This window comes from Strix uralensis, chromosome 5 (genome assembly GCF_047716275.1).
Source record: "Strix uralensis isolate ZFMK-TIS-50842 chromosome 5, bStrUra1, whole genome shotgun sequence".
Lineage (NCBI taxonomy): Eukaryota > Metazoa > Chordata > Aves > Strigiformes > Strigidae > Strix > Strix uralensis.
Genome location: NC_133976.1, coordinates 89,843,220 through 90,125,637, shown reverse-complemented (window position 1 = coordinate 90,125,637; position 282,418 = coordinate 89,843,220). Strand labels below are relative to the sequence as shown.

At 50.9% G+C, this 282,418-nt stretch overlaps 6 protein-coding genes and 3 long non-coding RNA genes across 29 annotated transcripts in view; 3 read left to right on the top strand and 6 right to left on the bottom strand.

Moving 5' to 3' along the window:
- Positions 1 to 11,826, bottom strand: part of LOC141944893 (uncharacterized) — a 12,085-nt gene extending 259 nt beyond the window's left edge. The window contains exons 1-6 of one of the 7 annotated variants that reach the window (XM_074872216.1): positions 11,507 to 11,826; positions 2,484 to 2,842; positions 2,277 to 2,393; positions 1,518 to 1,714; positions 1,074 to 1,255; positions 1 to 104 (exon numbers count right to left, since the gene is read on the bottom strand). The exon at positions 1 to 104 is cut by the window's left edge and continues 259 nt beyond it. In XM_074872216.1, the coding sequence (XP_074728317.1) occupies positions 58 to 104; positions 1,074 to 1,255; positions 1,518 to 1,714; positions 2,277 to 2,393; positions 2,484 to 2,842; positions 11,507 to 11,540 (936 nt within the window). In that variant the 5' untranslated portion in view covers positions 11,541 to 11,826 and the 3' untranslated portion in view covers positions 1 to 57. Of the gene's footprint in view, positions 105 to 489; positions 1,256 to 1,517; positions 1,715 to 2,276; positions 2,394 to 2,483; positions 2,843 to 4,078; positions 4,915 to 11,506 lie in introns of those variants that run through there. The other 6 variants (XM_074872220.1, XM_074872213.1, XM_074872215.1 and 3 more) reach the window with 6 other exon arrangements.
- Positions 11,827 to 14,650: 2,824 nt separating this feature from the next.
- LOC141944894 (uncharacterized) lies at positions 14,651 to 20,400 on the bottom strand. Its single transcript, XR_012629355.1, has 8 exons — positions 20,338 to 20,400; positions 20,218 to 20,258; positions 20,059 to 20,122; positions 19,918 to 19,974; positions 19,800 to 19,840; positions 18,189 to 19,714; positions 18,044 to 18,106; positions 14,651 to 16,291 (listed from the first exon to the last, which is right to left on the bottom strand). It is a non-coding gene; the product is annotated as an uncharacterized LOC141944894 (long non-coding RNA).
- Positions 20,401 to 40,705: 20,305 nt separating this feature from the next.
- LOC141944892 (uncharacterized) lies at positions 40,706 to 44,443 on the bottom strand. 3 transcript variants are annotated; one of them, XR_012629353.1, is made up of 3 exons: positions 44,300 to 44,443; positions 41,761 to 41,815; positions 40,706 to 41,402 (listed from the first exon to the last, which is right to left on the bottom strand). It is a non-coding gene; the product is annotated as an uncharacterized LOC141944892 (long non-coding RNA). The 3 variants fall into 3 exon arrangements; XR_012629352.1 differs by lacking the exon at positions 44,300 to 44,443 and adding an exon at positions 41,990 to 43,156; XR_012629354.1 differs by lacking the exon at positions 44,300 to 44,443 and adding an exon at positions 41,990 to 43,156 and having other exon boundaries at positions 41,761 to 41,812.
- Positions 44,444 to 94,389: 49,946 nt separating this feature from the next.
- Positions 94,390 to 111,206, bottom strand: LOC141944183 (uncharacterized). Its single transcript, XM_074870286.1, has 10 exons — positions 111,166 to 111,206; positions 111,030 to 111,062; positions 110,754 to 110,817; positions 110,547 to 110,663; positions 109,805 to 110,001; positions 102,717 to 102,783; positions 100,729 to 100,852; positions 95,674 to 96,945; positions 95,445 to 95,499; positions 94,390 to 95,335 (listed from the first exon to the last, which is right to left on the bottom strand). The coding sequence occupies exons 1-8, from the start codon at positions 111,204 to 111,206 to the stop codon at positions 96,776 to 96,778; spliced, it is 813 nt and encodes a 270-aa protein (XP_074726387.1). The 3' UTR covers positions 94,390 to 95,335; positions 95,445 to 95,499; positions 95,674 to 96,775.
- A 1,282-nt stretch (positions 111,207 to 112,488) lies between these two features.
- LOC141944895 (uncharacterized) lies at positions 112,489 to 114,747 on the top strand. Its single transcript, XR_012629356.1, has 2 exons — positions 112,489 to 113,090; positions 114,224 to 114,747. It is a non-coding gene; the product is annotated as an uncharacterized LOC141944895 (long non-coding RNA).
- A 3,069-nt stretch (positions 114,748 to 117,816) lies between these two features.
- Positions 117,817 to 120,760, bottom strand: LOC141944182 (uncharacterized). The gene is made up of 4 exons (XM_074870284.1): positions 120,737 to 120,760; positions 120,169 to 120,454; positions 118,828 to 119,013; positions 117,817 to 118,268 (listed from the first exon to the last, which is right to left on the bottom strand). Exons 1-4 carry the CDS (start codon positions 120,758 to 120,760, stop codon positions 117,871 to 117,873), a joined length of 894 nt encoding a protein of 297 aa, XP_074726385.1. The 3' UTR covers positions 117,817 to 117,870.
- Positions 120,761 to 134,024: 13,264 nt separating this feature from the next.
- PPFIBP1 (PPFIA binding protein 1) lies at positions 134,025 to 256,005 on the top strand. 13 transcript variants are annotated; one of them, XM_074872199.1, is made up of 31 exons: positions 134,025 to 134,130; positions 172,567 to 172,642; positions 203,854 to 204,015; positions 205,966 to 206,171; positions 216,858 to 216,944; positions 218,166 to 218,279; positions 218,827 to 218,958; positions 225,408 to 225,500; positions 225,988 to 226,080; positions 227,840 to 227,954; positions 229,464 to 229,496; positions 230,815 to 230,876; positions 231,596 to 231,671; positions 234,329 to 234,486; positions 235,421 to 235,551; positions 237,055 to 237,108; positions 238,290 to 238,350; positions 239,458 to 239,487; positions 240,646 to 240,817; positions 242,327 to 242,359; positions 244,613 to 244,754; positions 245,033 to 245,161; positions 245,832 to 245,982; positions 247,187 to 247,298; positions 247,445 to 247,533; positions 249,317 to 249,439; positions 250,281 to 250,406; positions 251,246 to 251,434; positions 251,973 to 252,152; positions 252,517 to 252,582; positions 253,303 to 256,005. In XM_074872199.1, exons 3-31 carry the CDS (start codon positions 203,952 to 203,954, stop codon positions 253,387 to 253,389), a joined length of 3,108 nt encoding a protein of 1,035 aa, XP_074728300.1. In that variant the 5' UTR covers positions 134,025 to 134,130; positions 172,567 to 172,642; positions 203,854 to 203,951; the 3' UTR covers positions 253,390 to 256,005. The 13 variants fall into 13 exon arrangements, with proteins under 13 accessions (XP_074728300.1, XP_074728297.1, XP_074728305.1 ...); XM_074872196.1 differs by having other exon boundaries at positions 231,596 to 231,680; XM_074872204.1 differs by lacking the exon at positions 225,988 to 226,080 and having other exon boundaries at positions 231,596 to 231,680.
- Positions 256,006 to 256,135: 130 nt separating this feature from the next.
- On the top strand, positions 256,136 to 260,238 carry REP15 (RAB15 effector protein). The gene has a single exon (XM_074872212.1). The coding sequence runs from the start codon at positions 258,378 to 258,380 to the stop codon at positions 259,128 to 259,130; it is 753 nt and encodes a 250-aa protein (XP_074728313.1). The 5' UTR covers positions 256,136 to 258,377; the 3' UTR covers positions 259,131 to 260,238.
- A 1,513-nt stretch (positions 260,239 to 261,751) lies between these two features.
- CYB5R3 (cytochrome b5 reductase 3) lies at positions 261,752 to 282,012 on the bottom strand. The gene is made up of 9 exons (XM_074872211.1): positions 281,950 to 282,012; positions 278,627 to 278,758; positions 274,176 to 274,248; positions 272,119 to 272,225; positions 270,213 to 270,342; positions 268,237 to 268,320; positions 268,015 to 268,100; positions 265,682 to 265,781; positions 261,752 to 264,113 (listed from the first exon to the last, which is right to left on the bottom strand). The coding sequence occupies exons 1-9, from the start codon at positions 281,968 to 281,970 to the stop codon at positions 263,941 to 263,943; spliced, it is 906 nt and encodes a 301-aa protein (XP_074728312.1). The 5' UTR covers positions 281,971 to 282,012; the 3' UTR covers positions 261,752 to 263,940.
- Positions 282,013 to 282,418: the final 406 nt, after the last annotated feature.

Genomic DNA, 282,418 nt, shown 5'->3' with positions numbered 1-282,418 from the left:
GGAGCGGGGAGGGGTAAGAATTGCACCACCACAATCCACCCCGTGACTGAAGTCAATTTATCTTGTCCAGAGAGTGGCGGTGTGGTTGCCTCTTGCCTCTATGCCTATAAACAGATGATGCCATAATCCAATTATAACTGAAGGCAAGTTTGTGTTTTATTAGCTTCTATTAAAAAAAAAATATTTTAGGGAAGTATACACACAGGGATACTTTTGTAACTGAGTGATCTGTTTAACCATCCTCCAAATCTTAATATACAATACTATTAGAAGTAGTAAACATAATAAAGTTAGAATTAGGAAAATCAGACCGAGTCCTGTTGGTGGTGGTGACCATCCAAATAAGCTTTCCCACCATCGATGTTCTTCAAGGAAAGAAAAGAGAACTGTCTCGGGGCGGGGGGGCGGCGGGGGGAAGACTTATTTACTTGTAGAAAACTGCTTAGACAACTTGTTTACTTCTAGCAAGTTATAGTATGACTTATAGTATTTTTTAATATTGCTAACAATCCTGCTTGCCCAGACTATTCTGTGGAATTTTACCAAGGACTACTGTGTTCATCAAAACAAAGCAGTTTACTGTGAAAATCTACCAAGAACTGCAGTGTTCAGCAAAATATCATGGCTTTGTCTTTGAGGATCAGGTGTGCTCTAACTAGTTGGGCCTCGGCAATGAGTAAAGATAGACATATACGGATGGTAGAAGTTTCATCGCTTCCCTTAAATAAGATAGCATGAGTAAACCCACTGAAAAACATTTTTGTTGTTCAAGAAATTGGCTAAGAGAATCTGCGCATGCTCCGGGGAAAACACAAGGTGAGAAAGACTACGAGCCTTCCTCCCAAAGACCCCGAAGACGCCCCCCAGGAGGCAATGCACAGGTGCAAAGATAACATAAACTGCTGACACCAGCCTCTAGAACTAACCCAGCCTTACTCATGCATATGTATGTTTGTGTTATGTAATCCAGTGAATATGTATTTCCACACTCTGTAAGTTTTTGGTAAAATGTGCTGTTGATGTGCAAGCTTTGTGGAAAAATCCTCTCGCACCCCGGCCAGAGTAAAACATACCTGCTTTATAACTCCATTTCGAGTTGTAGAGTCTTTTTCCGCAAATCAAAGGCCACTGCAGATCCATTGCAAGCAGCAGGGAAAACGACAGTACAGCGAGGCCTGTGCTGGTCATTATCAGCATCCCGTGGTGCTGACGGCTGCAGTCTCTGTTGTGGCATAACTTCGTCAGCCAGAGCTTTCTGGGGGGAGGCAGAGTAAAGTCCACAACCCCCACGGCTCCCGCAATGCCGACACAGCAGCTGAGGTACTGGCACCCATGGGCACACCGCCCCCCAGCCCGGGGCAGTCCCTTGCCAGCTCTAACCCCCCGCTTTCCTGCCTCCCTCCACCCTGCAAGAGCATTTCAGACACCCTCTCAGACTGTCCCTTCAAACCACACAACCACGCAACCCACTGAGCACGACCACTGAGCCCTAAAAGCCCTGACCACTGCAAAATTACCTTCTCCTCTTCTTCAGGAGCGCTGCGGCTGGAGTAAAGCAGCAGGCGCTCGGGATGGCCTTGAAGCCTGGGGCAACTTTCTCACGCCTGTGGTAGCTCACCGCCCTGGATGTGACAGCTGTGACTCCAGAACTGCAGAACGGTTTGAGGTGGGAAGGAAACTCTTGCAGGTCATCTGGTCCAACCACGCCCTGGAACTAAAAAGTAGCCACAGCGAACAAAAGAGGGGACGATTTAAAAGGACAGAGAGGGCATTAAGGAAAGAGAAGAACTCATTAAAAAGACATTGAAGGGAAAAAGAACATTTTAAAAGCAACAGGCATTGGTGAAATAAAGGAAAAAATGATCACACAGGGACACCGAACTAGAACAGAGGTACAGAAAAGAAAATTTAAAAAGCGACGGCCCTAAGGAAACACGAAATAGTGACAGCAAACTAAAAGACGTAGAATGAAAATTTAAAAAGCGACGGCACTAAGCACAGAGACAGAAGATGAAAAAAAGGAGGGAGAGGCAGGACAAAAGCGCAGAGAGAAATGAGAAAAGGGAGCAGTAGGACAAGAGAGAGAAAGTGAGAAAGGAAGGACGGAGGAGCAGGACAGAAGAATAAAGGAGAGGTATAGGAAAGGTCGGGGGGGGCGGGGGGGGGGGGGGGGCAGAAATAACAGCAGCATGGAAAAGAGAGAGGTCCAGGAGAGGGGCAGGAAGGGACCAGGACGCACAAGACGGGTGACAGGGCCCCGAAGGCCCAGGACTCACCGCAGCTCTCGCTCTCGGCACTGCCGGGAGAATTTGATGGGTCAGATGCTTCTTTCTCCTTCCTTCCTCCTGCCCCTCTTCTTCTTCTGAAAATCCAGTCGCCTGGCTGTCCTCCCCCTCAAAGAATACGCGGGTGTCTCTCACCTCTTACAAGACCAGGCTTCCGACACACACAGCCTCACTTGCTCGCACACTACGCGGCCGTACCACGCTTGGGGTGACGCACGCAGACCCTGGGTGCACGCTGGCGGCCTGGCCTGCTGCGGACTGTGAAGAGGGCTCCTTCCTCACCCAGAGAGGCAGGCTCTCTCTTCCTGCACTGGGAGGCGGGTGCTGCCCACATAGCCTTGATTTTCTCCTTCTTTCCCTTTCTCTGGCCTCTCCAGCTTCAGCTGCGGCAGCTCCTGGCCACGGTCCACAGCCGGGAAGGGCTCCGCCTGTCCCTTTTTGCCCCCGTGCTGTGAGAAGCACAAGGCCAGGCAGAGACACCCCACACAAGCCCGAGGTGGGTGCAGTGAACAGCATTCCCAGGACAGGAACAGACCAGCGCAGCCTCAGCACGGTCTCTGGAAGAGGGAAAGAAGCAGCACTGACCATTACTACCTTAGATCGCCCCTGGCTGGAGTCCCACCTTCCACAGGGGCTTCTGCAGACGCACCGAGGGCCAGCCTGCTGCCCTCACCACAGGGCTTGGCGGTGGCCTGGGGCTACGGGACAGGCTTCAGAGCAGGTGCTGGAGCTCGAGGCAGCTGCACCGGGTGAGCGGAGCCAGAGCCGGCTCAGAGGGAGCTCTGGCGAGTTGCGGAGACGCCCGGCAACTGCCCCTCTTCCCCTCTACCAGCTCTCGGGGAACTGCCCGGGGCTGCCCCGGCGCCTCACCTCCAGCGGAACGGGACCCTGCCGCAGCGGTGGAGTGAAGCTTCCCGTCCCGCCCCCGCCAGGCGGCCGGCGGGCAGCAGACACCCCCGCCCCACCACTCCCCTCGGCCCTCACCCGCCGCCAGCAATCTCACCCCTCCAGCCGCCATATTGCAGCGGCAGCACCGGGGCGCCACTGCGCATGCGCACTGCCGGGCCACGGGCACACCGGTCCTCAGGGAGCCGCGGGCAGCCCGCGGGAAACCGCACGAGCCCGCCACAAAACCGCCCCTCGCGCTGCGCCGCGGGGCCGCGCCGGTAGCGAGGACTGTGCCGTGCCGCGCGCCCCCGGCAGCGACGCAGCTGTCGGGCAACAGAGTGCGCGAAAACTACAGCTCCCGCCGAGCCCCGGGGGACAACATGGCCGACCGGAAGCCCCGCTCACGTGACTACAGCACCCCCGACACACACCGCCACAGGCGGCCGTCCCGCCTTTCTGACCCTGCGGGGACACCGTCCTTCCCACCCCCACCCCAACCCCCCACCGTCGCCCACGCACCCGGAAGCCCGGCCGAGCGCGGCCCCGCGCGGCTCCGGGAAGCGCTGCTGCCGCCCGGCCCCGACCCGGAGCGGCTTCTGCCGCCGGTCCCGCCGCACCGCGCGGCACCCCCCGTCGCGGTTTTTCCCGGCAGCCGCCAGGCAAACGACCGCGCGGCCCCGCTCACCTTCTCTCTGCTGCTCCCTCGGCTCGCACCGGCTCCTCCTCCAGCACCGCCCCGGACAGGGAGGGGCCTCTGCCCGCAGCCTCACTGCCCGCCCCGGGGGCTCCTCCAGCCCGGCCCACGCTCCCCCCCCCGCGGTAACTATAGCGACCAACACCGGGATTAACCGCGGCCGCTGGCAAGTGCAAAGCGCTTGGTAGCAATTCCCCCCCGAGAGGCTTACCCTGTTGTAAACAACGCAAGGCTCACACCGTTCTTTTCTAGGTTTTTTGTCTCCAAAGCGCCATACGCTGAATTAAGCAACAAGTTCCAATCATCAAGAACTGACGCTCAATACCATCTAACGGAAGCGCTCATAAACTTCCGAAGACTTCAATCTCCAACTCTGATGTCCATCCTTAGCACAGGTTAAATTCTCTGTACAAACAGGTTAATACGGCTATTCTCCCCACACTTGTAAGGATACAAACCAGAGATATTCCTTGTGTACAACCTAGATGAACCAATGTTTCAGCAGCATTGCAGGTGAATTTCCAAGGTCCCTTAGGTACAGACGCCCCAGCCCAGGAGGTGTTTCCTTTACCCTCGTGTCATGGACCCAGGGTTCCGCTCGTCCCAGCTTCACAGCAGCGCTCGCGGTTAGCAACACTCGATAGGGTCCCTTCCGCTGTTCATCAAGGGGATCGTCCTTCCATGTCCGTAGGCAGACCTGATCTCTGGCACAGAAAGAGTGTGCCGGGAAATCAAGGGGTACAGGTGCTCTTAAAAGGACACATTTGTGGATGGACCTCAATAACGTATTCGGTTCATACCTTTTCCCCTACGAGATGCAAGCGTTGGGCCCTCCCTGTCAGACTGACGTTAGAAGGTTTGCCGTATAGACTTTCACATGGGCTTATCCTTCCTCTAGTTCTAGGAGTCACTCTAATCCTCAGCGGGGCAAGTGGCAAAGCTTCAACCCATTTTCCTTGGACTTCCTGGCATAATTTAGCAATTTGTCAGTTTCGTGTTTGATTCATTCTTTCTACCTGTCCACTGGATTGGGGCCCCCGGGGGGGTGTGTCGGTTCCACCCCATCCCTAGTATTTTGCTCATATTCTTGACAACCCTAGCTATAAAATGTGGACCTCTGTCAGAGGACATTCGTAAAGGAACCCCAAACCTTGGAATAATTTCTTTTAGTAAATGCTTTGTTACCTTGCTGGTTTGACATGGGAAAGCTTCAGGCCAACCGGAGAAGGCATCCACCAGTACCAATAAACATCAGTACTGGTTACACCTTAGCAATTCTGAAAAATCTATTTGCCAATACTCACCAGGAGTTATGCCTTTTCTTATCTCTCCCGAAGGGCGTCGGGCTTGTATCTTTGGATCATTCCTAAAACAAATTTCACAGGGGTTACTCACACTTTTGGCAGTGAGCAACATTTTGACCCCGACTGCATAACGTCTTCCTGATCCGACTGCTGCTTCTGCTCCCACATGTGTTTCTTCACGGGTTTTAGTCGTTAACCTTTTCATGTTTTCAGGAGTCACTACGCATTGCCCGTGTGGGGTAATCTACCACCCTCCACCATGCTTTTGTGCTTTAGTAACTCAGCCAATTTATTTTCTTTCTCTTTAGACCTCGGGGGTTCTACTTGCATTTCCCTTGATGGAATTAGAACACAAGGAGCACTGAGCGTCACTGGTTTTGCAGTTTCATCTGCCCTCCAATTTCCTTGGATTACATCCGCATTTCCTCTCTGATGTGCTTTACAATGTATCACGGTGACTCCTTCGGCTTCTGTACTGCTTCCAGCAAGTTTAAAATCTCTGCTCTGTGCTTTATAGGTGTGCCACTGGCAGATCAAAGTCCTCATTCTTTCCAAATAGCGCCATGGGCATGAACAACCCCAAAAGCATATTTAGAGTCTGTATAAATACTGACTCTTTTTCCTTTGGCTAATTCCAAAGGCCTGGTTGAGGCAATTATTTCAGCCTTTTGTGCAGAGGTATTTAGAGACAATGCTTTAGCTTCCCAATCCTCAGTTAGTGTCACCACAGCACAACCAGCCCTTCTTATTCCTTTCACAACGCAACTGCTTCCATCAGTATATACAGTTCCTCAGCTGGAGTTTGGAGGGGAGCATCTCTCGGGTCTGGTCTGCTGGCATACGCCTGTTCAAACACTTGTAAACAATCAAGGTTAGAGTCATTTTTCTTCTCTGTCGGCATTAAAGATGCAGGATTTAGTACCGTACTTTTTTCTAAGGTGATGTCGTCTTGCTCCAATAACAGGGCTTGATACTGTAACAAACAACTCGGCGCAAGCCAGTAACGTCCTTTGTGTTCCAGTGCAGTAAGTACAGCATGAGGGACGTGCATTGTTATCTTCTGCACCATAGTTAATTTTCTTCTTGCATAATGAGAACAGCAGCTGGGACTGCCCGCAGACAGCCCGGCCATCCTGAACTCACTTGATCTAATCAGCTCCACATACAACACACCCTGGCAAGGCCGGAGCAATTTCAACTCCTCAAATCACCAGCAAGGCCAATCGATACAATCCCGAGCACATTCTGCCCATAAAAGCAAATGCTCTTGGTGGTGTTGGAATGTCTCATCCCATCCTGTGGTGGTTTAGCCCCTGCCGGGGTCTGAGACCACGCGGCCGCTACCCCTCCCCCACAAAGGGAGTGAAATACAAAGCCCCAAGACTGAAATAAGGAAAGGTTTAATACAACAATGCAATAGCAACACAACCAACAACAACAGTAATAGTGATAGCAATGAACAGAGCAAAATAGCTACCAAATACAGCAGTTTGAAGCACGATGTACAAAGCCACGAGTGCACCGCGCTCCGCGCCAGGAAAAACGTGACCTGCCAGGATGTGACGTCCGCATGGTATCTGAATAACCCAGCTAGAGCTCCCCCCCACTGCTGGGGAAACTTAACCCTATCCTGGTTAAACCAGGACACGTCCTTACAGCAGGGCTGCAGGGAGGGAACCCTGCAAGGCCGCAGGACGAGGTCGTACCGTCATCACAACCTACGGCTGATGGATCCGCCACGACAGCCGCAGCCCTTGCGCTGCTGCTGCTGCACATCCTGCTTGCTGGGTCAATAAAATCAGAAGTGAAGTGTAAAACTTTAAAGGGTAAAACAAACAATAAAGCTCAGTCCTTCACTCTTTAGTATAAAGGTGGGCATACGCTTATAGAAATGTTTTTATTAGATGTATAAGTATTTGATTTTCCTTTTGCATTCCCTGAACTTGCCCAGCTGTGAGCTGATACCATTAGAGTGTCTATCTCCAAAATACACCCGTACAACTTGACGAGGGGGGGGGGTGTTCCATAATTAGCAGGGATGTCGGGCCAGCTGCACCACCCAAGAGTACTACTGCCAAATACATCATCTCTGAAGATCCACTCTGATGGAGAGTTCATAAAATGAAACTTCCTTGAGAAAGGTTTCCATTTTGTAAAGTCTCTTTCTAACTGAAGTCAAGATTAGACATTGTAGGGCAGCGGTCCCTGATCCCTCAACTCAGCTTTCAGAGGGACAGGGGTCTGAATCCATCCTCAACAAAAACCACATCAGCTAACCGGGACATTCCTGCAGCTGCCAGGTTCCTCTTCATCATATGCAAAAAAAACCAGTGCCAGCAGTCAGCATCACGTCAGCTGACACACCTCTGTCACAACACCCTCCACCTCAACAGCCACGGGGCTTTCCGTTCAGCTGCTCTGCGCAGAGTCCAGTGTTGGACGCTGCGGCCAGCGTGGCCCGTGGCACCTACGATACCAAAAGACAGAGAGCTACCACTGTGCTTGCGAGAAATCACCAGCCCCGTGCTCCTCCTCTCTACTACCCAGCTCACCTCAAACGCTCATCCGATTCCAAAGGCAGCCTGCCCGGCTCCTGCAAAACCAAAGAGAAATGCTTCATCGAGCTGCCACGTGATTCTCTGCACGAAAACCCTGACCCAGCCGACAACTGCCTCGCTGTCCTGGACTGCTCAGCAGCACGCAGCTTCGCCCCTCCAGCCTACATGTGGCACCTGCATAAACCAAAGCGAGAGGCACAAGCTGAACCTGCAGCCTGCCCACACCGACTGCCATCTCCTGCCCCGTTACCTTGGCCGCTCACCCACCCTGCCTCTGACATTTACCGGTCGCCACGTTGAGGCCTGGGTACCACCTGTAAGACACAGACAACAGGAGATGCTTCTAGTTTCACCAACAGTACGACACATGAAAAATAACTGAAAAATAACTCAGCCGACTCATCTCACCTTGCCCGAGTCACCTCCGGTGCCGATATCCTGCTTTGCACCTTCAAAACAAAAAAAACCCCAAACCGATAAGCCAGTCATGTAGCAACCAGTCATGTCTTCTCCTCCGACACCACACGCTGACCCACCTTCTTACAGTGCCCTGCTCGCTGCCTCTGTCACTCTTTGGTGCATATATTGTCCCTCTGGATCTGAAAAAAACTTTTAAGCAGGTCACCTGGATGCTGAGTGACAGCTTAACAATTCCAGAGTTCTTGACTCCATGTAGGAACACCGTCTAGGGTGTCATTACAGCCTGCCATTAAAAAAAAACATAAAAATAAAACAGCATTAAGCCCTACACACAACGAGCCTTAACACCTTTGAGATTCCATCTGTTCAACTACCACTCCCGCAGCCTCTCCCAGATAGCTCCGGTCATCCCCGTGACATCCTTGCCTGCTGCTGAGGGCTGCTTGCTGCAAGGGGGCTGTACGGGGTGTACCTAAACAGTTCAGGCAAATCAACATTAACTACAGACTCTTAGTGCTATTCTTCCCCTGACCGACATCGCTGTGCCCCAGGCAGGGCAGTTCCAACCCACATACGTGTGCAGGCTGACACACCAGAGAGTAAGAGAAGAGTGCTCTGAAGAGCGCCAAAAAACAAAATCCAAAGGGAGCTGAAGTGCCACAAGAGCGCGGTGGAGTACGCAAAAGGACTCGGAAGACACTGTTATACAGAGTAGAGGAGTTAGGAGGAAGCACGGTAAGAAAAGAAGCCTTGCAGACACAGCGAGGGCCCTGGAGTCTCAGGAGGGCATCTGGGCAAACTACAGATGACTGAGAGAACAACCAAACGGAGACACCCTTGATGGCAGAGAGAAAGAAAAAGGAGCGCTGCACAGCAAAGAAAGGAGTGAGGCTCTGACAGAATGAGAGAGAGAGAAAAGGAGATCGAGTGCCTCAAGGGGCTGCGGAGATCGAGGGAGGTCTCAGCAGGCACTGCGACTGTGAGGAGAGGGATCGTGGGGGCGGGGTTAATGGATAAACGAAGGCTGAGGGACAACCAGGAGGAACTCGGGTGATCACCTGAGCAGAGTACAGATGGTCTTGGGTGGCTGGGAACTAAACACGGGAATCCTGGCTAGCACAGAGGAACAAATGAGTTCGTGTGCGGCTCAAAGATGGCCCCACCTAAAGTGCTACAGGACGGAACCAGACCACAAGGAAGGTCTTGGGAGGCATCGTGACTGGGAGGAGAGACAGAAAAAGGACCGGGGACATGACGATTAAATCCCGAGGGGATCTGAACCAAGGAAACACGTCATCAGAGGCCCAGGGAACGAACAGAGGCACGGCTAGAGGGAAGAGAGGACAGACTGACTGGGCTGGGTCACAGATAGCAGGAACACTCGGGAAGCCCTCTGAGAGAATGAGATGGCTGCGAGGTCTGCTACAAAGCTAGAAGTCTGCTAGGGGCAACCTTGAAGGCATCGATAGGCATCATGACACCCTTAGAGAGGTCCTGATTGGGCCAAAGACACCAAAGAAGGCTCAGGGACATGAGAAGGAAGTCTGGAGGGGATTGGAACAGTACAGATGTCGTCGGGAGGCCGGGACCAAATGGAGACACCCTAGATGGCACAGAGGATGATTAAGAGTGCTCTGAGGTACAAACACACCTGAGGATGGGTTTCTGAGGGCATGAGAGAGAGTCCAAGTCCACTACAGAGCTAAAACAGGGCTGTGGTACACAAAGAAGGTCTGAGGAGGCATCCTAGGTGGCATAAAGAAGAAAAAGAATGCTCTTTTTTGGCAACAGAGATCTTAGCAGAGGTGCTATTGCGACAAAACAAGTCCAAAGGAGACTTACAGGGCTAAAAGTGTGCTGCAGGGATCATCCAAGACCTCAGGAGGCATCATGACAGCAGCAGAGGAGGACAGCCAAAAGAATGCTCAAGGACATGACGAAGAAGTCCGGAGGGGATTTGAAGAAACTGCAGGTGTCCTCAGGGGACCAGGTAGGTATCTTAGCTAGCACAGAGGACAACGCGAGCGTTCTGCAGATGAAAGGTGGCATCAGGAAAGGGTCTCAGGGAGGAAGGAGGGTGCAGAGTGCGCCACGGTGCCAAAAGAGGGCTGCGGGGCACGAGGTTGGCCTCAGTAGGCGTGGTGACAGCAGGAGCAGGGTGCTGAGACTGAAAGAGAGACAGAAGGCGGCTCTGGGACACGGTGTAAAAGTCAAGGCGTTCCAGCAATGTACAGATGTCCTCAGGGGATGAGCAACTGAATGGAGACATCCAAGACAGCAGTGAAGACTGTGAGAGAGCTCAGGGGCACAGAGAAAGCCTGAGGAAGGGTTCTGTCTGAGTAAGAGAGACACCGAACCCCCCGCTGGGCTTCTTTTTAAACACAATTTTAAAAAAATGTTTACTATCTCAACATTAAATACAACCTGAAATGGAAAAACCTTCACACACACAGTTAGACACATTCAGAAACTGACGCTCATTCAACAGCCATTCGATCCACCCCTCACTCCAAACATCCGTTCCACTGCCCACCTGCCACAGTGGCAGATCACCCCCATTCTAAACCCACCCCTGGAACTGCCTCACCGTGCGCCTCGGCAGCGTCGCTGCTCCACACGCCCCCACGGTGTCAGCCTTCCTAACCGGGAGCCAAGGAAGATGTTTCGCAACGGACCCCGCTCCCGCTCCTCCTTCTCTTGCGTTTGTACACTCCGGCAAACCTCGCTCGAGGATTTGCTCTGGGGATCCAGATGGCCCTGCGTCAGCTGCAGAACACAAAGCCCTGCAAAGCAAGGCGTAGTCAAAACCGACAGCGAGTGCTGCAGTGCAATACACAACCAGAACAACCGACGTGGGAGGAGCCGGGCTTTAAGGCCGAGGCCCACAAGGACACGGGGGGTGAAGTGCTGTAGGGGAAGGACCTCTATGGAAACAGAACTCTGAAGAGGAGAGCTGTCATTCTGGCCCAGATCTCCTCCACAAAGGCAACCCTCCACAAACATCTGTGATGCAAAAGACGCCATAAGCTCCACTCATGAGACGGGGAGTGCTCAACGGGCTCTTTTCCAAAGCAGCAAGGCATCCGAGACCCTATGGATGCCTACCAAGGTGCATGCGCCATGCAGAGAGCCCACGGGTTACCACAGAGACGTGGGGAAGGCACTGCATACAAGACAGAACACAGACACCACAAATGACATGAGTACACTGACACAGGCCAGAACATGCACGTCCTGTGGGACAGACCCTGCTCTCTTCCCCCAGACTTAAGGAAGCCTAAATAGCCCTCTCCACAGCCCTGATGGTAGAGCCTCTGCCGGCCCCACCCTACCCACGGCTTTTGCCCCTTGACTTACCTTTCAGAGAGCACGCTCCAGAATCCATCCTCATCAGGAGCACATCATCTCACTGGGATGCTCCTACATTCAACAGGTTCCTCTCCATCACCCGCAAGACAGAGCGCCGCCAGTCACCGACACGCCAGCCAGCACTGACCTCTACCGCAACAGCACCCTCCTGGGAAGTGCCGTGCTGCCCCCAAAAAGCAGGTGTTGCAGCCATCATCTCCCGTGGAAGCCAGAAAACCAGAGAGATAAAGCATCTGTTGTACTCAGAAGCAATCACTTGCTCTGTGGCTCCTGTCCGACTGCTCCTCTCTCTCCCACCAACTCACCTCAAATCCTGCGCTCTTTGAGGAGCCTCCGCCGTCGAGCCAAGGGGTGCTGCAGCCAGTCGACAGTCCGGCTGCAGCTCCTGCTCCTCACAGCCGCAGAGAATTGTGGCTCTGGCTAATGCCGGCTCCAGACAGCGGACACCCTGTCTCATTCCAGCTCCTGCTGGCTACAGGTCTGGCTCGGTGACGCTTCAGCTCTGCACTGAAACTCCGCTTGATTTCAGCTCTTTCTCCTCACAGGCTCCAGCTACCGGCAACAGCCTGGGCTTTGACAAGGCTGTAAATCAATCACTGTCAGAGCTTGAGTATTAGGAGTGAACATCCGCCTTGTACATTCGCTAAGCATTCATTACTTTGTATTATTAATCAGGCCATAATTATTCTAAGCAGCGTACAAAGAATTGCTGAACCCGAAGAAGGCACGTAGGGTCTGAAAAGCGCATTTCCCCCCCGAGACCACCTCAGACATGGAGTTTGGTCTGGTGCATGTCGGCCTCCCAAGCTTCGGGGTCCCATGCCACCCCAAACCCCACCCCCTCCTTTCCCCCGTAGCCCCCAGGGCCCTCCCACACCCCTCCACCTCTCACCTGCCTGCAAAACCAGCCAAACTGCATTCTGCTTTTGGCCCCCAAACCAGCTGCCTTAGTGCCTCTTTCTGAGCTCAAAAACCTGCCTGCTGAGCCGCTTCTCAAGTCCCAAAAATTCACGACTTGACTTCTGTTTCTGAGCCCAAACCCACACAACTCCGTCTGTTTCTGAGCCCCTCAATCAGCCACACGCATCTGTTCTCAAGCCCCAGGAAAGCAAAACGTTGCCTCCATTTCTGGCCCACGGCACAGCTCACCCCGTCTGCTCTCTGACCCCCTCCGCAGTCCCCACGGGCGATGCCGAGGGTTGGGGGGGTGGGGTGAATGCAGCCACCCCACAGCCCTGCACTCCCAGGGCCCCAAGGGCAGGTTTGGGGAGCGCTTGGGGATTGCAGCACTTCCGGGGGCCGCCACCGCGCATGCGCACTGCCGGGGCACGGGCACACCGGTCCTCGGGGAGCCGCGGGCAGCCCGCGGGAAACCGCACGAACCCGCCACAAAACCGCCCCTCGCGCTGCGCCGCGGGGCCGCGCCGGTAGCGAGGACTGTGCCGTGCCGCGCGCCCCCGGCAGCGACGCAGCTGCCGGGCAGCCGAGTTCACGAAAACTACAGCTCCCGGCGTGCCCCGGGGAGCAAACATGGCCGACCGGAAGACCCGCTCACGTGACTACAGCACCTCCCACACCGCCACAGGCGGCTGTCCCGCCTTTCTGACCCTACGGGGACACCATTCTTCCCACCCCCACCCCCCGTCGCCCATGCACCCAGAAGCCCGGCCGAGCGCAGCGCCGCGCGGCTCCGGGAAGCGCCACTGCCGCCCGGCCCCGACCCGGAGCGGCTTCTGCCGCCGGTCCCGCCGCACCGCGCGGCCCCCCCCCGTTGCGGCTTTCCCCGGCAACCGCCAGGCGACCGACCGCGCGGCCCCGCTCACCTTCTCTCTGCTGCTTCTCTCTGCTGCTCCCTCGGCTCGCACCGGCTCCTCCTCCAGCACCGTCCCGGACAGGGAGGGGCCGCTGCCCGCAGCCTCACTGCCCGCCCCGGGGGCTCCTCCAGCCCGGCCGACGCTCCCCCCCCCACCACCCCGCGGTAACTATAGCGACCAGCACCGGGATTAAGGCCAGGCAGCGTGTCCTCAATGCAGCCTCTGGAAGAGGGCAAGAGGCAGAAGCACTCACCGTTATCGCCGTAGACCAGCACCGGCGCTGCCGTTCCGCGCTTTGCGCCCCGAGCACCCGCCGACAGCGCGCACGTGGGGGGGGGGGGGGGGGGGGGGCGGCACTTCCCGAGCATGACCATCGGCACGGACATGCGCGGGGAAGGTGCAATCCCGAATAGGGTCCGCACATAAACAGTGACCCGCGGCAGGTGCAACCGCGAATAGGGTCCGGGCAGGAACAGTGACCCGCGGCAAGTTGCAACCCCGAATAGGGTCCGGGCGGGAACAGTGACCCGCGGCAAGGTGCAACCCCGAATAGGGTCCGGGCGGGAACAGTGACCCGCGGCAAGGTGCAACCCCGAATAGGGTCCGGGCGGGAACAGTGACCCGCGGCAAGGTGCAACCCCGAGTAGGGTCCGGGCGGGAACAGTGACCCGCGGCAAGGTGCAACCCCGAATAGGGTCCGGGCGGGAACAGTGACCCGCGGCAATGTGCAAACCCGAATAGGGTCCGGGCGGGAACAGTGACCCGCGGCGAGGTGCAACCCCGAATAGGGTCCGGGCGGAAACAGGGACTTGGGGGAGATAGTGTGGGAGGGGTGGGTGTAACTGCTGTGGTGGGGTCGTGCTTGGGCTGTGAGTTTTCAGCTGTGAAGGGAGGTGAAGTTTTGTAGAGGGGGCTTGTTTGGGGGTGGTTCAGTCTGTAGTGGTGCAAGAGTTATGTATGGAAAAGAAAAAATAGTAAGTCCTGGGCCATGGCCAAAATGCCTAGGACTAATCAGTTTTATTTTTAAAAGCAAAATTTTATTTATTTCATTACTGCTAGGCAACAACCATGTTCCAGTGCTGCTAATTCCCTCTTAACTAACTAGACTAAGGGAGACAGAGAGGGACGACGGGAGACAGCCAGACACGGAGGGGCAAAGCCAGCCAGACACGGAGAAAGACGGAGGGGCAAAGCCAGCCAGACACGGAGAAAGACGGAGGAGCAGAGTCAGACAGAGGTAGAGAGAGAGACCAAATCACACATCCAAAAAAACCACACTGGAGCCAACCCCACCAACTACACCTTTTTTAAAGCTACATTACAAAACAGCTTTTACTTCTTTATTAGAGTTAGAACCAAGAGCACATATGCTTTCATTGAGCCTACATTGCTCATAACCCTTTATTTACTTTGGAAACCTTACAAGCACTGCAAGCACCTTCACTACATGCACATTACAAACCACCTTTTACATACTGATTAAACCTTGGAACCAACAGCAAATACAACTTTATTGAACCTACCTTACACAAAAACTTATGGACTTCAAAACCCCTACAACCATGATGAGTGCTTTACCTACCACTATTACCTCTCACAGCATTTATGGTCATTTCACACATGCCCATTAGCATCATGTCTTCACTAACTAGATTCATAACTGTTTAGAGACTATGACATACTTGACTCCAGGAACACCATTCCCAAGGACCACACAAAACCACCCTGCCTGCAAAAATGCCATCCCTAGACTGCTCCATGTCAAAACATGGGCAACAACTGTCACCTCGCTGAGTGGCTAGGACCCGGGTGAAAAATAAAATCCCCCAGTTAGGGTATTTTACTTTTTTCCTTAACTACTCAAAAAAACACCACCTGCAACAAAAAAACCCCACATTACATTACGCAGTCATGCACAGGCAAACACATTCTAAACACACCACGCATTCAGCTACCCCACTAACCACCCCTGCCCTCAGCAAAGCCACCCCACTCCCTGACCGCCACAACACGCCCTCAGCCCGTGGCTCCATGGCTCCTCAGGAATGCCCTTCCCGGGGGCCTCCAAAACCGCCCTGCCTGCAAAAACCCCATCCATACACCGCTCTGCATCCAGACATTGGCGACGACCGTCACCTTGCAGAGTGGCTGGGACCGGGGAAAAAAAAACCCAGCCAGGGGAAAAAAAAAAAAATCCCCCAGCTGGGGTTTTTTTATTCTGTTTTTTTGTTTTCTACCTACTCAAAAAACACCATCTGCAACAAAAAAAAACCCAGTTACATTAAACAGTCATGCATAGGCAGACACATTCTAAACACACCACTCATTCAGCTACCCCACTAACCACCCCCTGCTCTCAGCAAACCCACCCGGCCATCTGACCCCCACAACACTTCCTTGCCCCACTGCTGCGGCACTCCTCAGAACTTGCTTCCTGAAGGCCTCCAAAATCACCCTGCCTGCGAACACCATGGCCTGAGCCTAACATCCACCCAAACGCTGGCCATGAACATCACCTGACAGAGCAGCCAGGACTAAGCGACAATAAACCAGGTCAGGGAGATAAAGAAATCCCCCTGCTCAACAGTTTCTTCACTGTTTTTAAAAGACGCATTAACTCTCGCTACATTCAATATACCCTGAAATGAAAAACATCCTCACATACAAGGATAGACACCTTCTGATACTAACACTCATTTAACATCTACTCTATCTAACCATCACCTGTCAGTGGGGCAGATCACCCCAATACCATAACCATGCCTGGAACTGCACCATCATACACCTCAAGCCATCACAACCGCTTCACGTGATTCCACACCACAGGCCCTCATAGTTGGAAGACGAGGAATATGTTTCCCTCTGTGTACCTCTCCCGGTCCTTCTTTGCTTCATTTTGTGCACTGCGGCAAACTTCATGGAAGGATTTGCTTCTGGAATCCCAGTGGCCCTATTGTACCTGCAACAGACAAAAGAAGGAACTCTAGAGCCTGCTTACTGATAACTACTGGCCATCTCCAAAACCAACCTACATCACCTCCACCCCAACAGGCCACATTCACCAGCACATTATCATCCCCTTCTGGGACCTTTCCACCCCATCGAGAATGGCTACAAACACACAAATCAGCACCACCTCAAACACACACATCTACATGCTCACAAACATGGCCTAAGGATGCAACAGTACCACACAGGGTAGACTTAATGCCAGTCCAAAAGACACAGCCTGACAGTACACGCAACGATGCCGAGGTGACGTGACACAGACACCCCCGTGTGGCCTGCCGTGTGAGAATGCCAGAACACTGAATGATATATGAGCGATAACCCCCCAGTGAGCAGTTGAGACAAAATGCTGTGAAAGACTAAAGACTACAAAGACACAGGGAAGACTCCCTTGGAAGACCTCACAAGAAAGAGTCACAGAGATGAGACCTGGTGGTTTAGCCAGAGACTAAGTTACATGAAAGACCAACCAAATACATCTACAATGTTAAACTGGATCAGTAACATTGAGCTTCTATATCACACTGACTACCAAGACAGAATGGGCACTGTGCCAATAACTCAAGGCTGCAAAATGCAATGGATGGTGACTGCACGCAGAGTAGGATGTGAGTATGCCAGACGGTCCTCAACAGTGAGGGTCAAGACAAACATTGACACATCACATAACTAAGGCACACTAGGCATACTACACAACTCTACCAACTCATCTCAGAGCTGCTTTGCCAGTATCACTCACCATTTCTAGTTTCTTGCCACAAGGTGCCTGCAAGAAAAATATGAAAGCTATTGCTGATGTAGAGGCTTCCCTCGTGCTACCTCACAATTCAGTTGAGATCTTCTCAGCTCCCACTCACATGAACACTGGCTTGACAAGGTCACACAATACAGATATAGAGCTACGCAATGCTCTTGCCACTTTAATGCCATACAGCGTAACACTCACATCAGACAAAACCAAACAGAACGCCCAGAGACGCACGCACTGCCATACACAGGCCCCAGGCCCACTATCTGCCCCCAATTTAACAAAACCTCAAGAGCCCTCCCACTGACCCTGATGTCATACCCCCTCTTCTCACCTTTCAGTGGGTGGGGTGGGGCAAGTCAAGGGACCAAAGCAGAGAGCACAGTCCATAATTCATCCTCATCGGGAGCACATTATCTAACTGGGGTTTCCCAGCATTCACCAGGTTCATCACCTGCAAGACAGAGCACCACGCGTCACCAACACGCTGACCTGTATCAACCTCTACCACAATGACACCCTCCTCAGAAGAGCCGCACCGCTCCCAATAACTGTATGCTGCACCCCCCCCATCTCTCATGGAAGCCACAAAACTGGAGAAATGCTGCCACCATCCTACTCAGAAGCAATTGCCCACTCGGCATCTCCGAGCCTGCTGCTCCTCTCTTCCACCAACTCACCTCAAATCCCCTGCTGTTTGAGCAGAGACTTCACAATGCATGCAAAAGCAAAGAAAACGGTCATTCGAATTGCCACGTGATCCTCAGCAATTCAGGTCTGATCAGACCGATTAACAACTCTCTCACCTTTTCTGAAACTGCCCTTGACTCTGCAACGTCAACCGTCTGGGAACGAGAGTGGCACATGCAAAATAAACAGACGAAAAAGCATGGAGTGAGATGCGGCCCGAATCCTCAGCTGGCTCACGGTGCTTCCTCTCCCCTGCTCATTTACCTCAGCCACTCAGAGATGGATTCTTCCATCTGCTGTGCCAAGGCCTGATCACCACCGAAAGAACTAAAACAGGATATGATTTTAGCTACAACAATATTATGACACCTCAAAAAACTGCTGCATCAGCACACAGGTCATCACTCACCTTGCCAGAGTCCAAGGGTGCAGGTATCCCACTTCGCACATCGATTCACACCTAGAAAATAAAACCAGAGTAAGCCCATCAGAGCCACCGGTCACACAGATGCTCTGATATCTTCCACCACCCTCCAGGAAGCAGCTTCTCGCTTTGCGCCTAAACAACCCAAACGACATAAGGCAAGCCACCTCGTTGTTAACCAAGACTTTTATGAGACCAAAGCTTTGTCCTCCATTTCTGTCTCCCTTCTAACTACTACCAAAATACCCAAAACCCTAAATATTGAGCCCCACATACAAGCTAAGAGTCATTCAATGTTCAACCCACTCAACTACTGCACAAACTGTCACTCCCAGCAAGTCCACCCTCCGGCACCTGCCAAACACAAGGAGATTAACTCTGTGGCAGCTGTCTACAGCTACTTGCCCGGAGATGGACTGTATGATCTTTGCCAAAAGCATCTGTGCAGATCCAGGTATTACTACACAACTACAAACCTACACTCCCGTCATCTTTACTACGGCTAAACTCCTGGGCAGGACAGCTGCACCCCTGGCACAGACCTACACCGCACACAGACACCACAAGTGAAGCGACTGTGAGACACAAGAAGACCACAAGCGAGAAGAACGATGACCGTAGGGAAGATGCTGCCGGCAGAGAAGCCCTACAGCACCACGATGGCACAGACGCATTGAAGCGGCCCCAAAATGAGAGTCGACCGCTGCAGCCTGTGAGACAAAGCTACCATTGAAACCAGAACAACAGATACAGGAGAAGCCGGGCTTCAAGGCCTAAGACATGGGGATGAAATCCCAGAAGACTACCACGTGCCAAAAGAACTCTCAAAAACACACAGCTGCAGGTGCCATCTAGCTCGCCCACGCTAGAGACCACTGCTCAAAAACATCCTTGATGCAACACGCACCTGATGAATCCACACTTCGAGTTACAATTGCAAGACAAGAAAGGCTCGACGGGCACTAAGCTGATGAGTTGATGCACATGAGACTCTTGGGAGGGCTATTGAGATGCCAGCTGATCATAAAGAGCTACACAGACATCAAGACCTGAGAACTGCATGGTATAAGATACATAATACACAACACAGACACAGGCTGGAACTGCCCTGCCCAGCACACAGTATTCTGGTGCTGAGAATTAACTCGCTCCCTTTGTGAGCACAAAGGGCACTGCTCCTGCACAGTCCTCTCCCCTACGCTAACATGAGAAGGCCTCCCTGCAATTCCCAACCCTGTCCCTTCCACCCAGACCCTTCCCAGCCCTGGACCCTCAACTTAGCTTTCAGAGGACCAGGGGCCAGAGTCGTCTTCCACAATAACCACATGGGCTAACTGGGATGTTCCTGAGCCACCAGGTTCCTCCGCATCATCTGCGGGACACCCACAAAGAGTGCGACCAGTCAGCGTCGTGCCAGCCGATGGCAACCTCTTTCATAACACTCTCCTCAGAAGCGCCGCTCGCCTCCTCGTTCCAGAGTCAGACACTGCGGCCATCGTTGCTTGTGGTACCTAAGATACCAAGAGACACAAAATCACCGTTGCACTTCTGACAAGTCACCCGCCCCTGCTCCTCCTTGTTACCGCCCCACCTCACCTCAAATGCTCATCCAACTCCAAAGGCTGCCTGCACAGCACCTGCAAAACCAAAGAGAAACATTTTGCTTAGATGTCGTGGGACGCTTTAAACGCAGACCCGGCCGATGCCGCCTCACCTTCTCAGACCGCTCGTCGAGCATGCGGCTTCACCCTTCCAAGGCTACGAATGTCACCTGCAAAAACCAAAGTAACACTTGGTGGGATACTGCCCAAAACTACAGCCCACCCACACCAATAACCCTCTCCCACTCCTTCACCTTGTGTGCTCACCCACCCCACCTCTGCCAGTCACGGGTTCTCCTGTGGAGACTTGGATACCGCCTGTAAGACACAAACAACAGGGGATGCTTCTTACTTCACCAACAATATGATGCCTGAAAAATAACTGATATTTGAGCACACTGGTCATACCACACCTCATTCGACTCGCCTCTGGTGCCGCTGTCTTTCTTCACACCTTCAAAACAAGACATGCTTATAGCCTACTCACATAGACACCGGTCACGTCGTCCCTCTGACACCACATGTCGACCTACCTTCTCACGGTGCTCCGCTCACCTCCTCTGTCACCCTTTGTCCCATGGGTCACCCCTCTGCATCTGAAAAAATAGCATCGAACAAGTCACCCGGATGCCGAGTGACGGCTTAACAATTCCAGAGGTCTCCTTTAGGTATGCCATCTAGATTGTCATTGCAGCCTGCCATTAAACACAACCTGGTCATCCCCAGCATCTCTGCATAACACTACAGAGAAAAGTTTTACGCCTGCTGCATATATGGCTACTTGCTCTGAAACAGACTGCACACCTTGGCCTACAAAATCTAGGCTTATCACCCTATTAACTATAGATTCTTATTGCTATTCTTTTGTTGGCTATCACTGCTGTGCCCCCAGGCAGAGCAGCTCCAACCCAGACATAAACAGGCACAGACCAACACTGCACACATACAAGACAAATGCTGTGACCGACACATTAAAACAAGCTCTCTAAGAATGACCCCTCGGCCACAGACAGTGCCAGATGAGAAGACCTAGGGGGCCAAGAGCCAGAATCCATGGCAGGCTGAGAAGAGCCAAACACTGTGGCCCAAGACAAAAACAGATGGGAGCAACTGGGATGAGTCATATGCAAGACAGCTTACTTCAAGACCTAAGCATAGAAAGATGCAGGGAAGAACATCCAGAAAAGGTCTTTGCAATGATGGACCGCTCGAGATCAAAGATGTTAATGCAGCCTAGAACAATGCTACAAAAGCAGACCGACCTGAAACTTCCGAGACCTATCCATGCTTTAGGCTTGTAATGCAATAAAAGAAGCACCCGACCGGCATTCTGCCGATGACTCCGGGCATTCTAGACCCTAGGGATGGTGCCTGAAGCGCACGCTGCGCTACTTCGGCACAAAGAGCAACAAGGATGTCGTGACCCGAGGAAGCTCTAGGACACATAAAACAGAAACACAAACTACACAACAACATAGCCATAGGCTAGAACTGCCCTGCCTGGCACATGGCAGTCTTGGGCAGAAAGTTAACCTGCTCCCTTTCCCTGCCCAAAAGGCACTGTTCCTGGACGGTCCTCTCCCCTACGTTAACTTGAAAACCCCTCCCTCCCATTCCCAACCTTGGCTCGCCCCAGAGCCCTCTCCCAAACACCAGTCTCTCAACTTATCTGGGGGTCTAAAGCCATCTTCAACAGCAACCGCATCCGCTAACCCAGATATTCCTATAGACGCCAGGTTCCTCTTCATCAGCTGCACAAAAACAGCACCAGGAGCCAACATCGTGTCAGCTCTCGCGACCATCTCCCACAAAGAGCTCCTCCTCAAAAACATCAGACTTTCTGCTCACCAGCTCCATGCCAGTTTGGGTGTTGGACACTACAGCCATCATCACTTGTGACACCTATGACACCAAAAGACCAAACAGTGTAGTTGTGTTTCTGTGAAAACACCTGGCCCTCCTCTCTACTATCCTGACTCACCTCAAACACTCATCCTATTCCAAAGGCTGCCTAGACGGCACCTGCAAAACAATCCGTTGCTCTGCGGACAACTGGGAAAACACTATGAGCCATCCCATATCCTGAAAGACACTGTGCCTTACATCCATGCTACTTTCTTAAGCAATGCTAAAACCCTATATACAGATACATACAAGATGCTCACTCTAACCCTTGCTCCATCACCTCAGCATTAGTCCTATTTAGACAGATAATATCAACGACTTCCAATGTATCCAGTAATACTAGGGAAAAAAACAAGATCCCATCTTCATTAAAGACAGAAAAAGCCAGGAAAATGCAGTGCCTCTAGAAGGAAAAGAAAAACTGTAAGTGTACACTATTAAACCATTTTACCCACCCCACCCAGTCAATACAAAAGTACTTACCTGAAAATAGACCTCTACAGACCAGTGTATTTCATATTATGTACACTGCTGAACCTTAACTGATCCTGAAACTCTTACCTCAGGGACATCTCTTTCTGGGATGATCAAAACACACCTACCTAAAGAGCTTCAACACCTCAATATCTGCCACTAACTTAAGGAACACCAGACCACTGACCTCAGAGATGCCCAAAAGCAGAAAGACCTTGCTGAGGAGAGGCTGTGGCTCATATATCCCAGGCCCCACCCACCACCCTGACCACAATCACCTGGGAAAGGGGAGGGGTGAACCACCAGAAGGCATAAAAGCAGCCAGGGGAGCAGCAACAAGTTTTCTCACCTGCCTTAAGTTTACAACCTGCAAAATACTGATTGAAGAAAGCAACCTTTATTGGAAACAATATCTGCTCTTTCACTACATCTATTGCATCAGTCACGTGACTACAGCACCCGCCACGCCGTCACAGGCGGCTGTCCCACCTTTCTGACCCTGCAGGGACACCATCCTCCACCACCACCCCCCCCACCCCACCCCTCCACCTCTCACCTGCCTGCAGAACTAGCCAAACTGCATTCTGCTTTTGGCCCCCAAACCAGCTGCCTTAGTGCCTCTTTCTGAGCCCAAAAACCTGCCTGCTGAGCCTCTTCTAAAGTCCCAAAAATGCACAACTTGACCTCTGTTTCTGAGCCCAAAGCCACACAACCCCGTCTGTTTCTGAGCCCCTCAATCAGCCACACGAGTCTGTTCTCAAGCCCCAGGTACACAAAACGTTGTCTCCATTTCTGGCCCACAACACAGCTCACCCCGTCTGCTACCTGACCCCCTCTGCAGTCCCCACGGGCGATGCCGAGGGGTGTGGGGGGGGGAATGCTGCCACCCGACAGCCCTGCACCCCCAGAGACCCACGTGCAGGTTTGGGGAGCACTTGAGAATTACAGAGGGCCCAGCCCCACCTCTCTGCGGGGCAGCACCCGCACAGGCAGGGCATCACTTCCTTAGTGCCGCTTCAGGTTTTCTTTCTCCAGCACTGTCAGCACCGCACCCCAAACCCCCCAAGCTGAAGGGCTCCCGTGGGGAGCCGTGCCTGGCCACGTCCCCTCCAAGCCCAGCACAGCCCGGCCCCTCTCCACGGCCATTTTCCCAGGGCCACGTTTCCATTTTTCCCACAGGCCGAGTCTCCCCTCGGTGCCCGGTCACCCCCGTTCCCTGCACAGTACAGCCCCCAACACGCGATCCCCCTACTCACACAGCCTCGCTCACTCACTGACTACGCAGCCTCATCGCGCCGGAAAAGGGAAAGAGGCGGCAGCAGCACCGGCCATTGTTGCCGCAGATGGCACGCAACCGGAGCCCCACCGGCCACCTCCCACCGCGCATGCGCACTGCCGGGGCACGGGCACACCGGTCCTGGGGGAGCCGCGGGCAGCCCGTGGGAAACCGCACGAACCCGCCACAAAACCGCCCCTCGCGCTGCGCCGCGGGGCCGCGCCAGTAGCGAGGACTGTGCCGTGCCGTGCGCGCCCGGCAGCGACGCAGCTGCCGGGCAGCCGAGTGCGCGAAAACTACAGCTCCCGCCGTGCCCCGGGGAGTCAACATGGCCGACAGGAAGCCCCGCTCACGTGACTACAGCGCCCGCCCGTCGCCCACGTACCCGGAAGCCCGGCCCCGCGCGGCTCCGGGAATCGCCGCCGCCGCCGCCCGGCCCCGACCCGGAGCGGCTTCTGCCGCCGGCCCCGCCGCACCGCGCGGCTTTCCCCAGCAGCCACCAGGCGAACGACCGCGCGGCCCCGCTCCCCTTCTCTCTGCTGCTCCCTCGGCTCGCACCGGCTCCTCCTCCAGCACCGCCCCGGACAGGGAGGGGCCGCTGCCCGCAGCCTCACTGCCCGCCCCGGGGGCTCTTCCAGCCCGGCCCACGCTCCCCCCCCTCCCAGCGGTAACTATAGCTACCAGCACTGGGATTAACCGCCTGACATGCCCCTCAGGCCCCCGAACTTGCGCTCTATGAGCTGCCAGTCCTCCAGTCCCGGGACTGCCACCGCGCATGCGCGGGGGGGTGGGGGGGTGGGGGCGGCGGGTGTGTGTGTGGCCAGCCGCAGCGAGCAGGCGGAGGCGTGGCCAGCAGCCGCGAATGCGCGGTGGGCGGGGGCGTGGGTCTCCCCGCCAACAGTCAGCCAGTCGCTCCGGACAGGGCGTTACAGCCATCCCATCTGGGTCGCCAAAAAACTGTTATCCCAAAACAGGATTCATGCCCGGCGGGCAATAAACCCATCTGAACACGCTCAGGAGAGATAGCGTATTTATTCAGGCCTGGCTGCTTGGGGGACTTTTCCACAAATCACGTACACCAACAGCAGGTTTTCATGCTTCTTTTACACACAAAAATCAGATCTTAGTGCTTTTCCAAACACACCTATTAGATATTGATTGCTAGTGATTAACATGCATTTAGAATATGGCTTACGTAATGCTTCTATGACTACACATGCTCAGGGAAAGGGTCTTAACCTGGGCAGAGTTTTCATTCTTATAAGGAAGGTAGTTCACTGTCAGGACACTCAAAAATTAGTTTCATTGTCAAGTTAATTAATTGATTAGTCTGTTTGCCAGGTTGTCAAATAACTCATCCTCAAAAGTGCAGACAGAAAAAGAAAAGGGAACACCAGGATGAGAGAGAGAAAGTGAGAGAGTAAGGGGGAGCAGGACAGAATAATAGAAAGAAAAGGTATAGAGAAGAAAAAAAAAAAAAAAAGAATGGGGAAGAGAGGGGCAGGAATGGACCGGGACGCACAAGACGGGTGACAGGGCCCCGAAGGCCCAGGACTCACTGCAGCTCTCGCTCTCGGCACTGCCGGGAGAATTTGACGGGTCAGATGCTTCTTTCTCCTTCCTTCCTCCTGCCCCTCTTCTTCTTCTGAAAATCCAGTCGCCTGGCTGTAATTCCCCTAAAAGAATAGGCGCACGATAATGGACAACACCGTGCGCTGCAGCCCGTGATTGGCGCATGCGCACTAGCGCCGCCGCTTTCGTACTCGTTGCTTCCACCCTGTGGCCAGAATCGGGTACTGCAGCCCGTTTTTGGCACATGCGCACTGGCCGCCGCTTTCGTGCTCGTTGCTGCCGCCATGTGGTCGAAAGGGGGTACTGCAGCCCGTTATTGGCGCATGCGCACTAGCGCCGCCGCTTTCGTGCTCGTTGCTGCCACCATCTGACGAGAATCGGGTACTGCAGCCCGTGATTGGCGCATGCGCACTAGCGCCGCCGCTTTCGTGCTCGTTTCTGCCACCCTGTGGCCAGAATCGGGTACTGCAGCCCGTGATTGGCACATGCGCACTAGCGCCGCCACTTTCGTGTTCACTGCTGCCACCCTGTGGCCAGAATCGGGTATTGCAGCCCGTTTTTGGCGCATGCGCACTGGCCGCCGCTTTCGTGCTCGTTGCTGCCGCCACGTGGTTAAAAGCGGGTACTGCAGCCCAATTTTAGCGCATGCCCACTAGCGCCGCCGCTTTCGTGTTCACTGCTGCCACCCTGTGGCCAGAATCGGGTACTGCAGCCCGTGATTGGCACATGCGCACTAGCGCCGCCACTTTCGTGTTCACTGCTGCCACCCTGTGGCCATAATCGGATACTGCAGCCCGTGATTGGCACATGCGCACTAGCGCCGCTACTTTCGTGTTCACTGCTGCCACCACGTGGTGAAAAGCGGGTACTGCAGCCCAATTTTAGCGCGTGCGCACTGGCCGCCGCTTTCGTGCTCGTTGCTGCCGCCAGGTGGTGGAAACTGGGTACTGCAGCCCTGTTATTGGCACATGCGCATTGGCGCCGCCGCTTTCTTGCTCGTTGCTGCAACCCTGTGGCCAGTAGCGGGTACTGCAGCCCGTTATTGGCGCATGCGCACTGGCCCCACCGCTTTCTTGCTCGTTGCTGCCACCCTGTTACCAGAATCGGGTACTGCAGCCCGTTATTGGCGCATGCGCACTGGCCCCGCCGCTTTCTTGCTCGTTTCTGCCACCCTGTGGCCAGAATCGGGTACTGCAGCCCTGTGTTTGGCGCATGCGCAGTAGCGCCGCCGCTTTCTTGCTCTTTTCTGCCACCCTGTGGCCAGAAGTGTGTACTGCAGCCCGTGATTGGCACATGCGCACTAGCGCCGCCACTTTCGTGTTCACTGCTGCCACCCTGTGGCCATAATCGGGTACTGCAGCCCGTGATTGGCACATGCGCACTAGCGCCGCCACTTTCGTGTTCACTGCTGCCGCACTGTGGCCAGAATCGGGTACTGCAGCCCGTTTTTGGCGCATGCGCACTGGCCGCCGCTTTCGTGCTCGTTGCTGCCGCCATGTGGTCGAAAGGGGGTACTGCAGCCCGTTATTGGCGCATGCGCACTAGCGCCGCCGCGTTCGTGCTCGTTGCTGCCACCCTCTGACGAGAATCGGGTACTGCAGCCTGTGATTGGCGCATGCGCACTAGCGCCGCCGCTTTCGTGCTCTTTTCTGCCACCCTGTGGCCAGAAGTGTGTACTGCAGCCCGTGATTGGCGCATGCGCACTAGCGCCGCCGCTTTCGTGCTCGTTGCTGCCACCCTGTGGCCAGAATCGTGTACTGCAGCCCGTGATTGGCACATGCGCACTAGCGCTGCCACCTTCGTGTTCACTGCTGCCACCTTGTGGCCAGAATCGGGTACTGGAGCCCGTGATTGGCGCATGCGTACTGGCGCCGCCGCTTTCGTGCTCGTTTCTGCCACCCTGTGGCCATAATCGGATACTGCAGCCCTGTGATTGGCGCATGCGCATTGGCGCCGCCGCTTTCTTGCTCGTTGCTGCCACCCTGTTACCAGAATCGGGTACTGCAGCCCGTTATTGGCGCATGCGCACTAGCGCCGCCGCTTTCTTGCTCGTTTCCGCCACCCTGTGCCCAGAATCGGGTACTGCAGCCCGTGATTGGCACATGCGCACTAGCGCCGCCACCTTCGTGTTCACTGCTGCCACCCTGTGGCCAGAATCGGGTACTGGAGCCCGTGATTGGCGCATGCGCACTGGCGCTGCCGCTTTCGTACTAGTTGCTGCCACCATGTGGCCAGAATCGGGTACTGCAGCCCGTTATTGGCGCATGCGCAATGGCAGCCGCTTTCGTGCTCGTTGCTGCCGCCACGTGGTCAAAAGCGGGTACTGCAGCCCAATTTTAGCTCATGCCCACTAGCGCCGCCGCTTTCGTGCTCGTTTCTGCCACCCTGTGGCCATAATCGGGTACTGCAGCCCGTTATTGGCGCATACGCACTGGCGCCGCCACTTTCTTGCTCGTTGCTGCCACCCTGTAGCCAGAATCGGGTACTGAAGCCCTGTCATTGGCGCATGCGCACTGGCCGCCGCTTTAGTGCTCGTTGCTGCCGCCAGGTGGTGGAAACTGGGTACTGCAGCCCTGTTATTGGCACATGCGCACTGGCGCCGCCGCTTTCTTGCTCGTTGCTGCAACCCTGTGGCCAGTATGGGGTACTGCAGCCCGTGATTGGCGCATGCGCACTGGCCGCCGCTTTCGTGCTCGTTGCTGCCACCCTGTGGCCAGAATCGGGTATTGCAGCCCGTTATTGGCGCATGCGCACTAGCGCCTCCGCGTTCTTGCTCGTTTCCGCCACCCTGTGGCCAGAATCGGGTACTGCAGCCCGTGATTGGCGCATGCGCACTGGCCGCCGCTTTCGTGCTCGTTGCTGCCGCCACGTGGTCAAAAGCGGGTACTGCAGCCCAACTTTAGCGCATGCCCACTAGCGCCGCCGCTTTCGTGCTCGTTTCTGCCACCCTGTGGCCATAATCGGGTACTGCAGCCTTGTGATTGGCGCATGCGTATTCGCGCCGCCGCTTTCTTGCTCGTTGCTGCCACCATGTGGCCAGAATCGGGTACTGCAGCCCGTTATTGGCGCATGCGCACTAGCGCCGCCGCTTTCTTGCTCGTTTCTGCCACCCTGTGGCCAGTAGGGGGTACTGCAGCCCGTGATTGGCGCATGCGCACTAGCGCCGCCGCTTTCGTGTTCACTGCTGCCGCCCTGTGGCCAGAATCGGGTACTGCAGCCCGATATTGGCGCATGCGCACTGGCCGCCGCTTTCGTGCTCGTTGCTGCCACCCTGTGACCATAATCGGGTACTGCAGCCCTGTGATTGGCGCATGCGCACTAGCGCCTCCGCTTTCTTGCTCGTTTCCGCCACCCTGTGGCCAGAATCGGGTACTGCAGCCCTGTGATAGGCGCATGCGCACTAGCGCCACCGCTTTCTTGCTCGTTTCTGCCACCCTGTGGCCAGAAGTCGGTACTGCAGCCCGTTTTTGGCGCATGCGCACTAGCGCCGCCTTTTTCTTGCTCGTTGCTGCCGCCCTGTGGCCATAATCCGGTACTGCAGCCCGTTATTGGCGCATGCGCACTGGCCCCGCCGCTTTCTTCCTCGTTGCTGCCACCCTGTTACCGGAATCGGGTACTGCAGCCCATTATTGGCGCAGGCGCATTGACACCGCCGCTTTCTTGCTGGTTGCTGCCGCCCCGTGGCCAGAAGCGAGTACTGCAGCCCGTTATTGGCGCATGCACACTGGCGCCGCAGCTTTCGCGCTCGTTGCTTCCGCCTGTGGTCAAAAGGCGGTACTGCAGCCCATTTTTTCGCGCATGCGCAGTAGCGCCACCGCTTTCGTGCTCGTTGTTGCCGCCGTCTGGCCAGAAGCCGCTACTGCAGCCCGTGATTCGCACAAGCGCCAATCGCGGGCTGCAGTACCAGCTTTTGGCCACTTATCGGCAACAACGAGCACGGAAGCGGCGGCGAGACTGCACATGCACCAATAACGGGCTGCAGTACCCGCTTCTGGCCACAGGGCGGCAGCAACGAGCACTAAAGCGGCGGCGAGACTGCACATGCGCCAATAACGGGCTGCTGCACCTGCTTCTGGCTAGATGGCAGCAGCAACGAGCACGAAAGTGGCGGCGCCAGTGCGCATGCGCCAATAACAGGGCTGCAGTACCCGCTTTTGGCCACACGGAGGCAGCAACGAGCACGAAAGCGGCGGTGCCAATGCGCATGGGCCAATAACGGGCTGCAGTACCCACTTTTAACCACAGGGCGGCAGCAGCGAGCAAGAAAGCGGCGGCGCTAGTCCCCATGCGCCAATAAAGGGCTGCAGTACACGCTTTTGGCCACAGGGCGGCAGCAACGAGCAAGAAAGCGGCGGCGCTACTGCGCATGCGCCAATAACGGGCTGCAGTACCGGCTTATGACCACATGGAGGCAGCAACGAGCAAGAACACGGCGGCGCCAGTGCGCATGCGCCAATATCGGGCTGCAGTACCCGTCTTTGGCCACACGGCGACAGCAACGAGCACGAAAGCGGCGGCGCCAATGCGCATGGGTCAATAACGGGCTGCAGTACTCACTTTTAACCACAGGGCGGCAGCAGCGAGCAAGAAAGCGGCGGTGCTACTTCCCATGCGCCAATAACAGGCTGCAGTACACGCTTTTGAGCACAGGGCGGCAGCAACGAGCACGAAAGCGGCGGCGCTACTCCCCATGTGCCAATAACGGGCTGAAGTACACGCTTTTGGCCACAGGGCGGCAGCAACGAGCACGAAAGCGGCGGCGCTACTCCCCCTGCGCCAACAGGCTGCTGTACCTGCTTCTGGCCACAGGGCGGCAGCAGCGAGCACGAAACCGGCGGCGCCAGTGTGCATGCGCCAATAACAGGGCTGCAGTACCCGCTTTTGGCCACACGGAGGCAGCAACGAGCACGAAAGCGGCAGTGTCAATGCGCCTGCGCCAATAATGGGCTGCAGTACCTGCTTTTCGCCACAAGGCGGCAGCAACGAGCACGAAAGCAGCGGCGCTACTGTGCATGGGCCAATAACAGGCTGAAGTACCCGCTTTTGACCACAGGGTGGCAACGAGCACGAAAGCGGCGGCACCAATAACGGGCTGCAGTACCCCTTTTTGGCCACACGGTGGCACCAACGAGCACGACAGAGCCCGCGCCAGTGCGCATGCGACAATAACGGTCTGCAATAAGCCATTTTAACCACTCACCTGGGACAACCCCAACAGATGATCCACTCTGGAGAACTGTCCCTCACCACATAATTCACACCAGAGAACCCCCAGCAATGCCCCTCAAACAGCCGCCGTCTACACCCCAGATTTTCCCCAAATTGGGTCTGGCTTTTTTTTTTTATTTCTGTAATAGAAAGTGGAGGTTTGTGCTTTTCCAAAATACTCCACTTCGGTTTTTTTCAGCACTTCTCCACAACATCAAAATTGGTGATTTTTGGTCTTGTGCATGAAAAGGGTGGGTTTTCTGCTCTCCAGCTGCACCAAGCCAGGCAGGTTTGGCTTTCCCAGGAGCCCCAAATTGAAGCTTTTTTCCCAAAAAACCTGTTTTTTTTCCCTCCCATTACAGACCATGAATCAGGGTGCTTGGGGTATTTTTGTGCCGTGGCAGCGACACAGGGCTGGCCCCGTGGTCAGGGGGTTAACGGCCACCAGGCAAACCTGGCCGGGCGGACCTGTCGAGCATCAGAAGATGCTGACAACAACACACCTGAAAAACAAAAACCCCAAATCCTATTCCAGCATCTTGAAAAACTAACACAGAACAAAGTTCCGTCAGAACAAGGGACAGGATAGCAGTGGAGCTCGGGGAGGACTCTGCATGAACAGGTCAGCTCCACATACAACACACCCTGGCAAGGCCGGAGCGATTTCAACTCCTCAAATCACCAGCAAGGCCGATCGATACGATCCTGAGCACATTCTTCCCATAAAAACAAACGCTCTTGCTGGTGTCGGAATGTCTCATCCCGTCCTTACAGCAGGGCTGCAGGGAGGGAACCCTGCGAGGCTGCAGGACGAGGTCATACAGTCATCACAACCTACGGCTGACGGATCCGCCGCGACCCTTGCGCTGCTGCTGCTGCTGCTGCTGCTGCACATCCTGCTTGCTGGGTCAATAAAATCAGAAGTGAAGTGTAAAACTTTAAAGGGTAAAACAAACAATAAAGAATAAAGCTCAGTCCTTCACTCTTTAGTATAAAAGTGGGCATACACTTATAGAAACGTTTTTATTAGATGTGTAAGAATTTGATTTTCCTTTTGCATTCCCTGAACTCGCCCAGCTGTGAGCTGATACCATTAGACTGTCTATCTCCAAAATACACACGGAAAACTTGACGAGAGGGGCGTTTGGTGTGTTCCATAATTAGCAGGGACGTCGGGCCAGCTGCACCACCCAAGAGTACTACTGCCAAATACATCATCTCTGAAGATCCACTCTGATGGAGAGTTCATAAAATGAAACTTCCTTGAGAAAGGTTTCCATTTTGTAAAGTCTCTTTATAACTGAAGTCAAGATTAGACACTGTAGGGCAGCGGTCCCTAATCCCTCAACTTTCAGAGAGCCAGGGGTCTGAATCCATCCTCCACAAAAACCACATCAGCTAACCGGGACATTCCTGCAGCTGCCAGGTTCCTCTTCATCATCTGCAAAAAAAACCAACAGTGCCAGCAGTCAGCATCACGTCAGCTGACACACCTCTGCCACAACACCCTCCACCTCAACAGCCACGGGGCTTTCCGCTCAGCTGCTCTGTGCAGAGTCCAGTGTCGGACGCTGCGGCCAGCGTGGCCCGTGGCACCTACGATACCAAAAGACAGAGAGCTACCACTGTGCTTGCGAGAAATCACCAGCCCCGTGCTCCTGCTCTCTACTACCCAGCTCACCTCAAACGCTCGTCCGATTCCAAAGGCAGCCTGCCCGGCTCCTGCAAAACCAAAGAGAAATGCTTCATTGAGCTGCCACGTGATTCTCTGCACAGAAACCCTGACCCAGCCGACAACCGCCTCGCTGTCCTGGACTGCTCAGCGGCACGTGGCTTCACCCCTCCCAGCCTACATGTGGCACCTGCATAAACCAAAGCGAGAGGCACAAGCTGAACCTGCAGCCTGCCCACACCGACTGCCATCTCCTGCCCCGTTACCTTGGCCGCTCACCCACCCTGCCTCTGACATTTACCGGTCGCCACGTCGAGGCCTGGGTACCACCTGTAAGACACAGACAACAGGAGATGCTTCTAGCTTCACCAACAGTACGACACCTGAAAAATAACTGCTACTTCAGCCCACGCGTCTCACCTTGCCCGAGTCATCTCCGGTGCCGATATCCTGCTTTGCACCTTCAAAACAAAAAAAACCCCAAACCGATAAGCCAGTCATGTAGCAACCAGTCACGTCTTCTCCTCCGACACCACACGCTGACCCACCTTCTTACAGTGCCCTGCTCGCTGCCTCTGTCACTCTTTGGTGCATATATTGTCCCTCTGGATCTGAAAAAAACTTTTAAGCAGGTCACCTGGATGCTGAGTGACAGCTTAACAATTCCAGAGTTCTTGACTCCATGTAGGAACACTGTCTAGGGTCTCATTACAGCCTGCCATTAAAAAAAACATAGAAACAAAACAGCATTAAGCCCTACACACACAAGCCTTAACACCTTTGAGATTCCATCTGTTCAACTACCACTCCCGCAGCCTCTCCCAGATAGCTCCGGTCATCCCCGTGACATCCTTGCCTGCTGCTGAGGGCTGCTTGCTGCAAGGGGGCTGTACGGGCTGTACCAAAACAGTTCAGGCAAATCAACATTAACTACAGACTCTTAGTGCTATTCTTCCCCTGACCGACATTGCTGCGCCCCCAGGCAGGGCAGTTCCAACCCACATACGTGTGCAGGCTGACACACCAGAGAGTAAGAGTGCTCTGAAGAGTGCCAAAAAACAAAATCCAAAGGGAGCTGAAGTGCCACAAGAGCGCGGTGGAGTACGCAAAAGGACTCGGAAGACATCGTTGTAGAGAGTAGAGGAGTTAGGAGGGTAAGAAAAGAAGCCTTGCAGACACAGCGAGGGCCCTGGAGTCTCAGGAGGGCATCTGGGCAAACTACAGATGACTGAGAGAACAACCAAGCAGAGACACCCTCGATGGCAGAGAGAAAGAAAAAGGAGCGCTGCACAGCAAAGAAAGGAGTGAGGCTCTGACAGAACGAGAGAGAGAGAAAGGGAGATCGAGTGCCTCAAGGTGCTGTGGAGATCGAGGGAGGTCTCAGCAGGCACTGCGACTGTGAGGAGAGGGATCGTGGGGGCGGGGTTGATGGATAAACGAAGGCTGAGGGACAACCAGGAGGAACTCGGGTGATCACCTGAGCAGAGTACAGATGGTCTTGGGTGGCTGGGAACTAAACACGGGAATCCTGGCTAGCACAGAGGAACAAATGAGTTCGTGTGCGGCTCAAAGATGGCCCCACCTAAAGTGCTACAGGACGGAACCGGACCACAAGGAAGGTCTTGGGAGGCATCGTGACTGGGAGGAGAACTGTCCCGAGGGAGCCAGAGAGACAGAAAAAGGACTGGGGACATGACGATTAAATCTCGAGGGGATCTGAACCAAGGAAACACGTCATCAGAGGGCCAGGGAACGAACAGAGGCACGGCTAGAGGGAAGGGAGGACAGACTGACTGGGCTGGGTCACAGATAGCAGGAACACTCAGGAAGCCCTCTGAGGGAATGAGATGGCTGCGAGGTCTGCTACAAAGCTAGAAGTCTGCTAGGGGCAACCTTGAAGGCATCGATAGGCATCATGACACCCTTAGAGAGGTCCTGATTGGGCCAAAGGCACCAAAGAAGGCTCAGGGACATGAGGAGGAAGTCTGGAGGGGATTTGAACAGTACAGATGTCGTCAGGAGGCCGGGACCAAACGGAGACACCCTAGATGGCACAGAGGATGATTAAGAGTGCTCTGAGGTACAAACACACCTGAGGATGGGTTTCTGAGGGCATGAGAGAGAATCCAAGCCCGCTACAGAGCTAAAACATGGCTGTGGTACACAAAGAAGGTCTCAGGAGGCATCCTAGGTGGCATAAAGAAGAAAAAGAATGCTCTTTTTTGGGAACAGAGATCTTAGCAGAGGTGCTATTGTGACAAAACAAGTCCAAAGGAGACTTACAGGGCTAAAAGTGTGCTGCAGGGATCATCCAAGACCTCGGGAGGCATCGTGACAGCAGCAGAGGAGGACAGCCAAAAGAATGCTCAAGGACATGACAAAGAAGTTCGGAGGGGATTTGAAGAAACTGCAGGTGTCCTCAGCGGACCAGGTAGGTATCCTAGCTAGCACAGAGGACAACGCGAGCGTTCTGCAGATGAAAGGTGGCATCAGGAAAGGGTCTCAGGGAGGAAGGAGGGTGCAGAGTGCGCCACGGTGCCAAAAGAGGGCTGCAGGGCACGAGGTTGGCCTCAGTAGGCATGGTGACAGCAGGAGCAGGGTGCTGAGACTGAAAGAGAGACAGAAGGCAGCTCTGGGACACGGTGTAAAATTCAAGGCGTTCCAGCAATGTACAGATGTCCTCAGGGGATGAGCAACTGAATGGAGACATCCAAGACAGCAGTGAAGACTGTGAGAGAGCTCCGGTGCACAGAGAAAGCCTGAGGAAGGGTTCTGTCTGAGTAAGAGAGACACCGAACCCCCCGCTGGGCTTCTTTTTAAACACAATTTTAAAAAAACATTTACTATCTCAACATTAAATACAACCTGAAATGAAAAAAACTTCACACACACAAGGTTAGACACATTCAGAAACTGACGCTCATTCAACAGCCACTCGATCCACCCCTCACTCCAAACATCCGTTCCACTGCCCACCTGCCACAGTGGCAGATCACCCCCATTCTAAACCCACCCCTGGAACTGCCTCACCGTGCGCCTTGGCAGCGTCGCTGCTCCACACGCCCCCACGGTGTCAGCCTTCCTAACCGGGAGCCAAGGAAGATGTTTTGCAACGGGCCCCGCTCCTGCTCCTCCTTCGCTTGCGTTTGTACACTCTGGCAAACCTCGCTCGAGGATTTGCTCTGGGGATCCAGATGGCCCTGCGTCACCTGCAGAACACAAAGCCCTGCAAAGCAAGGCGTAGTCAAAACCGACAGCGAGTGCTGCAGTGCAATACACAACCAGAACAACCGACGTGGGAGGAGCCGGGCTTTAAGGCCGAGGACCACAAGGACACGGGGCGGGGGGTGAAGTGCTGTACGGGAGGGACCTCTATGGAAACAGAACTCTGAAGAGCAGAGCTGTCATTCTGGCCCAGATCTCCTCCACAAAGGCAACCCTCCACAAACATCTGTGATGCAAAAGACGCCGTAAGCTCCACTCACGAGACAGGGAGTGCTCAACGGGCTCTTTTCCAAAGCAGCAAGGCATCCGAGACCCCACGGACACCTACCAAGGTGCATGTGCCGTGCAGACAGCCCACAGGGTACCACAGAGACGTGGGGAAGGCACTGCATACAAGACAGAACACAGACACCACAAATGACACGACTACACTAACACAGGCCAGAACATGCACGTCCTGTGGGACAGACCCTGCTCTCTTCCCACAGACTTAAGGAAGCCTAAATAGCCCTCTCCACAGCCCTGATGGTAGAGCCTCTGCTGGCCCCACCCTACCCACGGCTTTTGCCCCTTGACTTACCTTTCAGAGAGCACGCTCCAGAATCCATCCTCATCAGGAGCACATCATCTCACTGGGATGCTCCCGCATTCAACAGGTTCCTCTCCACCACCCGCAAGACAGAGCGCCGCCAGTCACCGACACGCCAGCCAGCACTGACCTCTACCGCAACAGCACCCTCCTGGGAAGTGCCGTGCTGCCCCCAAAAAGCAGGTGTTGCAGCCATCATCTCCCGTGGAAGCCAGAAAACCAGAGAGGTAAAGCATCCGTTGTACTCAGAAGCAATCACTTGCTCTCTGGCTCCTGCCTGACTGCTCCTCTCTCTCTCATCAACTCACCTCAAATCCTGCGCTCTTTGAGGAGCCTCCGCCGTTGAGCCAAGGGGTGCTGCAGCTCCTGCTCCTCAGAGCTGCAGAGAATCGTGGCTCTGGCTAATGCCGGCTCCAGACAGCGGACACCCTGTCTCATTCCAGCTCCTGCTGGCTACAGGTCTGGCTCGGTGACGCTTCAGCTCTGCACTGAAACTCCGCTTGATTTCAGCTCTTTCTCCTCACAGGCTCCAGCTACCGGCAACAGCCTGGGCTTTGACAAGGCTGTAAATCAATCACTGTCAGAGCTTGAGTATTAGGAGTGAACATCCGCCTTGTACATTCTCTAAGCATTCATTACTTTGTATTATTAATCAGGCCATAATTATTCTAAGCAGCGTACAAAGAATTGCTGAACTCGAAGAAGGCACGTAGGGTCTGAAAAGCGCATTTCCCCCCCGAGACCACCTCAGACGTGGAGTTTGGCCTGGTGCACGCCGGCCTCCCAAGCTTCGGGGTCCCATGCCACCCCGACACCCACCCCCTCCTTTCCCCCGCAGCCCCCAGGGCCCTCCCACAACCCTCCGCCTCTCACCTGCCTGCAAAACCAGCCAAACTGCATTCTGCTTTTGGCCCCCAAACCAGCTGCCTTAGTGCCTCTTTCTGAGCCCAAAAACCTGCCTGCTGAGCCGCTTCTCAAGTCCAAAAAATGCACGACTTGACCTCTGTTTCTGAGCCCAAAGCCACACAACTCCGTCTGTTTCAGAGCCCCTCAATCAGCCACACGCGTCTGTTCTCAAGCCCCAGGAAGGCAAAACGTTGCCTCCATTTCTGGCCCACAGCACAGCTCACCCCGTCTGCTCTCTGACCCCCTCTGCAGTCCCCACGGGCGATGCCGAGGGTTGGGGGGGTGGGGTGAATGCAGCCACCCCACAGCGCGGCACCCCCAGAGCCCCAAGGGCAGGTTTGGGGAGCGCTTGGGGATTGCAGCACTTCCGGGGGCCGCCACCGCGCATGCGCACTGCCGGAGCACGGGCACACCGGTCCTGGGGGAGCCGCGGGCAGCCCGCGAGAAACCGCACGAACCCGCCACAAAACCGCCCCTCGCGCTGCACCGCGGGGCCGCGCCGGTAGCGAGGACTGTGCCGTGTCGCGCGCGCTTCCGGGAGCGACGCAGCTGCCGGGCAGCCGAGTGCACAAAAACTACAGCTCCCGGAATGCCCCGGGGAGCCAACATGGCCGACCGGAAGACCCGCTCACGTGACTACAGCACCTCCCACAACGCCACAGCCGGCCGTCCCGCCTTTCTGACCCTACGGGGACACCATTCTTCCCACCCCCACCCTCCCCCCGTCGCCCATGCACCCAGAAGCCCGGCCGAGCGCAGCGCCGCGCGGCTCCGGGAAGCGCCGCTGCCGCCCGGCCCCGACCCGGAGCGGCTTCTGCCGCCGGTCCCGCCGCACCGCGCGGCCCCCCCCCGTTGCGGCTTTCCCCGGCAGCCGCCAGGCGACCGACCGCGCGGCCCCGCTCACCTTCTCTCTGCTGCTCCCTCGGCTCGCACCGGCTCCTCCTCCAGCACCGCCCCGGACAGGGAGGGGCCGCTGCCCGCAGCCTCACTGCCCGCCCCTGGGGTTCCTCCAGCCCGGCCCACGCTCCCCCCGCCCTCCCCCCGCGGTAACTCTAGCGACCAGCACCGGGATTAAGGCCAGGCAGCGTGTCCTCAGTGCAGCCTCTGGAAGAGGGCAAGAGGCAGAAGCACTCACCGTTATTGCCGTAGACCGGCACCGGCGCTGCCGTTCCGCGCTTTGCGCCCCGAGCACCCGCCGACAGCGCGCACGGGGGGGGGGAGGGGGCGGCACTTCCCGAGCATGACCATCGGCACGGACGTGCGCGGGGAAGGTGCAATCCCGAAGAGGGTCCGCACATAAACAGTGACCCGCGGCAGGTGCAATCCCGAATAGGGTCCGGGAGGGAACAGTGACCCGCGGCAGGTGCAACCGCGAATAGGGTCCGAGCGGAAACAGTGATCCGCGGCAAGGTGCAACCCCGAATAGGGTCCGGGCGGGAACAGTGATCCGCGGCAAGGTGCAACGCCGAATAGGGTCCGGGCGGGAAGAGTGACCCGCAGCAAGGTGCAACCCCGAATAGGGTCCGGGCGGGAACAGTGACCCGCGGCAAGGTGCAACCCCGAATAGGGTCCGGGCGAGAACAGTGACCCGCGGCAAGGTGCAACCCCGAATAGGGTCCGGGCGAGAACAGTGACCCGCGGCAATGTGCAAACCCGAATAGGGTCCGGGCGGGAACAGTGACCCGCTGCAAGGTGCAACCCCGAATACGTTCCGGGCGGAAACAGTGAACAGCGGGAGGGTGCAACCTGGAATAGCGTCCGGGCGGAGACAGTGACTTGAGGGAGATACTGGGGGGGGGGTGGGGGGTGTAAGAGGTGTGTTTGGGTTGTGATTTTTCAGCTGTGAAGAGAGGTGAAGTTCACCTTCACACCACCCCCCCCTCCGTCGCCCACGCACCCGGAAGCCCGGCCAAGTGCGGCCCGGGGAAGCGCCGCCGCCGACCGGCCCCGACCCGGAGCGGCTTCTGCCGTCGGTCCCGCCGCACCGCGCGGGCCCCCCCCGTCGCGGCTTTACACGGCAGCCGCCAGGCGTCCGACCACGCGGCCCTGCTCACCCTCTCTCTGCTGCTCCCTCGGCTCGCACCGGCTCCTCCTCCAGCACCGCCCCGGACAGGGAGGGGCCGCTGCCCGCAGCCTCACTACCGGCCCCTGGGGCTCCTCCAGCCCGGCCCACGTTCCCACCCTCCCCCCTGCGGTAACTATAGCGACCAGCACCGGGATTAACCGCCTGAACTGCCCCTCAGTCCCACGAACTCGCGCTGTAGGAGCCACTCCCGGGGCCACCGCGGCGCATGCGCAGACAGTAAAACTGATTAACTTGACTATTTTCTTTCCCCAAAAGAGAATGAAATACAGACATAGTATGAAGATCGTGAGCACTGCCAACTAACGAGGACAGTCACTGCTCAGGCTGAACTGCCTCCACTGTTGTCAGTAACACGACAAGAAGCCATACGAGCATGTGATTTTGAACCGGGCAAAGACCCCAAAACTAGCGTGTGGCAACTACGAGTGCATGAACCTGAGAAAATACTTAAACAGAAATACAACAAACATGGGGAACCCGAGGGGTTACCTCAGGGATAAAGGACACTGTCGAACGCCTGCAAGGGGCAGAGGAAGAAACCAGAGAATACTGAAGAGCTGGTCGGAGCAGTGTAACCTTTACCACGGGAGCGCTAGTAACAGCACGCGCGCCTTTCTGCCTTGGCTCCCCAGCTGTCAAAAGGGTTTAACGACCCTTGTCTGGGTCTCGTGCATGTATGTCTTTAAGGACTTAGCACAGGGATGATCTCTGTAGGTGAGTCCATGTCAAATGGAACGTGGCACTGGTTTCCTCAGCGCTACCGCAATACGAATCGCAATTGGTATTTCTGAAGGGTAACTGAGTCTTCACCTGGGATTTTTAGCTACATACGAGATCTGAAGAAACTCTTGGAGAAAGACTGATCCCGGTGGAAGTGCAAGCTACTTCTCCACTGCGTTTGACATCATGAGGTGCTCGGGCGGCGGCCCGTCACTCACACCTGCAAGGCTTTCGGGAAAGAAGGAAAAAAGCCAGCCAGGCTCTGCAGCCTTTTAGGGAAAGAAAGCGTTAGCCTGACACGTGATTGTCGTTGGTTCCCGGGCATTCTCTGAGAGTTGCCCCCCGAGGGGGGATACTGCCCCCGGCCACCTCCACTCCCACTCGCCAGCACTCACCTGCCAACACAACTTCTGAGCTGCAGATGAGCACAACGGGGCTCCGTTGCCTCAAGTTTGGGCACAGGCAGGGCAAACCCTTCCTGAACCGCTCAAGTTTTATTAGAGAAAGTTCAGGAGAAAGGGAGGGAGTGGAGGAAAACACTCCATGGTTGTGGAGTGGCAGCTGCTGCTGCTGCTTCACTTCCTTCACGGAGCTCATGGGTGTGCTGCACTTCTTGGCAGCTCGCTCAGGCACGTTCCGGGGTCTGTCTCAACTTTAACGGCATTAAAATAGAAGGTTAAGAAGTGAAGCGGTCGTGCCGATCGTTTACACCTTTACTGGTAGCAGCACCTTGCATTTCTCAAAAGGAACCTTTTCTGCTTTTGCCCCCAACTGGGCAGCAATTTGACCCCAGTCCACTCCGACGAACACCTTCGCTGTGGAAGCGGCACTCAAACTCACAAGTTCGCGGCGGTGACGCTTTCTTTTGACTTTCCTAAGGCGCAGGTTTGCAGCGCTTCTCGGAAGGACATGGGAACACTGCAGTTACTGACGGCCTCCTCAGCCTCGAGATGCAGAAGGATGGAGGCCGAGACAGTCAGGGAGGGCCAGGACCTTGTCCGCTCTCAGAAACCCTCCCCACTTTGCTCTGCACACCCGTCCCATGCGGAACACGCGCAGCCGTGGCTCTGGCTGGCCCGAAGGCTCGCCCGTCCATCCCCTTGCCAGGAACTAGCGCCCCGCCGGCTACAGCTCAGCCCAAAGCCAAACCAACATAAAATCGCTCCTACGGCGAAACCGTCCCACCACCAACCTCGTCTCTGGAAACCGCCACCTGATCTCCCCCTGTTTTGCTGATTAGGGGTATCAATTAAACTCAGACACCAGAGTGAAAAGCGCAGGCATCTTTTACTAGAAATAACTAAATAATGTAACAGAATAATACAGAAAACATACAGTAAGAAAACACAGAATAGTGCACTCAAACAAACAGGAAAATACAGGGTAATGCATCAAATCATTACTACCCGAGAGAGAGGGAATAGCGATTAAGAAAGACCCATCACCACTTGCACCTGTTCCCATCATCCAGACCCGCAGGCGCTGGGCAGCCCCGGTTACAGCGAGGATTTGGAGAGCCTTTCCCGGCAAGTGGGAAGTCCTACGCGGTGCGTCCACCCGTAGGTGAGGCTTCCAAAGTCACTGTGAGCGGGTCCAGCCTTATATACCCAAAAATCAGCAAGCCAGAATAGCTGGCACCTTTGATTTGAGCGGAAATATCTGGTTTCAATCTCACATTAGATTCCCCCAGAGCCTGGCCAGGGCTCAGGGGAGAAGCTAAGGGAGTTCCTCGGCTTATCTAATTGCATTAGGCGCAAGGTCTCGCATCAGGCCACAGCGACAGACAACGGTCTCCATGACCCTGTTGTTTTATCCACACACAAAGAAAGATAAATATACATTCAAGATAGCTACGTCTTCCATACGTATCTCGCTAATGATTACATACTGAGTTAGCAGCTTCGGCTCAGGGCCTGCTGCTCAGGCTTCAACACTTCCACTTTTTACATCAGAACCGTGCAGGTGCTGAAAGAGAAGCATTCAGAACAGGGGAAACCACCTCCAAATCCCTGCTCCCGACTGCTCTTCCCCCGGCATGCCACACAGCCTCAAAGGACACTTCGGGTGGCTGCAGAGCCCTCCCTCTCCGCACAGCTGGTGCGGCCACACCAAACTAAAAAAAGGAGTTTCCTGACAACTTCAGGGAGTCGAGTCAACTTCAGGTGGATTTGGAGCAGTTTCTACAACTCTGGGGAAAGGCCAAGAACCAAGTACCTGCTTGAGAGGCACAGAAAACATCCCCAAAGGGGCAGGGATGCTTGAGGACTGCTTTCTCTCGCTTCTTCGGCAGCCCGCTGCCGCTCATCCCCCCGCTCGCTCTTACCTTTGCAGGTCCTTCTGCACGCGATGGTCGTCTCTTCCTTGTTCACCACCAGCTGCTGCAATGGCAGAAGGACGCCGTCGGGTCTGAGAGGGACGCCGGCCCCCGGACAGAGCTCGCCACAGCACCACCTGAATCCCAGACGCCCTCCCACCCGCAACCCCGTATAACCTAACACCACCACCCCCCGCCTCCCCCCCCAAAAAAAACCTCACAGATCGCCTTTTCTCACCCAATCGACGCTCCGGGGCTGCCACGCGTGCAGTGCCGGCCGGCGCTGGAGCTGGGCTCGGAGTCGGGAACTCTGGACAAAGGGGAGCTGGGCACACAAAAGCGGCGGCCAAGGAAGCTGCGCCCCTGCTTACAGGGGGCTCGAGCCGCTGCCGGCACTGCAGAGTGCCCGGGCCTGCAGGTCACTGGCCAGCCCCGGACTTACAGGGCAGCCTCTGCTGGCTGCCCACCGCAGGCAGCCCGCCCAGCCCTGATTACAGGGCGGCCGAGCGGCTCCTGGGGACAGAGGGCTCCACGGCTCGTGGCACTCGCCCCGAGTACAGGGCGGGCACGCTGGCAGGTCGCCAGCCAGGACAGGCGGCCACCCAGGCAGAGACCCGGGCCCTGAACACAGGCGGGTCGCACGCTGGCCGCGCTACGGCCACGGGGCTTCGCTCTCTCCTTCGAAAGGAGGGGCAAGGAGGGGCAAGCCGGGACTCGCCCTCCGCTCGCGGGCTCAGAGGGGACCGACCCCCTGTTGCTGCACAGAGCCCTTCTTTCCCTCCCGGGAAGTTTAAGCTAAGTACGCTGCAGTGATTTCAACAGGGGCCTAAACGAGAAGCTCATTCGCTCGCTCACTCACACCCACAGACAGAGACACAGACACAGGCAGGCACACACACACACACACACACACACACACACACACAGGGACAAACAAAACTTCCCGGGAGAGAGAGCGAGCTCTGTGCAGCCAGTGTCTGGGGAGCCATCCCTTCCCACGAGCAGGAGAGCAGAGCCCCAGACCTGCCCCCCAGGACGCACGCAGGCCACAGCGACTCAACGTGCCACGGGGCTTCACGGGTGGCCAAGGGACAAATGCCGTGACACGCCCCGACTCCAGGGGGTCACGCTGGCCAGGCCGCCAGCAGCCAGAAAGCCGCCGGGGCCGGGGAAACGGCCCTCCCCTGCTTACAGGGCGGGCGTGGGGTCCGGAGAGCCCCATTTCCCCCTCGGCGCGGAGACAGCGCCGCTCACTCTCCTGACAGGGCCGCCCTTCTCTCCGGGCAGCCAAACCGTGGGGCAAGGTGGCAAAAGACCAGAGACCCGAGCCCTGCTTACAGGGAGGTCACCCAGCGCAGCGCCGGCCAGGGCACCAGAAGTGCCGGCAACGGTCTCGTGCGACCGCAGCCCCGCTAACAGGGAGGTCCCCTTTGTCCAGAGCTTCCTTCTCTCGCCCCACTCCTCTCTTCAGCCCGTCGCTCCTCACGATGCCTCGTCTTTCTTCTCCAGGAGCTGCTGCTTGGAAGGGGGGCACGGTCAGGCGCCAGCTCCCCCACCCGGAGGATGGAGCAGAGGCCCCAGCCCTGCTTCCAGGGTGCTGGCCCAGCTCAAAGCACTGCCAGGCCTGCCCGGGCCGGACCTGGGCCCGGCTCGCAGGCACCGTTGCCTCGCAGCCTCCTGCCTTCCCCCGTGCCTCTCTTCCTCCCAAGCTGCTCCTGGGGCTGACAGCACACAGAAAGAGGGCTAGGGCTAGGGCAGGGCACGCCCAGCCCTGCACGTCTCAGCCCCACGCCTCTGAAAGGCCGGGGCCAGGGACACCGGCCTGCTCACAGGGGAGGGTCCCTCGTCCCTCCCAGCACCTCCCCTTAAGCACAGGGGATGCTCACGGCCTTCCTTACAGGGGGTTCTCCCTTGGCTCGGCACGCTCAACGAGCCCCGTGCACTTCAAGGCTCCCATCTACGCCCGAGTTATGGGCTGGCCGTCCTGACTGCAGCTCACCACCGCGGTGGGCTTTAGGAGCCCCGCTTCCCGCCTCGGCTGCGGAGACGGTGCTGCTCACCCCCCTCAGACGCTTGCCACCTGCCCGGGCAGCCGAACCATGGGGCAACGTGGCAAAAGGCCGGCAAAAAAACAAAGACCCGAGCCCCGCTTACAGGGAGATCACCCGGCACAAAGCCGGCCAGGGCACAAAGCCGGCCAGGGCACCAAAGGTCCTGGTGACACCCTTGCGCGACCAGAGCCCAGTGACAGGGTGGTCCTGTTGCCCAGAGCGCCCTTCTTTTGCCTCCACTTGTTGCCCAGACTTCCTCCGCTCCTCCCCCCGCTCTCTCTTGCCTTTGAAGGTCTTTCCCCACGCGATGTTTGGCTCTTCCTTCTTCTCCGCCAGCTCCTGTAATGGCAGAAGGACGCCGTCAGGTCTGAGAGGGACGCCGGCCCCCGGACAGAGCTCGCCACAGCACCGCCCGAATCCCAGATGCCCTCCCACCCGCAACCCCGTATAACCTAACACCACCACTCCCCCCCCCCCCCCCCAAAAAAAAACCTCACAGATCGGCTTTTCTCACCCAATCGACGCTCCGGGGCTGCCACGCGTGCAGTGCCGGCCGGCGCTGGAGCTGGGCTCGGAGTTGGGAACTCTGGACAAAGGGGAGCTGGGCACACAAAAGCGGCGGCCAAGGAAGCTGCGCCCCTGCTTACAGGGGGCTCGAGCCGCTGCCGGCACTGCAGAGTGCCCGGGCCTGCAGGTCACTGGCCAGCCCCGGACTTACAAGGCAGCCTCTGCTGGCTGCCCGCCGCAGGCAGCCCGCCCAGCCCTGATTACAGGGCGGCCGAGCGGCTCCTGGGGACAGAGGGCTCCACGGCTCGTGGCACTCGCCCCGAGTACAGGGCGGGCACGCTGGCAGGTCGCCAGCCAGGACAAGCGGCCACCCAGGCAGAGACCCGGGCCCTGAACACAGGCGGGTCGCACGCTGGCCGCGCTACGGCCACGGGGCTTCGCTCTCTCCTTCGAAAGGAGGGGCAAGGAGGGGCAAGCCGGGACTCGCCCTCCGCTCGCGGGCTCAGAGGGGACCGACCCCCTGTTGCTGCACAGAGCCCTTCTTTCCCTCCCGGGAAGTTTAAGCTAAGTACGCTGCAGTGATTTCAACAGGGGCCTAAACGAGAAGCTCATTCGCTCGCTCACTCACACCCACAGACAGAGACACAGACACAGGCAGGCACACACACACACACACACACACACACACACACACACACAGGGACAAACAAAACTTCCCGGAAGAGAGAGCGAGCTCTGTGCAGCCAGTGTCTGGGGAGCCATCCCTTCCCACGAGCAGGAGAGCAGAGCCCCAGACCTGCCCCCCAGGACGCACGCAGGCCACAGCGACTCAACGTGCCACGGGGCTTCACGGGTGGCCAAGGGACAAATGCCGTGACACGCCCCGACTCCAGGGGGTCACGCTGGCCAGGCCGCCAGCAGCCAGAAAGCCGCCGGGGCCGGGGAAACGGCCCTCCCCTGCTTACAGGGCGGGCGTGGGGTCCGGAGAGCCCCATTTCCCCCTCGGCGCGGAGACAGCGCCGCTCACTCTCCTGACAGGGCCGCCCTTCTCTCCGGGCAGCCAAACCGTGGGGCAAGGTGGCAAAAGACCAGAGACCCGAGCCCTGCTTACAGGGAGGTCACCCAGCGCAGCGCCGGCCAGGGCACCAGAAGTGCCGGCAACGGTCTCGTGCGACCGCAGCCCCGCTAACAGGGAGGTCCCCTTTGTCCAGAGCTTCCTTCTCTCGCCCCACTCCTCTCTTCAGCCCGTCGCTCCTCACGATGCCTCGTCTTTCTTCTCCAGGAGCTGCTGCTTGGAAGGGGGGCACGGTCAGGCGCCAGCTCCCCCACCCGGAGGATGGAGCAGAGGCCCCAGCCCTGCTTCCAGGGTGCTGGCCCAGCTCAAAGCACTGCCAGGCCTGCCCGGGCCGGACCTGGGCCCGGCTCGCAGGCACCGTTGCCTCGCAGCCTCCTGCCTTCCCCCGTGCCTCTCTTCCTCCCAAGCTGCTCCTGGGGCTGACAGCACACAGAAAGAGGGCTAGGGCAGGGCACGCCCAGCCCTGCACGTCTCAGCCCCACGCCTCTGAAAGGCCGGGGCCAGGGACACCGGCCTGCTCACAGGGGAGGGTCCCTCGTCCCTCCCAGCACCTCCCCTTAAGCACAGGGGATGCTCACGGCCTTCCTTACAGGGGGTTCTCCCTTGGCTCGGCACGCTCAACGAGCCCCGTGCACTTCAAGGCTCCCATCTACGCCCGAGTTATGGGCTGGCCGTCCTGACTGCAGCTCACCACCGCGGTGGGCTTTAGGAGCCCCGCTTCCCGCCTCGGCTGCGGAGACGGTGCTGCTCACCCCCCTCAGACGCTTGCCACCTGCCCGGGCAGCCGAACCATGGGGCAACGTGGCAAAAGGCCGGCAAAAAAACAAAGACCCGAGCCCCGCTTACAGGGAGATCACCCGGCACAAAGCCGGCCAGGGCACAAAGCCGGCCAGGGCACCAAAGGTCCTGGTGACACCCTTGCGCGACCAGAGCCCAGTGACAGGGTGGTCCTGTTGCCCAGAGCGCCCTTCTTTTGCCTCCACTTGTTGCCCAGACTTCCTCCGCTCCTCCCCCCGCTCTCTCTTGCCTTTGAAGGTCTTTCCCCACGCGATGTTTGGCTCTTCCTTCTTCTCCGCCAGCTCCTGTAATGGCAGAAGGACGCCGTCAGGTCTGAGAGGGACGCCGGCCCCCGGACAGAGCTCGCCACAGCACCGCCCGAATCCCAGACGCCCTCCCACCCGCAACCCCGTATAACCTAACACCACCACTCCCCCCCCCCCCCCCCCCAAAAAAAAACCTCACAGATCGGCTTTTCTCACCCAATCGACGCTCCGGGGCTGCCACGCGTGCAGTGCCGGCCGGCGCTGGAGCTGGGCTCGGAGTTGGGAACTCTGGACAAAGGGGAGCTGGGCACACAAAAGCGGCGGCCAAGGAAGCTGCGCCCCTGCTTACAGGGGGCTCGAGCCGCTGCCGGCACTGCAGAGTGCCCGGGCCTGCAGGTCACTGGCCAGCCCCGGACTTACAAGGCAGCCTCTGCTGGCTGCCCACCGCAGGCAGCCCGCCCAGCCCTGATTACAGGGCGGCCGAGCGGCTCCTGGGGACAGAGGGCTCCACGGCTCGTGGCACTCGCCCCGAGTACAGGGCGGGCACGCTGGCAGGTCGCCAGCCAGGACAAGCGGCCACCCAGGCAGAGACCCGGGCCCTGAACACAGGCGGGTCGCACGCTGGCCGCGCTACGGCCACGGGGCTTCGCTCTCTCCTTCGAAAGGAGGGGCAAGGAGGGGCAAGCCGGGACTCGCCCTCCGCTCGCGGGCTCAGAGGGGACCGACCCCCTGTTGCTGCACAGAGCCCTTCTTTCCCTCCCGGGAAGTTTAAGCTAAGTACGCTGCAGTGATTTCAACAGGGGCCTAAACGAGAAGCTCATTCGCTCGCTCACTCACACCCACAGACAGAGACACAGACACAGGCAGGCACACACACACACACACACACACACACACACACACACACAGGGACAAACAAAACTTCCCGGAAGAGAGAGCGAGCTCTGTGCAGCCAGTGTCTGGGGAGCCATCCCTTCCCACGAGCAGGAGAGCAGAGCCCCAGACCTGCCCCCCAGGACGCACGCAGGCCACAGCGACTCAACGTGCCACGGGGCTTCACGGGTGGCCAAGGGACAAATGCCGTGACACGCCCCGACTCCAGGGGGTCACGCTGGCCAGGCCGCCAGCAGCCAGAAAGCCGCCGGGGCCGGGGAAACGGCCCTCCCCTGCTTACAGGGCGGGCGTGGGGTCCGGAGAGCCCCATTTCCCCCTCGGCGCGGAGACAGCGCCGCTCACTCTCCTGACAGGGCCGCCCTTCTCTCCGGGCAGCCAAACCGTGGGGCAAGGTGGCAAAAGACCAGAGACCCGAGCCCTGCTTACAGGGAGGTCACCCAGCGCAGCGCCGGCCAGGGCACCAGAAGTGCCGGCAACGGTCTCGTGCGACCGCAGCCCCGCTAACAGGGAGGTCCCCTTTGTCCAGAGCTTCCTTCTCTCGCCCCACTCCTCTCTTCAGCCCGTCGCTCCTCACGATGCCTCGTCTTTCTTCTCCAGGAGCTGCTGCTTGGAAGGGGGGCACGGTCAGGCGCCAGCTCCCCCACCCGGAGGATGGAGCAGAGGCCCCAGCCCTGCTTCCAGGGTGCTGGCCCAGCTCAAAGCACTGCCAGGCCTGCCCGGGCCGGACCTGGGCCCGGCTCGCAGGCACCGTTGCCTCGCAGCCTCCTGCCTTCCCCCGTGCCTCTCTTCCTCCCAAGCTGCTCCTGGGGCTGACAGCACACAGAAAGAGGGCTAGGGCTAGGGCAGGGCACGCCCAGCCCTGCACGTCTCAGCCCCACGCCTCTGAAAGGCCGGGGCCAGGGACACCGGCCTGCTCACAGGGGAGGGTCCCTCGTCCCTCCCAGCACCTCCCCTTAAGCACAGGGGATGCTCACGGCCTTCCTTACAGGGGGTTCTCCCTTGGCTCGGCACGCTCAACGAGCCCCGTGCACTTCAAGGCTCCCATCTACGCCCGAGTTATGGGCTGGCCGTCCTGACTGCAGCTCACCACCGCGGTGGGCTTTAGGAGCCCCGCTTCCCGCCTCGGCTGCGGAGACGGTGCTGCTCACCCCCCTCAGACGCTTGCCACCTGCCCGGGCAGCCGAACCATGGGGCAACGTGGCAAAAGGCCGGCAAAAAAACAAAGACCCGAGCCCCGCTTACAGGGAGATCACCCGGCACAAAGCCGGCCAGGGCACAAAGCCGGCCAGGGCACCAAAGGTCCTGGTGACACCCTTGCGCGACCAGAGCCCAGTGACAGGGTGGTCCTGTTGCCCAGAGCGCCCTTCTTTTGCCTCCACTTGTTGCCCAGACTTCCTCCGCTCCTCCCCCCGCTCTCTCTTGCCTTTGAAGGTCTTTCCCCACGCGATGTTTGGCTCTTCCTTCTTCTCCGCCAGCTCCTGTAATGGCAGAAGGACGCCGTCAGGTCTGAGAGGGACGCCGGCCCCCGGACAGAGCTCGCCACAGCACCGCCCGAATCCCAGACGCCCTCCCACCCGCAACCCCGTATAACCTAACACCACCACTCCCCCCCCCCCCCCCCCCAAAAAAAAACCTCACAGATCGGCTTTTCTCACCCAATCGACGCTCCGGGGCTGCCACGCGTGCAGTGCCGGCCGGCGCTGGAGCTGGGCTCGGAGTCGGGAACTCTGGACAAAGGGGAGCTGGGCACACAAAAGCGGCGGCCAAGGAAGCTGCGCCCCTGCTTACAGGGGGCTCGAGCCGCTGCCGGCACTGCAGAGTGCCCGGGCCTGCAGGTCACTGGCCAGCCCCGGACTTACAAGGCAGCCTCTGCTGGCTGCCCACCGCAGGCAGCCCGCCCAGCCCTGATTACAGGGCGGCCGAGCGGCTCCTGGGGACAGAGGGCTCCACGGCTCGTGGCACTCGCCCCGAGTACAGGGCGGGCACGCTGGCAGGTCGCCAGCCAGGACAAGCGGCCACCCAGGCAGAGACCCGGGCCCTGAACACAGGCGGGTCGCACGCTGGCCGCGCTACGGCCACGGGGCTTCGCTCTCTCCTTCGAAAGGAGGGGCAAGGAGGGGCAAGCCGGGACTCGCCCTCCGCTCGCGGGCTCAGAGGGGACCGACCCCCTGTTGCTGCACAGAGCCCTTCTTTCCCTCCCGGGAAGTTTAAGCTAAGTACGCTGCAGTGATTTCAACAGGGGCCTAAACGAGAAGCTCATTCGCTCGCTCACTCACACCCACAGACAGAGACACAGACACAGGCAGGCACACACACACACACACACACACACACACACACACACACAGGGACAAACAAAACTTCCCGGAAGAGAGAGCGAGCTCTGTGCAGCCAGTGTCTGGGGAGCCATCCCTTCCCACGAGCAGGAGAGCAGAGCCCCAGACCTGCCCCCCAGGACGCACGCAGGCCACAGCGACTCAACGTGCCACGGGGCTTCACGGGTGGCCAAGGGACAAATGCCGTGACACGCCCCGACTCCAGGGGGTCACGCTGGCCAGGCCGCCAGCAGCCAGAAAGCCGCCGGGGCCGGGGAAACGGCCCTCCCCTGCTTACAGGGCGGGCGTGGGGTCCGGAGAGCCCCATTTCCCCCTCGGCGCGGAGACAGCGCCGCTCACTCTCCTGACAGGGCCGCCCTTCTCTCCGGGCAGCCAAACCGTGGGGCAAGGTGGCAAAAGACCAGAGACCCGAGCCCTGCTTACAGGGAGGTCACCCAGCGCAGCGCCGGCCAGGGCACCAGAAGTGCCGGCAACGGTCTCGTGCGACCGCAGCCCCGCTAACAGGGAGGTCCCCTTTGTCCAGAGCTTCCTTCTCTCGCCCCACTCCTCTCTTCAGCCCGTCGCTCCTCACGATGCCTCGTCTTTCTTCTCCAGGAGCTGCTGCTTGGAAGGGGGGCACGGTCAGGCGCCAGCTCCCCCACCCGGAGGATGGAGCAGAGGCCCCAGCCCTGCTTCCAGGGTGCTGGCCCAGCTCAAAGCACTGCCAGGCCTGCCCGGGCCGGACCTGGGCCCGGCTCGCAGGCACCGTTGCCTCGCAGCCTCCTGCCTTCCCCCGTGCCTCTCTTCCTCCCAAGCTGCTCCTGGGGCTGACAGCACACAGAAAGAGGGCTAGGGCAGGGCACGCCCAGCCCTGCACGTCTCAGCCCCACGCCTCTGAAAGGCCGGGGCCAGGGACACCGGCCTGCTCACAGGGGAGGGTCCCTCGTCCCTCCCAGCACCTCCCCTTAAGCACAGGGGATGCTCACGGCCTTCCTTACAGGGGGTTCTCCCTTGGCTCGGCACGCTCAACGAGCCCCGTGCACTTCAAGGCTCCCATCTACGCCCGAGTTATGGGCTGGCCGTCCTGACTGCAGCTCACCACCGCGGTGGGCTTTAGGAGCCCCGCTTCCCGCCTCGGCTGCGGAGACGGTGCTGCTCACCCCCCTCAGACGCTTGCCACCTGCCCGGGCAGCCGAACCATGGGGCAACGTGGCAAAAGGCCGGCAAAAAAACAAAGACCCGAGCCCCGCTTACAGGGAGATCACCCGGCACAAAGCCGGCCAGGGCACAAAGCCGGCCAGGGCACCAAAGGTCCTGGTGACACCCTTGCGCGACCAGAGCCCAGTGACAGGGTGGTCCTGTTGCCCAGAGCGCCCTTCTTTTGCCTCCACTTGTTGCCCAGACTTCCTCCGCTCCTCCCCCCGCTCTCTCTTGCCTTTGAAGGTCTTTCCCCACGCGATGTTTGGCTCTTCCTTCTTCTCCGCCAGCTCCTGTAATGGCAGAAGGACGCCGTCAGGTCTGAGAGGGACGCCGGCCCCCGGACAGAGCTCGCCACAGCACCGCCCGAATCCCAGACGCCCTCCCACCCGCAACCCCGTATAACCTAACACCACCACTCCCCCCCCCCCCCCCCCCAAAAAAAAACCTCACAGATCGGCTTTTCTCACCCAATCGACGCTCCGGGGCTGCCACGCGTGCAGTGCCGGCCGGCGCTGGAGCTGGGCTCGGAGTCGGGAACTCTGGACAAAGGGGAGCTGGGCACACAAAAGCGGCGGCCAAGGAAGCTGCGCCCCTGCTTACAGGGGGCTCGAGCCGCTGCCGGCACTGCAGAGTGCCCGGGCCTGCAGGTCACTGGCCAGCCCCGGACTTACAAGGCAGCCTCTGCTGGCTGCCCACCGCAGGCAGCCCGCCCAGCCCTGATTACAGGGCGGCCGAGCGGCTCCTGGGGACAGAGGGCTCCACGGCTCGTGGCACTCGCCCCGAGTACAGGGCGGGCACGCTGGCAGGTCGCCAGCCAGGACAAGCGGCCACCCAGGCAGAGACCCGGGCCCTGAACACAGGCGGGTCGCACGCTGGCCGCGCTACGGCCACGGGGCTTCGCTCTCTCCTTCGAAAGGAGGGGCAAGGAGGGGCAAGCCGGGACTCGCCCTCCGCTCGCGGGCTCAGAGGGGACCGACCCCCTGTTGCTGCACAGAGCCCTTCTTTCCCTCCCGGGAAGTTTAAGCTAAGTACGCTGCAGTGATTTCAACAGGGGCCTAAACGAGAAGCTCATTCGCTCGCTCACTCACACCCACAGACAGAGACACAGACACAGGCAGGCACACACACACACACACACACACACACACACACACACACAGGGACAAACAAAACTTCCCGGAAGAGAGAGCGAGCTCTGTGCAGCCAGTGTCTGGGGAGCCATCCCTTCCCACGAGCAGGAGAGCAGAGCCCCAGACCTGCCCCCCAGGACGCACGCAGGCCACAGCGACTCAACGTGCCACGGGGCTTCACGGGTGGCCAAGGGACAAATGCCGTGACACGCCCCGACTCCAGGGGGTCACGCTGGCCAGGCCGCCAGCAGCCAGAAAGCCGCCGGGGCCGGGGAAACGGCCCTCCCCTGCTTACAGGGCGGGCGTGGGGTCCGGAGAGCCCCATTTCCCCCTCGGCGCGGAGACAGCGCCGCTCACTCTCCTGACAGGGCCGCCCTTCTCTCCGGGCAGCCAAACCGTGGGGCAAGGTGGCAAAAGACCAGAGACCCGAGCCCTGCTTACAGGGAGGTCACCCAGCGCAGCGCCGGCCAGGGCACCAGAAGTGCCGGCAACGGTCTCGTGCGACCGCAGCCCCGCTAACAGGGAGGTCCCCTTTGTCCAGAGCTTCCTTCTCTCGCCCCACTCCTCTCTTCAGCCCGTCGCTCCTCACGATGCCTCGTCTTTCTTCTCCAGGAGCTGCTGCTTGGAAGGGGGGCACGGTCAGGCGCCAGCTCCCCCACCCGGAGGATGGAGCAGAGGCCCCAGCCCTGCTTCCAGGGTGCTGGCCCAGCTCAAAGCACTGCCAGGCCTGCCCGGGCCGGACCTGGGCCCGGCTCGCAGGCACCGTTGCCTCGCAGCCTCCTGCCTTCCCCCGTGCCTCTCTTCCTCCCAAGCTGCTCCTGGGGCTGACAGCACACAGAAAGAGGGCTAGGGCAGGGCACGCCCAGCCCTGCACGTCTCAGCCCCACGCCTCTGAAAGGCCGGGGCCAGGGACACCGGCCTGCTCACAGGGGAGGGTCCCTCGTCCCTCCCAGCACCTCCCCTTAAGCACAGGGGATGCTCACGGCCTTCCTTACAGGGGGTTCTCCCTTGGCTCGGCACGCTCAACGAGCCCCGTGCACTTCAAGGCTCCCATCTACGCCCGAGTTACGGGCTGGCCGTCCTGACTGCAGCTCACCACCGCGGTGGGCTTTAGGAGCCCCGCTTCCCGCCTCGGCTGCGGAGACGGTGCTGCTCACCCCCCTCAGACGCTTGCCACCTGCCCGGGCAGCCGAACCATGGGGCAACGTGGCAAAAGGCCGGCAAAAAAACAAAGACCCGAGCCCCGCTTACAGGGAGATCACCCGGCACAAAGCCGGCCAGGGCACAAAGCCGGCCAGGGCACCAAAGGTCCTGGTGACACCCTTGCGCGACCAGAGCCCAGTGACAGGGTGGTCCTGTTGCCCAGAGCGCCCTTCTTTTGCCTCCACTTGTTGCCCAGACTTCCTCCGCTCCTCCCCCCGCTCTCTCTTGCCTTTGAAGGTCTTTCCCCACGCGATGTTTGGCTCTTCCTTCTTCTCCGCCAGCTCCTGTAATGGCAGAAGGACGCCGTCAGGTCTGAGAGGGACGCCGGCCCCCGGACAGAGCTCGCCACAGCACCGCCCGAATCCCAGATGCCCTCCCACCCGCAACCCCGTATAACCTAACACCACCACTCCCCCCCCCCCCCCCCCAAAAAAAAACCTCACAGATCGGCTTTTCTCACCCAATCGACGCTCCGGGGCTGCCACGCGTGCAGTGCCGGCCGGCGCTGGAGCTGGGCTCGGAGTTGGGAACTCTGGACAAAGGGGAGCTGGGCACACAAAAGCGGCGGCCAAGGAAGCTGCGCCCCTGCTTACAGGGGGCTCGAGCCGCTGCCGGCACTGCAGAGTGCCCGGGCCTGCAGGTCACTGGCCAGCCCCGGACTTACAAGGCAGCCTCTGCTGGCTGCCCGCCGCAGGCAGCCCGCCCAGCCCTGATTACAGGGCGGCCGAGCGGCTCCTGGGGACAGAGGGCTCCACGGCTCGTGGCACTCGCCCCGAGTACAGGGCGGGCACGCTGGCAGGTCGCCAGCCAGGACAAGCGGCCACCCAGGCAGAGACCCGGGCCCTGAACACAGGCGGGTCGCACGCTGGCCGCGCTACGGCCACGGGGCTTCGCTCTCTCCTTCGAAAGGAGGGGCAAGGAGGGGCAAGCCGGGACTCGCCCTCCGCTCGCGGGCTCAGAGGGGACCGACCCCCTGTTGCTGCACAGAGCCCTTCTTTCCCTCCCGGGAAGTTTAAGCTAAGTACGCTGCAGTGATTTCAACAGGGGCCTAAACGAGAAGCTCATTCGCTCGCTCACTCACACCCACAGACAGAGACACAGACACAGGCAGGCACACACACACACACACACACACACACACACACACACACAGGGACAAACAAAACTTCCCGGAAGAGAGAGCGAGCTCTGTGCAGCCAGTGTCTGGGGAGCCATCCCTTCCCACGAGCAGGAGAGCAGAGCCCCAGACCTGCCCCCCAGGACGCACGCAGGCCACAGCGACTCAACGTGCCACGGGGCTTCACGGGTGGCCAAGGGACAAATGCCGTGACACGCCCCGACTCCAGGGGGTCACGCTGGCCAGGCCGCCAGCAGCCAGAAAGCCGCCGGGGCCGGGGAAACGGCCCTCCCCTGCTTACAGGGCGGGCGTGGGGTCCGGAGAGCCCCATTTCCCCCTCGGCGCGGAGACAGCGCCGCTCACTCTCCTGACAGGGCCGCCCTTCTCTCCGGGCAGCCAAACCGTGGGGCAAGGTGGCAAAAGACCAGAGACCCGAGCCCTGCTTACAGGGAGGTCACCCAGCGCAGCGCCGGCCAGGGCACCAGAAGTGCCGGCAACGGTCTCGTGCGACCGCAGCCCCGCTAACAGGGAGGTCCCCTTTGTCCAGAGCTTCCTTCTCTCGCCCCACTCCTCTCTTCAGCCCGTCGCTCCTCACGATGCCTCGTCTTTCTTCTCCAGGAGCTGCTGCTTGGAAGGGGGGCACGGTCAGGCGCCAGCTCCCCCACCCGGAGGATGGAGCAGAGGCCCCAGCCCTGCTTCCAGGGTGCTGGCCCAGCTCAAAGCACTGCCAGGCCTGCCCGGGCCGGACCTGGGCCCGGCTCGCAGGCACCGTTGCCTCGCAGCCTCCTGCCTTCCCCCGTGCCTCTCTTCCTCCCAAGCTGCTCCTGGGGCTGACAGCACACAGAAAGAGGGCTAGGGCAGGGCACGCCCAGCCCTGCACGTCTCAGCCCCACGCCTCTGAAAGGCCGGGGCCAGGGACACCGGCCTGCTCACAGGGGAGGGTCCCTCGTCCCTCCCAGCACCTCCCCTTAAGCACAGGGGATGCTCACGGCCTTCCTTACAGGGGGTTCTCCCTTGGCTCGGCACGCTCAACGAGCCCCGTGCACTTCAAGGCTCCCATCTACGCCCGAGTTATGGGCTGGCCGTCCTGACTGCAGCTCACCACCGCGGTGGGCTTTAGGAGCCCCGCTTCCCGCCTCGGCTGCGGAGACGGTGCTGCTCACCCCCCTCAGACGCTTGCCACCTGCCCGGGCAGCCGAACCATGGGGCAACGTGGCAAAAGGCCGGCAAAAAAACAAAGACCCGAGCCCCGCTTACAGGGAGATCACCCGGCACAAAGCCGGCCAGGGCACAAAGCCGGCCAGGGCACCAAAGGTCCTGGTGACACCCTTGCGCGACCAGAGCCCAGTGACAGGGTGGTCCTGTTGCCCAGAGCGCCCTTCTTTTGCCTCCACTTGTTGCCCAGACTTCCTCCGCTCCTCCCCCCGCTCTCTCTTGCCTTTGAAGGTCTTTCCCCACGCGATGTTTGGCTCTTCCTTCTTCTCCGCCAGCTCCTGTAATGGCAGAAGGACGCCGTCAGGTCTGAGAGGGACGCCGGCCCCCGGACAGAGCTCGCCACAGCACCGCCCGAATCCCAGACGCCCTCCCACCCGCAACCCCGTATAACCTAACACCACCACTCCCCCCCCCCCCCCCCCCAAAAAAAAACCTCACAGATCGGCTTTTCTCACCCAATCGACGCTCCGGGGCTGCCACGCGTGCAGTGCCGGCCGGCGCTGGAGCTGGGCTCGGAGTCGGGAACTCTGGACAAAGGGGAGCTGGGCACACAAAAGCGGCGGCCAAGGAAGCTGCGCCCCTGCTTACAGGGGGCTCGAGCCGCTGCCGGCACTGCAGAGTGCCCGGGCCTGCAGGTCACTGGCCAGCCCCGGACTTACAAGGCAGCCTCTGCTGGCTGCCCACCGCAGGCAGCCCGCCCAGCCCTGATTACAGGGCGGCCGAGCGGCTCCTGGGGACAGAGGGCTCCACGGCTCGTGGCACTCGCCCCGAGTACAGGGCGGGCACGCTGGCAGGTCGCCAGCCAGGACAAGCGGCCACCCAGGCAGAGACCCGGGCCCTGAACACAGGCGGGTCGCACGCTGGCCGCGCTACGGCCACGGGGCTTCGCTCTCTCCTTCGAAAGGAGGGGCAAGGAGGGGCAAGCCGGGACTCGCCCTCCGCTCGCGGGCTCAGAGGGGACCGACCCCCTGTTGCTGCACAGAGCCCTTCTTTCCCTCCCGGGAAGTTTAAGCTAAGTACGCTGCAGTGATTTCAACAGGGGCCTAAACGAGAAGCTCATTCGCTCGCTCACTCACACCCACAGACAGAGACACAGACACAGGCAGGCACACACACACACACACACACACACACACACACACACACAGGGACAAACAAAACTTCCCGGAAGAGAGAGCGAGCTCTGTGCAGCCAGTGTCTGGGGAGCCATCCCTTCCCACGAGCAGGAGAGCAGAGCCCCAGACCTGCCCCCCAGGACGCACGCAGGCCACAGCGACTCAACGTGCCACGGGGCTTCACGGGTGGCCAAGGGACAAATGCCGTGACACGCCCCGACTCCAGGGGGTCACGCTGGCCAGGCCGCCAGCAGCCAGAAAGCCGCCGGGGCCGGGGAAACGGCCCTCCCCTGCTTACAGGGCGGGCGTGGGGTCCGGAGAGCCCCATTTCCCCCTCGGCGCGGAGACAGCGCCGCTCACTCTCCTGACAGGGCCGCCCTTCTCTCCGGGCAGCCAAACCGTGGGGCAAGGTGGCAAAAGACCAGAGACCCGAGCCCTGCTTACAGGGAGGTCACCCAGCGCAGCGCCGGCCAGGGCACCAGAAGTGCCGGCAACGGTCTCGTGCGACCGCAGCCCCGCTAACAGGGAGGTCCCCTTTGTCCAGAGCTTCCTTCTCTCGCCCCACTCCTCTCTTCAGCCCGTCGCTCCTCACGATGCCTCGTCTTTCTTCTCCAGGAGCTGCTGCTTGGAAGGGGGGCACGGTCAGGCGCCAGCTCCCCCACCCGGAGGATGGAGCAGAGGCCCCAGCCCTGCTTCCAGGGTGCTGGCCCAGCTCAAAGCACTGCCAGGCCTGCCCGGGCCGGACCTGGGCCCGGCTCGCAGGCACCGTTGCCTCGCAGCCTCCTGCCTTCCCCCGTGCCTCTCTTCCTCCCAAGCTGCTCCTGGGGCTGACAGCACACAGAAAGAGGGCTAGGGCTAGGGCAGGGCACGCCCAGCCCTGCACGTCTCAGCCCCACGCCTCTGAAAGGCCGGGGCCAGGGACACCGGCCTGCTCACAGGGGAGGGTCCCTCGTCCCTCCCAGCACCTCCCCTTAAGCACAGGGGATGCTCACGGCCTTCCTTACAGGGGGTTCTCCCTTGGCTCGGCACGCTCAACGAGCCCCGTGCACTTCAAGGCTCCCATCTACGCCCGAGTTATGGGCTGGCCGTCCTGACTGCAGCTCACCACCGCGGTGGGCTTTAGGAGCCCCGCTTCCCGCCTCGGCTGCGGAGACGGTGCTGCTCACCCCCCTCAGACGCTTGCCACCTGCCCGGGCAGCCGAACCATGGGGCAACGTGGCAAAAGGCCGGCAAAAAAACAAAGACCCGAGCCCCGCTTACAGGGAGATCACCCGGCACAAAGCCGGCCAGGGCACAAAGCCGGCCAGGGCACCAAAGGTCCTGGTGACACCCTTGCGCGACCAGAGCCCAGTGACAGGGTGGTCCTGTTGCCCAGAGCGCCCTTCTTTTGCCTCCACTTGTTGCCCAGACTTCCTCCGCTCCTCCCCCCGCTCTCTCTTGCCTTTGAAGGTCTTTCCCCACGCGATGTTTGGCTCTTCCTTCTTCTCCGCCAGCTCCTGTAATGGCAGAAGGACGCCGTCAGGTCTGAGAGGGACGCCGGCCCCCGGACAGAGCTCGCCACAGCACCGCCCGAATCCCAGACGCCCTCCCACCCGCAACCCCGTATAACCTAACACCACCACTCCCCCCCCCCCCCCCCCCCAAAAAAAACCTCACAGATCGGCTTTTCTCACCCAATCGACGCTCCGGGGCTGCCACGCGTGCAGTGCCGGCCGGCGCTGGAGCTGGGCTCGGAGTCGGGAACTCTGGACAAAGGGGAGCTGGGCACACAAAAGCGGCGGCCAAGGAAGCTGCGCCCCTGCTTACAGGGGGCTCGAGCCGCTGCCGGCACTGCAGAGTGCCCGGGCCTGCAGGTCACTGGCCAGCCCCGGACTTACAAGGCAGCCTCTGCTGGCTGCCCACCGCAGGCAGCCCGCCCAGCCCTGATTACAGGGCGGCCGAGCGGCTCCTGGGGACAGAGGGCTCCACGGCTCGTGGCACTCGCCCCGAGTACAGGGCGGGCACGCTGGCAGGTCGCCAGCCAGGACAAGCGGCCACCCAGGCAGAGACCCGGGCCCTGAACACAGGCGGGTCGCACGCTGGCCGCGCTACGGCCACGGGGCTTCGCTCTCTCCTTCGAAAGGAGGGGCAAGGAGGGGCAAGCCGGGACTCGCCCTCCGCTCGCGGGCTCAGAGGGGACCGACCCCCTGTTGCTGCACAGAGCCCTTCTTTCCCTCCCGGGAAGTTTAAGCTAAGTACGCTGCAGTGATTTCAACAGGGGCCTAAACGAGAAGCTCATTCGCTCGCTCACTCACACCCACAGACAGAGACACAGACACAGGCAGGCACACACACACACACACACACACACACACACACACACACACAGGGACAAACAAAACTTCCCGGAAGAGAGAGCGAGCTCTGTGCAGCCAGTGTCTGGGGAGCCATCCCTTCCCACGAGCAGGAGAGCAGAGCCCCAGACCTGCCCCCCAGGACGCACGCAGGCCACAGCGACTCAACGTGCCACGGGGCTTCACGGGTGGCCAAGGGACAAATGCCGTGACACGCCCCGACTCCAGGGGGTCACGCTGGCCAGGCCGCCAGCAGCCAGAAAGCCGCCGGGGCCGGGGAAACGGCCCTCCCCTGCTTACAGGGCGGGCGTGGGGTCCGGAGAGCCCCATTTCCCCCTCGGCGCGGAGACAGCGCCGCTCACTCTCCTGACAGGGCCGCCCTTCTCTCCGGGCAGCCAAACCGTGGGGCAAGGTGGCAAAAGACCAGAGACCCGAGCCCTGCTTACAGGGAGGTCACCCAGCGCAGCGCCGGCCAGGGCACCAGAAGTGCCGGCAACGGTCTCGTGCGACCGCAGCCCCGCTAACAGGGAGGTCCCCTTTGTCCAGAGCTTCCTTCTCTCGCCCCACTCCTCTCTTCAGCCCGTCGCTCCTCACGATGCCTCGTCTTTCTTCTCCAGGAGCTGCTGCTTGGAAGGGGGGCACGGTCAGGCGCCAGCTCCCCCACCCGGAGGATGGAGCAGAGGCCCCAGCCCTGCTTCCAGGGTGCTGGCCCAGCTCAAAGCACTGCCAGGCCTGCCCGGGCCGGACCTGGGCCCGGCTCGCAGGCACCGTTGCCTCGCAGCCTCCTGCCTTCCCCCGTGCCTCTCTTCCTCCCAAGCTGCTCCTGGGGCTGACAGCACACAGAAAGAGGGCTAGGGCTAGGGCAGGGCACGCCCAGCCCTGCACGTCTCAGCCCCACGCCTCTGAAAGGCCGGGGCCAGGGACACCGGCCTGCTCACAGGGGAGGGTCCCTCGTCCCTCCCAGCACCTCCCCTTAAGCACAGGGGATGCTCACGGCCTTCCTTACAGGGGGTTCTCCCTTGGCTCGGCACGCTCAACGAGCCCCGTGCACTTCAAGGCTCCCATCTACGCCCGAGTTATGGGCTGGCCGTCCTGACTGCAGCTCACCACCGCGGTGGGCTTTAGGAGCCCCGCTTCCCGCCTCGGCTGCGGAGACGGTGCTGCTCACCCCCCTCAGACGCTTGCCACCTGCCCGGGCAGCCGAACCATGGGGCAACGTGGCAAAAGGCCGGCAAAAAAACAAAGACCCGAGCCCCGCTTACAGGGAGATCACCCGGCACAAAGCCGGCCAGGGCACAAAGCCGGCCAGGGCACCAAAGGTCCTGGTGACACCCTTGCGCGACCAGAGCCCAGTGACAGGGTGGTCCTGTTGCCCAGAGCGCCCTTCTTTTGCCTCCACTTGTTGCCCAGACTTCCTCCGCTCCTCCCCCCGCTCTCTCTTGCCTTTGAAGGTCTTTCCCCACGCGATGTTTGGCTCTTCCTTCTTCTCCGCCAGCTCCTGTAATGGCAGAAGGACGCCGTCAGGTCTGAGAGGGACGCCGGCCCCCGGACAGAGCTCGCCACAGCACCGCCCGAATCCCAGATGCCCTCCCACCCGCAACCCGTATAACCTAACACCACCACTCCCCCCCCCCCCCCCCCAAAAAAAAAACCTCACAGATCGGCTTTTCTCACCCAATCGACGCTCCGGGGCTGCCACGCGTGCAGTGCCGGCCGGCGCTGGAGCTGGGCTCGGAGTCGGGAACTCTGGACAAAGGGGAGCTGGGCACACAAAAGCGGCGGCCAAGGAAGCTGCGCCCCTGCTTACAGGGGGCTCGAGCCGCTGCCGGCACTGCAGAGTGCCCGGGCCTGCAGGTCACTGGCCAGCCCCGGACTTACAAGGCAGCCTCTGCTGGCTGCCCACCGCAGGCAGCCCGCCCAGCCCTGATTACAGGGCGGCCGAGCGGCTCCTGGGGACAGAGGGCTCCACGGCTCGTGGCACTCGCCCCGAGTACAGGGCGGGCACGCTGGCAGGTCGCCAGCCAGGACAAGCGGCCACCCAGGCAGAGACCCGGGCCCTGAACACAGGCGGGTCGCACGCTGGCCGCGCTACGGCCACGGGGCTTCGCTCTCTCCTTCGAAAGGAGGGGCAAGGAGGGGCAAGCCGGGACTCGCCCTCTGCTCGCGGGCTCAGAGGGGACCGACCCCCTGTTGCTGCACAGAGCCCTTCTTTCCCTCCCGGGAAGTTTAAGCTAAGTACGCTGCAGTGATTTCAACAGGGGCCTAAACGAGAAGCTCATTCGCTCGCTCACTCACACCCACAGACAGAGACACAGACACAGGCAGGCACACACACACACACACACACACACACACACACACACACAGGGACAAACAAAACTTCCCGGAAGAGAGAGCGAGCTCTGTGCAGCCAGTGTCTGGGGAGCCATCCCTTCCCACGAGCAGGAGAGCAGAGCCCCAGACCTGCCCCCCAGGACGCACGCAGGCCACAGCGACTCAACGTGCCACGGGGCTTCACGGGTGGCCAAGGGACAAATGCCGTGACACGCCCCGACTCCAGGGGGTCACGCTGGCCAGGCCGCCAGCAGCCAGAAAGCCGCGGGGGCCGGGGAAACGGCCCTCCCCTGCTTACAGGGCGGGCGTGGGGTCCGGAGAGCCCCATTTCCCCCTCGGCGCGGAGACAGCGCCGCTCACTCTCCTGACAGGGCCGCCCTTCTCTCCGGGCAGCCAAACCGTGGGGCAAGGTGGCAAAAGACCAGAGACCCGAGCCCTGCTTACAGGGAGGTCACCCAGCGCAGCGCCGGCCAGGGTACCAGAAGTGCCGGCAACGGTCTCGTGCGACCGCAGCCCCGCTAACAGGGAGGTCCCCTTTGTCCAGAGCTTCCTTCTCTCGCCCCACTCCTCTCTTCAGCCCGTCGCTCCTCACGATGCCTCGTCTTTCTTCTCCAGGAGCTGCTGCTTGGAAGGGGGGCACGGTCAGGCGCCAGCTCCCCCACCCGGAGGATGGAGCAGAGGCCCCAGCCCTGCTTCCAGGGTGCTGGCCCAGCTCAAAGCACTGCCAGGCCTGCCCGGGCCGGACCTGGGCCCGGCTCGCAGGCACCGTTGCCTCGCAGCCTTCTGCCTTCCCCCGTGCCTCTCTTCCTCCCAAGCTGCTCCTGGGGCTGACAGCACACAGAAAGAGGGCTAGGGCAGGGCACGCCCAGCCCTGCACGTCTCAGCCCCACGCCTCTGAAAGGCCGGGGCCAGGGACACCGGCCTGCTCACAGGGGAGGGTCCCTCGTCCCTCCCAGCACCTCCCCTTAAGCACAGGGGATGCTCACGGCCTTCCTTACAGGGGGTTCTCCCTTGGCTCGGCACGCTCAACGAGCCCCGTGCACTTCAAGGCTCCCATCTACGCCCGAGTTATGGGCTGGCTGTCCTGACTGCAGCTCACCACCGCGGTGGGCTTTAGGAGCCCCGCTTCCCGCCTCGGCTGCGGAGACGGTGCTGCTCACCCCCCTCAGACGCTTGCCACCTGCCCGGGCAGCCGAACCATGGGGCAACGTGGCAAAAGGCCGGCAAAAAAACAAAGACCCGAGCCCCGCTTACAGGGAGATCACCCGGCACAAAGCCGGCCAGGGCACAAAGCCGGCCAGGGCACCAAAGGTCCTGGTGACACCCTTGCGCGACCAGAGCCCAGTGACAGGGTGGTCCTGTTGCCCAGAGCGCCCTTCTTTTGCCTCCACTTGTTGCCCAGACTTCCTCCGCTCCTCCCCCCGCTCTCTCTTGCCTTTGAAGGTCTTTCCCCACGCGATGTTTGGCTCTTCCTTCTTCTCCGCCAGCTCCTGTAATGGCAGAAGGACGCCGTCAGGTCTGAGAGGGACGCCGGCCCCCGGACAGAGCTCGCCAACAGCACCGCCCGAATCCCAGACGCCCTCCCACCCGCAACCCCGTATAACCTAACACCACCACTCCCCCCCCCCCCCCCCCCCAAAAAAAAACCTCACAGATCGGCTTTTCTCACCCAATCGACGCTCCGGGGCTGCCACGCGTGCAGTGCCGGCCGGCGCTGGAGCTGGGCTCGGAGTCGGGAACTCTGGACAAAGGGGAGCTGGGCACACAAAAGCGGCGGCCAAGGAAGCTGCGCCCCTGCTTACAGGGGGCTCGAGCCGCTGCCGGCACTGCAGAGTGCCCGGGCCTGCAGGTCACTGGCCAGCCCCGGACTTACAAGGCAGCCTCTGCCTGGCTGCCCACCGCAGGCAGCCCGCCCAGCCCTGATTACAGGGCGGCCCGAGCGGCTCCTGGGGACAGAGGGCTCCACGGCTCGTGGCACTCGCCCCGAGTACAGGGCGGGCACGCTGGCAGGTCGCCAGCCAGGACAAGCGGCCACCCAGGCAGAGACCCGGGCCCTGAACACAGGCGGGTCGCACGCTGGCCGCGCTACGGCCACGGGGCTTCGCTCTCTCCTTCGAAAGGAGGGGCAAGGAGGGGCAAGCCGGGACTCGCCCTCCGCTCGCGGGCTCAGAGGGGACCGACCCCCTGTTGCTGCACAGAGCCCTTCTTTCCCTCCCGGGAAGTTTAAGCTAAGTACGCTGCAGTGATTTCAACAGGGGCCTAAACGAGAAGCTCATTCGCTCGCTCACTCACACCCACAGACAGAGACACAGACACAGGCAGGCACACACACACACACACACACACACACACACACACACACAGGGACAAACAAAACTTCCCGGAAGAGAGAGCGAGCTCTGTGCAGCCAGTGTCTGGGGAGCCATCCCTTCCCACGAGCAGGAGAGCAGAGCCCCAGACCTGCCCCCCAGGACGCACGCAGGCCACAGCGACTCAACGTGCCACGGGGCTTCACGGTGGCCAAGGGACAAATGCCGTGACACGCCCCGACTCCAGGGGGTCACGCTGGCCAGGCCGCCAGCAGCCAGAAAGCCGCCGGGGCCGGGGAAACGGCCCTCCCCTGCTTACAGGGCGGGCGTGGGGTCCGGAGAGCCCCATTTCCCCCTCGGCGCGGAGACAGCGCCGCTCACTCTCCTGACAGGGCCGCCCTTCTCTCCGGGCAGCCAAACCGTGGGGCAAGGTGGCAAAAGACCAGAGACCCGAGCCCTGCTTACAGGGAGGTCACCCAGCGCAGCGCCGGCCAGGGCACCAGAAGTGCCGGCAACGGTCTCGTGCGACCGCAGCCCCGCTAACAGGGAGGTCCCCTTTGTCCAGAGCTTCCTTCTCTCGCCCCACTCCTCTCTTCAGCCCGTCGCTCCTCACGATGCCTCGTCTTTCTTCTCCAGGAGCTGCTGCTTGGAAGGGGGGCACGGTCAGGCGCCAGCTCCCCCACCCGGAGGATGGAGCAGAGGCCCCAGCCCTGCTTCCAGGGTGCTGGCCCAGCTCAAAGCACTGCCAGGCCTGCCCGGGCCGGACCTGGGCCCGGCTCGCAGGCACCGTTGCCTCGCAGCCTCCTGCCTTCCCCCGTGCCTCTCTTCCTCCCAAGCTGCTCCTGGGGCTGACAGCACACAGAAAGAGGGCTAGGGCAGGGCACGCCCAGCCCTGCACGTCTCAGCCCCACGCCTCTGAAAGGCCGGGGCCAGGGACACCGGCCTGCTCACAGGGGAGGGTCCCTCGTCCCTCCCAGCACCTCCCCTTAAGCACAGGGGATGCTCACGGCCTTCCTTACAGGGGGTTCTCCCTTGGCTCGGCACGCTCAACGAGCCCCGTGCACTCAAGGCTCCCATCTACGCCCGAGTTATGGGCTGGCCGTCCTGACTGCAGCTCACCACCGCGGTGGGCTTTAGGAGCCCCGCTTCCCGCCTCGGCTGCGGAGACGGTGCTGCTCACCCCCCTCAGACGCTTGCCACCTGCCCGGGCAGCCGAACCATGGGGCAACGTGGCAAAAGGCCGGCAAAAAAACAAAGACCCGAGCCCCGCTTACAGGGAGATCACCCGGCACAAAGCCGGCCAGGGCACAAAGCCGGCCAGGGCACCAAAGGTCCTGGTGACACCCTTGCGCGACCAGAGCCCAGTGACAGGGTGGTCCTGTTGCCCAGAGCGCCCTTCTTTTGCCTCCACTTGTTGCCCAGACTTCCTCCGCTCCTCCCCCCGCTCTCTCTTGCCTTTGAAGGTCTTTCCCCACGCGATGTTTGGCTCTTCCTTCTTCTCCGCCAGCTCCTGTAATGGCAGAAGGACGCCGTCAGGTCTGAGAGGGACGCCGGCCCCCGGACAGAGCTCGCCACAGCACCGCCCGAATCCCAGACGCCCTCCCACCCGCAACCCCGTATAACCTAACACCACCACTCCCCCCCCCCCCCCCCCCAAAAAAAAACCTCACAGATCGGCTTTTCTCACCCAATCGACGCTCCGGGGCTGCCACGCGTGCAGTGCCGGCCGGCGCTGGAGCTGGGCTCGGAGTCGGGAACTCTGGACAAAGGGGAGCTGGGCACACAAAAGCGGCGGCCAAGGAAGCTGCGCCCCTGCTTACAGGGGGCTCGAGCCGCTGCCGGCACTGCAGAGTGCCCGGGCCTGCAGGTCACTGGCCAGCCCCGGACTTACAAGGCAGCCTCTGCTGGCTGCCCACCGCAGGCGCCCGCCCAGCCCTGATTACAGGGCGGCCGAGCGGCTCCTGGGGACAGAGGGCTCCACGGCTCGTGGCACTCGCCCCGAGTACAGGGCGGGCACGCTGGCAGGTCGCCAGCCAGGACAAGCGGCCACCCAGGCAGAGACCCGGGCCCTGAACACAGGCGGGTCGCACGCTGGCCGCGCTACGGCCACGGGGCTTCGCTCTCTCCTTCGAAAGGAGGGGCAAGGAGGGGCAAGCCGGGACTCGCCCTCCGCTCGCGGGCTCAGAGGGGACCGACCCCCTGTTGCTGCACAGAGCCCTTCTTTCCCTCCCGGGAAGTTTAAGCTAAGTACGCTGCAGTGATTTCAACAGGGGCCTAAACGAGAAGCTCATTCGCTCGCTCACTCACACCCACAGACAGAGACACAGACACAGGCAGGCACACACACACACACACACACACACACACACACACACACAGGGACAAACAAAACTTCCCGGAAGAGAGAGCGAGCTCTGTGCAGCCAGTGTCTGGGGAGCCATCCCTTCCCACGAGCAGGAGAGCAGAGCCCCAGACCTGCCCCCCAGGACGCACGCAGGCCACAGCGACTCAACGTGCCACGGGGCTTCACGGGTGGCCAAGGGACAAATGCCGTGACACGCCCCGACTCCAGGGGGTCACGCTGGCCAGGCCGCCAGCAGCCAGAAAGCCGCCGGGGCCGGGGAAACGGCCCTCCCCTGCTTACAGGGCGGGCGTGGGGTCCGGAGAGCCCCATTTCCCCCTCGGCGCGGAGACAGCGCCGCTCACTCTCCTGACAGGGCCGCCCTTCTCTCCGGGCAGCCAAACCGTGGGGCAAGGTGGCAAAAGACCAGAGACCCAAGCCCTGCTTACAGGGAGGTCACCCAGCGCAGCGCCGGCCAGGGCACCAGAAGTGCCGGCAACGGTCTCGTGCGACCGCAGCCCCGCTAACAGGGAGGTCCCCTTTGTCCAGAGCTTCCTTCTCTCGCCCCACTCCTCTCTTCAGCCCGTCGCTCCTCACGATGCCTCGTCTTTCTTCTCCAGGAGCTGCTGCTTGGAAGGGGGGCACGGTCAGGCGCCAGCTCCCCCACCCGGAGGATGGAGCAGAGGCCCCAGCCCTGCTTCCAGGGTGCTGGCCCAGCTCAAAGCACTGCCAGGCCTGCCCGGGCCGGACCTGGGCCCGGCTCGCAGGCACCGTTGCCTCGCAGCCTCCTGCCTTCCCCCGTGCCTCTCTTCCTCCCAAGCTGCTCCTGGGGCTGACAGCACACAGAAAGAGGGCTAGGGCTAGGGCAGGGCACGCCCAGCCCTGCACGTCTCAGCCCCACGCCTCTGAAAGGCCGGGGCCAGGGACACCGGCCTGCTCACAGGGGAGGGTCCCTCGTCCCTCCCAGCACCTCCCCTTAAGCACAGGGGATGCTCACGGCCTTCCTTACAGGGGGTTCTCCCTTGGCTCGGCACGCTCAACGAGCCCCGTGCACTTCAAGGCTCCCATCTACGCCCGAGTTATGGGCTGGCCGTCCTGACTGCAGCTCACCACCGCGGTGGGCTTTAGGAGCCCCGCTTCCCGCCTCGGCTGCGGAGACGGTGCTGCTCACCCCCCTCAGACGCTTGCCACCTGCCCGGGCAGCCGAACCATGGGGCAACGTGGCAAAAGGCCGGCAAAAAAAACAAAGACCCGAGCCCCGCTTACAGGGAGATCACCCGGCACAAAGCCGGCCAGGGCACCAAGCCGGCCACGGCACCAAAGGTCCTGGTGACACCCTTGCGCGACCAGAGCCCAGTGACAGGGTGGTCCTGTTGCCCAGAGCGCCCTTCTTTTGCCTCCACTTGTTGCCCAGACTTCCTCCGCTCCTCCCCCCGCTCTCTCTTGCCTTTGAAGGTCTTTCCCCACGCGATGTTTGGCTCTTCCTTCTTCTCCGCCAGCTCCTGTAATGGCAGAAGGACGCCGTCAGGTCTGAGAGGGACGCCGGCCCCCGGACAGAGCTCGCCACAGCACCACCCGAATCCCAGACACCCTCCCACCCGCAACCCCGTATAACCTAACACCACCACCACCCCCCGCCTCCCCCCCAAAAAAAACCTCACAGATCGCCTTTTCTCACCCAATCGACGCTCCGGGGCTGCCACGCGTGCAGTGCCGGCCGGCGCTGGAGCTGGGCTCGGAGTCGGGAACTCTGGACAAAGGGGAGCTGGGCACACAAAAGCGGCGGCCAAGGAAGCTGCGCCCCTGCTTACAGGGGGCTCGAACCGCTGCCGGCACTGCAGAGTGCCCGGGCCTGCAGGTCACTGGCCAGCCCCGGACTTACAGGGCAGCCTCTGCTGGCTGCCCACCGCAGGCAGCCCGCCCAGCCCTGATTACAGGGCGGCCGAGCGGCTCCTGGGGACAGAGGGCTCCACGGCTCCTGGCACTCGCCCCGAGTACAGGGCGGGCACGCTGGCAGGTCGCCAGCCAGGACAGGCGGCCACACCCAGGCAGAGACCCGGGCCCTGAACACAGGTGGATCGCACGCTGGCCGCGCTACGGCCACGGGGCTTCGCTCTCTCCTTCGAAAGGAGGGGCAAGGAGGGGCAAGCCGGGACTCGCCCTCCGCTCGCGGGCTCAGAGAGGACCGACCCCCTGTTGCTGCACAGAGCCCTTCTTTCCCTCCCAGGAAGTTTAAGCTAAGTACACTGCAGCGATTTCAACAGGGGCCTAAACGAGAAGCTCATTCGCTCGCTCACTCACACACACAGACACAGGCAGGCACACAAACACACACACAGACACACACACACACACACACAGGGACAAACAAAACTTCCCGGAAGAGAGAGCGAGCTCTGTGCTGCCAGTGTCTGGGGAGCCATCCCTTCCCACGAGCAGGAGAGCAGAGCCCCAGACCTGCCCCGCAGGACGCACGCAGGCCACAGCGACTCAACGTGCCGCGGGGCTTCACGGGGTGGCCAAGCGACAAATGCCGTGACACGCCCCGACTCCAGGGGGGCACGCTGGCCAGGCCGCCAGCAGCCAGAAAGCCGCCGGGGCCGGGGACACAGCCCTCCCCTGCTTACAGGGCGGCGTGGGGTCCGGAGAGCCCCACTTCCCCCTTGGCACGGAGACAGCGCCGCTCACTCTCCTGACAGGGCCGCCCTTCTCTCCGGGCAGCCAAACCGTGGGGCAAGGTGGCAAAAGACCAGAGACCCGAGCCCTGCTTACAGGGAGGTCACCCAGCGCAGCGCCGGCCAGGGTACCAAAGGTGCCAGCAACCGTCTTGTGCGACCGCAGCCCTGGTAATGGGGAAGCACCTTTTTCCAGAGCTCCCTTCTCTCGCCCCGCTTCTCTCTTCAGTCCGCTGCTCCTCAAAATGCCTCTTCTTTCTTCTTCAGGAGCTGCTGCTTGGAAGGAGAGTACGGTCAGATGCCAGCTTCCCCACAGGGAGGACAGAGGGAAGGCGGCCCCCCCCCGCCCATACCCCAAACCGCCCCCCCCCCCCCCCCCCCCCCCGAGAAAACCTCACAGATCACCTTGTCTCACCCAGTTGGTGCTTCGATGCTCCCTGCAGGGACGACTGCGACGGCCACTCATCTGCTCCGGGCTCCTGGCTGCATCCAGCGGGGCCTTGGACCCTCCTCAGCCCCTGCGGCGACGGTGCTCGCCCCCCCAAGCGGGTCCAGTCCATCCCCCGCCCTCCCCGCGGCGACGGTGCTCCCCCCGCTCCCGCCTCAGACGGCGACGTTGCTCCCCCCCACCCCAGACTGCGACCCCCCCGCGTCGGACGGCGACGGTGCTCCCCCCCACAGACGGCTCCACACCACCCCCCGCCCGCCCCGCGGCGACGACGCTCCCCCCCGCTTACGGCGACCTTGCTCCCTCCCCGCCCCAGACTGCGACCCTCCCGAGTCGGACGGCGACGGCGCTCTTCCCCCCACCCCGCCCGCCTCCGGCGGCGGCTTCCCCGCACCCCAGGCGACGACGGTGCTCCCCCCCACAGACGGCACCACACCACCCCCCGCCCGCCCCGCGGCGACGACGCTCCCCCCCGCCTACGGCGACGTCGCTGCCCCCCGTTCCAGACTGCGACCCCCCCCGCGTCGGACGGCGACGGCGCTCTTCCCCCCACCCCTCCCCCCCGCGGTGACGACGGCGCTCCCCGCCCCCCCCGGCGGCGGCTTCCCCGCACCCCAGGCGACGACGGTGCTCCCCCCCACAGACGGCTCCACACCACCCCCCGCCCGCCCCGCGGCGACGGCGCTCCCCCCCGCCCCAGACAGGTCCCACTACCCTTCCCCTCAGGTGGCCGCTCCGCCCCTCACAGCGGCGCTTTGCCCGGAGCGCCCTTCTCTTTCCTGCACTTGTTGCTCAGACTTCCTCAGCTCCTCCTGCCGCTCTCTCTTGTCTTGCGGGTCCTTCTGCACGCGATGTTTGTCTCTTCTTTCTGCTCCACCACCAGCTGTTGCAAGGGCAAGAAGACGCCGTCGGGTCTGAGAGGGTCGCCGGGCCCCGGACAGAGCTCGCCACAGCACCACCCGAATCTCAGCGCCTCCCCCCCTCCCCCCGCCCCGCCCCGCCAAAAACTCACAGATCGGCTTTACTCACCCAGTTGCTGCACCAGTGCTTCCCACAGGGACGACTGCGACCGCCACTCCTCTGCTCCGGACTCCTGCCCGCGTCTGGCGGGGCTGCACCCGCCCCCTTCCCCTCAGGCAGCCGCTCCGCCCCTCACAGCGGCGCGCGACTTTCCCGCCCTTCCCCTTCCCACAGGCGGGTCCCGCCCCCTTCCCCTCAAGCGGCCGCTGCGCCCCCACATGGACTTTCCCGCCCTCACTGTCTATTACCTGGGCTACAGTACTTGATCTTGTCCAGAGAGTGGCGGTGTGGTTGCCTCTTGCCTCTCTGCCTATAAGCAGCGGATGCCATAATCCAATTATGACTGAAGCGAATTTTGTGTTTTATTAGCTGCTATTAAAAAAAAAAATATTTTAGGGAAGTATACACACAGGGATACTTTTGTAACTGAGTGATCTGTTTAACCATCCTCCAAACCTTAATATACAATACTATTAGAAGTAGTAAACATAATAAAGTTAGAATTAGGAAAATCAGACCGAGTCCTGTTGGTGGTGGTGACCATCCAGATAAGCTTTCACACCATCGATGTTCTTCAAGGAAAGAAAAGAGAACTGTCTCGGGGCGGGGCGGGGGGGAAAGGCTGAACAGGTAGGTTACCCCTTAGGATACAGGATAAATCCATCTCGTACTGAGTTTCTTTTACTCCATTGTTGTCACTAGCATCCCATGCTAGAGGTAGGGGGGGTGCATCTAAAATTGGTGAACGTTTAAATGGCTGCTGTAATGATAGTGCGTCAAGTATTAATAGGCATTTGTAATTTAGATATGTTTTTAATTCGAGTATCAGAGTTTTAATCGCTTCTTCATGTTCTGAATGCCAACTCCACCGTTTTCCTTTTTGTAAAAGCGAATACAGTGGACAGGCAATGGAGAATCCAGGTACCTGTTTTCTCCAATATCCTAAAGTACCCATTACAAAGCTGTTGTAATTTTTTTTCTAGATTGGGGCATTTCTGATCGTTCTGTTTTATTCAGAGTATCTGGTGGAATTGCTGCACTTCCAGCAATCCACCAAGTGCCCAGAAATTTCACTTCTTTACTTGGTCCCTGACATTTTTCAGGCAGAATTTCAATTTTTGCTTCATGCAATGTTTGCCAAACTGTTGCTGCTGCTTCTCCCACCCTGTTAGGAGAGGGTCCTCCAGTTAGAATATCGTCTATATACTGATATAGTTTTACCTGTTCAGGGAGTTAAACTCTAGAAATTGTGGCTGTTTCTACCCCCCTCTGGGAGTCTGGTAAAGGTATGCTGGCTACCCACCCATGTAAATGCAAATTTTTGTTCTGCCTTCTTCCCCTAAGGGAAAAACCATGTCTTTGACATGTAGCACTGCCAGCCAAGGATGTGCAGGGACTTGCAGCCTAGTCGTTAAGGCTGCATTGTTGGGGTCTGCCGCTGACAATGGGGCTCTATTTAAGCACTTAAATGCCCATAATGGCCTGTTCAACGCCACCTCCCCCTCTGGTTTACTGACTGGCCAAACAGGAAAATTGGGGGGGGGGGGGCGAGTTCGTTCTGGAGGTAATCTGTCGTTTTTCTAAACCTGCAATAGAAAGCTGCTTAGCAATTTATTTACTTACTTCTAGCAAGTTATAGTACTACTTATAGTATTTTTTAATATTGCTAAGAATCCTGCTTGCCCAGACTGTTCTGTGGAATTTTACCAAGGACTGCCATGTTCATCAAAACAAAGCAGTTTACTGTGAAAATCTACCAAGAACTGCAGTGTTCAGCAAAATATCATGTTTTTGTCCTCGAGGAACAGGTATGCTCTAACTAGTTGGGCCTCGGTAATGAGTAAAGATAGCCATATACGGATGGTAGAAGTTTCGTTGCTTCCCTTAAATAAGATAGCATGAGTAAACCGGCTGAAAAACATTTTTGTTGTTCAAGAAATTGGCTAAGAGAATCTGCGCGTGCTCCGGGGAAAAAACAAGGTGAGAAAGACTACGAGCCTTCCTCCCAAAGACCCCGAAGACGCCCCCCAGGAGGCAATGCACAGGTGCAAAGATAACATAAACTGCTGACACCAGCCTCTAGAACTAACCCAGCCTTACTCATGCATATGATAGTTTGTGTTATGTAATCCAGTGAATAAGTGTATCCACACTCTGTAACGTTTTGGTAAAATGTGCTGTTGGTGTGCAAGCTTTGTGGAGAAATCCCCTTGCACCCCGGCCGGAGTAAAACATACCTGCTTTATAACTCCCATTTCGAGTTGTAGAGTCTTTTTCCCCGAATCAAAGGCCACTGCAGATCCACTGCAAGCAGCAGGGAAAACGACAGTACAGCGAGGTCTGTGCTGGTCATTATCAGCATCCCGTGGCGCTGCAGCTTCCAAGGTGCTGCTTGGAAGGAAAGTTCAGTCAGGCGCCAGCTCCCCCACAGGGAGGACAGAGGGAAGCCGGCCTCTGGAGGGAGGTCCCCAGAGCGCTTCCCCCACCCCCCCCCCCCACCCCGAAAAGAAACTCACTGATCAGCTTTTCTCACCCAATCGGCGCTCCGGGGTTGCCACGCATGCAGTCCCGACTGGCGCTGGAGCTGGGCTCAGAGTCGGGAACTCTGGACAAAGGGGAGCTGGGCACACAAAGCGGCGGCCAAAGTGGCTGCACCCCTGCTTACAGGGGGCTCGAGCCGCTGCCGGCACTGCAGAGTGCCCGGGCCTGCAGGTCACTGGCCAGCCCCGGACTTACAGGGCAGCCTCTGCTGGCTGCCCACCGCAGGCAGCCCGCCCAGCCCTGATTACAGGGCGGCCGAGCGGCTCCTGGGGACAGAGGGCTCCACGGCTCGTGGCACTCACCCCGAGTACAGGGCGGGCACGCTGGCAGGTCGCCAGCAGGACAGGCGGTACCCAGGCAGAGACCCGGGCCCCGAACACAGGCGGGTCGCACGCTGGCCGCGCTACGGCCACGGGGCTTCGCTCTCTCCTTCGAAAGGAGGGGCAAGGAGGGGCAAGCCGGGACTCGCCCTCCGCTCGCGGGCTCAGAGGGGACCGACCCCCTGTTGCTGCACAGAGCCCTTCTTTCCCTCCCGGGAAGTTTAAGCTAAGTACACTGCAGCGATTTCAACAGGGGCCTAAACGAGAAGCTCATTCGCTCGCTCACTCACACCCACAGACAGAGACAGAGACACAGACACAGACACACACACACACACACACACACAGGGACAAACAAAACTTCCCGGAAGAGAGAGCGAGCTCTGTGCAGCCAGTGTCTGGGGAGCCATCCCTTCCCACGAGCAGGAGAGCAGAGCCCCAGACCTGCCCCGCAGGACGCACGCAGGCCACAGCGACTCAACGTGCCGCGGGGCTTCACGGGGTGGCCAAGCGACAAATGCCGTGACACGCCCCGACTCCAGGGGGTCACGCTGGCCAGGCCGCCAGCAGCCAGAAAGCCCCGGGGCCGGGGAAACGGCCCTCCCCTGCTTACAGGGCGGGCGTGGGGTCCGGAGAGCCCCATTTCCCCCTCGGCACGGAGACAGCGCCGCTCACTCTCCTGACAGGGCCGCCCATCTCTCCGGGCAGCCAAACCGTGGGGCAAGGTGGCAAAAGACCAGAGACCCGAGCCCTGCTTACAGGGAGGTCACCCAGCGCAGCGCCGGCCAGGGCACCAAAGGTGCCAGCAACCGTCTTGTGCGACCGCAGCCCCGGTAACGGGGAAGCACCTTTGTCCAGAGCTCCCTTCTCTCGCCCCGCTCCTCTCTTCAGTCCGCTGCTCCTCACAATGCCTCTTCTTTCTTCTTCAGGAGGTGCTGCTTGGAAGGACAGTACGGTCAGATGCCAGCTCCCCCACAGGGAGGACAGAGCGAAGCCGGCCCCCCCCCCGCCCATACCCCAACACCCCCCCTCCTCCCCCCCCCGAGAAAACCTCACAGATCACCTTGTCTCGGCCAATTGATGCCTCAGTGCTTCCTGCAGGGACGACTGCTATGGCCACTCATCTGCTCCGGGCTCCTGGCTGCATCCAGCGGGGCCTTGGACCCTCCTCAGCCCCTGAGGCGACGGCGCCCACCCCCCCAAGCGGGTCCAGTCCACTCCCCGCCCGCCCGCGGCGACGGTGCTCCCCCCGCTACCGCCTCAGACGGCGACGTCGCTGCCCCCCGTTCCAGACTGCGACGCCCCCCGCGTCGGACGGCGACGGCGCTCTTCCCCCCACCCCGCCCCCCCCCGGCGGCGACGGCGCTCCCCCCCACAGACGGCTCCACACCACCCCCCGCCCGCCCCGCGGCGACGACGCTCCCCCCCGCCTACGGCGACGTCGCTGCCCCCCGTTCCAGACTGCGACCCCCCCCGCGTCGGACGGCGACGGCGCTCTTCCCCCCACCCCTCCCCCCCGCGGCGACGACGGCGCTCCCCGCCCCCCCCCGGCGGCGGCTTCCCCGCACCCCAGGCGACGACGGTGCTCCCCCCCACAGACGGCTCCACACCACCCCCCGCCCGCCCCGCGGCGACGGCGCTCCCCCCCGCCCCAGACAGGTCCCACTACCCTTCCCCTCAGGTGGCCGCTCCGCCCCTCACAGCGGCGCTTTGCCCGGAGCGCCCTTCTCTTTCCTGCACTTGTTGCTCAGACTTCCTCAGCTCCTCCTGCCGCTCTCTCTTGTCTTGCGGGTCCTTCTGCACGCGATGTTTGTCTCTTCTTTCTGCTCCACCACCAGCTGTTGCAAGGGCAAGAAGACGCCGTCGGGTCTGAGAGGGTCGCCGGCCCCCGGACAGAGCTCGCCACAGCACCACCCGAATCTCAGCGCCTCCCCCGCCCCGCCCCGCCCCGCCAAAAACTCACAGATCGGCTTTTCTCACCCAGTTGCTGCGCCAGTGCTTCCCGCAGAGACGACTGCGACCGCTACTCCTCTGCTCCGGACTCCTGCCCGCGTCTGGCGGGGCTGCACCCGCCCCCTTCCCCTCAGGCGGCCGCTCTGCTCCTCACAGCGGCGCGCGACTTTCCCGCCCTTCCCCTTCCCCTTCCCACAGGCGGGTCCCGCCCCCTTCCCCTCAGGCGGCCGCTGCGCCCCCACAGCGACTTTTCCGCCCTCACTGTCTATTACCTGGGCTACAGTACTTCATTTCTTGTGGCCTTTCTGAGATATAAGCATTATACGTCAGGCATCTTTTTAGAGCCAAAGGCACCTTCACACACACCAATAGCGAGCAAAACTCCTGGAGATGGGAAATTTAGAGCAATGCAGGTTAAGGAGATAAGAGAGAACATTATTACATAGCCACGACTGTTGCGAGTGCAGTGGAAATCATATGTCAAACAGTGAGCCAAAGTCAGACAAGTAGCATAATGACAGCTCGCAAAAGCCCTGCAAAAGACACCGAGGACGAGGTGATTGGTTTATCTCCCCAGATCGGTGTGTAGCTCGGGGGGATGTGGGTGGAATCACACCTAGCACCAAGCAGCCCAACAACGAGGAGCGGGGAGGGGTAAGAATTGCACCACCACAATCCACCCCGTGACTAAAGTCAATTTATCTTGTCCATAGAGTGGCAGTGGCAACTGAGGCACGGACTCGCCATGAATATAATATTAAGAATATATAAAGCCATTGCTTATAGGTTATGTGGTCTTGACAGACAAGGGACACCGCATCCCAGTGTCAGCACCTTCTGTAAAAACTGCCGCTTTTGGCGGGGGGGGGGGGGGGGGGGGTGGGGGCCTAGAGCAGGGTGCCGGGCTTGGCCTGGTGCCGGGCTTGGCCGCAGGCGGTCGCCCCGCGGCGGGGGGGCGGGGCTCAGGGAGGCCCGGGGCGCTTGCAGGTGGGGGGGCGTGAATGCTGAGTACAGAGATCCACACAGTCGGTTTTCCAGATAGAATACTGTGCCGGCGTTAATACCGTTTTTAAAAGTGCCAGCCAATCCCATGGGACCAATTGACATCCATGAGCGATTGCCTCCAGTATACCTGTTGTAAATGAGTTTAAGTCTGTCCTCATTAACGGTCTTCTGTAGTTCTTTAATAACAGAAAAATGCAGTCCTTCACAACGTGGCTGACGTCCTGGCTCATAAATTACAGGAGCAACAATCTTTCTTGCCATGTCCATATCCCCTTGCGCCAGGGCTTCTTGCCTCACTTTTACCCACGATCATCCCCAGCTAAGGGAGGACAGAGCCCAGGTTGTCTTTTAGGATTTACAGTGTCAGGGTCTAAAAGATTATCACAGTCTAGAGACCCAGCATATAAATCTTGCTCCCGGGGTTCAAAATATGCGTCCTTGCCCTCTGGGTTCTCATTCTCTGTGTTAACAGTCTGGTCGCGTTCATTATTTTGTCTTTTTATTATCTCAAAATCTGGATCTCAAAAAAAAAAACAACCCTGCTTTATTATCTGCAACCTCATTCCCTCGGGTTGCACAGTCCCACAGTCTTACTCCTGCTTTATCCCATATCGGAACAGTGAATATAGTAACCGCGGCTGCTACCCACTTTAAAATTCTCTTCAAGGCATGCAGATTAATATGCACCTTATATTTAGCTAACAGTCTTTGCATCAGTGCAAGCACTGACTTTTCTTCCGAGGGTATTGACCTACCCATCGCTTCCCCACAGCTCACCTTGCTCACACTGCAACGGTGACTGATGCCGGCTCCTGCTTCCTTTCAGCAGCTACCTAAATCCTGTGGGGTTTGCCACCGCAGTGATCCAAGCTAATCACGCCTATCGCCGCCTCACACAGGGCACCATTTGAGGCAACTTGAGGCACGGACTCTCCATGAAGTCCAGAAGGAAAAAAGAGACTTTATTGTTACAATGGTACATACTTATGCTCTAGGATGCTGTCAGTAAAGCTCTTACTTCATAGTTACCAAATCAGCAATTAGACAGCTACCAACCTTTTCTCCTATCAGCATCAGACCACTCTAACATGCCCTGTGCAGACCAATCACCCTCTCGTTCACGCGCTGTTTTCGCAGCAGTAACTTCTCACAATTCAGTACTTTTCCACAGTTCGGTGTTGCAGCTGTCTGTTGTTTTTCCCTGCCACCTTGGCACTACTCAGCAGTTTCTTATCTTTCTTCTAAGGCCTGTTTTTCATCAAAGCCTAGCTATTTCTCAGAGGCTGTGCAAGGCTGACAGGCCAATGCCTCCCACAAGCGACAGTGTGGTTGCCTCTTGCCTCTATGCCTATAAACAGAGGATGCCATAATCCAATTATAACTGAAGGCAAGTTTGTGTTTTATTAGTTGCTATTAAAAAAAATTATTTTAGGGAAGCATACACACAGGGATGCTTTTGTAACTGAGTGATCTGTTTAACCATCCTCCAAACCTTAATATACAATACTATTAGAAGTAGTAAACATATTAAAGCTGGAATTAGGAAAATCAGACCGAGTGAAACATGGAATTGAACAGTCCTGTTGGCGGTGATGACCATCCAGATAAGTTTTCACACCATCGATGTTCTTCAAGGAAAGAAAAGAGAACTGTCTCGGGGCGGGGCGGGGGGGGGGGGGGGGGGGGAAGGCTGAACAGGTTACCCCTTAGGATACAGGATAAATCCATCTCGTACTGAGTTTCTTTTACTCCATTGTTGTCACTAGCATCCCATGCTAGAGGTAGGGGGGGTGCATCTAAAATTGGTGAACGTTTAAATGGCTGCTGTAATGATAGTGCGTCAAGTATTAATAGGCATTTGTAATTTAGATATGTTTTTAATTCGAGTATCAGAGTTTTAATCGCTTCTTCATGTTCTGAATGCCAACTCCACCGTTTTCCTTTTTGTAAAAGCGAATACAGTGGACAGGCAATGGAGAATCCAGGTACCTGTTTTCTCCAATATCCTAAAGTACCCATTACAAAGCTGTTGTAATTTTTTTTCTAGATTGGGGCATTTCTGATTGTTTCTACCCCCCTCTGGGAGTCTGGTAAAGGTATGCTGGCTACCCGCCCATGTAAATGCAAATTTTTGTTTTGCCTTCTTCCCCTAAGGGAAAAACCATGTCTTTGACACGTAGCACTGCCAGCCAAGGACGTGCAGGGACTTGCAGCCTAGTCGTTAAGGCTGCATTGTTGGGGTCTGCCGCTGACAATGGGGCTCTATTTAAGCACTTAAATGCCCATAATGGCCTGTTCAACGCCACCTCCCCCTCTGGTTTACTGACTGGCCAAACAGGAAAATTGGGGGGGGGGGGTGAGTTCGTTCTGGAAGTAATCTGTCGTTTTTCTAAATCTGCAATAGAAAGCTGCTTAGCAACTTATTTACTTACTTCTAGCAAGTTATAGTACTACTTATAGTATTTTTGAATATTGCTAAGAATCCTGCTTGCCCAGACTGTTCTGTGGAATTTTACCAAGGACTGCCGTGTTCATCAAAACAAAGCAGTTTACTGTGAAAATCTACCAAGAACTGCAGTGTTCAGCAAAATATCATGTTTTTGTCCTCGAGGAACAGGTATGCTCTAACTAGCTGGGCCTCGGTAATGAGTAAATATAGACATATACGGATGGTAGAAGTTTCATTGCTTCCCTTAAATAAGATAGCATGAGTAAACCGGCTGAAAAACATTTTTGTTGTTCAAGAAATTGGCTAAGAGAATCTGCGCGTGCTCCGGGGAAAAAACAAGGTGAGAAAGACTACGAGCCTTCCTCCCAAAGACCCCGAAGACGCCCCCCAGGAGGCAATGCACAGGTGCAAAGATAACATAAACTGTTGACACCAGCCTCTAGAACTAACCCAGCCTTACTCATGCATATGTATGTTTGTGTTATGTAATCCAGTGAATAAGTGTATCCACACTCTATAATGTTTTGGTAAAATGTGCTGTTGGTGTGCAAGGTTTGTGGAGAAATCCCCTTGCACCCCGGCCGGAGTAAAACATACCTGCTTTATAACTCCATTTCGAGTTGTAGAGTCTTTTTCCGCGAATCAAAGGCCACTGCAGATCCATTGCAAGCAGCAGGGAAAACGACAGTTCAGCGAGGCCTGTGCTGGTCATTATCAGCATCCCGTGGTGCTGACGGCTGCAGTCTCTGTTGTGGCATAACTTCGTCAGCCAGAGCTTTCTGGGGGGAGGCAGAGTAAAGTCCACGACCCCCACGGCTCCCGCAATGCCGACACAGCAGCTGAGGTACTGGCACCCACGGGCACACCGCCCCCCAGCCCGGGGCAGTCCCTTGCCAGCTCTAACCCCCCCCCCCCCCGCTTTCCTGCCTCCCTCCACCCTGCAAGGGCATTTCAGATGCCCTCTCGGACTGTCCCTTCAAACCACCCAACCACGCAACCCACTGAGCACGACCACTGAGCCCTAAAAGCCCTGACCACTGCAAAATTACCTTCTCCTCTTCTTCAGGAGCGCTGCGGCCGGAGTAAAGCAGCAGGCGCTCGGGATGGCCTTGAAGCCTGGGGCAACTTTCTCACGCCTGTGGTAGCTCACGGCCCTGGATGTGACAGCTGTGACTCCAGAACTGCAGAACGGTTTGAGGTGGGAAGGGAACTCTTGCAGGTCATCTGGTCCAACCACGCCCTGGAACTAAGAAGTAGCCACAGCGAACAAAAGAGGGGACGATTTAAAAAGACAGAGAGGGCACTAAGGAAAGAGAAAAACTCACTAAAAAGACACTGAAGGGAAAAAGAACATTTTAAAAGCAACAGGTGTTGGTGAAATAAAGGAAAAAATGATCACACAGGGATACCGAACTAGAACAGAGGCACAGAAAAGAAAATTTAAAAAGCGGCAGCACTAAGGAAACACGAAATAGCGACAGCAAACTAAAAGACGTAGAATGAAAATTTAAAAAGCGACGACACTAAGCGCAGAGATGGAAGATGAAAAAAAGGAGGGAGAGGCAGGACAAAAGCACAGAGAGAAATGAGAAAAGGGAGCAGTAGGACAAGAGAGAGAAAGTGAGAAAGGAAGGGGGAGCAGGACAGAAGAATAAAGAAGAGGAGAGGTCTAGGAAAGGGGCGGGGGCGGCAGAAATAACAGCAGCATGGAAAAAAGAGGTCCAGGTGACGGGCAGGAAAGGACCAGGACGCACAAGACGTGTGACAGGGCCCTGAAGGCCCAGGACTCACCCCAGCTCTCGTTCTCGGCACTGCCGGGAGAATTTGACGGGTCAGATGCTTCTTTCTCCTTCCTTCCTCCTGCCCCTCTTCTTCTTCTGAAAATCCAGTCGCCTGGCTGTCCTCCCCCTCAAAGAATACGCGGGTGTCTCTCACCTCTTACAAGACCAGGCTTCCGACACACGCAGCCTCGCTTGCTCGCGCACTACACGGCCGTACCACGCTTGGGGTGACACACGCAGACCCTGGGTGCACGCTGGCGGTCTGACTGTGAAGAGGGCTCCTTCCTCACGCAGAGAGGCAGGCTCTCTCTTCCTGCACTGGGAGGCGGGTGCTGCACAGATGGTCTTGATTTTCTCTTTCTTCCGCTTTCTCTGGTCTCTCCAGCTTCAGCCGCGGCAGCTCCTGTCCGCTGTCCACAGCCGGGAAGGGCTCCGCCTGTCCCTTTTTGCCCCCGTGCCGTGAGAAGCGCAAGGCCAGGCAGAGATACCTCACACAAGCCCGAGGTGGGCGCAGTCAACAGCACCCCTGGGCAGGAACAGACAAGCGCAGCCTCAGCACGGCCTCTGGAAGAGGGAAAGAAGCAGCACTGACCATTATTGCTGTATATCGCACGCGGCCGGAGCCCCACCTTCCACCTCCCACCGCGCAGCAAGGCATCACAGACCCCATGGACACCTACCAAGGTGGGTGTCCCGTGCAGAGAGCCCACGGGGCACCACAGAGACGTGGGGAAGGCACCGCATACAAGACAGAACACAGACACCACAAACGACACGAGGACACAGACACAGGCCAGAACATGCACGTCCTGTGGGACAGACCCTGCTCTCTTCCCACAGACTTAAGGAAGCCTAAATAGCCCTCTCCACAGCCCTGATGGCAGAGCCTCTGCTGGCCCCACCCTACCCACGGCTTTTGCCCCTTGACTTACCTTTCAGAGAGCACGCTCCAGAATCCATCCTCATCAGGAGCACGTCATCTCACTGGGATGCTCCCGCATTCAACAGGTTCCTCTCCATCACCCGCAAGACAGAGCGCCGCCAGTCACCGCAGACATGGAGTTTGGCCTGGTGCACGCCGGCCTCCCAAGCTTCGGGGTCCCATGCCACCCCGACACCCACCCCCTCCTTTCCCCCGCAGCCCCCAGGGCCCTCCCACAACCCTCCGCCTCTCACCTGCCTGCAAAACCAGCCAAACTGCATTCTGCTTTTGGCCCCCAAACCAGCTGCCTTAGTGCCTCTTTCTGAGCCCAAAAACCTGCCTGCTGAGCCTCTTCTCAAGTCCAAAAAATGCACGACTTGACCTCTGTTTCTGAGCCCAAAGCCACACAACTCCGTCTGTTTCAGAGCCCCTCAATCAGCCACACGCGTCTGTTCTCAAGCCCCAGGAAGGCAAAACGTTGCCTCCATTTCTGGCCCACGGCACAGCTCACCCCGTCTGCTCTCTGACCCCCTCCGCAGTCCCCACGGGCGATGCCGAGGGGGGGGGAGGGGGAGGGGGAAATGCAGCCACCCCATAGCCCTGCACTCCCAGAGACCCACGGGCAGGTTTGGGAAGCGCTTGGGGATTGCGGCACTTCCGGGGGCCGCCATCGCGCATGCGCACTGCTGGGGCACGGGCACACCGGTCCTGGGGGAGCCGCGGGCAGCCCGCGGGAAACCGCACGAACCCGCCACAAAACCGCCCCTCGCGCTGCGCCGCGGGGCCGCGCCGGTAGCGAGGACTGTGCCGTGCCGCGCGCGCGCGGGAGCGACGCAGCTGCCGGGCAGCCGAGTGCGCAAAAACTACAACTCCCGGCGTCCCCCGGGGAGCCAACATGGCCGACCGGAAGCCCTGCTCACGTGACTACAGCGCCCGCCCTTCGCCCACGCACCCGGAAGCCCGGCCCACGCGGCCCTGGGAAGCGCCGCCGCCGCCCGGCCCCGACCCGGAGCGGCTTCTGCCGCCGGTCCCGCCGCACCGCGCGGCCCCCCCGTCGCGGCTTTACCCGGCAGCCGCCTGGCGACCGACCGCGCGGCCCCGCTCCCCTTCTCTCTGCTGCTCCCTCGGCTCGCACCGGCTCCTCCTCCAGCACCGCCCCGGACAGGGAAGGGCCGCTGCCCGCAGCCTCACTGCCCCCCCCGGGGGCTCCTCCAGCCCGGCCCACGCTCCCCCCCTCCCCGCGGTAACTCTAGCGACCAGCACCGGGATTAAGGCCAGGCAGCGTGTCCTCAGTGCAGCCTCTGGAAGAGGGCAAGAGGCAGAAGCACTGACCGTTATTGCCGTAGATCGCCCCCGGCACTTGTTCACGGGCGGCACCGGCGCTGCCGTTCCGCGCTTTGCGCCCCGAGCACCCGCCGACAGCGCGCACGGAGTGGGGGCGGCACTTCCCGAGCATGACCCCGGGCACGGCCGTGCGCGGGCGCGGTACCCGGGCTGCAGTACCCGGCTTTAACCACAGGGTGGCAGCACAGAACACGGCAAACAGCCGCGCGGCTCCGCCAGCCCGGCCCCGCGCTGCAGTACCGACATTTACCCGCCGGGCGGCGCCATCGCCCCATCCCGCCCCTCGGAGCAGTTCCCGGCAGCAGAAATGACGCCCGCAGCAGCCCCCTTCTACCATCCCAACGCGGCAACTGCTCCCCGGGCGGACAGGGCTCGCGTGCCCCGGCAGTGCCGGCAGCAGACACTGCAGAGAGAGTTTTCACCCCGGCGGCAGCACAGCGGGTGCTGAAGGCAGCAGGGCACAGACGGAAAGCTGCTTTGTGCCGGGGGGTGGGCCGCGCTCAGCAGCAAACAGCACGGCCGAGCAGAGCCGGTGCCAGCGGCGGAGCTGCACAGCAGCGATGACACCCTGGGGACCCGCGGGCTCTGCGAGGCTGTTTGCACCTTTCCTCACCTCTGGGCTACCGGTGCTCTGCTCTCCTCCCCCGGCATCCACACGAGGCTCCCTGGGCAGGGCCTGTCCCTTCGAGAAGAGACGCCGCACAAAGTTCCTCCCCAGCCTGCCCTCCAGCGCGCAGCGAGCCGGGCGGCAGGGAAAGCAGAGAGGCCCGTTGGGCTGGGAGATGTCCTCAGCAGGGGACCGCAGAGCCCGGGAGGGTCCGTCTTTGCTCCGGGCAGCCGCGGAGCCCCGTGCTCCTTGCCGCTCCCGCCAGCGAGCACTTTGCTGCCTGCAACACGCAATACTTGGTCGGCTGGAGGGGCTCTTCTGCCACTGGGTCAGGTGAGCAGCTCAGTGCCTTCGGCTGCCTGATTCACCTCCTTAAAACACGCACTTCAACCCTCGCTTTCTTTAATTGAGACCCCTCTAGCTATCTCCTGGCCTGCCAGCTGTTTTCAGCTAGCAACACAGCTGACATACAGTGCTGGTGGAAATCTAGCGGTCATCTTGCTTTGATGGCAAAAGGCTTTTGTAACTCGGACGTCTGACCTGTCAGCAGGACTGCAAGGCAAGAAATATGCCTTTACTCGAACAAGCAAGACACCGGCCAAATAGCTGTGCACAGCCATACGCGGCTGCCTGGGACCGACACCTTTTTCTGCTAAAACCAGAGCACAGCTCCCTCGGGAAGAGCCATCGGCAGCGCAGAACATCCCTCCGCTTGCCCTGCGCCTGGTGCCCGGAGAACAGCCTCTTCCTCTGACTGGAGCGGGCAGCGGCCTGTTGGCGTACCAGCCCCTCGCCCCCGAGAAAGCGGCTGCCTGTAGCAGCGGCAGAACCGCTGCTGCCCAAAGGGGAGAGGAAGGACTTGGGCTAAAGCTCTCCAGACTGCCTGTGTCCCACACGCAGTCGATGGCCTCGGCAGCCCAGACACAGGGCAAAGCTGACAGAAGGAACCTAAGAAGGAACCCCAGGGTGTGTAGCAGCTTCTGCAACAACCGTACTTTCCCAGCCCAGCTGGGCAGAGGAAGGGGCAGGAGAAGGGCCGGCGGTTCCCTTCAGAAGCAGAACGGCTGCAGATTGTGCCGGGGCCGTTTAGCTCTTTCTCTTTGGCAGAGTTACGTCCCAGAGGTCGGCAGACGGGTCTGCGGGCGCAGCGTGAGCACTGCTGCTTACAGAGCAACAGGCACTAGAAAGCAGCAGTGAAGAACGAGGACGGCCCAGCGGGATGGTGGCAGTAACAAGGAGAGACTAAAGCATCAGCCGGGCAGGGCTGGCAACTCACCTCATGTCATGGTTTGAGCCCAGCTGGACACTGAGCACCACACAACCGCTTACTCACACCCCCCACCAGCGGGACAGGGAAAGAACGGGAAGGGGAACGTGAGAAAACTCATGGGTTGAGATACAAATAGTTTAATAAAAGAAAAAACCAGTACACCCACCTTTTGTGGGGGAAAAAAACCTCACGCAGGGCGGGGGGGAACCTGGGGCAGACACGGCAGCGGGGTCTGTGTGTGGGTAGAAACGCGCGTGGGGGGACGCGGGTGGGGATGACCCGCACCAGGGAGTCCACCCGGGATAACCCACAGCAGATCACTCATCTGGGACAACCCCAACAGATGATCCACTCTGGAGAACTGTCCCTCACCGGATAATCCACACCAGAGAACCCCCAGCAATGCCCCTCAAACAGCCGGCATCTCACCCCAGATTTTCCCCAAATTGGGTCTGGGGTTTTTTTTTGTTTTTCTGCAATACGAAAATCGGGTTTTTTGCTTTTCCAAAATATTCCATTTTATTTTTTTTCAGCACTTCTCCACAACATCAAAATTGGTGATTTTTGGTCTTGTGCATGAAAATGGTGGGTTTTCTGCTTTCCAGCTGCACCACTCCAGGCAGGTTTGGCTTTCCCAGGAGCCCCAAATTGAAGTTTTTTTTCCAAAAAAACCCTGTTTTTTTTCCCTCCCGTTGCAGACCCTGAATCAGGGTGCTTGGGGTATTTTTGTGCCGTGGCAGCGACACAGGGCTGGCCCCGTGGTCAGGGGGTTAACGGCCGCCAGGCAAACCTGGCCCGGGGGGAACCTGTCGAGCATCAGAAGATGCTGACAACAACACACCTGAAAAACAAAAACCCCAAATCCTATTCCAGCATCTTGAAAAACTAACACAGAAGAAAGTTCTGTCAGAAGAAGGGACGGAATAGCAGTGGAGCTCGGGGAAGACTCTGCGTGAACAGGTCAGCTCCACATACAACACACCCTGGCAAGGCCGGAGCGATTTCAACTCCTCAAATCACCAGCAAGGCCGATCGATACGATCCCGAGCACATTCTGCCCATAAAAGCAAACGCTCTTGCTGGCGTCGGAATGTCTCATCCTGTCCTTACAGCAGGGCTGCAGGGAGGGAACCCCGCGAGGCTAGAGGACGAGGTCGTACGGTCATCACAACCTACAGCCGACGGATCCGCCGCGACCCTTGCGCTGCTGCTGCTGCTGCTGCTGCACATCCTGCTTGCTGGGTCAATAAAATCAGAAGTGAAGTGTAAAACTTTAAAGGGTAAAACAAAGAATAAAGAATAAAGCTCAGTCCTTCACTCTTTAGTGTAAAGGTGGGCATATGCTTATAGAAGTGTTTTTATTAGATGTGTAAGTATTTGATTTTCCTTTTGCATTCCCTGAACTCGCCCAGCTGTGAGCTGATACCATTAGACTGTCTATCTCCAAAATACACCCGTACAACTTGACGAGGGGGGGGGGGTTTGGTGTGTTCCATAATTAGCAGGGACGTCGGGCCAGCTGCACCACCCAAGAGTACTACTGCCAAATACATCATCTTTGAAGATCCACTCTGATGGAGAGTTCATAAAATGAAACTTCCTTGAGAAAGGTTTCCATTTTGTAAAGTCTCTTTCTAACTGAAGTCAAGATTAGACACTGTAGGGCAGCGGTCCCTCATCCCTCAACTTTCAGAGAGCCAGGGGTCTGAATCCATCCTCAACAAAAACCACATCAGCTAACCGGGACATTCCTGCAGCTGCCAGGTTCCTCTTCATCATCTGCAAAAAAAACCAACAGTGCCAGCAGTCAGCATCACGTCAGCTGACACACCTCTGCCACAACACCCTCCACCTCAACAGCCACGGGGCTTTCCGCTCAGCTGCTCTGTGCAGAGTCCAGTGTCGGACGCTGCGGCCAGCGTGGCCCGTGGCACCTACGATACCAAAAGACAGAGAGCTACCACTGTGCTTGCGAGAAATCACCAGCCCCGTGCTCCTGCTCTCTACTACCCAGCTCACCTCAAACGCTCGTCCGATTCCAAAGGCAGCCTGCCCGGCACCTGCAAAACCAAAGAGAAATGCTTCATCGAGCTGCCACGTGATTCTCTGCACAGAAACCCTGACCCAGCCAACAACCGCCTCGCTGTCCTGGACTGCTCAGCGGCACGTGGCTTCACCCCTCCCAGCCTACATGTGGCACCTGCATAAACCAAAGCGAGAGGCACAAGCTGAACCTGCAGCCTGCCCACACCGACTGCCATCTCCTGCCCCGTTACCTTGGCCGCTCACCCACCCTGCCTCTGACATTTACCGGTCGCCACGTCGAGGCCTGGGTACCACCTGTAAGACACAGACAACAGGAGATGCTTCTAGCTTCACCAACAGTACGACACCTGAAAAATAACTGCTACTTCAGCCCACGCGTCTCACCTTGCCCGAGTCATCTCCGGTGCCGATATCCTGCTTTGCACCTTCAAAACAAAAAAAACCCCAAACCGATAAGCCAGTCATGTAGCAACCAGTCACGTCTTCTCCTCCGACACCACACGCTGACCCACCTTCTTACAGTGCCCTGCTCGCTGCCTCTGTCACTCTTTGGTGCATATATTGTCCCTCTGGATCTGAAAAAAATTTTTAAGCAGGTCACCTGGATGCTGAGTGACAGCTTAACAATTCCAGAGTTCTTGACTCCATGTAGGAACACTGTCTAGGGTCTCATTACAGCCTGCCATTAAAAAAAAACATAGACACAAAACAGCATTAAGCCCTACACACACAAGCCTTAACACCTTTGAGATTCCATCTGTTCAACTACCACTCCCGCAGCCTCTCCCAGATAGCTCCGGTCATCCCCGTGACATCCTTGCCTGCTGCTGAGGGCTGCTTGCTCTAAGTGGGCTGTACGGGCTGTACCTAAACAGTCCAGGCAAATCAACATTAACTACAGACTCTTAGTGCTATTCTTCCCCTGACCGACATCGCTGTGCCCCCAGGCAGGGCAGTTCCAACCCAGATATGTGTGCAGGCTGACACGCCAGAGAGTAAGAGAAGAGTGCTCTGAAGAGTGCCAAAAAACAAAATCCAAAGGGAGCTGAAGTGCCACAAGAGCGCGGTGGAGTACGCAAAAGGACTCGGAAGACATCGTTGTAGAGAGTAGAGAAGTTAGGAGGGTAAGAAAAGAAGCCTTGCAGACACAGCGAGGGCCCTGGAGTCTCAGGAGGGCAGAGGAGGACAGCCAAAAGTATGCTCAAGGACATGATGAAGAATTCCGAAGGGGATTTGAAGAAACTACAGGTGTCCTCAGCGGACCAGGTAGGTATCCTAGCTAGCACAGAGGACAACGCGAGCGTTCTGCAGATGAAAGGTGGCATCAGGAAAGGGTCTCAGGGAGGAAGGAGGGTGCAGAGTGCGCCACGGTGCCAAAAGGTGGCTGTGGGGCACGAGGTTGGCCTCAGTAGGTGTGATGACAGCAGGAGCAGGGTGCTGAGACTGAAAGAGAGACAGAAGGCGGCTCTGGGACACGGTGCAAAAGTCAAGGCATTCCAGCAACGTACAGATGTCCCCAGGGGATGAGCGACTGAATGGAGACATCCAAGACAGCAGTGAAGACTGTGAGAGAGCTCCGGGGCACAGAGAAAGCCTGAGGAAGGGTTCTGTCTGAGTAAGAGAGACATCGAACCCCCACCTGGGCTTTTTATTAAACACAATTTTAAAAAAACATTTACTATCTCAACATTAAATACAACCTGAAATGAAAAAAACTTCACACACACAAGGTTAGACACATTCAGAAACTGACGCTCATTCAACAGCCACTCGATCCACCCCTCACTCCAAACATCCGTTCCACTGCCCACCTGCCACAGTGGCAGATCACCCCCATTCTAAACCCACCCCTGGAACTGCCTCACCGTGCGCCTCGGCAGCGTCGCTGCTCCACACGCCCCCACGGTGTCAGCCTTCCTAACCGGGAGCCAAGGAAGATGTTTCGCAACGGGCCCCGCTCCCGCTCCTCCTTCGCTTGCGTTTGTACACTCCGGCAAACCTCGCTCGAGGATTTGCTCTGGGGATCCAGATGGCCCTGCGTCAGCTGCAGAACACAAAGCCCTGCAAAGCAAGGCGTAGTCAAAACCGACAGCGAGTGCTGCAGTGCAATACACAACCAGAACAACCGACGTGGGAGGAGCCGGGCTTTAAGGCCGAGGACCACAAGGACACGGGGCGGGGGGTGAAGTGCTGTACGGGAGGGACCTCTGTGGAAACAGAACTCTGAAGAGCAGAGCTGTCATTCTGGCCCAGATCTCCTCCACAAAGGCAACCCTCCACAAACATCTGTGATGCAAAAGACGCTGTAAGCACCACTCACAAGATGTGGAGTGCTCAACGGGCTCTTTTCCAAAGCAGCAAGGCATCCGAGACCCCATGGACACCTACCAAGGTGCATGCGCCGTGCAGAGAGCCCATGGGGCACCACAGAGACATGGGGAAGGCACTGCATACAAGACAGAACACAGACACCACAAATGACACGAGGACACAGACACAGGCCAGAACATGCACGTCCTGTGGGACAGACCCTGCTCTCTTCCCACAGACTTAAGGAAGCCTAAATAGCCCTCTCCACAGCCCTGATGGCAGAGCCTCTGCTGGCCCCACCCTACCCACGGCTTTTGCCCCTTGACTTACCTTTCAGAGAGCACGCTCCAGAATCCATCCTCATCAGGAGCACATCATCTCACTGGGATGCTCCCGCATTCAACAGGTTCCTCTCCATCACCCGCAAGACAGAGCGCCGCCAGTCACCGCAGACGTGGAGTTTGGCCTGGTGCACGCCGGCCTCCCAAGCTTCGGGGTCCCATGCCACCCCGACACCCACCCCCTCCTTTCCCCCGCAGCCCCCAGGGCCCTCCCACAACCCTCCGCCTCTCACCTGCCTGCAAAACCAGCCAAACTGCATTCTGCTTTTGGCCCCCAAACCAGCTGCCTTAGTGCCTCTTTCTGAGCCCAAAAACCTGCCTGCTGAGCCTCTTCTCAAGTCCAAAAAATGCACGACTTGACCTCTGTTTCTGAGCCCAAAGCCACACAACTCCGTCTGTTTCAGAGCCCCTCAATCAGCCACACGCGTCTGTTCTCAAGCCCCAGGAAGGCAAAACGTTGCCTCCATTTCTGGCCCACGGCACAGCTCACCCCGTCTGCTCTCTGACCCCCTCCGCAGTCCCCACGGGCGATGCCGAGGGGGGGGGAGGGGGAGGGGGAAATGCAGCCACCCCATAGCCCTGCACTCCCAGAGACCCACGGGCAGGTTTGGGAAGCGCTTGGGGATTGCGGCACTTCCGGGGGCCGCCACCGCGCATGCGCACTGCTGGGGCACGGGCACACCGGTCCTGGGGGAGCCGCGGGCAGCCCGCGGGAAACCGCACGAACCCGCCACAAAACCGCCCCTCGCGCTGCGCCGCGGGGCCGCGCCGGTAGCGAGGACTGTGCCGTGCCGCGCGCGCGCGGGAGCGACGCAGCTGCCGGGCAGCCGAGTGCGCAAAAACTACAGCTCCCGGCGTGCCCCGGGGAGCCAACATGGCCGACCGGAAGCCCCGCTCACGTGACTACAGCGCCAGCCACGCCGCCTACGCACCCGGAAACCCGGCCCCGCGCGGCCCCGGGAAGCACCGCCGCCGCCCGGCCCCGACCCGGAGCGGCTTCTGCCGCCGGTCCCGCTGCACTGCACGGCCCGCCCCGTCGCGGCTCTCCTCGGCAGCCGCCAGGCGACCGACCGCGCGGCCCCGCTCCCCTTCTCTCTGCTGCTCCCTCGGCTCGCACCGGCTCCTCCTCCAGCACCGCCCCGGACAGGGAAGGGCCGCTGCCCGCAGCCTCACTGCCCCCCCCGGGGGCTCCTCCAGCCCGGCCCACGCTCCCTCCCTCCCCCCCGCGGTAACTCTAGCGACCAGCACCGGGATTAAGGCCAGGCAGCGTGTCCTCAGTGCAGCCTCTGGAAGAGGGCAGAGAGCAGCAGCACTGACCGTTATTGCCGCTGATCGCCCCCGGCACTTGTTCACGGGCGGCACCGGCGCTGCCGTTCCGCGCTTTGCGCCCCGAGCGCCCGCCGACAGCGCGCACGGAGTGGGGGCGGCACTTCCCGAGCATGACCCCGGGCACGGCAGTGCGCGGGGAAGGTGCGACCCCGAACAGAGTCGGGGCGGAAACAGTGACCCGCGGCAAGGTTCAACCCAGAATAGGGTCCGCGCGGAAACAGTGACTTGGGGCAGATACTCGGGGGTGAATGGGTGGAAGGGGTGTGGTTGCGTTGTGCTTGGGTTGTGATTTTTCAGCTGTGAAGGGAGGTGAAGTTGTTTTGTGAAGGGGGGGTTGTTTGGGGGTGGTTCATTTTGTAGTGGTGTAAGAGTTGTGTATGGAAAAGAACAAAAAAATAATAAGGCCGGTGCAGCAGTAGAATGTGGCCAAAATGCCTAGGAGTAATCAATTTTATTTTTTAAAATCAAAATTTCATATATTTCATTACTCCCAGGCCACAACCCGTGCTGTTAATTCCCTCTTAACTAAATAGAGGGGGACTTAACTAAACAGAGAGGGACTAAGGGAGACAGAGAGAGACAAAGAGTCAAAGCGAGACAGAGAGAGACAAATACAGACAAACACACAGACAGAGGCTAAGGCAGAAAGAGAGTCAAAGGCAGAGAGACTCCAAGACAAAAGTCAGACCCAGACAGACAGAGAGTCAAAGTCAGACACAGAGGGGCAAAGTCAGACAAGGAGTAAGACAGAGGAGCAGAGTCAGACAGAGGTAGAGAGAGAGACCAAGTCACACATCCAAAAAAACCACACTGGAGCCAACCCCCCCAACCACACCTTTATTAAAGCTACATTACAAAACAGCTTTTACTTCTTTATTAAAAGTTAGAACCAAGAGCACATACGCTTTCATTGAGCCTACATTGATCAAAACCCTTTATTTACTTTGGAAACCTTACAAGCACTGCAAGCACCTTCACTACATGCACATTACAAACCACCTTTTACATACTTATTAAACCTTGGAACCAACAGCAAATACAACTTTATTGAACCTACCTTACACAAAAACTTATGGACTTCAAAACCCCTACAACCATGACGAGTGCTTTACCTACCACTATTACCTCTCACAGCATTTATGGTCATTTCACACATGCCCATTAGCATCATGTCTTCACTAACTAGATTCATAACTGTTTAGAGACTATGACATACGTGACTCCAGCAACACCATTCCCAAGGACCACACAAAACCACCCTGCCTGCAAAAATGCCATCCCTAGACTGCTCTATGTCAAAACACGGGCAACAACTGTCACCTCGCTGAGTGGCTAGGACCCGGGTGAAAAATAAAATCCCCCAGTTGTTTTTTTTTTTTTTTTCCTAACTACTCAAAAAACACCACCTGCAACAAGAAAACCCACATTACATTATGCAGTCATGCACAGGCAAACACATTGTAAACACAACACGCATTCAGCTACCCCACTAACCACCCCCTGCTCTCACCAAAGCCATCCCGCTCCCTGACAACCACAACACACCCTCACCCCGTGGGGGCATGGCTCCTCGGGAACGCTATTCCCGGGGGCCTCCAAAATCGCCCTGCCTGCAAAAACTGAGTCCCTACACCGCTCCGCATCCAAACATTGGCAACGATCGTCGCCTCACAGAGCAGCCGGGACCAGGGAAAAAAAAAAAACAGCGGAGGGGGGGAAAAAAAAAAATCCCCCCGCTGGCATTTTTTATTCTATATTTTTTTTCCTAAGTATTCAAGAAACACCAACTACAACAGAAAAACCCATTACATTACGCAGTCATGCACAGGCAAACACATTCTAAACACACCACTCATTCAGCTACCCCACTAACCACCCCCTGCTCTCAGCAAACCCACCCGACCATCTGACCCCCACAACACTTCCTTGCCCCATTGCTGCGGCACTCCTCAGAACTTGCTTCCTGAAGGCCTCCAAAATCACCCTGCCTGCGAACACCACGGCCTGAGCCTAACCTCCACCCAAACGCTGGCCATGAACATCACCTGACAGAGCAGCCAGGACTAAGCGACAATAAACCAGGTCAGGGAGATAAAGAAATCCCCCTGCTCAACAGTTTCTTCACTGTTTTTAAAAGACGCATTAACTCTCGCTACATTCAGTATACCCTGAAATGAAAAACATCCTCACATACAAGGACAGACACCTTCTGAAACTAACACTCATTCAATATCTACTCTATCTAACCATCACCTGTCAGTGGGGCAGACCACCCCAACACCATAACCATGCCTGGAACTGCACCACCATACACCTCAAGCCATCACAACCGCTTCACGTGATTCCACACCACAGGCCCTCATAGCTGGAAGAAGAGGAATATGTTTCCCTCTGTGTACCACTCCCGGTACTTCTTTGCTTTATTTTGTACACTGCGGCAAATTTCATGGAAGGATTGGCTTCTGGAATCGCGGTGGCCCTATTGTACCTGCAAAAGCCAAAAGAGGGAACTCGAGCCTGCTTGCTGATAACCACTGGCCATATTAAGAAAATACTTAAACAGAAATACAACAAACATGGGGAACCCGAGGGGTTACCTCAGGGATAAAGGACACTGTCGAACGCCTGCAAGGAGCAGAGGAAGAAACCAGAGAATACTGAAGAGCTGGTCGGAGCAGTGTAACCTTTACACGGGAGCGCTAGTAACAGCACGCGCGCCTTTCTGCCTTGGCTCCCCAGCTGTCAAAAGGGTTTAACGACCCTTGTCTGGGTCTCGTGCATGTATGTCTTTAAGGACTTAGCACAGGGATGATCTCTGTAGGTGAGTCCATGTCAAATGGAACGTGGCACTGGTTTCCTCAGCGCTACCGCAATACGAATCGCAATTGGTATTTCTGAAGGGTAACTGAGTCTTCACCTGGGATTTTTAGCTACATACGAGATCTGAAGAAACTCTTGGAGAAAGACTGATCCCGGTGGAAGTGCAAGCTACTTCTCCACTGCGTTTGACATCATGAGGTGCTCGGGCGGCGGCCCGTCACTCACACCTGCAAGGCTTTCGGGAAAGAAGGAAAAAAGCCAGCCAGGCTCTGCAGCCTTTTAGGGAAAGAAAGCGTTAGCCTGACACGTGATTGTCATTGGTTCCCGGGCATTCTCTGAGAGTTGCCCCCCGAGGGGGGATACTGCCCCCGGCCACCTCCACTCCCACTCGCCAGCACTCACCTGCCAACACAACTTCTGAGCTGCAGATGAGCACAACGGGGCTCCGTTGCCTCAAGTTTGGGCACAGGCAGGGCAAACCCTTCCTGAACCGCTCAAGTTTTATTAGAGAAAGTTCAGGAGAAAGGAAGGGAGTGGAGGAAAACACTCCATGGTTGTGGAGTGGCAGCTGCTGCTGCTGCTTCACTTCCTTCACGGAGCTCATGGGTGTGCTGCACTTCTTGGCAGCTCGCTCAGGCACGTTCCGGGGTCTGTCTCAACTTTAACGGCATTAAAATAGAAGGTTAAGAAGTGAAGCGGTCGTGCCGATCGTTTACACCTTTACCGGTAGCAGCACCTTGCATTTCTCAAAAGGAACCTTTTCTGCTTTTGCCCCCAACTGGGCAGCAATTTGACCCCAGTCCACTCCGACGAACACCTTCGCTGTGGAAGCGGCACTCAAACTCACAAGTTCGCGGCGGTGACGCTTTCTTTTGACTTTCCTAAGGCGCAGGTTTGCAGCGCTTCTCGGAAGGACATGGGAACACTGCAGTTACTGACGGCCTCCTCAGCCTCGAGATGCAGAAGGATGGAGGCCGAGACAGTCAGGGAGGGCCAGGACCTTGTCCGCTCTCAGAAACCCTCCCCACTTTGCTCTGCACACCAGTCCCGTGCGGAACACGCGCAGCCGCGGCTCTGGCTGGCCCGAAGGCTCGCCCGTCCATCCCCTTGCCAGGAACTAGCGCCCCGCCGGCTACAGCTCAGCCCAAAGCCAAACCAACATAAAATCGCTCCTACGGCGACACCGTCCCACCACCAACCTCGTCTCTGGAAACCGCCACCTGATCTCCCCCTGTTTTGCTGATTAGGGGTATCAATTAAACTCAGACACCAGAGTGAAAAGCGCAGGCATCTTTTACTAGAAATAACTAAATAATGTAACAGAATAATACAGAAAACATACAGTAAGAAAACACAGAATAGTGCACTCAAACAAACAGGAAAATACAGGGTAATGCATCAAATCATTACTACCCGAGAGAGAGGGAATAGCGATTAAGAAAGACCCATCACCACTTGCACCTGTTCCCATCATCCAGACCCGCAGGCGCTGGGCAGCCCCGGTTACAGCGAGGATTTGGAGAGCCTTTCCCGGCAAGTGGGAAGTCCTACGCGGTGCGTCCACCCGTAGGTGAGGCTTCCAAAGTCGCTGTGAGCGGGTCCAGCCTTATATACCCAAAAATCAGCAAGCCAGAATAGCTGGCACCTTTGATTTGAGCGGAAATATCTGGTTTCAATCTCACATTAGATTCCCCCAGAGCCTGGCCAGGGCTCAGGGGAGAAGCTAAGGGAGTTCCTCGGCTTATCTAATTGCATTAGGCGCAAGGTCTCGCATCAGGCCACAGCGACAGACAACGGTCTCCATGACCCTGTTGTTTTATCCACACACAAAGAAAGATAAATATACATTCAAGATAGCTACGTCTTCCATACGTATCTCGCTAATGATTACATACTGAGTTAGCAGCTTCGGCTCAGGGCCTGCTGCTCAGGCTTCAACACTTCCACTTTTTACATCAGAACCGTGCAGGTGCTGAAAGAGAAGCATTCAGAACAGGGGAAACCACCTCCAAATCCCTGCTCCCGACTGCTCTTCCCCCGGCATGCCACACAGCCTCAAAGGACACTTTGGGTGGCTGCAGAGCCCTCCCTCTCCGCACAGCTGGTGCGGCCACACCAAACTAAAAAAAGGAGTTTCCTGACAACTTCAGGGAGTCGAGTCAACTTCAGGTGGATTTGGAGCAGTTTCTACAACTCTGGGGAACGGCCAAGAACCAAGTACCTGCTTGAGAGGCACAGAAAACATCCCCAAAGGGGCAGGGATGCTTGAGGACTGCTTTCTCTCGCTTTTTCGGCAGCCCGCTGCCGCTCATCCCCCCGCTCGCTCTTACCTTTGCAGGTCCTTCTGCACGCGATGGTCGTCTCTTCCTTGTTCACCACCAGCTGCTGCAATGGCAGAAGGACGCCGTCGGGTCTGAGAGGGACGCCGGCCCCCGGACAGAGCTCGCCACAGCACCACCTGAATCCCAGACGCCCTCCCACCCGCAACCCCGTATAACCTAACACCACCACCCCCCGCCTCCCCCCCCCAAAAAAACCTCACAGATCGCCTTTTCTCACCCAATCGACGCTCCGGGGCTGCCACGCGTGCAGTGCCGGCCGGCGCTGGAGCTGGGCTCGGAGTCGGGAACTCTGGACAAAGGGGAGCTGGGCACACAAAAGCGGCGGCCAAGGAAGCTGCGCCCCTGCTTACAGGGGGCTCGAGCCGCTGCCGGCACTGCAGAGTGCCCGGGCCTGCAGGTCACTGGCCAGCCCCGGACTTACAGGGCAGCCTCTGCTGGCTGCCCACCGCAGGCAGCCCGCCCAGCCCTGATTACAGGGCGGCCGAGCGGCTCCTGGGGACAGAGGGCTCCATGGCTCGTGGCACTCGCCCCGAGTACAGGGCGGGCACGCTGGCAGGTCGCCAGCCAGGACAGGCGGCCACCCAGGCAGAGACCCGGGCCCTGAACACAGGCGGGTCGCACGCTGGCCGCGCTACGGCCACGGGGCTTCGCCCTCTCCTTCGAAAGGAGGGGCAAGGAGGGGCAAGCCGGGACTCGCCCTCCGCTCGCGGGCTCAGAGAGGACCGACCCCCTGTTGCTGCACAGAGCCCTTCTTTCCCTCCCGGGAAGTTTAAGCTAAGTACACTGCAGCGATTTCAACAGGGGCCTAAACGAGAAGCTCATTCGCTCGCTCACTCACACACACAGACACAGGCAGGCACACAAACACACACACAGACACACACACACACACACACACAGGGACAAACAAAACTTCCCGGAAGAGAGAGCGAGCTCTGTGCAGCCAGTGTCTGGGGAGCCATCCCTTCCCACGAGCAGGAGAGCAGAGCCCCAGACCTGCCCCGCAGGACGCACGCAGGCCACAGCGACTCAACGTGCCACGGGGCTTCACGGGGTGGCCAAGCGACAAATGCCGTGACACGCCCCGACTCCAGGGGGGCACGCTGGCCAGGCCGCCAGCAGCCAGAAAGCCGCCGGGGCCGGGGACACAGCCCTCCCCTGCTTACAGGGCGGGCGTGGGGTCCGGAGAGCCCCACTTCCCCCTTGGCACGGAGACAGCGCCGCTCACTGTCCTGACAGGGCCGCCCTTCTCTCCGGGCAGCCAAACCGTGGGGCAAGGTGGCAAAAGACCAGAGATCCGAGCCCTGCTTACAGGGAGGTCACCCAGCGCAGCGCCGGCCAGGGCACCAGAAGTGCCGGCAACGGTCTCGTGCGACCGCAGCCCCGGTAACAGGGAGGTCCCCTTTGTCCAGAGCTTCCTTCTCTCGCCCCGCTCCTCTCTTCAGCCCACCGCTCCTCACGATGCCTCGTCTTTCTTCTCCAAGAGGAACTGCTTGGAAGGAGAGTGCAGTCAGGCGCCAGCTCCCCCACCCAGAGGATGGAGCAGAGGCCCCAGCCCTGCTTCCAGGGTGCTGGCCCAGCTCAAAGCACTGCCAGGCCTGCCCGGGCCGGACCTGGGGCCGGCTCGCAGGCACCGTTGCCTCGCAGCCTCCTGCCTTCCCCCGTGCCTCTCTTCCTCCCAAGCTGCTCCTGGGGCTGACAGCACACAGAAAGAGGGCTAGGGCTAGGGCAGGGCACGCCCAGCCCTGCACGTCTCAGCCCCACGCCTCTGAAAGGCCGGGGCCAGGGACACCGGCCTGCTCACAGGGGAGGGTCCCTCGTCCCTCCCAGCACCTCCCCTTAAGCACAGGGGATGCTCACGGCCTTCCTTACAGGGGGTTCTCCCTTGGCTCGGCCCGCTCAACGAGCCCCGTGCACTTCAAGGCTCCCATCTACGCCCGAGTTATGGGCTGGCCGTCCTGACTGCAGCTCACCACCACGGTGGGCTTTAGGAGCCCCGCTTCCCGCCTCGGCTGCGGAGACGGTGCTGCTCAACCCCCTCAGACGCTTGCCACCTGCCCGGGCAGCCGAACCATGGGGCAACGTGGCAAAAGGCCGGCAAAAACCCAAAGACCCGAGCCCCGCTTACAGGGAGATCACCCGGCACAAAGCCGGCCAGGGCACAATGCCGGCCAGGGCACCAAGCCGGCCACGGCACCAAAGGTCCTGGTGACACCCTTGCGCGACCAGAGCCCAGTGACAGGGTGGTCCTGTTGCCCAGAGCGCCCTTCTTTTGCCTCCACTTGTTGCCCAGACTTCCTCCGCTCCTCCCCCCGCTCTCTCTTGCCTTTGAAGGTCTTTCCCCACGCGATGTTTGGCTCTTCCTTCTTCTCCGCCAGCTCCTGTAATGGCAGAAGGACGCCGTCAGGTCTGAGAGGGACGCCGGCCCCCGGACAGAGCTCGCCACAGCACCACCCGAATCCCAGACACCCTCCCACCCGCAACCCCGTATAACCTAACACCACCACCACCCCCCGCCTCCCCCCCCAAAAAAAACCTCACAGATCGCCTTTTCTCACCCAATCGACGCTCCGGGGCTGCCACGCGTGCAGTGCCGGCCGGCGCTGGAGCTGGGCTCGGAGTCGGGAACTCTGGACAAAGGGGAGCTGGGCACACAAAAGCGGCGGCCAAGGAAGCTGCGCCCCTGCTTACAGGGGGCTCGAGCCGCTGCCGGCACTGCAGAGTGCCCGGGCCTGCAGGTCACTGGCCAGCCCCGGACTTACAGGGCAGCCTCTGCTGGCTGCCCACCGCAGGCAGCCCGCCCAGCCCTGATTACAGGGCGGCCGAGCGGCTCCTGGGGACAGAGGGCTCCACGGCTCGTGGCACTCGCCCCGAGTACAGGGCGGGCACGCTGGCAGGTCGCCAGCCAGGACAGGCGGCCACACCCAGGCAGAGACCCGGGCCCTGAACACAGGCGGGTCGCACGCTGGCCGCGCTACGGCCACGGGGCTTCGCTCTCTCCTTCGAAAGGAGGGGCAAGGAGGGGCAAGCCGGGACTCGCCCTCCGCTCGCGGGCTCAGAGAGGACCGACCCCCTGTTGCTGCACAGAGCCCTTCTTTCCCTCCCGGGAAGTTTAAGCTAAGTACACTGCAGCGATTTCAACAGGGGCCTAAACGAGAAGCTCATTCGCTCGCTCACTCACACACACAGACACAGGCAGGCACACAAACACACACACAGACACACACACACACACACACAGGGACAAACAAAACTTCCCGGAAGAGAGAGCGAGCTCTGTGCTGCCAGTGTCTGGGGAGCCATCCCTTCCCACGAGCAGGAGAGCAGAGCCCCAGACCTGCCCCGCAGGACGCACGCAGGCCACAGCGACTCAACGTGCCGCGGGGCTTCACGGGGTGGCCAAGCGACAAATGCCGTGACACGCCCCGACTCCAGGGGGGCACGCTGGCCAGGCCGCCAGCAGCCAGAAAGCCGCCAGGGCCGGGGACACAGCCCTCCCCTGCTTACAGGGCGGGCGTGGGGTCCGGAGAGCCCCACTTCCCCCTTGGCACGGAGACAGCGCCGCTCACTGTCCTGACAGGGCCGCCCTTCTCTCCGGGCAGCCAAACCGTGGGGCAAGGTGGCAAAAGACCAGAGACCCGAGCCCTGCTTACAGGGAGGTCACCCAGCGCAGCGCCGGCCAGGGTACCAAAGGTGCCAGCAACCGTCTTGTGCGACCGCAGCCCTGGTAATGGGGAAGCACCTTTGTCCAGAGCTCCCTTCTCTCGCCCCGCTCCTCTCTTCAGTCCGCTGCTCCTCACAATGCCTCTTCTTTCTTCTTCAGGAGCTGCTGCTTGGAAGGAGAGTACGGTCAGATGCCAGCTTCCCCACAGGGAGGACAGAGGGAAGGCGGCCCCCCCCCGCCCATACCCCAAACCGCCCCCCCCCCCCCCCCCCCCCCGAGAAAACCTCACAGATCAGCTTGTCTCACCCAGTTGGTGCTTCAATGCTCCCTGCAGGGACGACTGCGACGGCCACTCATCTGCTCCGGGCTCCTGGCTGCATCCAGCGGGGCCTTGGACCCTCCTCAGCCCCTGCGGCGACGGTGCTCGCCCCCCCAAGCGGGTCCAGTCCATCCCCCGCCCTCCCCGCGGCGACGGTGCTCCCCCCGCTCCCGCCTCAGACGGCGACGTTGCTCCCCCCCACCCCAGACTGCGACCCCCCCGCGTCGGACGGCGACGGTGCTCCCCCCCACAGACGGCTCCACACCACCCCCCGCCCGCCCCGCGGCGACGACGCTCCCCCCCGCTTACGGCGACCTTGCTCCCTCCCCGCCCCAGACTGCGACCCTCCCGAGTCGGACGGCGACGGCGCTCTTCCCCCCACCCCGCCCCCCTCCGGCGGCGGCTTCCCCGCACCCCAGGCGACGACGGTGCTCCCCCCCACAGACGGCACCACACCACCCCCCGCCCGCCCCGCGGCGACGACGCTCCCCCCCGCCTACGGCGACGTCGCTGCCCCCCGTTCCAGACTGCGACCCCCCCCGCGTCGGACGGCGACGGCGCTCTTCCCCCCACCCCTACCCCCCGCGGCGACGACGGCGCTCCCCGCCCCCCCCCGGCGGCGGCTTCCCCGCACCCCAGGCGACGACGGTGCTCCCCCCCACAGACGGCTCCACACCACCCCCCGCCCGCCCCGCGGCGACGGCGCTCCCCCCCGCCCCAGACAGGTCCCACTACCCTTCCCCTCAGGTGGCCGCTCCGCCCCTCACAGCGGCGCTTTGCCCGGAGCGCCCTTCTCTTTCCTGCACTTGTTGCTCAGACTTCCTCAGCTCCTCCTGCCGCTCTCTCTTGTCTTGCGGGTCCTTCTGCACGCGATGTTTGTCTCTTCTTTCTGCTCCACCACCAGCTGTTGCAAGGGCAAGAAGACGCCGTCGGGTCTGAGAGGGTCGCCGGGCCCCGGACAGAGCTCGCCACAGCACCACCCGAATCTCAGCGCCTCCCCCCCTCCCCCCGCCCCGCCCCGCCAAAAACTCACAGATCGGCTTTACTCACCCAGTTGCTGCACCAGTGCTTCCCACAGGGACGACTGCGACCGCCACTCCTCTGCTCCGGACTCCTGCCCGCGTCTGGCGGGGCTGCACCCGCCCCCTTCCCCTCAGGCAGCCGCTCCGCCCCTCACAGCGGCGCGCGACTTTCCCGCCCTTCCCCTTCCCACAGGCGGGTCCCGCCCCCTTCCCCTCAAGCGGCCGCTGCGCCCCCACATGGACTTTCCCGCCCTCACTGTCTATTACCTGGGCTACAGTACTTGATCTTGTCCAGAGAGTGGCGGTGTGGTTGCCTCTTGCCTCTCTGCCTATAAGCAGCGGATGCCATAATCCAATTATGACTGAAGCGAATTTTGTGTTTTATTAGCTGCTATTAAAAAAAAAAATATTTTAGGGAAGTATACACACAGGGATACTTTTGTAACTGAGTGATCTGTTTAACCATCCTCCAAACCTTAATATACAATACTATTAGAAGTAGTAAACATAATAAAGTTAGAATTAGGAAAATCAGACCGAGTCCTGTTGGTGGTGGTGACCATCCAGATAAGCTTTCACACCATCGATGTTCTTCAAGGAAAGAAAAGAGAACTGTCTCGGGGCGGGGCGGGGGGGAAAGGCTGAACAGGTAGGTTACCCCTTAGGATACAGGATAAATCCATCTCGTACTGAGTTTCTTTTACTCCATTGTTGTCACTAGCATCCCATGCTAGAGGTAGGGGGGGTGCATCTAAAATTGGTGAACGTTTAAATGGCTGCTGTAATGATAGTGCGTCAAGTATTAATAGGCATTTGTAATTTAGATATGTTTTTAATTCGAGTATCAGAGTTTTAATCGCTTCTTCATGTTCTGAATGCCAACTCCACCGTTTTCCTTTTTGTAAAAGCGAATACAGTGGACAGGCAATGGAGAATCCAGGTACCTGTTTTCTCCAATATCCTAAAGTACCCATTACAAAGCTGTTGTAATTTTTTTTCTAGATTGGGGCATTTCTGATCGTTCTGTTTTATTCAGAGTATCTGGTGGAATTGCTGCACTTCCAGCAATCCACCAAGTGCCCAGAAATTTCACTTCTTTACTTGGTCCCTGACATTTTTCAGGCAGAATTTCAATTTTTGCTTCATGCAATGTTTGCCAAACTGTTGCTGCTGCTTCTCCCACCCTGTTAGGAGAGGGTCCTCCAGTTAGAATATCGTCTATATACTGATATAGTTTTACCTGTTCAGGGAGTTAAACTCTAGAAATTGTGGCTGTTTCTACCCCCCTCTGGGAGTCTGGTAAAGGTATGCTGGCTACCCACCCATGTAAATGCAAATTTTTGTTCTGCCTTCTTCCCCTAAGGGAAAAACCATGTCTTTGACATGTAGCACTGCCAGCCAAGGATGTGCAGGGACTTGCAGCCTAGTCGTTAAGGCTGCATTGTTGGGGTCTGCCGCTGACAATGGGGCTCTATTTAAGCACTTAAATGCCCATAATGGCCTGTTCAACGCCACCTCCCCCTCTGGTTTACTGACTGGCCAAACAGGAAAATTGGGGGGGGGGGGTGAGTTCGTTCTGGAAGTAATCTGTCGTTTTTCTAAATCTGCAATAGAAAGCTGCTTAGCAACTTATTTACTTACTTCTAGCAAGTTATAGTACTACTTATAGTATTTTTGAATATTGCTAAGAATCCTGCTTGCCCAGACTGTTCTGTGGAATTTTACCAAGGACTGCCGTGTTCATCAAAACAAAGCAGTTTACTGTGAAAATCTACCAAGAACTGCAGTGTTCAGCAAAATATCATGTTTTTGTCCTCGAGGAACAGGTATGCTCTAACTAGTTGGGCCTCGGTAATGAGTAAAGATAGCCATATACGGATGGTAGAAGTTTCGTTGCTTCCCTTAAATAAGATAGCATGAGTAAACCGGCTGAAAAACATTTTTGTTGTTCAAGAAATTGGCTAAGAGAATCTGCGCATGCTCCGGGGAAAAAACAAGGTGAGAAAGACTACGAGCCTTCCTCCCAAAGACCCCGAAGACGCCCCCCAGGAGGCAATGCACAGGTGCAAAGATAACATAAACTGCTGACACCAGCCTCTAGAACTAACCCAGCCTTACTCATGCATATGATAGTTTGTGTTATGTAATCCAGTGAATAAGTGTATCCACACTCTGTAACGTTTTGGTAAAATGTGCTGTTGGTGTGCAAGCTTTGTGGAGAAATCCCCTTGCACCCCGGCCGGAGTAAAACATACCTGCTTTATAACTCCCATTTCGAGTTGTAGAGTCTTTTTCCGCGAATCAAAGGCCACTGCAGATCCACTGCAAGCAGCAGGGAAAACGACAGTACAGCGAGGTCTGTGCTGGTCATTATCAGCATCCCGTGGCGCTGCAGCTTCCAAGGTGCTGCTTGGAAGGAAAGTTCAGTCAGGCGCCAGCTCCCCCACAGGGAGGACAGAGGGAAGCCGGCCTCTGGAGGGAGGTCCCCAGAGCGCTTCCCCCACCCCCCCCCCCCCCCCCGAAAAGAAACTCACTGATCAGCTTTTCTCACCCAATCGGCGCTCCGGGGTTGCCACGCATGCAGTCCCGACTGGCGCTGGAGCTGGGCTCAGAGTCGGGAACTCTGGACAAAGGGGAGCTGGGCACACAAAGCGGCGGCCAAAGTGGCTGCACCCCTGCTTACAGGGGGCTCGAGCCGCTGCCGGCACTGCAGAGTGCCCGGGCCTGCAGGTCACTGGCCAGCCCCGGACTTACAGGGCAGCCTCTGCTGGCTGCCCACCGCAGGCAGCCCGCCCAGCCCTGATTACAGGGCGGCCGAGCGGCTCCTGGGGACAGAGGGCTCCACGGCTCGTGGCACTCACCCCGAGTACAGGGCGGGCACGCTGGCAGGTCGCCAGCAGGACAGGCGGTACCCAGGCAGAGACCCGGGCCCCGAACACAGGCGGGTCGCACGCTGGCCGCGCTACGGCCACGGGGCTTCGCTCTCTCCTTCGAAAGGAGGGGCAAGGAGGGGCAAGCCGGGACTCGCCCTCCGCTCGCGGGCTCAGAGGGGACCGACCCCCTGTTGCTGCACAGAGCCCTTCTTTCCCTCCCGGGAAGTTTAAGCTAAGTACACTGCAGCGATTTCAACAGGGGCCTAAACGAGAAGCTCATTCGCTCGCTCACTCACACCCACAGACAGAGACAGAGACACAGACACAGACACAGACACACACACACACACACACACACACAGGGACAAACAAAACTTCCCGGAAGAGAGAGCGAGCTCTGTGCAGCCAGTGTCTGGGGAGCCATCCCTTCCCACGAGCAGGAGAGCAGAGCCCCAGACCTGCCCCGCAGGACGCACGCAGGCCACAGCGACTCAACGTGCCGCGGGGCTTCACGGGGTGGCCAAGCGACAAATGCCGTGACACGCCCCGACTCCAGGGGGTCACGCTGGCCAGGCCGCCAGCAGCCAGAAAGCCCCGGGGCCGGGGAAACGGCCCTCCCCTGCTTACAGGGCGGGCGTGGGGTCCGGAGAGCCCCATTTCCCCCTCGGCACGGAGACAGCGCCGCTCACTCTCCTGACAGGGCCGCCCATCTCTCCGGGCAGCCAAACCGTGGGGCAAGGTGGCAAAAGACCAGAGACCCGAGCCCTGCTTACAGGGAGGTCACCCAGCGCAGCGCCGGCCAGGGCACCAAAGGTGCCAGCAACCGTCTTGTGCGACCGCAGCCCCGGTAACGGGGAAGCACCTTTGTCCAGAGCTCCCTTCTCTCGCCCCGCTCCTCTCTTCAGTCCGCTGCTCCTCACAATGCCTCTTCTTTCTTCTTCAGGAGGTGCTGCTTGGAAGGACAGTACGGTCAGATGCCAGCTCCCCCACAGGGAGGACAGAGCGAAGCCGGCCCCCCCCCCGCCCATACCCCAACACCCCCCCTCCTCCCCCCCCCGAGAAAACCTCACAGATCACCTTGTCTCGGCCAATTGATGCCTCAGTGCTTCCTGCAGGGACGACTGCTATGGCCACTCATCTGCTCCGGGCTCCTGGCTGCATCCAGCGGGGCCTTGGACCCTCCTCAGCCCCTGAGGCGACGGCGCCCACCCCCCCAAGCGGGTCCAGTCCACTCCCCGCCCGCCCGCGGCGACGGTGCTCCCCCCGCTACCCGCCTCAGACGGCGACGTCGCTGCCCCCCGTTCCAGACTGCGACGCCCCCCGCGTCGGACGGCGACGGCGCTCTTCCCCCCACCCCGCCCCCCCCCGGCGGCGACGGCGCTCCCCCCCACAGACGGCTCCACACCACCCCCCGCCCGCCCCGCGGCGACGACGCTCCCCCCCGCCTACGGCGACGTCGCTGCCCCCCGTTCCAGACTGCGACCCCCCCCGCGTCGGACGGCGACGGCGCTCTTCCCCCCACCCCTCCCCCCCGCGGCGACGACGGCGCTCCCCGCCCCCCCCCGGCGGCGGCTTCCCCGCACCCCAGGCGACGACGGTGCTCCCCCCCACAGACGGCTCCACACCACCCCCCGCCCGCCCCGCGGCGACGGCGCTCCCCCCCGCCCCAGACAGGTCCCACTACCCTTCCCCTCAGGTGGCCGCTCCGCCCCTCACAGCGGCGCTTTGCCCGGAGCGCCCTTCTCTTTCCTGCACTTGTTGCTCAGACTTCCTCAGCTCCTCCTGCCGCTCTCTCTTGTCTTGCGGGTCCTTCTGCACGCGATGTTTGTCTCTTCTTTCTGCTCCACCACCAGCTGTTGCAAGGGCAAGAAGACGCCGTCGGGTCTGAGAGGGTCGCCGGCCCCCGGACAGAGCTCGCCACAGCACCACCCGAATCTCAGCGCCTCCCCCGCCCCGCCCCGCCCCGCCAAAAACTCACAGATCGGCTTTTCTCACCCAGTTGCTGCGCCAGTGCTTCCCGCAGAGACGACTGCGACCGCTACTCCTCTGCTCCGGACTCCTGCCCGCGTCTGGCGGGGCTGCACCCGCCCCCTTCCCCTCAGGCGGCCGCTCTGCTCCTCACAGCGGCGCGCGACTTTCCCGCCCTTCCCCTTCCCCTTCCCACAGGCGGGTCCCGCCCCCTTCCCCTCAGGCGGCCGCTGCGCCCCCACAGCGACTTTTCCGCCCTCACTGTCTATTACCTGGGCTACAGTACTTCATTTCTTGTGGCCTTTCTGAGATATAAGCATTATACGTCAGGCATCTTTTTAGAGCCAAAGGCACCTTCACACACACCAATAGCGAGCAAAACTCCTGGAGATGGGAAATTTAGAGCAATGCAGGTTAAGGAGATAAGAGAGAACATTATTACATAGCCACGACTGTTGCGAGTGCAGTGGAAATCATATGTCAAACAGTGAGCCAAAGTCAGACAAGTAGCATAATGACAGCTCGCAAAAGCCCTGCAAAAGACACCGAGGACGAGGTGATTGGTTTATCTCCCCAGATCGGTGTGTAGCTCGGGGGGATGTGGGTGGAATCACACCTAGCACCAAGCAGCCCAACAACGAGGAGCGGGGAGGGGTAAGAATTGCACCACCACAATCCACCCCGTGACTAAAGTCAATTTATCTTGTCCATAGAGTGGCAGTGGCAACTGAGGCACGGACTCGCCATGAATATAATATTAAGAATATATAAAGCCATTGCTTATAGGTTATGTGGTCTTGACAGACAAGGGACACCGCATCCCAGTGTCAGCACCTTCTGTAAAAACTGCCGCTTTTGGCGGGGGGGGGGGTGGGGGTGGGGGCCTAGAGCAGGGTGCCAGGCTTGGCCTGGTGCCGGGCTTGGCCGCAGGCGGTCGCCCCGCGGCGGGGGGGCGGGGCTCAGGGAGGCCCGGGGCGCTTGCAGGTGGGGGGGCGTGAATGCTGAGTACAGAGATCCACACAGTCGGTTTTCCAGATAGAATACTGTGCCGGCGTTAATACCGTTTTTAAAAGTGCCAGCCAATCCCATGGGACCAATTGACATCCATGAGCGATTGCCTCCAGTATACCTGTTGTAAATGAGTTTAAGTCTGTCCTCATTAACGGTCTTCTGTAGTTCTTTAATAACAGAAAAATGCAGTCCTTCACAACGTGGCTGACGTCCTGGCTCATAAATTACAGGAGCAACAATCTTTCTTGCCATGTCCATATCCCCTTGCGCCAGGGCTTCTTGCCTCACTTTTACCCACGATCATCCCCAGCTAAGGGAGGACAGAGCCCAGGTTGTCTTTTAGGATTTACAGTGTCAGGGTCTAAAAGATTATCACAGTCTAGAGACCCAGCATATAAATCTTGCTCCCGGGGTTCAAAATATGCGTCCTTGCCCTCTGGGTTCTCATTCTCTGTGTTAACAGTCTGGTCGCGTTCATTATTTTGTCTTTTTATTATCTCAAAATCTGGATCTCAAAAAAAAAAACAACCCTGCTTTATTATCTGCAACCTCATTCCCTCGGGTTGCACAGTCCCACAGTCTTACTCCTGCTTTATCCCATATCGGAACAGTGAATATAGTAACCGCGGCTGCTACCCACTTTAAAATTCTCTTCAAGGCATGCAGATTAATATGCACCTTATATTTAGCTAACAGTCTTTGCATCAGTGCAAGCACTGACTTTTCTTCCGAGGGTATTGACCTACCCATCGCTTCCCCACAGCTCACCTTGCTCACACTGCAACGGTGACTGATGCCGGCTCCTGCTTCCTTTCAGCAGCTACCTAAATCCTGTGGGGTTTGCCACCGCAGTGATCCAAGCTAATCACGCCTATCGCCGCCTCACACAGGGCACCATTTGAGGCAACTTGAGGCACGGACTCTCCATGAAGTCCAGAAGGAAAAAAGAGACTTTATTGTTACAATGGTACATACTTATGCTCTAGGATGCTGTCAGTAAAGCTCTTACTTCATAGTTACCAAATCAGCAATTAGACAGCTACCAACCTTTTCTCCTATCAGCATCAGACCACTCTAACATGCCCTGTGCAGACCAATCACCCTCTCGTTCACGCGCTGTTTTCGCAGCAGTAACTTCTCACAATTCAGTACTTTTCCACAGTTCGGTGTTGCAGCTGTCTGTTGTTTTTCCCTGCCACCTTGGCACTACTCAGCAGTTTCTTATCTTTCTTCTAAGGCCTGTTTTTCATCAAAGCCTAGCTATTTCTCAGAGGCTGTGCAAGGCTGACAGGCCAATGCCTCCCACAAGCGACAGTGTGGTTGCCTCTTGCCTCTATGCCTATAAACAGAGGATGCCATAATCCAATTATAACTGAAGGCAAGTTTGTGTTTTATTAGTTGCTATTAAAAAAAATTATTTTAGGGAAGCATACACACAGGGATGCTTTTGTAACTGAGTGATCTGTTTAACCATCCTCCAAACCTTAATATACAATACTATTAGAAGTAGTAAACATATTAAAGCTGGAATTAGGAAAATCAGACCGAGTGAAACATGGAATTGAACAGTCCTGTTGGCGGTGGTGACCATCCAGATAAGTTTTCACACCATCGATGTTCTTCAAGGAAAGAAAAGAGAACTGTCTCGGGGCGGGGCGGGGGGGGGGGGGGGGGGGGGGAAGGCTGAACAGGTTACCCCTTAGGATACAGGATAAATCCATCTCGTACTGAGTTTCTTTTACTCCATTGTTGTCACTAGCATCCCATGCTAGAGGTAGGGGGGGTGCATCTAAAATTGGTGAACGTTTAAATGGCTGCTGTAATGATAGTGCGTCAAGTATTAATAGGCATTTGTAATTTAGATATGTTTTTAATTCGAGTATCAGAGTTTTAATCGCTTCTTCATGTTCTGAATGCCAACTCCACCGTTTTCCTTTTTGTAAAAGCGAATACAGTGGACAGGCAATGGAGAATCCAGGTACCTGTTTTCTCCAATATCCTAAAGTACCCATTACAAAGCTGTTGTAATTTTTTTTCTAGATTGGGGCATTTCTGATTGTTTCTACCCCCCTCTGGGAGTCTGGTAAAGGTATGCTGGCTACCCGCCCATGTAAATGCAAATTTTTGTTTTGCCTTCTTCCCCTAAGGGAAAAACCATGTCTTTGACACGTAGCACTGCCAGCCAAGGACGTGCAGGGACTTGCAGCCTAGTCGTTAAGGCTGCATTGTTGGGGTCTGCCGCTGACAATGGGGCTCTATTTAAGCACTTAAATGCCCATAATGGCCTGTTCAACGCCACCTCCCCCTCTGGTTTACTGACTGGCCAAACAGGAAAATTGGGGGGGGGGGGTGAGTTCGTTCTGGAAGTAATCTGTCGTTTTTCTAAATCTGCAATAGAAAGCTGCTTAGCAACTTATTTACTTACTTCTAGCAAGTTATAGTACTACTTATAGTATTTTTGAATATTGCTAAGAATCCTGCTTGCCCAGACTGTTCTGTGGAATTTTACCAAGGACTGCCGTGTTCATCAAAACAAAGCAGTTTACTGTGAAAATCTACCAAGAACTGCAGTGTTCAGCAAAATATCATGTTTTTGTCCTCGAGGAACAGGTATGCTCTAACTAGCTGGGCCTCGGTAATGAGTAAATATAGACATATACGGATGGTAGAAGTTTCATTGCTTCCCTTAAATAAGATAGCATGAGTAAACCGGCTGAAAAACATTTTTGTTGTTCAAGAAATTGGCTAAGAGAATCTGCGCGTGCTCCGGGGAAAAAAACAAGGTGAGAAAGACTACGAGCCTTCCTCCCAAAGACCCCGAAGACGCCCCCCAGGAGGCAATGCACAGGTGCAAAGATAACATAAACTGTTGACACCAGCCTCTAGAACTAACCCAGCCTTACTCATGCATATGTATGTTTGTGTTATGTAATCCAGTGAATAAGTGTATCCACACTCTATAATGTTTTGGTAAAATGTGCTGTTGGTGTGCAAGGTTTGTGGAGAAATCCCCTTGCACCCCGGCCGGAGTAAAACATACCTGCTTTATAACTCCATTTCGAGTTGTAGAGTCTTTTTCCGCGAATCAAAGGCCACTGCAGATCCATTGCAAGCAGCAGGGAAAACGACAGTTCAGCGAGGCCTGTGCTGGTCATTATCAGCATCCCGTGGTGCTGACGGCTGCAGTCTCTGTTGTGGCATAACTTCGTCAGCCAGAGCTTTCTGGGGGGAGGCAGAGTAAAGTCCACGACCCCCACGGCTCCCGCAATGCCGACACAGCAGCTGAGGTACTGGCACCCACGGGCACACCGCCCCCCAGCCCGGGGCAGTCCCTTGCCAGCTCTAACCCCCCCCCCCCCGCTTTCCTGCCTCCCTCCACCCTGCAAGGGCATTTCAGATGCCCTCTCGGACTGTCCCTTCAAACCACCCAACCACGCAACCCACTGAGCACGACCACTGAGCCCTAAAAGCCCTGACCACTGCAAAATTACCTTCTCCTCTTCTTCAGGAGCGCTGCGGCCGGAGTAAAGCAGCAGGCGCTCGGGATGGCCTTGAAGCCTGGGGCAACTTTCTCACGCCTGTGGTAGCTCACGGCCCTGGATGTGACAGCTGTGACTCCAGAACTGCAGAACGGTTTGAGGTGGGAAGGGAACTCTTGCAGGTCATCTGGTCCAACCACGCCCTGGAACTAAGAAGTAGCCACAGCGAACAAAAGAGGGGACGATTTAAAAAGACAGAGAGGGCACTAAGGAAAGAGAAAAACTCACTAAAAAGACACTGAAGGGAAAAAGAACATTTTAAAAGCAACAGGTGTTGGTGAAATAAAGGAAAAAATGATCACACAGGGATACCGAACTAGAACAGAGGCACAGAAAAGAAAATTTAAAAAGCGGCAGCACTAAGGAAACACGAAATAGCGACAGCAAACTAAAAGACGTAGAATGAAAATTTAAAAAGCGACGACACTAAGCGCAGAGATGGAAGATGAAAAAAAGGAGGGAGAGGCAGGACAAAAGCACAGAGAGAAATGAGAAAAGGGAGCAGTAGGACAAGAGAGAGAAAGTGAGAAAGGAAGGGGGAGCAGGACAGAAGAATAAAGAAGAGGAGAGGTCTAGGAAAGGGGCGGGGGCGGCAGAAATAACAGCAGCATGGAAAAAAGAGGTCCAGGTGACGGGCAGGAAAGGACCAGGACGCACAAGACGTGTGACAGGGCCCTGAAGGCCCAGGACTCACCCCAGCTCTCGTTCTCGGCACTGCCGGGAGAATTTGACGGGTCAGATGCTTCTTTCTCCTTCCTTCCTCCTGCCCCTCTTCTTCTTCTGAAAATCCAGTCGCCTGGCTGTCCTCCCCCTCAAAGAATACGCGGGTGTCTCTCACCTCTTACAAGACCAGGCTTCCGACACACGCAGCCTCGCTTGCTCGCGCACTACACGGCCGTACCACGCTTGGGGTGACACACGCAGACCCTGGGTGCACGCTGGCGGTCTGACTGTGAAGAGGGCTCCTTCCTCACGCAGAGAGGCAGGCTCTCTCTTCCTGCACTGGGAGGCGGGTGCTGCACAGATGGTCTTGATTTTCTCTTTCTTCCGCTTTCTCTGGTCTCTCCAGCTTCAGCCGCGGCAGCTCCTGTCCGCTGTCCACAGCCGGGAAGGGCTCCGCCTGTCCCTTTTTGCCCCCGTGCCGTGAGAAGCGCAAGGCCAGGCAGGGATACCTCACACAAGCCCGAGGTGGGCGCAGTCAACAGCACCCCTGGGCAGGAACAGACAAGCGCAGCCTCAGCACGGCCTCTGGAAGAGGGAAAGAAGCAGCACTGACCATTATTGCTGTATATCGCACGCGGCCGGAGCCCCACCTTCCACCTCCCACCGCGCAGCAAGGCATCACAGACCCCATGGACACCTACCAAGGTGGGTGTCCCGTGCAGAGAGCCCACGGGGCACCACAGAGACGTGGGGAAGGCACCGCATACAAGACAGAACACAGACACCACAAACGACACGAGGACACAGACACAGGCCAGAACATGCACGTCCTGTGGGACAGACCCTGCTCTCTTCCCACAGACTTAAGGAAGCCTAAATAGCCCTCTCCACAGCCCTGATGGCAGAGCCTCTGCTGGCCCCACCCTACCCACGGCTTTTGCCCCTTGACTTACCTTTCAGAGAGCACGCTCCAGAATCCATCCTCATCAGGAGCACGTCATCTCACTGGGATGCTCCCGCATTCAACAGGTTCCTCTCCATCACCCGCAAGACAGAGCGCCGCCAGTCACCGCAGACGTGGAGTTTGGCCTGGTGCACGCCGGCCTCCCAAGCTTCGGGGTCCCATGCCACCCCGACACCCACCCCCTCCTTTCCCCCGCAGCCCCCAGGGCCCTCCCACAACCCTCCGCCTCTCACCTGCCTGCAAAACCAGCCAAACTGCATTCTGCTTTTGGCCCCCAAACCAGCTGCCTTAGTGCCTCTTTCTGAGCCCAAAAACCTGCCTGCTGAGCCTCTTCTCAAGTCCAAAAAATGCACGACTTGACCTCTGTTTCTGAGCCCAAAGCCACACAACTCCGTCTGTTTCAGAGCCCCTCAATCAGCCACACGCGTCTGTTCTCAAGCCCCAGGAAGGCAAAACGTTGCCTCCATTTCTGGCCCACGGCACAGCTCACCCCGTCTGCTCTCTGACCCCCTCCGCAGTCCCCACGGGCGATGCCGAGGGGGGGGGAGGGGGAGGGGGAAATGCAGCCACCCCATAGCCCTGCACTCCCAGAGACCCACGGGCAGGTTTGGGAAGCGCTTGGGGATTGCGGCACTTCCGGGGGCCGCCATCGCGCATGCGCACTGCTGGGGCACGGGCACACCGGTCCTGGGGGAGCCGCGGGCAGCCCGCGGGAAACCGCACGAACCCGCCACAAAACCGCCCCTCGCGCTGCGCCGCGGGGCCGCGCCGGTAGCGAGGACTGTGCCGTGCCGCGCGCGCGCGCGGGAGCGACGCAGCTGCCGGGTAGCCGAGTGCGCAAAAACTACAGCTCCCGGCGTGCCCCGGGGAGCCAACATGGCTGACCGGAAGCCCCGCTCACGTGACTACAGAGCCCGCCCGTCGCCCACGCACCCGGAAGCCCCGCTCCGGGAAGCGCCGCCGCCGCCCGGCCCCGACCCGGAGCGGCTTCTGCCGCCGGTCCCGCCGTACCGCGCGGCGCCCCCGTCGCGGCTTTACCCGGCAGCCGCCTGGCGACCGACCGCGCGGCCCCGCTCCCCTTCTCTCTGCTGCTCCCTCGGCTCGCACCGGCTCCTCCTCCAGCACCGCCCCGGACAGGGAGGGGTCGCTGCCCGCAGCCTCACTGCCCCCCCGGGGTTTTTTCCAGCCCGGCGCACGCCCCACCCCCCCCACCCCCCACCCGCGGTAACTATAGCGACCGGCACCGGGATTAACCGCGGCCGCGGGCAAGTGCAAAGCGCCCGGTAGCGATTCCCCCCGGGAGGCTCACGCTGCTGTACACACCGCGGGGCTCAAACCGCTCTGTTCGGGGGTTTCCGCCTCCAAAGCGGCACACGCGGAATTAAGCGACAAGTTCCAATCACCAAGAACTGACGCTCAACACCGTCTAACGGAAGCGCTCATCAACTTCCCGAGACTTCCATCTCCAACTCTGATGTCCATCCTTAGCACAGGTCAAATTCTCTGTACAAACAGATCAATACGGCTCTTCCCCCCACAGCTGTAAGGACACAAACCAGAGATATTCCTTCTGTACAACCTGGATGAACCAAGGTTTCAGCAGCATTGCAGGTGCAATTCGTTAACTGCATCTTAAAGTGAATTTCCAAGGCTCCTCAGGCACCGACGCCCCAGCTCAGGAGGTGTTTCCTTTACCCTCGTGTCAGGGATCCAGGTTTCCACTCCTCCCAGTTTCACAGCAGCGCTCGCAGTGAGTGACACTCGATGGGGTCCCTTCCGCTGTTCCTCACGGGGATCGTCCTTCCCCATCTGTAGGCAGACCTGATCTCTGGCACACACAGAGTGTGCCGGGAAATCAAGGGGTAGGGGTGCTCTTAACAGGGCGTATTTGTGGATGGAACCCAACACCTTATCCTGTTCATACCTTTTCCCCTACGAGATGCAAGTGTTGGGGCCTCCCTGTCAGACTGATGTTAGAAGGTTTGCCGTGCGGACTTTCACACGGGCTTATCCTTCCTCTAATTCTAGAAGTCACTCTAATCCTCAGCAGGGCAAGTGGCAAAGCTTCAACCCATTTTCATTGCACCTCCTGGCATAATTTAGAAATTTGCCGGTTTAGTGTTTGATTCATTCTTTCTACATGTCCATGGGATTGGGGCCCCCAGGGGGTGTGTCGGTTCCACCCCATCCCTAGTATTTTGCTCATATTCTTGACAACCTCAGCTATAAAATGTGGACCTCTGTCAGAGGACATTCGTAAAGGAACCCCAAACCCTGGAATAATTTTTTTTTAGTAAATGCTTTGTTACTTCTTTTGCCTTGCTGGTTTGACATGGGAAAGCTTCGGGCCAACCAGAGAAGGCATCCACCAGTACCAATAAACATCAGTACTGGTTACACCTTGGCAATTCTGAAAAATCTATTTGCCAACACTCACCAGGAGTTACGCCTTTTCTTACCTCTCCCGGAGGGCGTCGGGCTTGTATGTTTGGATTGTTTCTAAAACAAATTTCACAGGGGTTACTCACACTTTTGGCAGTGAGCAACATTTTGACCCTGACTGCGTAACATCTTCCTGATCCGACCGCTGCTTCTGCTACCATAGGCGTTTCTTCACGGGTTTTAGTCGTTAACTTTTTCACGTTTTCAGGAGTCACTACGCATTGCCCGTGTGGGGTGATCTACCACCCTCCACTGGCTTTTGTGTTTTAGTAACTCAGCCAATTTATTTTCTTTCTCTTTAGACCTCGGGGGTTCTACTTACATTCCCCTTGATGGAATTAGAACACAAGGAGCACTGAGTGCCATTCATTTTGCAGCTTCATCTGCCCTCCGATTTCCTTGGATTACATCCGCATTTCCTCTCTGATGTGCTTTACAATGTATCACGGAGACTCCTTCGGCTTCTGTACTGCTTCCAGCAAGTTTAAAATCTCTGCTCCGTGATTTATAGGTGTGCCACTAGCAGATCAAAGTCCTCATTCTTTCCAAATTGTGCCATGGGCACGAACAACCCCAAAAGCATATTTAGAGTCCGTATAGATGCTGACTCTTTTTCCTTTGGCTAATTCCAAAGCCCCGGTTGAGGCAATTATTTCAGCCTTTTGTGCAGTGTGGCAACTGAGGCACAGACGTCTCCACAGGCTCTGCCATACTATGACTGACTTTTCTGTTTTTCCAGATCCATCAGTAAACACAGTCAAGGCTTGCAATGGTACGTCGCTGTGCTTTGGCATGGCATATAATAAAAAATTTTGCTGTAATAATTTATGTGACGGGCTGTGTACTAAAAGCTGTCTGGGGGAGTCACAGATCACTGTCTGGAATTCTAAAGACATTTGTATTAGCCACTGTAACATGTGCATAGTAACCGGAACAATGATACACACAGGTTCCTGACCAGCAAGTAATAGTAGGCGCTGCCTACCTTTCGTGATCAGTCTGGCAAACATTTCTGGACAAGTAGTGACCGTCTTGTGCATTTGGTGTGACAAAAAAATCCATTCAGTAATAACAAGAGGGTCACTAAGTGTTTCATCGCACTGAAACAGCAGAGCATAGGGCTGCCCTGGAGGGTTAAATAATACCAGTTGATACAGATGGCCGGGCACACATCACGATGCTCGTGTTTCTGAGATGGCGTTAGCTACATGGTGGAGATCTTGTTTCACTTTCTCTGTAAGTACTCTGGGTGATGTCAGTGAAGGATCTCCTCGCAAAATATCAAACAAGCTATGCAGATCATCATTAGTTAGGCCCAACAATGGCCATATCCAATTTATGGCTTCCAACAGTTTCTGTAAATCATTTAAAGTCTTAACATAGTTTTAAGTTCAACCTGTTGTGGGACAATGGTCTGTTCACAAATTCTGCACCCCAGGTACTGCCACGGTGATGATCGCTGTACCTTTTCAGGTGCTATTTGCAACCCCATTTGAGATACTGAGTCTTTGGGTAAAGCAAGAGGCTTTTCCATGATCTCCTGTGTTTCTGCTGCTATGAGGATGTCATCCATATAATGACATATAACAGCCTGGAGGACCTGCGTTCTAACAGGGCTCAAAGCCTTTGCAACAAACCACTGACACATCGTGGGACTATTTTTTTATGCCTTATGGTAAAACAACCCAGTGGTACCGTCTTGCAGGTTCACTAACATTGATACTGGGAACAGAAAAGGCAAATTCAGGTGCATCATCCGGATGCAAGGGAATGGTAAAAAAACAATCCTTTAGATCAATTATTACAAGATGCCAGTTTCGGGGAATCATTGTTGGGGAGGGCATTCCTGGCTGTAACGTACCCATATCGTCCATGGCATCATTAATGCATTGCAGATCATGTAAAAGTCACCATTTACCACTTTTCTTTAAAATAACAAACACCGGGGAGTTCCAAGGACTGGTGGTAGGTGCGAGATGTCCTGTACTTAACTGTTCTTTGACTAAATCATTAAGGTGACACGACTTTTCCCTTGGCGCTGACCCACCTGCACAGGTGATGCTGTTTTCCAGGTTAGTCTCAGGGTGGGTTTCAGGGTGGGTTGCGCTGCAGTGGCCCTTAAGACAAATTTGATCCAATTTGAGTTCCCCATCGAGCCATACAGTCACGATCCCATGATGTAATAGGGGTTTCCAATATAAATGGACGAATAGTTGCTACCCAGTTTTCTGGGCCCCTTACATGGATGAGATCTTTGCTTTGAAATGTTACAGCAATTCAAGACAACAATTAACACAGAATTACTGCCTCCCGCTAGAGGAGATATTTCACCTGTGACACTTCAAACACTGAGCCTGAACAAACAGGCAGCACCAGTGACCCAGCGGGCGGGCACTAGGGCGCTCTGTACTAAGGAATGTTCACTGGCCTTGCACTACCTCCCACCGGTACAGAGCCTGCCCTGCACTTCGTTCCTCTGCAGCCGCCTCCCTCGCGGGATAACGGAACTGCGGGTCAGAGAACTCCGCACTCCACAGCTGCAGCTGGGCTGTGTCTCACACCCGCAGAACAGTCACACACCCACACAAAGGGGCCCTTACACTTATCACTCACACAACATAAAATGACAAATACTACAAACATCAAAACACCATTAAGAATATATAAAACCATTGCCAGTTGATTATGTGGTGTTGACAGACAAGGGGCTCTGCATCCCAGTGTCAGCACCTTCTGTAAAAACTGCCACTTTTGGCGTTTGGGGGGGGGGGGGGGGGGGCGTGGTGAGAGCGCGGTGCCGGGCTCCGCCACAGGCGGTCGCCCCGCGCCGGGAGGGGGGGGCTCGGGGAGGCCCAGGGCCGCCGCCGCCAACTCCGCACTTGCGGATGGGGGGGCGTGAATGCTGAGTACAGAGATCCACACAGTCGGTTTTCCAGATAGAATACTGTGCCGGCGTTAATACCGTTTTTAAAAGTGCCAGCCAATCCCATGGGACCAATTGACATCCATGAGCGATTGCCTCCAGTATACCTGTTGTAAATGAGTTTAAGTCTGTCCTCATTAACGGTCTTCTGTAGTTCTTTAATAACAGAAAAATGCAGTCCTTCACAACGTGGCTGACGTCCTGGCTCATAAATTACAGGAGCAACAATCTTTCTTGCCATGTCCATATCCCCTTGCGCCAGGGCTTCTTGCCTCACTTTTACCCACGATCATCCCCAGCTAAGGGAGGACAGAGCCCAGGTTGTCTTTTAGGATTTACAGTGTCAGGGTCTAAAAGATTATCACAGTCTAGAGACCCAGCATATAAATCTTGCTCCTGGGGTTCAAAATATGCGTCCTTGCCCTCTGGGTTCTCATTCTCTGTGTTAACAGTCTGGCCGCGTTCATTATTTTTCTTTTTATTATCTCAAAAAGAGTTCTCCATGTCACTAAGAGTTCTGCTGCAACCTCATTCCCTCGGGTTGCACAGTCCCACAATCTTACTCCTGCATCATTCCATATCGGAACAATAACCACGTCAACTCCCGGTATTTCTCCTGATACCCACTTTAAAAGTCTCTCCAAGGCATGCGGGTTAATATGGGCATCACATTTAGCTAACAGTCTTTCCATCAGTGCAAGCACTGACTTTTCTTCTGAGGGTATTGGACCTACCCATCGCTTCCCCACAGCTCACCTTGCTCACCCTGTAACTTCTCACACTTCAGTACTTTTCCACAGCTCAGTGTTGCAGCTGTCCGTTGATTTTCCCTGCCACCTTGGCACAAGTCAGCAGTTTATCTTTCTTCCAAGGCCTGTTTCTCATCAAAGCCTAGCTATTTCTCAGAGGCTGTGCAAGGCTGACAGGCCAATGCCTCCCACAGTGCAGAGATATTTGGAGGCAATGCTTTAGCTTCCCAATCCTCAGTGAGTGTCACCACAGCACAACCAGCCTTTCTTATCCTCTTCACAACACAACTGCTTCCATCAGTATATACAGTTCCTCAGCTGGAGTTTGGAGGGGAGCATCTCTCAGGTCTGGTCTGCTGGCATACGCCTGTTCAATCACTTGTAAACAATCAAGGTTAGAGTCATTTTTCCTCTCTGTCGGCATTAAAGATGCAGGATTTAGTACCGTACTTTTTTCTAAGGTGATGTCGTCTTGCTCCAATAACAGGGCTTGATACTGTAACAAACGACTTGGAGCAAGCCAATAACGTCCTTTGTGTTCCCGTGCAGTCAGTACGGCATGAGGGACGTGCATTGTTGTCTTCTGCACCATAGTTAATTTTCTGGCTTCTTGCATAACGAGAACAGCAGCTGGGACTGCCCGCAGACAGCCCGGCCATCCTGAACTCACCTGAGCTAATTGTTTAGAGAAATAAGTCACGGGTCTTTGCCAGTCTCCTAAGAGCTGAGTTAGAACTCCCAACGCTACGTGACCCTTTTCATGAATAATGCAAAGAGTTTAGTCAGAGTGGGTAGTCCTAAAGCTGGGGCTTTCATTAAAGTCTGGTTAATATAATAAAAAATTTCCTGCGTTCCGGAGTCCATTCTAGTAGCTCCTCAGGACCCTTCGTTGCCTCATACAAGGGTTTTGCTAATAGGCCGAAATTCAGAATCCGCAGGCGACACCATCCGGCCATTCCTAGAAATCCTCTCAGCTTGCTTTTAGATTGAGGGGGGGGGGGGCATTCTGCAAACGGCTTCTTTTCTGTCATCGCCCAGTTTTCGTGGGAAAACCTCAAACCCAGGACAGGTTACAGTCTGTCTTGTGGCTTGTACTTCCCTTCTGACCCTCGGTACCCAGCCGTTCCCAGAAAATTCAGGAGGCTGACGGTCTTTTCTTTACAAGTCTCAACAGTACCTGCCCCCAACAAGACATCACCAACATGCTGAAGAAGGGTTGTTTGATTCTCCTTACCTGGCCCCTGCTCCAGCTTCTTAGCCACGGTTGTTCCGAAAATGGTCGGGCTGTTTTTAAATCCTTGGGGTAACACAGTCCAGCAAAGTTGGGTTCTTTTTCCAGTCGACGGATCTTCCCATTCAAAAGCAAAAATCTGCTGACTGTTTTCTTCCAAAGGTATACAAAAGAAGACATCCTTTAAGTCTAAAATAGAAAAGTAGCCATTTGAGTCTGTTATTGTTAACAATGGATATGGATTAGGAGCTACCGGGTGGATGTCCACCACCAGTGATTGATTGCTTTTAAATCTTGAGCCAGTCTATATCCTGGATCACGCAGTTTTTTCACTGGAAGGATAGGGGTATTTTCCCCAGTATTTTACAATAGGCCCGAGAGGAGAACAGGGAGACATTTTAAATGGCTGAGCTCCCATATTTTTACCCAAAAAGCCCATTCTGACCCACCACTTCATATATCCTCCAGTCGTCACTGTCAAACGTACATGAATTTACCTATTTTACCAACAATCCCCCCTTAAGAGCACGTGCAACCTTAAATCAAACAACATCTCTTTTACCGAGCGTTGCACCGTCGCGTCGCGTACCCACTCTGCTCGGGGAGAGCACTCATGGGGTCCCTGATCAGGAGGTCGCCGCGTGCTGGTGTCCAGAGAGCGGGGTCTTCCCGCCAAGAGTCAGCAAGTCGCTCCAGGCAGGGCATTACAGCCGTCCCCGCTGGGTCGCCCAAAAACTGTTCTCCCAAAAGAGGATTTGTGCCCGGCATGCAATGAACCCATCTGAACACGCTCAGGAGAGGTAGTGTATTTATTCAGGCCTGGCTGCTTGGGGGACTATTCCACAAATCAAGCACACCCACAGCAGGTTTTCATGCTTCTTTTACACACAAAAATCAAAGGTTAGTGCTTTTTCAAACACACCTATTAGGTATTGACTGCTAGTGATTAACATACATTTATAATATGGCTTACGTAATGCTTCTGCGACTACACATGCTCAGGGAAAGGGTCTTAACCTGGGCAGGGGTTTCAGTCTTATAACGAAGGCAGTTCCCTGTCAGGACACTCAAAAGTTATTTCATTGTCAAGTTAAATAATTGATTAGTCCGTTTGCCAGGTTGTCAAATAACTCATCCTCAAAAGTGCAGACAGAAAAAGAAAAGGGAGCAGCAGGACGAGAGAGAGAAACTGAGACAGGAAGGGGGAGCAAGACAGAAGAATAGGAAGAAAAGTTATAGAGAAGCAAGGAAAAAAAAAAAAAATCACAGAATGAGAAAGAGAGGGGCAGGAAGGGACTGGGACATATAAGGGGGGCAAGAGGGTCCCGGGGGCCTGGGACTCACCGCAGCTCTCGGCACTGCCGGGAGAATTTGACAGGTCAGACGCTACTTTCTCCTTCCTCCCTCCTGTCCCTCCTCTTCTTCTGAAACTCCACCGCCCGGCTGTCCTCCGCCTGAAGGAACACGGGCACGAACGCGGCGGGAGAGTGAACTCCGGGCTGCAGTACCGGCTTATGGCCACGGGGTGACAGCAACGAGCAGGAACGCGGCGGGGCCAAGGCAGCACGCAGCGTCGGGGGCGGGGCCAACCACCGCGCACTGGGCAGGGGCCGATCCCGTAGGAAACCCCCTGAAAGCGTCACCAAACCTCTCCCTGGAGCTGCGCCCAGGGGCCGTGTCTCAGCCAGGACCAGGCCGTGCTACGCGCCCGTGAGCGATGCCGCTGCCTGGCAGCCAAGTCTGCACCCCCTGCAGCTCCTGGCAGGCGCTGGCACACTCAGCATGGCCGCCTGCAGCCCAGCGCGGGCAGAGCGCCCATCCCAGCGTGCCCCAGGGAACCGACGGGGTGACCAGAAACCCCCTACACCAGGACTGCAGCTCCTGCTGTGTAGGGAGAGGCAGCTTTCCCTACTTTCCGACCCTGCAGGGACACCATGGTTCACCCCTCCCAACCCCGCCAACGCACCCAGAAGCCTCACCAGGTGCAGCCCTACCCCACGGTGTCCCCACCACCGGCTCCAACACCGAGCAGTGCCCCCCCGCCGCCACCGTGCAGGTACCACCATCCTCCCCACAAGCTCCTTCCACAGGAGCTCCCAGTTGATTGCACAGCTCCACTCACCTTCTCCCTCGGTGCAGCCACAGCCCAGCAACCCTCAGCAACTGCTCTGCTCCTCCCTTGGTTTACACCGACCCCTCCCAGGGCTTCCCTGCTTTCAACAGCAGCACCCACCCCTCCACTTGGAGCAACCCCTTTACAGGGAGGGGCTGCTGCCATCAGCCTCATTGCCCACACCTGGGGCCCCTCCAGCTCCAGCCCACAGCTGGAGGCCATCCCCCCACCCCCACAGGGCATCATCACCCCTCCCCTGGTGCAAAGGAAGCACAAAAGGCAGCCAGCAGACAGCAAGTGTTTATTCAGTCACACACATAACAAGTCCCAGAAGGGAGTCTGCTCCTGGGCTCAGGGCACCTAATGCTCCCCCTGCCCCTAGCACACCCGGGCGCTTGTTCCCAGAGCCATGCTTCTCCGGCCAGCAGGGAACAGACAGTCAGTCAGTAGGCTCCTGGAGCAACGGGCTGCTGGGCAGAGCTGGAGACTGCCAAAAATGAGGAGCAGGGTGCAGGACACTAGAAGACAGGAGAAAAGGGGCAGCCGGATGGCCAGTATGGGGGTAGCGAGAAAACAAGAGGCGAGGAACGGGGCGGTGAGACGATGGGGACAGGGAGCCTGACACAGATATGGAGAAAGAAGCAGCAGGGAGAGAAGAAAAGAGGCAACAGAAAGAGGAAGAAGGAGCAGGACAGAGACCAACAAAGAAGGATGAGGAGCAGGACAGAGATGCAGAAAAAAACCTGGGATGGGCAGTACAACAGACACGGAGGGAAAAAGAGTAGGGGTGGGGAGCGAGACCAAGAGAGATGGTGAAAGACAAAAAAGCTACAAAGAACAGGGCACAGGGGGAGGAAAAAGCAACAACGATGGGGAGTCAGGACAGCAAACGATGGAGGGAAAGGGCAGGGGAGGAACACAAAACAAACCACAGAGCTACATGTTACAGGGCAGAGAAGGAAGAATTAGGAAACAGGGACAGAGAGACAGTAAAAAAGAGACCTGGAGCCAAAAACTAACACCAATGCATACAGGGCTGCAGTACCCGTGTGTGGCCACGCGGTGGAAGCACAGAACACGGCAAACAGCCGCGCCGACCCGCACTCCCGGCCCCGCGCTGCAGTACCGACATTTGCCCGCCGGGCAGCGCCATCGCCCCATCCCGCCCCTCGGAGCAGTCAGTGCCCAGCCCGTCAGTGACGGTGGCAGCGCCTCTGGGACAATGTATTGAAGGGGGAAAAGAAAACTGGGAGATCCAAGTGCAGCCAGAGACAAGAGTAAGAACACGTGAGAGAAACAGCTCTGCAGACCCCAAGGTCAGTGAAGAAGGAGGAGGTGCTGCAGGCACCAGGGCAGATTCCCCGGCAGCCCGTGGTGGAGACCATGGTGAGGCAGCTGTGCCGTGCACCCGGAGAGGGTAATGGCGGAGCAGACACCCACCCGCACCCGGGGAGGGTAACGGCGGAGCAGACACCCACCTGCACCCAGGGAGGACCCCACACCAGAGCAGGGGGTCCTCCACGGGCTGCAGGTGGGTCTCTGCTCCGGGCTGCTTCGGGCATTCCCAGAGCAGGGGAATGGCTGAAGGAGGCTGGGACCCCATGGGAAGCCCGTGCTGGAGCAGGCTCCTGGCAGGACCTGTGGCCCCGTGGAGAGAGGAGCCCACGCTGGAGCAGGTGTGCTGGCAGGACTCGTGACCCTGTGGGGGACCGATGTGGGAGCAGTCTGTGCCTGAGGGACTGCACCCCGTGGGAGGGACCCACGCTGGAGCAAGGGCAGAGCGTGACGAGTCCTCCCCCCGAGGAGAAGGGAGCGGCAGAAACAAGGGGTGATGAACTGACCACAACCCCCGTTCCCTGGGGGAGGAGGTAGAGAAATCGAGAGTAAAGGTAAGCCTGGGAAGAAGGGAGGGGTGGGGTGAAGGTGGTTTATTTCTCATTACCGCGGGCAAGTGCAAAGCGCCCGGCAGCGATTCCCCCCGGGAGGCTCACCCTGCTGTACACACCGCGGGGCTCACACCGGGCTGCTCGGGGTTTCCGTCTCCAAAGCGGCACACGCGGAATTAAGCGACAAGTTCCAATCACCAAGAACTGACGCTCAACACCGTCTAACGGAAGCGCTCATCAACTTCCCGAGACTTCCATCTCCAACTCTGATATCCATCCTTAACACAGGTCAAATTCTCTGTACAAACAGATCAATACGGCTCTTCCCCCCACAGCTGTAAGGACACAAACCAGAGATATTCCTTGTGTACAACCTGGATGAACCAAGGTTTCAGCAGCATTGCAGGTGCAATTCGTTAACTGCATCTTAAAGTGAATTTCCAAGGCCCCTCAGGCACCCACGCCCCAGCCCAGGAGGTGTTTCCTTTACCCTCGTGTCAGGGACCCAGGGTTCCACTTCCCAGTTTCACAGCAGCGCTCGCAGTGAGTGACACTCGATGGGGTCCCTTCTGCTGTTCCTCACGGGGATCGTCCTTCCCCGTCCGTAGGCAGACCTGATCTCTGGCACACACAGAGTGTGCCGGGAAATCAAGGGGTATGGGTGCTCTTAACAGGGCGTATTTGTGGATGGAACCCAACACCTTACCCGGTTCATACCCTTTCCCCTACGAGATGCAAGTGTTGGGGCCTCCCTGTCAGACTGACGTTAGAAGGTTTGCCGTGCAGACTTTCACACGGGCTTATCCTTCCTCTAGTTCTAGGAGTCACTCTAATCCTCAGCAGGGCAAGTGGCAAAGCTTCAACCCATTTTGGGCTTCCTGGCATAATTGAAAAAATTTGTCGGTTTAGTGTCTGATTCATTTTTTCTACCTGTCCACTGGATTGTGGCCTCCAGGGGGTGTATAAATTCCACCTGAGTATTTTGCTCATATTCTTGACAACCTCGGCTGTAAAATGTGGACCTCTGTCAGAGGATTCCTAAAGGAACCCCAAGCCTTGGAACCTTTATTCAGTCATGCACACAAAAGTCCCAGTCCTGCTGTTGTCCCTCAAACAGGGTTCGTCACCCGGTGTGCAAGATCCAGTCTCACACAGAGCTGAGATAACAGTTTTATTTCATAGTTGCACAAAGAGGGGTGCTAGGGCATAATTCCACGAAGCTAGCATGCTACACAAAGGAACTACACCCTATTTATCCTATTACATTATTAGTAAAAACCTAAGTTTACACTCCTTTGTCCATAATTACCATTTCACATGTTATTGGTTAGTTATATTTTAATTAGCCTCACTTGCTGTGTACATCAGCAAGAAGGGGGGGGGGGGACACAAGTTTTTTCGGTCTTGAGTTGGTGGTTGCAATCTCCACCTGCTGCCTTTGCTTCTCACCCAGTTTTCACAGATTTTTGCTGACTTCATGTTTCTTGGGCAATCACCCAGCTTCTGGTGCCTTCTGGGGCAGGATGCTCTCCTCTTATCAATCCTTTATTGCCTCTTCAATGGTGAAGTCGTTAGCAAGGCCTGGATGCTACTGGCTTACACAATGGAGCCAACGATTAGCGGTCAAACATTGGTACAGGCAACAGCACTGGCACTCCTGAGCCACTGCTGTGTGTTGCTGATGGTGTGTTTCATCAATTTACTCTCTGCTGTCCCAGCCCTAGGAGATGTAACTAACTGTGCTGTATGCCCCTTTCCCCATCTCTCTGAGGAGTCGCCTGCTGCCATGGAAAATACATTGCTGTGAATTCAGCGCATCGTTCAAAAACATCTTTTAAGAGCATATGTATTGCGTATTTATTTCATATATATAGTTCTCCCCTAACAAAGGTACTATTACTTACACATGTATGGGTCCTGAGACTAAAACTGGGTGTGGGCTGAAGTGAAGAGAAGCCAGCCTGGACCCACAGCAGCACACGGCATGTCAAGCTAAGCCTGGGCCAAAGGAGGCAAAGAAAAGTATGTACCCACGTCATGCAGGAATGAAAAAACAGACAATTTACACGGCAGTGGTCGGTGTTTTACCCCTGCAGTGCCCATGTGCAGGGGTGGAAGCCCACTGCTTCCAAGCAGCCGGGACGGGTGCCCGCATGCTCAGCGCCTGGCTCAGTTCATGGCTCAGTCCGTTTTCAGTACACACATGCTGTTCAAAAACCCTCTCCCTTTAGTATTTTTACCTAACCACGCAGACTGTTGCAAGTGTGCTGTCCACAGAAGAAACCATGCAAAGCTCATCATTGTATATTTTTAATTAAAACATAACTGATTTAGATTGTTTGCAGCTAGTGAATCAAAGTGCTTGCTGCTGATCACAGTGTCCCTCAAAATGTAAGCATGAAGAGAGGTGCTGCTTTCATTCCTCACTTTTATTTGCAGCTTAGCGAGGAACACAAGCTTTTGGGTGTTTAGTTCCCAGTTAGTTTCTCAACTTTGAACTTATTGCTATTTCTGTTTTAGATTATTCAATTTGTTCAGCTCCAATATTCTTTCCGCACATGTAGAAAAATCACTTTTATCAAAAGCTGGTTTAGTTCAGCCAATTCTTGTTCCAGATGTTCAGATGGTAATTCCATCTGTTTGGTGATTTTATGTTCTTTAAAACTTTAACAGCAAACGTTTATGGTTTTCACCCTGAATTTTATTTCATTCAGTTAAAAATATATATATATTAAACTTATGTTTTAATACCCAGTGTAAGAATTTCATGCTTTATTTTAAATAGGCTTACGTCTCAAGTAGGCTATTGAATTATTAATGAATCCAGTGCAAGCGTTTACTTATGTATATGTAAAAGTATAGGTATTTACTTAAAAAGAAAACAAGATTTTAAAATATCATGCAGTCTAAAGTCCTGATTTCCAAAGATTAAGGGGAACATTTATGTTTGCAAAACACTTGACCGAAAGATAATGGTTACTTCTGACTCCTGTTTTACCCTGAATGTGAAAACATCATTCCTCGGATGCCTACGATGGATTGAAACTTCCTTTGAATGTTCCTTGCACGTGTTCTGTATAGGAATTAAAGGCCTCATATCTGAACTTCCTGACATTTTTGTTTGAATTTTAACGTGGTTTATGTACAAATATAGCAGTGCTGTATGCAGTTATACAAGAAGTCATCTGAGCAAGGGGAACTGGAGAGTAAGTTATTTGGAAATTCCTAAATAGGTCTTTACTGAGCCCAGGATTAGAAGAAATACCCACAGATGTTAAGAAGAAATGACAATAACTTTGATCACTTAAATCTGAAACTTTCTTTAAGAACCTTTTTAATATAAAACATTTATTTTAGGAACCAAAGACATTTTTATAGAAGATGGACATAGCTGTTTACATGGAAACTGATCTTCAGCTTTTGGAGGTCTCGATGAAACCTGCAGTGCATGGTGCACTGTTACCTGAATTAAAGGAGAACTGTCTCTTTAAACATGTTCTCAGAAGTTTCTGGCACAAAGACAAAACCGCCACAACAGGACCGCTGATGCAGAATCCTGGCCCTCATGCCTGTGCATTAGCAAATTGTGCATTAATGAGCTGATAGGGCTAGTAAAACCGTTTTGCACGACGGCATTTAGCCAACGAGACCTGACAGCCGTGGGTATTTTCACGAAGCCAAGTTGCCAGAGGTGTGTCTTCCATCTTCAGCAAGATTAGACTCAGAGTATAATTAATCTCATCTGAGATGCACATTCGCTTATCCACCCTTACTTTGTTTTGTTATGCTCACCCGCTTTCTGTGTCTCGCTTTTTGTTTTGCACGCGTTTAACCTTTCATCATTCACAAGCCTGCTCACTTCTGCAACCTGTGTTGCATCCAGCCTGTCCATCTGGTCCTTGTGAAGGAGCTGCAGTGGCAGCAGGATACCTAAACGAATGCAGAAGGTCCAGCTCAACAAGACAGAGCAACCCCGCGGCCTGGCAGTATTTCTGTGCTCTTTGGTTTTGCCACTGTGCAGCCATCCCCGCCTTCACCTCCTTGCCTGGTCAGCACTGATTTGACCAGGCCAAACAGTGGATGAAAATTTGTGCATTCCCATGAAATAGCTCAATATTTATATTCTTATTTTCATATTAATTTGCTTAGCTTCTGTTCTTGGAATATGTCATTTTGTGAAAATTCTAAATATTCATCTCTTTATCCCAAACGCATTACTCTGTTTCTCTCAAAATGTCAAAATCAATACTCTGTCTGGGATGGAAGTTAAAACATTTAACCAGCTTTAATAGAGACATTGCTGAATAAATGCAATCTGAAAAAGCATTTTGACATCTAGATTTAAATTGTCTGTGTCATAAATTCAGTAAGCTATTCAGACACTTCTGTAATGGGAGGAGGCAACTATTTCTCCTATTAACCAACAGATAGCTGAAATTCAGTTCACACCTGACAAGAATGCAGAAGTGTGATTTTAATTTTTTCCCCATTGTTTGTCTCATGAATGGTCCTTGCACTGTTTGTTTTAGGTAAATAATGTAAATATTTTTAATTTGTTAGGCTTAGTGAAGTTCTATTTATAAACTGTTCACATCAGCCATACTAACTCAGACATGACTTACTCCCCACTTAAACAAAACTCCTTTGTCTCTTTTTCTACTTATCTTTATCACAAAAAGACAGGGCTCACAAGTGATGTGGGGAGTAATTTTGATGTTTTTTCTAACCTAAAAAATAGGTATCTTCCATGAAAGAAAGCTTTATTCTCCTCATTCCTAAGGTGTCAGATCTCTGGAGAGAGAGAGAGAGAGGGAGACCAAAACCGATAGTAGCTAAATTGATGATCACCCTCTTCTTGTGCTCTCTCTGAGCTGTATTTTCCATGTTTCTCTCATCTTTCAGAATAAAATAATCCGTTTTATGGTTGTCTGTCACTTTGCTTGGAGCATGGCAAGTATCATGCCGACTGATACAGTAAGACAGCTTGGTGACTCTCCTAGTCAGCCCCTAAGGTTTTGCTTACCACCTCTTGTTTCTCTAGAGCATAAGATTTTAGTAGTTTTGAGTGATTAACCTGCTTGGTGCTTGCTACCAGAAAGCATCCTTTCCTATCCTCTGCACCCGGGGTGACTCAGCCTGGGAGACTGGCCTTGTTTCCCACCTCAGTGATTCACCAGCAGAACGCATTTCCAGAGAAGTCAGTCCAGGAACAAACAAGGTGCACATATCTCAGGCTCTTGGAAATGAGAAGCAAATGCAGTTCCTGCTCTTGTCTAGGCAGGATGCTGTCGCCTTCCCCTGCGGCCCTAGTATTTAAGGAATGTCTGAACTGGCGTTGTTTCCCTCTCCTGAAGGCTGGTTAAAGCCTGAGCCTAGAGGCCAGCTGACTGAGCCAGCTTTGACACTGACTCATTGTGTGATCTGGGGTAAGTCACTGCAGTTATGTCTACAGCACGCTGGGCAGAGATATCTGCGGCTCTGGAAGCGGGGCTGGCACCGCACTGCGGCTGCTTCTGCCAACTCTGTGGCAGAGGGTCGGGAGGGTGCAAATGCGGCTCTTCGGCTACTCTGCACTGTGCAAATGCACCGCCCTGCCCAGAGATTTGCTCAGGAGACTCTGGACGGTGTGACACTGTGAACGGAGATACATTCTTCACCTCTTCATCCCTTGTTTTCTTCACTGGCACTGTGGAGAGAATAACTTCTGTGCAGTAGGTTGCAGTATTTGAGACTGTTTTAAGAAAGGCACTTTATCGCTGTTCTAGCGTTTCACTTGCTGGAGAGCCCTGCTAGAAGGCTTTTGGATGTGCCTGTAAGCATGAGTTTAGCAGAACTATAAAAAGACTGCATTCAGTAGCACTGGCAATTTTTCATTACAGTGCAAGCTAAAAGTTGATGCCGAGAACAAACTGAACCAAGAGATGTGCTTGGGTGAGTATCTGAGAAACTATGGAAAAAATGAAAAAATTCACACATTTCCCCAGGGAATGAGAAAGTCATTATGAAAGGATAACACCATGTCTGTATGTAAACAGTGCCAGACAAACCAGAGCAATATGAGCTCAGAATTAGTGGGAAATGAAAAGTGAGAGTGATCCTAGTGGTTGGGGTGCAGAAGCTTAGGTGTAGGATGTCATCACCAGTCAGGCATAGATGAAGGGTAGTGGTGAGGCCAGACATGAGTAGCAGTGTGAGTTGCACCAGGGATGAATTTGGCCATGTCTAGCAGAAAAGTGTCCTTCAGATTTGGCAGATGCTACAAACTGAGTTTCTGGCAGGGTTGTTATGTCCTGCTGCATCCACCACGCCTGCTTTCCCCAGATAACATTTTACAGTACTTCACAGACACGGGTATTTGCCTTGCTGGCTGATCACTGCTCAAGCCCCATGTGTGTATTTCAGCAGAGATGTGCTTATTTGGTACCATCCCCAGCGAGGTCTACCAGTAAAAGTTAGTGCTGCTACCTATATGCCAGTTTCTGACTACTCTTACACCACTAAGCAGAACATTTTTTCCTGTGTCTGAAGTCAAACACTTTGAGCACCCAGAGGACTTCTCTCTAGCTCTTGATCAAGCAGTCGTCTTTACTGAGTACACCAGAAAGCAGCTCCTAAGAATAACCTGCTGATACAGAAATCGAGAGAATGCTGTGAAAATTGCAAGTGCATGAACCTAATGAGCATTTCAGCCCAGTTAAGGTACACTTATAGCTAAATTAGTGAGTGGGAGACCTCCAGGGAGAGAAAAATAATGTTTTGTAGGCCTGCAGAAATTTAAGAATGTAAAGCTTTTGAACTGTAGTCTCTCCTTTCCTGCTTTTAATGACAGCAGTCATTCAAAATAATGGGAAGATAAAACCCATCTGAAACACCCCATCTTCTCAACAGCTACGCTATTGCCACTGAACCTGTAGGGATTCCTCCAGCTGATCCTGTTATGATTCCTGCTCATGCCGGGAGGTTTTCTCTTGCTCACATTTTACATAAAATGTGCAGCATCTTCTCCTTAGTAATACTTCTTGTGATTTCCAGATACCCACTGACACATCTCTGAGGTTCACCTCTGTGTTCAGGCTGGAGAAATTCCTGCAGCTAATTACTTTTTCACCCTCATGGGTGTGTGAAGTTTTATGGGAAGCTTTCTTGCCCACTTGAGAAAGAACTTGAGTTTGCTTTTTTTGATTTTCAGGGGCTAATTGCACAAGATTCCAGATAAAATACACAAGACTGGTCATCTCGATAGGCTGGTGATGGCAACACCAAGCACTTTACCAAGGGCAGCATGGATGACACAAGTGTGAAATGGCATCTCCTCTCCAGCACTTTCTTGGAGACTCAGTTTTATCTAGCCTTCAGGAAGACTCTTCACAGACAGATTTCACTACTAACCCCTAGACTGCAGGTTCTTAAATGGAAAGGTGATGTGCTTCGCCTTCTCCTGCTGCAGTGTCATCCCATACTGCAGCTGGAGGCTGTCAAGGCTGCAGGTAACCCCACCACAGAGGATTAGGGGCACCTGAAACAATCCCATACACAGGAGAAGATTGGTCATTTCTTAAAAGTCTGCCTTCTTTCTTGGGGGTTTAAATGAGAAACTCTAGAGAGAAACTGCTCATGTGAAGCACTTCAGCCCTGAGCAGAACTGTCTGGCCAGCGCGGCAGAGGCAAGGCAGCATCCCTTCCATCAGTTCAGCACTAGGTTCAGTGTGTGAGGCTTTTCCTACAGTGTTTTCAAAAGCTTGGCTGTGGGAAGACTCAGGGATGGGACAGCCGAGGTCAGAAGTTTGACCATTTTGAGGGGTACAGTTTGGGGGCATTTTGTACTTCAGCTGCTGTGGATTAAGTCAATCTTTTGGGCACTGAATCTCTCCTCTCCTTTTTAGGAAGGGATTGGAGGAGAATTTAAACATGAGGAAGAAGGTTAAATTATTGATTTGACAGCTAGAAACTGTTTGTGCAGTGCTTTGTCCCAGGACTGAACACAGCATGATACCGAAGCTCAAGGTTTTTGGCTAAAACAATTAGCTCTGTTGAGCATTTAACAGTCAGGATACTTCAGGTAGTTGAAAGCCAGGAAGGCTTTGACAGCATAGCTACAACAGCTGGTCAGAAGAGCAAACATTTTGAAGGTAGGTGCAGCTTCTAACAGTAAAACCATGCTTTTGCTGAGAGAGCAAATTCCAACTTCTTGAGCAGAATAAGCTACCCGGACAAAAGCGCTGTTTTCTCTGCTTATAACTACATGTGCACAAGGTGCTTTTGCTGGCACAGCTCTGCCTTCAGAGGGTCTTATCTCATCACAGCTCTGTCTGTCACAATTGTGCCAGGAGACTTGGTAGCAGAGGCCTGACCTGAAAACACCCTGGCTCCGCTTCGAGCTTAACACCCGGCTGGGAATAAAGAGAGCGACTCACAGAATCCACTTTCTGAGCTGTCCTGAAATGAAAGCTGTCTACAGTCTGGGTGTGAAATCATTGCCCTTTGAGAAGGAGATCCCTTGGCTCTTTCAGATGCTGTATTTTGGGGAGTGGCTTTGGTCTAAATGAGAACTTCTGGGGCCCAACATGGTGCTGAAGTTTTATAAAAATAAATTAAAAATTGGCTGCGATGTACACAGCTTGTTATTGTATTTCAGGGCTCCGCCTGTGAGCTAACACTGATACTGGGGCAGGGGACTAATGACCATTGTGCTGCGAAAAGCAGATGACTTCCAGAGCAAGCTGAAATCTGGATCACTACAAGTCATTAACACTCCCAATTAGCCAAGGTGAGTCACTTAAACTTCATAAAATGAGATGGTAATGCTTGTGAGAATGTAGTAAGGACAACTGCATGTTTATGTTTGTCACTCAGCAGCAAGGCGCAGGCAAAACCATGGAATAGGTGTACTGCAGATTTAACGAGAGTGCTAGTCACTGCTGTTTTGCAAGGGGCTTCATCCCAGAGTCACTGCAGCGAGAGGCACGGTCCTGCTCGCGCCTCCACCCCTGACACCCCGACACCTGCTTTGTGCCCGTGATCCCGGAGGCTTGGAGTGCATCTGCTCACCCCTGATCCAGCTGACAAGCAACTGCGCTGCGACACCGTATCCCCAGTGGTACCATGCTGTGAACGTGCAGAAGACCCAAAGTACCACCCGAAGAAGATCATGTAACAGAGTGTATGCTGTGCCTTCAAAATGCCGCTGGCAGCTCTTGAAATACTAGGCTTAATGCCATTTATTGATTTGTAACCACGGAGACGGTACGTGTTCCCATTGCAAAGTGAGGGAAAAGCTCTTTCCCTTCACCTCCTTAAGCAGTGAAGGATGTTGGAAAATACTCTTACTCCTTGTAACCTCCTGCAGCCTTCATGGGAGGGATGAGTGAGATGTTCGCCTCCTCAGAGACTGATGTTTTCACAAAGGTGGAGAAAATCAACCTTTCCTTGCAAACCAGCCTGGAGCACAAAGGGCTAAGCTATTCTGGGAGATGAGAGATAAGCAAGCCAGAAAGCCTTATCAGAGATTTGTCTTGACTTGCAAAGTATTTTCTTTGGTGAAAGAATTCAAACAGTTGTTTGAAATGTTCTGTCAGTTCAGATTTGTCTTCAGAGAGATCTCATTCATACGCCATCCTGACTAATGAAGCCCTTCTGCATTAGGTTAATAACAATCTTCACTTTCTGAATTAAGAATTAATTAAAGTGTATAAAAAAAGGAAGCAACAGAACGGTCAATTCAGAAAACAAAGACTGCTGAATATCAGACTTCAGCAGGGATCGGTATTTGTTCCAAGTGCTTCTTATCAGGCAAGTCCAACTCCAGCCACTCCAGGAAGGAGGGAGCGCTGGATGTGGGACCCCGTGATTCAGCCTCGTGCTAGTGCTCACCCGTCGGCTGACAGCAAACGGGTAATGTTTGCTGGAGAATTGATGAAGATTTGAGGAAAAAGGCAAAAAGATCAGTTGCAGAAACTAATGCTGCAGCTTCAAAAACCATAGTTAGCCACAGAAGTTTTGAAACAGAAGTACTGGAAATAGAAGATACCACAGAAAACCAGCATTTAATTGCATGGCTGCGTGCATTTCTTCTATCATAGTCTAAAACTCAGTCCCCCCCTTTAACCTGAGACACACTACAGGTGTGTGGCCAACATGACAGGCCGGTAACTTGCCAGAAAAAGGTGTTTTGAATCGACTTGCCCTCTTTGCAAACTGTGCATAAACAGCAAATGGTACCTTCCCGTTTTTGTTGAGAATTCAAAATGTTTACTTTCAACATGCTTTTGAACGGAAACTGCCACTTTTTCATAAGTTATGGTCAGAAACGAAGAACAACCAAATCATTTTTTCCACATACAAAACCATCTTACTGTCCAACCCTGCCTTTGGAGAGGGGATGGGAGGAAGAGGTCTGAAATGAAGAAAAAGAAAAAAAAAGTTTGGGGTCAACTCAGACCAAAATCAAGAGTTAGTTGGTTGGACCTGGCTGCCAAGCCGAGCCCACCGCTCTGCTACTCGGCCCCTCGGCTTCTGGAGGAGCAGCGTCTCAGGCCTCTGCCGACCATCTTGCCACGCAGGAGGCAAAGGCGCGGCTGGGTTGTGGCGGGCTCCCTGCCCCGGGGCCGGGGGATGACGCGGCAGCTTCAGCGGGTGCGGGTGTCGGCCGAGGGCCGCAGCCTGAGGCGCGAAGGCGGGCGCGGCGCGGGCCGGGCGGGAAGCCCCGCCGGGCACCCCGGGCTGTTCCCCGGTCAGGGGCCCAGGGAACTCGGGGACTCCCGGCCGTCCCCGCGCCACGCCACGCCGGGAGCCCCGCCGGCGGGAGGCCGGCCCTGCCCTGCCCTTCACCCCGGGCCGGGCCCCGGGCGCGGCGGCGGCGGGCGCTGCCTCCGGAGGCTCCCGCCGGGAGGGGCGGGCCGGGCTCCCCGCTGTGGGCAGGGCCGAGGCTGAGGGCCGCGGGGCGGGGAGGGGCGGCCCCGGTCCGGGCCCCGGCGCCGCGCCCGCCCCGCCCCCGCCCGCCGAGTGACTGCCGTCGGGCCCAATCAGGGCGCCGGCCCGGCCCGGCGCTGCCGCCCACCCGCCCCGTCGGGGAGGCCCGGCCCCGGGGCGGGGAGCGAGGCGAACGCCCGGCGCGGCCCGCCGCCCCGCTGGGTGCCGGCCGCCGCCTGCGAGGCGGGGGTGGTCCGGGGCGGGGCGCGGGCGGGGCCGGACGGGACGGGACGGGGCGGGCGGCGGACCGGTGCGGACCGGACTGGACGGCGGCGGGAGCTGCCCGGAGCTGGCGGAGGCGCGGCCGCCCCGGGACGGCCCGCCGGGGCTTGGGCGCTGGTAAGGGGCGCGCCGGGGAGCTCCCGGGGCCCGGCTGCGTTGTCCGGAAACCGAACTGAGCCCGACGGCGGCAACTTCATGTCCCGTCCCGGCGGGCTGAGACCCTGCCGTGGGCCGCCCACCCCCCCTCTCCCCGCGCCGTGGCTCGCCCACCCCCCCTCCCCCCGCGCCGTGGCTGCCTTGCGCGGGCGGCGGCGGCGCGCACTGACGGCTCCCACCGCGCCGAGCGGGCCGCAGCGGGGCGGGCGCCTCCCCGCCACCGTGGGCCCGGGCCGCCGGCCCCGCCTGGAGCAGCGGGTGTCCGCCCGGGGAGCTGGGCGCCGCTGCGCGCCCCACGCGTGGGCTGGGAGCCCGCCGCGAGCCCGGCGCCGTGGGTCGGGCGCCCGCCGCGTGTCCCCCGCCGCGCCGAGTGGGGAGCGGGCGGTTTGCGGGTGGCGGCGGGGGAGCGACGAGGGGCTTCCCCCGTCACTCCCCCGCTCCCGCCAAAAATCGCCCGTCCCGCTGCCCTCAGGCTGCCGTGAGGGCTGGCCGCGCGGCCGCTGGCTGGTGTCTGAGGGGGCTCGGCAGCCGGCCCCTGACCTTCCGTAGCTTACACGTGTGCTGGAGCTGACGCAGCTCTCGGGGAAATTTTGGGGAGAGATGGGCTCCGGTTTAATCTTTTTCGGGCTTCTGTGGCTTCAGCCGCAAGTACTGTGAAACTTCAGTTGTGAGTTTTATCTTGAACTAACAAACGTGTTTTGATTTAAGGCCTGGGGTTCCTACATCCTGTAATTATTTCTTCTAGGTCTGTGACTTCTAAACTGAAATAGCTGTGCTAGCTCACACCCTGGCCGAGGTGCCCCTGTAGCAGTAAAAAGGTGCTTTACACCTGTGTAGTTATTTCTGTGGAGGGAAGACTAAGCTGTGGTGTTAAAGGCTTCGCTGTGGTATAACAACATGTGTGTGCTCTCTCATGGAAGCTCAGCGCTGCTGAGCTTGTGCAGAAACGCAGATGAAATGTTTAGGACTTGGGCTTGGCTGTGTCTGAGCCTTCAGAGACTCTGCTGGCTCCTTATTTTGGCCCAAGCATAGATACTGCCAACAGCACAATGTGTAAGCTCTGGTATGTATTGCAGTGGCAGCACGATTGAGCAATACGAGTGTCTGCAATCCAAAAAGTAAACAGCAAAAATGGGTCACAGTGAGAATATTCTCTGTGCTTACACGATCGAGTATCTGAGAGGAAGATGTTTCGGTGTGCCAGCTCCGGATTTATTGCTTCTGTTAAAGGTAGCAGCCATAGCTTGAGGATTTAAGTTTGTGAAGGACAAAAGGGACTTATAATAAAAACCATCGGCACGGGTTTCAGTAAAACCAGTGTGCTCAGTGAGGTGGCATGGCAGGTCAATTCGAGAGGCATCCTGGAAACTAGGAAAACTGAAATCTGCCCAAACTCTCAGTTCCAAATGCAGCAAGGATTTTGGCCTCTTCTTCACATTGGTAAGAAATTAAGAGCCAAAGTGCTCCCTAGTTTGGCTTAGTAGCTGTCCCGGGGGAGTTTTGACAATAGGATTTAGCACAGTTTCTTGAAAAAGCTGTATCAGATACATCAGCTCCTAGAAGCAGAGGGAGTTGTTCAGTTTGCCAGTGAGACTGGCAATGGCGTGCCACGTCGCTCATAAATTAAGGTCTGTGTTTCCATGCAGGGAGTATGAAATTGATGTTTCTCTCCTCCCCGAAGGCAGTGGGAGCTTCACCTTTTCGTCTGGCTGTGGAGCGGTGCCCTTAGGAGTGGGTTCCCTCTTCAGCGGGTTGCTCCTGCTTTGAGCACGCTGCCTTTGAGCAAGGTGCTATTAGGTATTCAACAGACACCATACCCCTCGTGAGGGCAAGAGCCCCAGGCCAAATGCATGGGTCCAGATTTGAGCGCTTCCTCAGCTTCAGTGAGTTTTGCCCTGGGTTTTCATCCGTTTGCTGGATCGGTTCTGGGTTTAAGAGTTCTGTTGAAGAATATTTAAGTTGATGTGTTCTGTGCATATGTGTCTGCAGCAGGTCCATGCTCTGGAAAAAATTTGTGAATAACGTTTCTGCTTGTCCCTGAAAGACAGGTGGAGTGCTTTGAAATCAAGGATATCACATGGGGCAGAAAGCTTTGGTGAATGTCATCTTTTTTTTTTTTTTTTTTCCCCCCTACTTAGAAGCAAGTCCTGTTTCTGTTTTGGGTTGCGCTGCCTGTGCAGTGTAAAACACATTGCAGGAAGGAATGGGGTCCTGGTGAAAATGTCTGTGGAGGTGTATGGGGAGAATTTGCGTGTCACCCGTGTCAACGTGAGGATAATTGTTAACATTTCTGAAATTACAGCCATTCCCAGGAGACTGAGGTTCACAGGTGGTGCTGCCAGCCTGTCTGGTCCCATTGCTCACTGGTGATGGGGAGGACAAAGTCTGGTCCCTACCCACTGGTCAGGTCTGGATGGCCTGAGGACAGGCAGCACTGCATGTTGCGAGGTGCGTGGTACGGCGTCCTTCAGGAGGTTTTGTGTCTCTTGAATCTACCCAAATAGGGTTTCTGTGATGTTTCTTTCACTGTTTCAAGGAGCAGGTTCAGTGAAGTGAAAATCCTTCTCGTGAAGAGCTTTAAAACCAAAGAAGGTTTAGCCACTTTCTTGACAGTGATGTGATTGCATCAAAATACATGGCTTACTCAGGACAAGCCAGTGTTGCTGTAAACCCGTTTGAATAACTAATTTCCTTTTTTGTGCTTTGCATTATGTGTTTTCTGTGAAGGTGTGGGGAGCGCAGAGCGATAGCCAGATCACAAATCCAATCCAGATGGTCCGAATGTGTATCCCTGACTCCTGGGTGGGGCAAGAGGAGCTCAAAAGAAGAAACGCGTGTGACTGGGGAGTCCACTGGTTTGCAGTAGTTTTCAACAGAGAAAGTAAGAGCCCAAATACTAGACAGGATTTCGGGAGGTACCGGAGCATCCTGGAAATTCCTGTGGTGGTAGAGGTGGTCAGTAAAGTCCCCGTCCCACTGATGAATTTGTGTGCCCTTCCTTAAGAAGGTGCTGGTAACCTCTGCCTCGGCTTGTAAATGGTGATAGGCAAGTTAGGTTGGTACACCTGAGACAGTTTCTTCTCGTACTTACCTTTGTTATTTTCAGTCTTCAAAGCAAAACCCAAGGTGTGTAGCTTCTTTAAAGCTGTACAATTATGATCTGACTTATTTCTGTCTGGCCAAGCCACATCTGTAAATTTATAAATGCAAGGAACAGGTTTATTGGAAGGTTCAGGCAGGTTTTGTTGTGTTTGCTTTTCTTGTGTGGTGCTTGTGCATACAACTGTGCATTAAGAATACATAAAAACACTTTAACACCTTCATAAATAAAACCACTTAGTACCTTCCCCTACTTAGGCTGAAGAGTGGCCCCCCTCCCCCTTTTGTAATTGTGAGATCCCATTAGTCATCCCATTAGCAACTCTGCTCTTGGATCCAGCCCAGGAGAGGTAAACTACATTGCCTTGCCTTGTGTTTACTGCTGGTGTTTATACCCAGACATTTATTTAGCATCTAGTATAACTTCCCACCCTGTCTTGCCATACTGCAAATTTGTTTGTGTGTCCAGAGCCTAACTGGTGTATTGCAGTGTCTCCTTAGCAGATGTACAGTGCCTAGGTCTCCTCCATTATCAGTCTTTGCATTTCTGTTGCCTTCTTTAGTTTGAGTAGGACTCGGGCATCAGCCTTCCTTGTGTCTTGGTAGGAGACTGACTGTTAGTGCTGAAAAGCTGACTGCTGAACAGCTGATCTGTGAATGAAGCAAGGGTGGACATTTAATGACAGCTTCAGGAATCAGTGAAGTTTACTGCTCAGCTCTTTGAAGATGGCAGGTTTACAAGCATTAATCTTTGCGTAACATAGGAAAGGCTTCATGTTATTCCTGAGAGATTACATCTCTTGCCCAATGTTTGGAAAAGTCAAGATCCAATCCAGAGTTAAAGCTTGGTCCCTCTTTTGGAGGACAGTGTTTCTGGGGTTATTACCTGCAGTGGTTGCATGCTTCCAACTTCAGGCAACTTGAGCAGATGATCACACTAAGTTGTAACATCTATCTCGGTGGGTTTCTGGTGGGATCTTTGCCTTGGATTTCTCCTTGTTCTGGGTGCCCTAGCGAGGGTGCTCAGCTGTGACCACACCTCAAGATGCAGGGAATGATGTATCCATGTTTTTCCCTCCTTCCCCCCCCCGCCTTAAATTGACTTGTGTGTTTGTTCAGCTCAGGCTGAAGATAGTGGCTTTTTGTTATTTTTCTAGTAGTGTTTGCTGCCAAGATAGCACTTCATTTCTGCTTAAAGGATGGAATTTTCCATTAATAATTCAGTCATCACACTGGATTTGCAGTTGCTTGCCCATGTGTATTACCCTTGATATGGGCATATATGATTTCCTGATGTCCTTTAGCTTCCAGAGTACTTTGTTCCTCTGTGACTTCTGCTGTACATGAGGAAAGTGTGGTGGCTTAAAGCTTTATACTTTTTCCAGCGGCTGGTCTTCTGTTTCTGTCAAAAGGCCAAGATAAACCAATTATGTAAAGAGCTGATTTCTTTCCTCAGTGGAAATAGATACAGGTCTTGTAGCCCAGTCATAGCTATGGCCTTTCTTCTCCTTGCCCCTGCCTGGGCCACCTTCTTCACTAATGGGGGAGGCAGGTGGAGAACTTGGAAGGGCTTAGGCTGTGCTGTATGGCCTCACAGACCCAACATGTCCCCTGGGTGGGAATCCTGTGCTCTCTTGCTGTTGAGTTGTTTGGCCCCTCCGGGCTGACAGAGCCAATGTTTGGTCAGAGAGCTGTTTGAGGTGCTGTCTGGAGGGAATGCTGTTAAATCCTACCCTCGTGCCTTGCATGTTGCATCTTCCCCCGTATGTCATCTCAGGACCATGAGAAACAGCCCCTGGTGGAGACCAGAATTGTTCTCCTCTTTCTTCAAAACATGGTGCAAGTCTGAATCTTCATAAAACCACTGGGAGATGCAAAAGCCTGGTTCTCCCGTATCACTTGGGAATACTTAGGCAGGGAGATTCGATCTCCTGTCTGGCACTGGGCTGGAAACCTGTGTGTGTCCCAGTTTGTGTTAAGGTAAGGATGCTCACCTTCCCTTCTGCCGCTCTGCATCTTTAGTCAGTCAGTGCGTGCAGGTTGTATCAGAGAACCAGGACCAGAGGCCATTTAAGCAGTCTCTGGCTCATGGTGTTTGAGGTAAGATAAAAATAACAGAAAGTGTGACTTTAAGCAGCCATTTGCGTACATCTTGATGGTAATCACACTTCCAGTAGGCACAGTGTTATAACTCTTGCATGAATAAAATCCCATCAAATGCCACCTGCGAACAAAAGGCTCCAAGATCAAGTACACTGATCCAAAAGTTGTTTTGTACTTGCATCTTTCTTTATAGGCTTTTTCCTAAATATTAGTGGAAAGCTTAAGGCTGAGACTTGAGCCAGCTGTTGCAGCATCTGATCTCTAAACTGGAGAATCTTTGTGTTGTCAAAGCAGCTGTCTAATTATGTCTCAGATTGGAAAAATCTGATAACCACTAGCATGAATCAGCACATTTTAAATCAAAGAGTTCTCATGGCTCCAAATGTGATGGATTTGGGAGAACAACTTCATTTTCTTGCTCTGTAACAGATGTGTCAAAATAAGAGGAAATGGTAATGATTTGGTCTTGAATACCTTTTCTCAGACTTATCAGTTCTGAAACAAAAATCTAGCTAAAAAGTATAGGGTATATTTTATATATATGTATGTAGATAATAACACCAAATAGTTCACAGACACTGTGGTGGTTGTGAAGGGAGATACAACGTATGCAATTTTTAGTTGGTAAGAGAAAAACAGCTTTAATACTGTAAAAATGAACAAACTGCCAGACAAACAACCCTCCAACCTCCCAGTTTTAAATTCTTTCCCCTGTAGTGGTCTTTTATAAATGATGGAAACAAGAACACACATGCGTTTACCAAACCAGCAGCAGGATCTGTTTTTGAGGTTGAGGAACGGCAGTACTGTTTGCTGATGCTGTGGCAGCTTTGCGCACAGCTGTCCATGTGCTCTGTCAGCAGGCGTGGTCATGGGAGTCTGCTTCTATCCCAGCTTTGTGGTTGGGCGCTCATGGGCCGAGGGGTTCAACCCAGCACAGTGCGAGTCCTAAGGATTTCAGACCAAGTTCTAAAATTCTGAAGGAAAGTTCTTAATAATAGTGACGTCTTTCCTTGCTGTAAAGAATAGTGGTTCGGTGAGTGACTTAGAGGCTGTTTTGTTGGCCTTTGCCCCTCGACACGGAACTTGGCAAAGGTGTCCCAGCTGGTTTCTCTGTCTGCAGTGGTAAGATGCGGTTAAGGTTTATGATCACACTTGCGCTTAAAGGAGTGACCAAGCCATGGCTCGCAGGCTGTGTGCTGTTCATGTATTCTTTGTGGCCTGTGGCTTACTGCTGGCTACCTGCTGTCCTAGGGACACTGCAGGTAGAGAGCAGGAGGAGCGTGGTTGCTACACACACAGAGCTTCATCAGAGGTTCTTGCAGTACATCAGATGCTTTGAGGATGTGCTGGGTTTGCTGAGTGTGCTTAGGCTTCTGTTCTGCACTGCTGAGTCTCTTTCCATGGCATGGGTCTTGATCTGAGCAAAATCTAATTTCTGGTTACCTCCAGAGTTCAGGGAACTTCAAGTCCATTCAGAGGATCCAGAATAATCCAGAAACTCTAGGTAGGTGTCTTACTGAAATTTTGACTTTTCTCTCTGAAGTGTGTGTACTCACTAGCTAGAGCCATGTATGAAGTTTAGACAGAAACACAGCCTTTGCAAAACACGGAGAAAGTGTAAGCAGTGTTGAAGGAGATTAGACTAGGGAGTGTAAGGAATGGGGAAAAGAACACGCTGGCCCTTTGGAGGTTGGTCTCTGTGTTTTTGGAGGTCACAAGATTGGCACGTGAAGGTGTCCATATGATCAAATTAAAGTTCTGCAGAGTGTAATGCTGGTAACTTACGTCTGCCTTGAAAAGCAGGTGAGGAAAATTATCTTCTTTGTAACAAAGCACTGAGCGGTTTCTGTGCTTCTGAAAATAGTTATTATCCCAGGTGGCTGTAGCACTTGTGGTCTTGGGTTCTGTACAGCTTAGCAAGGACTCAGCTGCCATAGGTTTGTAAAAGTGACTCTTGCCATATGGAGACTGCCAGAGTCTGTTTTCCTCTAGGCTTGGATCAGGTAGTCTAGTCACATGGAAGAAGTCCTGTGGAGACAAGGTGTTGGCAAGGAGAGGGAGCATGCAGCCTGTTGGGATCTTCTCAGCTTCAGCGTGAATGCATATTCGTAGATGTCAGCTGTATGATTGTCTGGTTTTGCCTTATTTTGGAAGCTTTTCTTGTGGTTGTGAAGTGTCTCGTCTATGACACTAGTTTGGGTGTATAAACCTGTGCTAAAATGTAGCATGGGTTCATCTTTGTCCATCCCAGAGGAGCGCTGGGAGCCAGCCTGGTGGGGAGCGTGCTGCCTCCGAGAGCTGCTGTGCATGGGGGGGGATGCAGGGGGGCACGAAGGCTGGGGTGTGGATGAGGCTGTGGCTGTATGGGAGCAGGGAGCGTTCCTGGTGCGGGGACCTGCATTGGATGCCCTATCCAAATGTCCAAGCTGGAAAACACACTTTATGGTGGGAGGTGGTGGTCTGATGGCTGTGCTCCCTGTGCTGCTCAGCTGGGGCCTTTTGTTCTCTCTCCTGCACTGGCAGCATCTTTGATAGACTGTTGTTAAATGGGAGGGGAGCGATGGTACATCGAGCTCCTTTGTTAAGAAACACACGAAAATGTCATCCTCCCTAAAATTCTGGTTCACTGAAAAATGCAAGGTGTTTCACACCGTAGCTGACAAGTGCTTCATGTAACCTACCTCCTAGGGACCTCTGTGCTGTGAGGGGGGGACCTTCACGTTGCCGCTGGAGGCTGAAGTAGGTGCCCTTGGAGGCTTCTCTCAAGATCCAAGTTCAAGATGAGGCTGTTCTCCTGAAACAGGGTGTGTATTATAGACAATTTCAGTGGGTTAGTAGCTTACATAGAGGGAGGGTTGTAGGGACATGTTGGAGCAGCCAAGGCATACTGAGTGTTCCCAATTCTTGCCCACAGCTGTATGCACAGTGGAGTAAAGGTCTTCAAGAAGAGGTGGGTGTGTTGAGCAACTAATCCCCAGGAAAGGCATATGGTAGCTGGATGCCTCCTGGTGGGTTCAGGTGCTAGCTTTGTTGCAGTATCCTCTGTCCTGCTTCCAAAACAAGATTAAGCAAAGGAGACTATTTCTCTACTCTTAATTTAAATCTCTGGGAAGCTGGTTTAGGTTCAGAGCAGACCTGAAAAGGCTTGTCAGTTGGATCTTAGAGCCATCAGCATATTTTTTTCTCCACTTAAGTGAAGCTAGTTTAACTTGTGACAGCATTTTAATTTGTTACATTTGTAAAGGAAACATCAGGGGAAGGTTCAGAAATGCATATTTATGTTTCTTGGCTAAGCTTAATTTGGCTCTGAGAACTTGTTTTTCTTATTTCAATAGAGAAGAATCTCTTGTCAGGCTGGGATTTTTTTCTATGCTTCATGGGTTTTGTTTGTTTGTTTTCTCGGTTTTGTTTTTCTTTTTGTTTTCTCTTTCTCCTCCAAAAAGAGCATATAGTGATTTACCTTGGTCTACACTTTCCCTTGGATATGAAACAGGTCTTAACCAGAAGTATCCTCTCAGAGGTTTCCTCGCTCATCCTGGAGCTGGTGTTGGACCTCCTGTGTAGTGCTGGGCAGGACCACTGCAGCCTCTGGTGCTGGACAGAAGTGTGTTTTTTGGGGTATCCTCGGGACGGACAGCACTACCAGGAATTTGGGCACTGCAGGGTAGCCCGCGTCTCTTGCGCTGCCCTTGCTTAGGAGGGCTGGAGCCCAGGGAGGTGTGTGCAGCGTGGCTCTGCTCTCTGAGCAGGAGGACTGCCACTGGGTCGGGGGTGCGGATGTACCCCCTTCCCACCTCGGTGCCCCGGGGGGAGGCAGGCAGCCATTTGGCCGGCCTGTGCCCCACAGCACGGGGACGCTGCCGTAACATGGTGTGCCGCTGGCACCTGGTGGGGTGTGCAGCAGGATTCATGGTACTGCTGCAAAACTGGGATGCTGCTGGCGGTGGTGGGGTGGCAGAAACATCTGGGAGCGGCTGGCTGCGGGATGGGGTGAGTCCCAGGGCTGTCCTGTGGCGTTGCCCGTCTGGTTGGCTTGCCCCACTCCCAGGGCAGCCCTGCGCTGGCGGGCACTGGGGCCGGGTGGCCTTGCTGGCCACTGGCTGGTAGTGCCAGCCACAGAAGTACGTTGCAAAGCTGTGACCAGGGTATTGTGAACGTGGGTGGATCTGGCTGTTGCTGAGAGTGGTGAAAGTGTCTGCGTGCTGTCTAGACAGAGCACTTCCACCCACGGCAGCTGGTGGCACTCATATACCCCGAGGGCAGTAATGACATCCTCAGCCGGTTGCTTGGGGAGCTTAAAGGATGATTAATCCTTCCCCCCTTTCAAGCCTTCACACAAATTAACAAAGCAGGATTGATGATGTGGTTGCATAGACGGATGGGTGTTATGTGAAAGGAGCAAGGAGCGGTAACAGGTCTGTGGTAGGTGCAAACACTTCTACAGCAGCAGCAGCATCCTGCTTGCTTTTCCCCCATTTGCAGTATTGCTCTTGGTGAACAGCTATGAAGCTTTAAATGCAACGTGGAGATGAAAAGATTGGGATTTGTTTTTAGGGTGGTGCTGGTAAACTTCCTGCAGCTTGGTGGTGGAGATAATTCTGCAGGTTCTGGCTCCATTGTTGTGACTGGGTCCAAGGTGAACTTAAGAAAAATGTTTTGGTTGAACAGGCTTTCCTTTCTGTCTTATCCAAAGGGAAAAATCTGTTAAGAGCCTGATCTGTTGTTCTCATTACAGAGGGAGTTTCTGAATGGGACTTAAATCCATAATTATTGCACATCCTTATCTGTGCAACACAGTGTTTTCCAGGTCAGTATCTAGGGTTTCAGACTCACTTGTTGTGATGTGCAGTCTTATATCTGTGTACGCAGAAGTGTTTGATCATAAACGTGTCAGTATGGTGAAAGGCATTTCTCTCGGGATCGTTTTGGGTGTCACGGTAGAATCAGTGGCTGAGGATCAGCAGTTGCTCAGTTTGCAGCAAGCTCTTGAGCTGTTGTTGGAAAGAGGGTGAAGTGCAGCTTTGTTTGATCAGCCATGTATTGCAAGCTGTAGTGCCTGGGGAGGGTGGAGAGGAGGCACCAATTACCTGCAAGGCCTGCCAGGGATGAGGCTTCCACATAAACTGCTTAGAGGGAGAGGGGAACATCTTGTAGCTCAGCATGATAATTGCAAGGATGGAGTCCCACCATGTCCCCAGAGAGCTTTGTGTTGGAGCAAAACCACAGCATGCCCTCAGAGAGTGCCTCCTTTTGTTCGGGGTGATGGCAATGGTAGCTGGAAATGTTTTTCCTTTTGGACCTGGTTGGGCGGCTATCCCTCTGTTGCCTGCACACTATATAGTGATGTATGTTTACCTCCTTAATTGCAGAAGTACTAAAGCAAGACCTGGAGTTCAAAGCTACCTCCTGCAAGGAGCCTCTGTGCTGCTGTCTCTATCTGAAATCTGTTTCTGTTTTCTTTAGCTTCTTGCTCTCAGACCTTGTTGTACTTTAAACTCCCCCTTCCCTCCCCACTATTCCAAGGAATTTTACGAAGAAATCAATAGCTGTCTAGTTATGACAGCAAAATGAAAAACGCTGTAACGTCTCCATAGCTACCTAAAAAGTACTTGTAAAATGCTGGTAGAAGAGTGTGCCCTACAATTATCCCATACATTCCTTGCATGCGGACTGAAAATCGTTTGCATTAGTTAAGTAATCGCTGCACACTTGTTCAGTGAGAAATGTTTGGTTACTGCAATGAATTTTTGTTCCTTTCACCCTGTGAAGCTGAAAAAAATTAATTTTTTTTACGTAGAAAACTAACTGACCTGAACTCTCAGTAGATGAACTGATTGTAAACGTACCAGCTTAATCCAGCTTGTTTTGTTTCTTGTGTTTCATGTAGCATCTGAAAAGAGACAGCTTGTGGCAAATTAGCCAGGGTGAGACTACAAAAAGATTGAATTATTCCTGTTTGAACAGTTCCCAGCATGCGAGCACTTGCTGCTTGGTTTGTACATCATCTGCACCTTGGGTTAGCTTGCCAGAGCTGCTGTGATTGAGGTGAAAGTAAATAACCTCCAACTGGAAATCTTGCCTCTGATGAAAATGGCAATTTATTCATCAGTGAAAATATCACAGAGATATGATGAACAAAAATAGTGGTTGCTGTATGTTTGAGTTTCTTGCAACAAATGTCTCACCCTGTTGTGTTTCCATGAAGAGAAACTGTTTGACAAGTTGTCCTGTGCTGTCCTGCAAAGTCACTTTGCTCCTAGTGAAACCCAGGGCTGGTATGAAAATGCTGTTGTCAAAACATACGTGAGGTCATGCTTGGCCTGTCTGTGCCTTACACTACTCCATTCACTTTGGGCTGTGGCATGAAAATAACAGGCTGCAGAGTTAGGTCTGTGGCGTTTAGGCAAGGCTAAGCTTCCTGTCAGGCATCTGTAAACACAGAAGTTGAAACAAGATGATGTTTCTGTAGAGACTTGCCTTGATATACTGATATATCACAACACCTTTTTCAGAGGGGAGGGACTAAAGTGGGTAGGGAAGTTACAGCATGTGTGGCAATAGTTTAGGATCGGCTACTTGGTTGTTTAGGACAGTGTATCCAGCTGTACTGCTGATGCTACATTGGAATTTGGCTGTGATATTGCAGTTAATTCTTCTTCTTACTAAATGTGCTGCATATTTTTTTCTATGGCTTTGGTAATTAGGGCCTGGCTTTACTGCTTGCACGTGGTGAAGAACAGCTTTTCCCTTACTTAGATCCAGCTGTGTTCATGTAGCTCCTGCAGAGTGTGCATTTAGGAGCAAAATGGGCTGTCTCTGTTCTTTGGTGTTAAAAGGAAGAAATGGGACCCCACTGCCTTTTCTCTGAGCCTTACTGGGTTACTGTCTCTTTGCCCTAAGACATTGGACTGTTCGTGGGTAAGATGTTACTTGCTGTAAGCAGAGAGAGAAATAACAGTGCAGTGCATGAATTACCTGCTAGAGGCAATGAAAGTCCCACTTTTGCTTCTAGTGAGACCTCAGCTTTGCGTTGTCGACTTGCCATGTTTTTCTGGAAAGAGAGAGGTTAATGGGGATGGAGACCCAGTGATAGCCCACGTGGAGATGCCTTAGTTGTTGTCCTTTTTGTCTGGGCGAGCTGTGAGGGAGATAGTTGGTGAAGGGAGGAGGACATCCTGGTACTGCCCTGCCCTGCGTGGAGGGGCTGGTGGGGTCTCTGCTGCTGAAGTCTTCGTGGGTAGAAGTGAGGGGCAAGGAAACAGGCCCACCAGGGGTTGTAGGGGGGTCTGGGCTGGGCTGGTGGGGGTAGAGGTGGGCTTGTTGAGTGGTGAGAGCTCTTCCAGAGCCAGCTGCCACAGAGCAACTGACCCTGCTGTATTGAGGAGTTAGAAATTGCAGGGTTGAGGATACAACAGCGCAGTCTAAAGTACTGTCACTTGACAAAAATAACAAAAAAGGCCCTCCCAGGCTGTGAAGTCTTGGATTGGATGTGCTCAGCTAGCTGGCCCTCCTGTGTGGCAGTTGTCTTGCCAAGCCTACATTGCTGTGCTGCTGCCTGGCTGGAGCCAGTGTCCCCTGTCCTGTTGGTCCCTCCCGAGAGCGGTGGAGAGGAAGAGTGGCCTTGGCAGCTGAAGCATGTGTGACCCTCAGTCCCTCCACAGGCCTTGTTGGAGGACATGCTCCTTACGCGTGCTGCTGCCCTCTAAGTGCATGTCCCTGCCTGCTGTACCACAGCCTGCAGTCTCCCACGGGCACACGAGGAAATTCAGAGCACCATAATCTATGCGGTGTCCTTTCTTTAATCCTTCTTGTCTAGCTTGTGCTGCAAAGCTTTTGAGGAAGAGGTTTTGCCTCTAGAGCCTCATGCCTGGATCTAGTTGATGTTTATACAAAAGTGTGAGGGCAGCCAGAGGTTCTCCAGAGTATGATAGAAGCCATACGTGAAATTAATCCAGATTAAACTGTGTTACTCGTTCTGTGATAAACAGGAGGCTATGGCACAGACTTAACATGTTGCATAGCTTTGAGACTATGAAGAATGAAAAGTGAATCCTCCTCTAAAAGTTGGCTGTGCCTGTATGAGGCTTGATGAAGTTTTGAGACAAGCCAGTACACCAAACTCACTGTGTAGGCATTTGCAAGAAACAAGGCAGATTTACGGGAGAGGACTGTGGGTATAGGGAGGCAGAGGGATGCTGGAGATGAAGTCAAGTAGCTGAACAAAACACGGGCCTGCTCAGGGTGAATTTGTGGTTGTGGACCTGCACGCTCCTCCCTATGGAGGAGGGAGAGGTCAGGTTGCGTGTCCCACTAACGTGGGCCAAACTGGAGCTGGCCCTCCTACGTGAGGGGATTTTACATGCCATTCTGGTATGCCTGCTTCCTCCTCATGCTCCGCAGTGATGGAGCGTGTGGCAGGGATGTGGAAAGCAGGGGAAAACAATCTAGTCAGGGCAGCCTTTGAGCGGGTGGGCCACAGCCCCGTTCTTGCTGCAGAGCCTCTTGTGAGGGTTGGCGAGTGCTTGGGCTTGGTTGGTAGCCAAACTGTCAACGGGGAGCTTGGCACTTCTCATTACAGTGGGAAAATGTGTTGCTGGGGCTTGCTCTGGCCCTCATCCCTTTTTCCTGGCACTGGGGTGAGGGTACGGGGGACTTCCCTGCAGTGATGGCATTGAGGAAAGCCTCAGAGGCTGGGATGATTGTCCTTGGATGGAGTCGGAGTCAGCTCCCAGAGGCACGGAGCTTTCCTGACTTGTGTCTCTGGAGTGGGCACAGTTCTCCCAGCGAGGTTTTTAGGCTTCGTGAAGAACAAAAAGTGTATAAAAATGTGCATGCTTTGAGAGGTGTGTTAGCAGTGGAGGCAAGAGGACCAGTGTAATTCTACAGCCCCATTTACTCTGGGCTTGAACAGTCAGAGCGCTGAGAAGCTTGGGAGGGTTTCCAGTGCCACCTTCTCGCAGGGCTGGGAGCGGGGAGGGGTAGATACCACCTCCAGGGGAGAGCAGCACCCGCATGGTCTGGCTGCCTCTCCTGCCCGTGCAGAGATCGTGTTGATGTGGTGGATGTAAATAGACTTGCAGCCTTTCTGCAGAGCTGTGGTGGCCTAGGAGAGGCAGTTTCTGAGTGAAACGCTGATTCTTAGCTGTGATCCTGCGCACTAATAGTGCCTGTATTGGAGAAAAGGAGCAATTCTGTATTCTAGCATTTAGTTGCACATGTTGATTTTTTTAAAACCATGCTGCTTAGGAATAAAGGATGGAGGAAATACTGCTGGTGGTGAGGAAGGAACTTTCTAACCCTGCACTTGTGGGTCCCTCCTTCCCATGGGCTGTATGCTCAGCACTGAGACCATATTAACGACTAGTGTTTGGATTTCCAGAGAAGAGGCTTCCTCTTGAGACTTCCTATTGTAATTCACATCTGTGAAGCTGAATGCAGATGATGCCTGTCAGGCTGTGAAGATTCATGTCCAGCTGTGTATGTACAGAGGGGGAGAGATGTTATTTTGACATCTGCAAAGACAACTTACTAAAAATAGGCTAAAGCCCATGAATCCGGGAGCAAAAGTAGTTGTCCCAAAAGTCTTACTTGATGCATCTTTCTTTTTCTTTTTTCCCCTTTAAGGAATATTTGTTTGGAATATGTTCCATGTCTCAGCATTTGCACAAAAGCTGCTTGTGCTCATGCTGGATCTGCTGCTGGGTGGATGGGACCAGACTGAGCTCTGCATGTAGCTTTGCCACTCTTTCCCTCTCAGGCTGGGATATGTCGTCTCCCTCGTTTTTACTGCTTTCCTTCTATCCTGCTTTTTATCTGTCTTTCTACTTTTGGATCCCGAGCTCCTCTGAGACGGGGCTGCCTGACTGCGTAGCATGCAGAGCCCTTGTGGCATATGAGGGCAGACCGTGCCGCTGAGCAGGAGCGACGCTTTTCAGGGAGGCACAGGTGATCAAGCAGCATGTGGAGAGGTTGGTATGTCAAAGCGAGAGCTTTCCTGTGGTTCAGGCTGCTGCCTCTGGCTGTGTTTTATGTATTTGGTAGGGGCAACTGTGCACATGGACATAGCAGCCTTTGTCCCTGGGCTGCTTTGTTGTTTAAAGTCCGCTCCATACCTTGTTGCTGTCTTTCTTTCTCTGCATCTCTTCCTCTTGTTCCTCTTGCATGCATCCTCTGAGATGACCTGTGCTGAGGACTCCCTGCCAAAACCCCGTGCAGGTTTTGGGGGGAGCCACCAGGCTCCGTCCTTCACACGGCTGGAGCCCCCGGCAGTGCAGAGCTGGCTTCATTTTAGGAAAACAGAATAAAGCAGATCAGTATTAACTTGCCTGAACGGAGTTGATCCGGGCTGTGGCTCAGTTGGATTGTGTTAGCTGGTACCCAGAGACTTCCAGATTTTAAGACTGTGAAGCAACTTAGCCTGTGAACAGCGTGAGCGGTTGCTTGGCTGTGCTCTCGTAATTGTTTTCTGTTCATTGACTGCATCGCTGGAATAGTACGAGGTGGTGTTAAATTTCTGGACAAGGCTTTGAACAAGATCTTCCGTCAAAGTGCTTGATAAACCACTTACTGTAATGCAGAATGCTGGTCTGTCTTTCTGCAAATTGAATTTTCAGAGACCTCTTATGATTATTAAAAGATGCTTTGTGCTAATTTAATTTCCTGTAAATGACACAAGCTGGATGATTCAAAGAAACAATGTAGACACTTAATCCATGTAAAAGCAAAATTTCCTTACCTGTGCATATGCAATACTTAAAGGTTTCCAATGGCATCATGTGCAGGGAGGGAGTATAAAAATATACATGAAAAAGCAATGCTTCAAAATTTGTCAATTTTGAAGAAAGCATTTAGTTGTTGGGGTACTGAGTAATGAAAAAGTCAAAGCAAGAATGGAGAAAGCATTGATTTAACATTTTCTCAGGGTGATGGGAATTTTTTTCCCCATTGTATTTTAAATGAGTGTCCTGGTTTAACCAGGATAGGGTTAAGTTTCCCCAGCAGTTTGGGGGGGAAGCTCTAGCCGGGTTATTCAGATACCATGCGGACGTCACATCCTGGCAGGTCACTTTTTCCTGGCGCGGAGCGCGGTGCACTCGTGGTTTTGTACATCGTGCTTCAAACTGCTGTATTTGGTAGCTATTTTGCTCTGTTCATTGCTATCACTATTACTGTTATTGTTATTGTTGTTGTTGGTTGTGTTGCTATTGCACTGTTGTATTAAACCTTTCCTTATTTCAGTCTTGGGGCTTTGTATTTCACTCCCTTTGTGGGGGAGGGGCAGCGGCCGCGTGGTCTCAGACCCCGGCAGGGGCTAAACCACCACAACTTTGGCGCCCAACGTGGGGCTGGAGAAGACTGAAATAAGGACAAAAGGAGAAGTGTTAGAGCAATCTGTTAGGTGTAATTTTTTCTGGTTTTACTTGTATTGTTTGATAAGCGTTTACAATGCTGGCCAATTTGCTTGCGTGGTGGGGCTGGATTAATCCTTATATCCCCTGTGTGTTCCCAGTGCTGGTATTTGTTCTCGGTGGAAAATGTATCAAGGGACTTGTTTTGCTCTACTGGTTACTGTCTGCTTATAATGGGCTCGTTTCGCTGCTTGTGGGGGTGCACTGCTACCTGTTTGCTGCCTGGTCTTTTGTTTGGGGTCTCACCTCCTCTATGGGTGAGCCAGGGGAGGAGATTCTCTCGGTTTTTGAGAGTTTTAGCTATCCCTGGAGCCTCCTGGCCACTGTGTTCGCGGCACAATGCTTTCTAAATGTCTGCCTGATCTTGTTTTGGGCCATGCGGTACTTCTCCAACAACAGCACCACCCGGAAACCTGCCCCGGGGGCAGATAGTTATAAATGGCTAGGTATGTGGGAGAAGATGGGCAAGTACCTGAGTGAGTGGTCACCCCCAACGTTCTGGGATTTTACTCCCAAACAAGTGCAGAGTCCTGATAAACTGGTGGAGTGTTTGAAAAAGGTGTGCTGCCAATCTGACAAACCCCGGGAGATGCAACTTGCTGCGATGTGCTGGGGGCTTGCCCATGCTTACCGCATCGCCCTTAACACTGATCACTGCCCTCAAGGGGGCGAAAGAGCTGCAGGGTCTGAAAGTGAGCCTGCTGGTACAGCAGCTGGGCCAGGGGGACAGGCAGCGCCAGTACCGGTCGCCTCCACCAGCACAGCAGCTGAGCCGGAGGGACAAGCAGTGCCAGTATCAGTTGCCCCAATACGGAAAACCAAATATACCAAAAAATCCCCTCGCAGTGCACAGGGTGATAATGAACCAGGCCCATCACGAGAGCAGGAGGAAGAGCCGGAGGTAATCATCCAATCTCTATCCCTCAGTGAGTTGCGAGATATGCGGAAGGATTACAGCCGCAGTCCAGGCGAGCAAATTTGCACCTGGTTGCTCCGGTGCTGGGATACTGGAGCTGCTGGTTTGGAATTGGAGGGGAGAGAGGCCAAGCAGGTGGGACATTTAGCCAAGCAGGTTGGTATTGACAAGGCAATAGGGAAACAGGCTCAAACCCTCAGCCTTTGGAAGCGACTCCTGCTCGCTGTGAGGGAGAGGTACCCCTACAAGGATGATTCTCTATGTCGGTTAGGCAAGTGGACCGACATGGAGAAAGGCATCCAAAACCTCAGGGAAATGGCTGTGTTTGATATGATCTATGGTGATCTGAATGATGAGCAGTCACCATTGGATCCAGATCTGGTCCCTTGCACACAGCTGATGTGGCGGAAGTTCCTGCAAAGTGGACCAGAGGGACATTCCAAAGCATTAGCAGCAGCATCCTGGTGGCGAGACAATCAGACAGTGGATGAAGTGACTATGCAGCTCCGGCACTATGAGGGAAGTCTCCCTTCCTCCCAACATGCCTGGGTTTCAGCCGTAGAGGAACTGTCTCAGAGGCTCCAAAAAATGGAACAGGACATGTCCTATATTTCACCCGCACGGGCCGATGTCTCAGCCATTAGAAGCAGGCGTTTCCCCACCCAAGAGAAGGGCGGTAGAAGGTACACACCACGGAGCACCCTGTGGTTCCTCCTCCGCGACAATGGGGAGAACATGAGAAGGTGGCATGGGCAGCCCACTTCCGCCCTAGCTGCACGAGTACAGCAACTGAAAGGGAAGACCACCATGAAAGGGGAGTCTTCCAAGAGAGATGCAGCTCCAGTGTCTAGTCAGAAATCCCCCAGACAGAATAGAATGGCCAGCAGTATGCTTGACCCTCTTGAGGGGACCAGTAAGTCATTCCTGCAGGAGTCACTCTTAGATCAAGTGAGTGATGGTGAGCAGGATTAGAGGGGCCCTGCCTCCAGCCAGGTGGAGGAAAGGGATAATCGGATTTACTGGAAGGTGTGGATCCGATGGCCTGGCACATCAGAACCACAAGAATACAAGGCCTTGGTAGACACTGGCGCACAGTGCACTCTGATGCCATCAAGCCACAGTGGGGTTGAATCCATCTGCATCTCCGGAGTGACAGGGGGGTCCCAACAGCTGACCCTATTAGAAGCTGAAGTAAGCTTAACTGGGAAGGACTGGCATAAGCACCCCATTGTGACTGGCCCAGATGCCCCGTACATCCTAGGTATAGACTATCTCAGGAGAGGGTACTTTAAAGACCCAAAAGGGTACCGGTGGGCCTTTGGTATAGCTGCCCTGGAGGAGGTTGAGCAATTGTCCACTTTACCCGGCCTCTCAGAGGACCCCTCGGTGGTGGGGTCGCTTAAGGTCGAAGAGCAGCGAGTGCCAATTGCCACCAAGACGGTGCACCGGCGGCAGTACCGTACTAACCGAGATTCTCTAGTCCCCATCCATCAGCTGATCCGTCGACTAGAAAGCCAGGAGGTGATCAGCAAGACTCACTCACCTTTCAACAGCCCTATATGGCCAGTGAGAAAACCTAATGGCGAATGGAGACTGACCATGGACTACCATGGCCTGAATGAAGTTACGCCAGCAATGAGTGCTGCAGTGCCGGACATGCTAGAGCTCCAGTATGAGCTGGAGTCGAAGGCAGCCAAGTGGTACGCCACGATTGACATCGCTAACGCGTTTTTCTCCATTCCAATAGCACCAGAGTGCAGGCCACAGTTTGCATTCACTTGGAGGGGTATCCAGTACACCTGGAATCGATTGCCCCAGGGGTGGAAACACAGCTCCACCATTTGCCATAGACTGGTCCATACTGCACTGGAGAAAGGTGGGGCTCCAGAACACCTGCAGTTCATTGATGATATCATTGTATGGGGGGACACAGCTGAGGAAGTCTTTGAGAAAGGAAAGAAGGTAATTGAAATCCTTCTGAAGGCTGGTTTTGCCATCAAGCGACAGAAGGTTAAGGGGCCTGGAAGGGAGATTCAGTTCCTAGGAATAAAATGGCAAGATGGGCGTCGCCACATCCCAATGGAGGTGACAAACAAGATAACAGCCATGGCCCCACCAACCACCAAAAAAGAGACTCAGTCTTTCCTGGGCGCTGTGGGGTTCTGGAGGATGCACATCCCAAACTACAGCCTGATTGTGAGTCCTCTCTACCACGTAACCCGCAAGAAGAACGATTTTAAATGGGGCCCAGAGCAACAACAAGCCTTTGAACAAATTAAGCAGGAGATTACCCAGGCAGTGGCTCTCGGGCCAGTCCGGACAGGGCAGGAGATTAAGAACGTGCTCTACACCGCAGCCGGGGAGAATGGCCCTTCCTGGAGCCTTTGGCAGAGAGCAGATGGGGAATCCCGAGGCCGACCTCTAGGCTTTTGGAGCCGGGGATACAAAGGCTCTGAAGCTAACTATACCCTGACTGAGAAGGAGATACTGGCAGCGTATGAAGGAATTCGAGCTGCCTCAGAAGTGGTTGGCACTGAGACACAGCTCCTCCTGGCACCTCGACTGCCGGTGCTGGGATGGATGTTCAAAGGAAAGGCTCCCTCCACACATCATGCAACAGATGCCACGTGGAGTAAATGGGTTGCGTTGATAACACAACGGGCTCGAATAGGGAACCGTGACCCCCCAGGATTAGTGGAAATGATCATGAACTGGCCAGAGAGCAAGGATGCTGGGATGTCACCAGAACAAGAGGTGAAACGTGCTGAGGAGGCCCCACCATATAACGAGCTGCCAGAGGAAGAAAAACAATATGCCCTGTTCACTGATGGGTCTTGTCGCATTGTGGGAAAACATCGACGATGGAAGGCTGCAGTGTGGCATCCCACACGAGAAACCACTGAAGCTGTTGAGGGACAAGGGGAATCGAGCCAGTTCGCAGAGGTGAAAGCCATCCAATTGGCTTTGGAGATTGCTGAGCGAGAAAAGTGGCCGAGGCTCTATATCTACACTGACTCGTGGGTGATGGCAAGTGCCCTGTGGATGTGGTTGCAGCAATGGAAACAGAACAACTGGCAACGCAAGGGCAGACCCATCTGGGCCGCTGAAGTATGGCAGGACATTGCAGCCCGGGTGGAGAACCTCGTTGTGAAGGTGCGCCATGTGGACGCCCATATACCCAAGAGTCGAGCCACTGATGAACATCAGCATAACCAGCAGGCAGACCAAGCTGCTAAGATTGAGGTGGCTCAGGTGGACTTGGACTGGCAGCGTAAAGGTGAACTGTTCATAGCCCGGTGGGCCCATGAGACCTCGGGCCACCAAGGCAGAGATGCAACATATAGGTGGGCTCGAGATCGAGGGGTGGACCTCACCATTGACACCATCGCAGAGATCATCCACGGATGTGAGAGATGTGCTGCAATCAAACAAGCCAAACGGGTGAAGCCCCAGCAGAATGAAGATCGATGGATGAAATATAAATATGGAGAGGCCTGGCAGATCGACTACATCACACTGCCACAGACCCGCCGAGGCAAGCGCCACGTGCTCACAATGGTGGAAGCAACCACTGGGTGGCTCGAAACTTATCCAGTGTCCCACGCCACCGCCCGAAACACCATTCTGGGCCTTGAAGAGCGAATCCTGTGGCGACACGGCACCCCAGAAAGGATTGAGTCGGACAACGGGACTCACTTCCGAAATAACCTCATAGATGCCTGGGCAGAAGAACACGGCATCGAGTGGGTCTACCACATCCCCTACCACGCACCAGCCTCCGGGAAGATCGAGCGCTACAATGGACTGTTAAAAACTACATTGAGAGCAGTGGGGGGTGGAACCTTCAAACACTGGGACACACATCTGACAAAGGCCACTTGGTTAGTGAACACAAGAGGATCTGCCAATCGAGCTGGCCCGGCTCAGTCTAAACTTCCACGTGTTGTGGACGGGGATAGAGTCCCTGTGGTGCGCATGAGGGACCTGCTGGGAAAAATGGTCTGGGTTAGTCCTGCGCCGGGCAAAGGCAAACCCATCCACGGGATTGTTTTTGCTCAAGGACCTGGGTGCACCTGGTGGGTGATGCAGAAGGATGGAGAGGTCCGATGCGTGCCACAAGGGGACTTGATTGTGGGTGAAAACACACCGTGAGTTATACTGTGCTTCTGTTAATTTTTCTTTGTCAATGCTCATTGCTAAGTGGCAGCTGGATGTGACGCACATGGTATAGAATAAAGGGGTGGATTATGTCCTGGTTTAACCAGGGTAGGGTTAAGTTTCCCCAGCAGTTTGGGGGGAAAGCTCTAGCCGGGTTATTCAGATACCATGCGGACGTCACATCCTGGCAGGTCACTTTTTCCTGGCGCGGAGCGCGGTGCACTCGTGGTTTTGTACATCGTGCTTCAAACTGCTGTATTTGGTAGCTATTTTGCTCTGTTCATTGCTATCACTATTACTGTTATTGTTATTGTTGTTGTTGGTTGTGTTGCTATTGCACTGTTGTATTAAACCTTTCCTTATTTCAGTCTTGGGGCTTTGTATTTCACTCCCTTTGTGGGGGAGGGGCAGCGGCCGCGTGGTCTCAGACCCCGGCAGGGGCTAAACCACCACAATGAGTTTAAAACTGTGTTCCAGACAGCTTGTGAACAGTCAAGATTCAGCAGTGGTTTTGTGAGCAGAAGGGCTATTATTTTGGCTTTCTGGCTGGGTTCCAACTCAAGGGATCCTGATTCAAGGTGAAATGTCTCCTTGCTGTAGGCAAGTTTAACTGTTGCCTCTGCCTCCTATTCCACAGGCACCTGCAACTTCACCGCCTTTTTTTTTTCCTGCTGACATCCTTCAGAACTGAGTTATGCTCATAGTGATCTTGCCCATGTATGTTGAGCTTGATACCGGCTTGTGCTAGCGATGAAGGGCTTGTGTGCCCAAAATACTGAATGATGTTCTCGTCACCCCTCCCCTGGTGACTAGCCAAGGAGAAGAGCTTGTGGGGAGAGCTGGTCCCAGCTGTGTATCCCGGTGGAGCTGGCCCCTCTTGATGAGTCGAGCTCAAGTGATCTTGGGCATCCTTTGAAGGAAGGATACTGCTCTGGTTAGCAGTAGCTGTGCTTGCAGGATGCTAAGGGGTCTGAATGCTCTGCTATATTTATATATAGCACTAAACTTTTAAAATAAATATATACATGCAAATATTTTTATGTACGAATATAAGCACACAAAAGAGTTGTGTTGCTTTCTGAATTTGTCCACAGGGTATGGTGGTGTTGTACGTGGCACATGGCAGGGGGAAGATAGTGGGGAAAACTTGGAGGACTTAGGGATCCCTGAGTGTTGGCTGCCTGCACTGGTGCTTAGGTATTGCTTAAATGTGCTTAATCAAACTTTTGCCTGTGTCTCTTGCCAACTCAAGTTAAAAGCGCTGTGCTCAAATTAAAGGTGTAGATGGGAGGTCATGTTGGGGACAGTGCTTTAGTTAATTTTTCAATGTAGACAAACTCTGCTAATTAGTCTGTTTATAAAGTCCTGCAGCTGTTTAGTGTTCTTGCTCTGTCCCTTTCTTTCCCTGTACCCTGCCCTCCTGCTGCAATGCTGTTCAAAGTCTGTCTTGCCTCAGAAGTGGCTGCCTATCAATAACACATCAAGTGATGTTCCCCGGGCTGTGTGTGCATTATAAAATGTATGGTGTGTACAGCTGCTTGCATCACTTCCAAATGCTTTTTATAGCAAGAAGCATGCTGATACAGCATGGTTCATCATGAACTGATTTACTACTTGGTAATATTTCTCTTACAAATACCCAGCTTGCCTGAAGCTGGGAGTGAAAACGGCACATGTGTGTTATCTAGTTGGCATTCTCCTAACTGTGTGTTGTTAAAGAGCTTTTCTGTCTCCTGCCGCTGCTGCAGACGCTGCTCTGAAGGAGTCCTGAGAAGCCTGCTACCGTGTACGAGCTTGAGCGGGGGCCTTTGACAGGACTGCTCCGTATATCAGCAGTCCTCCACCCCTGTGCCCGCAGTATCTTTCAGTTCATCTCTCCGCCCTGGTGAACTGCTTTTCTGAGTTGAGTGCTCTGCGGGTGCAGTGTGGGTGCACCGAGCTGTTCCGAGGCAGTGACCTTCCTTGTGTCCCAAACTGAACACTGCAGGTCACAGGAAGTACAGCTGCATCCCTTGGAATCTCCTAAATTCCTTAAAAGGATCTCCTGGGAATAAAGGCTCTTATTTTCTTGGTGTTTCCTCCCCCCCCCCCCCCCCCCCCGTGCTAATAATTTGGCTTGTTGTTCACTGTTTTCTCCCTTTCTAAAAAGACTAGGGAAATAATGAGGTTTTTGTTTTTTCTTTCTGAACTCAGTTTGCTACAGTATCTGTAGGGCAAATAAATCTCCTTTTTGCTTCTTCCTGGCATAAGAATACCTTTAATTTGAGAGAAACCATAAATCCAAAATAACAAAAATTATAGTTTGACCTTTATTAGTTAGGAAAATAGTGATGTAATGAAACAGCTACTGGGAGGACCAGTGAGACAAATCATATGGGCCTTTATTTGTCATTTTCCTGGCTCTGCTTTCCAGAAGGCCTTGCACTTTGCCAAAATTAGCTCCTAGCCATCGCAGCTATAATGCCACATGTTTGCATTGACATAGGCACTGGCCTAGATGATCAGCCCCATTGAATTTAGACCGAGCAAAGCTGGAGGGACCGCGCGAGGGGTTGCGGTAGAGCTCCTCGCTGCCCCGTCCAGCCCGGAGCAATCTTGCCCCAGAGGAGCTGGGGGCCGCCTGTGGGAGCTGCTTGCCAGATGTGAGTGCCTGCAGCGCAGCCCTTCTCCCTCCCTGGCTGGGCAGGCTGGAGCAGGAGAGTGGTGGGATGGCCATGTGGCAGGGAGAGCATCTCCCTCCAGCCCAGGTCAGAGGCCACCTCATTGGGGTGGGCTATCAGCTGGCCACATGGCCCCTCTCTCTTCCTTTGGTCTTCCTCCCTTTTCCCACTCCACCCTGGCCCTTCAGAGCATCTCGGGGCTAATTGCAGCTGCTTGGGGGAGCAGATGGCTCCAGCTCCTGAATCAGCGGGTACACGTATGTCTGGATCATTCTCCCTCAGGGTTTGTGACTAGACTACATCTTCACAACTCCGACTATAAAGGATGTGTGACTGACATGAAAGGACTCAGAAAACATTCAAAATTTGTTTAGACCTACCCTGGCACCCTCTTCCTCTGCTTTCGTGATGTGCAAGTACAAGCATCAGAACTTGGCTTTCTGGAACTAACCCAGCCTTGGCTTGAGGAGATGGATATTTAGGTGGTGCTCCATTAAGTCAGTGCTGTAACCCTGCAAAAAAGTGCCCTTTGAATCAAACTGACTTCTTTATGTTCAGACAGAGAAAATGCTCGGTGTTAGCCTGGATTAGCAGACCCTCCTGTTGATCTTGTTCAATGCTTTCTTACTTTCTTGACTTTACGGCGCCGTTGGGTCATGCCTCATTTTGGCTCTTTGGTTTGCATGGTTGCCATATAGGAAATCCAGCTGCAATCCTCAAACTGCTGCAAATCTGATGAAGAACGTTGTTTTAAAGCGCTCTACTTAAGCAAGGAGTTGAGGAGACTTTAGTGGCTCACTGACCCTTTGAAATGACACTGAGGTGGGTTATGCGAAGTTCAGCCTTCAAAACCATTTCATGGACCCTCGTGTGTGTGTTTGTTCGGTTTCGTCTGTGCTAACAAAGCTTAGTTTTAACTCTGTATCAGCATCCTTGTATGGAGGCTCAAAGATTACCTGTGCATTTATTAGAGCTGACTTCACAGTGTTGGATTTGCATATTCTTAACAACGTTACAACGTGCAATTTTAATTAAAAGTAGTAGAGCTCTTGGATAGGAAGTCAAAACTTTAATTGTTAATAGAGTACAATTAAGTTTCTCAGTACTTAGCTAGTAATTGCACAAAACTCACTGCAGTGTGGAAAGACTGTTTGAAAACAGAAGCATAGAGACATGTAGAAGAAGGTTTTTGCAAATACTGACTGCCTGAATTGTTCTACTCTTTAAAAACAATTTTCTCCCTTTTGTCTTAAATAGTACTATTTTTGTTGTTCAGAGTTTGTAACTACAACCTATTCCTTTGCTTGGGGAGGATGATTTTAAACAGCTAAAGCAGTGAGGTTTGTGTGTCATGAGATGCCTTGAGCCAGTGATTCATTTACCCTTCCTTGGTGAGCGTTTACAGGCATTTTGAGGGCTCAGCAAGGATTTGGACTCAGAAGCAAAACAATCTGTCGTGAACACTCTTGAATTACAGGGAAGTCTGGACACAAATCTGTATTCCCTATTTTCGACTCACTTGTAGGGAGTGGTAGTCACTGCAGGACAGTGATTATTTCAGCAGTGACCTTTTCAGCATCTGGCATATTTATTGTCTAACAGAATGTTGAAAAAGCTATAGTGAGATCAGCCTTTGAAGTCTGGATTGCTGTAGTCTTAGCATAGAGTAACAGCTCTGGGTTTAGTCTGTCTCTTCTTGCTTTCTCTGAGGGAAGCCTGAAACAGTGTGGTAAAGAGATGTGCTGGAGCCCCTGAATGAGCTGGCAGCAGAGCCCTGAACCTGAAGCCAGAAGCCCGTGGCTTGCCAGACCACACTGCAGCGTAATTACCAGATAGCATTGCTGCGACTCCAGGGCAGGCGAGCAGGCGGACCGAGATCTGCATCGCTCTTCTGCTGTGTGTGGTACGGGTGTCTGTCGTGCTCCCCTTTCCTGTGCCTGTTTTACACAGATGTGACTCAGAGCATCGGGTAAACTCCATTTACCCTGCTCTAAGTGGAGAGTTGAATTCTTCAGCGCTCTCTGGGTTTTCTTTTTTTTTTAAGGAAGGAGGTTCATGGATTTCTTTTGGCAAGAAATGTCAAGTAAACTCAAAGATGTAAAGCTTCCTAAATTACTCATCTTTTCCACACAAAACTTGATGAAACATTGGGTTTCTCTGAGACATTTTCTCATGACCCAATGTATCTGGCTTCATACAGAACATCTGAAAGAAACTTTTGGGAAGGAGAGCCATGGAATAAACAGCAAATGAAATCACTTTACAGCTCTGTCTCATTTGTATTACCAGGGGAAGAGGAGAGTGATTACTTCTTGGCAAATTAGGCTACATAAAGAAATTCTATATAAAGATTATATGTGCCCTAATGAGGAAGAAGCGGTGATGCAAGCAGAGGGGAAATGTATTATCACCAGCTGCACTGCTGCCATGTATGTGAGGGTTATGTGGTTTAATGAGCCCGGCAGGACCTGCGGTAAGCTGTCTTAATAATTTCTTGCAGCAGGTGATCTCTCAGCCTGCGGGTCCCCAGATTGCATAGAGAAGGGGGAAGAAAATCCTGAATTAAAAAGGAATGTGGTGTTGTGTGTTGACAGCCCTGTGCTTGAGACACGTTTCTCTGCAGAAGAGAGCTAGCCGGCTTCTCCATGCCGCAAGCTGTTCAGCGCTGCACACATGGCTCATACAGATCTTCTCAATCTGTCTTCTTCTCTGCAATTCATTTCTCACGTTCTTCTGGTTCGTCTAGATCACCCTCTGTAGAGCATTGCATTTATGTAGTCCTGTCTGATGCTCTTCTTGACTTGTATTCTCTTAAATTCAGGGCTCTGCAAGTTTGGCATCTGCTAGACCTTGTCTTTGCTGGGTTAGAGATGTGCTGTATACCTAAGCAGTATACAAGATAGTAAATGAAGAACGAACGGGATGTGAAAGTTGTGTTGGAGATCAGTAGCTACGGGGGTTTTGTGGAAATCAAAGTGAAATGACCTTTGCCTCTTTTTGGGGCAGTGCTCCTGTTTCTAATGAAGATCTTAACAACTGACTGCTTACAATCACAAAAGCACTTAAGGTAGCCACTGTACTGCGGTACAAATTCAGAACAACTTACCTGTATTCTTATGTCTTCCTTCGTACTCTACCCCGTAAATCTCAATGCTTTTGCAAGTGATGACTTGCCCTGTAGGTAAAACAGGAGATGTATTTTACTATTTGGTCAAGTATGGAGCCTGTTTTTTCCCCTCCACAAATTTATAAGATTCTTGGGGGATATTTCAGGCTAAAAGGAACTGAGGCAGAAACATGCTGTCACCTGAAAGCCTTTTCTCTGATACTGTCATGTTGTCTGTGGAGAGGGCTGTAACAAGAGTAAATCACCAGGTATGGTAACAGGGGTGGGTTGGATTGCAGAAGATGAGGTACGATGGTGACTTTTCCTGAAAAGACCTTGTTTGCTTCTCCATTGTTTCCACCATGTCCTCCATAGGGCAGCACCATGTGCTTCTAGGCATGGCTGGAGGGGGTGGACTCTGCAGCCGTCAGTGAAAGGCTTAGGATTCGCCCAACCCTTCTGCGCAGGGGAGGGGGTTTCCCTGTGCTTCGCCACCTCTCAGAATATGTTCCCGAAGATGGTCCTTTCCCCGGTTTACGTGGTGGAAAATAATCAGATAAAATGATGTGGAAGTCTTTTTGCTGTGGCTGAAACTTTACACAGCAGTTAAAAATCTGTTTTGTGAAATTGCTGGATTATAGGAACATCCTTATGTAGGATGTTTCATAGAGACATGCTTGTGTAGGATGTATGTGGCTTCTAATATTAACTGTTCCTCATGGGAAAGATGGTTATTAGGTGATTTCTAAATGAAGATACAACATAACACATACTGAATGATGAACTTAGTTGCCCCCAGCATCTTGTAAGTTGTTCATTCACATCCAACTTTCATTTCAGAGTCTAAGCAAGGTTTGTCTCTTTCCTTAAAAAAACAAGCAACCTCCCTTCCACAAAGCCAGCCAACCAACCAATTAAATGTAAAATATTTATTTATTCATATTTCATGTGAAATATGAAACTAGCTTTCACTGAACTAGTTTCTGCTTGGCTGCTGTGATGGTTAGGGCTGCTTGTTCTTCCATGAGAGAGAAAACTGTGTGGGTGAAGTAGGAGCGTTAATAGGGCCAAGGTGAGTGGAAAGCTCGTAGGTGAAGATACGGTTTTCTGGGGTCAGGTATGCCCACCTGGCTCTGTTTCAGGCTCTGCTATGATGCATTTCTCGGTCATAATTCATTGTGATTTAAGGCTTATTGTTTTTGTTGGATACCTTTATTTTTGTGCTTGGGCTCTGTCTTGCTCCCAGGCCCAGTTTTTTGAAGCTCTATCCATAAACCTCCCCACCTTGCTCTTGACACACTGCAGTGCTTGGCTCAGAGCCCTGGGTATAGATACTAGCACCCTGCTATTAATAAGAGGAGCCAGACTGTTGCAACTGGAGAGAGGGCATCTCATCAAAGGACAGAGCCAGTGTTCCTGACAGGACCAGCATCTTCTCCACGCTGCTGTCAGGACATGTGTTGCTCTTGACCTGGGGTGATTGCTGCAGCAGTAGAGCTGTTCGGGCTGTTGTGGCTCTGCAGCCCTGCTTCCCGCAGAGCCTTCTGGCTGTGGGCGCAGAGGGCTTCAGTCCAAGGGCTGGATAAAATGCCCACTGACAAGCGGGCTGCCATCGCAGGTGTGCATATTAAGACTATGGAGAGCTTGGGGGGAAGCCAGTGCTGGTGACTTTTTAAATTGTTGTGTAATTGGTCTGAACTTGAAGCGATGGTTTTGTGTCTCATCGTATATCCCATGAGTCTTGTGCTCTGCCTGCATATTTTTTGTGTCTTGAACTGCATGCTTGGTATTTTCCCTGAGAGAAAAACTGTTTTTTCTGTTGTTGCAAGACGCTGACCTCTTTAAAGGAGAGAGACTGAAAGCTAATGAAGTTTTTCCTCTGAGGATAATGCCCTGTAATTGTTAGTGAAAGGATATTTAATGTTGGTGGCAGCATCCTTACTTACTCCTTAAATAAAGTGCTGTAATAGGTTGGTTATAAAGAAGATTCTTGAATAAAATCAAACTAAACCAGAAAGGCTTGTGAGGGTGTGGGAAGGAGATATTTGCATTCTGCTTTCATGGTGCAGAAGTGTTCGTTTCTAAGAACTAAGGCAAATAAAACCTCCTGCTGTCTATCTGCTAACTGCTAAGCACAGAGAGGGCGTGGGGAGAGCCAAACTTGCTACCAGTGGCTGTGGGACTTGCTGTGGGGTTGCTCAGCCCTGGCTGGGGGTGGATGCCCATCCCAGCTCTGCAGGGTGCTCCCCTTGTCCGTCCCAGCTGCTTGGCACCTCTCAGGGTAGTCATTGCTTGTTTCTGGCCCTCAGCCCTCCACTTCTGTGAAGTAGGGATAATCTGATCGTACTTCTCATTCCCTAATAGCTGTCCAGGTTTATGATACTGAGTGTTCCTTTGGGCAAAAACAACCCACATGGGTTGCAAGTGATCTCAGTTTGGCTTGTAAGCTTTTGTTCCCTTTGTACTGTTTGGTCATCTTCCAGCAGTGCCTCAGGGTTGCTTCTATTCCCTAACAAGAGCTTCGTGGGATGTGCTGTGCATTTCTCCTTTCCTGGAATGAAGAGGAAGGTGGCTGCAATTCATAGGTGACAGTTCTGGAGGGGATTTTACTTTCTATTGCAGCTGTCTATTGTGCAGGTGGATTGAGGTGGGTCTGGTCTGCCCCAGCTCTTTCCGAAGCATGAGCTTGTTTGCTGCTGTGCTGCTGCTGTCGTGACTGCCAGCTGAAGGTACGGTCCATTTGTGGACCCAGTAGCATCCAGTGTTGTTTGTGGGTAGCTGAAGATGAAACGCAGCTTGTAAACAACTAGCCCAGGGTGTGATGGGAGAATGGTGTGTTGTGAGCTTTCCAGGGGGTGGAAGGAGGGCAGAAAAAGGGCGTTACTGTGCTTGTGGGTATGGAGATGTCAAAGAGCTGCCACCAACTATCCCTCGGGGAGCAGAGTTGACAAAACCTAGTTCCTTATGATTTTGTTTCCCCTGCGTGCATTGGCCTTCTGTCTACCATGACCTGTGATCCTTCTCTTTGGACCTCTTCATTTTCGCTGTTCCTTAATCTCCAAACGATCTTTTCCCTCCCTCCTGGCTTGGTCCATGGTTCCTCTCCAGTGTGTCTCACATTGGCCACACAAGAGTCAACATGAGCACTGGATGCCCATGTGCAGATGCTGATGGAGCGGCTGCTGGGCCGTACAAAGCAGGGAGTTGTTGACTTCTTGCAGCAGTTTGACTCCATGTGAGGCTGATTTGCATATGTCTCTACCTGCATGGTCATTTCTCCCAAAGATGTAAGAATGTGACACCTATTCAGATCTCTTTGCCTTCTGCCAAATGTGGTCTAAATTGACTAGTGAGTTGAAAACTTAATAGGGTGAGGACTGACAAACAACACTACCACATAAAGTTAATTTCCTTTAGAATCCAGGCCAAAAATATGTGGTGAGAGTTTTATTCTGCAATCATGTGCTTTAAAACTATGTTGAACAATGAGATTAGTAGAAATGGTATTTTCAGGATTATTTTCAGTGCATATGAAAACATGATAGCTGGATCCTGTTGTGTGCATGTATATTAGCATGCAACCAATTCAGAAGGGCTGAAATGACTGAAGTGTCTGCATGGAGAAAGAGCAAAATAATTGTATAAAACTTGTGAAGCTGGTGAAGCATTTAGTTACATTGATCCTAATTTCTAGGGTTTTTAATCTTGTGGCTGCCTCTTCTTAACAACGAAAAAATATTTTCTTCCTTTTCCTGATCAGTGCTTTTGGTTTTTGCTGTTTGCATAGCTTCCTCCTCACTTCTCAGCTCTGGAAATGCAGAGCTTGGATGTGTGTTCCTCACTAACAAGATTTTGTACGTCTGTGGTGTTGGAGCTATTTAAGTTCCTTCTAGGAATGGCGAAGTATTGCTGTGACTGAACTTCAAAGTGAAGGATGTCAGTAACAATTCAGGATGATTGAAGGGTGGGCATCTTCCTGGAAAATGTTATAGCAAACATTATGTGTGAGCCCGATCCCTTTTTGTTAAGGAATGTCTTGTGCTTATTTATAGTAGAGTTGGGAAGGATGACAGAAACGGGTGTGTGGCAACACCAGCCAGATTAAGATGATGAACAACACTGATAGGGCAGCGCCTTTTGCATTTGACAGAGCATGCCAAGGTTGAAGGTGTCCCATAAACCTCCAGCCAAGAGGCACATGGAGGCTTTTCTTGGCTTTTTTGCATGTGTAGAAGAATAAGATCAAAGTGGTGCCTGTGAGAGAGAAAACACTGTGATAATCTTTTTGTGTTAGTTTAGTGATAGCAGTGTTGCAGCCCATTGTGATCATCTCACCCTAAAAAAACTAGTCTCCTCTAATGAAACTCTTGCAGCTTCTTGGCTTCCAGAATGAGGGCTGCTTTGAGACTCCAGCTGGTTATTGATATTTAGACAAGGACAGAAGTGATGCCTGAAGATGGCTGTCCACTCCGTGTGCTCTGGCTTGCCATGTGATTAACAAGATCAGTGGCTTTAGTTGCCTTGGTGTCAGCAAACTTGACATAATTATGAAAGAGGCAGAATACTGACAAGACCAGTATTTGGTGGTGTGAAATTTGTGCTATGGAAAATTACTTTCAGGAGATTGAATTCTCTCATATCTGATTGCACAGACTTCTTACCACACAGCTTCCATAACATGGGTGCTAGGGGCATGAGATCTTCGGTTAAGCTCATAAAATAACCTTTCATGTCTTGTAGTCACTTCTATATCTTCCATCAACTGACATCTGCATTTTCACAGATGATAAACTGCGTATAACCTGCTTCTTTGGCTTGCAGAATTAAAGCACTAGCTGACAGAAACTGCATGGAGTGGCACTCCCAATTCAGAGATGGACTCAGTCAGTGATTAATATAGAATTAGTCATAGATTAGTCATAAATTTTTTCCTTGCATAAATCGTGTCTTGTTTCACTTAGAATCTGATAAGTTAGTAATCTGAAAGCTTTTATTTAAACCTGCAGTTTGTTCTTGCTACTGATCATACAAGTACTTCATTAAACGGTCTGTCTGGTGTTACTCTTCTCTGACTCAGATTATTTATAATATTTTATTATGCTTCCAGAAAGTGTTTCTTTGCTGTGGCGCAGTTGGCAGTGTTGTCTGTATCCTCCAATGCTGGTATGTTGATTCAGTGACATTTGTGCTTGTACATTGTTCAGATGTACTGTTCTGTGGTAGGAAATGCTGTTGTATGAGATACCAGCTGCTTGGGTCACTGGAGTTAATGATGTGGTTAGTTTTACTCAGGTCCCTTTAGTTTTCGCTTCAGGTTTGTGTGTGTGCTAGACTCCCCCCTGCCCCCTCAGTTTTGGATCAAAACTTGATTTTTAAGCTCAAGGCTGGCACTTGCAGGATGAACAAGTACTGTTTTGGGTTTCAGCTGTGGGTGTAGTAATATCCAAAACCAGACTGGTTTGTTAACGTGGATGCTATGTGGTTTTTGTCTGTGTCAAAAGATGTGCAGCCTTCTAGAAACCAAAAATAAGGGCTAAAGCATCTGCGTTTTATGTGTTTGTCTAACTGCAACTAGGCTGTCTTATCATAAATAAGAGATCTGTTGTGGTCTGCAGCAGTGGAAAAATATATCCAGGGACAGGGTGATTTAAATGCAACAGAGATTGTGTATTGGTGGGTGATGGGTGATACTTGGTGTGGATAGATGATGTATACAAATGTGGGAAAATTACTCAAACTGCAGCCCTGATTGCTTCCATTCAGGTTCAAACCAGCCTTTGCCCAAAGGCATTTTACAAAAAAATTGTACCATTAGCATACCAACATAAGAGACATGCGTCAATGACTTTTTCCATGGAAAATCGTTAGATCCCCAAATCATTCAAGTGTTCCTACATTGCTTTGCTTCTTGGCTTTAAATCCTCCACCCACCTTTTCAAGGCAAGATAACTGGATGCAATCAGTCTGCATTGGTGACTTCCTGGAAATATACATGTTATTAATTTTCCTTCATAAATTTTTTAGTCATTATATCTAGTAGCTATTGGTTCATTCTTTACAGAGAAAAAAATTTTAAAGGAAAAATGAACTGTTAACACAGACTAAAGGCAGAGTATGCAAGCATCAAATATGCATCTCAAGCAAGAATCTTCTCACCGTAAGCTTTAAAAAGAACAAAAACAAACCGATGCTTTTTTACTGCTCAGCATAAGCTAGGTATTACCATTGGAAAGGGTGAAAGTGTATGGCCAAGTTCTGAAAAAAGTAATATATATATAGATGAGGGGGAAACCAAATAATGAGATTGCAGAAATGCCTGTGCATGCCTTGACAAGAAGGAGCTGTGTCTGTGTGGGATCCTCTGGGCTGCCTCTGTGTACACTTGTGAGAAGCCACGGCTTGGCCGAGCTCCTGCAAGCGTGGCTGGGCTTTGACAAAGAGGCGCCATGGCCGCGGGTGGAGGGTGACTTGGAAGAAGCTGAGCACTCGCTCTTCTTTTGTTGCCCAGAGGGGTGTGTGTGGCAGACAAGGGGCAGGCAGAGGAGGCTTCTTGGCAGAAGAGGCCTCCTGCCACCTCTTCTGGCAGACAAGCTGCAGAAAGGGGTGGCTGTCGGAAGAGATCCAAGCGATCCTACCTTGAGAAAGCAGAGGCTCGTGAGTCCCTGCTCTGAAGGGAGGAGAGGTCAGGATGTGTGCAGAGCTGCGGACTGCCGGGCACGCACCGGCTCTTGTCAGATGTTTCCTGGAGAGGCAACTGTGCCTGCCTCGAGCTCTCGGTGTTACAGGTAGCGTCCACTCCCATCGCAGGCCAGAGCAGCTTGTCTGGACCTTCAGCATGGGTTTCAAGAAACACTCCTGATCTGGGAAACTGGCGACCGCCTCTTGTGCTGTGCCCTGCGGCAGGCTGAGCCTTGCCAGCCACAGCCCTTCTGCCCGGGTCCCTCCTTCCTGTGTGACTTCTTGGTGCTGAAAGTCCCAACTCCATTGCCCAGGTGACTTCCCGACCAGTCTGACCATGTCCTCAAGGTGTAAATGGTCCAATTACAAAACATGATAATTGAGCGGGGCTAGCCCTTGGGTTCAGTTCAGGCATGTGTGTGTGTGCAGGAAGCTTGTGTGTAGCTCATGGAGCGCCTTGGGGTCAGAGGGGGTGGTGGGAGATATTTAAACACAAACTTCTTTGAGTCCCGTTGCGCGTGGAATGTATCACTCCATTTTCTTTTAAAAATGTAGGAAGAATTTTGTAGTAGCTTTTTAACTGAAACACAAACACACGAAGCAAGTGTGTGGGAAGGAGGAGTAATTTGAATTGGGCTGTGACTGCTCCTATGTTAGAGAGTAATATTTTAGCTTTTAGTAGAGAGGAGGGACTCTTTCAGATCTTGTAACTCAAAGCCCTTCTTTTCTTGATCAGAAATGATTAGGCAAAGCAGATTCTAGTAAAGAACGGACATAAACTAGATTATTTGCTTGCAGTACTCCTGCATTCTTCCAAAAATGTTCCTGAAACAAAGCTTCTGGTAGGCACAAAGCAAAGAAATAGTGCTGCAGCTTCCTTGTTAAGCTGTGCCCCTAAACATAGTGAAACGTGAATTTTTCAGGTCTTTAGGCATAGGATTGTGTCAATTCATACAGTGTGTAATTGCAAGCAACCGTGCTTCTTGAATTTGAAAAGGAATGGGTGGCTATTGTAGAAAACCTTTAATCGGCAAGGTATAATATTATTGCTGAACATGCAAGATTGTAGGATTAGGATTTGTGTTTTCTTCCTGGTTAAGGGATTATAGTCTGGAAAGGACAAAAAAATTTCACATTGCGCACCTCTTTTCTGTCTGTCTTTATGTTTGTCTTGCAGTACTTTTTTTTTTTTTTCCCTGGGGGTACTGGAAAGGTTCCTCCAGGGCATCTATATTTTGTGATGTTCTCTGTATGAAAGCAAAAACCCAATTAACTTTTATCTCACCTGGTTTGCCTAGTCCTGCACTTCTTAAATGATCATTCCTAAAAATTGTCTCTTGATTATGAGTGTGGTTTTCTTGGAGGTTGTTTTTTTGATACTGGAATTGAACTTAGATTGAACTCAGTGGAGATTTTAGCTCTTGCTGTCGAGGCTGGAGACCTCCCGTCCCCCACACCTGGCTGCCTGTGTGCCCTCTGGTCAGGGCTTTGTGGTGCATTTATCGTGTGTGATGTAAGAGCAGCTATTCCCTCGGTTGCCATTCTCAGATGATAATTTACCCTTCCAGCTAAACCAGAAAAACTCCACCCTTTCCAAGAATCCAACAAGTCCCAGTTTTCACCCAGCGTCCCTGAGCTCCAGACTTCCCCCCGGGGGCTGCCAGCCTTCTTGACAGCCTGATGCAGGTCGCAGGGTAAAGCCCCTTGGATCTCTGTGTCCTGTGCCCTGTTCAGCCAGGAGAAATACTGGGGTGAATGTCACAGCTGGCCCTATAGGAATTACTTTTGAAAAGAGTCTTCAGTGAAAGAGAGGTTTCCTTAGCTGTAGGATTGGAGGGAGTCTGAGATTTCTGGGGAAGTTCATTAGTAAAAATTAAATTGAGTTTGAGGAAGGAAGGAAGTGGAGGGAGTGGAAATGTAGACCACTTCCCTAGCAGCCTTTGAAACAAACTGAATCCTTGTGGTGGCAGCTCACAAGGTAAGGGCTAAGGCAGTTTAGTTCACTTTTGAGAAATGCATGCGAGTGTTCCCTCCCTCGTTCGATAGCGAGTGGCCGTACAGTTTGCCCGAGGTGTGGGCTGTGCGTGTGTGACTGACTCTGTTGAGAAGGAAATGACTAAACTTTGTCAAACCGCAGTAACAAAGAACGTCTTTGATTTACTAAAATAGTCATGGTAGAGAGGCTAGGGAATAGCTGTGGTGCTGCCGGTGCCCACGCCGGGAAGAAGAGATCGGTTGGAGATCAGCACTTGTGGGGAGTGTTACTGTCCCGTCCTTAAGACGGTGTCGATGGAGGGAGACAGATCTGGCAGCACCAGGAGGGAGCTTCATTCTGAAAAGCTGCTGGGACCTTCCTGTACTGGAAATGCTTTCTGTGGTGGAGAAGGCGATGAAGAAATTCGGGCAGGACTGTTGACTGCCTCTGAAGCGGGTGTCGAGGGGCAGACCAGCTGTGACAGCAGGCAGCTGGCTGGCTAGCTGGCCAGCCCCACGCAGTGAAGGCACAGTGTCAAAATCCCACAGCCGCTGGGCTCTGCACCTCCTTTCCGCTGCCCGACTGCTGCCTGTGGGTCCTGGCAGCCGGGGCACTGGGAATCCCAAAGATCCTGTCAATTTGTGGGCCTTGTCTGGCTCAGCTGGAGTTGGGTATTTGGAATGAAGGGGAGGAGCTCTGTCTAATTATAGGTTTTCCATTTCAGCCCTTGGTATTACTTTAAGCAGACTTAAAATAACACTGTTAACTGACTTTTTTCCCCTAGCTTTGTGGTTTCATCCATGACATTCTGCAGTACCCTTTACAGAAACCTCAAATATTTTTTTTTTCCCCGCCTACCATGTTTTGTCTCTTTTTCCATCAGACAGATGTTTTTTTTCCTGTGTTTTATGGGGCTCAGGACATAATTATTCTGTTGAAATAGCCTAAAGCCCCAATCCCATGACAGAGTCTGCTTGCACAGATTCATATGTCCCTGTTGTTTGTGTTTGGTGTAATTTTTTTTTCCCCTGTGGTTTTTGTTCAATCCAGTCAAAAAACTGCTCTGAGAAGCAATGATCACCCAATCATTTGTGTGTCCTGAGACCATCTATTATAGCTTTTTAGTATCTAGACCTGAAATGCATTTTTTTTGCGTGTGTGTGTTGCTCATCTCCCAGTCATGCATGGGCTGAATTCTCTCTGTTCTGGTTTACACCTTCTGGATATTTGCCACTGGTCTTTGTTGTCCCAAGTCAACAACTAGTTACTCTGTGTCTCTGTAGTCCTACTTTTTTGTTTGGGTTTTTTTTTTGAGCTGATTCTTTGCTTTCTGATCATGTTGCTTGCTTTACAGAAGTCCTAAACTTCTGTAAATTTGGTAAGATCTGTTCTTGCTCTTGGCATGATTTTCATTTGGAGAGCAGCATCTCGGCATGCTGGCGCGGTGTCCCAGGTGGAGGTAGACTGGAGTGTTCCCGGTTGTTTCAATCCTCCTACCCTCTGTGTTTCACTGAGCGCTCATATATGACTTACTGATTCCTAAGTCTCTTCTAATGGGAGCTCATGGAATTGCCTAGGTTTAGAAGTTTTTTGTTATTTGTCTGGAGTTTTATTCACTAAACTTCCCTTCTGCATTTCACATTCAAAGTTTACCCAGAATCTTCTCCCGGAACAATTTTGTCAAGCTTCCCACACGAAATAGCTCTTATTTAGACCACGATCTGTAGATGGGAGTATCCATGACTAAAACTTTCTGTCAAACAACAGTAACAGAGAACATCTTTGATTTACCAAAATAGTCATAGTAAAGAGACTCAGGAGTAGCTGTTGGGAACAAGCTGTAGGGTTGGCTCAGTGCTGTGGGCTGCTCTGACTTCCACTGACTTCACTTCGTGCTCTGATCTCTAGACGTTCAGTGCTGTAGGGTGCTTGGTGGGGATTTCTGGACGTTGCAATAGTGAGAAGGAAGCCTTGCAAGGCATCATGCACCTTCTTTGTTTTGTGTGTGTATGATCAACTGGGGAGGTGGAGGGCAGGCACAGGCCATCTGTGTAATGTAGAAATACTGGGAGATAATGTTGCTGGGAATTATTTGGAATAAACAGGCTTATTTCTCCTTTTTACATCAGTTGTCATTCTTCAGTCTCTTGGTATTGGCTTTTTAAAAATGCTGTTATGTATGTCATCCACTGTACTTCCTGTGTCACTTCATAAACTTTTATAAGATATCATTGTTAAGTCGCCTCGGACTTCATAGTGATTAATTAAATTCTTTATTTCTCTCTTTTCAGTGTCAGAAGTTTATATGGATCAGTAGTGCTTGCTCAAGAGTGACAGTGGAGATCAGCATTAAGTCTGCTCCTCTGGGTGAGTAATCTAACCCACAGCATTGCTGATGTCTATTATCTACATATCTGCTGGTTTTCTTGCTTGATACCTTACACAACAGCTCCTTTAGGCTTTCACTTCAAATGTCATTAAAATTATGCTATACACAGCTTCCAGCAGGAGTTGTAGAAGAATGTCATGCTGCTTCTGTTTGTGTAGGCATCCATTTATTTGGTATATTTTAAAGGATAGCCATCCCCTAACACAGTCTGAGCCGCTGTTAAGATTCAGGGAGGCTTTCCACATTTTAAAGACAGTGGATTTGGAATTAACATATGGACTGTGGCAGAGTATTGAAGTGTATTTTGATTATCTAAGAAACAAAACTGAAACAACCACTGGAGCTGTTCTGTGGCATATGATGGGCTCCAGCAGTGCCAGGGCTCCAGTACCAGGCCCACTGGACTTGCTGTGTCTGTGTGATGCAGCTGCACAGTTAATCTGACTCAGCATGTCTATGGCAATGTGCAGAGAAACTGCTAAGAGCTTTCAGATTACTGGGGCAAGTTTATGTGAAAAATGCATTTGGCAAAATAAACTATCTGTTGCACTGGCCCTTGGTAATGGCCCAGTTTAGTTGACTTCAAGGAGCGCCATTTTGCATTTGGTCTAGACTGATTTGATCCAAGTAGCCTAGTGCACATCAGAGCTGGTAGTCTTGTTTTGGGAATGGTTATTCCTCATCTACTTTGTTTTGGATATTGCAGTATGATCTAGCATGATTTAGCATCCTAAATTCCAGCTGGAGAGCTGGGTGGAATTGCCGCATCTGCACTTCAGCCACACACCCCGCGGCTGGGATGTGCTCGCCCTGTAACACCATGGCTGAGGCCCTGGGTGCTTGCTGGGTCTCTCCTTCTGACTCACGCTGCTGCACTCTTTCCTACCCTGTATAACAGCTTGCCCAGACCAGTGTCTCCTAGCATGCTGCATCCTTTGTCTTAGCTTGCTGCCCTTCAGCTGCTCTCGCCTCTGAATTGCTCATCCTTGCCTTATCCCTGGTTGAGAAGTGCGGTATCGGTTTGTACCGTCCTCTCTGAGGTGTGGTGTTGCCCTGCCGGAGAAGCAAGCATCCCTCCCTTCCTGTGATACATCTGCAGAAGGCACATCTGGTCACTTATTTGTTCACCTGTCCAGGGCCCCTGAAAGTCTGTCTACATCAGCTGTCAGCTTCTGCCCCACAGCTGCACTGGGCTTCTCTGCTGCTGTCTTTGTGCTTCATAATGTGTGTCTCCCCACTCCATTCTGGCTGGGACTTGCCTTTTTGTCTACGCTTTGTGGCAGATGGGCTGGATCCCTCTCCTGTGCCCCTGCATGCCCTGAGTTACCTGCACCGCCCTGGGGCCAGCTGATGCCGTCAGCAGTGGCTGCTGTTCCTCAGGTGTTTAAGAGCCTGCAGCCCAAGGGGGTGCTTGCCTTGTACCCACAGGTTTGCTGACAGTCACTGGAGTCTGGAAGGGGCAGCAAGCACCCCCTCTGCTGCCGGGGACCACTGGTGTGCTGCTGCCAGGGGCTTGGGGCTGTCCTGGCTTTGGTCCTTGCTGCTCCCTAGTGTGTCCTGCATCCCTAGACTCCCTGCAGGCCCACAGTATGTGAGGACTGGTGTCTCATTTGAAATGTTATTTCCCTTCTTTTGCTCCCTTTTCCTCGCCATAGCCTTTGGAGCACCTCTTCTTGGATCTCTGACCCTTCCCACACTAAATCACTGTGTGTGAGCTCTCTGGGATTCACAGGCTGCCTGAGGTCTTGCACTGGACCTGGAAAGAAGTGGATGTTGCTCCTTGTTTGTCAGGAACCCCAAACTCCCATGCCAAATTATTCCCGCGGTTTTTAATCAGAGGTCTACTGGTTCCAGGATTGGTTATCACCTATTGTCTCCCATTTACATTTCTTATATTTCTTCAGTTTTATTGCTGCTTATCAGAGTTGCTGGGATTTACACTCCATCTGGCCTTGCACTCTAGCTGGATTTGAGTTGGTCATGGCTGTAAAAACATCATTAAAAGTCCAATGTTGGCTGGCAGCCACGTTCTGCTGGATGTGTGTTTGGAGACTTTCCGTCTGCTGGCATCACTGTGCTAATGTCTTGCCTTCTCTGGAAGTTTCTACCTCTTAGCTCTCCAGATGCTCTGCTGGTTTCCCCTCTCCAGGAACAGCAGAAGTTTTGGGACCTACATCTGCTTTGTTTTCCCTGTCACTTGTACTGTTCCGCCTGGGAAGGGGTGTGTGTCTGTGTCCATCCTAGGCTGTAGTGGCAGATGCTCAGTCCTCCTTCCTCCCTTGCTGTAGCTCCGGTGCTGGCGTGTTTCTGGTATGGGGAGGCATGCTGAGACCCAATGCCCTCAGCAATTGATCCAGAAAGCTGCATCTGATTTCTCCGGCTGCTGCTTGCTTTCACCATTGAACCAATAAATAAGAGCCTCTCCTAACAAGATGACAAGAAGTTCCCCTGCCTGACTCAGTGTTGACAGGAGCAGTGGGCTGTGTTTTGGGCTGCTGTCTGCTGCTCTCAGCCAGGGGGAGGAATACGGGCTTTGTGTTTTGCCTCAAGTTCAGTCCAGCTGTCTGAGCTCCGATCATGCCATGCAGAATATGCTGATGTGTCTCAAGTGGCGTTTTGGTGCCTCTTCCTGCTGCCTCTGTTTAGCCATAGAAGCGCAGATTCCCATTCTGTTGTTCCCTCCCTAGCAAGCACCATGTTAAACGTGGTGCTGACAGTCCAACCATGGCCCACAGTAAGTCAGTGTGTATAAATAATCCAGAAAAGCTAAATAAGGCTTTTAAAATAAGCCTTAGAAGACAGAACTGCTTTAATGTGGTGCCATGAAGACACAGAGACCTTGGCTATGTCCATGTACCCAGATTCAGTCATACTTCGTGTGGCTGCTGCTCTTTCCTAGCAAAATCCGTGCAGGTTTTCAGGTAGGTCTTCACCTTGCTCCACCAGTTCTTGGGACTGCTTTGAGTTAAAGTCTGCGCTTGGTGACTGAAGATTGGCTGGGTGTACAAAACTGAGACAAGAGTCTGCACATGCAGCACTGAAATAGCACATGTCCAGTCCACCCTGTTACAGTGCCTGTATGCAAAAGGCAAAAATTAGAGTTTGTTGTTCCCCCACCAATGTCACGTTGAATATGGGAGGGAAAGAAGTACAAGGCTAATTCTGTGTATGTGTCATTATTGCGTTTATTAGCACTTGATGACTTGTCCTGCAGGGGTCCAGCCCACACACAGAGTTTCTTGGGTTTTTAATAGTTGTGCTAAACCAAAATGTGCTCAAAATAGTAATAATGTAAAACATTTCCCCAGAGCCTGTGGCTGCCCTGTGTGTTTACTGGCGGTGTAACAGTGCCCTCGGTTGGGGTGCAGGGAGACCCCAGGCCACCCGGCCCGGTTCCTGCCTGGCTGCTGGAGCAGGGGGGTTGTGGTGTGTGTGCCGGGGCAGGTGTGGGGCACAGCGCAGCTCACACCGCCGCAGCTTCAGCCTGTGTAGAGTGGGGGTATTGCCTTTGTGTTGACGTGTTACCCAAGACTGCTGTACAGCAAAGGGTCCAGTGCAAGGTAAAATTCCTTGTTTGTAGGAAATGTGGTGCCTTCCCCTTGCCCAGACCTCCCCCTGCCATAACCCAGTATGTTGCTGGAGTGGTGTTAGGGCATTAAATGACCTGGGGTTACTGATCAAAGGTCAGTTTTTGACCTGACTTGCTGCTGGGCTCGGTAAGAGTTAAAACCACTGATCTATTTATTTATTTTTGAGTTAACATTTCTCTTGTGTGAATGACAACCCCTGTCCCATGTAAGACTGTCAGCTGAGCCATGATCCTCTCCAACTGGAAGGGATGGGGAAGGAGAGTGCTGCCCTGGCAGGTAGTGACGGGGATGGAAGGAGGCAGGATTTTTCTGGTTGTTTCTCCCTTCCTTTCTTCTGAGAGTCAATATTGCTGTGTGCAGAAAGCAGTATGTTATTACAGTTTTGTTCTTCACATTTTATGTGATGTGGTTTGGATAATGTTAATATTAACGACGTTATGCTCACCCACAGTACTGATGGTGGCTCTCTTAATATACATAAATCTCTGTAGAGAGAGGGAGTTGTATTTATCTGTAAATAATTAGCATGCTACCCTGTTTATCTAACATGTGACCTCTCTTGCACACTGCATTTCCCTGCCTTCCATTCAGTCCTTTTTATTTAATAGCTTTTCCCAGTCCTGACAGTTGCTTTATATTCAGAAAACATAAATTCATCCCCCACAAAGCTTTTAAATCTAATTTCATTTCTTGCCTTACTTCTCTGAGAATTTTTTTTGCTCTCTTCAGGACAAAGAATGTACATTTTGCCTGTTTATTTAGAGGAGCTTGTTTTGTCTGCAGAACCCTGGTCAAATGATACATTTCTTTTCTTCCATTTATAATCCTGTGAGGTTTATGTATTGGGAATAATCTTCGTGAGCTGGAAGAAGATTGTCCAGTCTGTTTTAAGATGTCCCACTTTCTGAGTATTGCATCTCATTAGGAATGCGGTTGGCTGTTTGCGTGGCTTTTTTCTTCCTCTATATAGCTTGGGGGAGAAAATATATCATTTCATCATCTAGTAATAATGCTTGGCACTTTGTTTGCATCTTCAAATAACTATACGGCTATGAATTTAGTAATTCCTGTAACACTGTGTAGTGGTTTCTCATTATTTGCCCCATTTTACAGATGGGGAAAGAGAACAAGAAGTCAAGTGACCTTAGGCCGTGAAAGGAGGAACAAAATCAACTTGTGTTCCTAGCTCCCTGACTTGTACTAGAAGAGCAACATACCTCTTGTTTAAACTAGAGGGGGAAAAAAAAGGCAAGAAAACAAAAGGACTGGGAGAGCTGTTTCTCTTTAATGATCTTGCCTAACCTTGTTAACTATTTAGTTACATGCATGTGGTGGTGCTTTTTGGTGTTTGTTTTTAAATAAGTTGTCTAACTTACTGATGTTGTTGTCACTCCTCAGTGTGTGGTTGAAGGTATGTGACGAATTGTCTGGAGTTTACAAAGGCAAAGCAATGTGTAAATGGAGTTAGGGTTGTTGGGGAGGGTGTCGATCACTGCCTGCTGGGGGATCTCTCTGCTCCTTCCCTACTCTTCCGCCTTGAACCAGAAGCAGGGGAAACCTTTTCTGTAGTATTTGGAAATATTTTCCCCATTTTGTTTTCCATCTGAGACTGAGATGGGAAAAGTGAGCCATCCTAAACAGGGACTGTGTAACACATGGCATATATAGAAACTAATCCTTCCTGTTTCATCCACCACATGCCACACTAGGATTCCCCCACCACCACCACGGGCTGTAGTGGAAGTTGTTGGCTCAGAATGGCGTCTGGGATTACTTCATTTTGCAGAAATAATTTTATACAACTGTACTAGGCTATAGGGCTTGATTTACAGCTGCTTAATTAACTGACAAGACCCCCAAATGTGTGGCATGCCATACAGAAAAGGTGGGTGCTGTAAGTAGTGAGCTGTGGAATTATGAGCTCTGTTACAGAGGAAGTTCACAGTAACAATATTGACTACTTGTTCAAAGTTAGTTAGAACTTATTTTTTCGTGAATTTTGGCTTTTGCAAAGGTGCTTTGCAGCACTAGACAGCATTAGAACTGTTTAGTCCTCTTGTGGAGGACAGATAATCTGCTTGGTGAAAAGTGGCTTGGTGCAGAGGAGCACGGAAATCACACAAAGAATTTCTTCATCTTTCTTTGGAAAATCCCATGGCTGCTTTTCCACAGGTTCTCAGAGGTTCCCTGGCCACCTTCTGGCTGGCTTCAGATGTCTTGTTTGATAAACTTTCTGGCAAAAGTCTTGCATGACTTAACACAGCTTTATTCTGGGCATGCCCTGCTAGTGAAGGCGGTGGAGAAAGCAGCTGTCTTCAGCCATGCGCTCTATGTGGGGATGCAGAACTTTGCCGAGCCTTTTTTAGGGGCTCAAGATTTAACTCCAATGTTATATTTAGTTTTCTGTTTCTACTGAGTGGGACAGATATCCTTGATGCCTTAGATGAGAGAGGAACGGCAGCATGAAGGTATCACAGCCAGTATTTTTCTTCTTTTCCTTTGAATCTCTTATATAGCTGATACCTCATTTGTATGTGCTCCCCTCCAGTGTTGAGCAGAGCTGTCGTGAGCTACGGCATGCTCACAGGGCTCTGGTTTCATCCAGTGTTTCTCATGATACCCAAATTGCTGATTACTTGTCAGCTGACTTCTTGAGGAGCTGAATGTGGCTTTTCACAAATCTGGATGTTTTTCCCTTGCTGGGCTTGGGGAGCCCTCAGGGCTGGGTTGGGACCTGGACTTCGAAGCAGTAAGTGCGGAGCAGTTGGTATGCAAGCTTTCATGCTTTACTTGCAGGGTGGGAGCTCTTGTGGTGAGGTCTTTGTGTCTCTCCTTTGTCATCTGACAACTTCTCTCACTGGACTTCGATTTTAGCTGCTTAAAAGCATCAGCAGCTCAGCGTGTGGGGAGCTGCATGTTTGCCTTGGGCTGTTTTGTTGTGTTTATTTTTTTTTAATTTTGTGTTTTGTAATTTTTTTGAGGTATTGCATCCAAAAATTGTGAGTGCTTCCAAGAATGTGTTCAGGGCGAGTTGCTCAGATCATGCTGATACCCTTACCAAGGAACTTCTTGGAGATATTTTACTATCTCTGTGTGTTACTTAGGTATGTGAAATTAAGAGAGGGAGGGAGGTACCTGACTATCTGGATACTTCTTCCTTCTCCTTTTCCCCCCAATGCAAATTCACCAAAACTTGGGTAACTTCTCAGGTGTGAGAATTGCATGTCATTCTGCTTGGCAGAGCCTTGAGAGTTGGCCCTGCGTGGTGGCTGCTTCGTGGAGCACCATCGCCCCAAGGTCCAACACAGCAGCCGTGGGGCTGAAGACTTTTCCTGCCGTTGTCTGTTTGCGGCTGCAGTCATGCCAAGCATGAGAACTGAGGGCAGGGTTGTTTGGGATTTTAAATTTTTTTTTTTTTTTCATGCTTCCTCCTAAGTGTTTGCAAGCAGCAAAGAGAAGGGAGAAGCTGTCGTGTATTAGGGGTTGACTGCAAATCACAAACATCATAGGCACTCGAGAGTAGGAAAGTATTAGGAGAGGGAGAAGGGTGGTGGGAGAGGGGACATTAGCTTGAATGGAAGGAAGGAAGGAAGAAGGGGGACATCGCAGCCAGAAGGTGATCATGGCAGGGGCAGGTACTGGGGTGGGTACCTGAACCAGTGCGGTTCCCCATGGTGAACTTCATTGCTACTCTCCCTGGTTTTACTAGTGTAACTAAGAAATTCCGTTCTGAAATAACGTAAGGGAACACAGAGTATTTTTTGTCTTTTAAGATCTTAAATTTGCAACTTCCATGTTAAACCTGCCCGCCCAACCACCCATATCTCCACACCCTCACGTGCAAACCTTGCATGATAGCTGGACAACTTGTTGCACCCTTTCTTACAGTTTTACTTGGTGTAGTATGTCTACAGTAACATGACTCTGGGGTTTGGGAAATGGCTAGGATTAGCAGGACAGGTGATGATCTTTGATTGCAAAACTAAGTGGTATGAGTCAACATTTAAGGGAACTCACCTCAGCTGCTGCTTCAGGAGGAAGGTGTGTTGTGCCATGGGGTGCACAGGATGCCAGCAGGCACGGATATTCCCTTGGAACTGGCTGGGACATCCTTGGTCTGGGAGGCGATGGCCCAGGTGTGCCCATGGCTCTTGCCCAGAGGGGCTTGGATGGGTCTTTTCTTAGCCTGGGGCATCAAACCACTGTCAGAAAGCACTGGGAACTTTTAAGGTCTTGATGGGAAAACCAGCTGTTGTCATCCCTTCAGCTCTCCTTACAATAAATTGGCTGGTTCTCCCTTTCTCCTGTTCTTGAAAGGCTGAGTTGATGCTGATCAGGTTTGATAAGTGATCACTGGGGAGCCTGGCTGTGTTCTCTTTTGTGATTAAAGCTGTAAGCTGTCCCTCTGAAGTTCACATGGCAGTAGCTTGCAGGTTGAGGTATCTGGAAAATATCAAGCAGTAGGTGACAAGGTGTGAAAGGCAAGGGCTGCTCGGAGCGGTGAGACTGCTGCAGAAACCTGCTGGGTGGGGACTGGGGATGGAGAGATGCTCTGCTGGTGGCACGGTTCACCACTGGCAGTGACGGTGTTGGCAGCGCAAGTGGTGCTGGTTTCAACTAGAGATGGGCTGAAGCAGGAGCTCTGTGTTGAATCTCCCCGAGCCTTTCTGTTTGTCTAAGGGATCCATACTGTGTAAAATTGATGTTTGTCTCAGCCTGCTTATCTGCTGGCCAGCCCATACACTCCTTCCCAGATGTTCTCTTATCTCAAAACTGGAGATGCACCTGAAATTGTCCTTTCAGGATTTGGAAGCTTTTTTGATAAAGCTGTCTGTCTGCAAGTGTTTTCAAGAACACGTCACATTTTGAAATCGTGGTATTAAAATAATTGCCTTTGAAATGAAGGGAGGGTCACGTGCCCTACATCAGAAATTCCTCTTAGTGCTTACTAATCCACTATATAAATGTCATGGCTTATATCCACAGGGTGTTTATATTGAATTTTTAGCTGTATCAGTATCTCTTACTCTTCAGAATAAATGCTATATAATCTGGTTATGAGCAATATTCTTAATTTAGATACCAAAAATAGGGCATAGGCAAATCTGAGTTACTGTAAGAAAGCAGAAGAGGAAATAGCCTTGCCTCATGAGGGGAGATCGAGTTCAATTGAATCATCTAGTGTTTAATGGTAAGGCCAGAGAATTCAGTCTGTTTCATTAGGATAGCACAATGATTGCCATATTTTCTTTTATCTTTGTTTTTTCCTGAAGGCCTGATTCTCCTCTGGTATACCTGTACTGAGGTGTGTAACGAGGGGGTAGGTTGGGAGACACCTGTTCTTCTCCCCCACCCCCGCCCCCGAGCAGATCAGTGTGCACTGATTCGAGGGATGTAAAGCAGTAGGGACCCAGGCTTATCACTCCCCAAACCCCTGGTTTGAGGGAGATGAAGTTGTTCCTCAGATACCTGCAGTGAGTGACACTGACAGGGACAAGATGTGCATTTTGGGAGCAGAATCATCCTTGCTGTGGCAGGTGGCATTACCCAAGAGCTCAGATATCTGAAGCACTTTCCTCGCTTAACCAAGCCAATGATCCTATGCCTGGAGGGGGTTTCTTTTCTCATGCCCTTAGCAGCTGTTTATTTAAAATAATGACAATGAAACTAATAATTACAGAATCATAGAATTGTTTAGATTGGAAAAGACCTTTAATATCAAGTCCAACCACAAACCTGCCAAGTCCACCACTAAACCATGTCCCTAAGCACCACATCTACATGTCTTTTAAATACCTCCGGGGATGGTGACTCAACCATTTCCCTGGGCAGCCTGTTCCAGTGCTTGACAACCCTTTCTGTGATCACTATACCCGAGATGGCCTCCAACCATCGCATCACCCACAAATCCTTCTGTGTTCGCAAACACTAGGTCCAGTGTGGCTCCTTCCCTAGTTGGCTCCCTCACCAGCAGTGTCAGGAAGTTCTCTTCCACACACTCCAGGAACCTCCTAGACTGTTTGCTCTCCCCTGTATTGTATTTCCAGCAGACATCTGGTAACTTGAAGTCCCCCACAAGAACAAGGGCTGGCAATCGTGAGGCTTCTCCCATCTGCTTATAGACTATTTTGTCTGCCTCTTCATCCTGGTTGGGTGGTCTGTAACAGACTCCCACCATGATATCTGCCTTGGTTAGCCTTCTCCTTGATTCTTACACATAAACACTTGACCCTGTTATCACCATTGTTAAGCTCTAGACAATCAAAACACTCCATAACATACAGGGCTACCCCACCACCTCTCCTTCCTTGCCTATCCCTTCTGAAGAGTTTGTAGCCATCTGCTGCAGCACAGTTGTGCGAGTCATCCTGACCATGTTTCCATGATGGCAACTATATATCATCATTTTCCTGCTGCTCAGCAGCTTCCAGCTCCTCCTGTTTGTTGCCCATGCTGTGTGCCTTGGTGTAGATGCACTTCAGTTGGGCTATTGGTGCCACCACCTTTTTGGGGGGAGAAGCCCTAATTCCTATGTGACCATTCTGAGGTGCTTCTGTCATTTCTAACACATCAATAACCCTTGCATCTTTGCTGCTGCATGGATCTCCATCCCCTATCTCCACTGAGACGGCAGACCAAAGGACCTCGTGAGCACACCGACCCACAAACATTGACGTGCTGCCCCTAGGCTTATCTCTGGTGAGCCTGGTGTTTATTCCTTTCCTCCCTCAAATCTAGTTTAAAGCTCTTTCAGTGAGCCCTGCTAGCTCCTGTGTGAAGGTTTTCCCCTTGGAGTCAGGTGTACCCCATCTGTTGCCTGCAGGCCTGGTGTCATCTAAACCGACCCATGATCAAAAAACCCAAAATTCTGCTAGTGACACCAGGCTTGGAGCCAGGTATTGATCTGCTGGCTCTTCCTGTTTCTTCCCTCATCATTCTCTGCAACTGGAAGGATGGAAGAGAACACTACTTGTGCTCCTGATCCCTTAACCAGTTGTCCCAAGGCCCTGAAGTCTCTCGATTGCGCTCAGACTTCTTGTTGCAACGTCATTGCTGCCTACCTGAAAAATCAATAGTGGATAAGAATCTGAGGGCCGTACCAGAGTAGGAAGCTTTCTCTTCACATCTTTAACCTGGGCCCTGGGGAGGCAGCAGACTTACCTAGGAAGTGGGTCCAGTCTGCATTTTGGGCTTTCTGTGCCCTTCAGAAGGGAGTCTCCTATGACAGTGACCCATCGTTTTTTCTTTATGGAAGCAGTTTTGATGCAGGGCATAGGCTGACTTAACCTTGGCAACACCTCCAAGCTAGCTGAAGCATCATCCTCGCAATCGTATAAGCATCAATAGCTAATAATCAGTACGTGATAAACTAATGAACCTAATATTGTAAGACTGTCCCTGCAGGTTGATGACCGAGTGGCCAGTGTTTTCCTACTCACCATGAGTGGCAAAGGCTGTTAACTTTTAGTGAAGTTGCTGCCGCTGTGCTGGGCACATGGGTGAGCTTCCTTCCAGACTCCCAGTTGTTTTGGTGAAGGCTTTCCCCGGCTTGTTCCCTTCCACAGCCTGTTTTCCCATTCTGTGAACCCTCTCATATGATAGAACAGCCCTTGTTTGCCCTGATTCACTGAGTATTTTTTGTTTTGTTCTCTTGTTTGCAGTTAAGCTTATGGGTCACAGTGGTTCTATGCAACCTTAAGCAAATATTACCTAGAAACATCTTGGTAAAGAAGTTGCTTTTCTGTGTGATGGTGGTGTCAGGCTGAACCAAGGTGATCTGGAGCAAGATCCGTATTGGAGGAGAGCATGTCTTTGCTGCAGACTTGATCTGAGTTTTGTAACTTCAGCGTTTCCCTTGGGCCCCAACACCATCACCCCCTGCCACAGTAACTGTGCGCTGATAGTGCCTCTAAGTGGAGAAGGAAGGAGGAACGAAGACTGTAGCCACAGTGGTCAGGATCTTGCTTGTGTTCGGTTTGTGGCAGAGGTCATGTCTGGCAGCTGATGGACTGAAGTCAGCCAAGATGAGGAGAGCTGGTATTCTACTGTGGACCTTATAACAGAGGCTGCTATTACTGAAAGCACACACAGGTTGCACAAAGCTGGCAGGATCTGTATTATGAGGTCCTGTTTTGGTCACTTAGTCAAACAGGCAGCCAGTGTTAAACATGTTCTCAGTACCATTGACTTCGGTGCCATTAGGAGCATGGCTGTGATCAAATGTGGGCTTACGCAACTTGCTGATCTCAGGCTGGGTGGGTCTTGCTGAAAAGATCCTGTGCTGACAGAGAGACTGTGTCTATTTCGGGCTGTGGTTCAGCGAGGTTGTCAATCCAATTTAAGAGGACCAGATTATAAACACTGTGAAACGCTGAGCTGGTGTAAAGCTCCTTTGCTGATAAGGAGCTGTTCAAAATATTTGGAAAGTTCAACTTTTTGTGGGACTGGGCACCCAGTCCTGGCTGTGCTCACAAGGCTCAGCGCCAGGGGCGTTTTGGCTGGTTTGTCCTCTTGGCTTGATACCCAGCAGTGGAGGCTTGACGTGCCTTGGGTGGTGTTCTGCCTGAGGTCTACCAGGCGATGGCAGTGGTAAAGCAGCTGTGGTGTTCTGCCACCTGGGCAGTGAACAGCCATCTCTGTCCGTGTGTGGACAGAAAATAGGGTTATGCATCCCATCAGGTGCTGCAGCATTGCTGGGAAAACCAAAACTGAGCTGATGGCAGCTCTGGTCCCCTTTGTATCTGACCCCCGGCTCCCAACAGGAGGTGAAAATCCAGTAGGTGGGGGATGCCACTTTCTGCCATATTTCTGGCTATGTGGGGGAGAACCTTGTTGACTGTCAGTGTTTCAGCCCCAGAATAGTCTGACAACGGAGCAAAGGCAGTCTGCAATTGCCAGCTTGCAAGCACTCGCAGAGGCCCCTTTGTGGGTTTGGTGTTTTTCCGTCCAAGATCTTGGCATGGATTTCCGTTATCGCTGCTTTTCCTTTCCTTTCCTCCCTCTGCTTCTGGTTGTTCTCAGTACAACAGTTTGCTACTGTTTATTGCTTCCTTTGCAGTTTTGGACACTGTTGGAAGCTGATACCTTTGCATCCTGTGACTATCTAGAGTAGCTAACCTTGCCCTCACTTGCATGTTCCTGCTCCTTTATAGCCTATCTCCTTATTTTATTTAGAGACCTTCTTTGCAGCTGTGTTCATATTCCCAGGACCTCTGCCAGGTCTGCTGCAGTGCTCTGGGCAGAGAAGTAGGAGGAGTGTTGTGCACAGCCCCCACAAAGTGGTATCGGGTGCTCTGGGTAGTTCCTGCAAGCACTCATCACATGTCCAGGCATGCCAAGGGGTTTCTTGGTGCATGGGTGTGGTATTAAGGTATGCTTCCATGTTCAGTGGGGTGTTGTCAGCCAGTGATAATCCCCTGTCACTAAAGGTAGGGGCAGCACTGCTCTGAGCAACTGAAGTAGCAGCCTGTTGGGAGAATGGGAAAAAGAAGCCCAACAACATTGCTATGTCAGAAGAAACTATTAGTGTAGTCAGTTATGATGGCAAGAAATCATGCATGTACACAACAAACAGACTACCTCTGTCTCCTTTAGTGCTTCTACTATCTGATTAGTTGTCAACGTCTGTTAATTTCTGCTACCACAAAATATGTAGACAGTCGTGAGGTTTATATTATTAAGGGTGTGTGCTGTGTATAATTTACAGTGTATTATGACAGCTGTAGTGAATGCTGTGATCCACACCATGGAGCACTGAGATACGGCCGAGCTGCTATCTGCTGTATTATCTAGAACAAGTTTGGAGCCTTGCTGGTGTTACAACAGGAGAGGAAATGTGTGTAGTCATGTTACTCTCATTAGGCATTTGCATGTGGCTCTTTGGAGCACGGCACAACACGAGGTCGCTGGCCTGCAGCCACACCAGCTTCTTGGGATCTTGTCAGATCTTGCCAGCAAAGGAGCACCAGGCTGGGTCATAGGTCTTGGACAAGAAACCTCCAAGGAACAGGCTGTTGTTGCAGAGATACTGGAGACGTCCTTGTGGTGCCATGTGTGTTTTGGCATGCATGCGTGGCGGGTGTGTTTCTCTCTTTTTATTGTTACTTGATATTTTCTTACTTCAGAAGAGCACTGCATTATTTTCTAGCGTTAGTGGGAAATAACCCTTGATTCTCCCCTCCGCCATACTGTGCCCAGTTCTAAATGATTTGAAGATGAATTGCTTGAGATCTGCAGACAAGTTTATCTTGTAAATAATCAAGACTATCAATTGCTCAGTTGCAAGTTGAATATCCATCTGCACTAAGTGTGGCCTTAGTAGCAGTGTGGAGCTGCACTTGAGACTCCTGGATGCTATTTCCACATGGAGCGCTGGCTTTTTCCCTGCTGGTGAGAAGTTCCCACTGGTGAGAATTTTGCGCAGGTGCTCTACTCACGTGTGCTCTATTCAGGTAGGCTAGCCTGTTAAGATAGCCCCGAAGACCAGAGTAACAGAAGTTTCAGCTCAGGTGAGCAACTTTTGACCTAAGCCCTTCAGGGCAAATGTTTTAGCTAAGCTGTTTCTTTTGACTTAACACCCAGTTTACTTCATCTTTACATTTGTCTTCAGTCATGTTAGCTCTCTTGAGTTTGCAGCCAGAATTGAGAAAATAATGTATTTTTCGTAGCATCTTTTGAGTTGGCAGATTGCTGTGTAGATGTTCAAAATTGCTGTCCTCACCTAAGATGGAAGTTTCCTGCCTTGGACCGCACTGCTGTAGTACCAGGAGAGCCTTGGGCCAGGCTGCCTCAGTGTGAGGTGTCGTGTGAGGACAGAGCAGGTGGTCTCAGCAACCAGGGGTGTTGCCGAGTCCAGCCTGAGGAGTGCCTGTGGTGTGGGAACTCACCTGCGACCATGTCAAAATGTTTCCTCTAGCTGGAAGGAAAATCATAGCTGTCTGGCCATGGCTTCCCAGTACTGGTTTCAGGCCTAAAGGAGCCCTCTATGCCGGGATCTGTTGGTTTCCCTCCTTCCCCTGACTGCTGGGGCGCTGCTGTCTGGGCACAGGTCCCCTTGCTGGTCACTCACTGTAGGGCCAGTGCTAAATGTCTCCTCCCGAGGCCCTCAGGCACGTGGTCAGATCAGATTGGCTTCCTTACCAATGTACTCTGGAGGCTGCCTTTGGGGCATGAGGTGCTGGGGTGTCCTAGGTACCTTACTCAGACCTGTCTCTTCCCTGCCGAGTACACACTCATCCTTAAATCACTTCCCTCCATGGAAGGTCACCTCTTCGATGTTGACCTTGCCCTTCCACTGCTGGGTCCCCTGTTTCAGATACCTGGACATGCTCTGGCTCTTTTTCCTCCTGGTTTGGTAGTTAGGCAGTGTAGGCAGCTTAGGCAGTCTAGACCTGCCCAGTTATAAGCTGTAAGGGACCACGGACAGTCAGTCTTTGCAAAGAAACCTCCCAAACGCTGGTGGTATCTTCTCCCAGTGAGACCACTGCTGCCCTGAGAACCTCCTGCAGCATCAACACAGGACACAGGGTTTATCCCAGGGTCCATCCTCAGCTGTGCGGAGTTGGAAGAGGGCCAACTGGGAATGCTCTCCAGCGCTGAGGACAGAGTTGGTGTTGCAGTGTAGCAACAGTGAGTTAAGGTTTCTTCTTAAATGAAGACATTTCCATAAATCATAAGCAGCTTTTGCCCGAGTAACATTAGGTTTGCGGAAGCTTCGAAACAGGTACTAAAGTGTCAGAAGCGTGGCTGAGCATCAGCATTTGTTTCGTTGGTAACTGAGCCTCAGTTTAGAAAAATGGGATGACATTTAATAGTTGTCCTGTTCATGTTATTTTCCTAAGTCTTTTTTTAGACACAATAATGTAACACGGGGAATTAAACCCTTACTTTTTTTAATTAGCTGACAGTACTGATTCAGGTCTTGCAGTCTGTAAAATATAGCACATCGCTTCACACTAGTTCATCTTGGATAGTGCTCCACTTTCTGTTTAAAGACAATTTAAATAGAATATTAGGAGAGGAAAAAAAACCTGAAACAGAGCACAGAAACGGCAATTTAGTATTCTTGACATTTCTCAGAAAGCTGCTTAAGATTATCTCCTTAAAGTGGCAGATTTTGCCTGCAAGTCAAGTAGAGAAGCAGGAACTGATATTTCATGAAAATACTACGAGGCCTGAATGCATTTATGTTCCTTGAGACATTTGCAGGAAACAAGAGCCTTGCTATTTGGAACTGGGAGAAGTTTTAAAAAAGAGCAAAGTCCAAATCCCAAAGGCCAACTATAGATGACTCAGATACCTCCACTGCCAGAGATCTGGTTGTTACCACACAGAGATACCTGTTCCTGGTGGTTTTTTCTTTTTTTTTTTTCTCTTTTTTTTCTGAATGTACTTGTGAAACCTTTTATTTTAATGTTGGATGTTGAACCAGAATTTAGATAAACTGGAGTAATGATTGCTCTTCTGCATTGTTAAATATATGGCCAGATGAACTTTATTCCAAAAATTTATCAAGAATTGATGAAAAATGAGTAGACCACAGCTTTCTCAAGGATCTGCCATGTGGACAATGCTTTTTGAATGTTTTCTTCATAGAATGGAGAGTTATTCTGGGTGTTTTCCCTTTCTCTCGCCTCACAACATCAAGGTGTTGGGCTTCTGTCAAAGATTCTTTAGCTTGAAAAATGGAGTTGGAAAAGTTGGGAGATCAAAAGATAATCTTCTGGGTAAGGTCTGTAACAGCAGGAGTAGTTGTGCAGAGCATGTTATTGTTCCATTTTGGAAAGCACTACTTAGGCACTTCTAATAAACTCGTATTTAATATTACCTATCCATATCTTCCACTCAGACTGTATTGCAATAAATCTTGTGCTCAGGAAATGAAAAGGAAACCCTTCTTTTAAATTTCTTTCCTTCAGTCACTTTTTAAGGTAAGGCATGTTCCAGTTGGGGGAGTTTATTTTTAATGAAGTGCAATATAAAGGCAATATATTTTTTGAGGCTTTAACAGCACTAATCTTGTACTTTGTTACATGCAAGTGCTCCTTGAGCTAATGTGGATTTCCACAAGCTTCATCAGGGCTTCCCGTTGGACTTGTAGCTTATTTGCACACAGGATTTACCTTCAGCGATCAAGTATAAGGCTGTTTCCCTGGGTAAAGCGGTTGAAGTGTGTAGTGAATTGCAGGAGCACCTGGCTTATGCAAACTTGAGTGCACAGTTGCAGTGGCTGATCTTTAAAAGTTTGTCCTAGGAAGTCCTTGTGTTGTAGCACTGAAGCAGTGAAAACTTTCTTGTCTTGTTTTTTGGACTTTGCTAGAAACCTGCTAATTAGTGTTATTTCAGTTATTTCAGTAATTACAAAACTGTAGTATACCAGCAGTGAGCACACTCATGTTGATTGATGTATGGTAATTCATTTGCAAAAGTAAGAGTTCATTAATGAGACCAGAAGCTCTATGAAGTAAAATATCATGGTAGTTATATCTTACCAGCAAAAACCAGAAGTAGACGAATCTGTCTCCGTAAGTGGCAGTTCTGTGCTGTAAGGGTGATTACCATGGGGATTTGTAATGCTGCTGGAGGGAGGGGAGCAGTGGCGGACCCTTCTGTGAGCAGTTCAGCACACTTGTGATCGAGAGCTGCACCCGTTCCTGTCTGGTGACTGAAGAGGCAGCCTTGCATAGCTGCTTAAATGCTGCTGCTGCAGGCTGTTACTGTATAGTAGGAAATAAATGATGAGCTGTCCCTGAGAGGAGCTGTACTATGACAGGACCCCTGTATGAAGATATATGATGATTTACATCCTGAAATAAGCAATGTTTCTTTTCCTAAACAGGGCTAAAGCTGTAGGTCTATTATACATGTAAAGTAAACATTCTTGCTAGTTTTGGGTTTACTTTTCCGTTTTTGCTCAGCAGGATCATTGTAGTTGGGGCCTTGGCATCACCAGTGTCTTCTGCAAGCCCAGACTAGGCTATCTCACTGTTTTCTTTCTGTTCAACAGACTAAGAGTAAGATCCTCCTCTAAGGGAGGATCCCATCCTAACTTTAGCCAGGGAAACAAAATCTGCAGTGCTTCAGAGCTAAATATAACTCTCCGGAAACAGTCCCTCCAGTCATGGCTCAGTAGGCACATGAAAAATAGTCAGCCTTAACAAAGGGAAATACATGGGCAGTAGTTTTAAAATAAATAATTATTTTTATAGATCTATTATATATGAAGCAAGTATCAACCTTTTAAAACTTCCTTAGTGCCTGAGAACAAGCAAGACTTACATCCAGGTAATTCCTGGGGTCTCCATGTATACCATGAAGGATTTGGCCCCAGGTGTTCACATAGTTGCTGAGAAAGCTGTTAGTTCATGGTGATAATGAGAAAGTATCATGGTTTGTTTACTTATGGTTGGGTTTGGTGGGGTTTTTGGAATGGTAATAGACAGTGAGGACAACTTCTTTTTTCAGCTGGTCTGCCAAAGTCCTTGGTCAAGGCACAAAAACCTGGTTATATTTCAGTCCATCTTGCCATCTACACCCTTCCCCGTTCACTGGCAACATTGATGATGTTTTGGGAGTCCTGTGGAGTTCTCCCCCTTGTCTCTGAAGAAAACCATTGAAGATGATCACCTTACTTCGATGGTACAAGTGGACCTTTGTTTTTCCCATGAACAGCCTCCTCCTTCCAGTGGCCTTCGTGGACTGGTGTTGTGGCTTAAACCCAGCTGGCAGCCAAACACCACGCAGCTGCTCGCTCACACTCCCCCACCCCTGGGAATGGGGGGGAGAGTTGGAGGGGTAAGGGTAAGGAGAATTGTAGGTTGAGATAAAAACAATTTAATATTGAAATAAAATTAATATCAATAATAATAATAGTAATAATAGAAAATACCAACAGGTAACGCACAATGTGATTGCTCACCACCTGCTGACCAATGTCCAGCCCGTTCCTGGCTTGTAGTCCCAAGGAAGAGAGAATCCACATTGTGATTGTGAAACCACAATCCCAAAAGCCAGAGTGAGCTTCCTGATCCACGCTTATCTATATACTGAGCTTGATATTAGATGATATGGAATACTCCATTGGCCAACTTGGGTCTGTTGTTTTGGCTGCTCTCCCTCCCAGCTTCTTGCATACTTGTGCACTAGCAGGATATGAGAAGTTGAAAATTCTTTGATTTCTTAGCAACAATGAAAAACATCAGTACATTATCAACATTCTTCTCATATCAAATCCCCTACTGAATCCAAAACACAACTATTCTAGTTACTAAGAATGAAAAAAAACCACCCTAGCTCTACCCCAGCCAAAACCAGGACAACTGGGCACTTCCATTGATCTCTCTCAATGTCAGCAAGACTATTTGCATCCTGCAGGTTAAACCTGTGCTGCTCATTGGGACCAGGATCTTCAGCTGCAGGTGGGACTGGGGCTGTACCCTGGTTCTGTTTGACCTTTGATACATGATCTCTTTCCTGATCAACTGGTATAGTGAAAATCTGTGTACAGTTAATATGTACCTTTCTACAAGTCTCTTTCCCAGCCTTCGGGTGGGGTGGGGGGTAAGTGTGAAAGAAACACTTTTAATATCTGCTTCCTTTAGCATCAGATGTCTAACCTGATTTGTATGTAAGTAGGAAAACTTTGAAGTGTTGTTGAAATACAAAGGGAAAGTACTTCAAAGAAATGTAACATTAGAAGTGTATTTGATCCCTCAAGGTTTTTGAAGTGTTATCTTGAGATTATGTATTCCGAGGAACATTTTAATGGAAATTCAAAGGGCCATTAATTCATCCAAAACACTGAGTGTTGTCGGTTGGCATACACTGAACTGTTCTGTACTAGTTTTGATTTCACATCGTGGCAGGCGAGCAGTCCCTCACTCACCTGTCTGTGTTGCCAATGTCCATGGCACAGTAAGAAGTTAACATAGTCTGTGATGGGGAAACCAGAGTGTGATGCTGCTGCAGCGTGAGACTTGTTCGGGCTGTTACCCCATGTCCCGGAGAGGCCCCTGGATATGGCCAATAAAACCGCAGTGTGTTAAGCTCCAGAACTTCTGATTTGCATTGACTGCTCTGCTGAAGTAGGGCCACGGTGGTCCTTGGGAGGCAATGGGGTGCTGAATACAGATTTCTAATAAATATCTTGAATGTTGGGACAGTTCAGATCTTGGATCTGAGCTTCTTTACAGCTGGGCATCCACTCCTGTAAAAACACGCCCAGCTGTGCTGGCTGTTGTTTTTGCTTTTGGCAAACAAGGATTCTGGCATCGAAGTTTTTAACTGCAGGAATTACATTAGCAGTTCCCAGAGCTCAAGGGTGGGTGGGTGGGTGTGCAGGAGGAGCTAATTGGATGTGTATAAACCATGGGCTAGGCAGAGCTTTAAATCCTACTTGTATCGTTCCATCCTTGCTATCTTCTGTTACACTGGGGCTTCAGAAAGGTAGAAAACTATGAAGTTACACACGAACCACTTTTTCCCCGTACAACTATGAAACAGCAGTGAGGTTACTTTTGGTCTTTTTATGTTATGAAAACAACTTTTAATTAAAATAGTATTAAATGACTTGAATTGTTTTTGAAGCTTTAACTACATCTGTAGCTTAAGGGAAGGGAAACAGTTAAGCAGCCTAAGCTGTTTTTTTCTTTCCTCTATTGAAGACTTAAAAAAAAAAAAAAAAAAAAAAAGTCAGGTGATTGTTCTTCCCCCATCCACATCCCTTCTATGCCTTACAGTATTACATGGCAAATAAGGGGCTTCCTGTATTCAAACTTTCAGGATATTCTCAGATCACATCAGACTTCCTTCAGCAAGCATGTGGCTCAATAATATTTTTTTCTTTCTTAATGAAAACTAAGATCCTAGTGGAATTACTTCTCTCTAAGATCTCAAGTTTTGGGAGAAATTGGATATTGCAAGGTTTATTATGTAAAACTGGCTTTCCATCAGAGTCTGTAAACCTGACTGGTGTATCAGAGTTGTAGACTGGCTTAAACATGTTGCAGATACTTAATAAGGGAGAGGGGCAGTTCAGGTCTTGCACAGGGCAGTATTTCTGCATTGTTGTTGTTGTATGATTTAGCCACACCTAAGTTTGCTCCAGACTCATTGACTTGGATCATGGCGTGGCTGGCCTGGGCAGCATGGGGTAGTGTGTGCTAACCCACCCACTGCTGACCCTGTTGCCTGAGAAGGCTTTGCAGCCCCTTGCTGGGGTTAGACTGCTCCGGGCACACAAACCAGGTGGTTTATAGGTCTGTTCACACTGTACTACTGCAGCTGGATTTTAAACTTTCTTGCGCTGCTCTTAAAAAGTTATCCGCCATTTTAGTGCACTATAGCCCTGTCTACTAAGGGCAGCCTACTGTTAGCAAGGTCAGTAATAAACCACAGTTTATTGCTGTATCTAATGGAACATACATAATAAAAAAAAAATGTTTCACATTTAGCAGATCATCTGTAGCAAGTAAACTCAGTCTCAGTAACCTTGTTAACCCACAGAAATGTATGCAGGTTTGTAGCACCTGCAATTCTGTCCCCAGTTGGGCATGAAACATGCATTGATGCAAGTATGTCTTAAGTTTCTGATCGCTGAGATTTTTCTTCATCTTGTGAGCTGTGTCTTCCTCTGTTGTAAAGCTGGCACTTTCTGCTTGCCTTACTGATGGGGCCATGGGTAATGGGTGGGGTATTTCCCACTCCTACTTATTCACAGAGACTTGGCCATGGGATGGAGAGTGGCTGCTCGCTTCCATCACTACATCTTTCTCTCTTGCTGAAGAAGAAGCAGAAGGAAGTCACCTTTTCCTCTGCCACCTCCTTTCCTCCCAGATTTGCTTCTCTTCCCGCTGCAGAAGAAAGGGAAGACAGTAGGGCTAGGACCAAGTTTGTTTCATGCTCTGTTTGTGCAGAGGTCACAGCTCTGGCTTGATGCTGACCTGTTGCCTCATTCCTCCTTGCTGGTGAAAACCCTCCTACCCTTCAGCATCACCCGTAGCCCATGACAGTATTTTCTGTGTAGCCCTCCAGCCTGCCCCAGCACTGTTCCCATTCCCCTAGCACTGACATCTTTCTCTTGTGAGCTCCTCCTCTGAGCCCCACGCACAGCTCAGCTGCTGCTCCACTGAGTTTTTTAGCCTTGGGTGATGCCGGAGGCCAGAGGGCACCAGGGCATGAAAACCTTTCTGCAAGGGATGGTGAGGAGGTGTCAGTCTGACGAGAGGAGGAGAGGTTGAGATGGGATGGAGAAGGCAACACCTCTTACTCTGAAGAACCAGCTGTGGGCTTTCATGGAAAAGGACTGGGCAGCAAGAGAGCTGGTTTCTGTGTCCTAGCTGCAAAACAGCCTTTGTTCTGAGAAGCAAGGCTGGCCCGAGGGTAGGCAGGGCACAGCTCCCCAGCTGAGCAAGGGTGAGCATTAGACAGCAGTGAGGACAGCATATGCACCTTAAAGTTGCACTGTGATAATAGGGGTTTTTGGGGGGATTTGTTTGCTTGCTGCTCATCAGTGCAGCATTCAGAAGAGAAGTGCCCTTTCCTCCAGCTGAGAGCACACGGCTTTTGTCCTTCATCTCTTGGCAATGAAACTTTGCTGTTAAAAAAAACTAGACAAAATCAACAGTGCTCTGCCCCCTGGCTGAAAAAAAAATAAAAAAGCTTTACTTACTCCAGCATTATGGAAATGTCTGGTTATCGGACTCAGGGCTGTGTTGTCCTAGGGACTGGAAGTTGTGTCCTGGGAAGGGACATCGGGGACAGAAGCCGGTCGAGAGGAAGAGTGCGATGGGCAGTGCTGGGTGAGCCCCCTCTGCGTGGCAGCATTTTGGGGCTGCCCTGGGAAAAAGCCACGGCTGCGAGTGCCTCTTCTTCACCCCTGGCTTAAATGAGCAGCTCTGGAGCTGGGGCAGCAAAGGCAAGCTGTCCCCCAGAGGAGAGGGAAGATGGTCCCAAGGGAAGGGAGAAGAGTGTCCTGGCCACGCCGCGCTCCCTGGCCAAGAGCCATCTCCCCGTGCTGCAGCTGGGTCCTGCATTGCTCTGCGGGACCCCACCTGGCAGCGGGCTAGCACACGTGGCAGCTGTCGAAACATGAAGGTGACTACATTCACCTTTGTTTTATCATTGATGAGAACAAACATGCCAGTTTCAGGATGTGTTTTGCACATGAACTGCTTGGGCCTTTTCAAAGCTGAGAACTAATGCAAAATTTGAGGTCTGTGTTTCGAAAGGCACAGTGCCTACATCTGATATTCCAAGAATCTTAAAGGTGGACAGTCCATTTTTAATAGTGATTAAGGTCACATGCTGCGTACAGCAGGTTTTCTTGGTGTAGACTCTCAGATTCCCAAGTGTACTACCTAAACATAAGCTGTTGGCAAAGCTCCAGCATGAGCTATTGGCAAAGGACATTAGTTTAGGAGAAAAGGAAATGCAGAAGTCCGAATGTTTTTAACGTGAGCAAGACAAAACCAGAGTGAAAATTGGCCTACAATTTCTTATTTTTCACTTCCCCCCCTTATATTTTTCTCTTTAAAATTCAGTCCCATCCTATTACATAAAAAAAAAAAGTCCTCAACCATGTTGATTTTTGCCCTGCTTAATTTTTAAATTGCCAAGAAGAAAGAGATGGACAATCATGCTGTATCAGGGGATTGTTGATGGTGCAGTGGTGCAGTTGTTGTGCTGCCAACCTTAAGTTCTCAGATATCACTGAAGTATTCTCAAACATAAGACATATACTTCAGATAATCACACTCTCTTACATAGTCCTCCTGGAAAAATAAATGTTAACAAAATTGGAGGCAGACAGAAGGGTAAGGATGTAATGCTGGGACTTTATGTATGAAAATTTTCCCCATGTGACAGTTGATGCTGTGGTATTATGAAGTATTGGGTTTTCTGTTGTTCTTTACAAGTAGTTGGTGGTTAAACATACGAAAATACTGTTCAAGCTAAATATATTTTATTTACTTTCTGGGCTTTTGATGATAGGTGCCCTCTACTTTTGCTTTGTGTAGTGACAACATTGAAACTGTGGATCTAGAAACTCCTAGACCTGGAGGTCCAAAATCCAAAGCCGAATACTTTCAGATTTGGAAGTTTGTGAATTTGGTCTTTGGATCCAGCCCATTAAAAGGAAGCGGCACAAGCTATGAAATCGGATCTAAACATGGGTCTGTGTGCAGGATTTGATGGTTCGTAAGGCATTTTGAACAACTACCTTTTGGACTCTTACCCAACAGCGCCTCTTTAGTGTGGCCACAGCGTGTCAATAACGTGTTGCTGGGGAATGTGAGGCATTTCCTTGCTTGCTTTAGCCATCTTGAAGTGAGCAATGAATATCTCAATTGTTTTTCTAATCAGTGGATCCAAGCAAAACATGTGAGAAAATAACATTGATTTCTTAAACTCTCCAAGATGAGTAGCAGAAGGCATTTACTTAATAGTTAACCAGTAAAACATGAACAGCCCCAAGTGAAGTATATCTGCAAGCCTCCATTTGACCTTGGGTTGCTTGTGAGTAAACAGTGAAAGGAGTCTGAAGAGCGTTTGCAGACAGGTATTTGCGTTACTCGGCTGCTTTGCAGGTAAGGTACTGCTGCTCTGGCTGCCTCCGTGTCATCCAGCCATCACAGAGCTCACTTGTGCAGCACAAAACATAACCTGTCAACCTGCTGTGTTTTTAAAATTCCTTTCGATGACAAAAAAACCCAAACCAACAAGCTGCTGGAGAGTAGGGTAGCAGAGATAAGCAACCAGAATGATTTCAGTACTGCAGACCAAAATAAATGGTTTGTTTTGTAATTGGATATGAATCTAAGACATAAACCTTGACTCAGAGACTTCGGGTGTTTATATAAACTGTTTGCTCTGTATATATCTCTGTCAAAGTATCTGAAGGATGCTTATCTTGTCAAGGCTTAGCTTTTGCATCATGACTAATGTGTTTAACAAATTTTAAGGCAAAGTGCAGAATGCGACTTAGCTGGTTGGTGAAAAAAGTTGTGTGATTTGAGGTAAGTTTTTCTCAGGTATAAATAGTTATATCTTGGAAGGACTTTTGTGCTTTATGCTCTTAAAATACTTTAAAGTCTTTTCTATGGCTTAATAACTATTATCTGAAGAGATTTCTTACATACTGTGGGATAGGCTTTCAGCCTCAGTGTGCTTCCATTCATTTTTTTCAGTTAAAGGAAATAAATAATGTTTGTTGTATAATAAAGAAATAATGAAATTCAGGGAACAAAGAAAGGATCTAGAGTTAGGGAACAAAGGGACGTTTGTTGGGTTTTTGTAGTCCTGTGTAATATGAGAACAAGTACTGCCTTGATGTCACTGAGGAGAGTTCAAGAAGAAATTTATTTATATATATAAAAATAAATAGACATTATCAGTTTAAGTAAACCGTTGCCAACATTCGGGTTGGTTTTTATTCATAATAACGTTTATCCTTTATGCACAGTTGAGCGTTGGGGTCTTGGAGGGCGCTGAGCCTGCAGGCTGCTGGGGCCCTGAGCCTGGTCCCACTGGGTTCCCGCTTCAGGGACAGGGCTCCTCACAGCCGTCCTCCCGAAGCAGGGCACTGGTGCGTGGAAGGACCAGCCGCACGATGTGACTGGTCTCACCAGGCCTCCATGCTTCAGTCTGTGTGTAACGGCTGTTTAGCCCTTGCAGGGCAGAGGAGCACGGGTGGGTGCCTGCTCTTGCAGGAGCTGCCGGGGAGGTGTCCCCGGGGGTGCCAGGTGGGGGGGGGGGGCCCTGGCAGAGGCAGCTGCCTGTCCTCGAGGAAGGGGGGGGATGTCTGGATTACACAACTCTGAGCATGTTTGAGACCCAACTAGTTTCCTGTCCCTGCCTCATGCTAAGATACTTCTCTGCATTATTCCCATTAAGGTATTTCCAGCATTTCCTATTTTACTTTTTAAATTTCATTTGTTCTTGGCTTGCAGAACAGCAGAGCAATATATTCAACAAGGATCCATTTTCTTTTTTAGCTTTTTCTTTCAGGCCTGGAAGGTATGAAATGGAGCAGGTTTTTTATGTTAAAAGAAATGTTAATGACTCCCAGTGTAAATTAGCTGAATATATTCATTATTAAGTGTTAAAATGCTACTATCTGGTGGCACTATAGTTGAGTATCTTCAAAACATCCCATGAGAAATTGTGCCAGAGATTTAGACTGAATTAATTTGAAGCCCGTTTTATTTATGATTGAAATGTATTTTGCAAATAAGTCTGTGTGTTTGTGTTGCTCTTCTGGCCAGCCAGAAAAAGCACAAATAGATATGATAATGTGTCTGAAATGGCATTTCTCTTAATGAAATAGAGCTTTACCTTGTAAAATTAATTGCTAAGATGTGTTGTTTCAGCGTTGAAAGGCGAGAGGAATGAATCCAGAAGATGCTTCAGACATCTCGGTCGACTCGTGCGTGTAGGACCAAGAATGCAGGGACATTTATTTTGACAGCAAGGTGAAATTTGGTGTCTTACTTTTGCTGTGGAACAGGTTCTCTCCCTCTACCATACCTGTAAGAGATGACTGCCATTTGTTGGCTTTTTCACTGTGTTTTTGTGGTAGACTGCTCTGCCTAACAGCCTGCTCTTGGGGGTTCTTTCTTTACTCTCTACAGCTCGAAACAAGCCCCAATTGAGATTTTTTCATTCCTGTGTATCAGAATTTCCTGATTTAAGGAGTGTTATGTAGGAATGGGAGAGCTGAGAAACTCAAGTCATCCATCTTATTGCATCATATCATAAAAATAATCTGTAGCTGATCCTTTCTTTCCAAACGCTGAGTGTTTGCAGAGCATGTGCACAAAGAGGAAGGTGAGTGGGACGAAAGGCCCTTCCCTGGAGAGGTTGCATGTGGGTCACAGTGTGTCCTTTTGGCCTTTGGACCTGCTAGCAGGCAGCTGATTCTCCTCAGCTCTGCAAACCTCTGGATTTAAAGTGTGGTGTGTTTTGCAGGTGGATGTTCAGAATGAGACCACCTCAAAAAAAAAAAAAAAAAAAGGCTTGAAGATGTTGCCCCTAGATGCCTGTCTGTGTGGTGTTTGATCTAGGAGAGAGCCTCTGAGTGGGGAAACTATAATTTCCTACATATGCAGAATGTTTAAGCACTTTTTTTTTAAAGTCTGCCATCTTAATTAAATATCTGATTTTTAAATCCACATTCAGGCAGCTTTCCTGTTTGCATCCAGCAGACTGCAGTTCCCGTTCACAAAGCCCCTTGGTTTTTTTCTAGCTTTCCTTGGATTTATTTGCAGGGTAGTGTTTTGTTTTCTCTGTAAGCCGTTTGGAATACATCTTCACTAGCACTGTAGCCAGAGGGTTTGTATGTCATTCAAAAATAAAAATAAAAAATCTCCACCTACTGAAAAGTGAACAGCATAGCCCTAGCAACCGACTGGTGTGTTCGAACCACAGGGGGATGTTGAACAAGTAAGACCAAATAACATCTTCATAATGGCCAGGGATGCAGTAGAAGTGCCAGCTAGTGATAAGATTAATCAGAACTGATAGTGGAGAGAGCTTTGTTTGTATTTTATTTTTATTTTTTTAATGGTGGATTGTAAATAGAGCCTTGGCGAAGTGGTGCTTGTTCTTGCCGGCATGAGCATGGTGGTCGTCTGGGAGCTCTAGAAGGGGGATCTGCTTCTGTAAAAACACCCCCCGCCCCATCTTGCACTGACTGTGTATGTGTTGAAGCAATGAGGAAGGTAAGTCATGGTTTTCTTGGAAAGCAAGGGAGAACTTAGTTTAAATGGTCTGTCAGGCAGGGTACTATCAGTGCCTTCCTCTCAGGTGTGTTCTTAATGGCATTGTGCCAGGGGTGGCTTTCGTGCATCTGCCTCTCCATCTCTTGTGTGCACCTTGGCTTCTCATTCATCTGCTGTGTCATAGATCCATCTGTGTTAAAATGATGATTTTTTTTTTTTTTCTTCTTTTTGCTTTAGTGAATGAAATGAATTTAAACTGCTTGACATCATCTGAAATATGAGCTTTTCCTTGTTTTCCTAAAGAGCTCCATTGCGCTTCTTCAAGATGGATTTTTGTTCGTGTTACCAGACTGTGTGGTTTTTCTTAGTCACTGCCAACAAAAAAACCCTTGAAGCTTTGTGTTTTCTCTTAGGTTTTATTTCTATTAAACCAAAGCCATAAAAAGCAAAATGAAGAAAGGAACGTCTGTATCGGGAAAGGTCTGCTGCGTTAGTGGTCAGCCCAGGCTCCTCTCAAAGTTTGTGAAGTCAGAGGCAGTCTCGGTGCCCTTCAGCAGGCACAGGGATTAATCTGCTGGTGTTTCAGTATTGTCCTCTTTCCTATAATCCCGAAAGGCTGCTGATTTATGACTTCTGTCTAATAATTGCGTTTCTTTGACTCCTACTGCACCTCCCCTTTCCACCCCCTTCCTCCTGCGGTTTGTTGTCTTTTCTTGTTTCATGCAGTTTGGTTCTTTGGTCTGCTGGTGTATGAGGTCTTTGATTTCCTCCCTGCCCATCCGTTTCTGTGTGCTGGTGATGGTGTGCAAAGAACAAAAGTGATTCTATGCCCTTACTGGGGAAGGATGCCTCCAGTAGTATTTTTCTATCACAGCATTTTTGCTTCCTGACTGCTAGGTGTGATTGATGCACTGTGCTGGGAGGGTGGCCAGAGCAGGATGTGCCGTTCCAGGCTAGTTTTCAGTGAGCACTTTTAGGACCAAATAGCTGGGGAAATGGGATTTTGTTGCGTCATCTCCAGCTGTTCGGCTTGGGGGCTTTTTGTTCTTTTTATTTTACCTCTACAAGTTTCTCAGCTGTAAGCTTGGTCAGGCTGCTAACAGATGCTCCATGAGTGGTGGAAGGTTTTTTGGAGATCAGTGTGTTTACACGGTTTTGTTTCACTAAATTGTATCTTAAAATTTCTCACTGCTGCTCTTGGCAGCACAGCTCTTTGTGCAGTAACAGTCAAGGAAACACTGTGCAGACTGATGTTTCTCCTTCCTTGAAAGTAGGACCTGGTAACAGTGGGGTAGATGCTGGAGGTCTCCTGGATGCTGTTGGTACCACCATCTGCCCCTGCTGCTCCCTTCAGTAGAGCTGTTTTAGGCATTTTTGATAACCACAGACAAAAACCTTGTTTAGGAAAAGCAACGAGTGCTTTTTTTGGAAACATAAGGAGTGACTGTGCCTGGATGAAGTGCAGGGATGGTGATTTTTCTGTGCCTGTGAGCCATGGCTTTTCTGTGCAAATGTAAATTAGCAGTTCCTTGCCCCTAATTAGTGTCTCTCCTAGACAGAAGGTGAGGAACAAGGAGGGCACTGTGAATAAACTTGATTAGGGAGCACTCTGTTCCTTAGCACATTTTTAGCCTGCAGCTTGGCTTTGCCAAGGCAGCCTCTTCAGTAATGTATTTAATGTTTGATTGTGAGTCGTGCTGAGCTCCCAACGGTGGCTGAGGTGGGAAGGCACCTCTGGAAGTCTCCAGCCCACCCGCTGCCCAAAGCAAGGTTGCCCAGGGCAGGCTGTGCCGGGCAGTCAGTCTGTGAGTGGCTCCAAGGATGGAGATCTCAAAAGGGCAACTCTTTCCAGTGCTTGCTACCCTCACAGTAAAAAATACTTCTATTTTTAAAATTTTTTTAATGCTTAAGTGGAATTTCCTTTGTTTTAAGGTGTGCGCATTGCATCTTGTCATGTCACTGGGCGTCACGGAGAAGAGTCTGGCTCTGTCGTCTTTACTGACCCCATGAGGTGTTTGTTCACACTGGGAAGATCGTGAGCACTCCCGATTCCCAGACATTAACTGGCTGTTATGGGTTTGTAGATGCTTTGTGTGTAGGTCCTCTTCCGCTTGGAGCTGTGAGGAATCAGAGTTTTGCCTGGGGCAGCAGCAGCCCTGGGGTTTCTCTGTGTGCTCATGCGTTCAGAGGGAAATCCAACTTGGATGACCATGTTTACTGGACTTCAGCAGGACCTGGTTATCCATGCCAGGGTATCCTAAAGTTGAAAGGACAAGACTGTCTTCAGAATTGTCCAAGTGAATGTGTTTGCAAAAGCTGAGTTTTCTGCTCATTTTTACTGGGCGTAGAGGCACCGGACCAAATATCTTGAAGGATCTGCATATTATGGCAGGTATTGTACTGCTTGAAGTTTGCTATTTATGTTGATTTTAAATTTGGGGGTTTCCTTCTTGAAGGCTGGAAGTCTTCAGTTATGATGCTACTGCATTTTTTAAGATTTACAACACCTCAATTTACCGGTATTTTGACTTTTTAAAGTTCTCTTGGCTTTTCTGACTTTGGCAACTAAATGATAAAGCAAGGCATTTGCCAGAAGTGCAGTAGTCTTTGTGCTGTCCTTCAGAAGTTACCTTCGAGTTTGGACCTACTTTATGTAATAAAAGTTTTGATGTGGAAGATGAAATGTTTGTTGGCATTTTAAGGATAGCATTTCAGCAAAGCTATCTGGCAGTCTCCAGTGAGAGCTACCTCCCAGGTGGATCAAACCAATAGAGTGACTCATAGGAGGGAAAATTCAATTTGTAACGTGAATTTTTATTTTGTTTTGGTTTTTAGTAGGCTCTTTTCCAGGACTTATGCCAAAGAAACTGTGAACAACTTTCTTAATTGCTTGTATTGGGGCAAATGTCAGCAGTGTTAGGCCTAATACAAAAAACAAATGGCAGTGTATGCAAAAGGTTAAAGCAAGTTTTCCTTCCTGGTGTTTGTTTAGCTTTGTTCCCTAACTGTATTTATAGCAGAAGTAGTCTCGTGTGTCCTAGATTAAAGTCACGGCAATCTGGGCTATTTCAGTGGCTTATGTGTCCATTGTGCTAGGGTGGGGGACTGGGAACACCTCTGACCTCTGCAGCTCCACTTCAGCAAAGTACCTAGGCGTGTTCTTAACTTGCAGACCATTGGGATTTCGGGTCTGCTAGTTCACCTGCCCAGGCAGCACATCGGGCAGGTTCACTTTTTCAGGCTTTGCTGGAAATAATTCTCTGGGGACCACTTCTGGCTTTTCAAAGCTGGCTCTTTCAAAGTAAGATCAGGTTGTATCATTACAGCGTGAATCTCTGCTAGGCTCAGGGCAGCATTGTCAGGGAGATAGTCTGTGCGTGCGTGCTATGTCCAGTGAGTCCTGGGCATCTGAGATATCCTGCCTGTAGGCAAATGATTGCATGCCCAGGACTTCTGGATTGTCAGACATCCAGAAATCTTGAGCAAATGGTCAGACTCCTCCTTTCCTATACCACAGATTCTTGGGGAGAAAAAATGCAGTGGATAGACATGTGGTTTATTGCTGATTTGCAGTTTCCTTTTAGCGACAGAGGGCCTGTGTCTTCTACATGAGCTTCCCTGAAGTGCCATGTGGGATTTCTGAGGTGCTCTATGGGATGCCCCTTCAGTGGCACGGACCTGTAGGCAAAGCAGGCCATGGGCTGACCAAGAGTAGGAACCGGGTCATCAGGTTGGTGCTTTGATTCTTTGATACCAGTTCTTGCCTGGTGGTGAACACCTTGAGTCTTGTGGTCAGCAAACGGCCCCAGTCTTCCTGCTGGTCCAGTGATGGTGGTGTCTGAATTCAGAGAACATGCAGTGAAATGAAGTTCTTTTTTGCAGATTGAATCACAGACTTGAGGCTCTGGATCCAACGTACACTCTCAGTGTTTCATTGCTCCTTATGGTGTAGCTGGTGATCGTTCCTGAGAAGAGAGAAGATGATGAGTGATGCAAGTGATATGCTCGCTGCGGCTCTGGAGCAGATGGATGGCATTATAGCAGGTAAATGCTTGGGGCAGCTTCTTCATTTAGCTGTTTCCTTTCTCATACCTGAAGGGCAGAGTTTCAGGCTGATAAGAGAACGTGTTGGTAATTCTGTTTGGTGTCTTCCATTATAGCTTAGCAATTACAAATAAATGGAGTGGGGGGATTACACAGACACGGATAAATGGATTGTAGTTTTTTTCCTAGCCTCTATCAAAATGCTGCTGAAAGTGGCTGAGTGATGCAGTTCAGCTGGTGCACACAGCACCATGAAAGCCAAGGACAAGGCACGTTTCAAACTAGGCTGAGTGTGTTTAAAGAGCTGCTGCAAGGCAGGAGGTTTGCCTGATACTGGCTACTCTGAACTTCTCTCAACTCTACAGAGTTAAAACATGAATTGAACTTTACCTTTTTTCAAAATTGGAGTGCTCTGGGTCCAAACATTTGGTTTGGACCTGCCTTGAACATTTGATTTTTTTATAAGTACCTATAAATTGTAAGTGGAACAAGGAGAAGCATTGCAAAGTATCCAACCTCTGCTTTTAAGCTGAGTCTAGTGAGTTAGAAAATAATATAAGTACACAACACAGAGGAGCAAAGCAGCAAGAAATTAATAGTCTAATCCTATTCCAGCAGAGCTGTGCAAACAGCTACCCAAACTGAAAAAATATTCTGCAAGGATAGCAACACAGTTATAAAGTCTTTAATAGTTCCACTTAAAATAATTTCCCTTAGGGAAAAAAATCATCATGCAGTGCGTGCTTTGTTTGAACAATGACTTTTCTCTGCAGTTTTCCTAAAGATATTAAGGACACATAGCAGGAACACATGTAAGGTGGATTCAGTTGGATCATAATGATCTCTAAAAATACATACAAGCTGTGACTTTAGTAATTTCCATAAGTAGATACTGGTATTTGAATCTGATCATGTATCTGTGTTTCCAAGAGCCTAAGTTGGTTGTGGCAGGATGAGGTTTAATATAAAAATAAAATGTGATGTTGGGATGTTTAAGTCACCAGAGACTTCATTTACCCGTGTGTCTGAACAGACCTATAAAATAACAACGGGATAACAACTCCTATGCCATTGTGGGTATTTTTCTCTTTATTTTTTTCAAAGGGAATTAGCAGAATACTCACATTTTTGTGGCTTGCCAGATGAGATGAATGAAAGTTCATGGAAGTGCATATATGGCATATCACTGTAGTTTCCAAAAGTTGATAATACAAATGATCCTCTGTTGTGAACCCACCTCATTGTGCTGAGGCATTACAGTGTTAAGGTCACAAATCAGTGTGCTGAAATTATAGTTGGAATTAGCTAGGTTGACTTAAATCAGCCTTAATCCTGAATTCATAGTTTCCTACCTTACTTAATATATAGCAAATTTTAATGTAGGTCAAATATACTTACTGGGAGTTTATGCAAATAAGAGATTTTTCTCTTTATTAACATGCAAATGTCAGTACTACACTGTCAAACTGTTCGGTTTAAAATTTATTCTTGTGTAGAAGTGATTTGGTTTTTTTCTTTATTATCACACTTTTCTTTATTCTTCTAAAAAATTTCCAGTGCCTTGGAGCAGCATAACCTATTTCTACATGAAGAATGCAGAGCACGGTTTCCTCTGGACACCCTCACTGTCTGACTTGTGTCATGCAGTCCCTGCGGGGTGCCTCAGAGCGTCGGCAGAGCCTGTTCCCCCCGCAGGACTTTCCACCGGCGATACACAGGGTTGTGGCTGCACGTCCTCTGTGGCGTCAGCCCACCTCCTCGCGCTGGAGCTGCCGTCTGCGTGGCGCCAGCCAGGGCTTCGCCTTCTCCAGACGACCGCGTGGCGCGGACAGAACCCAGCACCAGCGTTGAGTTTGGTTCAGTGAAATGCCAGCGGGAGCAAACACTGCCTTGCTGAGTGTTGGACCCACTTGCCTCGTGCCTGACCCCATGCGGTTTTGTTCCCCGCAGGTTCGAAGGCGCTGGAGTATTCCAACGGCATCTTTGACTGCCAGTCCCCCACCTCCCCGTTCATGGGGGGCCTGCGGGCGCTGCACCTGGTAGAGGACTTGCGGGGCTTGCTGGAGATGATGGAGGCGGACGAGAGAGAGGGGCTGCGCTGCCAAGTCCCGGACTCGACGGCAGAGGCTCTGATCGAATGGCTCCAAAGTCAGATGGTACGGTCTGGCCTCGTTTCACCTGTGACACGCTCGTTCTGTATGATAGCTAGGCCAGCTCAGTCAGCGGGGCTCTGTGTCATGCAGGTGTTAAAAAGTTTTAGAGTAGATTTCAGAGAACCAAAGGGAGGAGATTTTTGGTTTGGAGGTGCTGCTGCGGGGCCTTGGAAAAGCTGTTGCTCAAATACCTTGTGCAGTGGGTTGGTCTGTGCTTTCGTTGTACCACCATGTCTCAATCTAGGGAGCAAAACATTTTCGGTAACTGGACTTCCGTCTCAGAGTGTTCGGGAAAGACATTTTTATAGGAATCAGGTGCTTAAATGGAAGGAAAAAATTTGTTTTCAGTGTGAACTTTTCACTAAAAAGCATTTTTGGCAGCCTATTTCCTACAAGGACAAGTGTTATTACTGAGCTTCCTTACCTGGTTTATAAAAGAAGTGAGTGGTATAAGCTCAACATCCCTTTAATCTGGATACCAAACCAAATTTTTATTTTCTGTGTTTGGGAACCTGCCAGTTTTTGTCACCTTGCTTTAAAAATACACCAAAGTATACCTGACAAGGCTGTTCTTTCCCCAAGACTTGGTTTTCCCAAAAAGTCAAATATTACTGAAATGGAGGCTACCTGAAGACTACCCTGGGAAATAAAATGTTGTGCTTGTCAGCAGGTGAGTTACACGGCATCTTTTCTGAAGGACCCGCTGGTTTTGCCTCCGTGCGCCCTGTGACTGGTGACTTCCCAGCAGGGCCAGAGCCCTCGTGCTCATGGTCTGTGGCAGGGTTTGCTTTGTGGTGTCTGGGTGTACGCAGGTTTTGGGGAAGCACCAGCAGTGGAAGTCAGGACTTATTTCTGGAGGCTGTGCTTCAGGTTTTAAGTCAGCCTGTGGCTGTTACAATGACAGCAGTGGGTGTGCGCTTCTGTGTGTTCTGCCAAATCTGTCTTACAGCGGTGTCTGGGTCCTGTTGTCTCACACACTTGGTGTTGGCCAAGGTAACACCGTGCTGCCGAGATGGGGATGCCAGGTCTGATGAAGGCTGGGTCCGATGCAGGACAGACCACCGCCATGGCTCTGTGTTGCACCCTGAGCATTGCTGCTGTCGGGACAGGCAGCCACTGTTGCCTGGTTCCTTCCCAGGACGGGCATCACACCCTCTCAGAAAGGGTTCAGTCACCCTAGAGCCGTGGCTGATCTTGCAGAAACCGTTTTTGTTTCGATAGTTGGGTTTATTTCAGCGCTGCATTGCGGTGGGTGTGGGGCTGTGTGTGCCCGAGCTGGGCCGGCCAGGCGCAGGGCCGCGGCTGGTGCTGGGCAGCCTGACGTGCCACGTCGGGACACGCGGGCTGTGTGCAGCGCAGCGGGGACAGGGGCGGGCCTGGGCTAGCACCATGGGGCTCGCTTCTCTATGTAGCTCTTGCGGAAAGGTTTGAGGGGAGAGAGCTTTTTTTTTCCCCCTTTGCTTTGAACTACTCATTTGAAAATGCTTGAAACTTAATGAAGCACGTGGGAGCTTTCCCACTGCCTCCAGTGGGATTTGGATCTCGTCCCCACTGTCAAAGTGTGGCAGCCAGCGCTGAGATCAGGAGGAGGAGACAGGAGTGACATTCGAGTCAGATCTTTAAAGCGCGCAGAGTTCCTGCTCACATCAGCGTTTCCTTCCTGCGTAATGTACAGCAGTGAACATCGCTGTAACTAGTCTCTGCTCTGTGAGGAGCAGAAATCAAGGGACACAACTGGTTTCATGGCAGTATGGCCTTTATAAATCAAAGTGTTCGTATGCCAAATAAACAGCCTTGGAAATTAACTGCTCCCCGTGACATGCACAGGCATCAGTAGTATGTGCTTAGTGATGCCGATCCACCACATGTTGTTCTGAAGTAAAAGGGCCCGTCAGCATGGCTGGAGGCTGCAGTGCCTGTTGAGATTAATGAGGCCAAGGCCAGTCATTGCCCCTTGTGATGGCAAATGTGTGACTTCAGGATGCCTGGCTGTTAGGATCTGGAACGGGGTCCTGCAGATCCATGTGATGTGGGTCACTGCACGGTTTTTGTTGCAGCCATGGGTTGAATCCGGGAGAGGAAGGGCTCTGTTATGCCACCCAGCTTAGTGCCTGCTGAGCACTGGAAAAGACATGGCAGGGGTTGTGTGTACAAAAGATTGAAGAAAATAGCTGTTCCAAGTATGCTTATCCTCAGTCTGCTTCAGATTATTCCCCTGTACTCTCTGGCATCCTTAAAGGGGGCATCCTTAAAGCCCCCTAGTAGGAAAGACTGAATGTTACATTTCATACTGTGCTGCAACCGTGGGATTTGCAGGTGTCACCAGTGTTGCTGGCACCTGTCTGAGCAGGAAGGTGTTATGTGAAGTGCCCAGATGATTTGCAGGAAGGCTTTTTGCAACTATGCCCATCCTTACAGAGGAGGGGAAGACACCTCCTTGGTTTGAAATCAGTTTAATCCTCCATGCATGAAGAAGTTGTCTCCACCGGGCTATTCCAAGCTGCTGGAACTGGTGTTTGACATCCCATCCGAAGCTGTAAGCAAGTCTCTCGTGTCTCAGAGGGGGAAAAAAAAGTGTTTGCTGCTGCCAAACAGTGTGTCACAAGAGAAAAATCCTCTCCTGGCCCTGGCAGGGAAACCGCTGATGCCCTAGTTGGGAAGAGGATCTGACAGTAGTGTCCTAAAGTTGCTTGCTTGTGTAAAATGGGACAGAGCATTCAGTTTTGCCATGCCAGAGTTGGCTGCCCCGTGTCTGCTGCCCCGTTCCTTTCTGCTCCTCAGTGTGTTAGAGAAGTCTATGCAAGCACTCAAAAAGGGCCAGTGAGTTAAAACGCCTCGTGCTGACTTTTTTTAACTGGTGGATGCCAGATGGTCACGTGACACCAGAGCTGATGTACAGCGCCCAGACATCTGGCAGAGCTCTTCCAAGAGAATCCGTCGGATGGCCCCCGTGGGGAGTTCAGAGAAGTTGTATATACAGCTTTCTGCTGCACAAATAAGCCAGTTTAACAGTAATACGTTATTTCTAATTGTCAGTCTACAGCTCAAAACAGATCTCTGTCTTGCTGAAACCCTGCTCTTGTCTCCATGTGCAAATGGAGGGCAGGTGAACATCACGGTTAAAAATTACAAACAAGGCCATTGGTTCAAAGTCTGGAAAGGGACTGAGGCCTTTACTAAGCTCAGACATGTTGGGACTGTGTGCTTTCACTGGGGACCAGACCTGAAATCCATAGCCAGATGATAACTATTCCAGAGTTTTGGAGTTTTTTCAGATTTCTCCTGATCAACAGAAATGTTTAACGTATTCTGATGTGTGCTTTAATAAAACATGTGCTGTACTCTGTGGAAATGGAGCTTCTGGCTTGAATATAGACAGCCTGTGAGTAATCTGTGACATCATTATTACTAACAAGACCATTTTAAATGAAACTGCTTTTGCAAGACCAAGGCAGCCCCATTGTGTCCAGCTGGAAGTTGGTAGATCCATCTCTTGAAGAATAATTCTCAGAAACCTTGTTCCCAGTCATGAATGTTGCTCCAGTTTTTCTTCAGTTGAAACAAACAAGAGACAGTTTTCTTTCTGGTTATTATTTTTCTTGACAGTGTTTTTTTGGTGTCTTTTTTTTTTTTAAATACCTCTTATGCAACAGCCTCCCAGAAAGAAGAAACCAACTGTGTCTTGTTAAAAAGGAGGGTGAAGGGTAGAAGTGGGTGGACAGTCCCTTCCCACACCTCAGAGACAGCTTCCCCAAGCTCCTGATCTGAACTTGCATATGTGGGTCCTGTTATGTGCCTTCTCCTCTTTAGAGGATGTGCTCCTGGAACGAAGGAGCTGGGATAAGACTTTTTCTTTAAAATCTGCAGCAAGTGCACCTGTGGTTTTAGCTTTGGAAGTGACTTTCTGAATTTGGATACATATATTATAATTTTTTTTATTTTTTTTTTTCACTCCAGAAGTGAATTTTTGAAGATCATTAAAGCAAAACAAACTTCCTGGACTTCAAAGGTTTCTTGAAGAACATTTTCATCTCATCTGAAAATGATTGTCAATTTGAGCTGTGGCACCTATAGTGGCTTGTGCAGTCAAGTGTTGCTGCTGTGAACAGCATATCTGTCATCTCACAGAGCAGCCTCACATTTTGACACTTCTTCAACAAGTTGGTTCTTCCAGAGAGTGGCTGGGAGTAATGAGTTAAAATGAGGGGATATTAGATTTCAGAGAGAAGTTTTCTTCACTGGCTAAACATAGGTTGTCATCTTACAGAGATATATTGGCCTGTTTGGATGACAGGGTGGTTCCCAAGTGGGGGAAGCAGTTTGGTTAGCCAGAAATCATCTCATATTTCTTATTCATGGAATAATCTTGTCTTCAAACCAAAGTTTGTTGTTTGATTGTCTTAGTGTGGGTGTACAGTGCATTCATTTGGCTCAACTTCTGCTTATGTTGAGTTTAGCTATCGAAAGGTCCTACGGTAATGTGTGGCACATAGGTGTTTACCACCAAACACCTGCTGGAGATCCCTCCTCAAATTACAGTATGAAAGGAGCTTTGTCATAGCCTTTCAGCCTGTCATCATAAACTGCCTCCCAGCAATACTTTTTGTCTGTAAGAGATCTACCTCTCTAAGTTCTTGAAACACAGGACCCTGCTTCTTGCTAAAGGACATCATCCAGACTGGTGAGTTTTTAACACTGGAAGATAATATAGCTCATTTATAGCACGTCTTGGTGTGGCATCTTCATGCGTTGTGGATGAGTTCACCAGCGGTGAGAACAACCCATGCGGTCCTGCGCTGCAGCGTAGGGCAGCCCTGATGGCCCAGCTGTTGAAAATCACCATTCCCAATTCAAAAAGCATCAGCCTGGCTTAAAAAACACAGCCTCTGCTCCTCTTCTGCTCTACTCTTTTGTTCTGGGTTATTCAGCATTCATGTTTTTGAGATTTTTATCTATCAATGGTAGTTGTAAATGTTTCTTTTTAATAATAAAAGCTGTGGGGTTTGAGATAATCACAGGACTCCTGGAGCTAGGCTCTGTGGTCAAAAATACTAGGGATTTGTTTTGCTGCTGCTGTTACTGCATGAGTTGAAACTTAAACGTGAGGACAGAGGTTGGTTGTTGTTGTTGCATTTTACATGGTTCTTAAGTATGACATAAACTTGAGACAAGCCACTCGTGAGACCTGGGACAGTTGAGTCAGCTTTCTCCTTCCTCTTTTTCTTGGTGCCTACAAGTGAATTACATGTGCACTTCCAGCTTGTACAGTTAATAGCCCATTAAGAAAAGAAAATTCCCTCCTGTTTACCTTGTAGCTAAAGAGGTCAGAATCGCTCTTTTCTCACGTGTTTTTGGGTTGGATGATTTCCACAGAGCCAGGAGGGTGCAGAGAGGTGGGGGTTTGGCGAGGAGCGAGGGTGGAGATGGCCAGCTGCCGCCTGCGTGGGGCTGCCCTTACTCCCGGTCAGGTTTACACAGCTCTGCGCCCCCCTGCTTTCATCCTCCTCTGCCTCGCTGCCTGGCCTTTGTGTGTTGGGATCCCAGCGGGCTCAGGTTGGAAGAAGGGTTGATCTTCCCGGGCTTTGATGTGTTAATTCCCCAGAGGAGCTGCTTGCTCCGCCTGAGGAGCGCTGCTGCTTCCCACATCTCCCTCTCCACTGCCACGTTCGCCTCCATCCTTGGCTAGGCAAGGAAACCTGCCGTCACTTACCCTCTCCGTCTCGGTTCAGAGGAGCCTTGACGGTGCCGCTCGGCACAGCGGGTACCTGCGGAGCTGGGGCGGCAGCTCTCAGCCTCGGCTGCCTGCCACAGTCGTTTGTGTCCTTAAATGCATGAAGATAGTCATGACCAGCATGGAGTATAGCTGGGACATTCACGGACACTGCGTCTGGCTAAATAAGGTAAGGCTATCTGTGTTCTGGCTCTTGCATTTCTCCCAGTGACAAGCTATAGCTGGGCAACGCTGTTAGGGAATAAGCGTTTTGTCTTCCTCTTGTATCAGATACCAGCTGAGCTGCTGCTGAAGACGCTGAATATTTTGAAATGATTGCATCTTCCCTGTTCAACAGCCGTGTTATTCACATTTAGAAAATGTTTCAGGTAAACTCCTCAGAGCGAAGGTCTGTCTTAAGCTGGTTTTCTTTCAGAATTCACTTTTCTTGTAGTGAAGCCTTTTAAATAGAATGCGGGGGTTTTTGAGTGGGTTTGTGGGTTTTTTTCCCCTGCTCATTCTGTAAGGAGGAAGTAATCTGTAAACTTTAGGAAAAGCTTAGCAGCAGGTCTGCCTGCTTGCTGCCGGACCATGTGGAGCAGGCTGCAGATATTCAGAGCGATGAGTAGGGAGGCGTGAAATGCAGGAGATGCCTGTTTGGGAGGGCAGCGGTGTGCTGCCACACAAACTGGGTAGACACTGGTACGGGTTGTGTTCAGGCAGATTTGACCAGTATGAATTTGGGAATCTATACTTAGAGAGGGTAAAGCTGTCACGGCTCTGTATCGCAGGGGAAACAGTGGTGAATACTTCGGCTCTGCCCGTGGCACACCAAGTGATGTTGAGGTAGCTGAGGCTGGAGGAGCCTCCTTGCAAGGGACTCTCTGAAACTGAGTGAACAAGCAGAACAGCAGTAGCTGTGCTTAACTAAGCGTAGGCAATGTGTATTATAATGATCTGAACAACGTAAGCATGTTGATGAGCTCTAATTTAACTCCAGATGGTCAGGAAAGAGATGTCAGGGACAGGTCACTTACCCAACTGTTGACTGGACTGTAGTGGTCAAAACAGTCAGTGCAATCTGCCGTAAAAGAAAATAATGCTGTGGAGTGGCAGCTCCTTTTATGCAAATCAAATTGCATCAACAGCAAGAACAGTGTAATTTGTGCTGCTTATGTCTCAAAAGCAGAAGAGAAGATGAAGGAAAATGAGGGTATCAGCTGCAAAAGGCTAAAAATGAGCTTTATTTTTGAAAGGAAAATTCAGCAACTGAGAAGAAACGGATTTTTATATTTATTTTTTTTTAGAAGGTTTAAAACAGCAGCTATTGGAAACCTGCCTGCGGTTTGGAATGCTAACTCACTTCCAGGGGAAAGGGATTAAAGACTGAGGGCAGGCAAGCTGTGAAAGTTTGGTGATGCATCTGCTTAGTACAGGAATAATGCCCTCCAGAGCAGTGTGGAGTTTTACACTTACATGATTGCAGACAAAGCTTACACATGTGTTTAACAGATTAGCCATGGATTGATTTTGCCAAGTTTTTGAGTGCACTGGGTCTGATCTTATAAGGCATTTTAAGTAAATGCTTAGCCTGGAACTCCTGCAAAGCCTCGGTGGCATCATGACAACTGTTCTTTTGTTTTTAGGATTAAGGTTGGTATTGGTAAATCTGCATTCTCTTCCCATACAGTGTTTTGCAATTAATCCCTGAATTGAAAACACATGAAGAGTTTAAATGCTTAATTGAAGATAGTTTCTAAGTTGTTGATCAAAAAGACCCTTCTTTGGAAAATGTCAAAGCTTGTCTTACACAGCTAGTAAAGTATGTTAATCCTATATTGACTTTGATGATACAGATTTGATCCAGAACTACCAGGTGCCCAAAATATGCTTGTGGTTGCTGTTGAACCAGATATTTACTTTTTCTTTTTTTTCTTCTTCTTTTTTTTTTTTTTTTTTTTTTTGTTTCCCCCCAGAGCGGAGCCATTGCTCTGCAGGGTGAGTAGTTGCCAGGCTCAGTCCCAGGGGAGGCTGCAGGTCCCCAGTTGAAGAGAAACTCCTGAAGGACACATGGAGTGTTGCTCACCCAGGTTTTGCACACACCAGGTCTCCTGGCATCTTTCAGACCTCCCTGTAGCCAATTCCTCCCCCGTGGGGCTCCCTCCACCCTGTCTCCTGGTACACTGCTTTCCCATATCCAGTGTTTGGGCATCTTCCCTCTCCATTTCCCCTCAGTCCTGCCCACTGCTGTCATTACCCTGTTCTCTTCCTTTCTCATCTCTCTGGGAAGAAAATCATGCCCAGGTATCAACTTTTTACCTTTGAAGGTAGCGCAGAGGAGAGATGCAGAAAGGCATTGTGTGGCTGTTGCCTGCTGGTCCCTGATCTCTGCACCACCATAGGAGGTGCTGGGGCTGCTACTCTGAAATAGCTGTCATGGCCTTTCTGTGTCATCCTTTCTCCAACTCTCATCTTTTTCCCCGCTGAAACCAAATTCAGCAAGTTTCTTGCCTTTCCGTACCTAAAATGAAGAGTTAGTCCCAGGTATTGTGCAGAAGTTACAACATTTCAGACAAAAAGCAAACTGCTGTTGGATTGTACTGTTTCTGTTTTCAGTGTACTACAGGAGGTCTGGTTTTAATTTTACAAAATATTTCTGGCAAGAGACAGCAAATACATCTTTGTATTTGGTTTTGTGGAAGAACAACCTTTACACCAGTCCTCTATGGGGTTCCCATCACCTCCTCCCTCTTAGGCAATATGCAGCTGCAGCCTGAACTTCCACTCTCTAAACGCTCCTATTTTAAAGCCAAGTATGATGTGCTGAGCAAAACAGGGTTTTTTTGAGAAATGTGAATGGAGTTTAACAACAAAGGTGTCTTGGCAAGATGCTGTGTGCAATGACTAACATTCTACTTTAACACCTCGTTGGTTTCACAGCATCATAGACGTTTCCATCATAGTGTGAAACCAATTCTTACCTTCCTATATTTTCTTCACACAGTTTTTGGTTTTAGTTAATTTGTGTCTTGTTAGGCTGACTAGAGGTATCAGGAGGTTCAGTGGTTGGGGTGCTTATGTGGTGGTTGGGAGGCAGGGAGTTGAGTCTGTGCTTTGACAAGGACTTTCATGTTAGCCCTGGCAGGATGGAGGGGCATCTTTGCATCTCGGCTGCCTGCTTGCAGTAGGGCTGAATATCACTTTCCTACTTCAGATACACACACTGGATTGATAAATGTGTTGTATATTACAAAATATGGACACTGTTCTTATGGAGGCTGAGTAAGTGCCTGAGATATACTGGAGGACTTTAAATGAGAAGGGAGCTACAGAATAGCAAAAGTATGCAAAAACCTCAGCTTTGTGTTTCACATACAAGTCGAGTTATAACATTTAAAGCATAATCTGCTCACTGGGCAGCTAACAGGTTTCTTTTGGAAGCTCTTCAACTTCTTTCACCTAAATTAAAGTGTTACAAAACTGAAGATCTCACTGATCTTGAATGGAAATCCTATGGCATGAGCTAAATTCTGGTAGAGGTCAGGGGAAAAACAAGGCAAACTCAGAAGTTTAGAGTGCTTCTGTATGGTTCTTAGTGTCTGGATGGTCAGAAGGCCTGGTGATTTACTGCTAAATAATTCCGTTGCAGGGTACCATGATATGAGGTATTGGTACAAATTGCTAAAGAGCATCCTTTCTTAGTCTACTGTAGCTCTAGTGATTTCAGGGAAGATACTGTGGTCCCCTTGTAATGTTACATGTGTGCTTGGCAGACACATTTACTACTGCACGCTGATGTAAAAGCTGCCAGGACACAGCCTGCTTTCTTGAGAGCACTAAGGTGAGGTCAGATATTTTGTACCCCCTCCTCTTTGCTTTGTGTCTAATCTTAAAGTGGTGCCGGTGGGAGTTCTATTATTTCAGTTTCCAGTGAGGCAGTTTCTCCCACCACCCTAGGTCAGACCTGTAACTTAGAAAAGGAGTTTTAGCCAGCAGGTTTCCCGAGGCATCCTCTGCAATCAGGGGAGATGAGCTGCTTGAAAGGGAGATTCAAAGCAGGAGCCTGGGGCTTGCCACTCCGAAGCGGTGGTGGCCTCTCAAGGCAGGTTTGTGCTGCAGACTCCCCCGGGCACGAGGATCAGTTGCCCGGTTCCTTGCATGTTCAGAAGGAATCAGGGCCCCCTCAGTGTTGGTGGGAGTCTCTGCTGAGCATGCTGGATTTCAGAGCAGCTTCTCAGACTCCTCTAAGCGATTTATGCAATGATGGGAACAAGAATTTCTTTTCTGAGCTGAGATCTGATTGTGGCGTCCATCACAAAGTGCTTTGAGACAGTTTTGAATATGGATAGAGCAAAATCTTTCTCGCTGCTCAAGAGCATTGAAGTTATTATGAAGAAAGAAAGTTGCTGATTCCTCTGAACTCTCTGATAGCATTAACATGTATTCTTGTTTCTCTTCAGCCTCAGGCAGCTTTACAGAGAGATGTGTTTAGAGTGCAGACATTCAACCATACCCAGTAAAATGTGCCTGATGTGAAAGGATGTCTTACTGTGTGGTTTAGAAAAATTGTTTGACTTGCAGGAAGCATAATGCACATTTTGTAGATTGTATGTTGATTTTTTTTCACTTGCTGAACGTCTCAGGGTATTTGTCTCTTTGCAAGTATGGCTTAGCATAGTACATCACTGAGCACAAAATTTGTTAACAAAATGCTGAATACACAGTAAGTGAATTTTGCAGAATTAGGTCACCAGAAGGTTCTTCATTTCTCATCTTTACAAGAACAATTCTTGTCCTGAGTGGTGGTCCTGTAGCCTTTGTTGACAATATATTTGATTTGTAACCCTTTGGGGGCTGAAGAATACTTTGAATCTGTTCTTGAACTGTTCAGACCAAAAATACTGCTTAAGAGTGTCGGTAACGTTGAATGACACTTATGGTACGATAGCTGACTACGCAATATTTGCTGTCTTTTTCAGACTAATGGGCACGTATCTGGGAATGGAGATGTGTATCAAGAAAGGCTGGCTCGTCTGGAAAATGATAAGGAATCTCTTGTTCTGCAAGTGAGTAGTCACCTATTTTTTTTTTTTTCTGCTGTTGCATTCATAAGACATTTTGATAGTATGTGTTAAAACTTCTGAGGATTTATTTGCAGTTGTGTCATCTTGGACAGGGTTCAGAAGGCTTGCTGATACCTCAGAGTTAAACCAGATTAAGAATAGGTGTGAATTTAGATTACAGGAAAAATCTAAAGACCTTTATTTCTGTGTATATGATCTCCAAATCTTGTTAGCTGAGCAGGTCTGCAGAGCAACCACCTTGCATTTGTGTGTATCCTTAAGATCACTGTCTTCCCTGACCACTCACATGCTGTCTGCATCAGGTGACAGATGTCCTGTCCTCATGAAGGGTGACAAAAGCTGCGGTGCTGGCCAACAGGCAGGAGGAGACAAGGAGCTCCTCGGAGGTCCTGCTCACCTGCTGCTGGGCTGAACTGGGTCAGGCCCCTGTGCTCTTGCCAGCTGGCTTACTCTTGCTGTCAGAGTTGGGACTGTCTGACAGCCCTTGGTCTGCACAAGCATCCTGCTGTCCCCGACACAGACCTGGTCTAGGGGCTGTGACAGCACCAAGTGCTGCTCTAGACAGCTTGCTCTCATTCCCAGCAGTACTGAAAACTTCCTCGAAAAAGCCTCGTTAAAACAGAAGCTTCATTCAGAAAAGGCAAAATGGGAATCGGTCTGCAGTCTCAAAGGTGTTGTCTTGGTCTTACCTAACCTCAGTCCGTGCATTTTAGCCTCCTTTGGTTTTATTGTTCTGGAAAGGAGAAGCTGTGTGCTATGGGTACACTGTGTGCAGTCACTTGGAAAGGAGAATAAATTATATGCAGTGAGGTTTAGCTATTTGGTTGTTAAGGTAAGAGCTAGTGGGTTTTAGTTAATGTATTGTCACAGCAAAGGCATAATTATTGGCTGTAAAATGCAGCAGCCACCCCTTGTGGAAACTTCCAGGACAAGTCAGGAGGGGAGATGCAGAACTGCAATGCATCCACCAGAACTTTGGCTGAAATTCCAGTAAGTGTGAGGGGAGAGCTTTCCCTCCTCTCCTGTCACTTTCGCCATGCACAGTGTCTGCTGCAGAGCTCTGCTGCTCCTCCTCCTCCTCTGCCGTGGATCCCATTTAATCTTTGCCCCATCTGGCACTGTTACTCACATGAGTTCTCCAGGTGACACGTATGGCATGGGTGCAAGGTACTAAATTGTGCATCCCTTTTTTCTGCTGTGCAGGTAAGTGTGCTTACAGACCAGGTGGAGGCCCAAGGAGAAAAGATTCGGGATCTTGAGTTCTGTCTAGAGGAGCACAGGGAGAAGCTGAATGCCACGGAAGAGATGCTGCAGCAGGTATTTCAGAGCCTAGTGTCTGTCTTGCTGTCTGTTTTCATTCTGTCTTAACAAAGGGCTACTGAGAGCAGTTTATTTCAAGGTGTTGCACCCCTTGATGTCTTCTAACTAAGTGATAATTTTCTACCTTATTTGCTTTAAAGTCTTTGTGCTTAGTGATATCAGTGCTGCTTTACACTGCAGGAATCTAGTTCTGCTCTTCTTTGACCCTTTCCTCACTGAACTTCAAAGAGACTTGGATTAAAGCCTCTGACAGGATGGGTGGATTCCCGTCAAAGCTCCTTGCTGCCCAGGGCAACTGTGGTGACAGACAAGCTTTTTTCTTGTCCTGGCAGCCAACCCGTGATAACGCTCCAGTGATCTCAGATGCATCCTAGGTGCCTGGAGTCTGTCAGATGGGTAATAGCTGTGTCCCAGGGCTTCAGATAGTGCAAGGAAGAGGGTGATGCTTTTCCCCATGAAAGAGGCCTTTAGCTGTAGAAATAAATTACTGATTTCTTCCCCTCGGATGAATAATTCTGTTCTCTTCCTCTTTATCTTGAATCAGGAGCTTTTAAGCAGAACGTCCCTTGAAACTCAGAAGCTGGATCTTATGGCAGAGGTTTCCACTCTGAAGTTAAAGCTTACATCTGTAGAGAAGGATAGGCTGGACTATGAAGACAGATTCAGAGATACAGAGGTGAGTAAAACCCAACGGAATAAATTGTGAAAGCTGTGTGTGGCTTCACATTACCTGAAAATTTCCTGGGATTTTTTCTTTTTATTGGCCAGGCAAGAAGGGAACCCATCTTTAAGGTTAAAACATGCATCTCATAAAATAAAAAGTGTCCTCTTTGGTAAAATCTGATTTTACAAAGACAGATTTCCAAAACCCGTTTTTGATTCTTGCCATCAGATCTCAGGAGGGATGACATTTAGAATGGATTGAAATAAAATCGTGAACATACTGCACTCTCCTGTCCCAACCTGAAACTGTCGTTGTCTTCGTAAGGCACGTCTGAGGCAAATGCTTTAGCCCATTGCAAGTACAGAAAGCATGCATGTGCAAAGAGACAGCACGCTAAAAGACATAACTTTTGGTTTTGATATCAGAGAGCATGAGGTGGGTCGGTGTGAGGGCATTTTGTTGAAGCCTCTCTTCAAACCCCAGCCTTACAGAAGCCCAGGACTGAGAGGCCAGCAGTTACTCATCTCAGCCTGGCTTCGAGCCCAGCGCCGGGCAGAGCTGCCCTCCCTGGCAGTGCTCTCCTGAGGCATTTGCCCTCTGTGCACCACAGGTCTGTGTAGCTGAACCTTGCTCATGTTTGGAGCCAGAAAGCCTCAAAGCAGGTGGGCAAACCCAGTTTTTCCAGGAAATTCCAAGAATCAGGCCGAGCTTTGCTGCCAGGGTGACATACCCTGTATCAGAAACACCTTGGAGTCTGCCTAGGAAGCAGAACAAAATTTCCAATTCTGGGTTCATAAATGAGCTGAAAGGTCAGATGTTCCTATTGTGGATGTTCCAGATGTCATTCATTTCTAGAAGGAAAGAAGCCATAATGCCATCACAGGAGACAAAATTTGCCCTTTCCACTTCAATCAGTGGTTTACCAACTCCCTTCCAGTTTCTTGCATATTTTCTAGTGAAGTGTCATCCCTCACTTTATTGTAAGTGTGAGAGCAAAAGTTAGGCTTGCTTTTGAACTACTTTATTTGGACCAGTCTGAAGTAATCCACAGACCCAAAGAAGTCCACAGGTTGAAAACCAATGACTTGACTCATGTTCAGTTTTGAAAGGTGGTGATCATTTACGTAGTGATGGCAGTGTCCATTCCTGCAGTGTAGCACATCTGGGTGCTGTCAGGCTGTGGGTTGGATTCATGTTGCCTCCCGTTACCTTTTCCTCTAGCCTCATACCAGATGTTATGTGAAAGATCACAGCATTGCCTTAAAAGCAGCTGATTTTGCAGTTCAGGCGAGTACTGTGCATGGCAATGCTGGAGAAATTGGCAGGTGGGAAAGGGGAAGGGAATCATTGAAGGACTGGTGCGTTCCTAGGTGTGTTTGAGAGCTGGCTGCTTTCATAGCTCACAGGAGGTGTCCCTGCACACACAGTGCTCGGCTCTGTTATGAATTACAGCATACAACAAATAACTACTTCACCTGTATACTGACACCTATCATAAGCAGCCCAAATGACAGATAAAGGAGTTGACATCATCAGTAAATGGCTTTTGGGAGGCAAGGTTTGGTCCAAATGACTGCAGTGAGCAGGTGCTTTCAGAACTGGATTCCACTGCATCTCCATTTGTAAACACCCTGTGGTTCCTTGTGCTTTCCAAAACACATAACAAAAGTGATAGGGCTTTGAGTGATTTGCTTCCTCTTTTTCTATCCTTATTTTTACTGAATATGATTAATTGCTAAGGTTTTCTGTACTCCCCCTTCGTTTCCTCCCTGAACTGCAGTCTCTCCATAATTTAATAGCCCAATTTAGCATACCAAGAAGGCAGACATGGAGCTACCTCTGTGCCCAGAAACGTGGTCACAGTGTGGGGACCAGAGCATGTGCTGCTCCTCTGTAGGCTCTGTGCAAGAGGTTACCTGCATGGCAGCTGTGAAGACCTTCTCTCTGAAATACCTTGAAATAAACTTAATCTCTTTGATAAAAATAAGGTAATCTAAATTATGTTTAAAGGGTAATTACTATAATTAAGGGCTATATAGATTTATATCCTGGATATTTATGCCAGAAGTAATGAACTATTACTAAAATGTTCCTCCCTCCCTTTGAAAACCAGAATGATGTAGTTTAGTGTGATAGAAATGCCTGTGTTGTTTCTTTTCTGTTTCAACACTTTATAGCTGTAAAAAGGCTTAGGCTTAGACACTGAAAGGGATAATGTGTCTTAATTTCCATTTTGTCTGGTGAAAAAATGAATAGCTAATTAGTTGTAAGGGTCTCAGCCATGCAAAACCCCTAACAGGTATTTTGGAGGCAGTGCTTTTTCAGAAGTACACAATGTCTTACTCAGTGTTGATTTAATTATATTCCTGTTTAAAGTAGTAGATGATCAGTTATTTCAGCAGCTGAGTATTTGAATATTTAAAATATTCTGCTGTAAAACACATTCTAGCATTTACATGCAGTGCTCAAAATGGAAAAAATTTCATACCCAAACCGGGAAAGAAAAGCTATGAATATTGTTTCTGTTTTTTATTTGGGGAAAAGGAAGTGAAAACAAACAAAAAATTGACATCTTACAATTTTGTGGAGCTACTATCTCCTACAGAATTACCATTCAGATTAAGTCTTTCATATTACCCAGTTTTTACTTATGTCTGTCACTGCAAATTCCCATTCCAGCTTGGTAGGTTTCTCGTATTCACCATTCCTTCTCTAACAGATGCTTCACTAGACCTGTAAACTTTTTTTCCTTTGTGCTCTAGGGCTTTACTGTCTAGATGTTCACAAATACACAGCTTTTTCAAAGCTAATTGTATACTTAATACAGCTTTATAATTGTTCTGTTCTTTAAATCATTCCAGTCTTTCCACTTTCTCAGCAGACACCAGTATTATTTTCCTTAAGGAGCATGGGTGGTCTCAGTTGGGCTGAGTTTATGTAAGAAAATATCATCAAGGGAGTTTATTTAGGGAGGAGTCCATAACCAGACACGGTCTTTGAAGTGGCAGCCAGCGGGTGAGCTGGCTCACTCATGGGGAATTCTTCATAATTTATACACCACCAGTCTCCTTGTGCAGATGAATTTCTGAGTGGAGTGAAATGATGAATGTAGTTTGTGTTTCCAGTGCCTGTAAGAAGCCTCTGACCCCTGAAGCTTAAAGTTATTATTGTTTTTTTGTGCCTCCCTGGCCCTGCCATGAAAAGCCCAAGTAACACGAGCAGGGAAGGAAAAGGCTTTGGGAATAGGAGTCTGTCTGTCCCACCTCGTCAGCTCCATGCGTGGATCCATGCAAGGAACAGCTGTTGGATGTTTGCATGGAGGGACCTGACTCGGGATCAGAAGAGGACTGTTTCATGGCTTTTTCCTGTTTTGCAGGTTTTTAAGACAGGAGCGTGCATTATGCCCAGGGCAGGTATTGTAACCCATTTATGGGTGCCCGACAAGGAGGTGTTAAATGCAAGCAAAGCAGGTACCATACACTAGCCACCATGTGAGTGGCTGTTCCACTGCTGATTCAGCCAGAGAACTCGGTGGGGTTTTGATCTGGTCTCAGATCTTGATGAACGGTGCAACACCCTGAGTGCCACGGGGACATACACACCCCAAGCATCACACTGGTCCCAAGCGCTCTTCAGGTCATAAGCAGTTCTAATGGTTGGCACCTTCAGGTTTCAGACAATGCTGTGATCTCCTTCTGGGACCACTGCAGGAGGGGATAAGGCAGTCCTTGCTGTGACAGATTTGCAGTCAAAATCAGTTGAGTAGAGAATAGTGGAAGAAAACGGTAAATGTTTCAGGGCAGCAAGTAGGAAAGTGAAGTACACTGGGAGGATTAGGATTTCTTAGGGAACTTCAGTGCCATTGACAATCTCTACCTCCAGTACCTTGCCCAGAGTTAAATAATAAATTCAGTAGCCAGGAAGACAGCCCCGTTTGGGCCTTTTCTTTTTCCTCTGCTCATTTATGCAGGGCTTGACCATCTCTTTTGTACTAGTGAGGGTCTGTATATGGAACCTGGTGAATCTTTAATGTACACCTCTGCCTTGAAAAGATGAGAATGAATGTCCTGTACAGGTACTGTGTTGTAGATAACTTAAGACTTGAGTTAATGTTGCACTTGCAAGAGAGTATTGAAAATACTTTTAGGGCAAAGCATGCTGTCAGGGCTTGTCTTTAGTTCTATTTAACCCTTGAGAAATTGTACAGTATTTTTGGTGACCAGTTACCGGTGGTAAAGGATCCAATTACCCATGAGGCCCATAACAGATCAAGCAGAAGAATTTAGTTTCTGCTCCAGCATCTTACACTCTTGGATTCTGCAAGAATGCAAGCACTTGCAAGATTGCTGTTTTCTGTGACATTGCAAGTGTATCTTGACGCTGCTGTTAATTGATATGAGTTGTGCTAACTTTTTTTCATAAAAAGAGTGTTGGTTTGTTATTCATTTTGCCTCACAGGGGCCTTTTGAATATGGATAACTGGTTTCTCTCTCCTTATTCAGTATTTTAAAGTCACATAGTTGAAGTGATAAGTAAGTAGGCAACAACCTCAGCAGTTACTGCTATACAGCATATTTTGACATTGGAACATGCCAAAGCAGAAGTGATGACTGCAGGAGAGAAAAGCCCCAAACAAATCAATTGCCATAGTGTCAAAGCTGACCATCAGACCTGGGAATATAGATTGGTTAGACATCTCGAACACCTGTTGTTGATAAGAAACAGCTCAATTGGTGTCATCATGCAGACTGACATCCATCTACATTTATACTTAGAAGAGTGATGTGCTTTGTAAAGGTCACACATTGAAGACTCGGTGAGGAATTGCAGGCGTACCCAAATCGGAAGGTCATCATTAGCAGTAGTTATTACTAATAACATCAAAATGTTCTATATTTTCATTTTTCTTGTAGTTCTGGTAATGGAGTTTGGTTCTTGCTAAAGAAATACAGATGCTGCTCTGTTGCTGTCAGATTCATTAAGCACGAAATAATAACCAGAGGTTTGTAAGCTCAGAAAATGTGGCATGGGGCTGGAAGGCAGGTGTTAGAGGCACCATTGAATACCTTCTAAACGTCAGCTTGTTAATTTATAAATTATAAATCTCTATTAATCATACAATTAGCTCTCAAAAATTGTGCTTACAGTTGTTAGCTCGATGTACAGCGTTGCTTGACATGGATAGGATTTGCCTTACTGTGTAGGAAGGCAGGCAAACCTGAGCACCACACTATCTTCTTGGTAGTGTAAAAGCCATTACACTGCAGTTCAAGGCCTCTTACATTTTCTAGGGTGCACAAAGAGCTTATCTCCTCTTTTGAAGAGTTTCGTGGTGATACAGCATTACAGTAGCTGCTGAGAAACTGCATTTTTTTCTTTTTTTTTCTTCTTTCACACAAATCTAACACTGATCTGGTGTCCATACATAAATGAGAGGTCAGTGACATCTACATGAGGCAGAAGCTTGCTGGACATTGCCGAGTTGTGCAAAAGCCACAGCTTCCTGGTAATGTGTTCCCCTGCTGAGCAGGAAGATTATTTTCCCAATAAGCTGTGGTGTGGTATCTCTTATGTGGAGGGACACTCTGTCCAGGCCTGCAGCTGGCCACTCAAGATGCCATTTCCCCATCTGGAGGACTGAGACATTTGGCGAAAGGATGCCTTGCGCCTTGGCGGCACAGTCAAGCTCAGGGTTTGTTTGACCACTGCAGGAAGGGAGCTGAGAGCTGGTGCCACTCAGACCTGGTCGGTCTCTCCAGCAGGATGGCCAGGAGGTAAGCCATTCTTCTGAAGAGCTCAGATGTGAGCTGGTGGTGGCTCCTGAGTTTCTTCCAAACCAGGCTGAATTCACAAAGCTCAGATGTGGTGACACCATTGATGCTTAAACACATGTGCCTTTGTGCTTGTAGAAACCGCTGATAACTCTTCCATTCAGCCCTCAGTTAGAGGGGCTCATTTGAGTGGCGGAAACATGGATTTACACTGTAATTGCTTCATATTTTGCAAAGGCAGGTGGCAGCTGGCAAGCCTGGGGTGGGAGGGACTGGGGAGGGGAGGGTGTGGCTGCTGCGTATTGAAGGATGGCTGCCATGGTTTTCCATTACCCACTCATGGTGGTGAACTTCCACTGGTGGCCAGTGAACATGCTGTCCCAGAGGGGCAGGAGGCCTTTCTTGGCCCCCAGCACAGGGAACACAACTTCAATTTATGTCTCCCTTTGTCCTCTGTCCCCTTGCATTCAGTGCAGTAATGCAGAAACTGAGAAATACAGTCCCTGAATATCTAGGAAGCTCTGAATTGCTCAACTTAGCACTAAGCTATGAATTTGGGTGATGTGTTTTTGTGTATGGAGTGCCTTTTATTGCTGCTGTGTTTTTACAGTCCTACCAATGGGTAGCTGTTCTGGTTTTTGTTTACTGAATTTCTTTGTTGTTTCTGGTCTTGTTTCTCCCTTCACACAGGATTTGATCCAGGAAATAAATGAATTGCGGTTGAGAGTGGGAGAAATGGACAATGAAAGACTCCAGTATGAGAAAAAACTGAAAACAACCAAAGTAAGTGAGGCTGAGGGGAAGAAGCAGAGGTGGGTGTAAGTCAGGCTTTAGAAGTTCGCTCTCTTTTCCCCAGTCCTCGCCTGCACCCTGCAAAATCCTGAGCACACTCAGGCCCAGGGGTTTCGTGGTACTCGCTTAGCAACGGGTTATTTCCAGATTTCATGCTGTAGTTTTCCGATCTGGGTATTGTTTTTCATGAAGGATAACTTCCCATGCAGCTGGCTGGTAACAGTATATTTATTACCTTATTTCACATATGCGTCAAGAAGCACCAGTTGCGGTACATAAGGCGTGTGCCATAGGTGAGACCAAAGCTGAGCGTTTAGTTTCTCCTAAACGTGCTAAAAATGAGCCACTTCTGAAGAGAAAGCATTCACCTAAGTAATTCTAGCAGCCTGTTTCTGTAAGTGTCTAACTTCTCTTTGCCATTTAGCCTTGTCTCTTTTCTATCTTTAGTTTTCTCTCACTCCTCTGTCTCTGTTACCAGTCATTAATGGCCAAACTTTCTAGTATGAAAATCAAAGTGGGTCAGATGCAGTATGAAAAGCAGCGGATGGAGCAAAAAAGCCAGATGCTAAAGGTGTAGTAGTTTCTGGGAAACATTGGGCCTGTTTCGAATCCTTCATGTTCCACCATTTTATGGTCTGTCTTGCATCGTGCTGTCATGCTCTGTTCTTCGTTCATTGCTGTGTGTTGATAAGCAGTGCGCTCTTTCCCATTAGATGTGGAAAGCTCTTTATGTGGATATTCCTTGTAAGCAGCTTTTGTATTGCATGGGAGAGGATTTTAGTGTTGTGAACTTTGCGTAGGTTACGCATAGTGCAGTTAGACTTGGGTTAAAATCATTCCCCCTCCAAGGGAAGATTGCCTCTCTGTAGCTTACATCCATTATTCAAATGGAACTTTTCTCACCTTTTTAGAGACAACTTATTCATGAAAGCTAGCTAGAAAATAGTGATTCTCTTATACTGTCCCCTCTCCCACATGTAAATTTACATACCGTGTTTCTAATACAGGGGAAGCAATACCCATCAACAACCACATGCAGCTCTAGTTGCCCATGGGTATAGCAGCAGCTTTTCGAGTGACCAAAAGATGGTCTTGTTTTGGAGAAGCATGGGTCCCACACTGACTGAAATCCCATCAAAATCAGTACTGAGTTGGAGCACTGGAGAATTGTATTGCCCAACCACTGTTCTGGAAGAATCTTTGATTTCTTGACAATTTTAAGATTGATGTGTTTTTTTTGATGATGCTTTAGAGCAAACAGGAACCAATTTTAGGAAATTCTGTGGTCTGGGCCATAGTTTGGGTTGCAGATCTCACGATATATTTACAACAGATCTTTTGAGGGAAGCTTGGGAATATATCTTAAACCACAGTGTTCTAGTTTGGTTTATTCCTTTAAGGATTTAAAATTTCCATTAGAAGCTGTAAATGCCAAAATTATGAGTCTTGCCTTGTTTTGTTTACAAACTGAACAAATTAAATTTTCAGTGTTGGGTAGGTTGCACTGAGGGTCCTGCGTTGATGATGCTGTTGCACAAGATATCCTCGGACACGAAAGAAACATGTTTCTAAACTGTGTAGGATTTGACTGAAATTTAAAAAAGTTAAATGCATGGATCCATGCCAATCACTTGCTAGTGCAGATGGTTAGATCTATGTTAAAATTTGACAGCATTTATCTAATACACCCCAACTCCCCCAAACACCATCTGTCTTACTCTCATGAATCTCAACTCTAAGCTTTCTTTCCCAGTGCTTGATCAGCAAACCCAAACCATGGCAGAGGTACCACATTTTCATCTGAACCGCTTTCCAGTATGTGTTTATGTGCTTGATGGTGTCGTGGTTGATTTTTCTTTCATAGAAACAGTGGTTATTTCTGAAACTGTCCTCAGCCTAGTATAATCACGGTTCCATAATTGTCCAGCTTTGAACATGAAAAATGCCCTATAAATACCAAAGTGTTGGTAAATTCTAGCATTCAGCCTCATCACCTGCAGTTTTTCTGTCTCCGCAAGGTTACATAAATAAGAAAACTGCTTTTTTTGCTTTACTCCTTCTTTTTTAAATTTAGAGGTAAAATCTCTGTACACGAGACCAGCACTTTTGGACCATAGGCCCCCTGGTTTTGCCTCCCAGTGGACTCAGCGGTCTGTTGTGATGTTCAGAGTCAGTTTGGTGGGTGTACCCTCAGCCAGTGTAAATGTCGGGGGGCCCTCGGTCGTTTCCACTGGCTGAGGACCTGTCCACTGTGCTTCGTAGGAGGGGATTTTGGAAACGTCTCGGACACGTGTGGAAGCTGTCACTGAATGATTCTGTATCTGTTACAGGATGAGCTATCAGCTTTGAAAGATAAACTAGAGCAGAAGGAAGTCGAGGTAAAAAGGTTGCAAGAAAAATTGGTTTGCAAGCTGAAAGGAGAAGGAATTGAAATACTGGATAGAGGTAAGAAGAAGGGAGGCTCTCTCACCGTGTCCTCCTCAGTCACCTCGTCTGAGGTCATGTTTCCGTGAATGGTTGTCCAGGAAATAAGAGATAAAAGCCTCAATTTTCATATACTTTTTGTCTTTGTGTTTACTTCTTTTAATATTTAGTGGGTGTTCACAATGCATCTGCTGAACCTACTCTCATAGCAAGTTCTTGATCAACTTTAAACTAGCCTAAGTAATCCCTAGTTAGCTCTTCACATGGCTTGCATGGTGCCTCTAAAGATGCAGTTTATATGGATAAAGAAATCCTTAAACTAATTTCAACAAGTTCCACAAAAAGATTATATTGAGAAGGAAACTTTCTGTGTGGGTATCTATGCTGGGCTTTGCTTGTACACCCCTTACTGGTAAGGAAAAGGAAAAGCCGCACTGCAAACCAAAGTGTGATCTGTACCAGCAAATCTTCAGTGTGGATCTAGCCGTAAGTAGGTGAAATTGAGGACTGATTCTGGATTTGTGCACTGGTTAAGTCTAAATCCTAATTAAGCTTGAATTAGCATAGAAATTTTACATGTCAGATAATTCTTTTATTTGCTTGCAAAGAAGAAATAAAATCAGTATTTATTTGGGGGAAACTTAGATTCAAGACCTTATTTAAAACCAGAAATTTTTCTTTAAAGCCTCACAAAAATGTTCCAGATTTTTTTGACCTGCTGCAATTTCACTTCTGAATATATCTCACTGATAGTTATTGCTGATTTTAAGATTGTGCTTTTAAAGTACATTTTTCTAGAAGGATAAAGCCACAAGAGATTAGTCTCCTCCCCTGACCTGAGGAGGAAAATGTTGTGTGTAAATTGTCACATTTTATTTAATAAAATGCTTTCAAAAACCACTGCATAAGATCACTAAAAGTGACCACATTGAACCATGATTACCTTTTTTTTTTTTTTTTTTTTTTAAAGAATATTTAAATGTGAACAAGAGCTGACTTTGTTGCATTTGTGACTGCTTATATGGGTCTTTCCTTCCTGGGAGCTGCTGTGTACGCTGATCTCCCACTACTCTCTGGTTTTCAGCTTTAGTTTTCAGTATAGCTCAGCAGGAGGTCTTCTGCCATGATGAACCATGTTTTTTCTGCCTTGGACCAATATTAAGTAATGCTGTTTGCAGATAACACAGGTTATCTGCCCCATTAGCTGAATTGTGCTTTCTGAACAAATGTACATACTTTATCACTTAGCTGGCTTTTGCTAGTAAAGTGTTAGCTTAAGAGTAATCTATTGGCATTAGCCTTTTCTGAGGCCTTACAAGTGAAAATTTACAGTTGAAAAAGATATCCTTGAGACAGGTAGTTGTGTTTGAGAGCAGTGAGACCATTTGTGTGCACCGGGGAAACTGTGAACTGCTTGCTTCTGCAATAAGTGAGGAATGGTTGACTCCTTAAGTGTCGTTATTGTCTTAAAAGTTATTTAATGTCATAACCCTCATGCTAATTTCAAATCCAATGGATTTTCCTGCGCAGATGAAAATTGTAAAAAGAAGCTCAAAGATAAAAGTAAGGTTTCTGGTGTCTTTCCACAAGCATTTGCATTTCAGAAGTGCTTTCCAGAATAGCTTTCTGCATGTGTTTGCAAAACTGCTTTAACAAACATTGTTAGGTTGCATCATCTATAATCCTTAGTTACACTTACAGTAAAATTTGAGAATAAGGGTGGATATATCACACTTGAAATACAAAGTTTTCTGAAGAAAAGCTGATAGACAAAGGAAGATTTGGTCTCATGGAGACTCACAGAACAGTTGACTCTCAATGAAATGCAGTCACAATCCAGTAAACCAGATTTCCAGTTAGCATAACTGAGTGAAAATCATTGGAATTGGATTGGTTGCTGTTTTAGCTCAACATGTCTGAATGTCTTTCATCTAGAAAGCCAGCCAGGCAGCTTGTTTCTTCTTGCATTTCATTAAGGAAGGAAATGTTCTTCCCACTCTATTTGTTTGCCGAGAAATTTTAGGAAGTTAAAACAAGATAAAATGCTTTCTTGCCTGTGAATTTGTCTACCTGCCTGTGTTTGTAACAAAATTTTAAGTTTACATCATTTATGCAAGGTAGATTTTTAGTAAAAATGGAGATTATTTCCATTCTTTTTGAATTCTAGTCCAGGACACCTCCAAAATCTGACCTTGTTAGAACATACATGTTTCCATGTATTTATGCTTTGTAAATAAGGATTATAGATGAAGCGCAGAACACTGTCATCTGTATTGGGGACCTTTTCCAAGTCTGAACTACAATATATGTTCTGGCATGACTGCTCATCACAGCAAATCCTTGTATCATTCCATTGTGCTGTCCTCATTTCTACATCCATACTGAATTAAGGCTAAGCATCACTGCACAGTGCTTTCTTCATCATATCCATTAATCCTATTGCTTTGTATAGTGGGTTTTTGAGATGCCATTGGGGGTATTTGTTGACTGTTGTAATGAGGGTATGTTTTATTGCATTCCAAATGTAGTATTTTTATATTTTGGACTTCTTGCTTTGCGATTATTTGAAAGATGGAGATAGTGAAAGTCAAGCAGTAGTTTTACTCTTCACTTTTCCATTTTCCTAAGGCTGGGAGGGTGGGTAAGGAAATCTCCTGAATTTCATCATTTCCTTGATAAGAATGTCAGAAAAAGGGGTTTCAAGAAAAAGAGTTTTCTTCTATATATGTCCATCTGAAGTAGAATTAAGTGCTTTATGTTTTGTCTTTTAATTTGTAACTTTGCTTTCAGATATTACTGAGTTGCTTCTAGGTTTTTTGTTTACTTATTTCCTTACACTGTCTTATTTAAATTGACTTAGAGAACTGTATTGTGTTTTTAGATATAGAGGTACAGAAAATGAAGAAGGCGGTAGAATCTCTAATGGCAGCAAATGAAGAGAAGGTAGCAAAGTCATTTTTTCAGTAATCATTCATCAGATTGAGTTAAATCTCTATGAAAATCTTCACATATGAACTTGTCACAATTAAATTAAAAAATCAAATTTGTAAGAATCAGTGATTCACTATAGAGAGAAGCACTGCAGTGCCTTTAAGGGACTATAACTGAGCATTTACGAGCTCTATCACATGCACACAGAGTCCTTACACTGTTGTGTCATTCAGTTCTGTGCGACTGCAGTTTACACCCTGTTCTGAAAACGCAGAGAGCTCCATACAAGTCCCATGAGATATCACAGGCTGCATTTCCAAAAGGGCTTTCTGTAAAGGATGAATTGTTTTCATGTATGGCTTTGCGTATTCATATGCATATGCATTTTATAGGATGTTTTCTTTTGATCACCAAAGCCCTAACTCCTTTGATTACTACTTTCTTTGTACTTGGAAAATTTATTATACTTTACCTTTGACTTAATAAGGGAGCTGAAACCTACTTTCAAGGCTGGGGCAATTCTGGTGATTACCAGATGGTAGTTTCTGCTAAATACAAGTTTTGATATTTCAAAGCCTCTCCAGAGTTCTGGGTCCTGTCCCATCCACACTTCCTGTTTCTTTTAGTCTTACAACCCATTAAACTGAATATCTACAAATACCTAGTATTTGTATTTCTTATTTTTGATTTGCTGAAGGAAGAAGCACGGTCACAACTTTCCTTTATTTTAGGATCGGAAAATAGAAGAGCTTCGGCAATCACTGAATAGGTACAAGAAAGTTCAAGACATGGTGATACTGGCTCAAGGTAAAAAAGGTATTGTACAATCAAAAAAAAAAAATCAAACTTTCATTTAAGCTCCAGGTGCTTTGTGGTAGTGTTATATTGACTCTTAGACTTACCTTTGGAGGCATCTCTTAGAGTAAAAGCCAGTTCTTCAACTGGTGAGAACTGGTAAATTGCCTTTTTGTCCAGGCAGCTGCACATTTGGGTGCTGTTCCATTTACCGTCTGGCAGTAGTTAACTATTATTGTCATGTTGATTATTTCCCCCTTGTAAAATTAGTTTGAATATGATAAGCTCTCAGGGTCTTTCCATAGCCTTCTGAAATGCCTTTCAGGGCTGGCTGCTTCATTAACTGCTAAAAATTGCTGTTTGCCTCTTGCATGTATCCCTGGGCAGGAGTTGGTAGCTGAGCAGAGCAGCGCCTGAGCGTGCACATTCCTACAAGCCAAACCAGCACTGCCCCAGCGGCTGCACGCGCTGTAATAGCAATGCCCAAGGGCTGCAAAAATGTCAGTAGTAAAGCGGGTGTGCTGCCAGGACTGTGTTGTGATGACACGCCATGTCTTTGGCATGTAATGAAGCCTTCACAAACCACCACGTGCAGCAGCTGTAGAATAGTTCTCCTTCCTTACTGCAGTGGGGGGCCAGGCTGGCTTTTCCTACCAGTCTTTTTTCACACACCACACCCCACCCCCTCAGGAAAAAAAGTCCTTCTCTGCCACCAGATAATGAGCTTACTGTGTGGCTGAAATGGTAGGTGTAATATATACTGTGACATGTAACGGTCCATTCTGTATGTGCCAAGGCTGGTGGAGGTTTCCAGATGAGGAGCTTCTGATCCCCAGAAGTGATAAATGTTGAGGTGGTCATCAGTTTGATGTAACTGCATTGAATACCCTATCTCTCTCCTTTCTCCCTTAAAGAAAATCAAAATAAACACATGTAGAACATTATAACTGAAATGGTTCTGGGTTTTCAGATGAAAACACTTAGATGGTAGAAAATGAGCATCTCCCTTTACAGCAATAGTCCTGTCCTGGTGGGTTATTTTCCCTGCATCATCCTGTTCTTTCAGAACTTGAGTTGCATTTTGTAAGTCACTGTCCTCTGAAAGAGCTGTCCCCAACAAATTTTAGACATTAGCCTTCTGATAATGTATGCATGTATGATATACACGTAACTTAAAAGTCCATGCACCAAAATGTTGTATTACCACTGAGTGTCACTGAGTCCAGCCTTCCACAGACCTTGAATTGACCCGAGGTTGTTGTCTGAGCTTCTTTAGGACAGACAAAGGCTTGTGGCTTTTGATGGCTGTGCAGATGTTGGAGGTGGATGGCCTTCCTAGGAGAAGGATGTTGGAGCCCCAAGAGATCCTTTCAAAGAGTGAAAATTTTCAATAGCCCCACAAATGGGTGGGGGCGTTGCAGGGCCACGTGAACACCCTTGATCTCCAGCTGCCTGTCCTGCTCCCCCTCGAGCACTGCAACCCTGAGGCCGGTGCAGCGGTGGGTTCAGGAAGCAGCTTCTCTTAGTCTGGCATCATGGGTGTAAGCCTGGACAGGAGCTGACATGTGCCAGAGCATGCTGGGCTGAAAACTGTGGGCTTTGGATCTTGGTATGTGAGGGATTTCCTTCCTTGCAACCGCTGCAGGTCACTAAGGACACGGCTGCATGTCTTCAGTCTGCGAGGCTGGGAAAGCACATGATTGGTGAGGGAAGAGGAGAGGTGGTGAGGGCAAAACACCATGCTGAGTGTGGGAGGAGTGGTGTTTTTCCAGTAGGTGTTGCTCTGTCATGCAGTGCTATGCCTTCAAAGGCAGGAGGAGGTTAAAACAGACCTCGAGTCTCTGGAAACTGTGCTTGATGGTCAATTCATGGAGCGTGGACAGAGATTTCAGGCAGTAAAAAATGAACAAGAGAGGTTTTTGCTGTGAACAGACTTTGGCGTGTATTTGCATCAGATCTTTGGCAATGAGTGCTAGGTTTCTGCTCACTTTTTAGTATCAATTACCTTTAACTTTTTCTTGTCAGTGTCAGTACTCTGGTATCAACGACAAGTGTGGAAATCCAAGCGCCTTTTGGTAGTACTGAGTCAGTTCAGGAGCAGCAAGTCGCTCACTGGGAGCAGAGGATGCCAGATTCTGGTGCGGGCTACGGCATTAACTAAATGAGACACACTCAGTTTGTGGCAGCCTGCATACATAATGTAGTCACTTAAAAGCTGATGTTAGACTCTTGTGCAGTGGGATGCATTTTTCCTGTGGGTAATATGAAGATACCATAGAGGCATCTTAAGACTTGACCCCCTGGTCTTTCCCTAGTGAATAAGGGAAAAGAAGTATTTAGTATGAAATTCCAGAACACGGGACAGGAAATAACTACTCCAGTTTACTCAGCTTGTTGAAATGCCCTGAGGGCGTTTGCTGGGCCTTTTGCTGTCAGATGTATGTCCCCGCTCTGCTCCAACCCTGTGATGTTGTGGTGATTGAATTGGGAAGCGACGTTTGGCAGTGACTCCCCTTCTTCCATTGTAATCTGTCCTTAAAAAAAAAGTAATCCTAGCCTCTTCCCTTTTTGGCCCATAAATGAGCACGGCGGCTGCGCCTTGCTTGGGAGCGAGGGTCATCATGTGTCCAGAAGCAAAGCCAACAAGGTTCCATCTTCTCACCCTTCAGGCAAGGAAAGTGATGGTGAAGACTTCTTGAATTCAGGGTCTGTTTCCACAGTTTTATTGGACACACCAAGTCTGACTGATCCAGAGAAAAGCCCATCCTCAACCCCAGTAACAGCATCTCCAATCCACGATGAGTTTAATGTGAATATTCATGAAGAGGTATCTTTTCTTCTTCCTCATTTAATGTGATCACTCCTTGAAAACATTGCTTGTGATGGATTCATGTTGCAGATGCCAAAACTCAAGTTTCCGAAAAGATTTTTTCTGGGTTACACAGTTTTTAGTAATGTCCCATATCCTTTTGGAGAATGTGAAAGCTGATGAGGAGTTTCATTTGAGTTCAGTTAAATTTATTTTTCTTAATCATCAAATGGGATCAAGAGACAGCAAATAGCTGTATTTGTCATGAGAATGGGTCTAAACCACTTTTCCTGTAAAACATACAAATTACTTTTCATATCAAACATAGCTGTTTTAGGAGCTGCATTTAATTTGTCAGGAACTTGAAGTAAACATGTTGGGACTTATGTAATATATCCTGTCATGTTTAAAAGGATGCAATCATCATTACATCCATTCAGTTAAATGGCAAGTAGGTTGTGGTCCAATCTCTGATTTTTATAATCACATTTTCCAGTAATAAAACTATAGATCTCTCCTCTTAAAGCTCTGAGTCAGAGCAGGGACTTGACTGACTTGCTTGACTTACAGCATGAACACACTATGAAGAAAACTAAATTAAATTAAATGTTTAGCAGCTTTTTGGTGTTCTCTGAGTGGCTGAGGACAGGGGTAAACCTGAAAAGTGAACTACCCTTCATGGGGTCTGCGGTAGAGATAGATTTAGCGGGCAGTTTTGGGAGACTTGTGAGATTTTTGTCTATGCTGTAGCTTATCTGTGCAGTGATTCACATCTTATCTTCAGTGCCATCTTTCAAGTAGTAAATCATTGTATTACAATAGAAAAAAAAATCACTTTTAAAAATCTTAATTCAGATCCTTTTCTTCATAGTTTATCTGTTACTCTTTTTTCATTTATGACTGCTTAATTCCAGCTCAAAACGATGTAACACATATTCTTCATTCTTGTTAGAATTCCTTACAGATCCACACCAGTATTTTACAGATTTCAATTCCTTCTTTTTCATCAACATCCAAGAGCTCAGAACCTGTTGCAGAGAAAGTGAAAACACAGCCTAGGCCAGATCCTGCAAGTGAAATGAGGTATTATTGTTTCCATGTATTTTTCAATTGTAAATCCAATATTCTGTGACATTTAATGAGAGTAATAATCTGTCAGTTACTATATTGTCAAGTCATTGTCTTGTTAGTTCTTGAAGTGCATTGATTAAATCTTTTTCAGTAAGCAAGTATTAGTTTGGTTGCTGTTGCTTGTAGCAGCATTCATGCTCTGTACCAGCTGCTTTGCAAGAAATGAACAGAAGGAGAGAAAAAACTGATCTAATGTAATGAAAGACACAAAATCATTATTTTTATCTAGGTTTACATCATCCAGGTCTGGCTGAGATAGTGTTGGCTGTGCTAACACAAATGCATTCCTGATGATTTGCATTCAGGCATTTTCCCCAGTTGCTGAAGATTGGTGTGAGGCACTGCCAAAACTGCCACACAAGGACTGTCCGGCTCTAACCCTGAGCTGTTAATGGAGCCCCAGAAGGAAACCCAAGCGGTGTTTCAAAAGATCAGAGAAAGATATCCTTGCTGCTCTCACTTGGCATGATGAAATGCAAAGATACTTCTTCATTTGCTCTTAGGAGATTTTGAAAGCCAGATGAAATGTGTAGGCGCAGCGTCCCGGGCAAGCCAGGGTGGGGATGTGTGGCTGCACCCCGGGGCTGCGGCTGAGCTGTGGCACCCAGGGAGGGGCCCCTGTGCTTGGACCCAGTGGTGGTGAACCCTCCTGGGTGAGAAGTGGCTGTCAACTTCCTGCAGCTTTTCTAAGCCTGCACCCTTCTTGCCTGGGTGAGGAAACCCAGCCCCTGCAGATCTGGACTGGGATGCAGTGAGTACTGACAAACACACCGGACTCGCAGCTAGGCAAAGGCTACACTTGGGTTTTTTATTCTGGGTCCAAATCCCTGGCTTTATCTAAATGAGCATCAAATACTAAGAATCCAGAGGCAAGGAAATCTTGTTGACTTAAAACCATCATCAATCTCGATGTGAAAAAATCAGTGCAAGCACAAGTTGATCTGTGGTTTTTCTGGTTCCAGCCAAGGAAAGCATCCTGTCCAGAAGACCAGCTTTGCTTGGTTTCTGCTGTGCTGTGCCTCCTGCAGCTCTAGCCATCACCAGCAGGGATTTCATCTATGTCCCGTCTTGGAAAAAACCAAACAAATCACTAACCTGCAGCAAAATGCCCCGCACTGTGGGTGCCTCCAGGGAGCTGGTGACCTCCACTACTTCGTGCTGCTGCAGACCCTGCGCATGTTGTAACCTCTGCATTTATTTAAGCTGAATAGTGCAGTATTGTCATCAACTTACAGTGCGAGTTGTCTTTCCTGGGACTCTCGAGTTCACCTTTGTCCTTTATCTTTTACAAGACTTGCCACTGTAGAGGGGAAAATTTGACGTGTTAGTACCATAGCAGCTGAAGTGAAAACAGGATTAAAGCAGGCTGAGATAATAGGGTTTCTGTATCGGCAAGGTGTTTGGATAGGATCCCCAAATCCCTTACTTTTTTCATATCTTTTTCTGTTTTTCCAGTGAAGGAAGATCAACAGGTTCCTCCCCAGAAACTCAACTGTGTGATAGTCCAGCGTAAGTATCATAATCAAAAATGTTTAGGAAACATATTTATATGTGATTGTCAACTTGAAACCCCCCGCAACGCGCCCCCCTTATTTTACATACGCATGTAAATATGTCAACTAATTCTAGCTAAGATGATATTTAATGGTGGTAGTTTTCTGCTCATGTCCTTTGTTTTTGTGGTCATTATTTTTCCAGTGCTTTATCTGTGCACATGTACAGTTCATTTCTTTTACACTGTGAAGCATCTCTAATTGAGTTGTAGACTGTCAATATACTTTGAAATTTACAGTTTTCCTTAGTACATGCACATGTGATTTGCTTTTTTCTTTTGATAGTGGGGGGAGGGTGATCAGCTGACTACAATGAGAAAATAATTTTAATTTCTGCCACATAGCCATATTCCCTAGGGAAATCAGTGGAACTATTTATGAACTCGAGTTAAAGCAATTTATTAGTAAGGAGCCTAGGTCGACAGGGTTTGTCTGGTACATGGTGTGAGGCTCAGCAGCTGTTTTTATTTTGAGTGACTTAGTCAGTGCCATGAGAATATTCCCAAAGCCAAATTCTACTCCCCTTACGTTGGTATAAAGATAGGTAACTTTGTAAAAATGCAGTGAAGTTACTCATAATTTATACCTGGTTGCAGGAAAAACTTTAGTGGTAACTTTCTTTTCAACCAGGCTTAAGTGTTCTAGACTGTAAATCCCACCAGAAGTTGGGGGATATCTGGTCCGAAATGGAAAATGGAACTGAAGATAAAATACTAAAACACACATGACATGCTTGATTTAATGTGCTTGGCTTCTTTAAGGATTAAATTAGTCAGAAGCCTGTTGCTAAAAATACTGGTTTTCATAGCTTTTGTTTATATCACTTCCTTTGCCTGTGTAACTTCTGCTTGTGCTTCTGAAAATAAAACATTAAATAAGAAGCTAAAAATATTCAAAGGTAGGCATCATGTCACTGAAGCATTAGCAGCAGTAATTATGATGTGGAAGTTACTGTATCTCAACAAATTGTGTGAGATCTGATCAGTGCACTGATTGCTTTAATTCCAAATGTCTTTGGTTTTAGTATATCTCATCATGTATGATAATGCTTTCCTTAAAGCTGATTCCTGGGAGTGCGTTTATCTTGGCAAATTTCATTCCAGTAACTTGGCTTGGGTTTTATGTTGTTTGTTTCAGAACTTCTTCGCTGCAGAAGTCCAGCAGTCTGAGCAGTTTGAGAAAAGAGACATCTGAAGCGGTTGGTTTGGTCTCCTACTTCCTCCCACCCCCTTAGAAATAGGGGTGATGTCTCTGTTGTGACAGTGACCCTGTGGACGCTTTGTTGCCTCCTTCTGAGAAATTCTGAGTCAGAGTAGAGTAGTCCTCACGTCATGTGTTAACAATGGTCACACACATGTGACATCTTCCAGATTTTATTAAAGGAGAAAATCTGTCCTTGAAAACACAGGCACTTTTTTTTTTGTTTTGTTTTTTTATGAGGTGTTTGAGATTCTCTTGCTGTGTTTTTCCTCAGATAATGAGGTTTGGTTTTTTTTTTAGTTGATACGCTTTTCTGATTTAAGACAAGAAGAAAGTAAGTCCCACTACCACTTCCTACCTGTGTTTAGGTGCATAATTTTGCAAGGCCATGTAATTAATGCATTGTAAAATACAGTCTGGGGTGCCTGTATGTTTTACGTGGTTGGGAAGAGAATACTGAGCCTTTGTATGTCTGGTGATAACTTCAGTTTAGGTCTCTCTTCAAGTGACCAAAAGCAGCTAGCCTCTAACAATGTCATTAAATCAGGGCAATTCCTGTGCTCTTTTTTGACAGCCTAAAGTCCTAAAAGCTCCCAAGTTCCGTGATACCCAAGGTGCTGAGCTGTGTCTTAACAGCTCGGGAGGGATGTTGACAGGACTGAAAATGTAACCAGAACTCGATGATGGGAGCCAGAGTTCATGTGTTAGGGTTTGGGGATTTTTTTGTTCGTTTGGACAGCCAAGGAGTGGAGGCTGTGGATGTTTTATCTACTTGGCTTCTATCCTGTCTGATTCCTGCTTTGGGTCCCCTCAGCCGGCTGTGCCTATTAGTGCCTTAACAGACTGCATGTCGCTAATTATGTACAGAGCTAATCCTTTACAAAGTAAACTGAAGCAGCCGTATTTTCCTGTCAGCTCACTGACCTCAAAGAAAGCAAGAGTTAATCTGTGTGAAATACAACTATGAAGAGATTTATTTTGGGGGGAAAAAAATAGGCAGGGAAGAGTATTTCAGTCAGTGTTTAACTCAGGGTAATCATAACGAATTGAATACTGGCCATAAACCATGACTTTTTAAATGTCTTTCTTAACCCTTCCCAAACAGGACAGAGACGCTGCACAGAAGCCAACAGAGGTAACGTGTGTGTGCGCACTCGTGTGTGTACATGGGGAAACACAGAGAGTGAGCGGGTGTTCAAAAGCTTAGTTGTGTGAAATTGCAGCTCCAGAGGCGGAATAGCAGACCTGCAGACAAGATAGCGAGGAGTATCTGATGGTTGTCACCATCGCTTCTGTGTCAGGCTCGCAGCGTCTCGCACACTGGATGGTCTTTCAGTCCGGTTGAGCATAGGGTTGCCATCTAAGCTAATGTTTCCCCCACATATTCTACCACTAGATAATTAGCAAAGCTAGCCATTAAATATTTTACTGACTCTGTAATTACCTTTGATTAGTGTCTCTATAAAAACCTTTGGCTTTCCAGATTGTTTTCTGTGACTAGCAACCGTGTTCCTAGAAAGACAGTCATTGCAGAGCAATCACCCTGCGGCACCGAATGGCCATAGTTTGCACACAACAATTAATACCTATAGGAAGACCAGAGCAGAGACGACATACCTCAGATACCACTTGTAGGGTGGATGCTGTGTCGATTCAGCAAAAGCCAAAGGATCCTATTTGGGTTGCAAATGGTTTGCTTCGTCCTTCTTAAAGAGACAGTGAAACAACCAGCAAGGTTAAAACCACTGCTTTAAATTGGTTAACTGGTGTGTCTGATGTCTGTCTTGGCATTTATACTCCTTGCTTGATACTTAATTTCCTCTCAGCTTTGGCAGTGGACATAGTTAATCCATTAATTCTGAAACTGCAGAGCGGGGATTGACGAAAAGAGCTGTCTGACATTTGGCAGAGAACCAGTATACTATGGGGGTCTCATCTCTCTCTGCTTTCCGCTGCCTCTACAGCTACCAGTGGGGAAGACAGCAACCCTGGAAAGCTGGAAAAGTTCAAAGCCTTCCAGGACTGTATTTTTGCCTTTTCCATACCTGTAAGCCAGCCTTGCAGAAACTGAGAAACATCTTAGAGAAGACAGGTTACTCTTAGAGGTAGTGATAGTAATCCTGGGTTCTGAACATACTCAGATGAAGATCTTGTTTATGTTTTCTTTTATGGCCTTTACATTCTGTTTTCATGTAGTAACAAATGAGAGAGACTCTCCAGATTATCTGGCAGCAGTCACTTTGCAGCCTTGCAATTCCCTGATATTGAATCTTTATTTCCCTAACTTGAGCAGGTTAAACCTCCTGTGGAAGGTAATAATTTCGCAACCCTTCCTCCAAAGTCTCCTTCTCATGGTGGCGCAGGCGATGAGGATAGTTTTGGTACCCGTAAAGCCAGATCTTCATTTGGACGGGGCTTTTTCAAGATAAAAAATAACAAGAGGACCGCAAGTGCCCCCAATCTGGGTAGGTATCGTGCACCTGCATGGAGATTCTGTGTATTTTGAAGGGTCTTAACAGCTGTAACTGTCTTAAGAAGCAGGAAGGCTAGCCTTAGTCTCACTGTGACTTTGTGGCACTTTTCTCAGTGGAATGTTTGGAAAATATCGAATAGCAACAAAAAAAAACAGGAAAAAAAAACCCAAAACCCCAGAAGAAAACCTCACTGATGTAATGAAGTATTTGCTCTGTTTCAGCCTCTGCTGTGATACCTCCCTGGGACCTTGCAGTGGATTGCTGCTGTTTTGAAATGCTAGCTGTCTGGCAGTAGTTCACACATGGGACTTGTGGGCTTTTTTTCCCCTGGCTCCATCCTCAGTTTATCTTACATAAGATTTTCAGATGTACAGAAATGCGGCAGCAGCACTCAGTCTTCCTCTTTATTTTATGTGTATTTAAGCAGCCTTGCAAAAGAGATGGTAACAACAGGAACAGGATTCACAAGTTATTCAAGCTCATGTTGATTTTTGGACCTGTAGTGGAGGGGGAGTAGTTTTGATAATGTCATTTGATGAATTTGCACGACAAAGAAATAAAATATTCTGCTTAATGCAGAAGTTGCTGTTGCCACTAACTGAAATCCTACTTGCATTCACTGCTCTGCTCTAGGAGTCTTTCCACTGTTCCAGTTCAAGCATCAGGGGAGTCTGTGCATCAGATCTACTGCCATTCATCTAAAGTTTTTGGCTTTCTCTTGCACAAGACTTAGGAATTTAACTCCATCCTTCAGAAGCCTGAAGGGGGATAGCTTCTGCTTTGCTGAGCAGAAGAGTCTCCTGTTCTTGCTTACTCAAAGACAATTTTTGACTGTTGTTCAAAAGAAATAACATACCTGCACATTTATTATACATTGTCCATATTTACCTGTGACATATAGCATGGGAACTTGCTAGCTTACTTGGAATAGATGTACAGTCTATTCTGAGGGTTGGACTCTTTGCTTTGGTTTATTTCATGTGTGCTTTTGTGTAATCACTTGTTTCATCCTGAAATTAATTTGCCTAACCAAGAGGAGTACTTGCGGCTGTCATAAAGATTTGGAAGATGGGCCGTCTAAGTCAGGGTCCTGTGAATATGAGTAAGTTATTTATGTTATCCAGATTTCAGTGCTTTCATCTGTAAAGCTGGTGTCCAGATACTTGCCACCTCACAGGAGCCCACGTGAGTCACCTGCCCCATGTGTCATGGAGCAAGTGACCTCCCTGCACCAAAGTGACTGCGGTGCTGTTTTACCCTCTCCACCGTAGAGCTCTACTGCATTTCTTTTTTTTTGTGAGAGGGGGATTAACGTGGAATTGGTAATCCTAATCTCTGTGTGAATTCAGCATTGTGTGTGGCGCATGTGTCTCATGTACCTCCCTCCTTTTGTCTTGTATTTTGCTGATGTAAGTTTTGAACTGTGTTTTACCTTGTCCCTCTGCGTGTTCTCTCCCGTTGTGCTGCGTGTGGTTATGTGCATTGTTCGGATATCTGAAGATCGCAGTCGAAGTGCAAGTGCACCTACTTTAGGTATAGTAATCCTGCATGTCTGCCTGTACCAGCGCTGTCTTGTGACTGCTGCTAACAGCTGGTTATGGCCACACACTTTTCAGACAAGAACTAGACACCAGAGCTCTGCATTGAAACTTTGTCCATCACTAAAAGGAGTTTTCATGTAACATCTACTCTCTGCTAAAAAGTCAGCTGCGCCATTTCTCAGTAACTGCTACTAATGAGAGAGATTGCGGGTTAATTTGCAGAGACCTTTGCCGTAACTTTGAGCACAAAGTTACCCGCAGACCAAGGTAGCAGGTGGGTGTTGGTGATGTTTAAATGCTGGAGGCACCTTTTGCTGTCACCTGTCCTGTGGCTCCTGGAAGAGCTTAAAGGGTGGCAAAGCAGGGAATGAGGTATGTTTCCCAGGCATTCACTTAGGGGACTTCTGGGGGGAAGGATATGTAATTCCTCTTCTAAGATACATATATTATAATAAACAGATGAGAAATAACTGGGGCAAATGGGGATAGAGCCATTCACGTAGTAAAAACCAGTCTTGTGATGTGTGTGTTCCCTGAGTGGTTCTGGCAAGAGCAGGTAAGACCTTCAGCGTCCTACTTTAGCAAGCAGAGCTCTGTCAGTCGCGGGGGCGGGGGGTGTAGAGCCAGCCAGTGTGCCCCTCACTGATGAAGAAACCAAGTGCTCTGGGCCCTCACAATTTCCCCTGTGGCCCCTTAAATATTTGCTGTTCTATGGGGTTGTGCATGAAAGGGAGCGAGGGACAAGGAGCAAACGTTGCAATACCCGCAAATCTCCGCTACTAATGCGCCCAACCTTGTCCTGGTATTCTCTCTCTAGAATGCTGTTTAAACATGTTTTTTCTAAGCTAGCACTTCTTTTATACAAGTAAAGCAAAAACCACAAATGCAAAAGCCTGGTTCGAAGTTAGTGCTGTCTCTCACTTGCAGGATCCATTTATCAATAGTGGTCAGACCAAAGTGCCTAGAAATAATCTTTTATGTGACCTTGTTGCTTCACTGCAAGGTTTAACACCTAAAACACTGGTGGAAAATGGGACATGTTCAAATGTGTTCTGGCTGAATCATCTAAACTTTGCCCAGCTGAAAGATACTCTGGCAAAGCCTGCAGTTTGTTGCTGTTTGTGGCACATTGTGGCCGCCTCAGCATTAACTCTGTGACTTGAGACTACATGTCCCAGCAATACATGTGCTACCTTGACTTGGGTAACTTGCTTGGTTTTCTTCTGAAGTCTGAGAGTCCAGTTAAAAAACAAATTATGGTCATCTAATTATACAACCATGTTAAAAGATGGTAAAAGTGGTTACAGGCCTGACTGTCAGCCTGCTGCAGGCTGCCTTGCCACGGCTGCTTCATCTGAACAGGCTCATGCTGTCACTGTTCCCCAGCTAGTAAGTGGCATAAACTCCACATGGTAGTTTTATTCAGCTGTCTGGCACTTGCTGGCATATCTCTGCTTACGTAGCCTAGTAGATACTGCAATTCTTTCAGTTTTCTTTTTAAATTTATCTTAAAATAGTTCTGTTCTTTGTTAGCTCAGCTTTTGGGGACAGGAGCCCTCAGGTCTGTTGTGGTAGAAAACAACAGCTACACATCAAGGATTTAGTGCTTTTAGAGTGGGTGGTAATGTGTAGGGTCTCTAGTCAGAGATGCTTTGTGCATCACTCAGAAGATGTAGTTCAGACAGAGCCTGAACTCCATGGTGTTTCTCTGCAGAGGAACAAAATATTCCACAGTTTGCAGAAGTGAGGGGAAAAGGGCCCTCCTGCTCCTGGAATTTCCTGGATGGGGAATTTATGGAATACTGCAGCTTACTAGGAAAGATGCCTGCAGGGAAATTACTTATTTTTCTGTGCTTTGGGGACACCTGGTTTGGTTCCCTGCCACAGCACTGAATTGTTTCTGGGCATCCACGTGCCTCAGCTCTGTCTGTGAAAGGACTGTAGGAGCACTCCCTGAGGAAAAGTAAACTTGGGATTTAATTCACTGATTGATTCACAAGGCGTTTTTTGCCCACCTTGGATGCAAGGCACTTAACTGGTGCAGAGCATTGCCTTGGAGTGTTCCCAGTCCAGCCCATGAAGGAGGAACATGTGTTGTTTCTCCTGGATTTTCCCATCCTTCTTTGCCCCATTTTCTTAACATGGTGGTTTTCAATAATTTTAGCAAGAGGCAATTCCAAGTTCAGGAGTGTGTCTGTACAGTCCTGCGCAAGTGGGTCTTGATGGGCCTTTTGTTTTCCAATAGCTGAAACGGAGAAGGGATCTGCAGATCACTTGGATCTGGCTGGCTTGCCCCCTCGCCCAAAAGAAACGGATAGTCTACAGATGACGCCGCCTTCTCCAGATTCCAAGAAAAAGGCCAGGGGGATCAAGAAGTTATTTGGAAAGTAAGTAAAAGATGAGAAGTGACCGTTCTCCAGAGCTGGGGCTTATGCAGGGGTTTGCTGGGAGACATCTTCCCTTTTTCCCCCTCCGGCATGTGGCTCCATGGTTTACAGTCTCAAGAGCAGGAGCCAGTATGGCATTTGAGAGAACTAACAGTAGATGGTGGCAGGTAGAAGAAGAGCTACAAACCCTGTAGGAGATCTTACTTATATTGGTTGCAGCAGTAGCAGCAAGCCTTTTCCTTAGCCAAATGTGAATATGCTTTCTTCCTTTAAACTAGGCTTAAAAGAAGTCAGTCGACCACCTTCAACCCAGATGACATGTCCGAGACGGAGTTCAAAAGAGGAGGAACAAGAGCAACGGCGGGACCACGACTGGGCTGGTCTCGGGACCTGGGGCAGTCTCACAAGTAAGATGAGTGGTGTAAAGCGTGCTGGTGCCCACCTTCCCCCCAGCCCCGGTTGAGCACAGGGTCCAGAGGAGAAGCGCAGTGCCCAAAGGAAATGTCCCCTCTCCTGGCAGATGGGAACAGGCGGAACCAGGCTGCTTCCTCCTTTGAGAGATGGTCTTTGCAGGGTTGGGGTTGACTGGGTGGTGGGCTCCTGCTGCCGAGCAGAGCCTGCCTTGCTCACGGCTTTGCAGGAATGTGGCTGGGAGGCCGCATGAAGCAGGGTGTGAGCCCTCACCTGGCAAGGGCAGATACTCCTGGGGTATGTTTCCTGCTGTTCTTCTGGGTTTAAAGGCTAAAGTGAAACACTGTGGTCTCGCTTCAGAGTTTTAGCCATACGAGGCAGCAGAGGTCGTTGTTTTCATTAGTATTAATAGACCGTGTTTATTGTGGTAGTGGCAGGAGATCAGCAGCCAGCAGTGCTTCGTGGTGCGCACGGTTCAGAAGTAGAGACACCTTCCACATGAGGTTCACCTGACAGCCTGTCGTGATGCACATTCTCCCCTGGAGATTGTCCCACCTCCCACAGAATACTCGTGAATTAGGCTTAGGTTTTGGTTTTATCATTATGTATGAGAATAGGAGATTTGAGGCATGGGATGTATCAGTCTTTTTTTCATAAAATCTGTAGTGAGCTGGACACGCCATTCGCAAAGTGGACGAAGGAGCAGGTTTGCAACTGGCTTCAGGACCAAGGGCTAGGCTCTTACATAAGTAATGGCAAACACTGGATACTGTCTGGGCAAACGCTTCTGCAGGCTTCTCAGCAGGACCTGGAAAAGGTGAGAAATACTGGAAACACTGCTTTCAGTTAAAGCTACAAGGAAACTGCTATTTCTGTGCATGTAAATCATGTCTGTAAGATGCACCCAGTAAAAATAAAAACATAAACAAGATGATTTTTTAAAATATTGTCATCTGCAGTGAAATCAAATCCGTTTCATTTTTGTTGAAGTTTCATAGAAATGTAGTGCTCTGTAATTAAGCCAATAATTACAAATATGTGATTTGACTTCATTAAGCATGGACATATCAATTGGCTATGCCACCTTCTAAAAATATGCACGTGAGAGTGCCTCATGGTCCTGGGTTTGTAGCCCTGATTCATTAGTACTCATGTATGGTACAGTTATTTTATGTCTGTGTGAGAAGTGTGTAAAAAAACTGCTGGTTTTGTCTGATTGTATTTTCTGCCCATTTTACACAAAGAGGAATGAGGATTTGTTACACACAGGATGATCAGTCTCTTTGTCTTAAATCGTTACAGAATTATCTTTTTTCTAGAAAAGAGTCAGAAAAAAAAGTTGATTCAATTTATACTTTGAATCCACAGTATTCTCTAACATTTGAATTTTCAGCTTTTAAAAAAATCACTCTCCTCAGCAAATAGAAAGCCTGATTTCTCAATTATGCAGTGAGCTAATTCAAAATTACAGTTACACTACAACTGGAATAAGAAGAGTGTGATATGAACGTAGTGGCTTGTTAACCAGAGTTAACATTAACTAGCAAGTGTATATGGGATGGAAGAGATCCTGGAATGGCTGCACTTGCAGTTAAACTGGGGAAGGTGTTACGCATTTGGAAGCATTAATAAAAATCAGTAGTTCCTGGGAACTTCACATGCTCTTAACTAAATAATTCTTTTAACTTAAGTGGGAGGGAAGGAAATAATCCTATCAAGTATTTTTCTGAATGCTGACATGGTTTATATTGTGGGATTGTTTTAACCTGGTATGAGAACGTTGTGGCTGACATTTTCCTACAGTTTGGAATCCACCACGTTTTGAAATTAATTCACCACAGTGAGTGGGCCTTTCCCTAGTGCTAAAATGATGCTGATATTCAGCAAATATAAAATAAACCTGCTAAGTCACCAGCAAGTGCTGAGTACAGTGTGACTCCCTGAAACCATTTGTAATTCAGCAGAGGGAGAAATAAAATACAGTATTGTCTCTAGGTTTGCTGCTTTCTTTCCTTTCACAGGAGCTTGGGATAAAGCACCCATTGCATCGGAAGAAGCTCCAGCTTGCTCTGCAGGCGCTCGGATCTGAAGAGGAAAACAATCATGGGAAACTGGATTACCACTGGGTTACCAGTAAGATTTTATTACATGCGGAAGCAGCAACTTTAGACAGGGGTTCCTAATTATGGCTAATTTAGGGCTCAAAGAATGAGAACAACATTAACTGGCGGTAGGTAACTTCGCTACCACACTGACGTGAGCATCTGTCTCTGCCTTAGGGTGGCTGGATGACATTGGCCTCCCCCAGTATAAGACCCAGTTTGATGAAGGAAAGGTGGATGGCCGAATGCTCCATTACATGAGCGTGGTGAGTAAATGGCTTTTCTTCTCCTGACATCTTTTTCATGTTCTGTTTCTCCCCACTTCAGTGCATGCTGGCATACCTCCAGATAGCTCACTAAAGACCACTTGAGACTAGAGAGACCTGCTTTCACCGTGCCTATTGCTGCGATGGCATAGATGTTAAATTCACGTAACACCCTCCAACATCCCCATCCCAGCTTCCGTGTTCCTCCTGCTCCCTTTGGGTCCATTCACCAGCGACAGCAACCTTTTTCGTACCCCACAGCACAAGCAGTTGTGCCGTACCACACACCTCTGCCAGCAGCCTTCTCCCTTCCCACCTTCACCTCCTCTCAGCTTCCCCCAAGCCTTTCGTGGCAGCACTTTGTCGTCGTCGTCAGGGGCTCGACAAAACGTGACCCCTTCCGCATTGTGTAGATTGCAAACTGGTCGGGCAGGTCGGGGTGTTGGGTAGCACCAGCCACCTTTTTTAACCTGTGAGACTCATCTAAACCTTCTGTCTCCTTCGCCACTGTCCACCACGTCTCCTGTGCCCCTTGGGTGCTACAAGGCTCTGCCTCACCCCTTCTCGGTGGTTTGAAGGAGCCCTGAGTACAAGGAGAAGAGGGAACTTCAGTCACGAAGGGAGGAACTAATCTCTCCCATTTCTCGACATCTCAGAAAGCTACCTGTCCAGCCAAAGGCAGTCGTCAGTGCAGAGAGGGACACTGTGAGGCACCATCTCATCCCTTGGCATGGCACGAAGGGATGCCTGACACTTTCCACAGATGCTGGTGGGAGCCTAAACTGCCAGTCTGTGTGAGCTATAGAATAAGTCTCTTTGTGAGATGAATGTTTAAGTAGAAAATATTGTGAGGATCAAGCTTTTGGAGAAAGAACTGGCTGCTTTTTTAGTATCACTGATACGTTGCAGGAAGGAACGTGGCCGTCCCTTTGCAGGCTCTTGCCCTGCAGTGTGTGAGAAGTGGCTTGTCCCATGCTGAAAGTGGTGTGGTGTGAAGGCACAGCCCAGTTGCCTTGCAGTGCCTTGTCACAGAGCCAACCTTCAGGCTGCCTGTGTGTCCAGCATGCTCCCGTGGCACACGTGAGGGGGAGCTGGTGCTCCTGGCCAACTGCCCTCCTTCCCTCGAATTGTAGCAGGTGCCTGCACAAGGTAGGAGCTTGGTGAGCTGGGGCCAAGGCGACTTAAGGTGAGCCTTGCACAGTCTGGGTATGGTCACCCTTTCCATCGTTCAATCACTTGTGACAAGCATTTCAAAAAACATTTATCATTTGCAGCTGTGGGAGACCAACATGATGCACCTTCATATTTTTCTTCCCTCCTTTTTTTCATTCTAACCATACAGAATGCCTCAATTTTCAGGGTAATTTATTGTTTTCAGTTAAGCTTTTAGCTGGATGTTTATGGTATTAAAACTTTTGGCAGGATTAAATGCAAATGCCAGGTGAGTCTGATGCACTGTGCAAAGCTGTGCTGGCTCTAATCTGATCATTGAGGGTGTGTGATCTCACCCCTTCCCCTCCTTGTTACCCCAGGTTTCTTGTACTAAGCTCTGTACCCCATGTGAAGAACATCGCCCAGGAGCTAGTACAGTACAACATGGAAAGCTTTTATTTTGGGACAGATGGTTTGATGTTAATCATGTGTCTCACATATTAAAATCTTACCCTGGAATGTGTCAGATGTGCCATTTTAAGCCAGGGTCCAAAGTAGTCTCCTCTAGTCAGATGCTGGTTCCACCAATAAGCATGTTTATGTTTATTAACTCCCCCTTCCTCTTCGACAGGATGACTTGCTGTCCTTGAAAGTTGTCAGTGTCCTCCACCACCTCAGCATCAAAAGAGCCATTCAGGTTTTGAGAATAAATAACTTTGAGCCCAACTGTCTGCGCAGGAGGCCGTCTGATGAGGTACTGCTTTCAGATGAAGCTGGGAAGAGAAATCCTCTAGGGTTTTTTCCCTGGTGTTTCTGATTATTCCTGCTCTGCACGCTCCTCCTGTCTCCTCCTTCCTCTCATCTGTTTCATTTTCGGTTTCCTTTTCTCCTATTGCTCTTCCAGTCTCATGCTCTACCATCACTACCTGGAACACTACTAACTTTCCTCCACCTTCCATGGCCCCAGACTCATGTCCCCCTTGCCAAGTCTCCTGCTTCTCTTCCTAGCCAACGGCTGGCTGGTTTGGCCCAGTCTCTGATGTGCTGTAGATCATCTTGATCATCTGATGAACATAAATCTTCTTGATCTCAGCACACTGTTGCCATGCATCTTGTGTAACTCTCTGGAAAATTGATGGCTGTGTCAAAATTTTCTGTGTAAGAGGAGTTTGGCCCTGTTACCAGATGGAAGACTGCCATCAGTTTGTTTTGGAAGCAGCATATGCTGCTATAGGGCAATGGATGATGAAGCAACCCAGACTCTTGGATTTAGATTCACAATGTGTATCTGCAAGAAAAGCACAGCAGCTCATGGAGCTAGCTAAATCTTCAGTTCTACTGCTAGAAGTTGCAAGTAGTCCTAGTGCACAGCAGGATAATCGAATGATGTGAAGCATAATACAGACCTGCCCGCTGCCCAGACCCACCTCCACATTGGTATTACTGCAACATAGCAATCCAGAAAGAGGGTTTTTCTCAAGGGCAAGGTGGGCTTGCATTCATGAAGGGCAGGAGATGTTTGTTTCAGTGAAGACTGGGGCTAGGACAGCTGAGTCAGGGAGTCTCCTTTAACCACCTGTTCCTCCTGTTCACAGAATAACATCACGCCTTCTGAGGTCACCCAGTGGACCAATCATCGCGTGATGGAGTGGTTACGCTCTGTTGACCTGGCAGAGTATGCGCCTAACCTGCGTGGGAGCGGTGTGCACGGGGGACTGATGGTAAGGTTTTACGCTGGCTTGTTCCACTTTATTTAAAAAAAAAATGTCTGAGAGTCACTAGAGCAAAGTTCTGACATTATCTTTGCTGCACACACCTTATCTTCTTATTCTGCTTAACAAGACATTGCTATCAAAATGTATTACCCTACAGTTCAAAGGACATTAATGTCCTGGGCAGAATTAGTGTGGGCAGCAATGGGTTTGATTATCCGTATTCCCCTCAGAATTTAATTTAGTTATGGCATTATCCACCTCCTGTCCTATGATGCTGTACACTGTTATCGTGCTGTTAAACAGCCACCATCTTCCTTCCTAGACCTGGATATGTTCTTATTTTGTGAGGAAGGCTTGTTACTTTTGTAAAATTTGTGATTTCGGTGTCAAACCAGGACTGGCTTTAATTGCTCTAGCATCAGATACTCCAGACGAGACACTTATACTTGCAGAGGTTTGTTGTGGTGATTAAGATCCCTGCTCCAAATATTTATGTCTGTTTATTTTTTTCCATCATTCCTCTGGCTACATTTTCCAGAATTAAAGAGGATGGTGGGTAAACATTTTGTGGCAGCTTCACACATTACATGAGTTAAGGGTGTTTGTTCCTTTCTTCTTACCTGCCAATTTATTTATAACTCAAGAAGGAAAGCCTGGAGGTAGGATTTTATGAATCCTTTAAGTAGTTAACTCTCTTTTCTCTCTCTTTGCTGTATGTTTCCTCTAAAATACGAACAAAAACCCCAAAGCAACAGGTAGGAAGTGACCAAGATAGGCCTGTCTGTTGATGTCCTTGAGACCTCACCAGGCAGTACTGGCTTCATTCTCTGTGATTTGATTAATAGGTTCTGGAGCCTCGTTTCAATGTAGAAACCATGGCGCAGTTGCTGAACATCCCACCAAACAAGACACTACTGAGACGGCACTTGGCGACTCATTTCAACCTCCTCATTGGGCAGGAGGCCCAGCAGCAGAAGCGTGAAGCCATGGAGTCCCCAGACTATGTCCTTTTAACAGCAACTGCCAAAGTAAAGGTAGGTCACGTGTCCTGGGTCAGCGTGTGAGCTTCTAGGCAGATGTTTACATCTCCAGTGTGCTGGTTTTATCCACGTTTGGCAGGCAGTTCAGTAAGGTCTGAAAGAAGGGGCTGGCTGCTAATGAAAGAAGCACAAGAGCAGGACTCAACAGATCTGGGTTTGACACTTGTGTCTGCCATGAACGCACCACATCTCAGCCTCTCGTGCACAGACAAGAGGTAGCACTCCTGTATGTTGTCCTTCTGTCTGTACTGTAAGACGTTTAGGAGGGAGACTGTCTCTGACTGCTCATATGCTCATAGTTTAATGCAGTGGGATTCTGATCTCATTTGGTATCCTTTAAATGGTGTTGTCTTAACAGTGGTAGAATGAGGGGACACATCTTGTTCTTTCAGATGCAATTATCATGAAATACAGCTATTTGGAAGATCTTTGTTTAGATCCTTCATCATTGAAACACCAGTGCAAGAGTAAGAGATCTGTTAATTCTTTGCTGATTCTCTAACTTCTTGTCAATCTTCTCTTCAATTGTAAGCCAAAGAAACTTGCCTTCAGCAATTTTGGAAGCCTGAGGAAGAAGAAGCAAGATGATGTGGAAGAGTATGTGTGTCCGATGGAGCTGGGGCGGGCATCTGGAAGTGGGTCGAAGAAGGGTTTTAAGCCTGGCCTGGATATCCGAGTATATGACGATGATGATTTGGACAGGCTGGAGCAGGTAAGTCAGTTCTAGCAGTTTGGAGTCCTTGACTGCGCTGTCAAGTTTGGTGGAAAACCTGCCTTTTCTCAGGGGAAGCCTTCCTTTTGCTTTGGCCCGTGGAGGTTGTGACTTCGTGCAGTTGCACAGCGTTACAAGCGGAAGCGTCTCTCGGCCCAAGGAGGTCCAAGCGGTGAACGCAGCACCTGCAGGACCTGCTCTGGCAGCAGGATCTGCTCTGGCATAACTGTCCTCTCGCGACAGGGCACGCTCCTGCCTTGCTCAGACCATGTCAGCTGTATTATGTGCTGCACTTAATTGCCACTCTGTCATGGCATGCAGTGAATTTATTATTGAGTCATTATTCATGATCTGTTTTTTGTAGATGGAAGATTCAGAAGGGACAGTAAGACAAATAGGAGCGTTTTCTGAAGGCATCAACAACTTGACAGTAAGGCTTGAAAGGGGGCGTCCTGTGGAATAAGATCTGTATTTCTGTAAGATGGGTCTAAACCCCTTGGCAGTCGCTAATACACCAAGTACAACTTTTCTTTGCTATTACTGGCTCTGTTAAGCAGATGAGTTTTGTAGTTTGGGGACAATTGCTTTGATCGATTTCAGTGCATAGCGGCACTAATCTTTGGATAGAGTGAAGCGCCACTGGTCTCTCGGGGCTAAAGTATATAAAATACTGTGCAAATTATGGGTATAATGAAGCCTCATCAGAACTAGGGGTCAGTTGAGGTCCTTTGGGTTTTGTACAGGGACAGAGGGGAAAAGAAAAACCAGTGGTTGTGGAAGGTACCTGCCCATCCTGGCAGGGAGGTTTCCCCACCTGGGAGAGGTGGCCTGTGGTTGCCATCTCTCCTCGCTGACTCCCCGTGCTCCGGGGAGGGCAGAGACGTGGCACCCGGTTGCCCCTGGGCCATGAGTTGCCAACTGAGGGTCATGACAAATTTACTGGGTGGTGGCCAGCCCGGGCCTGCGCTCCCCACGCCATTTGGGCCAGCAGACAGCAGCGAGCTGTTTTGTCACCAGCACAGGTGAAAAACGTCCTCAGCAGAACAAAGCAGTGTCTGGCAGGGCTGAGGGCACAGAACCAGACTGGCCCAGGTGCCTGCTTTCAGCTGTGAGGGCCTGAACCTTGACTCTTCTCTCCTTTCCTTTCTAGCACATGTTGAAAGAGGATGAAATGTTTAAAGACTTTGCGACTCGCTCTCCTAGCACCAGTATAACAGATGAGGACTCCAACGTGTGACAGGAACCACCAGGCACTGACAAAGGCTCATTTTCCTGTGTGCAAGAAACGTCATCATTACATGTGACAGGCAGCAGATCATGTACATTACATCGCTCTTGCTTCTGTTTGTTAGAAGTAACGCTGGGGGGTGGAGAATTTGAAAAGAAAAGGAGGAAAAAAAAAAAAAGGTGCCTACTCTAGAAGTTGCCATAAGAAACACCCAGACACTGGTGAATGGTAATTGTTTTCACTATATTTAATGTACAAACTGGTGATATGTTTCAGAGTGTTGCATTTAAATTTACGTGGTATGATAGTGCTCCTTTTGCTTATTCACGGCCTCAGATAATCCCTTATACTGTTTCAAAATAACAGAAGATGTTAGGTAGAAGTACTGTGTCTGTGGATGTCGTGCATCAGCTTTCTCTAGGCTCTCAGCTGAAAAAAGATGTTACTGCTCTTTTTCAAGTGCATTTGTTTGGTACAAATACCAGTTCTGCCCTTCCTACAATATCCGGTGCAGGATTTTAGTAATCCATGCCCTGCATAAACTCCCCAGTAACTTTTTGACTGTTGGTCTTATTTTTATACTGTTTTATAAAAAAAAAAAAGAAAAAAAAGAAAAAAGAAGTATATGAAGAACATATAAAAGCAAAAATTTTAATTTTGTGAGATAGAGTGATGGAAAGTTCGAGGTGTAGGGGAAAGGGAGAGGGTTATAAAAAAAATTATGCCAGTTTGCATACCAGCTGGTTACTGGAAAAGGCAGGCTGACCTTTGGAACTGTTTGCTTTTGTTCCTTTTTACTAAGTGCACAGTTTAATGATCTTCCATTTGGGATGAAACAATTACAAAGCATGTTTCTTCTAGCAGTGACTCGTACAGAAACTGCAGATTTTCAAACATCTTCTTTCTTGTTCCCAGCAGCAGTAGTTACATCACTCAAACAGGGTTATTAACACTTCTGTGACTTAAAAAATTTCCTTAAAGTTGAGAGTATTCCCTGCACATGGAAGGAATATTTCTGTGCTGTGACTAACATAAAGATGGTGTAGTTGCAAAAAAATTAAAGTTATATAGAGAAATGTATAGGAAATATATTATTTCATAATATTAAAGCTAAAGTGGGACTTTTCCTCCAAAATTCACATATCAAACATATTGCTCATTGTTTTACCTGCTTAAAGCACAGCTCCTCTGCTTTTGAAGATCATCAGATTTTAAAAAACCTAACTAGCCAGTGGAAATCTTTGGTCAGACTTCCAGTATTGCGAGGTGTCCTAGCCAAAAGCAAACAAAAAAAAGTAACTCTTGTTTATTACAGTGGTCATTCATATGGTGTTGAATGTTGCATGTATTTTAGCACAATGGCATGAAGCTTCTTCGCTTTGTAAAGGCAAAAAAAGTACAGCTGGAATTGTTTCTTGCGGTGGTATGTTGCTTTACCAAGTGTTTGTCACTCGTTTCATCGCCCTCCTTGCTGGAAGTGAGGCCATTTCTGACACGTTGCTGGTGGGGATGTTAGATTTGTGCTGACTTTGTGGATATTTCTGAAACACTATTAACAAAGCTAGGAAAGGAAGAAAGGTTCTTCCAGGGCTACCAGGGAGCTCCCATCGGATGTTGGAGTAGATTGGAGACTCATTCTAGCATTATATTATTGTAACCTGATAAGCTGTTACCAGCCTGGTTCTTGGAAGGATGGGCAGTGTAGGCTATTGCTTATGTACCAAGATGAAAAATTTGATGTGGACTGCTTGTGTTACACATAATGTCAAGCACTGCCATTTTTTCTTTAGTAACTGGAGCCAGGCAAACAATCCATAATGTATACATAAAATAGTTTGTGCTGCTTACCATCTGTCTACAAACAGATCACAACTGATGCTTTATTCGATACTCCTGACTAATGCCTGTCTGCAAATAATTTGCTGTCTGTTGTTTCTTCCTCTGCAGTCTTGGGGGTGTTTGAGCTATTTTATTCAGGCAGAAATACCACATTGTGTAACACCTGCCGTCAGCTTTAGGGTGCAGATGCTTGGGATGTGAATTCAGGGCTCGCTTTCTGTGAATACTCTGCAATATGGTTATTATTTACATGTAAGTTGAGCTTAAGACCCTGCTCTCCCAAATGCTGCTCAAGCACTGGGAAGACCTTGGTGCAGACTCCTGAGCAGATCTCCAGATTCGCTCTCACTAGATGCTGACTAGTTAATATGACTGGATATTCACGGGGGGAGAAAAGGGGGGGGCTAGTGACACAACGTTATGTGCTGAAATAGGCACAAACAAATACTCTCTGATTTCTCTTCAGTCCAGTGCTGTTAGCAAGTGTATCAACAACAGGAGATGATGGTTTATTTAAGTCCAGTGTAAGTAACGTTCCGCTCCGAACAACCCTTTCCTGCATTCGCCGGTTGGAAGCCAGGTCAGCCCCTCGAAGTTGTCTGTCATCTGAACCTTGGTTACTTTATGGGGGTGGAATTTGAAAGCAGGCGATGAAGTCAGGAAGTTTCTGTGCGCATGTGCACACAATTGATACCGTTGGGGTATTTTAATTTGTGTGTGTTTGAAGAGGGCAACATAACTACTGTGTATTGCCATGTAAAGTCCAATAAAGTCTGTGGAAAATGCCAGGTGTTTCTGGAAGCTGGTTCCTTTCTCATGTAACCTCTTTTTTTCCTTTTATTTTCCTAGGAAGTTTGTTTTGTTCTATTTAAAAGACAAAGGAGGGAGAAGGGACAAAATCACATGTTTTTTGTGGACTTGTTTGTTCATTTGTCGATAGTGCCTGCAGAAGGGCTTGGTTAACAGCTAAGGAATCAACTACCCCAAGTCTTTTTACTTATTTCAGGGATCCAGTTCTGAGCATCTTGGGCTGTTTGGCACGGTGTGATGAGAAGGCGCTTCCCCGTTGCTTGGTGTGTGCTGCTCGGGGAGTCCTCGCACGGTGCCGAAAGAAGGACTCTGGCCCTTCTTGCTGTAAAGGGCAGCCGTCTCCCTGGCCTAGGTGTCATTCCCCTCCCTGTGCCCTCCAGCCCTCAGCAGTCTGAGGAGCTCCAGCTGCTTTGCCAACAGGAGTTGAGCTTCCCCAAACGACATTTTGTTGCTGGGGTGCAGGTACAAATCGTGATCAGTATTTTGCCCAGTGTAGCCCAGATAACGGACCAGAAAATGCAGAACCCCCATCTCATTTACCTTCATTTCTGTGGTTTTGTTCATCAGGTTCAGCATTTCAATGGGAACAGTGAGGATAAGCACTTTGAAACCTAGAGGATGCTAAACTTTCCTTGTCTGTTTGTTTACAGTGATGAGGAAAAGATAGATGGGTATTGATCAAGAGCCTATGGAGATTAAACCCAGCTTTCTTCTGTTTGCATAAATTACATATATGCTTAGGAATGCCGAAGTTATCCAGAATAACCTCTGGAATGATTTCTGATTCCCATCTACTAGGTATTGTTGCATCCTGGCTTTCCCTTTAGGAGAGTATTTGTGCTTACCCCACCTGCATGCTTTTTATACCTTGCACCATTTTGTTCTTATGAATGTTTAGTGCATACTTCATGCTTCACCTTAGTATTTTGGCATTTTCATTTGCAGCAAGAGCTTTTGCTACTGTGCTTCTTATCCTCGGTTGGGAGGAAGAAGATAGTGCTCTCTGAGGCAGCTAAGAAGCAAAACCTTCTGAGTTGCCAGTGGATCTGGAGCAGTGTTCAGCAAAGAGAGAGTATCAGGAGAGTGCTGGGGAACCCCTGAGTAAAGGGAAATTAGAGTTACGATCAGAGATAACAGGATAAGCAGCAGCATGCTCCCTAATCATAGCTGTGAGAAGGTCATGAAGGAATGGAGATGGGCCCATGGCACCTTTGAAGACCTGTGGGAGAAAAAGACACATAATATGTAGGACGTGATCTCTTCCTTAGAGAGAGGGACCCAAGGGCAGCAGCAGGACTGACCAGCCCGTGCACCTGAGAAGGTGTTTCCCATGGGGTGGCAGGAGCACAAGAACATCTGTAGGCAGGAGAGAGAGATCGTATGAGGATGTTTTGAGCAATGAGAGTAAAGAGGGCAGAGAAAGACAGATTCTTGATACTTTTTTCACTCACTGAGAGTGAAGAGAAGGAAGAGCAGCATCCAGCAGGACAGAGCCTGTTTCTTGAGAATGGTGGTGAGATCCTGGGCCAATGAAGAGACCGTAGTGGTGCATTTGGCACCAGCAACGTCCAGAGCTGAACAGGGCTGGCTCCTGCTGCAGCGGTAACATACGTTCCAGCTTCACACCTAGAGAGAGGGGATTTTGTAAGGTTAGGAAGTGGGTTTATTGGTAACTCTTTGACAGTCCTGCATGGACTGCCTGTCCAAGCTTCGCTGAGATAATCCAGTTACAGACAGCAACAGCACGAGCTGCTCAGTTGAGGCAAAGTCCAAATCCATGTGCGTTGCTGTGGCACAACCACTGCTACTGGCAGCAGCAGTTAATACTGGGACACAGGCAGTGGCCCATCAAAAAAGACCACTGCATCAATTCAAGCGCCTGTACAAGTCTTCATGTTTGGATGCATACCCTTCTCTATGTGATTAATGCAGAAGTGGTTTCATCTCCAGGAAGCACCCAGTGCCAATAAAATGGCTTCTCTGTAATAGTCCTAAAAATGAGATCAAAGGAGATAAGATCAGACTGGAATGAGATAGCATCAGCTAAAGAAATGGTGTCAGAATTAACAATAAGGAAAACAAGCACCGAGGCATTCAGTAGGTGTGGAAGTTACTGGGCCTGTCCGGCTGGTTGCTGCTCAGTCAGCTGCGGAGAAACACACCCAGGAGAAAGCCCATCTGCCCCGCGGGTCGGCAGCCAGCACACGGAGTTCACCTCTGCCGCTGCCATTGATCTTCAGCGGGAGGGCAACAGGTAGCCATGTGCATGCTTAATAATAGGTCTGGCTGAGCCCAGCACCTACAGAGCCCTCGCTGGAAAAGGCAGGGACTTCCCCAAAGCGGTCCGCATGTGGAAACGACCTCCTCCTGCACAGAAAATGGGCCAGAAGGTCTCACACGAGGACAGCCAGGAGAACAAGGCTGAAACTCTAGTCATCTGTGAAGTCTTCAGCCAAGGCGTGGTCCATGCATCTCAACGGCTGAAGGACTACCTTGGTTTTGTGGATCCTCAGAGCAAATTCCAGCCAGCCACAAACACGCTGAGTGAGATCTTTTTGGTCAACTTCATCCACTTCTGCATGGAAAAGGGAGCAGAGGAATGTATCATGACCAGCAAGATGACCAAGCAGCAGTCCTCTTTGTTCGGGGTGGACTGGATCTGGACTCTGTCTGGAGCTGACAAGCAAATCAAACTTCAGTTCGCCGTACAGGCTTTGCAGCTGGCTGAGCTGGTCCGTGGCGAAGGCGGCCCCGCGGAGGCAGTGGAGGACTGCTGCCGGGAAGCCGCGCTGGCAGACAAGCGCTTCCAAAACAAGAGCAGGTTTGAGAAGCTGGCAGAGTTCTGCCACCTGGTAGGACAGGACTGCCTGGGCTTGTTCATCATCTTCGGTGTGCCAGGGAAGCCTAAGGACATCCGAGGAGTCATGCTAGACAGCATTGCCAAGGAGGAGCAAAAATGCCGCCTGTCAGGCAGGAATGCGCTACGGCAATTTGTCACCAATACTGACAGCTTCCTGCCCACAAAAGACATGTTGGAAAACTGCCTTGGCACAAAAAAAGGACCGAAGAAGGTGGGCAACGTGTACATGAAGTTTCTATAAACCACTGGTTAACAGTAGTGGCTCTCTGCACACTGGCACCAGAGGCTGCGTGGGGCTCAGCTCTGCCTCTCACTTTTCTTCTCGCATGCTCTTCCCTCCACCTTCATATTTCCCACTTTCCCCTCCCCTCGTTTAACTCCTGCAGAAGCCAGGCTGAATCAGTCTTTCCAGGTTTTAAAACAACAGGATGTACCTGCCAGAAAAATGGGTTTATAGAAGGCTTGTCATTTTTCCAGAACATTTTGTTCACCAGACATTAAGTCTTGGCTGGAGCTGATGAAAGCGTCATCGCTCTGAGCCTTTGGGGGGGTCGTGGTAGATTTGACTCACAGCCTTTGTTTACTCTGTGGCAGATTTTTTTTTTTCTGTAATAGGAGGTTGAGTCTGTAATAAAATGCACTGGTGCTGGGCAGAAGATTTGCATTAAGCGTGAAGGACAATTCCAGGGCTTAAAAAATGCTGGTTCTGAACTAAGAGGAAAAGACCTTCCCTGCCATAGAAATGGGCTGTATGAGAAACCTGTTAATTACCTGCCCCTTAGAAGTAGATCAGTGCCAGGCACCAGAGGGCCTCAGAGCTGTGACTGAGAGGCAGGGCAGGGCTGGTCCCAGCTGCAAAGCCTGTTCTTGCTGGGCAGCTGTGTTGGGTCAAGGTGGGGCAAAAGGCAGTGGCAGGGGGTAAAGAAAACTTGGGGAAAAAATCAACCAGCAGGGACGAAAACCTGGCCCTGGAGACCATGGTGGGAGGTTTTGCTTTTCACGGCAGCAGAGGCAGCTTCTGACCACTTGTGGCAGAGAGCAAAAGTTCAGAGAAGGTAAAATTATTTCATTTGGAATTTGTTTACAGTAGCTTAGCAGCTGATTTTCATTTATGAACTAATTTATTCCATTTCCCTCAGCCTTTAGTGGACTAAGTGAGACTTTTGGGTGCACAGTTGTAATTTCTGTCAGCCACTGTTAACTAGTGAAGGAAAACCTTATCAGTTTTGAGCCTGGTAAACTCAGTTTGTTTATAGCTATAGCTGAATAGTTTTGTCAGTGCAAAACTCCTCTGCCTGTACCTTTCTTGTAATGTTATTTAACAGAATAAAAATAATTTGAAAAGCTCATGCATATTTTACTATTTGAGTTACAAGATGGGGCAGCTGTGACAGCTGAGAACTAGAGGCTGTTCTTTACAGAGCCATTAAAAAAGGGCATAAAGAACCTGCAGCGTCAGTGCCAGAAGCGTTGTTCGCAGCTTTCCCTGTGGAGGCTGAAAGGTGAACTGAAGCAACAACAAACAGAAGAGAACTGTGAAATTTTTGCCGAGTCAGAAACATAGCTGGATATAGAGAAGGGAGGCCTTTCGGTTTTGAAATAGTTCATTGAGATAGTTATTTTTAAAGAGCTGGCAGCACTGTCTTTGTGTGTAGCAGGGGGTTGAGGGACTCAGGCTGGTGTTTTACACAGAAAACACGCCTAGGCAGGGGGGTGCCAGGGGTGGGGTGTGCAGAGAGTGGGGGCTCTGCACCCATTCAGGAAGGTTAGGGGTGGGGTTTTTTGCCTGTTTAAAGTAACAGCATAATCAATACTGCAGCAGGATTGATTGGTTTATAAAACACCAGCAGAAAACTTTAATTTTGCATTAAATTGGTATCTTACAACTAGTCTGTGTCCCTTAAGCTGTTCAGTTCTGTAGGAACACTGTCTGAACACTGGCTGGGCCTTTTTCTTTGGATGTTTCACATGCTTTTGTGGCATTGGGAAGGGGAAAAAATCAGAAACATCTTTACTATACAGAGTTGGAACTCTGGAAGTTAAACATTAGGGCAGTTTTGCCAATTATTTGACCTGTGTCTTCCAAAGTGTCCCTGGTACCTGAGAGAGAGATGCCACCCAGGCTTGGTGGTTACTCTGGGAGCCAGGGCACGGCCCCCCTGGGGCACCACACTCCTCACCTGGAGTTTCAGCCCTTAGTGACAGTGGGAACCGGCCAAGGCTCTGCACTACAGCTAATAATGGAGAAGATGCACAACAAACTATTTAACAATGTAAATTTGACCATGTTGGCTTATTCAGCCAAGCTGGAGGCTCAGCTCAGGTGACTCAGAGCCACACCACAAGCTCCCATAACCGCACACACTGATTTCCCAGGTAAGGTGCTGACCTCAGGCAGTTTAACCCCATGGAGAATTCTCTAAGTAAAAGCAAAGCTGGGACTGCTGCGGCAGCAGGGGAAGAGCACGCTCAAGCCCCAGCTCCAGCAGAACAGCTCCTTTCTTACCTCCTTCCAGGAGCAGTAGGAGCAGTCCCCGGGTGGGGGGATTCTGCCTTGCCACCGCAGTAAGCAAAGGGGACCCGCCTCTGGTAGAGCCAAAGCAGCAGCAGCCCTTTCAATCCTGTTTCTCTCAAAACTTTCCACAAAATGCCTTTCATCCAGAAGGTTCGTGTCCCCCCAGCTGCAGGAGGTTAGTAGTACTCAGCACATCCTGTGAGAAAACTGGAGGAATACTCTTATTTTCTGAGACGGACAGATGAATTGGCTCAAAGAAAAAAAGAAAATAACACAAAACCAACATACCACTGACTTGTTTAAATGCTATAGTACAGCACCATCAAGCAAAGGGGACTGTGACACAGTTTTCTTTCAGTAGATTATATAAAATCCCTCTTTTTATTTATTAAAAGAGCCTCATGTTCACAAGGAAGATGTACAAAATAAAGGTAAAAAGAGGAGATTGGAGTGATAGAAAAACAGACAGTTTACTCCTTGATTTGGCATCCAAATACAGCAGTTTTCACCAAACTCAAACAAAAGAGAGAAGCACTTGGGTAAATAAATCAAACAGGCTTTTTTTTTTGAACCTTCACTTCAGAGTATTTTACAATTACAGTTTGTCTCTTATGAGGCTGATGTGCTCAGTAACACACAGGTGATTCACCTGCAAAATACTTTTATTTCTTACACAGATGTGAAAAAGGCCAGTAATTTAATAAGCAGAGTAAGTAATACAAAATAGTTGATGCATAACCAGATTATTTTTTTTACAAGAAAACTTCATTAAAGACAATAATGAAAAAAATCTATGTGTATCCCACAGTGATATAAACCAGCAGCAAGATAATTCCTCTCATATTTCTGCTTTTTGCCTCCTGAGAGAGACTGAAACGTACTTGAGTATTATTTAAACTTTGGAGCATAGTATTAAAGAACAAGTTTCAGAAGCACACATCAAAAATTGAAGACTTCAGAAGCAAGCATCTAATTAATAAAATTAATAACGGTATTATCCATTTGAGGTTCCTTAAACTGACTGTAGTATCTTTTTAATTCATGCTGAAAATTAACCTTTTAAGTGCACAGTACCCATCTGTTGCACAAAAGAACACATGGCAAGCTATAACCTCAGCTATCTACCCGAATCTTTAAAAAAGTGGTATTATACACTGACACTTGTAGCTAACTAGCATCCACATTACTGCATACATGACTAACCATCCTTTCAGTTACTTGGATTTCATCACCAGAAGAAGATTTTCAGTTTCCCAGACTCCTTGCAGGACAGCTCTAATCTCAGCAGCATCTCTGTTGTTTAGAAGCAGAAAGTTCAACACACAAGATGCCTTAAGTTTACTAAAGGCTAGGTAAAAAGCTGCTGTAAAAAAAAAAGTGTATTAAAAAAAATAAAAATCACACCTATAGTAAACACCATCTAAGAAGGAGCTTTAGATTCAGTGAGACATTTGAATTTGCTGTCAGTTTGGTGACTTAAGGCTGTTCCCGTGCATCCTTACCAAGCAAAACCCTCTGGGACTCTGCCCCGACTGTACACACCCCACATCCCAGCTGAGCTACCGGCCAAAACCCACCCTGGCAATGAAACCTGAGCTCCCTTTGTTCCAAATCTGTCTCTGGGAAACAGGAGACTAAAACTAGATCCAGTTTTCACCCAGCATTTTTTTTCCACTGCACAGGACATGCAGAACAACTGCTTTTGTACTCCTATGGCACCATCTGCTATTTGAAAGTAAACACTAAGGTTAGTCACTTTTTTCAGTATTCCACACATACAAGCAAAAAATTCCAGCTATTTGTGGAACAGTGCACAAAGCCACCTGCCTTCTGTACTTTCTTTCATTGCCCAGGGATGAGCACTGCGACCACCTAGAGAAGTGTTTGCCTTTAGGAGAGGCCATTCCAAAGTACAAAGGAAACAAATTTTGTTTACCTCTCTGTTTTGATTAACAAGGCAGCTCGAACAACTTCGGTCATAAATGAATGGTTAATTGTCATCCTTCAACAGAACAAGCACCTTTAAGCTTCTGATGTTGCAAAGATTACACGTACAAAGCAGACACTCCTGGCCCTCGTGCTGTAAAAGCTCGGCAAGGATTAGAATTTGGCATAAGCAAGGTGAATAATCCAATACATTCTATGTCTTTTCATACTTCATACCAAATAAAATACTGGGTATGCACAGTGTTGGGAGGTAGGATATTACCACCTTTAATTACAGCACGAAGCAGCAGCGTAAATGGGTGTTCACTGCCCTAAGCAGCTGTGTCCCCTCCCTGGAGCTGAAGCAAACAATACAGCCGAGCTCTAGGCACCTTTCCACAACATGGTTGTTCCTCTGCAACATACAGTACAGTTTTAGGACAGTTGAGCTTAAGTGTCTTACTTGCCAGAGATTGAGAAAAAAATGAAGCATTTTTAATGTACATGTAGCTTCCCAGCACTGTGCATCAGCCATCTCTAACTTTGTCCTGTTCCCCATTAAATGTTTTGTCTTCCCTTCTACACCAGATCACTGAATTATCAGTCATCTTCAGAAGGAGAACCTCATCTCCTTGGTGTAGCCCAGTTTATCCAGGTTGGGAATGCAAGCGTACTGGATCATTGGAGGAGGGCCACACATGAGGATCAGAACATCATCCTGAGGTGGAGGCAGGTGGTCTCTGATCATCTCTTCGTTCACAAATCCTTGGCTGTAATCCCAATCTGGTAAAAAAATGAAAGTAGAGGAAGGAGAACGAAGAAAAAAACAGAGGAATAGATACAAGTCACTTTAGGGTGAGTGTTGGGGTTTCATGGTTTTTTGGTAACATTCTGGGCTGTAGCATTTGTATACTCCGCTCACATTAGTGTCCTCAACACAGTTATGCCGCATGGAAAAAGGGCCACCTCTGCTTTTAAGACACAGTACTGATGTATGGAGAAAACCAGGGCTAGCTTTTAATACAGCTTGCTCAAAGGCCTGAGGAAATCTCAAGCAGAGCTGTGAGCAGAACGCGACTCCCCAGCTTCCACACTGGGGAACAGCAGCATCCATCCCCCTTACCCCACTGTTCACAAGTTCACTAGGGGAAATCCAGCTGATGGAGTTGTTCCCGGCTGGAATACTCTCAGTGCTCATCAGTTAATGCCGGGATTCAGGTTTACACATCATACCCCCAGTCATGGATGCAAAAAGCTGCTGACCTAAACCTTTGGGTACAGTAGGGCTGCCACACTTTTCTCCCACAGATTATCCAAAATTCCAGTTTTTGGTCCAGTTTCATGCATGGTATGAAAGTCTGCAGAACAGTGTTGAGGGGGTCTAAGGAGGAACTTCTATCGCAACTGCTAAGATCAGTTCACAATTCACAAACATCAAAGGAAAGGAACAGTGGTTAGAATTTCCAGAACGCTAATTGCGGAAGATGACACGACAGGAATGGACTGTGGAGATGGCACGACCATTCCCCCCACCCTACCAGAGGTGTATTCTTGGTCACAAGGTAAGAGGAGGCCTATGGCTTTGCCTTCTCTGCCCCAAACTACCGCTGAATAGGAGTCTGAATCTATCCCAACGTGGGCGGGCACGATGGGGAACAGCAAGAAAGGAAAACAACAAGGAATGACACGGAAACTATCGAGCCTTTTCACAACAGCACTAACTATTTAGCCTTTTCTTTCTCAAACTTGCACAGCTGAGGGAGGCACATTCAGCTAGCTCATCCTCCCACCTGGACCAGCCAGCTGTATCACATTATCTTTAAAACTGGACTGCTCCAAGCTGGAACTGTACTGTCATTGAGAAACACTGTTAACACAAAGGTAATCCCACGGCCTAGGAAGAAGAGCAGCTACCATGAAGTGCCATGCAGTGACAGCTTGGCAGGAGGCTGCGCTTGGCTGCGTCCCCATGAGATACCTCCACCACAGCTGCCTTAACGCCTGCTCTGAACACAAGACAACAAGGTAACACCTGATATTTATTCTGTGGGGAAGGAAGGTCACCTTCCAGCGTACGTAACTAAGTACTCAGGGGTAGTCTCGGGAGGAGGAACACTGCACTGCCATTCACCTGAGGAGAGCTCTGCAGCTCTGGAAACACGGCCCAATTACATCGAAGAGTTTCTGTGCAGCACTGGGTGAAGAATGACGCTACTGGATGCATTCAGACACGACACGCTAAGCAAGAAAGGAGCTCAGAAATATGCACATGACACAGCAGGTCTCCTGCCAAACACATGCATTAATGCTCATAACTTCGGTGTCAGTGCAAGTAGCACATTAGATCTTACTTTCGGGTGCTCTGTCCAGCGTGTACCAACACTTAAAGCGGCCGGGATTCTGAACCTGGATCTCCTCCAGCTCGGAACGTAACAGGATATCCTTCTCGGTCTGCAGGACAAGGAAAACAATGATTACACTCTGCATCTGAGCGCAGTCCCCAGATGACCACTGAGTGTTATCTACTCCGCAGCCCTGTGAAATGGAACAGATTATTCAACAACGTTTTACAGGCTGAAGAGAGCAAACACAAGTTACTTCCATGACTATCCTGTGGCAGAGATAATAGAAAGTTTCATAACTTTCCCAAATCCTGACCATGCAATGCCTTCCCTCTAAAAAATAAAACAAAGCAAAGCCTGTATCAAAACACAGAGCCTTCACTTGTTCAGGGAATTAGCTGTAGCATCAGAAGAGTAAAGCCCTCTTAACACTATTACAAAAGCAACTTCCATTAAAAAAACCACCACAATTGTGCACTAGTATCTCCCTACCCCTCCATACTGTGCCATTCAGTCAGGAAAATGCCAGGTTTTTCACCTTTACCACTTCAAATTTCATCAGCAGTGCCATACAAAGATTGCTTGGTTTTTGAACAGGATGTGGAACAGATAACCAAAAGGGTATCAAGTTCTGATTGGAACAACAAATGTTACCCAGGGTATCAAGTTCTGCTCCTCCCTGATGCAACATCATCGAAGGCCAGAAGAAACCCTTATTCCTGTAAGAGCAGCTGCAGTTTGGGAAGGAGGGAAAAGGGTTGATACTAAAAGTGGTACCATCCTCTGCAGCCTTAATAATTTGGCATTGAGGACACCACTATGTCTGTAACTGGGGGGGTAAGGAGGAACGTGCCAGCAACTATTGCTGAGAAGGTGCCTATTTCTGGATCTGCAGTTGCACGTGTTCCAGAAAAGCTGTTACTGGGTCTGCCCAACCCAAAGCATGCTAGTCAGAAGCACAGTATGAGCCTGTGTACAGCAATCTGTAATCCAACACAGCTCTTTCAGGAGGGCCAAAATACAAGATCAACAAAACACACATTAAACATATATTTTAAAATATTAAATATTGGAAAACTTCTAGTCTGCAGGCTTTCCTGACTATTTGTCACAAGACTGCTCTGTATTTGTGCAGTTACTGGGTACAAGGACTCTTTAAAGCCAAGGACTGATGTTTATACGGGCTGTTGCTAATACACAGGCAACCGTTCCCCGAGGCCTCCCTGCAAGAAGCAGTAGGTTTTGTAGGTTGCTAAAGCAGCTCAATCCCTCTATTAGTCATTCTGAATTACTCACAGCAAATCCTGGCCCTCCTGCCTGACACCAACTGCACTTTATGCCAACTCCTAGGGCTCAAAAGAGACCAGCTGCTGCAGCCACAGCAGCGAGCACCAGCAGGGCTCTTACTGTAATAAAGCATCAGAACAGGGTGTCTGTTGGCACTTGGATCATAGCTTCTGGGCAGAAAAATCTTGGTTTATAACTCGGATATGGTACAAAGGAAATGAGGACACACTGAGTATCAAAGGGGAATGACGGGGGAGAGCCTAAAGAAGCCAAAAAGCACGGGCAGAAAGTGAGGTTCACCACAAATAACAGTACATAATCCAGAAACAAATATTCATGATGATGGAGAAATTTAAAAGCAAAAGGATTAACACCAGGAGAACCTCAGGCAAAGAAGGAGCACTACAGTTCAGCAGCACACCACCGTTTTGGTTGCCTGATCACCCAAGAAATCTCTATTGCAGGGACTCCGTGGATGAGGGATCTTCTCTTTATCCAGCACGGCAGTAGGACACACCTCAACCCGCACCAGAAACGCGTGAAGAACCGCCAGAGGGAATGGAAAGGTAAGGGAACAGCCACGCAGAATCACAGCTCCGTAGTTGAGGGAGCTGCTGGAGACCACTGTGAATCTGAGCTTCACCTAAGGTGTTCTCAAACAGAAAGATTTCACATAACTCCCTGCTGTGAAGCTGGGGAGTTACAACTGCTGAAGGAGACAGATGTCCACCTCTTTCATGTTTTCACCAGGAAAGCCTGCCCAAAACTTCAACAACTTGCACAAAGAAGTGCAGAGTTTTAAAACATTTATAAACTGGATTAGAAACAACAAGACACAGGAAAATAAGCATTAGCTGAAAGCAGCATTTCTGTAATAACACTAAAGAAGCAATTCATTATAGTGCTTTTATATGGGAAGTTTTCACCATTTCAGTTCGGTTCTCCCCTCACGGTTTGTGTTTCTGTACCAGGCTTTCTCAGCAAGAACTTCAATTGCTGAGTGGAGTTCTGTTAGTAAAGTAAAACTTCATAAACAGAAAAAAGGACAGAATTACCTGATTAGCAAAGAGCAGCTGACAAACGGTAGGGTCATCTTTGTCTTTTATGATCGCTCGAATGATCTGCAGCATAGGTGTTATCCCTGAAAGAGAAAGGCAGGTCAATGATGTGAGAATACCAAACAGCAAAGAAAGCGCAAATGAGCATGTGAGAAAATACACAAATAAATACATCTCCCAGCTGCCAGAAACCAAAGATGGATCTTTATATATACGTACCAGTCCCACCTGCAATTATCCCCACATACTTCACTTTCTTAGTAAGTGGTTCAGCTTTCTTTTCAGGCCGAATAGCAAACTTGCCTGAAGAGAGAGAGAAATGGAGATCACTGAAGAAGGCAGGAAACGGCACCCGTGATCCCTTCCCACCATGTTCAGCTACTTGACTTTCAGCCCTGTCACCCTTCCTCCTCTGTAAAGCAGGAAGAGGAAACAGACAAAAGTGATGTCATCACAAATTAAAACAAATCCTGAAAGATGATTAACTGTGAGATCTTGCAGAAGATGTGATACGTCTCCCCCATACATACAAGTAAAAACTACATAGGAGGGGAAAACTGCCACGTGCTGTTCAAACTTCTTTATTAACATGTTATAAACTCTTACAGTTTAGTTACAACTGAGTTTATAACTGTTCTTACTTTGACCACAGATCATTCATGTCTACGGGGAGGTCTTCCAGCTGCCATTGCTAAGGCTGCCCAGACATAAATCACTTTTCTTTTATTCCTCTAGCTCAACATTTGAATGTAGAGATCATGTTTCAATCTGTCACACATTCACTGAACTCTCTACAACAATGACAACATCAGACACTGACATGGGTTATTGCTTACTCCTGACTAGCATCAAACCATCACTACCTGTATTTCCATTTGCTCACATCTCCTACCCCAGTGATATTCAGAATCCCAGATTCTGGAAACAGTTCCACACAAAGGAATTACTCTGCTCAGAGAGTTTATTTATCCCATGTGAATTATTTTAAGGGAAAACCTGGAATATGCAGGATGGGGGTGTTTTTGTATATTTACCTCCCCTTTTTGAGCTGATTTGCCAGTTTCACTCAAAGCTGACAGTTTGAAATTGCCCAAAATGTTGTATTTGTTGTATTCACACCTCTCCATCCAGGATAACGAACACAACATACAAAGCTCTGGAAAGCCACATGTCTGAGTTCTGCTGCTCACAAAACTGCCAGGTTTTTTGTGACACATTTGTGGCTGCACTATGCCAAAGTGAGATATTTTATATTAGCACAAAAGTACTTCCTGTTTCATTTTCACTTGGGAAACTATGTCCATATAAATAGGGAGAGAAGTCCCTTCTTTGAGAACAGTATCAATAACAAGCACTTCTATAGCCATACAACAATCCCCCTCAAGATGGCCACTGACTTAATTTTAAGACACTAGCAGTTTATTTTGTGCAGAGATGTTAACAACAGAAAAGAATTGCCACGTCTAGTGGAGAGGGTGAGTATACTGAGAGTAGCCACCAGAATAATAAAGAGGTGATAGAGAAGGTTCCATTTGCGCAGCGTGTGTAATCAAAATGCGCCACAGAGATTCTGCCCCTCTGCTCCGCTCCCCAGCTCCAGAGTCCTCAGTACAGGAAAGACATGGACCTGCTGGAGCGGGTCCAGAGGAAGCCACAAAAATGATCAGAGGGATGGACACCTCTGAGGAAAGGCTGAGAGAGTTGGGGTTGTTCACCGTGGAGAAGAGAAGGCTCTGGGGAGACCTTATAGCAGCCTTTCAATACTTAAAGGGGCCTTATAAGATGGGGACAAACTTTTTAGCAGGGCCTGTTGTAATAGGACAAGAGGTGATGGTTTTAAACTAAGAGGTAGATTTAGACTAGATACAACGAAGAAATTTTTTGCAATGAGGGTGGTGAAACACTGGCACAGGTTGCCCAGAGAGGTGGTAGATGCCCCATCCCTGGAAACATTCAGGGTCAGGTTGGACGGGCTCTGAGCAACCTGATGGAGTTGAAGGTGTCCCTGCTCACTGCAGGGGTGGGACTCGATGGCCTTTAAGGGTCCCTTCCACCCCAACTATTCTATGATCCTGTGATTCTATAAAGACTTGAACCCAGCTGGAAAGAAACAGTGACCAGTATTACTACTACTTTATAATATTTTTTCTGTATTGTTTACTCTGGATAAATTACATCTTCTAAGTCAGCCTTGCCTTTTCCTTCGTAGACAAGTAGGCCACTTGGTCCTCTGAAGTCAATAGTATCCCCTATTTTCAGGCTGTCTAAGTACTGAGACATTTTCCCTCCATCAGGAAACTTCGGGTGGACACCTTTAAAGTAGATCTGTTAAAAATAACAATGAAGCAATTAATTTCACAGCTCAAAGATGCACATTTGCCCTTCAAATACTTAGGTACCCATACTCCTCATGCAAAGAACACAACTACTACATAAAGAAATACTATCAATGAAGATTTGACTGACAATAAAACGGAAGCACTGAGTTTTCTGAAAGGATTAAAATGCCACTCTTGCCCCAGTTTTGATCAGACTAGACACAGACTGGCAATTTCTCCATTGTATTTCTATAACATAGAAAATCTCTAAATAATCAACATGATTTACACCCAAGTTCAAAAGGGAAAAAAAAACCACCATGATTTCAAACAGAAAAACTTCTGAGATCTCTGACAGCTCAGTTGCAAAGGGATATACCCAAACCTTCTTCTTGGGATGCCAACTGTTCACACCTCAAAGTTAGAATAACAAAAAAAGTGTATACAATTAATCGGATATTCAGCCGTTCACCAATGGGTATCAGTGGGTGTAGCTGTATTTCTGGAACTGTGCTGGTTTTTTGTTTTAAATCACCTGGGTGTGAAAGAGTTCAAGCTGAGACTAGCTACACTTTTACAAGAGCAGCACCATTTGCGTGCACAGAGAGCCACACTGGGAAGGAGTCTTGTGAAACATTTCTAAGTCAAAGATTTACATTCTTCCCTTGTCACGCTACCAAGAGACAAAACAAAAGTACATTATCATAAGACTCAAAATCACATTCTTGCCAATTACATCAGTCATTCACACTGTCTGGATCAGTAACAATAATGATCACTGCTCTTAATGATCATAATGACCATAGTACATTAGCTTCAGAAGAAACTGACAGTTGAGGTAAGATTAATTCCTTATTTCAGAAGGTTTAAAAAAAAAAGCGTGTGAACATCTGCAGGTCTACACAGATTTTAGAAAACTGCAGTATGCAAATACAGAAATTTATGAGGAATACAGAGAAATTGTCTGAGCAGCCAGGGATGTTAGGAAGGCCAAATCCCTGATAGAATTAAATTTGGCCAAGGATGTCAAGAGCAACAAGAAAAGCTTCTATAGGTACACTGGTGATAAAAGGAAGACTAGGGAAAACATGGGCCCTCCCTGGAAGGCATTCAATGACTTTTTTTCTTCAGTCTTCACCAGCAAGGGCTCCAGCCCCACCACCCAAGTCACAGAAGGCAAAGGCAGGGAGTGGGAGAAGGGAGAACTGCCCATTGTAGGAGGAGTTGTTAAGCAGAACAAATGCTTATCAGAACAAATGCCCACTGTAGGAGATCATGTTCGAGACCATCTCAAGAACCTGAAGGTGCACAAGTCCACAGGACCTGGTGAGATGTGTCCACAGGTCCTGAGGGAACTCGCGGATGAAGGGGCTCAGCCACTCTCCATCATCTTTGAGAAGTCGTGGTAGTGTGGGGAAGCTCCCACTGACTGGAAACGGGGAAACATAACCCCCATTTTTGAAAAGGGAAAAAAAGATGACCCAGGGAACTACAGGCCAGTCAGTCTCACCTCTGTGCCTGGCAAGATCATGGAGTGGATCCTCCTGGAAACTCTGCTGGGGCATGTGGAAAATAAGGTGGTGACTGGTGACAGCCAACATAGCTTCACTAAGGGCAAATCCTGCCTGACAGATTTGGTGGCCTTCTACGATGGGGTTACAGTGCTGGTGGGTAAGGGAAGAGCCACTGACCTCATCTACCTGGACTTGTGCAAAACATGTGACACTGTCCCACATGACACCCTTGTCTCTAAATCGGAAAGTCACGGATCTGACATTCTCACCTTGACAACAAGATCCACAAAGCCCTTGTCATCGTCACTGGAAACTGGAGTGTAAGGTCTAACAACCAGAGCTCCATCAATCCGTGCAGACAGGTAGATATGCTGTCCTGTACACAAGGAAGAAAAAAAGCAGTTTGATTTCAAAAGATTTTTCTGTCAGTGGATGTACTGAGTTGGCATGGACTGTAAATGCAGTCTCAAAGTTCTCCTAACTACCTTGCTTTGGGGCACCACTTTTTCCTCTGTCATTTCCCTGACATTGTAACACCTTACCAGAGTTGTTCACCATGCACAGATTCTATCTGAGAGGGCAGACAACTCCACTGCAAATTTTCTGTGTCAATCATATCTGTTCTGATAGCTTTACGTACGTACGTTTACCTGAGCCCTAACTGTGAGATCTTGCAGAAGATGTGATACGTCTCCCCCATACATACAAGTAAAAACTACATAGGAGGGGAAAACTGCCACGTGCTGTTCAAACTTCTTTATTAACATGTTATAAACTCTTACAGTTTAGTTACAACTGAGTTTATAACTGTTCTTACTTTGACCACAGATCATTCATGTCTACGGGGAGGTCTTCCAGCTGCCATTGCTAAGGCTGCCCAGACATAAATCACTTTTCTTTTATTCCTCTAGCTCAACATTTGAATGTAGAGATCATGTTTCAATCTGTCACACATTCACTGAACTCTCTACAACAGTTTCTTTTCTCAATGTCTATGTTTTTGATGAAAAAAAAAAAAAAGAATTAACCTCTTTGAAAGGTTTTCCTATAAAATTACAACACCCTGAAGAGACCCAAGTGAAGGATACCTAGGGGAGGGATTTGGTTTTTGTTATTTTATCAACAAGGTCAACAGAACAAACTATCTCTTCAGATGAATGCAGCTCTCCAGAGACGGTGCAGCTCCTTGGCCTGTTAAGGGAATGCAAAGAGGGGATTTCACTGGGAGCTGGTTTGCCAGGGACAGCTGGAGGGACAGTGAGGCAAACCAGTGGGTGAATGAAGATGTGACTCGGGAAACAAGCAATTATAACTCACGTGAAGCTGTACATGGACGTCATGTAAGGATGACTCAAATAACCCTCTCAACAAAGCCTACACAAATCTGGCAGCACACACGTTTCCTGCCTGGGAAGACCTGAGGGGAGCTGCAGCCACCCGCACCTCCAGGAACAGACCCATGGTGACCCCTGCAGACTGTGAACCTGGACAGACAGCACCGCTGCCGGGGCGTGTCTCAGGAATTGGTACAAATCCAACCAAGGTGCTCCTCCCAAAGGGAAAACATGCCTTATGCTCTTACTTGTTAGAGCTTTACCCTGCCCTGAGAGGACAGCGGCTGGCAGCCTCTGTCTGCGGGCATACACAATCCCACTCTCCCTCAGAGTCAATCGTGTTTTTCCCTGTAATGCTCCAGCGGGTGGTAAAAGCAAAATGCTGGTGCTGGAGTAAACATGGGGAGTGCACACCAGTACCTGTCCCGCGGCTGCCCAGCCTGCTGCTCCCAGCTGCTTTTACCACCCTCACCAGCTTTCCATAGGAAACAATAGCACTGAGCTATTATGGAAGGCAACAGGCCATGTGGCAAGACCTAAGGAAACATCTACCCCATGGTGATTAAGAAGTTCCATGAGACTGGCTGCAAATTCCAAAGTGAGCAGATCGTCTGGTAAACTGCATGTGTTAGAGGAGAAGTAGCTGAGAGCACTGCCTCAGGGGACCCCAGAGACCAAGCACCACGGGAATAACACACACTAGGAAGTCGTGACTGGAAAAATACAAGTTCTTATACTTGTATACTTGCTTCTGCTGTCTTCACAGAAGGAAGCTGAAAGTACACTCTCTGCAAGTACACAAAATGTCAGACCCTGCAGATCACTCACAGTGTGAGGATAATCTTGCAAAGCTCTAAACACCAGCTCAAAGCACGTGGACAGTATTTGAAATTCAACAGTTCAAAATGTAGGAAACCTCCCTGGGCCCCACAAAGTCTCTTACCGTGGAACTAACAGTGCTCGGATTCTCAGTAAGGAAAGACAGAACGTACCTATAGGGAGACCCAGAACGTGATCTATGGAAGGGAGAGCAAATCGGAATCTTCTTGTGTCATGACTAACTTCCTGAAAGAGGAAAATAGAAAGAACAATCAGCTATGTGGTTTGGATTTAATGTTTGTGATTTCACTTGTAGAGCCAACACGCTAGCCTGTCTTCCCGCAGGATTAAATATTTGGGGCAGAGCAGCATCCTAACTGAAATTTTTGCATCATGCAAATACGAACTTCTCTGAATGTGGCAATCCTGCAGAGGTCAACTTTTAATTCAAACTCCCTGAAAACTTAACTTTATCTCAAAATATTTTAGAAGTAATACAGAAGTAAAAATAGAAAAAAAAACCCAGACAAATGCAAATACTGTCTTGAGGTATATTTAAATGTGACTAGCAAAACTTATTAAGATACTCATATGCAGATTAAGACTAAACAATAACATTATAAACAGTATGAACATTTACATTGCCTTCTGTGAGAAGGCCACAAGATAAAAATTAATCAGTTCTTATATTCTCATTTAAAGTTTAAATGTGCAGGAGTTCAAGGCCAAAAAAATTTTGATTTTGACATCTTAAAATCATGGTGAATTAACCATTTCAATGTAGAAGACTTTTTCAGAAGACACTAGTGGATGTCAGGAAGATTAGAAAGCAGCAACCTGGTCCCTTTGCTATGTTAAGGGCCTTAAAAATATTTTCTCCATAAAAACGTAATTAATCCTTAATTAAAATTGAAAAGAGCGCTCTATTTAGATAGGAACTTTATTATAAAATTATGACAATTTATGCAGTCCAGGTGGGATAATTGTCCTAATCTTTTACTAGGAAAGTCATACCTTGAATAAAATTTTGGTAATGAGTAAATGAAATGTTATTTCTTACACTACATATGTTTTACCTCTTAAAAATCAGGTCACATTCATGGGACTGAAAAAGACGCAAAAAAAGAAAGAAACAGTATACAGCCTGATGCCTCATCCAATTACTCTCTTTTTTAAAGCCCTATGAGACATAATATCCCTTCTAGAGAAAATTTCAGAAACATCCTATAAAATATTGTAACCCTTTTTTTGTTTGTTTTTGGTTTTTTGATTTTAAAGTAACCAATGGAAACAGACTTCTTTCTCATCCGTTTGTCTAGTCTTCCCTTAACGAGTTCTGGTCACACTGATGAAATTTTCTTCACAATAAATCATTTTAAGGTAAATGCTGAAGAAAGAAGGGAACTGAGTGGCAGCCTAAAAACAGCTTCTCTGTACTTCAGGAACAGTAACTGCCATTGAAAATTCCACTAGAAAGACAGCTAACAGGGACTTAACGCTGCTGCTCTCGCACTGACCGCTGCTGTTTCTGTATGAAAAGTTCAGCACAAGCTTCACTACTTCAAGGCTGGATTTTGCCAATAATCCTTTATTTTAAGACGCAGTCTTTAACAGCACGCAGAAAGAGCAAAGTTCTGAATTCCCCGTTAATCATCTCATCAATTAAAGCTGAGAAAGGTATCTGAATACAGATGCATCACAAGAGACATCTTGGTGCATCATGAGAGACAACTGTAGAAACACTAAAAAGCTCAAGAAATTCCTAGCGCCCAGATCAGCATGCCTACACCGTGTCCCTGTGACATGGCCAGGACGCTGAGCACGCCAGTCAGCAAGTTGCCTTGTAAGAGGACACAGAAGCCATTTCCCGCTCGGGGCCATCTTCACCGTGTTCCCCCAAGCCACCACCTGGCACTGCCCTAAGCACCTGCGAGCCCCAGGGCTCGGCTGCCAGCACGCACTGTTGTCTCGAGTTGCTGAGGAGTCTTCCACACTCACAACCAAACGCACAGCTGGACAACAGTTTTTGCAGGCTGGTGCTTTGCTGAAGCCACTGAAAGGCAACAAATGAATTATGCTTACCATTACAAAAAAAAAAACCCTGAGGTTGTAGGCTTTTCTAAGGCATAAACTAAATCAGCACACCTAACTATATTATGACAATTTTTTCCTACACCTAACCCTAGGAAGCAGCTTTGTGACCCCTATTTCTCCGTTCGACAGACAGGTCTGGCATACGCCATCTGGGCAGTTGTTAACGTTTCAGCTGGTGGGTGAAAGGCAGACAGTGGGTAGAGGCAGAAAGGTTTCTGCTTGCAACAGCTCAACAAAATGGTACGTTTGATTTCCAGCTTTCATACACAGAAATCTAAGCTGCATTAAAAGACACATATATGTCAAACTAGGCATTCTCTAGAACAAGGGTTTCCAAACTTCAGATTGAAGACACTTAAAAACTCTTTCTACGTAACTGTGGAATCCTTCTGAAATTTCACATACGTGTGTTGCTGTACAGCAGCCCAGGACGTGCAACTCATGTTTTCTGTTGCAATCACCACTCCATTTTCTTTAGTTGTGACACTGGTCTAAGCCGCTTCCCTTCCTAAGCAAAGGAACAGTCACTAAAAAAAACTTTCTGCAAGGCCATACTCTCAATGATATAATCAAAATACATCAGGTTAAAAATTACAACCCCCAGCTACCCCCAAAACAGGGAGTACGTTTGTTCATTTCTTGTTTTAAACACAAATCATTTTGGTGCTCTGCTGGTGAAGGTACTAACAGCTTCATAGTCATAAAAAGGGAATCATAAATACTAACATGGTAATGGGAATAGCAGAAACTTTTAAAATATGAGAGTCTTTTGCTAGGCTGGGCAGGCAAAAGGAGCAACACTACAAGGTAAAACCAACGTACTGCAATTCCTCCTGCAATGGAAGGTAAACTCCAGCCAACCACACGTATGTCTTGAGCAGGCTCCACAACCACACCGAGAGCCACAATTCTCAAGTTAAAATGTTTTTGTGTAATGACAGGTGGTTTTAGATTAAAGTTCTCATCCACTTCAAATTTAATAGCCTGTAAAATACAAACTGAAGCACATCAGAAAGACTGACTAATTTCATCTTTTCCAGACAGGTGGATGGGGCAATGTTGAAGTTTAGTACCAAAGATCAGAGTGTTTGCACCAGATTTTTGGCAGGATGTTAGAAACTACTAGCACTTACTGTATCAAGTTGTTATTTTTCAAAATTAACTTCTGTTTCCAGGACACATCTCCCATTTCAGCAAAAAATTATAAACATTCATCAGTCAAATATTCTCAGTTGATCAAGGTACTGCATGCAGCAGCACTTGACCTGGTTATGTAAGAGCATTCCTCCATACCAAGATTTTAAAAAAGCATACAAAAAACAACAACAGAGTGAGAAAGAGATCAGTATTTAGCAAAAAAATAAATAAATAAATAAAATCAAGTGAACTGTGAATTCTCTTCTGTTACAAACTGCTACAGCAGAAACCTGCAAGTAGCTTAATTCTCAGAAGCACGTGCAGTGCCTCAAGCCTCCCCCCCCTTCTGCTGGTCAGGCAGACTGTACCTGCAACCACGTGCTACAGACCTGATGAGAAAGTGGGGAGTATATAACAACGTTGTTGCAGTACATATGGGAAATAAACCCAGTAATGCTGCCCAGCCCAAGCCACAGGGAAGCTTTCAGTTCCCATGAAACTAGGACTTGGAATGACACTAATAATTTTCTTTGACAGACAGAACAAATGAAAGCCAAGCTACTGGTGCATTCCCTATACCACAAACAAAGCTCTGTTCCAAAGTTATTTTCATCCAAGCTCTGATAACTTTCTGTCTAGCTCATTAACTTAAAAAGTCAACACAGAAAGTTATCTTCAGGTTTGACTTCACACCTGAAAAGCCAAGATCTCTCTCTCATGCGTTTGATGGTGAGTTTATCCAATGAAAATCTGGACTCTTCACCTTTTGTGGCTTTGGTCCCCTTTCCCGAAGTTGAGTTACCAATTTCTGATAGCAAGATCCACCCCTGAAAGGGTCATGACTTTCCTCCGAAAACCCGCTGAGCAGCCTGGGAGGTACAGAACAGCTTCTACTTTCAAGAGAAAGAAAGAGAAGCCAAGGCAGCTCCGGTGCTGTCAGGACTACACCATTTCAACACCCGTCTTCCCGTACCACATTAGAGTACATAAATCCAATAACATGAATCAGTATCAACACAGTTCTGACAATCAGTACGCAGAACGCTACTGACCATGAAAAAACTGCCTGCTCTGCCTGACAGCATGACTGCTGTCTCACAGCCAATCTAGCAGTGCAGAGTTTAGGAATTTCCGCTGCTGTACTCCGTGACATGAGACACATGTGACAAACTACAGGTTTTGCCATTTCTAAAGCATTATTCTCCACTCTAACTTGCTTGGAAACAAGCTGCTTGCACAACTCAGTTACACTAGGAAAGGAGCATTTATAAAGAAGTCCTGTCCTTAAAATACAAATATTTGCCCTGCTGCAACATTACCGCAGGTTTAAGAAGCTATAGGCGTTCCACAGTATCCATGGAGAGGTGGTGCTCAGCACTGTACATGCTCTTACCTCCTTATCAATCAGCCTCAACGCATACTTCACTTCAGGATCCTTCAGAGTAATCGCAGGATGGGGATTTCCGAAAATCCTCAGGATAGCGGTGTAGATTAGCCATGCTGGGTACGTCACAATCCAACTCAACTGCAGCAATACAGAAAGAGTGTGAGACGTGTGTGTAACAAGAGAAAGTTATTTTGGTGAGAAGGAATGTGGTAACATGACATGACAATCTAAACACCAAAAAAACCTGTTTCTTCGTACTAATACGAGCAGGAAGAGGAAATATTAAAAGAACACCAGCCAGTGTAACACACAGATTTGCTTTACGACTACCTGGCGTTACTCCTCCACTGAGGCACTCTCCATCCCCGACACCACGAGCGGGCTGCCGACCCGCGAGAGGCCAAGCAGCCACGCCAGCCCAGGAGAGCGCAGAAGAGACCACGTTGCTGCAACTACAGCTGTACAGAGAGGATGGATGGGAGATGTCACCTCCCCAGCCCAGTGCCATGGGCACTTGGTGTGTCCCCAGGGCTGAAGATGGGTCACCCACAGGCTACAGGGCAGAGCCTGCCAGGACTGTGCTCAGCCAGAGGCCCGCGCCTCCATTTCTAGTGCCTGTTCCCAGCGACAGTCCTGCTCTTGCGAGGCGAGATAAGCACCACAACAGCCTGCAAAATCCCCTGTGTGGGGACTTGGTCCTGACTTCGGACAGGAGAACAAACTGAACAACTACTTATAAAAATCCTCTCTAACTCTGTAATTTATTATTCAATGCTTTAACAGAGGAGAGGGAAGAAGCATGACTGCAGCCAAAAGAAAAAAAAAAAAAGGCAAGTACTTAGATTGCATACAATGCACTAACTAATCAGAAAAGCTCAAAGTCCTGCCCAGTTAGCTTTCACTTTCATTTAATTTTAAAGGAACCTGACCAATCTTTCCAAAGCCCATTTCCGTGAGTGTGACAGTTCTCAGGAGGCTATAAAAAAAAAAAAAAGTCCTACATTACTAAAACTGTGGCAAGTGTAAAATTTAAAAAAAAAAAAAAAACAGCATAAACTCTCTCTTGTTAAAATGCTGCCGTACCCCTTTAAAATGTATCAACACTGGGTATAGCTTGAAGGCACACAATGCCATAAACACACTCTGCACTTTTCACTTTTATTTGACAATACGGAAACAGCTCCACACAGGTTGTTTCTGAAGAAGCTGATATTTACAGGAATGTTATTCCTCAATTCCCACAGATGCACCACATTACTGCAGCTCGAGGAAGAGCTTACTGAGTCACAAAAAAGAGGGGAGAGAGAGGAGTTGTTTAAGAAGGTGACAGGGCAGCAAATAAGCTCCCTAATGAGAAGTGCAACAGGTGAATGAGACCTGGTGGAGAGAGCAAGCTGAATCTGCCACAGACGATGTTTCAAACAAGACATTAATAAGTTAAAATAAACTAGTGTCATTTACAGATATGGCTATCTAAAATTGACCAAAAAACCCACAGCTGTGGTCTAGCAAAATTGCAGCTGAAAATGGGAATTCAAAAACTTAGACACAGTCCCAACTCCAACACTAACGGGCACCAGTAGCAGATAATCAGGAAGGCAGGAGGAGAGTGGAGTTCAAAGTACCATCTCTGCAAGTCAGCTTCTCCACCTGTGTTTTCTCTCATCTTTGCAAATTGTTTCTGGGTCATCAGATGTCAAGTGAAAACTATCACAGCTGTTCAATAAATGGAATTAACACACTCCCCAAATGTGCATAATCATAATTTTTTGAAGCAATGCACCAGATCCAAGTCTACTGGAAGAGAATGCAGTCTAATTTTGACAAATACTTTTAACACAGTCTTAGCCTCATGGAAGGCAATTTGTTATTCGCGGTCAATTAGTGCAAAAGTCTCATGGAATTTAGCCTGGAAAGAAACAGCATACCCACTAATTTGAACATCTATTTTAGTCCCTTACTCAGAAAGAATCAGCTGGTGGGCAGAAAAAAAAACAGAAAGAACTGAAGGCTGAATGATTACAAAAGGTTATCCTTGCTAAGAAATACATTCTCGGGGTGAATAGTGATGTTACCACAGGGCATATAAAGATACTGATGAAGGTAACTGCACTGCAACCATGGAAGCTGCAGCAAAGGGAACGACTGGCTGACCATAAGACCAGGAATCACTAAAGGAAGATCTGGTGACTCACAGCTTCCAGCTGCACTAATCTTTGCGAACAGATCACAGAATAAGTAACCGAGCAGGAATTTTTATTAATGGAAACAGACCTCTGCGGGATAACAAGAAGGGCCACGAGAAAAGCCACAGCATGGAGGCTGCCAGCCCTTTCCACTAGGGCGTGGTGAGCAAAACACAGTTAAACGGGTAAGCGCGTGGCAGGGCGCATCACCGAGCTGCCCCACAAACACACAAACCAAATGATTCTTTGGCAAGAAAAACCTTGTACCCTCAGCTCCGATCACCCCTCTCCCAGTTCCTCATTCAAGCCCTATTTTTAAATGATCTTAGTTAAACATTCTTCTCATCTGTTTTAGAGAACGATGAGGGGATTAAGGGAGGAGCATTTCTTCCCTTGGGCAGCTTTAGCATCTGTCTCATCCTCTTCTGTTCAGGTAACCTAAGAAGCACCTGTACCCAAACTAGCGTGTGTTGTATCCACCTCCGTCCTGCTCCTCTCACAAACCCAGAGCCAGGAACGTCTGAGCAGATGCATCAGAGGAAAGAAACAAGAAAGGCGGCTGCCGAGAAGAAGGTAACGATGCGTGCTGGAGACAACAGCCCTGCAAACCACCGCTCGGCAGACGCGACCCCGAAAGAGCTCCACACCGCAACAGCAGCTGTCAGGCTGGGGCTTAAAGCCCTCGGACACTGATAAACCGTTCAGGCAACGGGGACAAGGACAAGGCACACGCCACGGCGGCCAACACCGGCACCATTATCGCAGCCAAGAGCCGCGGGCGCTCACGCCAGCCCCGAGAAGGCCCCGGAGCCACCGCATCCCTGCGGGGGTACGGGCGCGGCTGCCAACACAGGCGCCCCCGCTCCCCCTCCCGAGCGACGGGCACACGGCGGGGGACAGCAGGGGCCTCGGGCACCCTGCGACACCGCCCAGCGAACCCGCTGACAGCCGGCCTGGCCCGCGCCCGAACCTGGGGCCTCAGCTCGCTCAAGGCCTTGGCGGGAGGCGCGGGGGGGGGCAGAACGCAGCGCCACAGCAGCCGCCGCGCCCGCGCCCACCACCACCATCACCCCCCTCCCGCCGCCGCCGCCGGCCCGCCCGCCCCTCGCTCCCTCCCGCCGCCCCCGGCCCGGCCGCACTCACGGTGCTGATCTGCGCCCCCATCGCTGCCCCCAGACAGACGCGAAAGCCCCGCCCCTCCCGTGACGTCACGCCGCCGCGCCCCGGAACGTCACGCCGCCGCGCCCCGCCAATCAGCGCCGAGCCGCCGCCGCCCCCTGGTGGCCGCCGGCGGGTCCCGCCCCGCGCGGGGGGGACGCTGCGCGGGGCCGGGCCGCGGGCGGTGCCCGGGCGGGAGGCGGCGGGGCGGTGCCCGGCGCGGCGGTGGGGGGAGGCGGGCAGCGGGGTGGGCGGGGCGCTGCCCGCGCTTTTCCGGGTAGCGGACCCCGGCCGGTCGCCGCGGGGAATCGGCTGCCCGAGGCGGCGCAGATCGGGCCGTCGCTCCTGGTGCCGGCGCGGAAATCACACAGAAACGAGATCCTGGAGCCGCGCCCGCGCCGCTGTCACCCGGGCGTTTTCCTTCCGAGCCGCTCCCCGCCAACGCGGAAGAGAC

Excerpts from the sequence above, each read along its gene's own strand:
- LOC141944183 (XM_074870286.1), bottom strand. The coding sequence starts at position 111,206 with ATGGGGTCTGTGATGCCTTGCTGCGCGGTGGGAGGTGGAAG. Across the intron at positions 102,784-109,804 it reads CTCCTGAAGAAGAGGAGAAG|TGGATCTGCAGTGGCCTTTG; the intron begins GTAATTTTGCAG and ends TGCTGCTTGCAG. Across the intron at positions 96,946-100,728 it reads GATCAAGTACTGTAGCCCAG|TTCCTCTTGGAGAAGAAAGA; the intron begins GTAATAGACAGT and ends CCTTCCAAGCAG.
- LOC141944182 (XM_074870284.1), bottom strand. The coding sequence starts at position 120,760 with ATGGTGTCCCTGCAGGGTCGGAAA. Across the intron at positions 119,014-120,168 it reads CGGCAGTGCCGAGAGCTGCG|ACTTAAAGGATGTCTTCTTT; the intron begins GTGAGTCCCAGG and ends TTTCTATTTTAG. Across the intron at positions 118,269-118,827 it reads GAAGCTGGAGCAGGGGCCAG|CTCAGGTGAGTTCAGGATGG; the intron begins GTAAGGAGAATC and ends CTAAACAATTAG.
- PPFIBP1 (XM_074872196.1), top strand. The coding sequence starts at position 203,952 with ATGATGAGTGATGCAAGTGATATGCTCGCTGCGGCTCTGGAGCAGATG. Across the intron at positions 206,172-216,857 it reads AATGGCTCCAAAGTCAGATG|ACTAATGGGCACGTATCTGG; the intron begins GTACGGTCTGGC and ends TGTCTTTTTCAG. Across the intron at positions 218,280-218,826 it reads CGGAAGAGATGCTGCAGCAG|GAGCTTTTAAGCAGAACGTC; the intron begins GTATTTCAGAGC and ends ATCTTGAATCAG.
- REP15 (XM_074872212.1), top strand. The coding sequence starts at position 258,378 with ATGTGGAAACGACCTCCTCCTGCACAGAAAATGGGCCAGAAGGTCTCA.
- CYB5R3 (XM_074872211.1), bottom strand. The coding sequence starts at position 281,970 with ATGGGGGCGCAGATCAGCACC. Across the intron at positions 270,343-272,118 it reads TTGTGGATCTTGTTGTCAAG|ATCTACTTTAAAGGTGTCCA; the intron begins GTGAGAATGTCA and ends TATTTTTAACAG. Across the intron at positions 264,114-265,681 it reads GCTGGACAGAGCACCCGAAA|ATTGGGATTACAGCCAAGGA; the intron begins GTAAGATCTAAT and ends TTTTTTTACCAG.